Raw genomic sequence first — 278228 nt, 5'->3', positions numbered from 1 at the left:
TACACAATGGTAGGTACCATGATATTAAAGCTTTAATGCAGCCAAGAGTGATCATGCGTTGGTCCTTTGCTTTGAGAATATATTAGAAAAAGATATTAACTACAAAGCAAACGAAATATATTAGATAAATACATGCAATAGTCACACATAATCTTTAAAATATAAAAAAGTTATTTAGTTGAGTAATGTTACTCTTTATACTAATTTATTATTTTTAAATTAAAAATGCGTCATATTTTAAGTGAATTTCTTTTAAAAAAAATAATTAACAAAGAGATTTACTTAAAAGATTTAATAATTTTTGTCGAGTGAGAGTTGTGGGGTGGCTCATTAGGAAACCCCACCACAACCGACGAGGTTGGGAACTTTCTCCCACTGGGCCACTATAATTCCCTTTCACCATATTTATTTTTTTATTTTTTTTTTTAACTTTTTTTTTATATTTTTTTTAGGAAAATATAAAAAAGCTCCAAAACTATTAGCCGTTTGCAAGAGAGCCCCAAATGTTCAAAATGTACTAAAGTAGCCCTCCAAACCACCAAATTGTATAAAAAATGCCACTTATTTTTTTATATTCCTATAATACCTCATTCTTTTAACCAATAAAATAATAAAATAATTGTAAAAAAAAAAAAAAACAATAATAAAATAATAAAAATAATTCTTTTAACCAATTTTTTTTTTTTTTTTAAAAAAACCAATAAAAAAAAATTGGGATAAATTTATAATTAGTCACTGTAGTTGGCCTAAATTACAAATTACTTCATTTCGTATTAAAGTAAAATCAATTTAATAGTTTGATGGGCTACGATTTTACTTTAATACGACATAAAGCGATTTGTAATTTAGGCCGACTACAGTGACCAATTATTTATTTATTCTATTTATTCATCCATTGGTTTTCTTTTTTTTAAAAAAAAAATTGTTTGTTTTTTTTTTCAAAAAAAAATTGTTTGATTTTTTTTACAATTATTTTATTTGTTAAAAGAATAAGGGTATTATATGAATATTAAAAAAAATAAGTGGCATTTTTTATACAATTTGGTAGTTTGGGAGGCTACTTTAGTACTTTTTAAACATTGGGGGACTATATTACAAACGGCTAGTAGTTTTGAGGGCTTTTTTATATTTTTCTCTTTTTTTTTTTCTTTTTTTTTTCTTTTTTTTTTTTTTTTTTGTTTAAAATGGTATGTTTTTGCAATCCTATTATCATAAGATCTAATGGGCCCAAAACGACAAATGGCCCAAGACCACGCTAGCAGTACATGTGGACTCGTTTCAAGCCAATCCCATATCCATATCAGTATATCAAAATCTCAAATTCTAAACGACTTTCTTCTCTTTTGTCTACAGAATTTGTCATCCTCTCTTCGTTTGTTTGTTTTTTTTTTTTTTTTTTTTTTAACTGTGTCAGAGTTATTAGTTCGTTGGATAAATGGTTTTCATGGTTGGTTTAAATTACAAATTGCTTTATTCGGTATAAAAAATAATTCAAAGGTTATCGAGGTCAGTCAAAATAATAATTTAGTCACTCCAGTCAAATTCCGTCAACATATTTGACATATTCCATTAGTGTGCCATGTTGGCACCAATAAAATGATGACATGTGTCACTCTTAATAAAAAAATATAAATATATAAAACTTAAAAAATTAATTAAGAAAAAAAAAACATTTCTCTGCAAAATAGAAGCAAACCACGAACAAATTCAGCAGTAGGAAATATAAGCAGTAAATTTGCTTGAAATTGGGTGTCTAGTTCTATCAAGTTTTTCTCATAATTGGTTAATTTGTTATTGCAGATAGCCGTGCTTCTTCCTGATCATGTAAATTTATTCTTCTATCCTTGCCAGTGACTGAGAAAAGGATCTGTACGTATAGAAAGTTCCAATGATTTGTTTTTGTGATTTAATCCTAGTAAGATTCTTAGTAGAGTCTTAGTCCTAGATGGTCGCTTAGATAAATTAAATTCCTAGTAGAATTTTTATTTTTTTCTTCTATGTAATTTTTCTTCTAATTAAAGGAGAACCTATCAATAATAAGACTATTGTTTTAGAATATAGTTTAATGTGTTTTGGAGGTCAAGACTCCCTCAAAGTATAACGGCTTTCTCGAACGAGTTTATCTATCATTTCCTAGTGGGTTTGCATCATTTTTTTATCTTCTTCTTGCATTCTTAATCATTATTATAAAATCTAATCTTAATCATAACATAGTTTCTTGTCATTTCACTTGAAATGGAAAAGATCCCAGTCCATTACTTTTGTGGTTTCTAAACAATGATAAAATATGAGAATTTCAAATAATGAAAGATTATAAAGTAATAGAAAATCCAAATGAGTACTAATGTGACAGTTTTTTTGTCAAATGTAATTAACATCGAGATCTAACTTTGAGACAAACTCATAACAAAAGACCCTAAATTCATTTGATCAAAGAAATTGTTTAACCCGGCCATGGGTCAGAAATCGGATTGATCCGGCCCAACTAGAACCAAAATAAAAACGGCCTATATGACCAATGTGGAGTTAGTTTAAGATTGAAGCGCCAAGTTTCTCAACTGATCAAAGAGACCCAGAAAACTAGAACCATTAATCTTCCTCCCTCCTCAAAGATTCAATATTGTATTTGCTTGCAAATTGCAAATCGCAAAAATGATGCCACGTTGCCCCCGATCCACAGCCACCCATAGCGTGATAAACGCCCCCCAACCGTGAGCCGCCGCTATATACATCTCTTTTCTTTGGTTGGTTTCTTTCTTTTCTTTATTGAATTTAGTGTTTGTTTAATTATTCCTTGCACTAGGCCCGATCCAGTTATCATAGCATTTCAATTTATGAACTCAGTGAGGGAGTTGAAAGAAGTATATTATCCTTTTATGCTAATAATCAGAGCTTACGCACAACATAGGTTCTTCCTCTTTCTTCATCGATCTAATATTAATTTCGATTTCTTTAATTCTACATTATTATTGCAACAAAATCTTGATGATCAAGAAATTAAGTTTTTCTGTATATATTGTGTAGTTGTCCAGCCTCTCGAGTTTTGTCGATGATTGAGCGCTTAATCAATCATCACGTTCACCTTCGTCGAAAATTCGTAGTTGTCAAAACTGAAGTCAAGTTGATGAAGCTTAATGAAAAAATCAAGGTACGTACCAAATATTATATATATATTATCTTCGATCTGATTAATTTGATTCATACAATTATTACAGGATCGTCTTGCCAAAAACGACAAGGAGCGTTATTTACAATATTTTGCAATTATGAATGGCTTTCGCAGAGGGCAAAAGAGAATGATTGAAATGGTATCAGAGGTACTTAATTAGCTATCATTTATTCCTTATCTTCTTAAGCTATAAGAAATGGTAGACTTAATCATTTGATTAATATTCTAATTAATGAGAGGATTCATTAATCAATAACAAATATGGACAATTAAATCTTTGTTATTGCAGGTAGCCGAGCTTTTTGCTGATCATCTCGATTTATTCTTGGAATTCTGTTCATGCTTACCCGATGATACTTCGTGTTATCAGTGAGAAAAGGCCATGGAAAGGAGATGCACATAGAAAGTTCAAAAACTAGGGTTTATTTTTGTTTCTGTGTTTCTTCTTGGATTGTTACTTGTTACTTTTGTGGTTTGGTAGCTGGACTTTCGGTATATAGTGACTAGAGAGATTCCCAATTATAACATGATCTTGTGAAATGTAATCTTGACCATAACATTTGAAGCGGAGTGTATCATATTTTGTTACTTTTGTGGTTTTCAGACAATAAAGAACTATACAAAGTAGGGTGAAAAGGCGGTTATTAACTATCTCCACTAACTGTTTTTTAAAAGAAAATTTTTAAAAATAAATTTTTTTTAAAAACAAAACGACGTCGTTTTGGTTTATATATATAGTTTAATGTATTTTTATATATATAAACTGCTAACCGTAATCGTTTTGGTGTTTTTTTTCTAACCACCTTCAAAAGCGGTTAGTGCGATTAGTGCGGTTAACGGTTAGCGGTTAGCGGTTAACTGGCGATTAAGAACTGCCTGCACCACTTTCGAGAAATTTGAGCAATGAAAGATTATAAAGTCAAAACGCTTTTTCTTTTTTTCTTTCTTATTGCATTAATTTTGTAAATGCATTCACAATAGGCTCACCAAATTTACTAGCTAAAATAGTATCGACATTTTTGCTATTTACTTTCACTATTTCATTTAAATATATTTTTTCAAATATTTCTTTAAATGAATATTTGTGAATATTTGGAGTAATTCTAGGTGGTCTACTTGTGTACTACTAAGAATGATGTGGCTATTAAAATCATCATTGGGTTTGTAATTGATCATTATTGAATTTTGATCAAATGGTAATTTTAATAGCCACATTATTCTGTCCTCAAGAAGTAGCTTAATCGGTTATGACCACGCCTAATGAAGCGGAGATCACTAGTTCAAATCCCCCTCCCCCTTCTTGTGCGGACATGTCCAAAAAAAAAAAAAATAGCTACATCATTCTTAGTGGGACACAAGTAGGCCACCTAAAATTACTCGAATATTTGTCATGTCATAATTTTAATAATTTGTCCTACTAACTGTTATTTATATAAATATTTCTTTAATTAGAATTGTCAATATAAAAAACAAAACCGACCAAGGAAAGTGTTAAAACATCTACATTATTATTCCAAAAAGATTAATTAATTTGAAATTTTCATAGAATCATTTATAAAGTCTAATTTCACCGAATAAGTAAAAAAAGATTGATATTGTATTACCACTAGGTCCACTACTAATTTCACAAAATATTAATAATAAAATGGTTTCTCGGAGATAATATTAATCCTAATCACATTCAAGACTGGAGAATATATACCCAAGCATTTGACATCAATGCTATTTGAACCGAAGATGTGCGAGTCTCCTTTTCCTAATATTCTCGTCACTAGATCGTGCGGTACAGATTTAGTCAACTAAAATTTTCAAAGTTGGAAAACTGAAATTTGGCGGAGAATTCAACGAGGGCTGGTTCAAAAAAAAAAAAAAGGTGTAATATATATAGATATTAATTCTCAGGTTAATAACTTAATAGTTAATACCCATTCATTTGATCAAACAAATTTTTTAACCTATGGGCCAGAAATCGGATTGACCCGGCTCAACTAGAACCTAAATAAAAAAGGTGCACATGACCAACCGTGGGGTTAATTAGTTTAAGATTGAAGCGCCAACTTTCTCAAATCAAAGAGACTCAAAAAATCAGAATCAATCTCCCTCCCTCCCCCAAAGATTCGTTGTCTTTGTAAAAACGATGCAACCTCCCACACAAGGAGGAATTAACGGCCCCATTCAACTCTCCGGTGGCTTGATTGGCTTCCGCATTCCACCGTGAGACGCTACACCTTCTTCTGTTTTCTTTCCAAAATATGTTCTTTAATTTCTTTCTTTCTTGAATTTTTGTTAATTAATTACTGTCTGTTTTTTGAATTTTCCTTGCACTAGGCCCCTGTTAGAGAAAGCATCTAAATTCGTGAAGTTAGTGAAGGAGTACAACCCACAAGTTTTTTATAGTTTTTGGGAAATACTTAGAAATTACGATCAAAACAGGTTCTTTCTTTTTATTCTCTCTAAACGGTTTAATTTCTTTTTATTTCCTTTATATAATCACTTATAAAGTAGATTTTAATTTGTTAGTATTATAGTAAATCTTTCGTTTGATTAATTTAATCATTCAATTAATACTTTAACAGTGATAACTTTGTGGAAATTGGGTAGAGGGTTGGCCTGTTATTCAATGATCACATTCAACTTAAGGAAGGTTTCAATAGTCTCGAAAGGGAATTCAACTTAATCTCCTTTCATGCCAAACTCCATGTACGAAATAGAAGCAGTAAATTAATTAAATGTATTTATCCATATTCACTTCTCATGCTTCTGATGATTTCGATTCATATATATATATAAAATTACAGGATCGTCTTGCCATCAACGATAACCAATGTTATTTAAGGTATTTTGAAATAACGCAAGAGTATAATAGTGGGCAGATGATGAGTGTGCAAATGGTAGTAGAGGTATATACTGTAAGTTATTATTCATTCATTCTTTATCTTCTTCGATCGTCCTTAATTTTCTCTCATAATTGATTAATTTGGTATTGCAGTTACTCGAGCTTTTTGCTAATCATAGAGATTTATTCAGGCATTTCTTTGGACATTTCATGCGTACGGGCCACGTACCAGATAGTGTTTTTGAGTGATCGATTGAGAAAATGCCTTCATATATCATGGAAAGGAGAAAGTTTAGAAACTCAAACATGCATGTTCCAATGAGCTTGTTGACATGTGTTAACATGTGATCCAATCACTCTAGCCGTTAAAAAAATGATTGGATCATATGCTATCACTTGTCTACAAGTTGTAAAAGAGTATTCAAAATGTTTCATACAATCAAGAGGTATGTTGCACAACATCTTTTTTGCAATTCTAACGGATCAACTATACGTAAGTTCCACATAAATTCAATAGTAAGTTCATATATTTTATCATTTCTATAATCAACCTCCCTCGAAGTATATGATTGCTTTTTACAAATACTTAAAAGATTTCAATAAAAAAAAAGTTCTTCCTTTTTATTATGACTAATCACCGAATATCTTCGTTACTTTATATATTATAAGCACTTGTGATGTAGCAACATTACTCCGCTTGCATGTACCGTAATGTGCAAAAGAGTTATTAACTCTTTATTCGTATATAAAAAGAATTAGCAACAAAATAATGAAAGGGAATTTCAAAAGAACTCTTTCGTTTTATATTAGATACTTTTAACTGTCAAGTCATTACAATACCCATTCATTTTATCAAACAAATTTTTTAACCCATCCTAAAGAGTGGTCAGATGGGTCAGAAATGAGAATGACCCAGCCCAACTAAGACCCAAAATAATATATATGGAGTTGATTTAAGATTGAGGCGCTAACTTGGTGAACTCAAAGAGACCCCGAAAATCATAATCAATTTCTCTCCTCAAAGATTCTTCGTCTTTGCTTGCAACTCGGAAAAATGATGAATGGTTGCCATTTCCGTAGATAAATAAATTTGTATGAGAGTATATTAAAAGACGATATTAACTACAAAGCAAACGAAATATATTAGAGAAATACCACAGTCCCACATAATCCTTAAAATATAAAAAGGTTATTTAGTTGAGTAATATTACTCTTCATACTCATTTATTATTTTTAAATTAAAGATGCTTAAGTGAATTTTTTTTAATAATTAACAAAAATAAAATTTAAAAAAAAAAAAAAAAAATTTACTTCGAGTGAGAGTTGTGGGGTGGCTCATTAGGAAACCCCACCACAACCGACGAGGTTGGGAATTTTCTCCCACTATCATTCCCCATTCACCATTTTTTTTTTTTTTTTTTTTTTTTAACTTCTTTTTAATTTTTTTAATTTTAATTTTTGTTTTAAAGAATATGTTTTTGCAAGCCTATTATCATAAGATCTAATAGGCCCAAAACGAAAAAGGCCCAAGACCGCGCTAGCAATATATGTGGACTCGTTTCAAGCGAATCCCATATCCATATCGTTATATCAAAATCTCAAATTCTAAACGACTTTCTTCTCTTTTGTCTAGGCCTGGGTATCGGTCAAAACGGTCCGGTTAAGGACCTTATCGGTTATTAACCGATAATTTTCGGTTAAACGGTTTATTAACCGATACCGAACCAATAAGAATTTTAACCGATAATTTCGGTTAAAACGGTACACGGTTAAACGGTCCGGTTAAACCGGTTAACCGATTTAACCGAGAGCTTTATATTGATTTATTTTGTTGGGCCAAAAACCAAAAATGAGTTTTTTTTACTTTTGAGAGCCCAAATACTTTTTGTTGGGCTAAAATAATTTATTAAAAATGAGTTGTTTTATGGACCAAATACTTTTTGTTGGGACCCAAATATTTGTTTTTTGGGCTAAAAATTGAAGCTTTTTTATATTGATCCACTTCAACTTTTTTTTTTTTAAAAAAAAATATTATAAAATACATTTTTCCAAAGCAAATGTACTAATTAACATAATGAATGCTAATTAGACTAGCAAAACTAGTTAATGAAAAATGTTTTTACCAAAGGCAAAGAAATCTCATCAAATGTCATCACTTAAAAAAAAAACATCAAACCTACCCAAACCCAAATTAAAATAAAATTCATTAATGAATAATAAACAAAGTATTAACTAATTAAAGTCACTTAGCAAAAGGAAAATAAGTCATGGGCAACACCATTACACAAATTCGGAAACCTGTGTCACTTGTGGGAATTTGGAAACCTCTCTAAAAGACTAAACGGCGCCGTTTTGGGACTAGGACTAAAAAAAAAAAAAAAAAAAAAAAAATTCCGGTTTCTTATCGGTTAACTGATAAGAACCGGTTAACCAGACCGGACCGAATTCCGGTATACTTTTTTTAACCGATAAGGATATCGGCATATCGGCTACGGTTTATATCGGTTCGGTCGAAGCCGGTAAACGGCCGGTTAAACGGTAACGGTTAATTTGCCCACCCCTACTTTTGTCTACAGAATTTGTCATGCTCTCTTACTTCTCCCTCTTTTTTTATTTATTTATTTTATTTATTTTTTTGTTAATTTTATTATTATTTTTATACTATGTCAGAGTTATTAGGTAGTTGGATAAATGCAAAATTGATTTTCGTGGTTGGTTTAAATTACAAATCGCTTTATTCGGTATAAAAAATAATTGGGTAAAGTCCTCTTAACCTCTTTAAACTACCACTACAATGACAATCTACGCCTAAACTATAAATTACGACAATCTACCCTCCAAACTATGAAAACAATGACAATGTGCCTTCCAATGCTATTAAAATGATGAAATTATTCTTATAGAATTTTTAATAAGAGAAGAATATTCCTAAAAATTTGAAAAAAAAAAAAAAAAAACAGGATCCACCCCATGGGTGGCAGCCGGCAGGGGGCGGCAGGTGCATGGGGGAGCCATATTTGACTTGTGAAATACAGGGCAATGTTCAACACACTTGTCATCGACCGCGACTCCCCAAACACGTTGAGGAGCGACAGCGTAGGATTTGGTTATCATCTTAATGATTACATGGTAGTGAGAATCTTGTATCCGTGCGATGAACCTCGAGATCGTGCCCAAGTTGAGGTGTACTCGACAAGTACGGGTTCTTGGAGAGTATTCGATGCCATTGTGCCCTGTTTAATCAGGAAGCTTAACTGTTCGGTAATTTTGAAAGGAGTGCCATATTGGATTGGTCATGAGTACAATAATATTCTTTTGACATGGGCAAGGAGGTGTTTCAGCAGGCGCGGAAGGTTCTTAGACGAAGCTCGGGGTATTGAATGAATCCCTGGCTTTAATCTGCAATCATTGGAGGGAACACGTGAGCAATTTCGTTGACTTTTGGGTGATGACGAAAGATGATGATGGGGTTGACGAGCGTTGGATCAAAGTGCAGAGGATTGGACCCTTTCCAAGTTTTTGGATGCTGCTGGGGTGTTGGAGAGATGGCGTGGTCGAATGGCAGAATAATAACGATGAGTTGTTGGTGTATGATCCTAATATCAAAGCAGTAAACAAACTTTCACCTTATGGGTGGTTCCCACGCTTTTTTCTACCTGCGTTTTTACTTGCATGGAGAGCCTAGTTCCTCTGTGAGGAAATAAAGATATGTAACAGAGCCCAAATTTGTTTGATTTTCTTGCAGACCCTTTTATGTTCAATCTGATCATCTGATCTTATTTATCAAACCTTAATTTCTCTATAAATATATAATTGGTATGTAGAAGATAACATCTTGATAAACCCAAATAACCCTAACTGCATAACAGTTTAGGATGATTATAGTTAGCGGGGACGACGAAAGCTGTTAATATATATCATTTTGGATTATGAATTTAGAATAGTAATTTGGGTATGCTTTTATTTGCATAGTTTCCCGCCAGAAGTTTTGATTATAATGGTTGCGTGTCAATATAATAACACCTACATGAATGACATGACAAGTTTGTGGGTACATATGAAGCAAAATGATGTGTTATATATTCATCAAAAACCAACATTTCGAAAAGCAAGACAATATCTACAATATTGGCGTCCCCTACATTTTTTACATTTTTACGGGTTTTTCTCTAAACGGAATTGGAAGAATTTGTTCCAACTTATTCTATAATAGTTATGTATCCAGCTTTGAACGTGTAAGAAGCAAATTCAAGAAATTTCCTTCAAACTTTTATTATAATATCAAAATCTCCGTGCATATATAGACTAAATAGAAGGAATTTTCTCTAATCTAATATCGAGCTATATACATTGTGTATTTTGTAGGAAACGGAAAGAGAGATGCTGCAGTTGATACATTCTGTATTGGGTAGGAGCGAACCGGAAAGACAGATTGCGAGGCGTGAGCAGTTGATTGAGGATCACAGTGAACTTCGTCTCCAAGAGGTAGCAAGACGCCGCGAACGAAATATAGGTAGGAAATAGAAGTTGTAAATTTGTCGTCCTTTTTTTTTATTTTCTATTCAATGTGGGCGAGGAAGGGAAAGCAGAAGCAGTAAATTTGCTTGAAATTGGGTGTCTACTGCTATCAATGCTTTTTCTCATAATTGGTTAATTTGTTATTGCAGATAGCAAAGGATCTGGGCGTATAGAAAGTTCCAAGGATTTGTTTTTGTGATTTAATCCTATTAAGATTAATCTTAGTCCTGGCCGGACGTATAGAAAGTTCCAAGGATTTCCTTAATAGAGTCTTTGTCCTAGCTAGATGGTCGCTTAGATAAATTAAAGTCGTAGTTGAATTTTTATTTTTATTTTCTATGTAATTTTTCTTTTAATTAAAGGAGAATCTATGAATAATAAGACTATATTTTTTTAGAATAAAGTTTAATGTGTTTTGTAGGTCAAGGCTCCCTCAAAGCATTTTTTGAACGAGTCCATCGATCTATCGTTTCTTATATTTCGTTACTAGTGGCTTCGCATCATTTTATTTGTATTTTTTCTTGCATTCTAAGAACATGTTTGGAATTGTGTGTGAGAAATATATATAGCTTTTAAGTCAAAAATGTTTTTTTGACAAACTTCATTTTTAAGCTTTTGTCAAAAGTGGCCATGTTTGGACAATTTAAAGTGCTTTCAAGTTTTTTTTTTTTTTACCAAAATGGTGTTTTTTTTTTTTTTTTTTTTTTTTTTTCAAGTGGACTTTTTAAGTATTAAATGCACTTTTTAAACCAAAAAATGCATATTAAAAAAAGTGTGTTTCGTAAAAAAGTTCATCTTGAGAAAATATGAGAAAAATATTGACACAAAACATTTGATTTGTAAGATGAGATGAAAAAAAATATGAAAAAAAAAAAATATTGACACAAATTATTTCTCATTTTTTTACCCCATCAAAATCAAGTAGTCAGAAATTAGATTGACCCGTCTCAACTAGACCCAACGTGTCTAATAAACTATACTATACAAAGTGATGTGTTAATTTTTTAACCCACTAGACCCTAAATAAAAACGGCGTGGAGTTAGTTTAAGATTAAGGCGCCAACTTTCTCAACTCAAACAGGCACAGAAAATCTGAATCAATCTCCTTACCTCCTGAAAATTTGTGATAATGTTTTGGTTTGAATACCAAAACAGGAAGCTATATTCAATTATATTGAATGTTGTACGTAGAGGTTATATTGAATTATTTGTTGAGTGAATAATTCAAAGGTAAGATAATAACAACATCAAAGATAACATTATAATATATTTGAATTTGAATAGTTCAGTTGTTTAAATAATTCAAACTCAAATAAGATGATAATAAGATCAGAGATAACATTATCATATATTTGAATTTGAATTATTATGTTAAGTGAATAATTCAAACTCTTAATCTTGAGTATTTAAATTTAATTGGGGACATTATCTCCAACACCTCCCTTCTCAAAGATTCGTTGTCTCTACCAAAAAACGATGCAACCTCCCACACATGGTGGGATTAACGGCCCCCTCCAACCCTCTGGTGGCGTGATTAACGTCGGCCTCCCACCGTGGGACGCTACACCTTCTTCTCTTTTCTTTTCAAAATATGTCTTTAATTTCTTTCTTTCTTGAATTTTCCTTCATTAATTATTGTCTGTTTTTTGAATTTTCCTTGCACTAGGCCCCTGTTAGAGAAAGCATCTAAATTCGTGGAGTTAGTGAAGGAGTACAACCCACAAGCTTTTGGTCCTCTTTTGGAAATACTAAGAAATTACGATGAAATCAGGTTCTTCCTTTGTATTCACTCTAAACGATTTCATTTCTTTTTATTTCCTTTATATAATCACTCATAAAGTAGATTTTAATTTGTTAGGAGCCAAAGCATGAATTTTTTTTTTTTTTTTTTTTTTTTTTTTTTTTTTTATATATATATATATATATATATATATATATATATTAACAGAATTTCTTATTAGGAGCCAAATAAACCCACCTAGGAAAATTCAATCTACCCCGCCATGAGAAATTAATGAGAAAAGAAAGATGATGGGATGGATATTGTAACTGGAATATTAGATAAGAGTATATATATATATATACACACGTACCGCTCGGGTATCGGTGGCGACAGCGGTGACAACAAAAAGGAGATTAAAAGTGATAATGAACTCAAGTGCGAAAGCCTGGCCGGTGGTTACAGAAGGAACCGTAACTCCACCAGACATGAAGGGATGGAAAACACCCTTTAGAGCGAAGGAAGCACAAATGGATCCTAAAACCTGTGCTGCAATGTAGGCTGGAACCTGGAGCCAAGGGAAGTTGCGCATGCGCGCAGTGTAGCAAACGCAATGGTAAGGGATGGGCTTAGGTGTGCTCCCGACGTGTGACCCGTCGACAGAATCACGATCATCACTGCCAACCCTGTACATGCCGCATTCCCTATCAGTGTCTCTGCTCCGTTGTATTTTTGGTTCACAATTGGTTCGGCAAAGTATCTAAGGGCCTTTTTTTTTTTTTCTTTTTTTTTTTGTGTTTCTTCTTGCATTCTTAATCATTATTGTAAAATCTAATCTTAATCATAACATAGTTTCTTGTCATTTCACTTGAAATGGAAAAGATCCTAGTCCACTACTTTTGTGGTTTCTAAACAATGATAAAATATGAGAATTTCAAATAATGAAAGATTATAAAGTAATAGAAAATCCAAATGAGTACTAATGTGACAGTTTTTTGGTCAAGTTTAATTAACATCGAGGATCTAACTTTGGAGACAAACTCATAACAAAATACCCATTCATTTGATCAAAGAAATTGTTAAACCCATGGGTCAGAAATCGGATTGACCCGGCCCAACTAGAACCAAAATAAAAACGGCCCATATAACCAACCTGGAGTCAAAGATTCATCGCAAAAATGATGTCATGTCGCCCCCGATCCATTTATGCTAATAATCAGAGCTTACGCACAACATAGGTTCTTATATCTTCCTCTTTATTCTCTCTAATCACCATCTTTAATTTCTTCATCTAATCTCACGAATGCAAAATAACATTTCTTTAATTCTCAAGAAAGTTTTTTCTGTATTGTGTAGGTGTCCAGCCTCTCGAATTTTGTCCATGATTGAGCAGTTAATCAATAATCACATTCACCTTCGTCAACAATTCATAATTGTCAAAACTGAAATCAAGATGATGATGCTTAATGACAAAATCAAGGTACGCACCAAATATATATTCTCTTCTTAATTAGCCTTGATTCTGATTAATTTGATTCATACAATTACAGGATCGTTTCTCGAAAAACGATGAAGAACGTTATTTACAATATTTAGCAATTATCAAAAACTTTGGCAAAGGGCAAAAGAGAATGATGGAAATGGTATCAGAGGTACGTAGCTACTTATCATTCATTCACTATCTTCTTAATCATTTGATTAATATTCTAACAATTAAGAAGATTCATTAATTAATAACAAATATATATGGACATTAATGAAATCTTTGTAATTGGGTGTCCAATAGTCTATCAAGTTGATTAATTTGTTATTGCAGGTAGCCGAGCTTTTTGCTGATCATATTGATTTATTCTTGGATTTCTGTGCATTCTTACCCGATGATCCTGATCATCTCGTTTCATTCTTGGATTCCCGTGCATTGTTAAGCGATGATCCTACGAGATAGCAGTGAGAAAAGGCCATGTAAAGGAGATGTATATAGAAAGTTCAAAAACTGGGGTTTATTTATTTATTTTTTTCTGTTTCTTCTTGAATTGTTACTTGTTACTTAAGTGGTTTAATTCGGTAGCTGGACTTTCAGTATACAATGACTAGAGAGATTCACAATAACAGGATCGTCTGTCATGATCAGCTTATGTAATCTTGACCATAACATGGCTTTTCTCTATTTCATTTCATACAGAAAGGATCATATTTTGTTACTTTTGTGATTTTCGGACAATAAATTAAGAACCATACGAGGTATAGGAATGAAAAGGAGGTTCATAAAATTTAAAGTTTCTATAGCGGTCTTATTTTTTTTAAGTTTTTTGGAAAAACTTCACTTACTAGTTAATACCCTTGAATTGGCACTCCTTATGCAATGTTCCCATAAACTTTAAAACCTTTCAATTTTCCTGTAAACTTTAAAGTTTTTATAGCGGTCTTTTAGTGTATTGAACTTTTAATTTTTTTCAATATCTCCATCCGTTAGAATTTTCCGTTAAATCTCAACAAAATTTTCAAAATATCCCTTTTTATTTTTAGAATATTTCAATTCTTTTGCAAAGATTGAGGCATGAGTATTTTTGCAAATACTGTTAAATTCTTACCAACGCCTTAATCTTTGTAATTTTTTTTCATAAAACAAATGGGGGTATTTTGGAAAAATTTAACAGATGAGTGAAATTACAAACAATTGAAAGATAAATATACCAAATTGAGAGAAATTGAACTTTAGAATGGACATTGTAAAAGTGATAACAGGAGAGTTAAGTAAAGTTGTTTTTAGGTCATATTTGTAAATATTTGTCATCTCATAACGGTCATAATTTTAATAATTTATCTTTTTCTAACAGTTATATATATATATAATTGTCAATATAAAAAACAAAACCGGTTAACAACCAAGGAAAGCGCTAGGAACATCTACTTTATTATCGCAAAAAGACTAATCAATTTTAAGTTTTCATAGAATTACTTATAAAACCCAATTTCACCTAATTAGTATAAAAAGATTGATATACTAATTTTCAAACTGAAATTTGGCAGAGAATTCAACGAGGACTGGTTCAAAAGAAAAAAGAAAAAAAGTATAACTAACCCTTTTTTTTTTTTTAATTATATATAGATATTAATTCTTAGGTTCATACCCATTCATTTGATCAAACAAATTGTTTAACCCATGGGTCAAAAATCGGATTGACCCGGCTCAACTAGAACCTAAATAAGAACGGCGCACATAACTAACGTGGAATTAATTAGTTTAAGATTGAAGCGCCAACTTTCTCAACTCAAAGAGAATAAAAAAAAATCAGAATCAATCTCCCTCCTAAATTAGAAAAAAAAGTCTCCATCCCATCCCTCCCTCCATCCTCAAAGATTCGTTGTCTCTGCACAAAAGATGCAACCTCCCACACATGGTGGGATTAACAGCCCCCTCCAACTCTCCGGTGGCTTGATTGACTTCCGCATCCCACCGTGAGACGCTACACCTTCTTCTCTTTTCTTTCCAAAATATGTTCTTTAATTTCTTTCTTTCTTGAATTTTCGTTTATTAATTATTGTCTGTTTTTTGAATTTTCCTTGCACTAGGCCCCTGTTAGAGAAAGCATCTAAATTCGTGAAGTTAGTGAAGAAGTACAACCCACAAGTTTTTGATCGTTTTTTGGAAATACTTAGAAGTTACGACAAAGACAGGTTCTTCCTTTTTATTCTCTCTAAACCATTTAATTTCTTTTTATTTTCTTTATATCTCATTTATCTCAAAAACTTAAGCTAATAAAAAGTGATAAGTTTAATCATTCCATCAATACTTTAACAGTAACAACTTCGCGGAAACTGGGCAGAGGGTTGGCGTGTTATTCAATGATCACATTCAACTTATGCAAAGTTTCGCTGATCTTGAAATGGAATTCAAGTTAACCTCCTTTCTTGCCAAACTCGAGGTACGAAATAGAAAAACAGTAAATTAATTAAATGCATTTATCCATATTCACTTCTCATGCTAGCTTCTGATGAATTCAATTCATATATATATATATATATATAGGATCGTCTTGCCATTAACGATAACCAGCGTTATTTAAAGTATTTTGAAATAATGCAAGAGTTTCATAGTGGGCAGAAAAGCAGGGCGGAAACGGTAGGAGAGGTACCGTAACTTATCATTCATTCATTCTTCTTGGATCGTCCTTAATTTTAATTCCTAATTGATTAATTTGTTATTGCAGTTATTCATGCTTTTTGCTAATCATATCGATTTATTCTGGGATTTTTGTGGATTCTGTGAACAATATTTCCGTGGATAGTTTTTTTGGGTGAGAAAAGGCCATCATCATGCATGGAAAGGAGAAAGTTCAACAACACAAACATGTTCCAATGATTTACTTTTGTTTCTGTTTCTTCTTGTTAATTACTTTTGTGGCTTGGTAGGACTTAATTCATGCAAATTGTGACATGAAATTGACAATCATCATTCTTTTCTAAGTGAACTAGAAAATGTATGATCAAGGAATTAATGGCAGATTGTATAAACTCATTGTTGGAGGTTGAAGCTTCTCAATTATGTGCAATATTGCTTTTGAATGAGGAAAATAATGCCTTGTCAGCATAATGAGATAGTGGTGAAATTAATTAATACATTGTGTATTGTGTAGAGCGGTTAACAACCTCTGTGCATTTTCACCCCTTTCGATAAATTTAAGCAATGAAAGATTATAAAGTCAAAAGTTTTTTTCTTTCTTAGTGCATTAACTTTGTAAAAGCATTCACAGTAGACTCACAAAATTTACTAGCTAAAATAGCTAAAAAAATCACTTTAAAAAAGAAAAAGAAAAAGAAGCTATCTACTTTTTTCAAAAAACCCATATTAGTCTCAACATTTTAGCTATTTATTATCACTATTTAAGTTTTTTTTGGGAAAAACTTCACTTACCTCCCTTAAATTGCTTGAAATCCTCATATAACTAACTGGATATTCTCCAGTTCATTTGAACTTGAGAGGAGGTAAATTGAAAACCAGTTTGCTACTTTTGTTCATGTTTCGTCCAATTTTTTAACGGAAATTTATGTCACCGTGCTTAAAAATGTGACAAATGTCCCTTGTGCCACATATTTAAGACAACTCAACACATTTGTGTGACGTGTCACTATATCACATGAGGTACTTTTGGTATTTATGCCAAAATATTAAAAAAATTAGAGAAACACATTTTTAAACAACCAAGACCAAACTCCAAAACGATGTGTAGAGAGTAATTCCAAAAATTCTTGGATCACTATTGTGTCCCTTAATAAATGAGATGGCTTTTAAAATCATCATTTTATCAAAATTTAATAGTAATTAATTACAAGCCAAATTATGATTTTAAGAGCTAAATCTTCCTTTGAGGGACACAGAAAAGACTTATAGCATTACTCACGAAAAAATCCAAAGGAGTGACACGTGATATGTAGGTGTGACAATTTTTGTCAAGTTTAATTAAAGTCCAAATCTCACTCTGGAGTAAACTCATAGCAAACTGGTGGTGTAAAAGAGGGAGGGATACAACCGGACAGAAGTTCAAAAGATTAATAAATAAATAAAAAGAGTATAAATAACCCTTTTTTAATATATAAATGTTAATATCCCTTAATTAATTAATTTTATCAAAGAAAGTGTTTAACCCATCCTAAACAAATCGGATTGACCCGGCTCAATTAGACCCAAAATAGAAACGGCCCACATGACTACATGAGCCATATATATATGGAGGCCCCAACTTAATTGGTGAACTCAAAGAGACCCAGAAAATCAAAAACAATCTCCCTCCCTCCATCCTCAAAGATTCATAGTCTCTGCAAAAATGATGCAATCAGCTGGTCCGAGTATCCCCCGATCCCAACCCACCCATCGCGTGATTAACGATGGCCCCATCCCAGGGTGAGCCGCTACATCTCTTTTCTTTCTTTCTTGAATTTTCGTTTCTTTTCTGTTATTGATTTGACGTATATTTACTCTAATAATTTGTTTGATTGCTTGCACAAGGAGCCTGTTAAGATCTAAATTTGTGAAGTTAGTGGAGGAGTACAACGACGGAGAAGTATATGGTCGTTTAATGCAATTACTTAAAGATTACGCAGAACAAAGGTTCTTTCTTTTTATTCTTTATATCTTTGTACTTTCACTTATATTTGAATTGCCTCTTTCTTCTGCTTTTTCTTTTGATGGTTTTTGTTTTGATAGGATAAGTTTGTAGCAATATTTCTCATCTCTGTTAATAATATAAAAATCTCTCTCTCTCTCTCTCTCTCTCTCTCTCTCTCTCTCTCTATATATATATATATATATATTCTGTATTAATTGTGTAGGAGTGACGTGGCTCGAACTATGGGGAGGATTGATCAGTTGTTATTAGAGGATGACAGTGAGGTTTCTCAAGCTTTAATTAGTCTCGGGTGGCATCTCAAGGCGTCCAACTTTGCTAACAAACTCAAGGTATGAAACAGAAGCAATATTCACTTCTTAGGCTTCCCATTCATTATTTGATTCATATATATATATATACAATTACAGGATCGTCTTGCCATCAATGATAACCAGCGTTATTTAGACTATTTAGAAATTGTCCAAGGCTTTTGTCGTGGGCAGAAGAGCATGGCGAAAATGGTAGAAGAGGTATACCTTAATTACCTTATCATGCATTAATCATTCTTTATCTTCTTCCATATTCCTTAATTAATCTTCTCTCATAATATTTTATTAATTTGTTATTGCAGTTAGCCGTGCTTTTGGCCGATCATAAGGATTTGCTCGTGGATTTCTGTGGATTCTTACCGGATGGTTTTTTTTCAAGTGATCGAGTGAGAAAAGGCCATGGAAATCAATCATGTTCCAATATTTTGTTTTCGCTTCTGTTTCTTCTTACATTGTTACTTGTTGCTAATTTTGGGGTTTACTATGACAATAATGGTCATTAAGAAGACAATTATTTCATATATTTTGATATGAAAAATAAATTTTTTTGAGATTTTAGCTATTCACTTTCACTATTTCATTTAAATATTCTTTTTCAAAGATTTTTTTTATTCTTTCTCCAACAATTTATATAGATATTTCTTTAATTAGAATTGTCAATATAAAAAATAAAACCCTATCAAATAAAGTATTCGTATTTTTCTAAAGTAAAGAATCTGAAAAGAAGGCATTATAGTTGGAGGTTGAAGCTGCTGGATTATGTGCAATGGTTTTGAATCAAGTGTTCTGAATTGAAATGGTGGATTACTGAAAAAATTCATAATATGGGGATCGAACTTATTGCCCATCTTTTTTTTTCTTCATATTCTCTTTAGAGCATTCTAAGCGGCCAGCCTCACCAAAATAACAAAAAGTTTATTTTTCTCTATTTTAACTATCCACTTTTTTAAAACACCCCAACAGCCTCAGCCTCACTATTTTTTTATCTTTTTTTTAAAATACTTAGAAATTACGACCAACACATGCAGATTCTTCCTTTTTATTCACTCTAAACGATTTCATTTCTTTTTATTTCCTTTATATAATCACTCATAAAGTCTATTTTAATTTGTTAGTATTATAGTATATCTTTCGTTTGATTAATTTTTCAGAAATGAATTACCGACTTCTTTTTAGAGTTTCCTCAAAATATATTTTTGTGTAGGAGTTGTTAAATCACAATTTATTTCAAAAGGTTAAGTTGATAAAAAAGATATATTTTAATAATTTAATTAACACTTTAAAAGTAATAAGTATAACTCCGTGAAACTGGGCGAAGAGTTGGTGTGCTATTCAATGATCACATTCAACTTATGCAAGGTTTCAGTAGTCTCGAAATGGAATTCAAGTTAACCTCCTTTCATGCCAAACTCGAGGTGCAAAATAAATTAATTAAATGCATGCGTCGATATTCACTTCTTAGGCTTATGATGAATTTGATATATATATATAATTTCTAGCATTACTAGTTTACAATTTTAGTAACAAATTTAATGCACTTTTTTAAAAACAAAAAAAAAAAACAAAAAATATTGGCTTTATAATCTTCCATTACTTGAAATCCTCATATATTATCATATTTTATCATTGTATGAAAGCCACAAAACTAATGGGCCTAAATCCAATGGATACCTTGATTTCAAAAAAGTGTCACAAGTGGTTACTTGTTGTAAACTGAAAAACAAATTGCTACTTATGTTTATGTTTCGTTCAATTTTTTAACGGAAACCTACGTCACCACACTTAAGAATGCGACACATGTCCCTTTTGCCACATATTTAAGACAACTCAAGACGTGTTACTATATCACATGTTGTACTTTTGGTATTTATGCTAAAATTTTTTTTAAAAAATGAGGGAAACACATTTTTAAACAACCAACACCAAACTCCAAAACGGTGTGTAGAGAGTAATTCTAAAAGTTCCTTATGCATCATTTTTGTGTCTTTCAACAAATAAGGTCTTTTAAAATAATCATTTGATCAAAATTCAATAATAATTAATTACAAGTCAAATGGTGATTGTAAGAGTCACTTTCAGGGACCGAGCCAGCTCTGAAAATAGGTAGGGGCCCATTGCTAAAAAATTTAGCTGATAGGGGCCTATTAGCAAAAAAAAAAAAAAAAAAAAATTAACCATAAATTATTTTTTTTTCTTTCTTGTCATTTGGGGAGAGTGGCTGGCCCCCCTTCTTCCGTCACTGGCCACATTTCGTTTAACTCCAAGGCATGGGTAAAACCCTCACGAGAAAATCCGAAGGAGTGACGTGTGACAATTTTTGTCATGTTTATAAATAACCTTTTTTAAATATATAGATGTTAATTTCGAGGTTAATACCCATTCATATTATCAAAGAAAGTGTTTAACCCATCCTAAACAAATCGGATTGACCCGGCTCAACTAGAAAGAAAGAAAAAAAAATTGTAATTAACCTTTTATTTATTTATTATATATAGATATAAATTCTCAGGTTATTACCCAATCATTTGATCAAACAAATTGTTTAACCCATGGGTCAAAAATTGGATTAACCCTGCTCAACTAGAAACAAAATAAAAACGACTGACATGGCCAACGTGAAGTTAGTTTAAGATTGAGGCGCCAACTTTCTCAACTCAAAGAGACTTATTAAGAAAATCAGAATCAATCTTCCTCCCTCCTCAATGTTAAGAATATTACTTGTTATTTACTTCTTTAGGTATTATTAGTCTACTAGGTTTACTTTTCCTTATTCTACTAGGTTTACCTTTCCTTATTCTAGTAGGTTTACCTTTTCCTTAATCTATTAGGTTACTTGCCTCTCTATAAATAGAGGCATCTGTATTCATTATTATTATAAGACTCAATACAATGTAGTCTATTATATGCTTCCGCTCTCTCTCTCTCTTCTCTCTCTCTTTCTTCCGCTTCTAATATATTATCCAATATATTTAACATGGTATCAGAGCCACCTTTGTGGTCTCCAATAAACGTCTTTGACGTTTTCCGGCACCGCCAGTGTTATCTGGCGCATCCATCCCTCTGTCCCTCACGGTTCTCTATCTTCTCCTCGAAGTTTTCAGCAGATCACTATACCGCTTGAAAACCCGAAAGCCAACCGTCACAGAGCCGCCTCACTCAGTCCCATCGGAGCCCTCACGCGCCCTCACGCGCCGCCCAAAGGTTCGGTAATTTCGCCACTGCCGTCCAGCCACCGGCCGCCACGGTGGTCCGATTGCTTCTCTCAGGCCACCGATTGATAGATCTGCTCCCTAGGACTCCAGAACTGCAACTAGAATCCCGATCCAACGTTCCACGCGCTCTCACGTGCCACCCATAGTTCTGCGCGTGAGATCCACGCGCCACCTCCAATCTCACGCGTGCCCATATGCTCCAGAAGATCCAACTGCCACGTCAACGATGACACGTCAGCCCTGCGTGCCACATCAGCACTGCCACATCAACCCTAAGTGCAACATCAGCAGAGACACGCCAGCCTTGAGTGCCACGTCATCAGTTCCACGTCAACCATGAGTGCCATATCAGCTTACTTGCCACGTCATCAGCCACGTCAGCACCTTGATAGGGTTGACTTTTTCATCGTTGACTTTGACTTTGACCACTGAAAAAGTTGACCAGGTGTTTCCTACTCATTTTTTCGTCCTGATTTCAAATTTGTGGTCTATTTTTGCTTTTGGCATCTCTATATGGCAGAAAACAAGATTCTTCTTCAAATTTAGGCGTTTGTTTTATGCGGTTCAAGTTGGTTCATGCTTGTTCAATTCGGTTCTATAGCCTGTTCTTTGGCGCAGTTCAATCCGGTTCATTCTTCTTGCGGAAGGCACTCTCAGATCAGACCAATCTTTCCTCAGGTCCATGGGTTTTCGGGCCAAAGAAGCCCCTTTCAACCGGCCCACTTATGCCTTGTCAAATGCCGCCATCACCGGTCACTTCAGCCTCTCCTAGGCCATTGATCCATTACTAGTGAGAATTTTTTTTTTTGGTCAGACCTTTTAATAGTCCAAGGGTTTCAGGCATGATTAGCCTCTTTAACCGGCCATTTTTCTCCTTACTTAGCTCAGCCGACCAAGCGAGAAGGTCTACTAGTTAGATGGGTCAGACTTGAGTTCAGCCGACAAGGCGAGATGGTCCAAGGGTTTTCAGACATAATTAGCCTCTTCAACCGGCCCTGCTTATCTCAGCCAACCAGGCGAGACGATCTACTAGTTAGATGGGGCAAACTTTCGTTCAGCCGACAAGGCGAGACGATCCAAGGGTTACGGGCCAAACAAGCCCCTTTTAACCGGCCTTGCTTTTCTCAGCCGACTAGGCAAGCTTTTTCATTACTAGTATATGGTTTTCAAGTCAAATTACTACCAAGTGAACCAAGCTCCAGCTTAAATGCATTGCTCAAATTCAGGCAGAATCCACCTGTCTTTAACAACTTTTATGGTGTTACTTCGGCAATTGTTTCGGCATAAGCAGCTTTTTCGGCGAATTCCTTTTTCTTTCCCTTTTCGTTTATCCAAACTCAAGTTTACACATTGAGTTTGATGGGGGATGTTAAGAATATTACTTGTTATTTACTTCTTTAGGTATTATTAGTCTACTAGGTTTACTTTTCCTTATTCTACTAGGTTTACCTTTCCTTATTCTAGTAGGTTTACCTTTTCCTTAATCTATTAGGTTACTTGCCTCTCTATAAATAGAGGCATCTGTATTCATTATTATTATAAGACTCAATACAATGTAGTCTATTATATGCTTCCGCTCTCTCTCTCTCTCTTCTCTCTCTCTTTCTTCCGCTTCTAATATATTATCCAATATATTTAACACTCAAAGATTCGTCGTCTCTACAAAAATGATGCAACCTCCGACACATGGCGAGATTAATTGCCCCCTCCAACACTCCGGTGGAATATTGGGAAATAGTTTTGAGATAAAAAAAAAAATCTAGCTTTGCTCTAGAGTAGACAATTTCCTTAAGTTTTGAGAAAATTATATTCCATTTCTTTTATGGATTCCAAACAATGAAAAATTTTGTATGAGAATTTCAAGTAATGAAAACGTTTTTTTTTTTTTCTTAGTGCCTTAACTTTGTTACTTTGTAAACTTAAGGAGATCGTCTATTTATATAATCTTTCTAATATCTTTCTTTCTTTAACTTTTGTTTGTTTTCTCTTTTTAATTTTACGTACTCTTTGTTAGCTTCCTCGCACTAGGCCCCCGATAGAGGATGCAAGGTAATTGTGAAGTCAGTGAAGGGCACGTTTAAGGACAGCAGAGAAGTATATGATCACTTTTTATAAATACTGAAAATATTTCAATGAAAAAGGGTTCTTCCTTTTTATTCAAAATTGCCTACTTTGTGACATGCCAGTCGGGTAAACTCCAAATACATGACTCCGGTTAAGTAAAGACTCGAACAAATTTTATAGTATTAATTAAGCAAATGAGTCGACCATTACAGGCTAAAATTCACTACAAAAAATTAATTTTTTTTTTTTATGGCCTGTTAGTGACATGTCATAAATGAATCCAAGTTCTTTTATGCTAGTGCTGTGTTTTCACTTGCATTTATTTGAAAAATTATTTAAATAGCTTTCTCTTTCCTTTAATATTTATTCGAAAGAAGATATGAATAGTATAAAGAAATAAAAAAGTTTATTTTATTTAGGATGTAAGTGCAAACTCGACAGAAGTTTTGGTTTTTTTTGTTTTTTTGGTTTAACCCATCCTAAAGGGGATGAGATGGGAAAGAAATCGGATTGACCCCGCTCTATTAGACCCAAAATAGAAATGGCCCACATGACCCATATATATATATATATATATGGAGTTGAACTCAAAGAGACCCAGAAAATCAAAATCAATCTCCCTCACTCCCTCCCTCTGAAAGATTTGTCGTCTCTGCAAAAATGATGCAACCAGCTGACCCGAGTAGGGCCCTATTCCAACCCACCCATGGCCTGAATAACAGCCCCCTCCCAACGTGAGCCGCGCGCTACATCTCTTTTCTCTCCAAAATTCATTCTTGCATTCTGTTGGGGAGAAATTAACACTTTCTTTCTTTAATTCTTGAATTTTCGCTTCTTTTTGATCTGTTATTGATTGATTGCTTGCATTAGGAGGCTGTTAAGGCAAGCAACTAAATTTGTGAAGTTAATGAAGGAGTACAACAACGGAGAAGTATTTCATCGTTTTCTGCAAATAGTTAAAGATTACGTAGAACAAAGGTTCATAATTTCTTTCATTATAACCTGCATTTTTCTCATTTATGTTTGCTGATGGAAGAACTTAATTAATACATTGTGTATTGCATGTGTAGGATTGACGCGGGTACAGCTTTGTCGAGGATCGATCGGTTGGTAGAGGATCACAGTGAACTTCGTCAAGCTGTAATGAATCACCGAAAGGAAGTCAAGCTGGCCAACTTTATCCAAAAAATCGAGGTACGAAAACAAGCAATTAATAAAATTCATCTTATTATAATAATCACTAATGGGATTTGATTCATATATATACAATTACAGGGTCGTCTTCCCATGAGCGAATGCATCCGTTTTTATGTAATTATCGAAGGCTATCGTAGTAGGCAGAGGAACATGGTGAATACGATAAAAGCGGTACCTTAATTACCTTCTCATTCATTCATTCATTTATTTTTTTTTATTTTTTTATTCATTCATTCTTTATCTTCTTACATCTTCTTTAATTAATTTTCTCTTGTAATATTTGATTAATTTGTTATTGCAGGTAACCGTGCTTTTTGCTAATAATAGGGATTTGCTCGCGGATTTCCTTGGATTCTTACCCAATGGCTTTAGTTTGAGTGAGTGAGTGAGAAAAGGCCATGGAAATCAAACAAACTAGCTAGTTCCAATCATTTGTTTTTGTTTCTGTTTCTTCATGTATTGTTACTTGTTACTTTTGAAAATGATCTTTATGGATTAAATTGTTATGTTGTTCAATATGACTCCAAAATACAAGTACTTGGGTAATTGTTATGGATTAAATTATAAGAAATTTTTTAAACCAAAAAATGAATATTTACAGACATCTTTTGAAAATGAGATTGACCCACGTACTTGCGCTCCAATATTAGATGAATTGTGAGCTATAGTGGTTAAAAGACGGTTACTGTTAGTGGTTATTGACTAAAACCGCTACCCCATAACCATAACCACCTAGACGGTTAGTAAAATTTACTAACCACCTAGGTGGTTAACTGCCTATACGGTAAATCGGGGGTTAACAGTTAACCCTTTTTTTAAAGGAAAAAATTAAAATTAAAAAATTTGTGCTTGACTCGGCTTGCCATTCTCCCTTACTAGCTGAGCTCGCCTGCCAAACAAGCCGAGTACTTGAAGCTTGGCTCTTGGCTCGCCGAGCTTAAGTGCTTGACTAAGGCAATACTTAGAGGATTAAGGAAGGACATGTGCTTTATATAGATGAGTAAATATGGAAGTGGTGAGATTTTTTTTTTTCGATGTGGGACAAACAAGAGGCAATTGAAAAAACACTTGTAGTTGTCTGCGTCAGAGTCTGAGACAAGGCCAAGAGGCAAATTAGTAACCTCACTCCCCATGCGTCAGTGTCCTTGGCTTCATGCCCAACTCATCTTTTTAAAAACTTAATATTACATTATATAACATACAAACAATATATTTTTATTGCATGTATGTTAAATAAATTCTATACAATTAATATATATATATATATTCACTAATGTTACTTAATAAGTAATATAAATATAAATATAAATGTGTATATATATATATAATCCCCCGTATGATAAGAAGGAAAGCCAATGATAAGCATAATTTTTGTTTCTTTTCTCTTTTTAGTTTTATTAGGCCTATGATAGAGGACGCAAATGCATTTGTGAAGTTAGTGAAGGACACGTTTAAGGACAACAGTGAGGTATATGATTGCTTTTTACAAATGCTTAAAAGATTGGAAAAAATGTAAAATTAGTCTTTGTGATTTACCTGATTTACAACTTACTTCCTGTGGTACTAAAACTAACTCGGAGGTCCCTAGGGTATGAAAAAAATAAAAAATAGTCCCTGCAATTAAATTACATCCATTGACTTAACGGATTCCGTTAGTGTGCCACTTTACATTCAATAAACTTATGACACATGTCGTATTTTATTTATGACTTTTAAAAAGCATACTTGAATTTTTCATGTCATATTATTATGCCAACTAATATTCCCACCTCAGATTTACTCCATGTCAAACTCAAGTAAAATATTTTTAAAAAAGCTAATTCTACCAAATTATTATCCAAGCACCGCCATTTCTTTTTTTTCTTCATTGACGTTGTGTTCTTCTTTTTCTTCTTCTTATTCTTGTCATGTCTTCCTTTTATTTCTTGGCTCAGCTCTTCTCATCTTTTGAAATTCTGTATCTGTTTCTTAATTTAATTTCATCTTCTCTTCCTATCTTCTACTTTTTCTTGGCTTGGCTCTTATGCTCTTCTCCTCTGTTGAAATTCCTCTTTTTCTTGGCAGCTTTCAAGAGGGAAGTACAGAGATAGAGACAAATACGGAGAAAAAATAAATTATGTTGCTTGACAAAGACAGAGACGGAGAGACATAAGAATTTTTCTAACACAAACTCCATTGAAAATAATTCACTAATTCTGTTTAAAAAGAAAAGAAAAACAAATTGAATAAATCAAAACAGCAATTAGAAGTTTCTGTTGCTTTTCCGATTTGAACTATATACTTTTGTTTTATTGTGTACAATGCAGGTTGGAGGTAGTGGGATTAAAAAAAGTGAGTTCCTTTATTTTTGGGATCTACGACTATGTTAGCTTTTTGTGGGGATTTTGTTTGCCCCTTTGTCTGAATGAAACACAAAGCGGAGGCACGAACTTGGGTGACGAAGCAGAAGAACACGAATTTCATAAGAAGAAAAAGAAGATGGCAGTGCTCAATCAATAGTTTGGTAGAAGTAGGTTTTTTTAAAATATTTTACATGTTGTGTTTAACGTTGAAAAAAGCTGAGGTGGGAGTATTTGTTGGCATAATAATATGACGTGGAAAATCCAAGTGTGCATTTTAAAAGTTATAAATAAAACATGACATGTGTCATAAATTTATTGGGTATGACATGGCACACTAACGGAATCCGTTAAGTCAATGGATGACATGTGTCATAATTTTTTTTTGCATAATTTTGTAATAACTAATATCCATTCATTTGATTAAACAAATTTTTTAACCCATCCCAAAGAGGGGTTATAGGGATGAGATGGGTCAGAAATCGGATAGACCCGGTTCTACTAGACCCAAAATAAAAAGGGCCCATACCCAACGTGGAGTTAGTAGTTAGTTTAAAATTGAGGCGTCAAATTGCTGAACTCAAAGAGACTTAATAAGAAAATTAGAATCAATCTCCCTCTCTCCCTCCCTCCTCAAAGATTCATCGTGGCAACTCGCAAAAACCATGCAACCAGCTGGTCCGAGTAGCCTCCAATACCAACCCAACCATGGCGTGATTAACGACGACGACATCCCACCGTGAGCCACTACATTTCTTTTCTCTCCAGAATTTGTTCTTTCTTTCTTTCTTGAATTTTCGTTTCTTTTCTGTTATTGATTTTACGCATATTTACTCTTTATTTGTTTGCTTGCACAAGTAGCCTGTTAAGGGAATCATCTAAATTTGTGAAGTTACTGAGGGAGTACAACAACGGAGAAGTACATGGTCGTTTTAAGCAAATACTTAAAGATTACCTTATACAACAAAGGTTCTTTCTTTCCTCTGCTTTTTCTTTTATGTTCAAATAAAACAATAACCTGTATTTTTCTCATTTATATATGTTTGCTGATAATGGAGGGAATACACATTGTGTAAATTTTAATTGTGTAGGAGGGGCGTGGGTACTGGAATTGCGTCGAGGATCGAGCAGTTGGTAGAGGATCACCCTCAACTTCGTCAAGGTTTTAAGAGTCTCCAATTGGTACTCAAGGCGACCAACTTAATCAAAAAAATCGAGGTACGAAATAGATATAATATATGTTCACTTCTTTGGCTTCTCATTCATTATTTGATATATATATACAATTACAGGATCGTCTTGCCATCAACGATAACCAGCGTTATTTAAACTTTTTTGAAATTTCCCAAGGCTTTTGTAGTGGGCAAAAGAGCAAGGCGAAAATAGTAGAAGAGGTATACCTTATTTACCTTATCATGCATTAATCATTCTTTATCTTATTCCATCTTCCTTAATTAATTTTCTCTCATAATAATTGATTAATTTGTTATTGCAGATGGCCGTGCTTTTTGCTGATCATATGGATTTGTTTGCGGAAATATGTGAATTCTTACCGGATGACTCTAATTTGAGTGAGTGAGAAAAGGTTATGGAAATCGAACAAGTTTCAATGTTTTGTTTTTGTTTCTGTTTCTTCTTGCATTGTTACTTGTTACCTTTGTGAAATAAAAAGTTCTTGATATGACTCCAAAATACAACCATTTATGCGTTCAACCTGAAAATTGTTATGGATTAAATTATAAGAAAATATTTAAATAAAAAATGAATACGTGCATACATCTTTTGATTGATCCGGCCGGGTACTTGGGCTCCAATAGATGAACTGTCAAATCTAATCTTGATCATAACATGAAGTAGAATTGCCTACTTCGAATACATTTCTTTTTATATAAAAAGAATTAGCAACAAAAAAAATGAAAGGGAAGTTCAAAAGAACGAAAGAGCAATTAACTGTTTCTTTTTAACCCATCCATCCTAAAGACGGGTCAGATGGGTCAGAATTAATCAAAAGGACCCGGCTCAACTAAGACCCAAAATAATATATACCGAGTTAGTTTAAGATTTAGGCGTCAAGGCTCCGACCGCTAATCGCACTATCTGTTAACTGCATTAATTACTAACTGCTTTTGAAAAATGTTAGCAAAAATCGCTAACGCGTTTAATGTTAAAGGTTTTAGGTATTTTCAAAACCGCTAACCATTATATAATATATATTATATTTATATATATTAAAAAAAAAACCATCTCGTTTTTGTGTTTAAAATTTTAAATATATATACAAATGTATAAAAATCTAGAAATTATGTCCTATGTAGGATGATATTATTGTATTATCATAAAAACGACATCGTTTTGATTTTTTTTTTTCAAAAAAAAAAAAATTATTTAATTTATTATTTTAAAAAACAGTTAATGGTTATTAAAGTTACTAATCGCTAACCGCCAGTTAATGTAGTTAGTGCGGTTAGTGAATTTTACAAACCATCTAAGCGGTTACGGTTAATGATTTTAGTCAATAACCACTAATTGTAACCGTCTTTTTACCCCTACAACTACAAGAGACCCATAAAATCATAATCAATCTCCCTCACTCCTCAAAGATTCATCGTTTCTGCTTGCAACTCGAAAAAAAGATGAATGGTCGTCCGCAATCCCAACCCTCCGGTGGCTTGATTAACGTCCACCTCTCACCGTGAGCCGCTCCATCTCTTTTCTATCCAAAATTTATTCTCTAATTTCTTTCTTCATTTCTTTAATGATTTTACGCTTTCTTTGATTCCTTGCACTAGGCCCATGTTAGAGCAAGCATCTAAATTCGTGAAGTTAGTGAAGGAGTACGACCCACAAGTTTTTGATCGCTTTTCGGAAATATTTGGAAATTACGACGAACACAGGTTCTTCCTCTTTATTCTCTCTAAACGATTTAATTTATGCTTTTTTTTCGTTTGATTACTTTTATGCTAAATAAAATTAATTTCTGCTTTTTATACTAATAATTTCTTATTAGGATGAAATGGTTTGGATTTTTGGGCTTTAATTTTGTACTGTTTTAAAGCTTTAATGAGCTACATTCTGTATTGTGTAGGAATTATTAAATCACAATTCAATCTCAAAAACTTAAGTAAATAAAAAAAATAATAAATTTAATAATTTAATCAATATTTTTATAGAAATAACATCGATGAAACTTCGTGGAGGGTTGACGAGTTATTCAATGATCACATTCAACTTGTTCAAAGTTTCAGAAGCCTCAAAAAGATATTCAAGTTAATGAGTTATCATACCAAAGTCAAGGTACTAAATTAATTGTAAATGCATGCATCCATATTCACTTCTCATGTTTCTGATGAATTCGATTCATATATATATATATAAATACAGGATCGTTTCATCGACGATAACCAACGTTATTTAGACTATTTTGAAATGTTCGAAAGCTATAGTAATGGGCAGAAAAGCATGAAGAAAATGGTAACAGAGGTAGCGTACCTTTTCATTTGTTCGATCTTCCTTTATTTTTCTCTCATAATATTTGATTAATTATATATTGCAGTTAGCCGCGCTTTTTGCTGGTCATCTGGATTTATTATGGGAATTCACTGAATTCTTACCTCGTAATTGGTTTTTTTGAGTGAGAAAAGGCCATAATGGAAAGTTCCAATGATTTACTTTTGTTTCTATTTCTTCTTGGTTTGGTAGGACTTTATGTAAATTGTGACCAGAGAGATTCACAATAACGGTCATTAAGGAGACAGTTATTTCATATACTTTGATCATTGAAAGTTCTTTTTCGAATTATTGGAATTTTAGTTATCTAATAGCGACGACTGTCATTATGATCTTTACATATATGATACCATACTTGTTAACAGAGAGAGAAATAATGAAAGAAATACACGTATTAAGGTGGTTCGGCTCGTAGCCTATATCCACAAATGAAAACCTATTTTGCTACATTTTTTTCTTTCTTCACTTGATCGAAATTGTACAATAAAATAACTTATTTATAGTTTAATGGAGCCATAAATAAATAATTACATAATCAATAAGTAACTTATGAGAACTAAGAGAGTTACATAATCAATATGTAACATATAAGAGTAAATAATACATTAATTTAATTCAAAATAACTATTGTAGGTTGTCTTCATATATCTCAATTACTCCTTTGCAAACCCAATGGTAAATCCAACACATAATATGTAACATCCCCAACCCGTTAAGGCTGAGTTTGCCACTTTTCTTCTTTTACAACAAAAATTCTTGCAAAGATCTATAAGGTCTATCAGAGTACTTGATTTTAAAGGATACGATAAATGTATAAAACATTATTCAAGAGATTTTATTACAAGCGAAATTAGAAAACATTAAACTTTAGTTGCAGAATATCATATTATTACAATAACTTATATGAAAAGACTTTGAAAATTAATAATTATTCCCGTCCCCATTCCGGCCTCCTATTCCAGCATCCTTTCTACCTGAAAACAAGAAATAAAACTGAATGAGCCCAAAGGGGGCCTAGCAAGTAAAATCCACAACCATAAATAGTTTTACTCCTTGTTCTCAGTTTTGAAAATCATTTTCGCAAATAAATATAATTCTAGCCATAATAATATCTGTATGTACGGTTGCATCTCCCGTAACATATACATACTATTACATCTAGTAATAGATCATCGTTGTAAATCATCTTTATAAATCATCATCATAATGCATCATTATAAATAATCTCTGTAAATCATCATAGCATATCATCGTTGAAAATATAGTATCATTTTCTCATAATAAGGCCCATGTACACTATTACCCCTGTGCACGAGGGTTGCGGGTCCTGTGACCATGGCACTGAACTGTGGCCACAGCCATGCCCGACCGTCAATTAACTCTTTCTTGGTGCACTCAACGATCTAGTTGATGGAATACCACCTTCTGGCATAGCCTCCTTCAGTGATTTCGCCTCCATCCGAGTATCGGTACCGAACTCTCATCTTTACTTATCTTTGGGCCAAAAATACTCTCCTCCATACATGTGCCCTTATTTCATAAACATTTATCTCATCTCTTATACTTTTTTTTGTACTTCTTTTGATGCATCTTAGGGCAACATGTAGGAGGGTTTATCATCTTTTTTTTCTTTCTTATAATCATCATCATTTCTCAACTTTCTTTTCTCAAAATGGAAACCTTTTCAAATATAAACTTGTTGTACTTAGAAAGCGTTTAAATAAATAGAAACTTTCTAGATAATTCTTTTAGAAATCCTTCATGCATGCAACATAACTTCATAATACATAAATAAAATAATCATTTACAATTTACTAAAGAATGAATAAATAGCATGACATGAAGTAATTTTAGAAGGGATAGTGAATTTACTTACCTCTAGACTGAAGCTAGAAGTGGTATGAAGGAATCTAGTTGCTCCAATATGACTAACACCACTAGTATAACTTTTGAAACTAATTTCTAAAGTCCGCTATCTCTTGTGTTCTTTCTTTCTTGTAGCGCTTTGTCTCGCCCTTTCTCTCTCTGTTCTGAGTAAACACTCTTAGAAAGAAGAAAGACCGAGTAAAAAGCGGAAGAAGGAAGAATATATGCAAGAGATGGGAGAGGAGATGAGTGGTGAAAATTGTGAAGGAGAAGAGCTCTATTTATAGGAGAAAATCAAATACTATTCTACCTTCAATTTACAATTATACCCTCATTTTACTATTTCACCTACCACTTACTATTCTACCTACCACTTACTATTCTACCTACCCTATACTATTCTACCTACTAATCTCCAAATACCATTCATACAATATCATAAATCCCTCAAGAATTAACATCATTGCCTAATATGAATATTAATATAATCATAGCATCAAATTAATATCTCTAAAATAAGACTTTCAAAATCTGAGGTGCTACATATTTACTATCCTATTATTTCACCAATTACCATTCTCTAATTACCACTCTCATAAATTTCCCAAGAATTAAAATTCTTAGCTACAATGGATATTAAATAACATCATTATCAGAATAATCTATTTAAATAGCTTTGAAAATTCTGGGGCACTACATAATAGAATTGAGAATCCATGAGCAAAGAAGTCATTGCATCTTTCTCATTGACGAAGATCATTAGGTGAAGTTGGCTTCATCAAAGTAGTGTCATCCTCAAAACCTAGTTTGTTTTCTGCACATAAAGCCATAGTGATAGAACAAATTCAAGTGTCATAATTATCTTCGGACAAAAAAGGTGCAACAAGCACCATTGTCGAACTATCCAAGTGATAAACGTACATAACAAGGATAAATGAGTGATTCCTGTGAATTAGTATAATTATATGAAGAAATTGCTTTAGGTGATATTTCAGCTATTGCAAAAATGAGCAAATGAATAAGAATGGTTGAGAAAAAATTGTGTTTAGAAAAAGCGTTGCCTAATGCTATGATACCAGTTATATATATATATATATATATATATATATATATATCCTCAAATTTGTATGTATATTTTATAGTTATATTTTAAACGACAATTACATTTATAGTTGCAATTTTTTTTTTTTTTTTTTTTGTGAAAGCAAAAATAGTTATGAAAACCAAAGTTCAAGTATAAAACGAGCCAAGATGGTAGTGATTTAACTATAATAGAAATAAAAAGTTCTAGAGATTTAGATGTGATTCCAAAATATAAGCATTTGTGGGTTCAATGCGAAAATTGTTCTGATTGGGTCCAAGCAAGGTCTCAATCGGGTCCCCAAAAAATCTTAGCAGTGGTCCGGTTTAATCCTAGCAAGTTCCAACGAAGTCCCAATTGTGGCTCGCCCAGATCCCAATTGCCTACTTTTGTTAACATTTTCTTTCTTCTGATTTTTCTTTTATTTTTTCGGTTGCATGGTTTCCGAAATGAAATCAAGTTCTTTCATGTTAGTGTTGTGTTTCCTCTTGTATTTATTTGAAAGAATATTTAAATTACTTTATTCTTTTTAGCATTTATTTTAATATATATATATATAAAGAAATGATAACAAAATTATTTTGGAGTTTATTTAAATATAACAGTAAAAGTAATTTGAATTCCTAAATTTTAAAAAATAAATAAAAAGAAAGCCGCCACCTGTATTCTCAAGTCAATACAATACCATTCATTTTATCAAATAAATTTTTTGTGAATAACTTCAATGAAGCTTTGTATGTCTTTCGTTAAGAAATTTACAGGTCAGCATGAAAATAGAAAAACAAATGTCAGTAAAACAAATGCGCCGCCCTTCATCCCTCGCCTACGGAAACGAAAAAAAAAAACCTACCGTAAAAACTCGATCTCTCTCTCTCTCTCCACTCTTAGAGAAAACTCCCACAGGCGCCCCCGCCCTCCTCCTAACACCGACCTCCGACGAGTGCCGACAAGGACGAACGCCAGCGCTCGTGTCTCCTTCGTCGTCGCCGGTGGCTAGATTTCGCTAGAAAAAACAGAGAAACCCCAACACTTTTACGACGATTTTGGGTTGTTGTGGAATTGAACCATTCTTGGTGGGTAATCTGACCATATCTTGTGCATTTCGATGTTGAATTTGGTTAATTTCATCTGGGTTATAGTGAATTTAAACTCTTAGGACGATATATGGTTTGTGGGTTTGTGTGGTTGAACCGTTTGATTAGCGTCGTGAGGTGGCGTTGGTCCGGCCTGGCGGTTTTGGTGAGGCTTTTCAGAGGTGGTGATGGGTTTTTTTCTCAGATTCCCGGTGGGGTTTGGCATGAGCGGTGGCGGCGTGGTCCGACTCTGGGCGGTGAAGTTTGTCTCAGGAGGCGGTGGTTTCATGGAAAATCTGAAGGTGCGGTGGGGTTTGGCCTGGGCGGTGAAGCTTCTCAAAAGAGTGAGTTTCTACGACAACCTCACAGAAGACTCGCTCCAATTTTTTAACCCATCCTAAAGATGTGTCAGATGGGTCAGAAATCAGAATGACCCGACCCAAGTAAGACCCAAAAATAATTTCGGCCGAGGACCAACGTGTCATATATATATATGGAGTTAATTTAAGATTTAGCGCCAACTTGCTCAACTCAAACAGATACAATCAATCTCCCTCCCACCTCAAAGATTCGTCTCTCCTTCCTCAAAGATTTGTCATCTCTGCTTGCAACTCGCAAAAATGGTGATTACCGTCCACATCTCACCGTAAGCCGCTACATCTCTATGGCCTTCTCTTTTCTCTCCAAAATTTGTTCTTTAATTTTTTTCTTTCTTTCCTTAATTTTCGTTTATTAATTATTTTCTTTTATTGATTTGACGTATATGTACTCTTTGTTTGATTGCTTGCACTAGGAGCCTGTTAATGGAAATATATGAATTTCTGAAGTTAGTGAGGGAGTACAACAACGGAGAATTATGTGATCCTTTTAAGCAAATACTTCAAGATTTCGATGAACAAAGGTTCTTTCTTTCTTCTGCTTTTTCTTTTGCCAACTTCTATATATATATATATATATATATTCCTCAATAATCTGTATTTAACACATGCATTGATCGTTTATGAGGGAGAAAAAGAGCATAGGGATTGTCAAGAAGTTGTTGTAATTTTGTAGTATAAAACTCCTATAACATGATTGGATACTTGTATACTTTTACATGCCAGAATCTCCTTGCGACAGTGTTATTAATTATAATGTCAAAATCTCCATGCTCATCACTTACTTTCAAACTCTTTAATTCAATTTTGTATTGTGTAGGAATTGTTAAATCATCATTTATTTCAAAAGTTTAAGTTATCTCAAAAGCTTGAGCCAATAGAAAATGATAAGTTTAATCATTTAATAAATACTTTGACAGGAATAACCTTGATGAAGCTTCTTTAAGAGTTCACGAGTTATTCAAGGATTACATTCAACTTACTCAAGGTTACAATGGTCTCAGAAAGCGAGTCATGTTAAATTACTATCATGCCAAACTCTGGGTACGAAATAGAAGCAGTAAATTAATTAAATGCATGCATCCATATTCACTTCTCATACTTCTGATGAATTTGATTCATATATATATATATATATATATATATATATATATATATACAATTACAGGATCGTTTTGGCTTTATCGATAGCCAGCGTTATTTAGACTATTTTAAAATTCTCCGAAGCTATCGTAGTGGGCAGAAGAGCATGAAGAAAATGGTAGAAGAGGTATACCTTAATTACCTCTTCCATCTTCATGCATTCATTATTTGTCTTGTTCCATCTTCCTTAATTTTCTCTCATAATATTTGATTAATTTGTTATTGCAGCTAGCCATACTTTTTGCTGGTCATATGGATTTATTCTTGGAGTTCTGTGAATTCTTACCTTGTGACTTTGATTTTGGTGATTGAGAAAAGGCCATCATCATGGAAAGTTTAAAAACTCAAACATGTTCCAATGATTTACTTTTTTTTTGTTTCTTCTTGTATTTTTACTTTTGTGGTTTGGTAGGACTTAATTCCTGTAAGAGAGATTCACAATTAATTCATCAATTGACAATGATAATTTTTTTCTAGGTGAAATAGAAATTGTATGATGAAGGAATGGTAGCTATAATTGTAGGCACTAGTTATCACTTTAATCATCACATATTGTATTGCTTAGTTCTGGAAACCGACAGGTTTGTTTATTGGGGTCATCAATTGCAGTCTCCTCCAAGTCTTAGTTATGGTTCAATATGTCAAAGATTCTAACATTTTTTTTTTTATGTTCAAATTGTTAGTAATTGGAGTAGTAATATATGCGAGAAAGTTATTATGAAGCACGTTTCGAGCCGCACACCTTGTTCAAGTAGGTGCGCTCTATAGAAACTTTCTCTCACATTTAAAATTCAAATTGCTAACAATCCGAACAACAAATTGCTAGAGATCCAAATCTATTTTTGTGAGAGTATCGTTTGTTAAAATATAAAGAAAAGAAAAAAAAAATGTTATCAACAACATGATCTAATTTGCCTTTACCTAAGTGGGTACCCAATAACCCCCAAAAAAAAAAAAAAACAAAAAACAAAAAATGTTGGGTGCCCAAGTAATTATTTCCTAGATGCACCATGCCACCATCCTTGGTTCTTATTGTCTCTTCAACTTGACTTAAAACATAGTTCCTCCAAGCCTATGAAGGCATAGGACCCCTTATTATGATGCCTAATGTTTACGACGTAGCAGTTTCAAGTGCTTGAAAAAACAGTTTGCTCATTGATGTCCTTTGGACACCTGCCCCAATGTTTTTTTTTAGCCCTTGGGCTCTTTCTCATTAATGCTATTCTATAATTTTTGGAAAAATTACTATTCCCTTATAAAAACAAATGTAACTAAATTTTTTAGAGTTTATTTAAAATTGCAGTTTTAATAAATGTGATTTAAAATTTTGTATTTTTAAATATTATGTTTTTGAAATCACAACTTTTTAAAATATTAAAAAATATTTTTATCAAATATTTGTTAAGCGAAATGAACCTTTCATAACCTGCTTATAAAAATTGTAAAATTTTTTCCATAAAATATTTTTTAAATTGCAATATCATTTTCAGTTATCTTTTAAAAACTAAAATTATTTTTACAAAATTGGAATCTTGCACGAACCCTTAATCCCTCGTCTACGGAAGCGAAAAAAAACCTACCGCTGAACTCTCTCTCTCCACTCTTTGAGAAAACTCCCACAGGCGCCCCCGCCCTCCGACGAATGCCGACCAGGACGAACGCCAGCGCTCGTGTCTCCTTCGTCGTCACCAGTGGCTAGATTTCGCTAGAAAAAAACAGAGAAACCCCGACACTTTTACGACGATTTTGGGTTGCTGTGGAATTGAACCATTCTTGGTGGGTAATCTGACCATATCTTGTGCATTTCGATGTTGATTTTGGTTAATTTCATCTGGGTTATAGTGAATTTAAACTCTTCGGACGATATGTGGTTTGTGGGTTTGTTTGGTTGAACCGTTTGATTAGCGTCGTGAGGTGGCGTTGGTCCGGCCTGGCGGTTTTGGTGAGGCTTTTCAGAGGTGGTGATGGGTTTTTTCTCAGATTCCCCGTGGGGTTTGGCATGAGCGGTGGCGGCGTGGTCCGACTCTGGGTGGTGAAGTTTGTCTCAGGTGGCGGTGGTTTCATGGAAAATCTGAAGGTCACGGTGGGGTTTGGCCTGGGCGGTGAAGCTTCTCAAAAGAGTGAGTTTCCACGTACGACAACCTCACAGAAGACTCGCTCAAATTTTTTTACCCATCCTAAAGATGGGTCAGATGGGTCAGAAATCAGAATGACCCGACCCAAGTAAGACCCCAAAATAAAAGCGGCCGATGACCATCGTGTCATATATATATATATATAAAGTTAGTTTAAGATTGAGGCGCCAACTTGCTCAACTCAAATAAATATAGAAAATCAGAATCAATCTCTCTCCATCCTCAAAGATTCGTCTCTCCATCCTCAAAGATTCGTCTCTCTGCTTGCAACTCGCAAAAATGGTGATCACCATCCACATCTCACCGTAAGCCGCTGCATCTCTATGGCCTTCTTCTCTTTTTTTCTCCAAAATTTGTTCTTTAATTTCTTTCTTTCTTTCCTTAATTTTCGTTTATTAATTATTTTCTTTTATTGATTTGACGTATATGTACTCTTTGTTTGATTGCTTGCACTAGGAGCCTGTTAAGAGAAGTATCTGACTTTGTGAAGTTAGTGAGGGAGTACAACAACGGAGCATTATATGATCCTTTCAACCAAATAATTCAAGATTACGATCAACAAAGGTTCTTTCTTTCTTCTGCTTTTTCTTTTGCCAACTTATATATATATATATTCCTCAATATTATGTTACAATAGAACAATAATCTGTATTTAACACATGCATCGATCGTTTATGAGGGAGAAAAAGAGCATAGGGATTGTCAAGAAAACTTCTATAACATGATTGGATACTTGTATACTTTTACATGCCAGAATCTCCTTGCGACAGTGTTATTAATTATGATGTCAAAATCCCTATGCACATCACTTACTTTCAAACTCTTTAATTCAATTTTGTATCGTGTAAGAGTTGTTAAATCATCATTTAATTCAATTTGCAGAAAATGATAAGTTTAATCATTTAATCAATACTTTAACAGGATTGACTATTATGAAGCTTCTTCCAGAGTTGGCGAGTTATTCAATGGTCACATCCAACTTGTTGAACTTTACAATGGTCTCAACAAGGAATTCATCTTAAACTATTATCATGCCAAACTCTGGGTACGAGATAGAAGCAGTAAATTAATTAAACGCATGCATCCATATTCACTTCTCATGCTTCTGATGAATTCAATTCATATATATATATAATTACAGGATCATTTTGCCATCAACGATAATCAGCGTTATTTGAACTTTTTTGAAATTCTCCGAGGCTATCGTAGTGGGCAGAAGAGCATGCAGAAAATGGTAGAAGAGGTATACCTTAATTACCTCTTCCATCTTCATGCATTCATTATTTATCTTGTTCCATCTTCCTTAATTTTCTCTCATAATATTTGATTAATTTGTTATTGCAGCTAGCCATAAATTTTGCTGGTCATATGGATTTATTCTTGGAGTTCTGTGCATTCTTACCGCGTGACTAGCTTTAATTTTGGTGATTGAGAAAAGGCCATCATCATGGAAAGTTCAAAAACTCGAACATGTTCCAATGATTTACTTTTGTTTCTGTTTCTTCTTGCATTTTTACTTTTGTGGTTTGGTAGGACTTAATTCCTGTAAGAGAGATTCACAATTAATTCAACAATTGACAATGATAATTTTTTTCTAAGTGAAATAGAAATTGTATGATGAAGGAATGGTAGCTATAATTGTAGGCACTTGCTATCACTTTAATCACCACATATTGTATTGCTTAGTTCTGGAACCGATAGGTTTGTTTATTGGGGTCATCAATTGTAGTCTCCCCCAAGTCTTAGATATGGTTCTATATGTTAAAGATTCTAACATTTTTTATGTTGAAATTGTTAGTAATTGAAGTAGTAATATATGTGAGAAAGTTATTATGAAGCACGTTTCGAGCCGCACACTTTCTTGTTCAAGTAGGTGCGCTCTATAGGGACTTTTTCTCATATTTAAAATTCAGATTGCTAACAATTTGAACAACAAATTGCTAGAGATCTGAATCTATTTTTGTGAGGGTATCGTTTGTTAAAATATAAAAGAAAAGAAAAGAAAAAAATGTTATCAACAAGACCTAATTTGCATTTACTTCATATTGCTAACAATTTGAACAACAAATTGTTAGAGATCCGAATCTATTTTTGTAAGGGTATCGTTTGTTAAAATATAAAAGAAAAGAAAAAAAAAAATGTTATCAACAAGACCTAATTTGCATTTACTTTATATTGCTAACAATTTGAACAACAAATTGCTAGAGATCCGAATATATTTTTGTAAGGGTATCGTTTGTTAAAATATAAAAGAAAAGAAAAAAAAAAAAAAAAGTTATCAACAAGACCTAATTTGCCTTTACTTAAGTGGGTGCCCAATAACCCAAAAAAAAAAAAAAAAAAAAAAAAAAAGGCTCTGGGTACCCAAGTTATTATTTCCTAGATGCACCATGCAACCATCCTTAGTTCTTATTGTCTCTTCAACTTGACTTAAAACATAGTTCGTCCAAGCCTATGAAGGCATAGGACCCCGTATTATGATGCCTAATGTTTACGACGTAGCAGTTTCAAGTGCTTTAAAAAACAGTTTGCTCATTGATGTCCATTGGACACCTGCCCCAATATTTTTAGCCCTTGGGCTCTTATTCATTCTTGGTATTCTATAATTTTTGGGAAAATTACTATTCCCTTGGCACTGACATACAATTTGTAGTCGTCCCACCAAACTTTAAAAATGGATCACTTTCTTAAGTTATTTTGTACTTCCATGAGTTTGGCCCCTTCTTTAACATTTTTAGACATTTTATGTTAACATTCGGGCTCCGTTTAGTTTGCGGAGTAAATATTTCTGAAGGAAAAAGAATAGGTCTTACTGAGAATAGAAGAAGTTGAAATGGAATAATTATTCAAGCTCTTTAGTTTGGTATCAACACATATTTTATAATAGGAATTGAACCAAAATTACTAAAAAGCCATATAATTTCTATTTTTTTCCAAAACTAAAAAAAAAAAACATTGTGGGTGGCCGACCACCCCAATTGACAATTGACTATCGTTGTAATATATATTTTTTTTCTTTCTTTTAAGCCATTAAAAAAAAAAAAATCATTCCTGGAGTTTAAGCCATTCTTGTTGTAGATAACAGAAATCCCCACCTTAAGTGATGGAGTCACTGAGACAAAGGAGCAGAAAGTAAAAACCAGTAGCTTTTCATAGGATTACAATAGGCATCAACATAATATGGTCATGGACTTCACTTTATCGAGTTGAAACCAATTATCCACACAGCTATGTCTAAAATAAAAGAGCACAAGAACAAGATGTGAAAGACAGATAAACAAATTAATGCAAGTACTCAGAGATAAAAGAGAGAAACAGTGCCAAAAGAGATGGATCCAAGGTCATGGTGACTGGGCAGAGAAGAAACAAGAGAACTGATGAATTATCAACTTAAGCTGGGCAGTGTTGTTTTTGTGATATTTTGGGTTGGACAGATTGACTACTTGGATAATATTGATGTTTTGGTATTTGCTTATTGGGGTGCATTTTGTTGCTGGATTTTAAACGGTTACTAATAATTTATCTTGGACTAAGTTGAATATATATGTTTGGTAAAAAAACAAATTAACTAAAAGTTGGAAGTCGACTTGAAGTGAGCCAATGCTGGGTCTGCGGGCTAGGGTGTGCTCAATAGAGCCAATCTGGAAGTACATCGGGGCATCATAAGGTTGACAGTGGGGTTTCACAAACGCCGAGAGCCAACTCCCAAGCATTACTCCGAGATGGGCCCAACTACCCCAAGAGATGTACCAATGGCGCAACACAAAGCTCTCCTAAAGCCAACCCCTAAACCGGGTCACAAGTAGGGGTGTGAATGTAGGCGGTTAAAAATCGTCCGTTAATCGTTATAACCGCTAACTATCTTTTTATATAATATATTTTTATAATTTTTGAGTATTAATATATTATCACTATAATTTATATGATTATATGATCATATAATCACTTGATCATTAAATCACATTTTTTTAAAAAAATAATTAAATCACAATTTGAGTATTAATATATTATCACTATAATTTATATGATTATATCAAATTATCAATTGATCATTAAATCATTTGATTATATAATAACAAATTATACATATATAATATGACATAACTCATAAGTATACTAATTCATACTAATACAACAATTAAATATCTAGAGACTTATTTCCAATGTATGTTATAAACTTATAAGTCTATATATGTTATAAGTTTATATAAGTCTACATATGCATATGAATAATATAAATATATACTATCAATACTATATAATTCAATGACAATTCAAATATTTTATTCAAGACTTTAAGAAAATCATACTATTAATGTACAATGATGATATAATTCATATAATATCAAATTAAATAATTGACAATGATATCAAATTTGTATAAACAATGATCAATGTGTTACTTATAAACATAATTTAAGTATTAATGTATTATCATTATAATTTTAGTAATTTATATATTATCACTATAATTGATATGATTATATCACATGATGAATTGATCATTAAATCATATGATTATATAATAATAAATAATACATATATAAAATGATATAACTCATAAGTCATAAGTCTACAAGTTAATCATATGATTCATGTAAAATGATAATCATAATTGATTGAATTGAATTAAACAATATATTACTTATAATTACAATTTAATTAAAGCATTATTACACAAAAAAAAAAAGGGTAAAAGAAAGCCCAAAAAATGCAAAAAAAGAAGCCCAAAAAGCCTTAAAGAAAGCAAAAAAAAAAAAAGCTCAATTTTGAAAAAGCGGTTAGCGGGCGGTTATCTATTTCACAAACCGCTAACCGGCGGTTAGCGGTTGCGGTTAGTAAAATCTACTAACCGTAACTGCATTGACACTATAACATCCCCAGCCCGTTAAGACTGAGGTTGCCACTTTTCTTCTTTTACAACAAAAATTTTGCAAATATCTATAAGGTCTATCAGAGTACTTGATTTTAAAGGATACGATAAATGTATAAAACATTTTTCAAGAGATTTTATTACAAGCGAAATTAGAAAACATTAAACTTTAGTTGCGGAATATCATATTATTACAATAACTTATATGAAAAGACTTTGAAAATTAATAATTATTCCCGCCCCCATTCCGGCCTCCTATTCCAGCGTCCTTTCTACCTGAAAACAAGAAATAAAACTGAATGAGCCCAAAGGGGGCTCAGCAAGTAAAATCCACAACTATAAATAGTTTTACTCCTTGTTCTCAGTTTTGAAAATCATTTTCGCAAATAAATATACTTCTAGCCATAATAATATATGTATGTACGGTTGCATCTCCCGTAACATATACATACTATTACATCTAGTAATAGATCATCGTTGTAAATCATCTTTATAAATCATCATCATAATGCATCATTATAAATCATCATTGTAAATCATCTTAGCATATCATCGTTGAAATTATAGTATCATTTTCTCATAATAGGGCCCATGTACACTGTTACCCATGTGCACGAGGGTTGCGGGTCCTGTGACCATGGCACTGAACTGTGGCCACAGCCATGCCCGACCGTCAATTAACTCTTTCTTGGTGCACTCAACGGTCTGGTTGATGGAATACCACCTTCTGGCATAACCTCCTTCAGTGGTTTCGCCTCCATCCGAGTATCGGTACCGAACTCTTCTCATTCTTACTTATCTTGGGGCCAAAAATACTCTCCTCCATACATGTGCCCCCATTTCATAAAAATTTATCTTATCTCTTGTACTTTTCTTTGTACTTCTTTTTATGCATCTTAGGGCAACATGTAAGAGGGTATATCATCATTTTTCTTTCTTATAATCATCATCATTTCTCAACTTTCTTTTATCAAAGCGGAAACCTTTTCAAATATAAACTTTTTGTACTTAGAAAGCGTTTAAATAAATAGAAACTTTTTAGATAATTATTTTAAAAATCCTTTATGCATGCAACATAACTTCATAATACGTAAATAAAATAATCATTTACAATTTACTAAAGAATTAATAAATAGCATGACAAGAAGTAATTTTAGAAAGGGTAGTGAATTTACTTACCTCTAGACTGAAACTAAAAGTGGTCTGAAGGAATCTAGTTTGCTCCAATCTGACTAACACCACTAGTATATCTTTTGAAACTAATTTCTAAAGTCCGCTATCTCTTGTGTTCTTTCTTTCTTGTAGCGCTTTGTCTCGCCCTTTCTCTCTCTATTCTGAGTAAACACTCTTAGAAAGAAGAAAGACCGAGTAAAAAGCGGAAGAAGGAAGAATATGTGCAAGAGATGAGATAGGAGTAGTGAAATTGTGAAGGAGAAGAGTTCTATTTATAGGAGAAAATCAAATACTATTCTACCTTCAATTTACAATTACACCCTTATTTTACTATTCCACCTACCCACTTAGTATACCTACAATTGACTATTCTACATTCTTATTTAAAATTCTACCCTCCTTATACCTATCATTGACTATTCTACCTTCTTATTCAAAATTTCACCTCCCTTATACCTACCATTGACTATTCTACCTTCTTATTCAAAATTCTACCCTCCTTATACCTACCATTGACTATTCTACCTTTACTATTCTACCTACCCATATAATTCTTCCTACCATTTACTATCCTATTATTTCACCAATTACCATTCTTTAATTACCACTCTCTGTAACACCATAAATTTCCCAATAATTAAAATCCTTAGCTACAATGGATATTAAAATAACATCATTATCGAAATAATCTATTTAAATAATTTTGAAAATTCTTGGGCACTACAGACACCCCTAGTCACAAGCCCGCGCTATTGGACTCGGCAATTCTCACTTATTGGTTGCAACTCTATTATGAAAAGATTATTCGCTTAGTTATCCAATGTGGGAGCAAAAAGATTGAAAAAAAAGGTGGAAGTCAAATTGTACTCATCCCACCAAACTTTAAAAGGGTTTCTTAAATTATTTTATACTTTCATGAGTTTGGCATGGGGTGTCGGCTTGGTCTCGGTTATTGGTTATTGGCTAAAATTGGTAATCGCAACCAAGGTACCTAGTTATTAAATTTAGAAAACCGAAACCGGCAACCAGCTACCAGTTACCCGATTATGTAATAACCGGCTGATTACCAGTTAGTATCCGGTTATTCCAATTGGTCAATGGCGGAGCCATGTTGGTCTTTGAGGGCACCCCCAAAGATTCAAAAGATTTAACAAACAAAATCTTTGTAATCTTTCAATTCATATAATTTAGGGGAAACTTCACTTTGTCTTTCGGAACTTTCAACCGATTTTACAAACTCCTCCTGAATTTTCAAATCTCTCACTTTAAACCCTTAAACTTTCAATTTCTATCATTTTGGACCCCTCTGTTAGTTTTCAACGTTAAACTCAAACGGTTTGACTTTTTATGCCCATTATATCCTCACCCAAAAATTACACCGTTTTGAGCCCCAAAACTACAACACCCACACAGCCCAAAATGACGTCATTTTGGACATTAAAATTATTTATTTAAAAAAATAAATAAATAAATAAAAGAAGAAGAAGAAAAATGGGGTGGTTGGAGTTACCCCCATGGCCGGTATGGGGGTGATCAAACCACCGCCATGGCCAAGGGGTGGTCATTTTCTGTAGATTGTTTGTTTTTATGCATTTTATGTTAACATTTAGATTAAACCCTATAATTGTGTTTGATTTAAAAGTGCTTTTAATACTTAATGAATTTATTTAAAAAAAAAAAAAAAAAAAATTTCATCTAGTAAAAACAAAACATTAAAAGCGCTTATGCTCTTAATCCCTCGTCTACGGAAACAAAAACAAAAAAACTACCGTAAAATCTCTCTCTCGTCACTCTTTAGAGAAAACTCCCACAGCCACGCCCGCCAAAAGCCGACCGCCACCCTCCTCAGAACACCGACCTCCGAATGCCGCCCAGGACGAGCGCACCGCTCGTGTCTCTCCTTCGTCGTCGCCGGTGGCTGGATTTCTCTAGAAAAGGCTGAGAAACCCCAACTCTTTTACGACGATTTTGGGTTGTTGAATTGAATTGAATGCTTCTTGGTGGGTAATCTGACCATATCTTGTGAATTTCGATGTTGATTTTAGTTAATTTCATCTGGGTTATAGTGAATTTAAACTCTTCGGACGATATATGGTTTGTGGGTTTGTTTTGTTGAACCGTTTGATTAGCGGCGTGAGGTGGCGTTGGTCCGGCCTGGCGGTTTTGGTGGTGCTTTTCAGAGGTGGTGATGGGTTTTTCTCAGATATCCGGTAGGGTTCGCCTCGGCCTGAGCGGTGGCGGCGTGGTCCGACTCTTGGTCGTGAAGTTTGTCTTAGGTGGCGGTGGTTTCATGGAAAATCTGAAGGTGCGGTGGTGGGGCTCGGCCTGGGCGGTGAAGCTTCTCTCAGGTGGCGGTTGTTTTCCTGTGTTTGTTCCGGGATGTTCAGCGTGAGGTTGGTATAATCTGGTGTATTCAATACTTTTTGTTTAATTTGTTCCGAGCTAATTTGTCACTCACTTAATGGTGCACACAAAATGACAAAAAGAGTGAGTTTCTACTTTCTACCACAACCTCACAGAATACTCGCTCAAATTTTTTAACCCATCCTAAAGATGGGTCAGAAATCAGAATGACCCGACCCAACTAAGACCCAAAATAAAAACGGCCGATGCCGATGACCAACGTGTCGTATATATATATATATATATATATATATATATATATATATAGAGTTGGTTTAAGATTGAGGCGCCAACTTGCTCAACTCAAACAGCCACAGAAAATCAGAATCAATTTCTCTCCCTCCTCAAAGATTCGTCATCTCTGCTTGCAACTCGCAAAAATGGCGATTGACGTCCGCCGCTCACCGTAAGCCCCCTTCTCTTTTCTCTCCAAAATTTGTTCTTTAGTTTCTTTCTTTCTTTCTTTCTTTCATTTTCGTTTATTAATTATTTTCTGTTATTGATTTGACGTATATCTATGCTTGCACTAGGATCCTGTTAAGGGAAAGCTCTAAATTTGTGAAGCTAGTGAGGGAGTACAACAACGGAGAAGTATATGATCGTTTTAAGCAAATACTTAAAGATCAACTAGAACGAAGGTTCTTTCTTTCTTCTGCTTTTTCTTTTGCCAACTTCTATCTATATATATATAAATATTCCTCAATTTTATGTTAAAATAAAACAATAATCTGTATATATAATATAGTCTTATCAACGCATGCATCGATCGTTTATGAGGGATTGTCAAGAATTTGTTGTAATTTTGTAGTATAAAACGTCTATAACATGATTGGATACTTGTATACTTTTACATGCCAGAATCTCTTTGCGACAGTGTTAGTATATAATTATAACGTCAAAATCTCTATGCACATCACTTATTTTCAAACTCTTTAATTCAATTTTGAGCTACATTATGTATCGTGTAGGAATTGTTAAATTATCATTTATTTCAAAAGTTTAAGCGGTCCGAAAAGTTTGAGCCGATAAAAAATGATAAGTTTAATCATTTAATCAATAATTTAACAGAAATAGCTGTGCTGAAACTTCTTCAAAGATTGACGAGTTATTCAATGATCACATTCAACTTGCTCAAGGTTTCCCTGGTTTCAAAAAGATATTCAACTCAACCGTCTATCACGCCAAACTCGAGGTACGAAATAGAAGCAGTAAATAAATTAAATGCATGTATCCATATTCACTTCTCATGCTTCTGATGAATTTGATATATATATATATATACACACACACAATTATAGGATCGATTTGCCATCAACGATAACCAGCGTTATTTAGACTATTTTGAAATTCTCGAAGGCTTTCGTAGTGGGCAGAAGAGCATGGCGAAAATGGTAGAAGAGGTATACCTTAATTACCTTATCATGCATTAATCATTCTTTATCTTCTTCATATTCCTTAATTAATTTTCTCTCATAATATTTGATTAATTTGTTATTGCAGTTAGCCATACTTTTTACTGGTCATATGGATTTATTCTTGGGGTTCTGTGAATTCTTACCGGATGACTTTGATTTTGGTGAGTGAGAAAAGGCCATCATCACGGAAAAGTTCAAAAACTCAAACATGTTCCAATGATTTACTTTTGTTTCTGTTTCTTCTTGCATTGTTACTTTTGTGGTTTGGTAAGATTTAATTCCTGTAAGAGAGATTCACAATTAATTCATCAATTGATAATGATAATTCTTTTCTAAGTGACATAGAAAATGTATGATCAAGGAATGGTGACTATAATTGTTGGCGCTTGTTATCACTTTAATCATCACATATTGTATTACTTAGTTCTGGGAACCGACAAGTTTGTTTATTGGGGTTATCAATTGCAGTCCATGTTTAAATTGTTAGTAATTTTAACATTTTTTTATACTCAAATTATTAGTAATTGGAGGAGTAATAAATGTGAGAAAGATATTATGAAGCAGATTTCGTGCAAATGGGCTTCATAGGAACTCTCTCACATTTACAGTCCAGATTGCTAACAATCCGAACAACAAATTGTTGAAAATCCGAATTCATTTTTATGAGGGTATCGTTTGTTAATATTTTTGTTTTAAAAAAATAAAAATATAAAAGTACAAAAGAAAAAACGCTGTCAACAAGATATAATTTGTCTTCCCCCCCCAAAGAAAAAAATGGTGGGTACCCAAGTTATTATTTCCTAGATGCACCGTGCCACATGTTTACGCGCTTTAAAAAACAGTTTGGACACCTGCCTCCAATGTGTTTTTAGCCCTTGGGCTCTTTCTCATTCATGTTATTCTATAATTTTGGGAAAAAATCGTCTCAAAAACTTTAAAAAACGACAATCGACTTTCTTAAATTATCTTGCACTTTCAATTTGCCCATTTCGTTAACATTTTATGTTAACTTAGATGAAAAATGTACCATGTAACTGTTAGGGAAAAACATTAATTATATCTGTGCTATAATTTCAAAAGAATTAATCAAATTATAACACGTAAATCTTTAAGGAACAACTTTTTGGCATGTCACACATTGCATGGCCATACCAAACTAAAATTGTCCATTATACCTTCTATCATGTGTTGAAAATACAATTATGCCCCCCTTAGGTTTTTTTACAAAAATAAAAAATAAAAAATCACGACTATAGAGACCCATGACCAATTTGACAATAAGCAGGCGGCAGGACCAGGAAATATAATACTTTTTAAAGAAAAAAACAAAAAACACCTTTTAAAAAATTAGCAAATTATTATTAAAAATCCCATACTATATTCTGTTATATTATATTGAAAGGTAGCTTCTCCTTGCCTCGCATATAGCCAATGGAGTTGTGATTCACACAATGTCGGCGTGCATGAACAGTTCATGCACGCTAAGTAATTTTTTTTTAATAATATTTTAATATTAAAAAAAAAAATTTTGCCACGCGGACGTTGTGTTTATTATTACCGGAGCCAATGATATGATTCTCTCCATTTAATAGCAGCCATGTAGGAAAGAAATTTCAGATTGTTTAAAATATTTATCTAATTTGACTCACACTTGCTAATTGAAGGTATGTTTTATTTTATTTTATTTTATTTTTTATTCAATGCGGGGAAGGGGGAAGGGCTTTCTGATTGAAGGTTTGTTCTTTTTGGCATCTCCTCTCTTTTTTCACCCGACACTGCAGAAATTAGGGGTAACTTTATTAAAAATTCATGAATTTTCATCTGATTTGACAAATTTTTAAACTTCAAAATCTCTCAATTTAACCTCATAAACTTTTAATTGCAATCAATTTGGACACTTCCGTCAGATTTTAAACGTTACATGACGTTTATACCCCTAACTTTTTTATAAAATTTCAACTTTACCCTTAATTCCAAAACTTTTTTTTATTAAAAGAATAAAATATAAGCAGGGATATTTTGGTCTTTTTTGGTATTTCTAAACCCTAAATTTGATGGAGGGGTTCAAATTGAGAGCAATTGAAAGTTCAGGAAATTAAATTGATAGATTTTGAAGTTTGAAAAGTCTTTGTCAAATCGGGTAGAAGTCCAAGGATATTCAATGAAATTACCCCCATAAATTAATAAGTTTGGCTTCGTTTATTAAATTTTTGGGAAAATTATACTTTACCCCTCAAAGTTGGCAGCGTTTTTCAATTCGAATAACAAAGTTTCAATTTTTGCAATCTACCCTACCAAAGTTTCGATTTTTTTCAATTCAGTTCACACGTGATCACTGTTGGACTTTTTTTTTCTCCAAAATGCCCCCATCCCTGTTCTCTCTCTCCGTTCGATCATTTCGATCATTTAGGGATTTTCATTACCGGGTCTGGAGATTTGTGCAGATTTAATCTCAAAGATTCATGATTTCTCCGCTGCAGAGATACCTAGACCCTCCCAATTCCATTAATATAGAGTAGATGACCAAACCCATTACAGTGAATCAACCCATGCAATAGATTGGTCTATGCTGTTGGTAGGGGAAGATCTGCAGTTCGTGGAGTTCGTGGATCTTCCCTTACTCAGAGCAAAGCAGAGATAGAGAGAACCTCACAGCAGTGAAACACAAAGAACCTGAAAATCCATATGGACACGCCACCCCGCCCTGTACAACCATAACACCAACAATCTATGCTTCTTCTTCTTCTTTAACTAAAAGCAAAGGAAATCTAGCAAATTTACCAAGAGTCGCAGCATATGCTGGTGTAGAAGGGGTAAGTTGTCCCATAGAACCTAGCATTCAGACTACCATAAGTTGTAAATTCTTTCTATTATCAAACTTTATTGAAGGGCACCCCCTCATACAAGGTGATCGTGAAGCTCAAGAGCAACGTCTGGGTTTTGCGTCAGAGATTGCCCATTTAGGTGAAGGTAGTTTTTAGTAATTGAATTGATGAGGGTGGGGGCATTTTGCAGAAGAAAAAAAGTCATTCCGTTAGTCAAAGCGGCTTTGACTCACGGAATGGCTGAATTGAAAAAAAATTAAAACTTTGAAGGGGTGAATTGCAAAAATTGAAACTTTTTTATTCGAATTAAAAAACGCTGCCAACTTTAGGGGGAGTAAAGTGTAATTTTCTCAACAAAGATTTTTTTTTGGTAAAATCTACTTAACCCCCTCAAACTATCAACTCAATGACAATTTATCCCAAAAACTATCAATTATGACAATTTACCCTTCAAACCACCAAAACAATGACAATGTACCCCCTGCCCCCCCATGCTATCAAAATGACGAAATTACCTCTATATAATTTTCAATAAAACAAAAATACCCTTAAAAATTGAAAAAAAAAAATAATTTTTTGTTTTTATTTTAGTAAAGTTAATTTCATCATTTTGTTAAAATTTGAGGTACATTGTCATTGTTTTGGTAGTTTTTGAGGTAAATTGTCGCAATTGATAGTTTGGAGAATAAATTGTCATTGGGATGGTAATTTGAACGAGTTAAGTGGACTTCACATTCTCTTTTTTTTAATCTTTTTAAATTAAAAACATTGATAACAACTCAAACAAAAAATATTTATAAAACACACTAAAACAATTTTTATATTTATATCACATCAAAATATATTTTCAAATCAAAAACAAAAAATATTTCTTGGCATTAACAAACAAAATCTTTGTAATCTTTCAATCCTTACAATTTAGGGGAAACTTTACTTTAGCCATCTGAACCTCCAGCCGATTTTACAAACCCTCCCTAAACTTTCAAATCTCTCACTTTGGACTCCTAAACTTTCAATTTTTATCACTTTGGACCCATCTGTTAGTTTTCAGCGTTAAACTCAAACGGTTTGACTTTTTATACCCATTATACCCTCACTCGAAAACTACAACACTCACCCAACCCAAAATGACGCCGTTTTGGGCATTAAAATTATTTATTAAAAGAAGAAGAAGAAGAAGAAAATCAAGGTGGCTGGAGCCACCCCATGGCCGGTCTGGGGGTGATCGAACCACCCCCATGGCTAAGGGAGTGGTCCAGCCACCCCTAAAAGGCCAAAAAAAAAAAAAAACCATTCACAGAATTGGTTTTGGAGGTGGCCGAACCACTCCCAAGGGCTTGGGAGTGGTTTCGGCCAACCCCTACGGTCGGTATGGGGGTTGCCGAAACCAGCCCCAAGCCCTAGCTTGAGGGTGGTTCGGCCACTCTCAAAACCCATTCCGTGAAATGAGTTTTTTTTTTTTTTTTCCTCTTTTTTTGGGGTGGCCGGATAATCTGTATATTGTTTGTTTTTAGACATTTTATATTAACATTTAGATTAAACCCTTTAAGACTTTTTTTTTATTGTGTTTGAAAAATTTAAAAATGCTTTTAATACTTAAAAAAAATCTATTTGAATGAGCTTATGCTCTTAGTCCCTCGTCTACGGAAACAAAAACAAAAAAACTACCGTAGAAACTCTCTCTCGTCACTCTTTAGAGAAAACTCCCACAGCCACGCCAGCCAAAAGCCGCCCGCCGACCTCCTCCGAATGCCGCCCAGGGCGAACGCCACCGCTCGTGTCTCCATCGTCGTCGCCGGTGGCTTGAATTCTCTAGAAAATGCTTAGAAACCCCAACTCTTTTACGACGATTTTGGGTTGTTGAATTGAATTGAACCCTTCTTGGTGGGTAACCTGACCCTATCTTGTGAATTTCGATGTTGATTTTAGTTAATTTCATCTGGGTTATATTGAATTTAAACTCTTCGGACGATATATGGTTTGTTTGTTTGGTTGAACCGTTTGATTAGCGGCGTGAGGTGGCGTTGGTCCGGCCAGGCGGTTTTGGTGGTGCTTTTCAGAGGTGGTGATGGGTTTTTCTCAGATATCCGGTAGGGTTCGCCTCGGCCTGAGCAGTGGCGGCGTGGTCCGACTCTGGTCGGTGAAGTTTGTCTTAGGTGGCGGTGGTTTCATGGAAAATCTGAAGGTGCGGTGGTGGGGCTCGGCCTGGGCGATGAAGCTTCTCTCAGGTGGCGGTTGTTTTCCTGTGTTTGTTCCGGGATGTTCAGCGTGAGGTTGGTATAATCTGGTGTATTCAATACTTTTTGTTTAATTTGTTCCGAGCTAATTTGTCACTCACTTAATGGTGCACACAAAATGACAAAAAGAGTGAGTTTCTACTTTCTACCACAACCTCACAGAATACTCGCTCAAATTTTTTAACCCATCCTAAAGATGGGTCAGAAATCAGAATGACCCGACCCAACTAAGACCCAAAATAAAAACGGCCGATGACCAACGTGTCGTATATATATATAGAGTTAGTTTAAGATTGAGGCGCCAACTTGCTCAACTCAAACAGCCACAGAAAATCAGAATCAATCTCTCTCCCTCCTCAAAGATTCGTCACCTCTGCTTGCAACTCGCAAAAATGCCGATTGACGTCCGCCGCTTACCGTAAGCCGCTACATCTCTATGGCCTTCTTCTCTTTTCTCTCCAAAATTTGTTCTTTAATTTCTTTCTTTCTTTCTTTAATTTTCGTTTTATTAATGATCTTCTGTTATTGATTTGACGTATATGTACTCTTTGTTTGATTGCTTGCACTAGGAGCCTGTTAAGGGAAAGATCTAAATTTATGAAGTTAGTGAGGGACTGCAACAACGGAGAAGTATATGATCGATCGTTTTAAGCAAATACTTAACGATCACGACGAAGAACAAAGGTTCTTTCTTTCTTCTACGTTTTTCTTTTTGCCAACTTCTATATATATATTCCTCAATTTATGTTAAAATAAAACAATAATCTGTATTTAACACATGCATCGATCGTTTATGAGGGATTGTCTAGAATTTGTTGTAATTTTGTAGTATAAAACTTCTATAACATGATTGGATACTTTTATACTTTTACCTGCCAGAATCTCCTTGCCACAAAATCTCTATGCACATCACTTACTTTCATACTCTTTAATTCAATTTTGAGCTATATTACGTTGTTAAATCATTATTATTTATTTCAAAAGTTTAAGCTGTTTCAAAAGCTTGAGCCGATAGAAAATGATAAATTTAATCATTTAATCAATACTTTAACAGGAATAACTGTGTTGTAACTTGTTCAAGGATTGACGAGTTATTCAATGATCACATTCAACTTGCTCAAGGTTTCCATGGTTTCAGAAAGCTATTCAACTTAGCCGTCTTTCATGCCAAACTCGGGGTACGAAATAGAAGTAGTAAATTAATTAAATGCATGCATCCATATTCACTTCTGATGAATTCAATTCATATTTATATATATATACACAATTATAGGATCGTCTTGCCATCAACGATTACCAGCGTTATTTAGAGTATTTTAAAATTCTCCAAGGTTTTCGTAGTGGGCAAAGAAAATGGTAGAAGAGGTACCTTATTATGCTTTCATTCTTTATCTTCTTCCATCTTCCTTAATTTTCTCTCATAATATTTGATTGATTAATTTGTTATTTCAGTTAGCCGTACTTTTTGCTTGTCATATGGATTTATTCTTGGAGTTCTGTGAATTCTTACCGCGTGATCACTTTGGATTGTGGTGAGTGAGAAAAGGCCATCATCATGGAAAAGTTCAAAAACTCAAACATGTTCCAATGATTTACTTTTGTTTCTGTTTCTTCTTGCATTGTTATTTTTGTGGTTTGGTAGGACTTAATTCTTGTAAGAGAGATTCACAATTAATTCATCAATTGACAATGATAATTCTTTTCTAAGTGAAATACAAAATGTATGATCAAGGAATGGTAGCTATAATTGTAGGCACTTGTTATCACTTTAATCATCACATATTGTATTACTTAGTTATGGGAACCGACATGTTTGTTTATTGGGATCATCAATTGCAGTCTATGTTTGTTAGTAATTCTAACATTTTTTATGCTCAAATTATTAGTAATTCGAGAAGTAATAAATGTGAGAAATATATTATGAAGCAGATTTCGAGCATATGGGCTTCATAGGAACTCTCTCACATTGTCCTCAAGAGGTAGCTCAATCAGTTGAGACTACGCCCAATGAAGCGGAAATCACAAGTTCGAATTACCCTCCCCCCTCTTATGAATTGTTGAAAATTCGAATCCATTTTTGTGAGGGTATCGGTCGTTAATATTTTTGTTTTTAAAAAAATAAAAATATAAAAGAACAAAATAAAAAATGTTATCAACAAGATCTAATTTGTCTTTACTAAGTGGGTACCCAATAACCCCAAAAAAATAAAAATTAAAAAAAAAGGTGGGCACCCAAGTTATTGTTTCCTAGATGCACCATGCCATATGTTTACGGTGTAGCCGTTCAAGTGCTTGAAAAAACAGTTTGCGCATTGATGTCCTTTGGACACCTGCCCCCAATGTGTTTTTAACTCTTTGGGCTCTTTGTCATTCATGTTATTCTATAATTTTTGGAAAAAAATTGTCTCAAAAACTTTAAAAAGTGAAAATCGATTTTCTTGAATTATCTTGCACTTTCAGTTTGCCCATTTCGTTAACATTTTATGTTAACTTAAAAGAAAAATGTACCATGTAATTGTTAAAGGAAAACACTAGTTACATCTGTGCTATCATTCCAAAAAAATTAATCAAATTATAACACTTAAATCTTTAACGAACAACTTTTTGGCATGTCACACATCACGTGGCCCATACCTAACTAAAATTGTCCATTATACTTTCTATTGTATGTGTGAAAATATAATTATGCTAAATCCATGACCATAGAGATCCATGATTCTTGAATGATAGGCACTCGGGCTCCGACGAAGCCTCTTGCAAGTCTGGCTCTAGCAAAGCCTCTTGCAAGTTTGGTTTCTCTTGTGCAGCTGTGCTTCTTGGTTTCAAACATCAAAATTTACCATCTCTTGTGCTAACGGCGTGAGTCAAAGAATATATATAATATTTTTATTACTTATTAAATAAGAAAAAGAGCAAAATGACATAGCTTTACTTGATCTGCTATGCAAAACTGTACCATTTTGCATAACCGCTTCTATGCAGTAGAAGCCAGATCCAACAACAAAATCTTTATAATCTTTCAATTCTTATAATTTATAAATTCTTAATGAATTTGGTACAAACACCTTGAATTGGATTGGACACAGTGTCTACCTTTTTTAAAAAATTAATGATTTTATTCCTCAAAATAGAAAGTAGCCAATAACATAAAGCTCTAAACAGCAAGAGCAGATTGCTCTATTAACACAATATCATAAATACGTATGGGTATCTCTTCCATCCATATTTGCTCATTAGGACATGAGAGAGCAAATTTCGCTAAATGATGAGCCGCTGAGTTCGCCTCCCACTTAACATGAGAGATCATCTAGCTCCGGTGCGTATCTAGAATTGCTCGAGCATCATCCACAATCTGTCCATATGGCTTGAAATTTATTCCAGACTCACGAAAAGTTTGGACTACTTAAAGAGAATTTCCCTCAAGAATGATATCTGGCAATCCCCAATCCCTGCTAAACTCCACTGCAACCAAGGATACTAGTGCTTCCGCAGTGTTTACTTTTAAAACAAAAAGAGAAACAATGAAAATATTAATTCAGACCAACTTTGATTAGGACTTTAACATTGAGAATTTTGCTATGGAAAAAATTGATAAATATTACATACAAGTAAAAGTAAATAACATTGCTACGCATAAATTTATTATCATTTATATGATTTAATCATTTATTAATTAAAAGAAAAAGAAAAAAAAAATCATAAAATTTGAGCAGGACTCTTTTGCCAATTTCACGTGACACAAGATTTAACATTTCTGAAGTTTAGAAAAATTATTTTTTTTAAATGTAGGTCGCATTTAAAAAAGTGTTGTTTTTTTTTATCATATTAAATATTATCAATTCCTTCTTTTTTTAATAAAAAAGAAAAAGAAAAAGTATTTCTACTTTTTATTTTGATATTATAATATTAGTTATCAATTGATATGGATAATCTTTTTATGGTACTGATTACTAGTTATAAAAGTATATTAAATATTAAAGTAATATGGGCAACTTTTGGTTCTACTAATCACTAACAAACTTTTTTATTTTCTTTAATTTTTCATGTGTTTTAAATGTTTTTAAATGCGTATTTTGACATCTAACACTAAAAGTGAACAAACGTTCATCAACCTATTAGTTCTATTAGCAAACCCATGCAATTTTGAATAAGTGTATGTTTAGTTTAGCAGTTTTGAAACGTATGGTTTAAAAGATTAGTAATTTAAAACCCAATATTAAAAAAAAAAAAAATTTATTTAAAACCATATATAATATTTGTTTTGATTTTGAGGACCATCCGATAACCACGAGCGATTGATCGGATGGATGCGATGAAAAGGTGATAAAATCCACAGGCAGAAACTGTCTAATGCATTACACCGTATACCATTTTTAGATAATAATACCATTTGTTGCCCTAATTAGTTGGTGCCAACAGCCTAATTAATTGCCACATCCCATGGTTGGAAATCTAGGTAACTTTCAAGTTTGTAATTCGGAGAAAATGGCAGTGCTTTACCGTGGCACTCAAGAAAGAAAAACAAAAAATGGTGGACAGAAATTTAGACGTCGTCGTTTTACTCTGCTCCAAACTCTATCTGTGCCCTAAGTTACTTTACAAATATAACCTTCACACGAAATTTTGTTCCCAAAAATTGTTTAAACGAAATGCGGGTTATCCCACCTCCACAACCGCGGAAATTAACAAGAAAGCAGGGGTATTTCCGTAAGATGGGTACTATATATACGAAGTCGGCCTTCAGATATCAGATTGTGAAAAGGCCGAGCGAACGAAGCAGAGGAGTTTCCGTTATCCATTCAATCTCTTTATCTCTCTAAAATCCTTCTCTCTTCCTCTCTCTTTTCGCGAATTAGGGTTTTTCCGAATCTCTCTGCTCTTCGAATCCGAATCCGACCGTCTCAGCCATGAGTTCCGACTCGATCACTGCCGCTTCGGTTCCCTCGGCCGCCAACGCCAGGGATTTGGGCAAGAAGAAGAGGGTGAGAATTCAATTCCTATCGCTTTGTACAGAAAATCCATTTTTAATGTGTATTTTGTGTTAATTTTTCTTAATTTTCTGTTGAATCGGGGGATTTTCAGGCCAACAGGTCCGCCAAATTGAAGCAGTGCAAGCTTGATGCTCGTCGCGAGCAATGGCTTTCTCAAGGTACGCCTGCGATCTCTTATTCTGTAACCTATGTATTTATTTATCCCATTTCATATGTATTTGTGTAAAAAAGTATTTCTTTGATTTTGTTTATTTCTTTGTTTATTTATTTAATTTTGGTTTGTTTAATTGATTATCGGATTTGCGATTAATAATTGGGTTAGGCACGGCAAAGAACAGGGGATTCAAGGAGGAACAGAGCGGCGGCGTTCAGTGCGGCAAAGGGGGCAACCGGGCGTTGGAGAATTTGGAAATGAGTTCCAGGGGCGAAGATATGGATCGATCGATTCATCAAGACAGCGATTTGGACTCGCCGTCGAACAGTCCCACCAGTGCTACCAGTAGCGTCCTCGGCGGTGCTGATTCGAGTACAAACTTCACCGGAAGTGGCAGCAGTGGAAGCAGTAGCAGTAGTAGTAGTGGTGGGTGCTGTTCGGGGTGTATAACGGAAGATGAGGAAGGTGGAGGAGAAGATGATGGTGACGGCTTGGATGATTGGGAGACCATGGCTGATGCTTTAGCGGCGGACGAGGACAAGCCCCAAGGCCAAAATCCGAGTTCCGAATCCGAATCCGTTGCCCAAGTTGTTTCTCCGCGGCAAGTGACCGATGGGACGGGCCTAAGAGATGGAGATTCGAAGCTGGAGTGTCCGAAAATGGTTTCAGGGGCTTGCGGGAATAGCCGGGCGTGGAGGCCGGACGATGCATTTCGACCTAGGAGTTTGCCCAATTTATCTAAGCAGCAAAGCTTGCCTAATCCGGACCGGCATTATGGCGGAGGAGGGGTTGCGTGGGCTTCTAAGAGTGTGGTGTCTGCGCCGACCTCGTGTCCTATATGCTGTGAGGATTTGGATGGCACAGACTCAAGCTTTTTGCCTTGCTTGTGCGGATTCCGGCTCTGCCTTTTCTGCCACAAGAGGATTCTTGAGGAGGATGCGCGTTGTCCCGGCTGCAGGAAACCGTATGAGACTGACCCTATCGAGGCGGAGGCAAGTGTAAATGGGGGCAGCCTGACATTCCGGTTGGCTCGTTGTTGTAGCATGATCACGAGGTCTTAGGTGGAGTCTCTGTTTTCGTCCATTAAGTATATTGGGTCTCTCTCATTTTGCGTGTCTCGTGTGTTCTGTTTAGTCTTAGGCTCTGTTTCTCTCTTTTTTAATAGAGGTAGATGTTGGCATAGGGTTTTGAGCACCCGGGAATTAAGCTATTATCTTATGAGTTTGGTTCTTATATGAATGGTGCATTCGTTGATGTAGAGGACACATCTTGGTATGTGAATAGATAAGGTGGTATAGAAATTCAATACATAAAAGATGATTACAATATGATTTTTCTTTTTTCCTGCGAATGCTGTTCTATTTTTCACTGTTTATGTGGACTTTCTATCTTTATGTTATATTCTAATGGCCTTTTTGTTTAAGCAGTTCTTTTCGTAGGAGATGCCTCTGCATTTTAGCTTGTTACATTTTTTCAGGCAATTACCTTTATTGCTTTCTGAGGCTACGGCTGATTGAAGCAATACTTTGAAGAATGGATTTTGGTTTGAACTCAATAGGTTATTGATATGGCTGCAATTGTAAACATATTGAGGTCAGCACTTCAGACTTTAATTATTGGGGGATCATGTTTTGTATGGAGACCATACAATGTTTAAACCTAGTTTCTTTTGACTTGCATCACGGTTTGAGGTTTTGAATTGAATGTCATGTCTAATTTGAATGAAAATGAGCTTTTTATATTTTTAAACTACTGGCTTGTAGTTTTGTTTGCATTTTTATATCTCCCAGCTTATATTTTGGTATTCATTGCCTCATTAGTCTACAGTGGACGGTGGAGGTTTCTGGGAGGTCTTTTAAATTTATTTGTTTACTTTGTGTATTGAGAAGTGAAGATTTTCTTATCTAAATACATGCCTATGATTAAAAAGTGATAATTTTAAATATCCAGTAGTGCCCATTCATTTATAATTATTGAGTATTGTTTCAGTTTTCATAATCATTTGAGATGTTCTTTATTTGTACCATTTAGGTGAGGGAAGTGTCATTGACAGGTAAAACCAATTTCCTTGATATTGCCAAGTTCCATTGTGACATATTAGGTTATTAAAACTGTAATTATTTTGCAAATTACATTTTGAATTTTTTAAACTAATAGCTCATCCCATGGCTTGCTTTCTCGTACTCTACCCACCTTCCAGATTTCTCCTTTTTACATGCTCCTACTGAATCTCCCCTTTTATTTGGTTCCAAATGTCCTTAAAGACTGATTCTCACTCTCTTTCTTTATCTGTCTCTCTTGGTTTATTCTCTCTAGGCTTTGTGTTGTGACTTCTCCTCTGGCACTCACGGCCACTCACCATTTATACCATTTGCCATTTGTGTCATTCATCATTTGCTACACCGTACAGTCATGCCTGTAGTGTAGTGTTGTCATTATTTAAGCAGGAGCCCAGGAGAGGATCTTTTTCCATCGTTATCTCCTAAATTTTAGGTATGAGTGGTTTTTTCTTTCATGACTAATTCCTATTTGATTATTATTATTTGAGGCTTTACATATCCCATTTTACTTGGTAGTGCTGGTTACTCGGTGAATTTTTAGACTTAGTTTGGAGGTTTTGTTGAATCATCGCTGTTGTAGTATGAATATGAGGTTTTAATCAATTCATAGGGTCTTCGCAAAAGAACTCCTATCAATAATAAAGAAATCAGAATTAAAAATAAAAAATCAAAGAACAAGAAAAAGAGGACGAGGAAGATGGAGTTTTGGCTTTATGGGGAAGATGATGAGGAAGAGAACAAACAGGGAAAAGAATGGTATTCATTCAATTGGAGAGTTCTATATGCTTTACATTGTGCTTTCCTCTCGTGTATATATTGATCATGGTTTGTAGTGATCTATGTGCAAGGCTACTCTCTGCAAGCACTTAGGGATTAAGGGTAGTGTAAGTCTCCACTTTTAGATGGGAACAGCCTTGTGGTTATAACATCCTGTCTATCTGAAAAGAAAAGTATTTATTTATTTATTTTACTGATGACATTTTAGCAGTGTTCCATGGTGAATTATCTCCTTGATGTCCATGGTGTGTGGCGGGTACATGGAGCATGAAGGCGGGTAAAGTAGTTCTTGCAACCTTTTTTAAAATTTTTTTATTTGGGGGTACTGTTTCACTCGTACTTGTATTTGGTTTGCTCTGCTATCAGGAATTAGGATAATTACTCTGCTTGCTGCAAGGGGCAGTAGAGTTGTATTTGTTGTAAGTACTGTTGTTCTTTATGTTCATTTTATGGATTTAGCTTACTGGTTTCTCCCCGCTCCCTCCTCTGAAAAGAGCAGTTTGATTCAATGCTTTCTTAAAAGCTGATTTTCTAAGTGTAGATGTAATGCGTCGGTGTTGTGTATCTCCTCAATTCCTATACTAAACTTAAGGTGGATTTTAGCAGCCTCTTTCAGGCTATATAAGCATGGAATGATGAGTCAGCCTGTATACAGTCTCATTCTTATGTTCTTGATACTTAAAGAGATTCACAAGGTTTATTGTGTTCAACATCTAGAATGGATGATCTTTTGATTTTTTGGATAATATATAGAAGGATGAGCATGCACAAAACTTAATAGATGAGCTTCTGTTGCTTTCAACTCTTTTAACTTCTTTTATTTCAAAAGAGTAATAGCTAGACTGCATTTAGCACACACAATAACGTATTTCATATTCAAACATATCCAAGAAGGCACCGACCTCCTAAATCACCCTTTCTTAATGGATTAAGTTATTGAATGCAGAATCCTTCTTATGCTGGTCAGGGAGTGTTTTCCACCACTTCACAAGGATGGATTCCTGACAGAGGAGGACATCCTTATCCTTGCCCAACTCTTCGCCATTAACCCATTTCTGTATATTTCTTTCTAGTTGCAAAACCCTTGGCTTGACTTGTTCAAACCCATCAGGGCTGCTTGTTTTAGTGCGGAGCTCCTCTACCTCTGCCCAGAAATGCGATTCTCCACTGGATTCAGCTTGCAGCTTGTGAGCATGCTCATGCCATCTTTGTGTGTATATGTATCGCTTTGGCCTGGGCTTCCTTGGCTTCCCAGGAGTACCCAAATAGGGTCCCGACTCTTCGTCCTTCGAGTGTCTATAGTAGTTGGCAACATCTAGGGGCTCAACAAGGCGACGAAACCTCGTTCCGAGCTCTACCCAATCTTCCTGGCCCTCAAAATCATCTGGGAGTTGGTACCTTTTTAACATTTCGATGATTTCATCCCATATACTTGCTAGCTCAAGCCTATTCACATTTGCTTTGAAGTCATGGGGGCTGTTGTGAAGTCTGAAGGCATCATAACAGCTCATTAGGCGAGTCTTACAGATCACTCGGTAGGATTCTAGTTCAGTTATTTCCTTCTGGATCTTCTTGGTATCTATGCTATCCATGTTTCTCTGCTTTCGCTTCTCAAACTCGACAGCAGCAAGAAGACACAATCTAGCTCTCGTGCTCTACAATTTTCCACACACGATAAGATAAATAAGCACAAATGGTCAAGAGAAGAGAAGGGCTCTATAAATTTGAAACACTTTCAAGCATCGACGTACTTTGTTCTTTTCACTTTCTAACAACACAGAGTTCTAATTAAAGAGCCTCAAAAACATTTTGGAATTTGTTCGAACGCAAATAAAAGATTTTGGCAATAACAAGCGACAGAAACAGAACTCACCAACCCAAGGTCATTTAAGGCCGAGTTAATTGTTGCGCTGTCACTGCCTGTGGCCTCTGCAGAATATGAGAGGGTTTCTAGTTTCTCCAAGTCAACCACATCTTGCATTTTTTTCAACTCATTTTCATACCCAAAATGTTGATCAAGACTTGTGCGGGCTATCTCGTGAAGCTCCGCTTCACTGTTCAATTGAGAGGAGTAAAACAATAGCTGCAAAACAGCATCTGAGTTCCTCAAGACCACCGGTTTTCCATTCCCAGTGCAGAAGAAGTATGTCCCAAAGGGCTTGTAAGGGCTTAATGCAGTGAAGTTGGTTACAGTTTCCAATAGCAGATTCGGGTTCGCCATGAGATTGCAGGCAGCATGGCTTGCCACGGACGCCGCGTTCGTCATGACGGTCCTATAAAAATCCGGAGCCTCCTCGGGTTTGTTAACGGATTTTGTAGCAAAGAATCGGAGAATTGACTCAAATTCTTTTTCGATTGATGGGATAGGAGCAAGCAAGAGTCGTGGGACAATATCATATCTCATGACAAAATGTATGAAGTAAGGAGCCCATTTCTCTCGCCTTAGAGCATGTGAAAATATGCGGTTACCAGTTAGAGGACTTCCAAAAGTCACACACAGAGGTGGGCTTGTTTTATCAAATTTGCAATTGTCCAAGAACCAAAGTGTTGCAAGGATGGCCATTGAACCACCCAAGGAGTGTCCTGTAAACACTATTTGCTTCTTGTCTGTCTCAGCTTTTTGCACCTGAATTATATATATATATATATATAATTCCCCAAAATCAATAGCTATAAATCTATTTTATTTACATAAATTTGTTATTGTTCAACTTATTATGAAATACTATACCAAAAAGAATGACACATTAGAAAAGAGTTTTTTAATATATTCCAGTATAAACCCTCTTTGTTGTAGTTAATTTCTCCATTACCTTTGATTTAACTCTTCATTTGTAACTTGCAAGAACCTTAATTTTGTATAAAGATTCTTTATCACTCCGAGATGAATAAATAAAATGCGAGATAAATAAGTCTTACAAGAAAATTAAGTAGGTGATTTCTATGTATATAACATATGTTACTATTCATTTGAACACAGTACTAAGAGCAGTAAAAAAGTTCATAGTATTATCATTATGGGTTTCTTATATTACTATCAATAATTAATCATTATTATTATTATTTTAACTGCAAAACCAGTAAAATCCGAGCTCTTAGCCAATTCTTCTTTAAAAAAATGTTAAGCTTGTAAATAAATTTTACTAAAAAACTTTTTACAACGTTACAGTTTTTTTTTTTTTTTTTACATGGCATGAGTTGATTGGCTAATGGATGAAAACAGCATGCCACGTAGGATTGAACAAAAAAGCAAGTTGTTTCTCACAGTACCTTCTCTTTGAAATCTGAAGCCCCCAAGATCTTCTCTTCAAATCTCCGCAGAAAGGCGTCGTTAACGGTGGCAACTTCATCGTTGCCTATGCTTCTCAGAGAAGGAAACTTCGGTGGGTTGTCCGGTCGATTGATCTTAGTCTCTCCAAAAGGTTTTTGAGCAAACCAATCGGATACCAACCAAGATCCAGGAAAGATGAAGAAGTAGGTGTCCGGTGAACCACGAGATTTTTCAAGAATATACGGCTTCGCCGGTGGCTTGTGATCCTTCATGGCAAAAGAACAAGCTTTATTGATTACCTGGTCGTCCCTCATTCTTATGATGTCTGCAAACCTTGTTCCACCGGCCATCGTTTTTGAGCTTTTTTCTTTTGCAATTTGCAGGCTTAGAAACTTTTTTTGCTACTTCTTATTTAAGCTGATGGAGCTTTGAAGAAAGGAATCAGTTTTTATTTGACGAAAATACCCAGTAACCATCTGGGTGGATGGTGACCTTTTTTGTCATTAAACCATCATAGGCCCCTAGACAAAGACTTTGCTTTTTGGTCTTTTTGGTCTTTTTGCCTTCTATTTTGGGCTGGGTATGGTGTTATTGGTATGCATCCTTCGCTTCACTTGCCTTGAAAGTGCTTGGTGCGATGTGAAACAAAAAATTGTTGACTTTTTGAGTTTTTAATTCTTTTATTATATGGTATTTGTTTATTATTAAAATCATTCAATAAACATTATTAACATAAAGAATAATTTAATTATTAAGACTATGATGAGATCGATGCAAGCGAGTGAGAGCATAGATTCCTAAATGATTAACTTGTTAATTTATAACTGAATTTTAAATATAAATGAAATTAATTACTTAAAATATAAACATATTTTATTATTTCCATATAAATGTTTCTAATGCCTTAAGCCCTGCCTAACCGTCCAAATTTCTAATGATAAGGCTTAAGTCAAGGTCTCCCACGAAGTTTCCTTCTTGTGTGGTTGCAGGTTTTGCAATAACCTGAAATTGTTAGGTAGGTGCACATGAGAGGAAAGAGTAATATGTAAGGATACTTTTTATATTCATTTTATCAGGTTAATGTAATGTGTTTTCTGTCATTTTTCATATTAACCACTTGAAGTATGTCACTTGAATCAATATGAAATGGGTATCAAGAGTCAATTTTTAATGAAGTTCTTAAGCCACTTAAAGCTCTTAAGCATAATTTGTCCAAACCTCATGCATAATTTCTAATGATTTTCTATTAACAATTTCTCAAAATGCTTCATACATACAATTATCTTTCTAAAGCTTATTACCAACATAAGCTCGGCTCTCAATATAGACGAAGTTTCGTTCATGATTTACATACTAAGTCTTTAGATTTAAGTGATTGTTTCTACTTGTAAAGCATTTTATCTTACAAATAAAAAAATTTTAATGGGAACAGTCAAATTATAACACATGCATGTCACCTATATATATATATATATATATATAGAGAGAGAGAGAGAGAGAGAGAGAGAGTAGAGATTTACGGCTGCCAAGCGTCGGCCATTTTTTATTATTTATTTATTTATTTTTAATTGAAGAGGAAATAGGTTACAAGGGAATTATGGATGACCGAATCCATTTAAAGTGGTACCTTCCACCCTTAAGTTTTAGTTTTGAATCAAAAAACAAATTTTGAGGCATTAAAACCCAAATATTAGCTCATGAAAATTTAGCTAACAAAAAACATAACAACAAAATTTTCATTTCCATTTTTTATTTTTTTTATTTTTAGAGGCAGCCACACGCGTTGGACGACGCTTGACTACCTCAATTTGGCAGCCGCATAGACGGACTCATATATATATATATATATATATATATATATATATATATATAATCATAATAATTCATATACAAAACCAAGTAGGCTTCAACCGGGTAAACCTCCATTTCCTTATCAATTCTTGATAAGTCCAGAAATACAAGACTCCAATTTATGGTGTTGAGGGAGTGTTTTCCACCACTTGACAAGAGTGGATTCCTCCAAGAGCACATCCTTTTCAACCTCTCCGCCATTAACCCATTTCTGTATATTTCTTTCCAGTTTCAAAACCCTTTCCTTCACTTCTTCAAACCCTTCTCCGTTGCCAGTTTTAGCTTGGAGCTCCTCCACCTCTGCCCAGAAATGGGATTCTCCACTGGATTCGGCCGGCATCTTCTCAGCATGCTCGCGCCATCTTTGCGTGTATCTGAATCGTTTTGGCCTTCCCTTCGTCGCATAAGGCCCCGTGTCTTCGTTCTTCAAGTGTCTATAATAGTTGGCAATATCCAGCGGCTCAACAAGCCGGCGATATCTTGTTCCGAGCTCCACCCAAGCTCTCTGGCCTTCAAAATCGTCCGGGAGCTCGTACCTTTTTAGCATGTCGATGATCTCATCCCATATACCTGTGTTAGAATATAAATTAAATAATTAACTTCATTGAATTCTCATAAAATTTTTTTAAGTTTTTAGGATAATCGGTGATTTAACGACCTGTTAGTGTAAGCCTCTTCAAATTGGCATCGAAATCCTGACGGTTTTTCTGAAGCTTGAAGGCATCATAACAGCCTACTTTTCGTAGCTTACAGTAGGCTCGATAGGAAGTCTCCAGTTCATTCATTGCGTTGTGGATATCTTTCTCCTTGGCATCGATGTTTCTTTTGTTCCCCTGCTTTCTCTTCTCTAACACTCCCGCAGCACGAAGACACAATCTAGCCCTCGTGCTCTGCAATTTTCCACACACACAAATAAGCACAAATGATCATGAGAATTGAGAAAGGGCTCTAAAATTAACGTTATATTCTCTTCATTGGCATATAAAATTAAATGATTAAATTTATCCCATTAGCCACACATAGGAAAATTTAAAATACTTTCTAGAATGTTACAAATCAAAGCAAAAGTCGAGTTCAAACTATATCTTCGTCATTTACCTCTTACTTTTATTGAATATCTTATGTATTGGACAACACTCATTGTTGGGAAGAAAATATCTCACCGTGGCCCCCACCTACTTGCACTTATTTACAATATGCCCTTACCCACTGACCATATGACATGTGTCCACCTTTTTTGCACTTAGGAATAAAATGAGAAAAATGGGTCCTTCTTCCTTCCATAAGTGGAGGGGTATTTTTGTCTTTTTTATTTTTTGATGGGATAACAATACATTTCCACTATAACTAACTGAATATTCTCATGTTCAAATAAACTAGAAAGGATCCTAATTCCTTGTATATCTCACTCTCAACACACACTGATTCATGGATATTATAGGCAAATTACCATTATATTTTTATCCACATATGAGATGCTAACTTAAGTATCTAAGAATCTTCGGCCCCAACCGAAGACCCTCTAACCTTGTCCTTATTTTGCAGGAACACCATTGTTATTAAGGAATTCCTTTCATAGCTCAACCATGAAAAAAAAATCGTTGGGCTAGCAAATTCTTGGACCGAAAAACGCTGCAACACCCATTAAGGGAGCAGTGATTTAACACTCTCTTAAAAGTCTTTTGCAATTCAAAGTTTGAAAGAGCCTAAAAAAATTTGAAATTTGTTTGAAAGCCAACAATAACAAGAGACAGAAACAGAGCTTATTTACCAAGCCAAGGTCGTTTAAGGCCGAGTTAATTGTTGCACTATCGCCGCCGGTGACTTCTGCAGACAACGGAAGCGTTTCCAGTTGCTTCAAGTCAACCACATCTTGCATTTCCAAACTTTCTTGCAATTCACTTTCATACCCAAAATGTTGATGAAGGCTTAAACAGGGTATCTCTGCAACCTCCCTTTCACTGCCCAACTGAGAGGAGTAGAACAAAAGCTGCAAAACCGCATCTGGGTTCCTCAAAACCACTAGTTTTCCATTCCCAGTGCAGAAGATGTACGTCCCAAAGGGCTTGTAAGGGCTTAATGCAATGAAGCTGGTTACAGTTTCCAAGAGCATATTCGTGCTCCCCATGAGATTGCAGGCAGCGTGGGTTGCCACCGACGCCGCGTTCCTCATCACAATCATATGAAAATCTGAAGCCTCCTCCGGTACGCCGCCGGCGGATTCGTTTGTTGATTTTGCAGCGAAAAATTGGAGGATTGACTCAAATTCTTGCTCGATTGATGGGATAGGAGCAAGCAAGAGGCGTGGGACAATGTCATATCTCATGACAAAATGTATGAAGTAAGAAGCCCAATTCTCTCGCCCAAGAGCATGGGAAAATATGCGGTTACCCGTTAGAGGGCATCCAAAAGTGAGACACAGAGGTGGGATTTTGCTGTCGGATTTGAAGAACTTTTCCAAGAACCAAAGTGTTGCCAGGATGGCGATGGAACCACCCAGGGAGTGCCCCGTAAACACTATTTGCTTCCTGTCTGTCACAGCACTTTGCACCTGATATTATTATTGAATGTGAGATAAATAAGTCTTACAAATATGTGAAGCGATTTAATTTATTTTTATACATTTTATTTTGAGGGCAAAGAAATAGATAGTGTTTGTTTGATAGAATTATTTGTAACACTACAACTATCCTACAATGTCAATCAATTCTTTGATTTTTTTTCTTGAAAAAACTTTACTCAATCCCATCGGAATTGTCATTACTTCTACAATATCGTCTTAAAGTCCAATTTCTCTCAATGTAGTATATCCATATTTCAATTGTTTGCAATTTCACTCTCTGTTAACTTTTTCCTTTTAGGAAGAAAAAAAAAATTGCAAAGATTAAGGCGTTAGTCCGAATTTAATGATATTTGCAAAAATACCTATGTCTCAATCTTTACAAATAAATAAATAAATAAATATTTTTTCTAAAAAAATTGGGTATTTTGAAAATTTTGTTGGGATCTAACAGATGGGGCATTGAAAAAAATTAAAAGTTTGATACACTGAACTTTATGAAAGACATTGCAAAATGGGTGACAATTCATAAGGGTCAGTAAAATTTTCTCTTTTTTCTTTTAACAAAGACTGATTCAGGGTTAGTCGGATTGTCATGTTAGCATTGTGTGTGTGTGTTACTTCTTATATGAATACATTAAGATGACAAATGAGAAATAATATTGTTATATTAGTATCAATAATTAAAATTATTATATATTTTTAGAGTAATACTAAGTACTATATTTTCATCTTACAATTGTCCAACAATATTGCTGCAACACTCTAAATCAATTATTGAATTTTTTTTTTTTTTTTTAATTTACTAAAGATTGATCCAAATATTTCTTGGGAGTGTCACATCAATCTTATTAAATAAAGAATTATAATATATTTTTAAACTGCAAAACCAACAAATTTCAAGCCTCTTGCCAATTCATGCATACTTTCAGCTATTAAAAAGACTAATCAGCAAACGAGTCTTAATTGACATGGCCGTATGTGATTGGCAAATGGATGAAAACAGCATCCTACATATGTTCGACAAAACATGGAACATATGTCGACAAATTGAGAAATACTAAAAATTCCAAAACTTTTTTCTAAATTCTTATTCCACGTTCATTTATAATAATCTAAACTTAGTTATTTCTTCAGCGGACCAGATCATTTGAAAAAAAGTTGCATTTTTCCGGCAAATTATAGCAGAAGAGAAACTCATTGCAGAAAAAAGAAGCAAACAGTGTACCTTATCTTGAAAATCTGAGCTCCCCAAGATCTTGTCTTCAAATCTCCGCAGAAAGGCTTCATTAACGGTGGCCACTTCATCGTTGCCTATGCTTCTCAGAGAAGGAAACTTCGGTGGATCGCCTGATCGATTGATCTTGGTCTCCCCAAAGGGCTTTTGAGCAAACCAATCGCTTACAGACCAAGACCCAGGAAAGCTGAAGAGGATGGTCTCTGGTGAACCAAGAGTTTTCTCAAGAATATATGGATTCTCCGGAGACTTGTGAGCTTTCATGGCACAATAACAAGCTTTATTGATTAGCTGATCTTCCCTCAATCCTATGATGTCTGCAACCCTTCTTCCACTGGCCATCGTTTTTGAGTTTTCTTCTGCAATTTGCAGGTTTAGAAGCTTTTGCTGCTTCTTGTTTAAGCCGATGGAGCTTGAAGAAAGGAATATGATCAGTTTGAATTTGACGAAAATACCCAATACCCATATGGGGTTTTTAATTAGGAGACCATAGGATGAACAATGGGTGGATGGTGACCATTTTGGTCATTACATAATTATTGACCAAGACTTTGCTTCTTCGTCTTCTTGCCTTCTTTTTTGGGCAGGATACGCAATATGCATAGTGTGCTTCACTTGGCTTGGAAGTTGGAAGTGATTGGAGCAGGGAAATGAATGGGGTAAAATCAAACTGAAAAAAATGATGACTTTGTGTTTTTAATTCTTTTATATACTACATGTTTGTTATTAAAAGGGCAATGTTATTATTCGTACACATTTATCACACTTGTTGACTTGATAAAATGAATATAAAGAATAGTATTACTTAGTAAGAGATATTTTACCCAGTTAAAAAGCACAATTATCTATTTTAGCTATTCATTTTTTAATATCAACTCTAACAGATCCTTTATTTCATTCTCTATTTTTTAAAATATTATTTTTTAATCTTTCTTTTCTTTTCTTTTTTGGATCCGTGACTGCTTTTGCATTATCTTGTAAATTGCAATAGAATTGATTCACGAAGCATAAATGTGTGTTATTTTTATTTATTTATTTTTAGTTTGTCAATTATATGCATGCTATTCACTTTTTTTTAGGGAATTTTTAGTGATTCAAAAGACTTAAATTTGTATCATAAATTCATGAACAGAGAAGAGGGAAGAGAGAGAAACGTTGAGGGAGGGAGAGGAGAGAGAAACGTTGAGAGGGAGAGAGAAGAGAGAGAAAATAATGTGAAAATAATATTTTATTTAACAATCTAGTGTGCTACAGTAAATAGCAATATGAAGCTATTCACTATAGCAGTTAATGTATAATAGCTAATATCAAGCTATTCTATTAGAGCAAAAAAATGACAAAAATAGTTAAATGTAACTAATATCTCTCTTTTAACTACACTGCTAAAGATGTTCTTATAAAAATAGTAAAGTCGATGCGAGCGAATGAGAGCATAGATTTGTGTATAGCATGAATGATTAACTTTTGTTGATTTATAATTGAATTTAAAATATAAATGAGATTAAGTAGTTAAAATATTTGATATTAGAGATGTAATTTGAAAATAAGAAATATAAACATATTTTATTCTATTCATAGGAATGTTTTCTAATGCCTAAGCCTAACCCTCCAATGCTAGGCTTAAGTCAAGGTCTCCCACGAAATTTCCTTGTTGTGGGGTTGCAGATTCCAAAATGACTTTCTGTTCTGAGAATGTTAGGTAGGCAAACGTGGGTTCATTTAAAAATTGTTATTCTACTTACAAAAAATAAAAATAAAAATAAAAATTTATTCTTTTCCAAGTTGGCATAGAATAAAATGCTCACATTATTGCTACAAGGTTGAAGACCTTCCTGCCCCACGACCCAAATACAGGAAGGCCCATGATTTTTGGGCTGGACTTGGTCCAAAAGTAAGCGTGCTACTTCACCATCTCCTTTGAGGGCCTGTTTAGAATTGCTTTTGAAGAGCCTAAAATTTGTTTTTTACACTCAAAAAGTCCGCTTAAAAAAAAATACTCGTTTAATAAAAAAATTAAAAGCGTTTTTAAGGGTCCAAAAAGTTTTAAAATGGCAAAAACGTACTTCTAACAAAAATTTAAAAATAAAGCTTTTGTCCAAAAACTCTTTTTGATTGAAAAGTACTATTTTTCAAACGCAATACCAAACAGGCTTTGAATCAACATTGTGCGTAGTACCTCCAACAAAAATGAAAAGCCTCTTAGCTTAAGTTAATTGGACGTTAGAATGGTTTTGGTAGTAAGAATTTAGGGTTTTAGGCTATATATTAACTTCTCAGAACTGATGCTTAAGTTTAGTATAAATGGTTTGAGATTATGGGTTTGACTCCCACTTCATCACACATATTTCTTCTGCTCGATTCCACCTCCAATATTTTGGGGACCGAGGGTGGGCAAAAATGACTCCATCGTAAACTATCGAAGGCCATTATGACTTTCCAATGGAGGTGGAGGCAAAAAGAGAAAATTAGCTCATTTCTGCCCTACTACTTCTAATGCCCACCCTTGATTTAACCCACTTATTGGGCGACTTTTTAACTTTGTCCCTCTTTCTAAAGAAAATAGTTATCTTTCCTTTTCATTGCGCCGGTACAAGTTTAGTGAGGCCGTCACTTTGTAAATGTTTGTATAGCATTGGAACATGTGATTGAAATAACTATTTCTCAATTGCTTGACTCTAAATTTCATACAATGATAGCATGTTTGGGATTCTGATTGAGAAGTCAAAAAAAACGTTTTTTTGTCAAAAGTGTATTTTTGTTATTTTTGGGTTTTTTAATCCTTAAAAGCGCTTCAATTTTTTTTATCAAACAAGTACTTTTTTATTCAAAAAAACTTTTAAAGTGTTAAACGCACTTTTAAATTTCACAAACGCACATTCAAACTGTCCTTGACACTTTCAAAACACCTATCCAAACAAAATAAGATCTAAATACGCTCTCATAGGCACCCGATCCCCATCCCAGCCTAAAAGCCATCAGAGTATGCTTGTTAAATCTGCTAGTGTGCCTAGTGGCATGAACAGTCTCTCTCTCTCACGCGCACACGCACTCACACGACAGACAAGATTTTGCTTGCTGATCTCGAGAATGTTGATTCCTGTGTCGGGGTCCTCTTGTGGTAGTTGAGCCTATTTTTTGGCCTAAAGCATTTTAAGGTGGTTGAGTCTTCAATGAATAGTAATAATCAGAATCCAGTACGGTTGGTGACTAGTTATGACCAAATAAAGAAATAGTACGTACAGGCTTAGAAAAAAAAAAAGAAATAGTACGTACAGTCAACTACCTGTTTATAGGTAGGGGGTGTCTGAAGAAATTGAAGATTCTACAAACCCCATTGCTGAGAGTTGTGTATCTGGTTCTAGTGGCCATTTATTGCACAATGGCTGAAAATTCTAAGCATATCTAGATGTAACCCTCCAGAACCTAGCTTTTGGCAGGATTATCACTAGGTTATGTACGTAAATAGGGTTTCATTTGGATTTTCCATTTTAAAACATGTAATTTAAAAAACTGCGATTTTAAAAAAATACGAGACATCGAACAAGCTGATTGGAAGGAAATTATGCACTAATTGATACTAGAGGAATGTCAAATTATTTCTATGTCTACCTTTCATATGGCAGATGACTCCATATCAAATTATTTCCCCAGTTGTATGCTTCTGAATAATCAAATATTTGCATAGTTGTAGCTTATCATCTTCAGAAGTCATCATCAGATTCGCTGGAAGATGTCATAGACATATCTGACATGAAATGTGAGGGGAGGTTTGGGAATCTCACTGAAGTTTTTGTTGACGGTGAAAGTGGCGGTGATGATCCCAGAGGAGGTGTTGTGGCATTCTTCTTCTGTATCTTTCGAGAAATGTCTGCACAAGCTTGATCAACCATGTCGAGGAAGTCCTTGACAATAACAAACAGTTGAAGTGGGTGTGCCCCATTGTCTTTGGAAGCTCCTGCTTGGTAGTATTGTGTTGTTTTCTCAACAATCTCCATAACCCGCGTTTGCTTCTCTCTCACCACCTTAAGCTCCTCTTCACATTCCTCCAGAAACTGCTTCATTTCCCTCATGAACCCACCTCTCTCACCATTGCCACAGTGTCTCATGAGCTGCCAAATTTCTGTGACACGGGCAGTGAGATTGGAGCACATATTGATGAAATTGTCATATTCTATCGCAGCTGCTTTCTTTACATTTGATAATTCAATGTTTAGGCCTTCCAGTGCTGGTAAGCCTAGCATGAGGTACTCTTTGTCTCTCTCTTTTGCTGTAAGGCTCTCTGAGTTTGTTGTGCTAATAATGCTTGGACTCTGATTGATCAGACAACGTCTACCCTCTGATCGAACTACTTGTTCCACAACAAAGTGAAGCAGAGTAGTCTTCCCCTCTGTGCTTTTTACATCAGAGAGCTTCCGAAGAGTAGTGAGGTTAAAACCTTGTGCATTGCCTCTGGCAGTGCCGGCATTCATGCGGTTGCCGGCCTTCAGAATGGCTTCAAGAAGTTTTAAGAAAAGCCCACCGGTTCTTAGCTCCTTGCAGCCTAATTCGAGTGCATGCAGGCACTCCTTGAGGTGAAGAACATCAGGATCATAGTTTGTTCTGAAAAGCATTGCATTGAAACGGGTGAATGCTGAAGGCACAGCTTTCAGGATGTGGTAGAGGAAAGATTCAGCATCTGCAAGTTTAGTTGGGTTGCCATTGAATTGGAGGATTTTGGCTTCTTCCTCTTGGGTTGGGGCCATTTTGGTGAGCTTCTCAAGGGTATCAGCACCAAGCCCCTGGCCTTCAAAGATGGCATCCAGAATTTCGTTGCGAGAGACTGCAAGAGATCTTAGCACAATAGCTATGTTCTGTGATTTTCGTGGCTCCAGGATGAAAATTTGAGCTGGTGGGGCAGAGTTGGACTTGCTTGAAGTTGACAGGACATTGCTTCTTTCATGGGATTTCAAGTTGGTATCAGAATATCCAAACAAATTCTCCATAAGTTCATCATCGAATCTGAATAGCACATGCAGAATATATAGTTACCAGACACAGACATTCATATTTTTGTATCAGCTTAAACTTTTGAGATAAACGGTGATTTAATAAATGTAAGGAATGGCAATTACCGGAAAGATCCATCGACGATCTTGTCCCAGACCATTGAATGGTCAGCATTAGCTATAACCTTATCCCAGTGCAGTGGCTTCAGCTTCATTTGGCCAGCACCACTTCCTCTCGAACTCTCCCCCATTGAACCCTCTGACCTGCTCTTGCTGTTTGCTTTTGCTCTGGGAGCTTGTGGGGGTTTCAATGATGACACTGGACCCACTGCCTTAGGAGGCCTAGGTGGAGGTGGCGGTGGCGGTGCTGGACTTATTTTAGCTGGAATAGATGGCGGCAGCGGCAGCGGGAGTGGAGGTGGTACTGGAATCTTCTTTGCTGGAGGAGGGGGTGGTTTAGTTTGCTTCTCCAAAATCATTGGTGGAGGTAGAGGCTGCCTTGGCAGCAGTGGAGTTGGAATTTGCAATACTGGTTTCACTACTTCGAGAGGAAATGCATCAGAATTCTCACTGAGCAATGGAACTTCCTGAGGTTTAGATTTTCTTGGTCTCTCAACCATAAAATCCACCCTCTTTTCTTTTTCTTCTTCATAACTAGGATTTTGTATAACCATTGGAAAAGAATCTTTAACTTGTCCTCCTTCTAGTTTCCTCAGATAAAGAACATCCCTCCCATTTTCATCGACAATCAATCCCTTCACATTTCCTCCAAAGTTCTTGTACTCTTGATGAGTCACCACAGCTTCTTCTCTGCGAAAGCTTGTATTCTCTTTGTTTTTCCTTTTGCGTCGAGCAATTACGTGTTTTCTAAACAGGAAAAAGAAAATCACGGCAACAACTAGAGTAGTTACAGCTGTGGCAGCCACGGCCTTCACAACTGTATTATTTGATGACGGCGGCTGAGACGGTGTCGGCATTGTTAGAACATAAGCTGTAGATATTCTAGGATTTGGAGATTCTGCCAACGGCTTGTGAAGACCTTTAGTTAACAAGAAGAACAGGAAATATAGAGAAGCCCTTGGCTGAACTTTGAAAAAAGAAAAAATGTTGAAGAAAACTAGAAGAAAAAGAACTTATTTTGATTCCTTGTATTTTGGGTCTGTATGAATAAATTGTCCAGCAGCTTGTGTTTTGTGTTGTTGCTGAGTGATGACAGTTTCAATGAAGGTAGTTGTTGCTGGTTGGAATTAGTTGCTCTCAGTGTTTTTTTCCTAGTGAAATGAATGCAAGCTTGTCATTTGTAGCAATGGAATTTGCATGCTGTATTATGGGCATGACAGTTTAGCAGTCCTGCCGTGTTGCATTGTAATTGTATTATATTTTTGCATACAATTGCTATGTTGTCTTGTTCCTTGGCTAAAATTTGTGATTATAAAACTGTTAGATTAGAATTTATTGGCATTATATGATATAGTCTCAATAATTGGAATTTCATTGTTTTTAGGCCATACAAAGTCGGGCAGTTTAAGAGAGAAGGTTGCAGGGCCTATCTATTCTAGACAACCAAAAAAATGTGAGATCCACATGTCCAGGATAAATGAGCTTCGCAACCCCTCTCTCTTAATTTGCCCAAACTTTACATTTGTAAAATTTGGACAGTCTAAGAATTTCAATCTGTTTGAATGTCCATTATTGTTGGATTCAGATCTTCAGCAATTTGTTTTGGACAGCAAATATGAGAAAGCACTTATAGCCCACCTAATTAAACAAAGAGACGGGTTGCTCAAAACCTGCTCGGTCAAATTAGTTCCACAAAATCTCTTGTATTTACTATTTGAATTATTAGCAATCTGAACGACAAAATTGCTGAAGATGTCCATCCCTTAACCAAATGAATAGAGCTCATGGTAATGGTAAGAATATGGCTTGGTGCACAAGGATTTACAATGTCCTATACGTTATACACAAAGCAAGAGTGCAATGATCAAGCAAAACTTCGAAAGTCTCCCACTTTGGATTCACCTGCAAGCTGCCACTTGACATGAGTGGACCACACCTGAGCAATGAGACCACAGTAGTATGTACAACTAAGGGTATGTTTGGGTGTACGTTTTAAGAGACTAAAAGTATGTTTAACTAGAGAAAAAAATACTCAATTAATAAAAAAAATTGAAAGTACTTTTAAGAGTATAAAAAGCCTAAAAATAACTAAACGCATTTTTGACAAAAACTTAAAAATGGAACTTTAGCTAAAAAAACGTTTTTTAATTTAAAAGCTCTATTTCTCAAACACAATCTCAAACATGCTCTAAGCATTGGATAGGCTTTTTCTTCTTATGAGCAAAATGATTGCGACCTTGGGGTAGTCATTATTTACAAAATGGGCTATGTTTATTAGTGTATCTACAAAATCTCCAACCATTATGAGCATATCTTATTTGTCTTTTTGGCCTATTGAGATAGAGACTGCTCTTACTTCTGTTGTTACATATTTTTTGTTTGAAAAAGTGTTTTGACATGCCTAAAAAGTAAAAATTAACTGTGTTTTTAGGCATATTCTGTGTTTGAATTCTTTATTAATTAATGCTTTTTACTTTGAAAAGAGAAAACAAAATACATAACAAAAATTTTAACAAACAAATCATTTCTAGTTTCATTGGTGTAAATTGTTTAAGCAGCTTTCTTGACAAGCATGAAGCATTGTCGTGCACTGGGGTCTGCTTGTTCTTTTTCATAAATTAAACAATGGAGGGGGGGGGGGGGGGGGACGTGGTTGGTCTATGGCATAAGCAGCAATAATTTTGATGTGTCTAACGAGCAGAATGGTTGGAAGTAAGCCAGTGAAGCCACCATCCAATTTTATGGCCCCATTAATGGTCCTGACCACCCTTATGATCTTCCCTTTTTTTTTCTTTTTTCTTTTTTTTTGGAATTATGATCTTGTTGGAATAGAAGAGAAATCACCGGCTAGAATTCAAAGTAATGTTGGTTTGGTTATGCGGTTATAAAATGTGTAATTTAAAAAATAGCAGTTTTAAAACGCGCAATTTTTAAAAACGTAGCTAAGTATTTAGTAGAATCGCAAATTAACTTATAAAATCGTGCACAATTTGAAAACGTAAATAGCCATTTTCCAAAAACGCGGTTCTTCAATTATGTAAAAACACAAATTTTGCGAACAAAATCAAACTAGCTCTCTAATTTAAATAGCATTGTCACTTGTGAGTTCATAACATAGTTCTAAATAGTATATGAATTTATGGTGGGTGGCCAAAGCAATTAAGACTAGGTTGTCTAAATGTGAAGTGTGATCACAGACCATGTTCAATTAGTGTATTAAGCATCTAATCGATATACAAAAGGCTTCAAAATTATCAAACGCAAAAATTTAGGTCTTTAAATTTATCTCATATTAGGCTTGCTTAATCTAATGCTAACACTCCAAATTAGGCCCCACTAGATCATAAGGAACCGGTACGCCAAGAGCTCCAAAATTGAAAGAACGCAAAAAAGTTAGGCCTTTAAACCTATCTTTTACTAGGTTGGCCAATCTAACGCTCGTATTTCAAATTGAGCCCTCCAAGATCATAACACTTCTTATGATTCTGGTGGGGACCAATTTGAATGTGGGCATTAAATTGGGCCAACTTAGTAAGACTTAACTTTTCATGTTTTATGAGATTTAAAGCTATTGGCGTATCAATTAGATACCTAACATATACGCTCATGCATGCTATTACCAGAGAAGTTCAGTTCAATGAATGGACCAGCTCAGTTCTATGCAAATATTGCGTCTACATGAGCAGAGACTAGTAGCAATGGGTGGTCCTTCTCTGCTTCTGTGTAGTACTTCACACCTCACCAATCCTAGATCTGATGCTCCATCACAGCACGCATGCACTGGCTCTGGTCCGGAATTCTGACACCCTAAATAATCATTTGCAGGTGTATATTAACTATAATGTTAACCAGCACCTAGCAGACCTTAGTGGAGGTTATTAGAGGCTTTAACTTTGGTCACATCCGATAGAAATATAGGATGTAGATAATGATGAACAATGTGTCGTTGTTCAAAACACAAATGCAATTAACTTCCACATGGTGGAGATATTCTGCAGAAGAAATAGCATTGAACCCGACAGACTAATGCACATGTCTTTTCTCTTGGTCTACTTTCCTAAGCCAACAAATTTATCAATCACATACACCCATTGCCGCCAAATTGGGATACTGAATTGGGAAAGTAACAACATTTGGAGCTTAAACATTTTGAAACTTTTAAGAGAAGGTTATGGGGAAGGGAAATTCAAAGGAAATGAAGAGAATGTAGCTGTTTGTAACAACTGGGATATTTCGCATCATATTCTACATTAGAAGGTGCTGCTGTCTTGTATTTATACTGGTGTTTGTATACTGCTGATTTGTATGTCTGCTGGTTTTTTGCAAGTGTAATTAATTGTTGTGTGGTATAGTTGCTGAAGGGTGTTTTGGTTTCAGCAGGCTGAGATATGGTGTCTATGGATTTTGGATTCATTTGGTGTCTGTAAGTTGGCATATGGGGTTCCGGCAGATTTTCTGCTAATGTGTGTTGTAATAATCCCCGTTTGTTGTTAACAGAAATTCATACATCCAAATATTAAAAAAGAATTGAGAAGGTAACATTAAACCAAGAGAAGGAACTGATATACAAAACGACCCCTCAAAATATTTGGGAATTCATTGATTATAAAGAACTTCATCTTTACACAAAGGAAGAGAGAACAAAAAATATTTCCTACCATTTCTGATTCTTCTATCTCCTTGTTTATCTATTTCTGGTCCTAGTTACATTAGACAGAAATTGTGTGGACCAGTGTAAAACGTGGAAAAATAGGATAAAAAAAATCATGTCCAAACCAAACAAAAACACCAAGCCCGTGGGTGCTAACAAAAATTGCCACTCAAATGCAACGGATGGCAAATTAATCTTTAGATGCATAGTTTGGCCCTCTTTGAGGAACATGCAGATGGTGCTGATGATGGCATTAGGGTAGATGATGGATCACAAGCAAGTGCTGGTGATGATGATAATGTCACTGACTGTGGTAAGGAAGAGTGATCATCGCGTCGCCTTCTCTTGCGTATTCTTGTTTCTCCACTATCTTTTCCTTCCCCTCTCATTATGAAATCTTTCAAACGTTTCACATCTGACAATTTTACTGGCTTCACCAGATACTCCTCCGCCCCTTCCTCCAAACACCTGTCAATCAGTAATAGAATAAGCTGTCAACTACCATTAACACAACTGTAGAAACATCAAACCGAGTTAAGTTCACAAAGTAAACTACTAAATATTAATCCTAAGAATCGTTGTCAACGTCATGGGAAAATCTAAAGGGACGATAGTAACTTCAAGTATATGTTTCGATATCAACAGTAATTTGTGCAGTGGAATGGCAACCACCATGAGAATAGTTGATACTAAGCCCATCAACTCCCTCACAACAGGGGTTCAATTTTAAGTTAGGAGAATGCATTGTTATTGTTGGTGTTGCTCTTGGTATAGTTAATGGGAATGAATCAAAAAAAATTAAGAAGTCGTCTCAATTCCAATTGCACCATCATCCAAACTTGTAATTTCTTCCAGCCTGAGTGACAACCATCACAAGTTTTGACTAATTCATCTTGTTTATAATTCCTCCTTGATTGGAAAACCATGAGTATGTGTTAATATTCAAGAATTCCTCTTATGTGATCTACCGAAGCATCGCCTTTTGGGCTACCCGTAACATGTGGGGAATGAACAATCACATGCTACCAGGATTTTAATGGAAGCAGTCTAGGGCAGAGTTTTCCACATTGGTAAATACATGCCAACTCTACAAATCCACATTGGCTATGTTCATCCTGGGTCCAAAGCAAATTTATATCACATACTAATGGAACATTTGTCATCAAATTAAATTAAAATGTTATGAAATGCATTCACAAAATCCCCCAATTTCTGTTCAGGTTCAGATCAGATTCAGGTTACAAGTCCTATATCAAGTATGTCATTACACAAAAAGAACCATATCGGGTATGTCCAGGTATAGTTATTTAATAGTAATCAGATTCAAACAGATTTGGATTCCCATCAAGCATTAACAAAACATCGAAGCCATCACATTTACCTTCCATTAATAAAACCACCAATAATCCAGAATAATTATGCAAGTGCATATAAAATCAAATCAATCAAAAAGATTGAAATAAGAAATTACCTATCAATACGAGTCAAGATGTTCTCGGATGACATGATCACCACTGGTATCTCTTTCAGAACCGATGATTCCTGCTAAAAAGAAACCATAGCCAAAACACCCTCAACACCAATAGATAATAATAAACGTAATTATCATTATTTTTCCTTTCATTGCCTTTTTTAAGTTATGGTCTGTTTTCTGAGAAAATTCAGGGATGAACGAATGAGACCTTTTTTTTTTTTATCTGAAGCTTTCAAATGCAGGGGACCTAAGCTCTCTAGTTTTAACTGTGGTGAGCTTTCCATTAAGTCCCTTTAATCAAAGAATTGGAGCAATTACAAGAAGAAGAAGAGAAAAATAGAATACAAACCTTGATCTTCTTGAGCAGTTCATATCCTGTCATCCCTGGCATTGAGTAATCCGTCATTATGAGATTAACTTTCAAACCCTGTCATCATAGCCATCAAAATTCCTTCAGCATGGAAAAAAAATAAAAAACTGGAATATTTGGATGGGCTACTGAAGCAGTGCAAGAAAAGAAAAGGTGTAAATTTCCCTTTCTTTTCATTTCCCACACTTTCCTAGCAACCAAACAGAGTGAAATACATTTGAGAATCCGAGATCATTTCTTACATCAAAACCAACCGAGCCCTTCCCCTTCTCTCCATCCAAACCAAGATACTGAAGAGCTCTCGTCCCACTCTCTACAGACGTTACTGCATATTCCAATCCAACCATCGTCAACAACCAATCAAAACCCAAATCATTTTCAAAAACAACGGAGATCAACTTCGCCTACCTTTACAAGACGAGATCTTCAGCAACCGTTCGATGACCTTCCGGTCCACGAGACTGTCATCCACGGCAAGAACATGTAGCTCCGGTGAACCATCACAAACCTCAACATTCTCCTGCAAATTCCGCCGAAAAACCTGCCTGGCCGTCTCCATCCCCAGGAAAATCCGCTCAAAAAACAATCTTTAGCCTCAACACTGAATTGGGTCTGCGTAGAATAGAGCGAAAACAGTAGAAAATATACGGAGAAGTAGGAAGAGGAAATGGGGACTTTTATAGCATAGCTATGGGTTGAGGAGCGTACGAAATGGGAAAGAGAGAGAGAGAGAGAGAGAGAGTTTGTGGTGTGGCGTGAGGGTAGCTTTTGCTTTAATTTAAGGAAAAAGGCTAAAAGCTGAGAGATTCTGAGGATCCAAATGTGAAAGATTTCTTCCTCTTTTTTCTAAATTTGCAAATCTATGAGATGGAGAGAGAGAGAGAATTTTCCGCCACGAGTCACTTGTCTGTTTGTCCTGTCAATAAATTCAAAGATTGGAGGAGTATTTAGCAGTAAACGGTCCTAGTCAGAGAAGACAAAACGTATAACGTATGATATGATTTGCTTTGCTTTGTGTGGTTTCTTCTTGACTGGTTGGCCCATGGTTTTGAGAGCGAGGATTGACTTGGCTTTAGTATTTCTTTTATTTTATTTAAAAAAAAAAAAAAAAATTGATACAACATAAATAGAAAAATAATTTTGAGTATTTAATGAGAGTTTTATATTTTTTATAGTTCGTTAGTGTTTTTGTCAAAACAAAATAAAGAAAAGAAAAAAAAAAACTTTTAAAAGACAAAACCTCATTTTTTAATGCTAGACCCCACTCTCTCAAATAAAATTAAAAAAATAAATAAATAAACAAATAAACAATTGCAGCACAATAACAAGAATGAAATAAAAACTTAGGTAAAGTCTACTTAACCCCCTCAAACTACCATATTAATGACAATTTACTCTCTAAACTATCAATTACGACAATTTACCCTCTAAATTACCTAAACAATGACAATATACCCCCACTTTTAACAAAATGATGAAATTACCCTTACTAAAATAAAAACAAAAATACTAAAATTTATTTTTTTAAAAAAATTTTAAGGGTATTGTTATCTTATTAAAAATTATATAGAGGTAATTTCGTCACTTTGCTAGTATTATGGGGTACATTGTCATTTTTTTGATAGTTTTTAGTGTAAATTGTCGCAATTGACAGTTTTAAAAGTAGATTGTCATTGGGGTAGTAATTTGATAGGAATAACTAGGGCTGTTAAGTGAGCGAAGCGTCTCGTGAGCAAGCTCGGGCTCGGCTCGCATAAGCTCGGCTCGTGCTCGACTCGAATATTAAATGAAACATTTCATGAACACAAATCCTAGCTCGAATATTAAACGAAGCAAGCTCGGCTCGACTCGGCTAAGCTCATGAACAGCTCGTATAAGCTCGAGTGTGTGTGTGTGTCTATATATATATATATAAACTAAGTAATACATAATTAATTATAAATCTCATAATTATTAAAACCTTAAAATTGCATTTATATTTAAGCGTTAGAGAATAAAAAATTCTAGACCCTTCATGATCAAAGAGAGAGAGCAATCATTAAAAAGACATTGATTCAATTAGAACATATCCAAACGAAAGGAAGAAGAATCAAGCAGAAACTATTGAGGGAGATTGTGAAAGGTAGGGGTGGCAAAATGGGTACCCATACACGACCCGATTACGACCCGCGGGTACCCGTTACACGATTAGCCTATACCCAGACACGACCCGTTTAGCTAAACGGGTAATCGGGTTTGACACGATTATGACACGAAAATAACCGGGTAACCCGACACGACCCGTTTTACCCGTTTAAAATAACCGGGTCTAAACGGGTAGACACGACCCGATTACCCTAAACTATAAATTTTTTTTAAAAAAAAAAATTTTAATTCAAAATTGTAATAATAATACTAATACATCAATATAGTCAATGCAAAAAATTGAGTTCTAAGATATTAAAGGCTTTAATAAAGGATAAGAAAAAAAAAAAAAATTGGAAAGTGACCGTAATTGACAAATTGTACTCCAAAATAAATTACTAAACTCATAATTTCACCTAAACTTAAAAGTTAAAAGTTAAAAGTTAAAACAAGTAAGTTCATTTATTAAAATAGTCCACTTATAATTTAGTCTCACATGTAACAAAAGTGTTAAAAAAATTAATTTGAACAAATATACAAATTCTCAGACATTTTTTTTAGCATCCAACCTTGGGCCAAGACTCAATATTTTTGAATTCCATGAGAGCCATAGAAGACCAAGACCCTTATTTAATTGTGCAAATACATTTATCAAAATGTGTAATATAATAGAATAATTATAATTTGAGAGACCGAGTGAGAGGGAGTCAGGGAAAGGGTTAGGTTACAGAATAGTGAGAAATTGAGAATACACTAATACAGGGAGTCAGGGACTGATTTTTTGTTCAAAAATCAAAATGGTAAACAGGTAAGGTAAAGTAAGACTAGTAAGTTAAGTAAGTGAGTCAAAGTGTCAAACTGACGTGAGCTGTGGGCAGTGGGCTGTGAGTCAGTCAGTCCTCACGTGAAAAAAATCAGAAAAAACCGGGTCGGTGCCCAGCGGGTCCAGGAAAAAAAAAAAAAAAAAAAAAAAAAAAACCGGGTCTGGCGGGTCGACCCGTCAGACCCGCACAGTAATCGTGTCTGGCGGGTCAACCCGCCAGACACGAAATTTTCGGGTCTTAATCGGGTAGACCCGATTACGACCCGAACTCGATTAGCCCAAACCCAATACCTGTTTTTTCGTGTCGTGTTCGTGTCGGGTTCGCGGGTCGTGTCAAAATTGCCGGCCCTAGTGAAAGGTATAAACTATTGAAGAATCAAATAGACCAAAACACTATCACTACCTGTTAAGAAAACATCAATCTCTAAGTTTGCTTATCTATAAAATGATGCATATCCTTTCTCTTTGAAACCAAATGTCTTGCTGTATTGACTCAGGCTCCATACTCGACTAGTCAGGTTAAGCAAATGCTCATATGCAAACTAAGTAATACATAATTAATTATAAATCTCATAATTATTAAAACCTTAAAATTGCATTTATATTTAAGCGTTAGAGAATGAAAAATTCTAGACCCTTCATGATCAAAGAGAGAGAGCAATCATTAAAAAGACCTTGATTCAATTATAACATATCCAAATGAAAGGAAGAAGAATCAAGCAGAAACTATTGAGGGAGATTGTGAAAGGTATAAACTATTGAAGAATCAAATAGACTCAAACACTATCACTACCTGTTAAGAAAACATCAATCTCTAAGTTTGCTTATCTATAAAAGGATGCATATCCTCTCTCTTTGAAACCAAATGCCTTGCTGTATTGACTCAGGCTCCATACTCGACTAGTCAGGTTAAGCAAATGCTCATATGCAAACTAACTTCTTAAGCCGTTTAAGAGTACTTGAAGTAAAAAAAAAAAAATTGAAATAAAAAACATTAAATATAAGAGCCAGCTCGCGAGCTGGCTCGGCTCGACTTATTATTAGCTCGAGCTCGATTTTTTGGGCTCGCCTTAAGTTCGACTCGAGCTTGAGCTCGAGTCAAATTTAAACGAGCCAAACCTGAACAAGGGAAGCTCGGCTCGTTTACACCCCTAGGAATAAGTGAACTTTACCCCCAAAAACTTAAATGGAATCGTTTTTATTGACGTGGAATTATGTGTCTAAAATTACATTATTTTTCTATGACCCGTATATATAAGATTACATTTATCCTAGTTTTCGAAAAAGATTTTAAGTTCTCTTAAAATTTAAAAAATCTAATTTCCCTAAAAACCTAAGATCATTCATGTAAACAAGTACATATTCATCTCTATAAATGCTATTTTTTTCACCCATTATCCATCTTTCATTTATCTATTTTTTAAACTTATTATTGGGATCTCCCAACTATCTCATAATTAACTAATCCTTGAATTAAATTTTTTTTTTTCTTTTTTTTTAAAAAGGTAATGAATGCACTCGTTGAATCCCACCTCGTATGGCTCAACAGAAATTTGCCATATCTTGCGAATCACCAAAATCTTTAAAAATTTATTACCAAAAAAATTAAAAATAAAAAATAATGAAAATTTTTCTCCAAGGAATAACTGCAAAAGGCAAATACACATTCCAAAGACAGAATCCATCTCGGTCAGCCAAGTATCTCGTCAGGAGATTTTGTATGAAAAACACTGCACTTTCATTGAATTTGTCTTTCAATATATCCCAAACTTGCAAGGTTTTGAGGAATTTGACGTAAGCCTGAAAAGGAGCAGACCTGAGAGTCTATCTTTAATGCAATTTACTGATAACACTTCAATTCCCCACTACTTTTTTCTTATCTTTGTCTCTTCCCATATCTTGCATAATAGCATTCATATTATATATTTGAGTAGAGAAATCCTGGTTAGTATTCTTGGGTGTTCATTTTTTGGTATTTTTGTTTACGTGGCACATTTATGTCCACTTGTTTACATGACTCATTTTTCACTATTATTATTTTTAAAGTGACTTTTCATATTAAGAAGCTACTTAAAAGTTAAAAATAGATTATGGGAGTTGTTATAAAATAAGTGTGAGGGGTAATCTTTTTTTTATATATTTTAGAATAAATGTGTCATGTACTTTTAAGTATTTACTCTTTGTTGTGTAAATGCATATGACATTTCTCCATATTTTAAGAGTGTAATTTTTTATTTTGTGTTTTGTGCACATAGAACGCAAGTTGGTTACCCATCTCAATCAACTAAACCCACTAGCACTCTCCTGGTTTAAATGGAGATACAAGCAAGAGAATAACAATTAAAGTAGGAAACTAGAATAATAATTAGACTCTAATACTAATAAAAGGAGATTATACTACTTATTGAACTCCAAACACTATCTAATACAATAAATCTAATCTTAGAATACTAATAACAAAACTAATCTTAAATAAAATAGACCGTTCTCCTTAGTCTTTTCATGATCTTACGTGGATATTATTTTTTACTCTAATAAAATGTCTACACTCTCTTTATTTTACTTCCATAACAATAGCATATACTATTTCTCTTTTTTAATATAACTATTAAGAAATAGTAATGTTATACACTACATTTTTATCTTATTTTGCTGATATGACACTGCTAATTAGCTTTGAATTTTTTTTTTTTTTTTTTTTTTTTTTGGGGGAAACAATGGCAGATTGCCAATATCAAATTAGCAAAGTGGCATAAAGCTAAATTAGAAAAGCACATAAGTTTTATGAGTAAAGCTATATACTACTTTTTTATCCTTATTTTACCCCAAGTTGAAGTGACTTCTAAAATAATTATTTGATTAAAATCTAATAGTAATGTATGACAAATGAATAATAAATAATGTTATATAATATCATTTTACCCTCCATTTATCCTTAAAAAATAAAAAATAATTAACAAAAAAGCTATTAAAATTGAAAGCGGCACATAACATAACTTAAGATGGAAGAAAAAACTCACCAAGGTATTGAGTGTTTGTTTGTGTATCTCTCTAGGCGTGCATAATACGCACCAATTCGTTGTATAGAAAATCATACAATAATACCATTCTCAGCATTATTGTGCATGATATCAGCTTTAGCCTTTTTAAGTATTTTTCTGTTTATTATTTGATTATATTATATAATTAACATCAAAATTCATATATATGATATGACTTCTTTTTTTAAAATTTTTTTTTTACATGTCATATGATATGACTTGAATATAATGCTTACACTTCTAAAATCTTATACACAGCCCGAACATGATTTGACCATCTATAAAAGGTGGGGTTGGATTGAGATAGATAACCCCAAATAAAAGTTGTTGACAGAAAAAGTTTGTTTTGTTGATAAACTCAGTATGATCGTAATTATGGATCCATTTGTTAAGAAAATTGTTTTAAAAAAAAAAGACATTAACATAAAAAAAAAAAAACAAAAAACAAAACAAAAACACATTAACAAAATGAGTATGAACTCATATAAGTAATTCATATAATATAGGTGGTGCGTTTGAAATAGGATAATAATTCCTTTAGCACTACTGTGTGGTTTGGTATAAACCGATATGAGACATATTAAATAACCATCGTTATATATATATATATATATAATACATTAACTATTAGATTTATGGATTCATATGGACTTTATATAAATTCAATGGTGAATTAATTCATTCACTATGGAGATGGTTAAAAGATGGAAAAAAAAAAAAAAAGAATTCTATTATTTATTAACTGATAAATACCGTCCCTAACGGGTAGTTCAATCGGCTGTGAATTGCGTCTCATGAAGTGGAGGTTACTAATTCAAATCTCTCATTCCCTTTTCCTTGTATGGATATGTCAATAATAATAATAATAATAATAATAATAATAATAATAATAAATATCCAATATATATGAAAGGAAAGAATCACACATCAAAGTAAGGGTGGCAATTCGCGCTCATGATAAATGTATAAAACTATATAGATTAACTATAACTCAACTCATTTAATTAAATAAGTTAAATTTTTTAACTCTAGCTTACTAATTTTCTGTTAAATTTGTGTCAAATTCAAATTTGTCTAGACATGAATATAATGCTATAGGTATCTTAATTTAACATTTTTATTTAAACAAAATAAGTCATTCAATTTAAATTCATTAATTTTATATTAAATTTATTTGGAATTCCAATACAATATTCGCGTAAAAAAATGGTGAGCGGCAAAAGCCTTCGTATTTTACTCTTTAGGGCTTTTTACCTTGGAAGAAACATTTTCTGACTAGAGGCCATGGCCGTGCAACTACGCAATTTCAAATACTAAAATATATTGGAACGGACGTCACCAACCGGCGGCGTCAAAAGAGGAAAGCCGTCCTCGGCCGGCTGCGAGGGTAGTAGTTGAAGGTCACCTCCCAAAATATATTATGGTACGGAGAAGACAATCTAAGTTGATACGATGCCAGGTGGTGGCCCCCAAGCTTGGAATACGAAAAAGTCACTTGTCTCTTTCTTTCTCTCTCTCAATCTCTGATATCTCTCCTCCATTTGCGTGAACGGTCAGATCTTAAATGCTCCATTTAATATCGCTGCGATCCAATCAGCTGGCTAATTGGATATGTTTCGGACTTTACGCTGCGATCTCGTGGGGATTGGATCTTATTTGCTTGGCTTTTTAGCGGAAACGTATCTGATAAAGAGCATCTCCCAGATCCAACTGGATTTGCATTATCGGACGGATAGGATCGCCCCTGGCTGTGGAGAAGAGATTTGCTTTTTTCTTTTGTTTCATTTCCGCGTGAACCGACAAAGCCTTCTAAAAGAAAACAGTTGGTTCCGTTAATTAGTTACCGGGGAGGGAGCACGAGCATATAATATATTTATATATATATTATGAAGGGAAATTTCATCAAACAAACAAAGTCTTAAAGTTTTGTTGACGTTTCATGGTTTCGAAAAAGGATGGAAAAGCAGTGTAACGTTGTCTCGGGTCAATGAGAAAGGGGTGTTGAATTATCACTGTAATTTGATTATGATGTAGCCATAGTGGGTTACAATTTACATGATCGGATCGAATCACCATTCTCTTCTCAAAAGCTTTTTTTCTTTTTCTTTTTTTCAAATAAGATGGCATTAATTAAAACGAAAGAAAAAAAAAAAAAAACCAAAATGAGCTAAATAAATAAGTCAGTCTAGTGATTTTTTGGGCACACAGGTCAAAAAATGGGTCACTCAAAACGACGGGTTTTAAAGCAATTCAAGTAACGGACGGTTGATTGAAGAAACTTTTATTACAATAAGATAAATTGGACCAAAGTCATTAAAGAGGAGCTCCACTTTAATGTCCGATCAGGGAGGTGTACTGTAATTGAAGCTCAAGGGACACTGAAGCTGGATATGATAGTCTTTATAAAATAAAATAAAAAGAAACACCGTCTATGGAGAGACGAAGAAGAAGGCGGACATGGAGTAAATGTACAAAAGAGTTGAGAAACTATTGCATGATACAAAGAGTGGAGGACACGCATTGCCCACACATGTCGGGGTAGCACATAGAGTACATAGGTACACAATGGAAGGGAATGACGAAGGGTGTTGTGGAGGCCAACGAAAGTAATGAAGTGGTAGATAGTAGATAGGAGTGTCAATTCTTGTTCATGTGTCAATTTTGGCTGGTGTCAAGGCATATATATATATATATATATATATATACATAAAGAGTATAAAAGTTAACCATAATTTGACTTGTTTAATTAAATGAGTGAAATTTTTTAACTCTAACACTCTAATTTTGTATTGAGTTCATGTCAAGAATTGCATGCCATTATGTCAGATGTTGGGTTTGAATCGTGTCGAAGTATGAGTATAAGATTATATATATAGGGCAACTCTAACTCAACCATTTAATTAAACAGTCATATTCTTTAATCATAATTCTTTAATTTTGTGTTAAATTTGTGGGTCACTTTTATAAATAAGTATTGTTATATACAGACAATTGTAAAATAAAAATATAATTTATAATATTATTGTTTGTAAATATAAAAATATTCATTGAGTAAAAAATATTTTAGTTATAACTGGGTTTGAACTTTGACGTACGAGGTGGATCGTTGTTTGATTGCTTGGTTGGGGGAGGGGCATGGCATCTTGGACTTTTTGGTAGCAAGAGCGTGGCGTCTTGGACCCCCACCGACTTTAGTAAAAGTCTAATTGGTGTCCAACAGCAGTCCCTATCATAATGAGAGTTATTTGCCTTTTCTAAGATTTGCTGAATCCACTGCCCCTTTTCTTTTCCTAAATCCATCCCAGCAGGAATTTTCAGAGATTGTCTTCATTATGTTTGTTGCTTAGCCAATAGCCCCGGTCAAACAAGCTGGCCACAGAGACAGAGAGAGAGACTTGCAAACCCTTGAGTGCACCACCCTTTTGGTCTTTGTCCACTCGAATATATATATGGGGAGGAGGAGGTAGATTAGTAGATACAAATACAACGTATCTGGACTCTACCCACCTTTGAAATGTTTTGGGCCCAGTTGAGGGCCAATCGGCCCAAATGTGGTATTCCCTTAGAGAGAAATGATATATATACTCTCGACCATTTTGAACCCACTCAGTATGTAAAAAAAGGAAGTGAAATCGCGAGAATGCCCAGAGCCCATATAGGTCCCCTTGACCTTCTATACATGCTTACTCCAGCCCACTTGCCAACTAAAGATAGGAGCCTTTATAAAAGTGTTACGATCCTAAATGTCTCACATGGCTTCAATACAATATTAGTCATGTATATAAAAGTTATTGGACACCATCCTCTTGCAAGCCAATTTTCAATAATGAGTTATGCTTAAGGCTTAGGTACACAAACTCTCACATTTCTTGCTTTTATTTTGTTCATACACCTGATCAAAAGTACTCCCACTAATTTAAGCATCGAAGTGGTTCCGCCATCACCCCAGCATGCCACTCTAACCCTTGACCTTTTTTCAGCTTTCTAACATCGAACATCTATCGTAATAAATACGGGAAGACAATCTATCTATGTTGTAACATCTTTGAAGGCTTCTTTACTGATTGTAACATTTTTCTATTTTTCAAATTTGGAGGTTCCAATTTGAATTCTGATGGCTCCATCATTTTTTGCAAGGACAAATGTTTGTCCCCTTTGAACCGAATGTAGGTGAACTGCAAACAACCATGCTTGCAGTTTAGCTCCGGCATTGAGCTTGAGAGAGACAACATTATTAGAAAAAGGTCACTCATTGACTGTAGTGCTTGTATCCAATGGGCCACTGTTTAACAAGGCCCAATATATGTTCAAAAAATGGAGGCCCAAAAAAAAAACAGAAAAGAAGAAAAGAAAAACCCCACAATGTTTCCAAGTCCACGACGCCGTTTCGACAAGGTAAAGCCGACAAGTCAACCCAACTAACTACCTGCTCTAGTGCTCTGTTTTTTGGAAGAAAGGAAAAAGTCGCAGGAAAATGGAGGAAGAGAAAGCCGCGGCGTACTACGAGGAGCTGACTCGCAAAGGCGGAGGAGCGGCGAGATTTAAGCAAGGCCTCGGCTTCTCGTCCTCCTCCTCCTCGGCCTCGGACAATGCTCCAACCAGGGGCTCGGCTCTGCCTACCTCGTCGTCCTCTTTCCTCAGCACCTTCGTCAGGGCCTCGAGCCCCACCAAGGCCTCCGAGATACAGAAGCAAGCGCAGCTCGAGTCCATCCAGAATAAGCTCAGGAAGAAACCTAGCTTAGCAGAAGAAGAAGAAGAAGAGGACAAGCGGTCTAGGGTTTCGGAGAGGGGAGAAAGGGAGAGGGATAGGGAGAGGCATTCGAGAAGGAGAAGTAGGAGCAGAGAGAGACATAGAGATAGAGACAGAGACAGGGATAGGGATAGGGATAGGGATAGGGAGAGGGAGAGGGAGAGGGATAGAGAGAGGAGGAAGAGGAGGAGAAGTGTGTCGCCGAGGCGGGACCGGAGGAGGAGCCGGAGTGTGTCGCCGAGAGAGCGAGAGCGGACGAGGTCGGAGAAGAGTAGGAGTGAAGACGGGGGGGATAGGGACAGGGATAGAGGGGGTAAAGTGGGGAAGGAGAGGAATGGCGGGGTTGAGTATTCAAAGTTGATTGAAGGCTATGACCAAATGGTATGTATGTTTCTTCCAGTTCATTTGTGATTCGATGTCTTTTTGCATAGATAGGAAGCTCTCTTATTCTGCTAACTGGCAATTCAACTTTGTTTTAATTTTGTTTTAAATTTTTATGATTTATATGCATTGGAGTAATTATTGGAATTTTCAATGTGATGGGTGTCAATGTAGGTTGAGCATTGACTGCTTTTGAATGTTTGAATTGACTGTAAAAGAAAGAATTGAATCCACAAAAATTGTTTAATTTCTATGTTCTTACCATCAATTGTTGAAGTATGACTAAAAGCTGTCTCTCTGTTGTAAACAGACACCAGCTGAAAGAGTCAAAGCGAAGATGAAACTTCAGCTTGCTGAAACTGGTAACGTATTGGATCCTTAGTAAAAATGTTTCTTAAATGCTTACCTTTGATGTAATTTAGGTAAATTGTTGCAGCGATTTCTTTATCCTGAATTTGGGTATTGGTTATTATTTAATTAAATGAAAGCTGGTATCTATTTCATGGAGCTCTGTAAAGGAGTTAATGAGTTGGGTAAAATCTCAAGAATAGCTCTAGAAGGAGGAATAAAGGCGGATGCTTGTTACGGTCACCCAGTATGCTTGAGCCAAAACCAGACAAATTTAGCAGGTTGTGGAATTACTTGTCTGTGGTCAAGGTCTTGTATTTTGAGACTCCCATGTTTGGAGCGTGCTAGCTGGTATATAAAGTGATATAAGCATGTTCATAGACACACACACACACCAACGAACACACTTCTTTGTTGAACACAGTTAATATTGGGAGAATTTTCTGGCTATTTAAATACTTCTTGTGATGTCTATGTATTGTATGTTATCAAATTGAAACATTTGGAAAGATGTTGAAGTTGATAATACTTTTGGAATTTCATAACCAGTATAATGTATTGCAGGAATGATAAATTCTATTCTAATGAATTACAATACCCCATGATATTTAACAAGTGTGCTCTGAAGTTGTGCAATTAAAGGGAAACTATTAAGATATGTAGAGAGGACTTTGGGGATTTGATTATTTTAGTTGTACTTGATTGTGCAGTCCACTCTTTGTTGGTGGCCAACTCTGTGGAAGAGTGCCAAATGGTGTGCTTCTTCAACTTCTGCACATGATGTTATTAATTTATTACTCTTCCTTGTGATCTTTGTGCTTTACTGGTTCTGGAGTGACAATGTATGCTTTATTTTGAGGAAGCCTTTGTGAAGGGCTTTAATTTCTTTGTAAATGAAGTTTTCGCAACTTCACCTGCGGAGAGATTCTATAAATCAGTACAAAAAATTGACGAGTCTTAACTATATATGTACTTGTACATAAGGAGTTGTCAGCTTATCGTTCTTTAGAGAAAATTGAAGATTCATATCCATCCCACCCCAAACCCCACCCCCCCCCCCCCCCCCCCTTCCCTTTTTCTCTTACTCCCCTTCCCCCCATCCTCTCTTTGAGTGAAGGAGAATTGTAAAATACAGAGATTAACAGTTAAACTTGTGTGTAGAATTGCCAAGTAAAATTATTTTTCTTTGCATTATACACTTTTCCTGTCACTAAATCACTTTTTATACAGCTGAAAAGGATGCAACAAAGGGTTTGGGCTCAGGTTGGGAACGGTTTGAATTCAACAAGGATGCTCCACTTGATGATGAGGAAATGGAAGGTGAACAATTTATGTCTGTTACATTGCCTTTTGAATATCTACCTGGAGATAAATTTTGGTCATGCAAGTCTCTCTTTTATTATTTGTGTTGTGAGTGCACTTGTGAGTGTTAAGCCCCACATTGAAAAAATATAAAAGAAAATAATACTTAATATACCTAAGTAGCTTAGCCCATTAGCCTATTTGCTTAGACTTTTGGGCTAGAGTTGTGTTCAACTATGTATATTAATGTACTCTTGGTAAAAACTCTATAACCGCTTTATCTCCCAACAATTTGCATATGTTAGTGTTTTTAGAATTGGATATACATGCTTTTTTTCCCAATCTGTGGGTTACTTGTTTCTGGCTTTCTTGTGCATTCCTGTACTTGTTGTTTGATCAGTTGTTGAAAGGTGTTTAGTACTTTGGGTTTCTCCTTGCAACATAATCTATTGCTTTCTCAAATCTCAGCAGAGATTTTCATTTTATATTGTACATTATATGCCTTCAGAGATAGTTCTTTTTGTGCGGTTGAGGTGCAATTCACTTCGCAGCTTAGTTGTAAACATGGTATATTTATTCTGTAGTCACCAATTAAGACACTGTTAAGGTCTTTTCTGACATAAAAGGATACCATAGGAATTCACAAATTTCTAACAGGAATGAATAATTACGTGAGTTTCAAAACACACTACTTTTAAGGAATTTGCTATTTTGCTTCTACTCAATCTTCTTGCCATCTTTTGAGCACCAAGTTAATTGATAATTTCTTCTACCTTTTTTATTCACTGAGAAGATGGTGGTGGCTTTGCAGTTATGGAAGGTTACCTTTCATGCGATAAATTTTCTTCGCTATAGAACATATTTATTGGTTTTGTTCAAACAAGAAGCCATTGTCTTAACAAGAAATGGCTTAACAAGAGATTAAAAACTACAAATTTATTGGATTATCCCAAACACCTAAAGACATCTCTACACTGAGTATAACCTCCCAAAGGCTTCTTGTGCTCATGCTATGATCTTGTAAATAATTTAGAATCCAACCATATGGCATAAAGAGGGAGAAATTCCATAAGCACAGCATTGGATCAATCAGATTGTAAGTTAGCTCAATCTGAAAGACATCATTATACTTTGAATATGATTAAGGACATGAAAATCAGATCTACTGTGTATGTTGTAACCACGAGCTCTTATGAGCTTTGGGTGAGAAAAGCAGAGAACTGATAATATGTGTTACCCTGTCCGCAGCTGCAGAAGATGACAAGGTGTTAGTCAAGCACATTGGCCAGAGCTTTCGCTTTTCTGCAGTAGAGGTATTATGCAGCATATTTTCACCTATTTGTTATACATGATAGTTTCCATTTGATAATCAAGAGAGAGAGAGAGAGAGAGAGAGTTTCCAATGTAATTTATATTTTGTAATATGTAGGCAAGAAGAGAGGAACAAATCAAAGCTGCTCACGATGAGGCCATGTTTGGAGCATCATCACTTCCACCTTCCATAAATGCAGAGAGTGAGCCAAAAGTGGAGGACAGCGAAAAAGAAAGCAATGAGAATGGCCTTGTCACAAGCCTCTTAAGCGAGAAGGCAAGTAATTTCACCTGCTTTTGGTTTTTTGGGGGAGGGTCTGTTTTTGAGATTGCTAGTGCATGATTCAGGTGATTGTTATCGTGGTTTTAGGTACTCGCAAAGCAACAAGGATCTTGGCGTGACCGTGCTCGTAAAGTATAGGATAAATTGACAAGCTGATGGCCAGTGTAAGAGACTGTAACCGAGGATATTGACTTCAATTGCCGCATGTCACATGCTGGAAGTCTCATCTAAATGTTTCATCAGTCATGGTGGAGAGATAATGAAATTAATCGGAAGAAGCTTCTGCTTGTCCATGAATCTGCACATTGCCGAGTGTATTCTACTGATGCTCATCACCATTGTACAGCTAGGCTCATCGGTGGAAAGATTCTGATTATCATCCAGTTTTTGGGGTCTGAAAGATGAAAAGTCCTGGTATGTCTGCCACACATTTGTGAGAAGCAGGGGCGCTTAATTTTGTACTGTTGCGTATTTTTCATGAACTGTGATCTTCGACCTTCTGCTTTTTTTGCCCATTCCTCCCTCTGCTAGGCAGACTGCTTGTATTTATATTGCGTAATACACCATACAACCATTAGTGAATTGATATGTTCGTAGTCTCCAACTCGACCTGTTTAAAGTTCAGGTCATTTATTAAACAGAAATTAATTTAGACTCTTTTATTAAACGAGTCAAATTTGTATCGACTTGTATAAGTTCATATAACTTCATTTTTATTATTTTTTACGTAATAGATAAAGTAGCTTTTAAAATCACTATTTGATAAAAATTTAATAAAGATTCATCACAAATCAATGGTGATTTTTTTTTTTTTTTTTTTTTGACATGTCCGCACAAGAAGGGAAAAGGGGATTCGAACTAGTGACATCTGTTTTATTAGGCGTAGTTTTAGCCGATTGAGCTACCTCTTGAGGACAAATCAATGGTGATTTTAAAGTCATTTATGAGTGTGGGGAAATAAGTGAAGAAATTCAACATATAGAGATTAGATTGTTTAAGGTTTGGATTAATTTATCTAATTAACTCAAATAATAAAATCTTAACAAATAACAACAATATAAATTTATGAAAATATTAAACAATCACGATACTTATTTTTTATATAAAAAAAAAGGGATAAATTAATTAAGTAGTTTGTGAACAAACTCGAGTTCATTCAAAAAAATAAATAAATTTGAATAGATTATTTAATTCCATGATTAGTTCAAACTCAACTTGCATTAAAGGGCTCAAACAAGTAAAACATTTAATTAAAATATGAAGTAAATGATAATTCTACTATCATGTTTAATCACCATTATTTAAAAAACTCAAGCAAATAAAAATAAATAAATTTAAACATTTAATTTGTATTATGCGGAATAGAATTTCATCAATCAATTCTAAGCTCCATCACAAAGTAAGTAGTACTGGCTGGAGAAAAGAAAATGCTTTCTTGGAGAAATTTTATTTTACATCCATTTGATGAAGTGGGTGGCTACACATCCCTTTCATACAATACAAGAAGGAAAATGCTATTGTCACGAGCCAACAGAAACACGATTCTTATACGTGTCCACTGCTGATTCGTTTACTGGTCACTCAAAAACCATGGGCCGTGTTGTACTCTCTCTCTCTCTCTCTCCCCATCACAGCCAATCCGGTTCCATCATTTCCAACAAAGGGCAAGTACGCTGATAAAATCGCCTCCTCTTCTTCTCTTCTCTTGCTTGCCTTTCAAAGCTGTTCACTCTCTCCGATTCCTATCGTACTGTGCGTCCAATGGCTTCATCCACACCAAGCCGATGGCTGAGGCCTGAGGTGAGCTCCTTTCCACCCTCGATCTTTCTTCAAACGGCTGGATTGAACATTTTCTGTGACTCGATTTGAACGACTTTGTTCTTTCTATAATTAGAGTTTTAGATCTCAAGCTCTTTACTCATGTGTATGTATCTATGCATACGTGCAGGTTTATCCTCTGTTCGCGGCCGTAGGAGTTGCCGTAGGGATCTGTGGGTTTCAGCTGATCCGCAATATCTGCATCAACCCTGAAGTCAGGTCTCTCTCTCTCTCTCTCTCTCTCTCTCTCTCTCTCTCTCTCTCTCTCTATATATATATATATATATATATATATATATGCACTTGTATACGCATGTGATTATGAGTTTGTATAGGTAAAATAGGTTTGAGCTCCCTGAATCAGGTGTGAGTTTGTTATTCTATTTTTTATGCGATTAATAAATTAACCTTAATCTGTCTCCTATTTATTTATTTTTAATGATTCTATTATTGTGTTGTGTAAATGCAAATTGTGTTACTAAACGACGAATCTTGCTATTAGTCGCTGAATATTTGCGTTCTTGAGCTTGTGAGAAGCAAGTGGAAACACTGATTGAAGGAATAGATAGGATATAGATGGTTTGGTTGTGCGGAACAAAGAAAATTGGTTATACAAACAATTTAAGCCGATGGTGAGTGTTTGAATAATGGTTAAATGATTGAATTATCATTTCCAATCAGCTTCAGGTTAAGTGTTGATTTATCATGGTGTCAAGATAGGTGGCTCTGAGTTTGAACCTATCTCTGTTCTATGTCTTAAGCTTAAGTTTTTGGGACACATGAGCGAGAATACACTCCATAAACTCAGTTCCAACGAATAGCAGGATATCAATAAAGGATTTATGCATCCAACTTTGAGCTTTTGGAAGTAAACTTCATTGAGTGTATGGTTGATGTGGGAATCATTATTTTAACCAAGTGTGGTTTTAGTTGGAGCCTGGAGGTACAATGATTTACTTATAAAAGAAAAAGTGGAAGGTGTAATGACAAAATAGTTATCTTAATTATGGCAATTTGTTTGCCATATTCAAAGAATGATATTGTAGGTATTCTTTATTTTCGTGCAAGATTTTTGTCACTTCCCTTAAATTCAGTTCTATTAGTCAGATTGAGTAGGGATTGTGATCCACAACAATTATCTGCCCGAATTGCTAGTAATTGAGGCAGGTAATGTGAGAGGTCGCATATGAGACTCACTTGTTCATATAGGTGGCCAGTGGATCTCATATGAGGTTTCTCACATTACCTGCCCAAGTTGTTAGCAATTTGGGCAGGTAAGTAATTGCTGTGGATCCTTATCTATTGAGCCGTTAGTTTCCATAATTGCAAAGCTTAGCCTAATTATGAGCTGATTGGTAGGGAAACAAGGTGAGTAGTGATTTTAATCCAAATTTAAATGTGACTAATTTAGTTATGCTTAAGTTTGTTTCAAGGCATATATTATGATGTTTTGATCTTATATTAACTAGCCTTTAACCCACGCTATGCACTGATGTTTTTCCGTTGTATATTAATATATTAGCATCTAACGTGCTATTATATATTTGATATACACACAAAAACATGAATGTGTACAAATTAATAGATAATTTACAAATTAGATAAGAAAATGTTAAGTTATTGGATCAAAATGCTATATACAATTACCAAGTTTGTAAGCATGATGTTTTTGAACCTAAAACAGATAAACTAACAACAGTTTGATTTGGACATTAATACCACTTGACCTATTAATATTATGATACTAAAGAAATCCTATTAGATTTATAATGTATTCTGATTTATGCTTATATATTATATAAGCATTTTACGGATACATTAGAGGGAAATTTGTCAGCATTTTAGGCTGCCATTTGTCAGAATTCTAAGCTATTCTCTTTAGGCTTTTGCACTTATCAAAAAAAAATATATTGGACATTGAATTTTTTTTTTTTTTTTTTTGCTTTTGTTTGGGGGATTTAGTTAAGTTTCTAGGGTTAAGTTTCTACTCTTTTATCCTTCACTTATATGCTTAAGATAATCGTGTGAGGAACTGTCGTGTAAGTGGTAATTATCTTGCATATGTGATGCATAATTTTTTCTTCTTTTTTAATCCAGAGTGAACAAGGAGTCCAGGGCCGCGGGAGTGCTGGACAATTTTGCTGAGGGGGAGAAGTATTCTGAGCATTTCCTGAGAAAATTTGTCCGCAACAAGTCCCCGGAAATTATGCCATCCATCAACAGGTTCTTCACAGACCCAAGTCGAAACTAAATGCTTGAATAAAAAGAAGCAACTGAGACGTTAATTCTAGACTGGTTGTTTGCTATTGGAAACTCTGAAATTTGTGTTCAGTTAATGTGATTGAACTTATGCCTTGCAGCTTGCAGCTTGCAGGTGGATAATAATATGAATTTGTATCTTATACGAGATGATTAACTTTGTCCTCCTGGATAGTCGGACCTGTTTTGAATGGAATGGTAGATATTAAGTTCATTCATATATGTCATGGCTAGTTAGAACATTCAGCATTTGGGGATTGGGCTGGATTTTACCCCATCCCTCCCCCAACCAAATTTCTCATTGCTCATGAAGATGGACAGTCTCTGCAGAAGAGTCTCTGGAGACGCATATAGATTTGGAAAATAGCTGCTATCAATATTCTGTCCAAGTTGTTGGCGAATAGTCTCTATTTTGGAGATGCCTATAGATCTGGAAAGTAGCTGCTGACGGAATTCGACATAATAAGCATTGGTCGCCATCTATGGCGGACAAGTGCAAGTGCAACCACTAAATGAGATGACTCATTGACAATTTGAGGAATTAAATCCGTCTTATTTTTATCATAATTTATCTGGGTATTGAAGCAACACAAATTGATGTACTACAAGCTGTAATGTGGATCAAAAGGAACCCCAACGTCAACTTGTTTTTTGTCCCCAGAATGCCTGATATGGATAAGAGAGCTTTTCCATTTGAGTTTACACAACTTGGACTATTACTAAGGGTGCGTTTGGGAGTGCGTTTTTAAAAAAATAATCTGCGATTTTAAACTAAATCGCAACTTTAGGGTGTTTGGGATTACGATTTTAAAAACGCAAATTTTAAAATCGCAAAAAAATCTGCGATTTTCATAAGCTGATTAGAGGGTGCTTATTTGAAAAAGTGCGAATTTAAAACAAAATCACGATTTCTATTAAAAAGATATTTGGCGGCTTGGCGCAATAGTTACATTTTTTAGAACGAGAATGAAAAAAAATACCAAGAATACCCACTTAAAATATATTTAAAACCTTTCTTTTCTCTTTTTTTTTTCTGTCTTGTTCATCCTTATTGGTAATTTGGTCATGAAACCGCAATTATATGCTAATATTATCCAAACACTCGGTTGATAAAAAAAGTACTTTTTAGTATGTTTTACCAAACGCCTGTGCAATTTTAAAAAGTAGCGATTTTAAAAACGCAATTTTTAAAATCGCACTTATTGAAATCGCACTCCCAAATAGGCCCTAAGTCATGAAAAATTACAAGACAAGATTTTTCCTTAATTAGAACACCGGAAAATAATGTTCTCCAAAATCATGGGATTGAAATTCAAGATTTCACATGTTGCCTTATATTCCCACTACTACCGGTGTCCACTTCTCTAAGGTAAAGAGAGCATAAAGAATGTTGGTGCGATAAGCTTTCTTCCACTTGCTGGATTATTTTTCTTTGGTGCCGGTGGGGGAGGGGGGGTAACGGAGACCGGAATATTTGCAGCTTTTATCATCATCCGGGTCTCATCAGCCGACTTTCAAATCAACGCTTCATCCCTAGCCCCAATCCCCACCCACCAAAACTAAAGAAGAAGAAGACAATTGGCAAGTGAGAATGCACACAGTTATGCAGTTGAAAAAATTAATTATATCATCTCTAGGCCTAATATGACACTGATAAATTAACTCATACACCAATTCCAAAAGCAGAGGAAATTATTTTCAAACTTCGAACTCATAACTGCAGCTTCTTAGACTGAAACATTCTGTTGGGTCCATCCATCCCCATTCGGAAAGAACTAATTACATTTCATTTCAAAATACATCAATTTGTTATGCAGCATTGAAGATACGCTTATAGGTTGATATATCCAAGCCTTTTATCATTCACTAATTTCCCTAAGCCAGAAGCTTGGAGAAGGGGGCATACAACATCTGTGTGGTAACGAGAAATTCAGGGGGCAAAGTGCTCGACATCCATTGAAGGGAAACTAGATTGTGATGTTCTCATTCCTCGAAGCAAACTCTTTGCTGTTTCCTTTTCCTGTAATCAATGGGCATGAGAAGAGCAAAATTAGTGATTCAAATTTTTATGCGTTCAACAAATTTGTAAGACGGGTTAATTTTTATGGAAACCATAGACAGAAGAGAGAACAAAATTTATTAAAACTCACCGGGCCAGTATAATCCAGAAGACGGGTGCAGTACGCCTCTGATTCCTCAAATCTCTTCTCGGCTTTGTAGTATTTAGCAAGATAAAGAAGGGCTTCTACCATATTTGGTCCTTCCCTCTCTTCAGCTTCCATCCTCTCCAAATCCTTCTTGTAGTAATACGCAGCCTCGTCACGACGCCCAAGCTCAATTTGCAATTTTGCAAGTCGGTGAAGGGCAATTGCTTCCCTGTCGTCACATTTTACCGCCCTTCTGTAACACTTATCTGCCTCCTCAAGCATGAGAAGCTGATCCGTTTCATAACACTGAGCCATTGCGATCCACACCCGATAATCACTTGGCTGCAAGAATACAGATTTTCGGAAGTAATGGAGAGCATAGTATGGCATGCCCATCATCTCATAAGTTTGCCCTAATCCATACCATGCTCGATAATCACACGGATTTATATCTACAGCCCGTCGATAGGCATCAACAGCAGCTGGAATATTTTTCATCTCAACAAACTCATGACCCATAAGTGTCCACGCAGATAAATAATTTTTGTTCAGTTTGAGTGCCCTCCTAAAATACACAACTGACTTCTCATGCTGCCCCTTTAAACTGTAATAGTTCCCAATAATGCAACAAGATTCAGGCCTGTATTTATCAGTCTGAAATACCCTATGTGCAAGGAAACTCAGGGCAGAAAAACACTCTTTTGAATAGAGCACATTGGAATACATATCCATGTCTTCGACTCGAAAAGGATCATTTCTTAGAAGTTCTTCGAATATAGCTTCAACTTGTTCAAATTCCCTTAAACTGTACCGAGCTTTTGCAATTTGAGCCTGGATGTAGTTACTAAAACCAAAAGTTCCCTGTAGACATTCGTATTTTGCTAAAGATTCGTTGTGCATCCTAAGTTCTTGATAAGCACTGGCAAGAAAGAAGTCCTTCATCCAATGGTTATTGAGATTAAGGCTGTTCAAGGTGTCAATTGTCGTGCACAAAGACTGCAGCTCTGACCATGCATTCCAGTTCCAAGGGTAGCTATTCACAGACTCAACAAGAACTGTACGAGCAAGAGTCTCACTGCCTTTCTCTTTGAGCACAAGACCATACAAGTACAACCCGAAGGGGTCAATTGTGCCATTCTTGCGAAGCGTTGATAACTCGCGCTCCAAAGAGACCAGTTCACGGTTCACGGCATCGCTCTTACCTAAGGGTCCCTCAAGTTCTATCATTTCTTCTTCTTTCCGCTTTTCTCCAGCCTTCATGACACAATGAGAATAATGGTATCTATATGAATAAAACTTCTGAAATATAACAGAGATCAAATAGATTATAACCCTTTCTAATAAATTAATGGAGATCATGTCAGTCATGCCAGATTAAAAATGGATCAAAGTAAGCAAACAAAGATAAGTACAACCCCTTTTCTGTCTCACAAGTACCACTATATTCTTCAATTTTCTTGCAATGTGTATGGCACTATAAATTAACACATTCTTAATGACTTGCTGCTAAGTCTTTTCAGTCTTTTTTGCCGATAGTGCAAAATCATAGGTATTTGATCCAACATAAAATCCTGAAAAGCACCAACCTTCTAATCTTACACATGAATGGGCTTTCATTTCTTTAGCTTTTTTTTCTGTGTTCTTTAATTAGGTGAATTTCATACCTAGATTTCAAAATCAAGTCTTATCTGAACAAAACCTCATTACACCATGATTTTTTCTGGCAACTGAGTCCCATTCTTGCATATTTCATGCTTTTTGTAGCAACAATCACTATCCACTCTGACAATGATAACTAAACGCCTCGAAAGACTCTCCTCTACATGCTTTCACCAAAAACACATAAGATTTTTTTTAAACCCATGTTAGAAAAGAAATATTCTTTTTTCTATCATACTGAATTAACCAATCTTCCCTTAGACTCACCACAATTGAATCTCAAATAAATTATATCCCACAGTCAATAAAGAACATCAGGGGAAAACAAGTCTTATTCCTAATGCATCAAAACCCACCATCATTTAATTAGATCGAGAACAAAAACAGAACCAACAGGAACTATACAATGCTTAGAAGAGAATGCAACAAACCAGATAAAGCGCATAGCAACGCAAGAAGACAGATTTCTTCCCAGTTTGGTCTCGAAGCACATGAGAAGCCCTCCTGTACTCCCGGCAGTCAAAGTATGACTTGGCCAGAAGGTAAAAGTCACCAACCACCACCTCGTCCTCCTCCATCACTGGAGTCGACACATATGACACACCGGCAATCGGTGTTGAAGTAATCTCGTTTGTGCGGAATCTCCGGCGAATGCTTGAGCTTCCACGCTGGAATCTGGTGTTTGAAGGCGTGAACTTTGCTGGGTCTTGCTCGATACCCACCAGCTGTTCTGCTGCCCTGCACATACAATGGCGAATCAAAATCCATTGGCAATGAAAATAACCAAATACTGAAGATAAGAAAAACAAAAAATTTAAAAATTTAAAAGAAAAAAGGTAGCAATATAATTCTGAAAACAAGACTTTTACAACAATTTTGACCTGGGAAGAGAAAAACTGCACTCAATTTAATTGACTTAGTTCAGTTCGAGCCTCTTATAGGGTTTTGAACCCCCAATACTTATTTTCCTTTTGCCCAAGTTGCTCAGTTATCAAATAGAGCATCAAGATAAAAAACTTAACACTAATTAGTGACACAAACACGAAATTCAACCAAAATAGAAGATTAGCTTAAATGAATTAAAGAGATATTAAAGTGGTTCAGATCCATGATTCAGGCTTGCTCAGTATGCATAAAGATCTCACTTCCAAAAGCAACAATAAAAGCACTTCTCAAACATTAAATAATAATAAGTTCAGAGACAGAGATTGGGGGCTTAGGGTTTGGAGTATGAGTACCATTTGGAGGCTGAGTAAAGGCCACGATCACTGAGCTGATGAATCGCAGTCCGGAGCTCACTTTTGCAACTCTCTTTCGAACTCATCGATCTCTCTCAGCTTAATTGCTCGCACTCTTCTTCATAAAAATCAAATTGTGGCCGCCTCTAACGTACACCCCGTTTGGCGGTTCGCACTGACCAGCACGTGCCTAGGTTTTTGAAAGAAAAAAGATATTTATTTAGTCCCATGGTTTGTAGTTGTATCAAATTGATCTAAAAGTATGGTAGGATAAAGATCAAACTGTATGTGTTATAGCCAGTTCATGCTTTCAAAAAATCTTCCGCAGCTGATTATCACTCAAAAGTAAAACACATACTACTGCATCTTCCATCGAATGAGCATTTCATAAATCATAACCTAAGAGTCGAAGTACAGCCCAAGGCTTAAGAAGACATAAACACCAAATATTGATCAATTTTACGGGAAAAACCATCAGTGCTAGTTGGTCAATAATGAAAATCATCAGTGCTAGCCTCCGCCTCGAAGTGTACATAGTGGTATTTTATTGTTTTTATTGCTAATTACAAAAATAAACTTTTGTGGAAAGATGGAAGCGCGAATGAACCCCTCGAAAAACGCTAATCAATATTTTCGGTTCTAAAGTCACTCTCCAATATTCCTACTCAAATTTATGTTTCCAGATCAGATCTATTGGACAAAGCATAGGATGAGCCTTTTTTTTTTCTGAGCTATAGGATTAATCACTATCTCAACAAGAAACCAGTTGGTAGTGACTTCAAAAGAAAAAAACAAGACTTAAAATAAATAAATAAATTATAAAATGATCGAGAAGGCACAAGTTTTCTCAGATATTTTCTTTCCCTTTCATCTATTTTCATAGCAATCAAACAGACTCAAAAGCCAAACGTATTCTCAAAATCCGACATTTGTAACCGAAACATGTAAGATGGAGAAGACAACACCAGGTCTGGAACTCACAGCCAGGGATTTAATCTCTCAAAACATTCCCCATTAAAGCTGGATAAAAAAAAAGAAGCTTACCTTTCGGTTTGGAAAAAAGAAAGCCGAAAGTGGTGGTGGGAGGCGGAGACGCTCTGATGAAACAACCTCGCCGATTCAAGAACTGAGGAGGATAGGAGCTCGGGGAGAGGTGCTGTAGCGAGAGAGAGAGAGAGAGAGAGAGAGAGGGCAGTGGAGAAGGATGTTTGGATTGAGCGCCAACCCAAATTTGGATTTGGCACGGTAGGTTAAAATTTTATTTTAGATTCCGCCGATGCATGCGAGTTTTTGTGGCTTTTATTCAAAATTTAGGGATTCAAAAAATAACATTGCCCATGATTTAGTTTGGCGGTTTTTTTTTTTTTTTTGTATGTTAAGTTGTTTGTCAATGTTAATTGATGACTTAAAGAGAAAACAAAAGAATAAAGTTTTAACAAATATAGCCTTAAAAATCTTAGGATAAGTTATTTGTTCAAAAAGATTATTGATTTCAACCGTTTGATTAAAATTATTAGATGCAAAAGCAGTGGTGGAAGCAATCTGTTTTACGGAGATAAACCTAGGTCGACATGGGCATATAGTGTCAAATACGCAATAGATTCTCAAATCTCTCATAGGATGGCAGTGTTTACACATTGGTAGAGATGGTAATACAGTCCGCCCATCGGCTTGCCCAATTGGCAAAACGTTCTTTCATGGATAATGTTTCGTTGGAGAATTTTTCTGATTGTATCCGTGATGTAATTTGGATTGAGCAAATTGCTCTATCTTTGATTTAATTAATGGTAATCAATCTATTATTATATATATTATTAGATGCACATATGAATTTACGTCATAACCAATCATCAATTGATACATAAAAATAATTGATGAGTTTTTTTTTTTTTTTGTAAATTTATTGTTTTATTATAAATTGAAAGAACAAAAAACAAAAGAAAAATATGAGTCACCCCTCATATGTATTGGTAGTGAAGGGAGATTGTCACTCATAAGAGCATTCACGTCCGGCTTAGTAAAAATTTAGCTAAATTTAACCAAAATATTACTTTTTTATATTTTAGCTATCAACTTTTTTAAAATACTTACATCTAGTTTAACATTTTAACTATTAACTTTTAATATTTTATTTAAATTTTATTTTTTATTCTTTATGTAGTTCTACAAGTGAGGAGAAAGAAGTTTAAATGATTTTTAATTAGAGAAGAGATACTGAAATAATTTTTTTATTAATAAAATTATAGATTGTTAAGCTGCAATGCTCAACAACTTTGTTGAGCACTGTAGCTCTTCAGCAAACTAGTGACTATTGACTAGTTTGCTGAGCCGGATGGAGAGTATTATTAACACTATAGCTCAACAAAAATAGTTAAAATGTTATTTTATTGTGTCGGATGCAAATAAGATGAGGAAGAGACAATCGTGGCCATCTCTGGTGAGGAAGATGCTACCCCTCACCAAGTGGGGAACAAATGAGAGATTATTCGTCGCCATGGGTGGTCATCCCTCATTGAAGGGGATCGACCACTTTCTTTATAAAGGAATGTTGCCCTTCAATAGTTGAAGGCAGATCGGCCGCCTCTTCTGACGGGTAGTTGCTCCCAGTGAAGGGAGAATATACCTCAAGGCCATCCTTCATCAAGTGAGGGGTAATTTTTTTAATTTTATTTTATTAACTTTTTGGAGTAGAAGTGTAATTTTACAACAAGTGAAGTCATCAACTATATCATATGTTAATCAGCAATTAGTTGTAACGAAGACGTCAAATGATTTCTATCAAAGGGTTGATGATATTAACTATTTTGGACAAATAATTTACTTCTAGGATCTTTAAATACTTCAAATATATAGATTAACTTGGTATAAGTGCAAAACACTTAGCCTAAAGTTATGTTTGGATCCGCATAAAATATTTAATACAAAAGATATTACATTTTTGAATGTTTGGTGGGACGAAAATAATAATCAACCAACAAAATTATTTAGTTTTGAGAAATGGTTGCGCTTTGGGAAATGGTTGTTTTTAACTTGAAAAAGAATATTATGATGTTTGAAAGTTGAAACCTTAGAGTTATAAACGTTGGAAAAATATTTTTGTGTAGTTAGAGTGTTTTATACTTTTAATTGTTTATAAATATTTTTATTTTGGAAATAAAAAATAAAAGAGAGAAAACAAAACAAAAAATAACAAATATGGCCATTGTTTTTGAAATTATAAAAATGATAAAAGTTTTGTAGGCCTCGTTTGCTAAACGATTTTGAATCGTTACTATTTTTCTCTTTTTTTTTTTCAACATATTTTTACTGTTTATATCACATCAATCACTTTTATTACTATTTAAATAAAAATGTTACTACGAAACAAAATGTTTTCAATTTTTTCATACCAAATATTTTATTTATTTTTTAAAAAATTTTCTTACTTTTTTTACATCAATCAATTTTTATTATACTATCGGACCAAAATCCATTAACAAACACGTCCTTAAATTTGAGGAGGCTTATAACCAACAACGTATGTAGGAGTGGGCAAATTAACCATTACCGTTTAACCGGCCGTCTACCGGCTTCGACCGAACCGATATAAACCGTAGCCGATATGCCGATATCCTTATCGGTTAAAAAAAGTATACCGGAATTCGGTCCGGTCCGGTTAAGCGGTTCTTATCGGTTAACCGGTTAACCGATAAGAAACCGGATTTTTTTTTTTTTTTTTTTTTAAGTCCTAGTCCCAAAACGGCGCCGTTTAGTATTTTAGAGAGGTTTCCAAATTCCCACAAGTGACACAGGTTTTCGAATTTGTGTAATGGTGTTGCCCATGACTTATTTTCCTTTTGCTAAGTGACTTTAATTAGTTAATACTTTGTTTATTATTCATTAATGAATTTTATTTTAATTTGGGTTTGGGTAGGTTTGATGTTTTTTTTTTAAGTGATGGCATTTGATGAGATTTCTTTGCCTTTGGTAAAAGCATTTTTCATTAACTAGTTTTGCTAGTCTAATTAGCATTCATTATGTTAATTAGTCAATTTGCTTTGAAAAAATGTATTTTATAATATTAAAAAAAAAAATAAAAATTGAAGTGGATCAATATAAAAAAGTTTCAATTTTTAGCCCAAAAAACAAATATTTGGGTCACAACAAAAAGTATTTGGTCCCTAAAACAACTCATTTTTAATAAATTATTTTAGCCCAACAAAAAGTATTTGGGCTCTCAAAAGTCAAAAAAACTCATTTTTGGTTTTTGGCCCCACAAAATAAATCAATATAAAGCTCTCGGTTAAATCGGTTAACCGGTTTAACCGGACCGTTTAATCGTGTACCGTTTTAACCGAAATTATCGGTTAAAATTCTTATTGGTTCGGTATCGGTTAATAAACCGTTTAACCGAAAATTATCGGTTAATAACCGATAAGGTCCTTAACCGGACCGTTTTGACCGATATCCAGGCCTAAACGTATGTATGACATCCCCCCAAAATGTTGTTCCACCTGCTTTCCCGGAGAACTCCTCCAGCATTCTCCTTCCACTATCAAGTTTACCCTCCAAATCCCCCTTACTTCCTCCAATTCCACCGCCTCACAACCGCACCGCCAACACCGCCGCCGCGAGATGCCGCCTTAGCGAAGCTCATCCTCAGCTCCAACCCACAAACCCTAACCCAAACCTTACAAGACCCGACCATTCAATGGACCTCAGACCTCGTCAACAGGACCCTCAAGCGCCTCTCCAACCACGGACCCAAAGCTCTCCACTTCTTCAAAACCGTCGACCGCCACCACTCCCTCTCCTCCTCCGACTCCTTCGACCTCGCCATCGACATCGCGGCCCGCATGCGCGACTACAAGGCCGTTTGGGCCCTCATGGCCCGAATGCGCGCACGCCGCATCGGCCCAGGCCCAAAAACGTTCGCCATCGTCGCCGAGAGGTACGTCGCCGCTGGAAAACCCGATAGAGCTGTCAAGGTGTTCTTATCTATGCAGGAACACGGTTGTGTTCAGGATTTGAATTCGTTCAATACGATTCTTGATGTTCTTTGTAAGTCGAAACGCGTCGAAATGGCTTATAATTTGTTTAAGGCTCTAAAGAGTAGGTTTAAGGCTGATTGTGTTAGTTATAACATTATTGCAAATGGGTGGTGTTTGATTAAGCGCACGCCCATGGCATTGGAGGTGTTGAAGGAGATGGTGGAGAGGGGATTAGAGCCGAGTTTAACGACCTATAATACAATGCTTAAAGGGTATTTTAGAGCTGGTCAGATCAAGGAAGCTTGGGAGTTTTTTTTGCAAATGAAGAGGAGGAAATGTGGGATTGATGTTGTTACTTATACTACCTTGGTTCATGGGTTTGGTTGCGCGGGTGAGATTGAGAGAGCTAGAAGGATTTTTGATGAGATGGTCAAAGAGGGCGTGCTTCCTTCGGTCGCTACGTACAATGCTCTGATTCAGGTTTTGTGTAAGAAGGATAGCGTGGAGAATGCCATATTGGTCTTTGAGGAGATGTTGAGGAAAGGGTATGCCCCTAATTCGACAACTTATAATGTGATTATTAGAGGATTGTGTCATGCCGGTGAAATGGACAGGGCTTTGACGTTTGTGGAAAGAATGAAGGATGAGGATGAGTGTGAGCCGAATGTTCAGACGTACACTATTGTGATCCGTTACTTTTGTGATGCTGGAGAGATCGAAAAAGGGTTGGATGTTTTTGAGAAGATGGGTAGTGGGAATTGCTTGCCCAATTTGGATACTTATAATATTTTGATAAGTGCAATGTTTGTGAGGAAGAAATCGGATGATTTGTTGGTGGCCGGAAGGTTGTTGGTTGAGATGGTTGATAGAGGATTTCTGCCCCGGAAGCTTACTTTTAATCGGGTTCTAGATGGGCTTTTGCTAACGGGGAATCAAAGTTTTGCAAAAGAGATTTTGAGATTGCAGACTAGATGTGCCCGTCTTCCTCGTCAGTTCAAATTGTGAAAGAGGTTTGGCATTCCAATTGGCTCATGAATCCTATAAATTTCACTTAAATCCTTTTCTGAAGGGCTTCCATTCATGCTTGATATTGTCTTCTTTAATGGCTTTGATGTGCTGCTCCTTTGCCTCTTCAAACATCTATGATTGAATTAGGAATTTATAGTTGACACCTAACTGGGGACTTTCAGTGCCTGCTTTTGCAAGCAGCCCAGAGAGTAGGACTTATGTTATATAAGCTGTGGCCAAGGAGGGTCTTGAAAGTTTGGAAACCGGCCTGCAGCCTTTTACTGATAACAAATATCATTGTTTGTGGCAGCAATTGAGAGAGATGTCACTGGTGATGAACATGAATGAGGTGACTTGAACTTGCTTTTATACCCTATTTGTATCATTAGGGAAGTATCCTAGCTCGGCTGGGGGAAACTCTTCATTAAAGCAGAGTGACATATTACCGTCAAGGCGTCAACCACAGACCTCACACCAGATTTACTCTTCCTGATCCCCCAAAAAAGGCAGATGCTCCTGCAGGTAGGAGCTACTTCACTTTCGGTGTTCAGCAGTCCCTTTGAATTGATATCCGAAGATTCTCTGTAATAGGATGGTTTGAAATGATGGTGTACTACAGATTGTGGTGACATGAATAGGATGAGCATACAAATGAGGCGGAACATGGATAACGAAGAGGTTCGAGCTGGTCAAGAGTACGAAATTATTGACAGAAACTCTTCAATTGTCACATGACAATATATGCTCAACCATTCACTTCAGTCTTAATTGTTTGTTCTTTTGTATTTGATTGAGCAACTATTCAGTGATATGATATAGGTGTAGGGTTCATAGCCATTGCTGTCTTAGCAAAGGTTCATAGCAGGTGCCTCTCCTTTCACTTTCCCTTGCAGAAAATTTCCATCAATTTGATGGATCCAATTGGGGAGAGTTGGACCTAATAAAATTGAAGATTTTGATGGGTGTATGGTATTCTGATTCCTGTCGATGTTTGTCAGTGTTGTGCTCAATTGTTTTGCTGAATCCGAGCAGGCCTGATTTACTCACTGCTGCAGTACTTGTTGCATTAAGAACCCTGCCAATTAATCTCAAAAAAAAAAAAAAAAAAAGAACCCTGCCAATTGCTACCATCAATAACTGAAGGTGGTGGAAGGAGTTGGGTTTTGTGGTCATAATCAATTGAGAATGTTGTCTCACCAACATAGTTTTTATGGCTCCCAAAGGAGATTGTAGAAATAAGAAAGGAAGAAGATGCAATAATCTTTCCAAGCAGCAGCTGTAAGATAGACTGCTTTCAAGTATCTGAGTCTATTACCATTGAGTTGGTCTATTCCTCTAGAGACATGGGGTGCATTTATGATTTTTATTGGAAGCACATTTCTCCTTGCCCCCTTCTTTATTCTATCACTCTTTCTCCTCTCAATTTTTTTTTTCTTGGATGCTCTCTTTTCTCCTCTCCTCTATATTATTATTATTATTATTTTTTTAAAAAAATGACCGTTAAAGAAAAATATATAATTTTGAAAGTATGACCATTAAGAAAAGAAGAACAGTTAAAAATATAACCGAGATGAAATTTGGAAAAATATGACCGCTAAAAAAAGACAAATTTTAAAAAATATAATTGTTTGAAAAAAAATAAATGAATTATTGAAAGAACAAACATTAAAATAGAATAATGAAAATTAATAGGAAAAATATAAGGCGTAAATGTACGCGTTTGAAAAAGTGAATAACTAAATTAAAAAAATAAAGGCATTTTTTTACTATAAAGTTTTAAGTTGACAAACATTGGTCATCTTTCCATATAATTTTTTTATTCCATTGGGCTACTTGGGGATGAGGGCTTGAGTTGTAGCTTGCTTTAAAGCCACGAAAGCAGGACAAGTCTTACAGCTCGAGTAAGCTGACACAACCTGAATTTTTCCTTTTTGTAAGAACAAAACCTGAAAATGGGAATCATAAATTAAAATTTTCCCCCTTGTTTACTTTGTTTTTTTATTTTATTTTATTTTTTATGTTATACTAGTTTTTTCAAACTATTGAACCTTAAACGAAACATAAATTAAAATTTTTCAGCAAAGAGTAATGCTTTTTATACTATACCTTTATCTCACCTTATCTTATTGGTTTAACATGATAATGCTAGTTAGTTATTAAGAATATGTTTGAAATTGTGTTTGAAAAATAGAGTTTTAAGTCAAAAAATAATTTTTAGCAAAAATTTCATTTATAAGCTTTTTGAACCCTTAAAAGAGCTTTCAATTTTTTTTTACCAAACAGATACTTTTTTCTTCAAATGAATTTTTTGAATATTAAACGCACTTTTAAGCTCCTCAAACACACACCAAACAGATCATAAATCAACATTTATTATAATTCCAACTCTCAACCGTAAAGTAAAATATTGCAGAATAATTATGAGATATGTTATATATAATATTACCTTTTTATTTTATTTTAAAAAAAAACTCTATCAATACAATACAATACCCATGGGATGGGAATGGGATGGAGATTGGAGAGGCGCGTCAGAGTAATTCAAGTTCCCGCTTATTCAAACTTTGAAAACCAAAACGGAAAAACAAGACGCACGAAATTTCAAAATGATTACCCCGCCAATTGCCCAATCCCTTCCTTTCCTTTCTTAACGGTCCTCGCTCACGCCTCAGCCTCCATCTCTCACTCTCTCTCTCTCCACGTACGCTCTCTTCCCCTCTACCTTCCCTTCACTTCCACTCAGATCTCCCCCAATGGCTTTGCCTTCGTCTTCCGCTCGACCCGATCCCTCATCGCAGCACCACGCCTATAGCCGAAAGCAGAAATCCCTCGGCCTCTTGTGCTCCAAGTACTCTCTCTCACTCTCTCTCTCTAGATATATATTTTCCCTTCATCTTGAAATTTTGTGTTATCATTTTTCAAAATTTCAATTGGTTTCTGCAGTTTCTTGAGCTTGTACGATAAAGGTGACGTTCGATCGATCGGGCTCGACGATGCCGCTTTGCGATTAGGTCTTCATCTGATTACGATCTTTAATTTGTTTCACACGCGCACACACATTATATATTTATGTGAATTTGAATTTTGTGGATCTAATGAGATTTGAAGGGGTTGATAGGTGCGTGTGTGTACACGTAGATGTGTATGTCTGTAGTTTTAAATTTTTGTGGATCTAATGATTTTGGTTTTGCAGGGGTTGAGAGGCGAAGAATCTACGATATTGTAAATGTCTTGGAGAGTGTTGGGGTGAGATTGTTGAAACTTGATCTTCTCAATTTTCAGCTTTTCCATTTCTAGTTATGCACTGTCTTAAGCTTGTGTGGCTATTTGGTTTAATACTTTAGGTTCTCGCAAGGAAGGCGAAGAACCAATATACCTGGAAAGGGTTTGGTGCAATCCCTGCGGCTTTAAAGGAGCTCAAGGTAAATTGTTTCCTCTTTACTTTCTTGGGTGTAAATGGGTTTTGTTAGAAGTAAAATTAAAGTAAATTTTATATATATTTATTATTTGTATTCGTTTTAGTGGGTTAAGATTGTGGTTGAAATGCCCAATATTTGGAATGTAGCACTGACATTGTGTTATGATGCTGTGATAGGACGAGGGTATGAGTGAGAATTGCAGTACCTTTGACGGCAACGACTATGCAAAAGTGGGTGAATTCTAGGTTGAAGGGATTTTTTTCCCTCTTTTTGAAATTGTTTTGTTTATGGGAATTGTTTTTTAGGCATTTTAATGAAGGTTTTTTTTTTTTTTTGGGTGTTTTTCTGGGGAAGGTTTCTGATGATGAAGAAGATGATGAAAGGTTTTCCAATCCCAGTACTGGAAGTCAGAATGATAAGTCAAATCCCAGTACTGGTGTTAAAGCCGTGACAAAAGGTATCCTTTTGTTTTTTGAACTTTTTTGTAATTTGCTTTTATGCTACTATTTACTTAGGACTACAATATATATATGTAAATGTCAATGAGTCATATATTATCCAGAACATAGGTTTTGGACCAAACACAATGCCATTGGTTTGATTGGTCTGATGTGAATTTGATGACTCAGCTTAACCTTATAAAGGGCATAGAAATTGAAATAGTTCCTCAGTGTTTGCATTTATGTGTTTAAATTAATCATTATTGAGAAATAATGATGGAATAGAATTTGATATTCTGAAGTGTGCTTCTATTTATCTTTGCAGAAAATCGGAGGGAAAAGTCTCTGGCACTTCTTACACAGAATTTTGTCAAGCTCTTTCTCTGTTCTAATGTGAGTGGAAACTATATCCTTTTATTTTTGTTATTCTGCCATTGATTTCCCTTGTAATTGGTCATTATTTTGATGTTTTTAAATAAATATATAGGCAGAAATGATCTCTCTTGATGATGCTGCAAAGCTATTGCTTGGGGATGGCCACAATTCTTCGATAATGAGAAGTAATGAATCTCATCTTTGCTTCCTTTATTCTCATCTACTGACTGAAATGGAGCCGAAACTCTTTATCTAACAATCTCTTGATTTCAAAACTTTGCAGCAAAAGTAAGGCGACTATATGATATTGCAAATGTATTGTCTTCAATGAAACTAATTGAGAAGGTAAAACATCACTGCAAATCTTTGCTGAAAAACTTTAAAACTGCTTTAAACTTGAGCTTTTTAGTTCTCTACAACTCAACTAAATTAAGTTTGGACCTATTACAATCATTTGCTAATCTTTCAAAACTTTTCTGTGGATGATATGCAGACACATACAATTGACACCAGGAAGCCTGCATTCAGGTGGTTAGGGTTCAGAGGGAGATCTGACATTGGGTCTGGTTCAAATGATTCTAGGAAGAGAATGTTTGGAAGTGATCTCACAAACGTCAGTTTTAAGAGGAATAAAGTTGATGAAAATCTAAATGGGGATCTGAAAGTACAAAAGCAAATGAAATGTGACACTTCGGCAGATGAGGTTGATAGAAAGAATTTAGAACATGACTCAAAACAGAGTTCAAAGAGCTACCAATTTGGTCCTTTTGCTCCATCCAGCGTACCCAAAATTGGAGCCCCCCAGGATAGCAGTGTTGCGCGAGTTCAAGACTGGGAGCAGCTTGCCTCTACTTATCGTCCTCAATATGAAAACCAAGGTATCATTTCATATGCTATTTTGCAGTGCAGTGAAACACACATCTCTCGTCATTGTAATGTGACAAGCATTAACACTCCATTAGAAAGATCTCTCAAATTAGGAAGTTTGTTCTCAATGATCTAGACTCACATTAGGAAACCACATAAAAAGGTGGTTTGGAAGTCACCTTTCATCTCTAGAGATGGCTCATATTCTCCCACGAAAGTTGTTCTGCATCATTTTACTCCGTTGATATGTGCGTAGAAGCTTTGATTAATCTAGCATCTTTGAATTCAGGCTCACATAACTGATTTAAAAAGATTCTATTCTATCATAGTGTGAATTTTGTCATTTAATGTCATTATCTTCAGATATGCATATCATGTTAACAAGTTTATATAGGCCTATATATATATTGTATTGTATTGTTGCAGAAAAATGTTTAATGCAAAGGTGTATAAAAATTGCAGCTTTGAAAGACCTCTTCTCTCATTACGTGGAAGCATGGAAATCATGGTACTCTGAATTTGCTGGGAAGAAGTCATTACAAATTTCCTAATGCGTCCCACCAATGAGCTCTCAATATGCACATCAACTTTTTCTTTTTAGTGATTTGACAAAAAAAACCAAACAAAAAAGAGATGTCTCCGTGTTGGGTGCATGTTCTCTATGCAATGACCACCCTCAGGATATTCATTTCTTCTAATTCATTTTCTTACACATTTTTTCATTCCTGTATGCAATGGTTGCATATGAATTTTGTTGCCTTCGTTTTCTACGCTTACGTAATTGAATAGATGGTTAGAGTTTTGCTGTGCTTTTGAAGCTGATCAGTTATCCATGGCAACTTATGTTCATTAATTAGTCGAGTAAATTGGGTAAGGAGCATTCATATTGGACCCAAATGTAGCAAATTTGGGTGAAAAACCAACTATAACTATGTTAGCAAAAATTTTGGTGAGCAATGTACACTCATCTATTATTCTCTCTCAAAATTTTCTTTTCTTTTCCTTGCTCTTTTTCTTCTCTAGTCCGTTGAAGCATACTCTCTTTACACGAATTTTTAAAAATATGGTCATTATAAAAAATTTTAAAAAAAATCCTTTGAAAAAATGACTTAGAAAAAAAAATTTTGAATTTTAAAAAAGATAAATGGTTGGTGTTAATATTTTTTTTATTTCATCTTACAAATTAACTATTAGGGTGATGTTTAGTAACTGTGTTGTGTTGGGCAAATACTGTGGACTTTAAAAAAAAGTGTGTCTGATTAAACGCAAGACATGTCTACATGGTTTTTTCTCACCCCTTTATAGTACCCCATCAGGCAAAATTACGCTTCTACCCTCATGCTTTTTTTTTTTTTTTTCACAGCATGACATCTTCCTTCTTCTCCCTTGTGAGCTCTCTCTTCTCCCTTACTCTTCTCCATTGCGATCTCTCTTCTCCCTTACTCTTCTTCCATCTTCTCCCCATACCAGCCTACCAATACCCATCCCTTGTCTCACTTTCTCTCCCCATCCCCAAACTTTCATCCTTCGGCCACACCTTGACGCCAACCTCTCCACAAGCGACACCCACCTACCCCGAAAGTTGATAGGTGACGCCTACCACGCAACATCTCCAATTTATGGAGTTTGAGAAAGTTTTGTCCATTTGTGATGCACATGACTACAAACTCAGAATATCTCTAAATTTAGATATGTTGCCAAGAGATGGGCTCTGTCTCAAGATGTTTGAAAATGAGTAGGGGACATCGAGAAAAGCAGGTGTAGGTGTAAAGCTACAGGAGGATGCAGATTCGTCGTTTATGGCAGAAATCTTTGATGCAGAGAGGACGATTCTAATGCAGGCTGATTTTGGAAAAAGAGTCAAAGGCATAGGTAGTCTCATTCGGGTAAGAGATGGGTACTGGTAGGTTGGTAGGGGGATAAGATGTGAGAAGAGTGAAGGAGAAGAGAGAGAAAGAAGACATACCATTGTAGGGGAGAAGAGGGAAGATGTGGTCTGGAAAAAAAAAAAGAGGGTAAAAGCGTAAATAGCTTTACGTGGGTATTGTGACTAGTTTGAAAAAATATTGTAGATGAAAGACGTGCGTTTAATCAGATGCACAGATGGTCTTAAAGTGTATAGTGTCTACCCAGCGCAACATGGTTACCAAACAAACTCTAAATTTGTGAATTTATGTAGACCTTACATAAGTTAATGGTAAATTTTACAAATTTAATGGTTAATTTATTGAATTTATAGGAAAATATGAGAAAAATATGAGCAAATTATTGGTACCAATTATTTTTCTTTAAAAAATATGGCCGTTGAGAAGGGATAGAATTTTGAAAATATGACTGTTACGAAAAGACAAAAACTTCAAAAATGTGATTGTTAGAGAGAAAAAAAAAATAATGAAAATTTTAAAAGAGAACATTTAATTTACAACAGTAAAAGTTGATAGCTAAGGTAAAGAGTAAAATGTAAGAATTTTGAAAAAGTGAGTAGTTAAATAAAGTAAAAATGTAATTTTTTAATTTTTATTAAAATGAAGAGTAAATTAGTTGAGCCTAATGTGAAGCATCTTGTGATGCATCTTTTTGGTCTCCTGAAAACTTTCTCCCTGGGGCTCATTTTCTCCATGGGGCTGATAAATGTTTTGCATTATCTTAAACTAGGGAAAAAAGTTGCTATGCATAATACACCTAGCCTGAGCTCCCTTGGATTAATTGAGTAATTGAGTTTCAGCCCAAGGGTCTTTATATGGGGTCCCTTGCCAATAATCAGACCAATGTTCTTGTTAACAAAGTTGACATTGTATGGAAACTGTATGAGCAGTTTTGCCGGAGTAACCTGTGATATTTTAGGAAAATAAATCTGCTTAAACTACATGCAGCAGGAGAACTCTGCCCACCCACTTTCTTTGGTGGGTGGGGAGGCTCATAGCCATTGAGTAAATCACTACAAAATGAATACTGTTGATTTCTGTTCAAGATCATCATAATCTTTTATGTCCTTATTATTTCATTCTTTCATATGCTCCATTTATTAAGAGAACAAAAATAATACAGCAGCCAAACCAAAACTCTTATTTCTTAATCTTATTGGAGAAATGTCAATGTACACGAGTACAATAAGCCATTAAATGTACTGGGTTTTCTACTTGAACAGTAATGAGAGGATAAAAATAAGAGAGAGAGAGAGAGAGAGAGAAAGAGAGAGTGATGAAAACTGTGAAGTAGATCTTTGCTTTTTCATAGAATTATTTCCTCTTGAACACTAACATTGAGAGTCTTGTTTGGTAGAACAATGCTGTTAATCACCACCACTTCATCTTCAACAGTCACAGCTTCACCTGCATTACAAAATGGCAACAGACAGATGGTGCAATGTATGAATTTGAGAATCTTGTTTAAAAAAGAAGGGAAACTGCATAGAAAATTATGGACAGTACCAAGTATTGTAACCCCAAGTTTTGCATTGCAATCTCCACTAGCCTGAAATCAGTTGTAAAAACTTAGAAAGTCAATTCAACAATTTCCTGAATAAAAAAGAAGGAAAAGGAGAAAGAAAACCACTTTCTGCATAAGTGACTTAAGAAATCTGCAAAAGCTTTGATTTTTTTTTTTTTTAACCTTTTATTTTCTAAAAGAACCAAAAAAGAAAAAAAAGATCGAAAAAAACAGCACAAAAATCAAACAAGCTTCAGTAAGAAAGTAGTCCTCTATATGTAATATAAAACCTGCCCTTCAGCTATGATGCTGGAAATGACATGGAGTTGGAACAGAAATCCTGTTCTGCAACATGCCATTGCTAAATGTTCTACTCACATTGCAACATACTGGAGCACAAAAGCAGTTGAGAATAACAGTAGGAGAACTGCATGTTGGATGTTAAACGCATTTGCCACTGAAAGTTCTTCTCTAGGTTGGAGATAAAACCTTTTTCTTTTTCTTTTTTTTTTTAAAAATCGTGTATGAAGAGGGAGCCATTAGATGCTCTACAGAATCAAATCATATGATGAAGGATAGGTGGAAGAAGATCCATCAGTGACGTTAGTCATTATTGAACTATTTTTTTTTATGCTGACATAGACATCGTCATTTCAATTATTAGACCATCTTTGTGCTGAGAGGAACCATGTTTACTGCGGTGCCACACCTGCTAAACTACAGCGTTTAATGTGGCTTTGAATGACATTCTAGGGAAGACAATCATATCATTCCGGAAGAATTCACAATCTCACAGATGATAGATAAAAAAAAAAAAATAGCACAATCTCTTGATCGACAAATATATCATACTCAGAAAGGCAAATTTCTGAACTTACCTGGACCCGGGACCATCTCCCAATAGACGACTTCCACCCAACAATTGCATGAATAACGACAGCATTTTCCTGGGTAAACATAAGTATATATGTCAAGCTTAAGGCAAACTTATGCATGCATTTCATTCCCTTTGATTTGGTTATATATACCTTAATTTCAACATCATCGAGGATGATACAACTGATGAGCCTTACACCAGCTCCTATACGGGCATTTGCAGATATTGAGACATTGGGACCAATCTGTTTCACCACAGCAGAAAAGTAAATAGTTACAAATATGAAATCCAACTAGATGGAAAGAAGCAAAACTACCTCTATACCCCGTTGATTAACAAGGTAGGTAGTATATGTTTCTAGGAAATCTTGATATGCTGCTTGCCATTTAAAGGCAAACTTTGCACACACACACACACACAAAGAAACATATAAAAACTGCAAAATTTAGTTTTTCTGCTAAATATAACTGTACAACAAATAACATGGTTACATAATTTCGAAAACCTCAACCAAAAGAACAAACCAAGGAAATTGCATAGACCAGTAACACCCTAGTCAGTGTGCATGCCTAAAACAGACTGAGAAGGGAAAGATCACCTTAGCAGTTGGATGTAGTTTTGCTGACGGATGGACAAAAACATCACCAGTAATGGCAGCACTCTTTGTACCATCTCCACTTGCCAAAAGATGGGGGGAGGTGAACCGAAATTGTGCAAGATACAAAGCAGAACATTTCAAGGACATCCTGCAAGCATCAAATCAAAAATTTCACATAATGGTCCTGATTGAAGGGCTAAGTTTATAGCAGTATAACACATGGTGCCAGACTTACCCAGGAGTTTTGATCTGTTCCCAGAAGTCCAAGGTCTCATATGTATATAACTGCTTCTTCCCTGCAAGAGGTGATAGAATATCTTGATCCAGTCTTACAAAATCTGTTGGCGGACTCCTGTTGAAGGAACAATTATATTAGGACAGGAAATTTTTTTGATAAGTAATAAACTGTTTTATCAAAAAGCGTAAATTGAAAGAAATTACAATTATATCCAAGGTTGAGCAACAGTTACATGATTTTACTAGTTAAATTGAAGTTGATAATAACAGATGGAAGTACAGAGATAGTTCTGGTAGACTCCCTAGCAAAGAATGCCAATAGTGTCACAACTTGACCCAAAGAACCGACTTGGATTTTCAAAGCCCATGCCAAACACACCCTAACTCCATAATATTTATGTAACAACTGTCCCCATTAAGGCAGTTTTTGTGAAATAATGAGACATTTGTGAACACAGATCGCACTAACGTCCCAGTCAGATTCCAGGTAAATCAACACTAACAATTACGTAGACATAAAGCAAGATTAGGGTATAAAATCTATTAACTTTTTCATACCCAAAAAGAGAAGTAGAAAAGAATCATATTGCCTTCCTTTGTCATATTTCAATCATGTTACAGATGACTCTCAAAAGAAGTACCAAAGGGAGTTGGCAAGATCTACCAAAATTACTAAATGGCCTTCACACATCAGAAATGAAGGTTTAATATATAATTCTCTATGCATCGTTTATTATTCTTGTCAGTTCATCAAGTTGAAGGGCCCAGGAAGTGATGCAATATTAAATGAAATGGCTTCTCAACTGCTTTTTCATGCAAGATGGACAGCAAAACCAACTGATTTTGGCAGGAAACCCGAGTGTCAATGACTAAATATTATTGGGATGAAACTCATGTGATTACCAGAAATTGAATTTGTCAAGAACTTATCAGATCATATAAGCAATTTGAGAAATGAGAAAATGGTTGCATCCACAATTCAAAATAAACCTATATATACCAATGTGTATTTTACATGCCCCTCTTTCTTTTCTATCATTTTTCTCGTGTAAATTTAAATACTCGAAGGACGGATTTTTTTTTTTTTTTGTCTATCTTCTATCTTTCTTAATGAAAAATAGAGGGAATCTTTCTTATGATCTGGATTGCATTTATCTGAATTACACCCTTCTCTCTCTTTATTCTTGTACTTTCCTCTTGTTATTTCCTTAAGGCAGACCCCCTAAAACATAACTAAAAGTGACAACAAAGGTCAATTTCTTGATAAATTCAATTTATTTAATAGACTATCAATTTTTTAATCGATTTAACAATTTATAATTAAAATTCTATTAGCATCTTAACAATTATGTTCTATAATCTATTATTCTATTCATTCAAGTAATTAATATTTATTTGAAAGTGTATTCCATATTTTTTCATATATTCTGTTGATATAAAATATTTGAGGCCACTAGGCAGAAAGTTTTCCCTTTTGCCTGCACAGGGCCAACATTCACATTTATGTGTTAATAAATTTGCACAGTTTTTTACAATCAAATTCACCCAAGGTAAATCTAAATCCATAATGGGTCATCTATGTTTTGCTTCATCAGCTTAAATTTGCAAATCAACCACAAGCTCCAGCATAGATTTACTGCAGACATTTGCTCAATTCAAATAGGGCAACCAGGTTCATATTATGGTATAATATTATATATCTGGAGCCACTACTGCACTCCTGAAGAATCAAGAATATAACAACAGAAAATTTGGAATCCAGTAAAAAGGTCAAACCTTGTTGCTGACTGGAGGGCTTCAAAGCTGGATACACGTCTCAGATTAGCTGCAAATGACCAAAAAAGATTTCAGATTTCAGCATGATGAATACCAATATGGTAAGTGAGACGATAAATCAGTTTCATTTAATACCAAGACAAAATTATTAAATAAATTTTTTTGGGTGAATTCCAACACAAACAAAACACCCAAACACACCAAGAAGAAAATTATTAAATCTTGAAAAGTAAAAAAAATAAAAAAAAATAAAAGTGGTGCAAATTCAAGATGAGTATTAAATTTGAGTTCTAAGCACTAATATTGATACAACCAATCCTTGTGAGTTTGGGAAATATATAGACTAAATATGACTCAAGTATTTTCAGGAGCTTCTAAGTTAAGCAAACATTGGAGCATGACAATTTAGTCAAAGATCTGTATCACTGACCTCTGTCTTTGAGCTGAGTGGAAACCCCCTGGATGGCAGTAAAGATATCTGGGGTAAAGATGTATACGCCACAATTTATTCGGTCACTTACCTACATATAGCACCAATATAAGACCACTCAGATAGAGAGAACAGGGAAGGAAAGAACCTCACAAGTCAATTCACCAGATAAAGAAACACCAAAAGCAAAGAATATGTTAAAGAGTAGATAAATGTATGCAAATGAACGTACAAAAGTTTCAGGTTTCTCTGTGTAATGCAACAGTTCATTGGTGACTGGATCAGCTACCAATTCTCCAAACTGGTTTGCTGACTCAGCAGAAACCTGTACACGTAAGATTGAAATAATAACATTAAATAATAGCGAAATGATAGAATTCATTCCTTTTTAACTATCTCCATAGTGAATGAATGAATCCAACATTGAATTTGTGTGGGTCTACACGAGTACACAAATCTTATGGTTGATCTATTGTATTTGTAGGATGAGATGAGAAAAAGATGAGGAAAATATTGACATGAATCATTTCTCAAGATAATAATGCTCTTGCATAACTTTGCTTGTGCATGTGTTAACGTACCTTGATTACTAGGATCGTTCCCATCCCACCATATCTTCTGTGAGCCTCTGCAAATATAGAAGGCAAAAGAAGTGCTCAATTTTTCTGCAAGCTAAGTATAAAACAACAGCTAACCACCTGGAAATACCGAAGTTGTTGCTTCACAAAAGCATTGTATATACAAGCCATTAAGAAAGAACATAGGAACCAGCAAATTATAAGATTGTTACAAGAGGCAAAAAGACCACCCAATCCCAGGAAGAAGGAAATAATTACCAAGCATCTCTGGCAGCGGAAAGCTGCAGCAAACATCGCAATTGAGCAAGAAAATATGTGACTGCGAATGAAATTAAAGCACCACTATCAATACTCTATAAGTGCGTCACATCAACGTAAGCCAGAGACAAATAAAATTACAAAAAGATAGGAGTTTGTAATTATCAACCAGAGACAAAGTCAAAAGGTAAAAACAAATACTGGGTTGTCTTCCATGATCAGATCTCTGAAGTTATAAAGCCCACCAGCTGAACCATGTGGCTTATCTTCCTTCAAATATCTGATACACGCACCAACACCAAGAATAAACAGCAACATCCAAAATCAATATCCAGACAATAATTTAGAAAACAAGTTAATAATTTAGTAGAAAAGGAAAGCAAAAAGTCACCTAACAGGGACTTTGAGCTCATTAGAGATGGAGGATACGTATAATGCGAATTCTCGTTCCTCATAGAAACCAACAAGATAGATCTGAACTAAGTTCGGAATCTGTAAGAGAAGGAGAAATTTTGAAAATTTAGCAGACTCATGAGCAAGGAACGAAACATATACAGAATCACATTATTAGTTTTCCTCAAGAATTTACCGTTTTACAAGCCCAAATTGGATGATGAACCATTGGCTGTCCAGCTAAAGGAAAAAGCGGCTTTGGAATGTTCAATGAGAGTGGTCGGAATCTAGTACCTGTAAAATCCAAAATTTACAACAAAAAATCAGTGTTAAGAAATGTCTCTCCTTCTAAAAGCAAAAGTTAGAATTCACCATAATAATTAAACTAATTTTGAGAAATAATAAAGAACATTCATAAAATACGAGAACAATAATATAATATCGAGTTTCCCATAAGAAACATAACAGAATACGAAATGGGTTTTCATAATTCGAATAAAAAATTCACTCTTTCCATGGGAACCAAACTTATTTTTAGTAAAAATTCAACGAGAATAAGCAAAGGGTCTCATAATTCGATTCAACAGCCAAAACTTACAATTCAGGAGTAAACAAATTCCAAGAGAGTGAGAAATGGGAGGCAATTATCCCATTCCAAATCCAAAAATTATGAAACAAGCTCGTACCTTTAGTAGGTCCACCGACCATGATCACAGCAACGACTCTCTCCTCTGTGCTCCCCATCCTTAAACAACACAAACCCAGATCCCCAAAGCCCCAACTCCGTCACAACTGCTATATTATGAAGCTCAAATCCTTATAAAACACCAACGGGTTCACATTTCACACATACCCCAAACGTACACATTTATAATGCCTCAATGGAGACCATCCAATCACTAGAAACCAAAATAAATCACAGCATTGCCCCCCTCCAAAAAACAATTCAGTACGTCGAAACTTGTAATATACTAGCTCAGAGAGAGAGAGAGAGAGAGAGAGAATATTGTGTTTAATGCAGTGAAAAGCAGAAAGGGGAGCGAAAGCCACTCGCTTGTGATAACTACGCCACGATATAGCCAAAGCCGGGGAAGCTTCCACCTCTTTTTCCAACATCACATGGCTCTCTCTGTCTCTGTCTCTGTGGGACTGCCTAATTGGGTGTGGGAGTGACTAGTCGGTGTGGGAGATAGATCTGCAAATGGCCCACTTCAGAGTAAATCATTGAATTTTCGGTTACCTATGTGGCCTTCAATACCCCAACACATACCCTCAACATTTTCACCTTCGACATCTCTTTTCTCTGTTCTGGTTTCATACCCTTGAGGTCTTGTTTCAATGATAAAATAAATAAAAGAGAAAAAAAAAATTTCTAAATAAATTACCATTAAGTTAAAATTTGAGGAATATTCTTAAGAATATTTGTCAGATTTTGGAATGGTAACTTACGTTTTGGCCAAAAAAAAAAAAAAAAACAAGATATGTGGTAACTTTTTAGTTTTTACACCTAAAATTTGCACTATTTTTATGAAAACAAAATTCCCAAGAGAGTTATTTTTGCTTTTCTAATCATTTTTTACTAAATTGGAAAATATCCTAATCCATTAGGAGAAATATTCAAACCTAATCGGTTAGAAAGGTTAAACTATCTTATTCACAAGAAACTTATTAGCTAACAAATTATTAGTAATTTGAATAGTTATTGTGCAAGAGTCTATATAAAACCCAACTGTCCGAGCCCAAAATTTATTTGAGTAATTGAGCTTCACATGGGCTTTTCCACAAGGACAATTTGGGCAGTAATTGATGTGAATACCAATCTACCCTTCTAATCTAAGTAATAAGCCTAATTACAATGGGAAAAACAATTATACTTAGCATCTTCTCTAGTCTTTTAGAGTAGTAGTAGATACAAAGGCGAGCGGGCAGGGGCGCCCACTCCACCAAATTTTTTTTTTTTTTTTTTTTGCAAGGGTATTTTTTTAGTTTTTTTTAACCCTAGCCCCTACTCCTCCTTCTCCCGCCTCTACTCTTCTTCTTCTGCCCCTTCTAATACGAATTCTTAGATCCGCCATTGTTTTAGAGCCTTCAAAACCAGAACTGGTAAGAAAACATATATATGGCTTCCAAATTATTTTCAAGAAGAATTATGATGAAAATGGTTCAATTGTTTGGACTATAAATCTATAATACATAATTGTCGTTTCAAATTTCATAGAACTTTTTGTATGTGGCCTAAAATTCATCAAGAGCTTGGACTATAAGGATCAAAAATCCAATACGAACTTAGAAAGAAAGAGTTATTATTAAAGAAAATGTTCTCATTTTTCTCATATTGAGATCTCTCGTAATTGTGAGAGAGTCTATATGAGACCCATTTGTCTAAATAAGCTTTGAGTTACCAGCCACCTACCCAGACAGGTGAATCTCATATAAGCACTTTCATAATTATTATCCAAATTGTTAGAGATTACAATCCCTTTTTTCTTTGGAGATGTTGAAAATTTTGGACACACCATATATCAAAAAGGGGTAAGAGATATAGATTCTCAACAATTTTATTGTTCAGATTGTTAGCGATTTAGACATCAAACGTGAGAGAATCAATATGGCTAAGTTGCATAAACAAGTTTTGGACTGCTGTCCACCTACTCGGCCGGGCAGGTGAGTCGTATAGTTTTTTTTAACAATTTTCCAAATTGGAGTGGGTAAAGAAAAGCACTAAAACATATGTTGGATAAACAGTTGAGTTTCTGTCATTGACCAATGACACAGGGAATCAAAGATGCTTGCTGGTGGAATAAGGTGAAGGAAGATACCCGGCCCCATGCATTTAGGTGTCTATTTTTCTCCGATTCTATCCTATGATGGGAATGGGATAATAGAAAATATATCAAACGGCTCTAAGGTTTTGAATGGCCACATGGGTTTGAAGATTATTGTTCTGTCCTTGTCGCTTAATTTAAAAATGGTTGGTCCCATGCATTCATTTGCTTGGTAGATATGTCAAAATTAGAGAGTGTTTTATTTATGTAAGTTAATTATTCTCAGTTCATTATCACTGTATTTATGAAGATACATTATGAAATTAACAACTTAGGGCTTAGTGGGAAGGATGGAATTTTTTTTTTCAAAAAGTAGAAAAATATCATAGAAAATTAAAACAATAATAATAATAAAAAAAAAAAATCTTGTGCTTTTCCCTATTCCACTCTATTAAAACAATGAAAAAGCAAAATTTTCCTCCATTTTTTCTTCCACCTGGCCTTGTTCAGCCTCCAACTTCTCCTCCTTACCAAACACATGTTAGGTTCACGTTGAGATTGTAGAATTACGTGACAAGGTCTCTTTCTGTGATTAGTTACGCCTAATTTGTGGGAATAAAATAATATGAGGAAGCACTAGACTTTAATTTTGAAAAAATAATAACAGCCCTCCATAGTTTTTTTGCAATTATTTGAATGATTAATTGAGATTTATTCACGTCCAATTTTTTAGATCGTTAGATAATGTGGATCCAATTATGTTTTTACTCGGATAGGTCGATCGGAGGGACAATTTAGCCTGCCCTCTTTTAATTATTATTTAAAAAAAAAAAAAAAAAGACACTGGTAGAGAGAAGAGGACACAAGATCAATATTCAACTCTATAAAATAGTGCCCTTCACACACAAAAAAAAAAGAAAAAAAAAAAAAGAAAAAAAAAAAAGAAGTGAAAATAGATCTATAATCTTCACTTCCTTAGCTCTTAATTTAATTGCTTAATTCGAGGCACATGTGTGTACTAGCTAGTGTGAACATGACATGGAGATGCTTCTTTACATATATAATAAAGAGAGCGGATAAAAAAGATGGTTATAAGGAACTAAGGAATGACTCTTTTTAGGAATAATACAACTAGAAATACTACTAAAAAAACCTAATTACAGCAAATTATTTAGCTAAATTGATAGAGAAAGAGAGATAGAAAAAAAGGGATGGTTACAATGAAAAACTCTTCCCAATAATAATACAACGGAAAATACTACTAAAAAAGACTTAATTAGAGTGACTCATTTAGCTAAATTGAGAGAGAGAGAGAGAGAGAGGAGAAAATGAGCAATTACAAGGAAGGACTCTTCTCATAAATAATATAACGGAAAATACTAAAAAAATATAATTAGAGTTGCTCATTTAACTAAATTAACTGAATTATGAGTGAAAAAACTAATGTTCCTGTAAACCTTAAGAGTCTTCCAACTTTGGAAGGAGGTTAGCTAGGCAAAAATGTCTCGTACTAAAGTGGAAATCTTCTCATCTGAAATAAAATGATTGTGTTGGACGGTGAGGCCAATGAGTCACCTTCAAAGATAGGGTTCGTTTGACAAAAACTTTATAGAAGAGGGCTTTTACTTTTAATTGTGATTGACAAAAAGATAAAATTAATGTTAAGTACTTGTGTTTTAAGTTATTTATTATTAAAATAAAAAATAAAAAATAAAAAACTGACCTAAAAAGCATTGTCAATTAATATTTTGTTAATATTAATTAAAAAAAAAAGTGTTTTTGAAATACGCTATGCTTATTTTTGTTTGTAATTATATTTAATATATAATTTTCCTTTGAATTTATTAAAAAAAAAAAGAAGGGAGTTTTACTAAATTGCTTCAAAACTAAGAAGGCAAAAAGGTGAAGCGGATCGGCTTCAAAAATTTGGGAAAGGCTCAGCTTGTCCCCTCAACCATATGACATTTGTAGGCTACCTTACCCTTACCGGTCAATTGCTTTTGGAACAAGCCACAAGCAAAAACAAAAAAGTACATCGGCAAAATAAGAGCAAATCCAACTCAGAGCCAAGCTCAATTGATTTTGTTTGTTAATTTTTCTTTTAAAAATAAAAATATTAACAAACAACCAAGAACACAAATAAATTTGTGCAAATACATATTGGAAATAAGTTAGTTAATGCCTAGTAACCCTATTCCCTTCTTTGCCTTTTTTATTTTTATTATTATTTTTTTTTATTATTTTTTTTGTTGTTTTGTATTTTTGGGATAACTTTACTTTAAAATCTTGAATTATTACGTGATTTGACAAGTCTCACTCCAACTTCAAAACTTCTTAATTTAAACCCCTAAACTTTTAATTGTAGTCAATTTACCCCAATCGTCAATTTTTGTTGTTAAAACCCCTAAAAATACAAAATGACCCTTCAATTTTCTTTTTTATTAAAAAAAATTGAAAAAAGGGTCACAAGGTGGCCCAACCGTGGGTCACCTTGTGATTTTTTTTAAAATTTTAATTTAAAATTAAGAGTAAATTTAAAATTTTATAAAAAAAGTCAGGAGTATAAATGTTATTATTTTTAATGTTGAAAATGTGACAGAGAAGTTCAAATTGACTGCAATTGAAACTTCATGGTTTCAAATTGTGAGGTTTTAAAATTTGGAAGGACTTGTCAAATTGCGTGATAATTCAAGGGTCTAAAGTGAAGTTACCTACCTTTTTTATTGGGGGGGGGGGAGAGAACCCTCTTGGTCTTCTTTGTGTCTTTGTTGCTTTCTTCTTCTGTCTATCTTGTATTTACCCAAAAAAAAAAAGGAAAAAAAGAAAAGGAGAAAGGGTTAATAGAGAATTATATCTAATAAATAGAAGGTTTTCGAAAATCTTAGTGGGGTTGGGTCATATGAGGAAGTTGGCGGTAGTGCACGTGACCAAATCGAGGCCTCCATTATAATTATGTCTATTGTCCAGTGTGTGCCATGTGAGTCGTCTGCAAAAGTTTTTGTTAATGTTAAGAATCCAATCTTGTTGGATCCCACCGGACACCAAATCAGCCATGCCATCGGAATTTACGACCATGCCATCTCAACTTTTACTGGGGTCTGGGTTAATGACACTAGGATGGATCGGGATCTCCCCGGGTAGCAAGTGCCAAGTGGGCAGTGGGTCAGGTTGGTGGATCGGGATCTCCCTGCAATTCAGTATCCTGACAATTCTCCTTTCCCCTGCAATCAAGCTGTGGCTGTCAGAAGGCTCTAATTACTTACTTATCCTGGATTAGTGATGTAAGAGTATTACCTTTCTTATAATTTATTATTATTATTATTATTTTTTTCTTTCAAAAAAATCACAAAGAGTTGCGTGCGAGCTTTTTTATTGTTTTCCTAAGCTTTGAAAATGCTGCTCAATGTATTGAGTAACACTTTAGCTTTCTTGTAGCTTTCTTATCCATTTCTTAACACAAAATATTTCTCCTTTCGTATGTGATTGTATTAAAATTTTGTTAAAAAAGGTTAGAGTAGGTTAAAAACTTGTATTTTATAAAAAAAAAAAATATATATTTTAATAGTATATGCAAATATAATGGAAAGCTATTGTAAACTATATTTAGATAAAGCCTAAATTTAAGAAAAATCAAAGGAAACTACTACTAGTATTCTAGCACCCCTAATGCAGCAGCTTAGCTAAAAGACCAATATTAGCTATATTTAGTTATTATTGCTCTTTTTTTTTTAACTCCAACAGAGTAATTTACCATTAGCTAGAATAGCTACATTGCTCAGTGAATAGCAATTTAGAACTATTCAATGTAGCACACTAAATGAATGAAATATTATTTATGTTTCTTTTGTTTATTGTTTCTTTATTTCATCTATTTTCACCCAATATCTTTTATTTCTTCTAAACACCTCTTCACATCTGCTACGTCTCTCTCTCAAATACAAAATTTATCTCACTCACAAAATTTCTTCACACAGTTGGATGAGAAAATTGAATGGAGAAAAAAATTATTTCATGGAAACACACGGATGGAAACAAATCAATTGTAGTTGGATGAAAAAATTTAATGCAAAAAAAAAAATTTATTGCACAAAAACACATGGATGGAAACAAATCAATTGCAGTTGGATGAAAAAATTTATTTATGTTATTAATTTTAAGAATTAGTACCTGCATGTGAGATGAATGTTTCTCATATGTGTTTATTTTTGTTTTTATGAATGATTTCTATATATGTGTTTGTTTTTCACTTTAATTAAGTGTTGACAATAATATAATAAAAGCAGAATAAGAAATAATATTTTAAAGCAAGTAGAGAATAAAATTGAAAATCTGTTAGAGTGTGTAGTGAAAAAATAATAGCTAAAGTAAAAAATTGCACTTTTTCACTATGTAAAATACCTAATGCTATTGGAGATGCTCACCTATAACCTATGCCACTTACAAAGCAAAAATATTGAATATGGTTTATTAATATTCTTTAGAGGATGCTTTTTTTAAAAAAAAAAAAATAAAAAAATAAAAAAGAGTGTTTCTATGTAATGTAAAGGTAAAAATAGTTTTAAATGTTGTGTTGTTTGTTTTGAAAAAGATGAAACAAAATGGAGAAAGAAAAAGTATTATTAAACAAAACTAGTGAATTAGTTCTGACATTTAATAGTTTTTATTTTTATTTTTGGGCCGCTTGGAACATGGAGTTCAGTACATGGAAGTATGGAACACCTGCAATTTTCCAAAGTCAATTTTCGGGGACACTTTCACAGCTTTGAAGGAGACTGGTACCACCCCCATGGTTCATCAGTGACGTACTGGGTAACCTGCTTCACGCTCAGGTAATTGTTAAGTCCCCTGTTACAAGAAAAATAACAATATCATGGGCTGTCTTTATGCTAATCAGGGCAAACCACTGGTTATAAGATGTTTGCATATTTATATTCAAGAAGCATGTGGAGAGTTCTACATTACCCATGTGCTATTTCTCCATATTTCTTAGTAAATTCAAAAAAAGAAAAAAAAAAAAAAAAACTATATTCCAGGTTCAAAATGTTAAGAACGTAGCATAAAACGCTATTTTGCATTTTCTGATTAGAGAAATCAGAGACATACCATTCCCCTAATTCACGCCCAAAACCACTACGTTTGTTGCCCCCCCATGGAGCTTGAGTGAAGCAAGGCTGTGAGCAATTGATCCAAACAATTCCCGCCTGAAGAGCCTGCAGAGCAGCATAGAGATACAATATCAGTCCAAGAACTAGACAATCTCAATTAACTGGTTTTAATGATCTTTTGGGCAGGATGATTTCTTTGTTCCTTCAAGTACAAACCAAGCCTCACCTTACTAACGCGATCACATCTTTCTAGATCTTTTGATATCACAGCAGCACCTAAGCCATAACTGTGAAGGACCCATATGATGTCAAAACAAAATCTCCTAAATCAAAACAAGCTGACCAAACTAGAAGTAAAAATAATGAGTCAAACAGTTCCAACAAAAGATAAAAAACACCCAAGCAGAATTTCAGGTGATTTTTTTATTGTCATAATTGAAACAAATTATCAACTTACTGGGTGTCATTTGCTAGTTCAATGGCTTCATCTTCGGTACTGAATGTTTTAACACACAGAACAGGTCCAAAAACTTCTTCTCTCCATATTTGCATAGAGGTAGTTACATCAGTGATGATGGTAGGTTCGATGAAGAATCCTTTCTTTAGATGCTGCGCTCATATGTAAAATAATTCAAATGTCATCAAAAATTCAGAAACATGACAATGCTGATAAGTACAAGCAAAGGGTTATACCTCAGGACGAGCCCCACCACATGCAACAGTTGCACCTTCACTCTTAGCTGTAGCGATGAACTTCAGTATTTTCTCATACTGAAGAGGATGAAATAGATATTAGATAACACATCACACCTTAAAGATAATGTATATCCATACTGAACTAAACGCCTAAACTTGGATAATCAAATAAATACTATAATTGCAATGATAAAACAGCCTATAATCAGTGATTTAGACACCCTTGTTTATGAAAGAAAAAAGGTTCTTAAAACCAATACATTTAACATCTTGGTATACAAAGTGGCAAATTAATTTATTACAAGAGGAGCCCAAATCAGGATGAAGTTAAGATATAATTAATGTTTCCTGGTTTTTCCTCCATCCTATGCATTAGATGCACTTATTTTATTTTATTTTTTTTTAAAAAAAAGTTTAAAAATATCTGAGTGACAGCCAACCCAGATTCTATACACCAGTTGACATAAATTTACTACTTCAGAATTTGTTTTAGGAATTGCTATTATATATTTATATGATTAAATTCATTTTTCCATATAAACTTAAACTTTTGGAATAAGTGGTTATTTAATATGATATGAGAGTAATGGTCCTAAATTTGAACCCGACTTTGTAATTTATCTCAAATTCTAATTAAATATTCCACGCGTTGGACTTCACATGTTGAAGGAGAATTTGAGCTTACAAGTGAGGGAGAGCATTAGGATATTAATTATATTATTAAATTCATCATTTCCTATCAGCTAAAGCTTTTAGGAAAAGTGATAATTTAACAAGAATAATGGTATCCAAGGAAATTTTTAGTAATTTTCTCAAGTGTTCTTTTATTCCCCATGTTCCTTGAAACTTTCCAAATTACTTCTGACACTTCATCATGCTTATATGTCATGCACATTTCATTTCAATTAAGTAATTGACAATTAGTGAAAATCATACAAGCAATGCCCAAAAAACTCCTAAGAATGTCAACATTACAACATACACTTACAAAATTGTATGGTGGCAACTCTTTGTTAAACCTTATTTCTGACATTCCAGATAATTAAATAACCTCAAATTTCTTTAGGATCAAGTAATTCCTGATTCAACTACTGAAAAACAAAGAAGCAATTGTTGATTCCCAATTTATCACCATTCTAAGTATCCCTATAAGTTAGTTAATCCAGTCGAAACATGCTAATGATACTTTGGTTTTCTGATGAAACACATTTCATATTGTGTGATGATGCAACTATACAGAAGATAAGAACTTTCTACAGTATGCATTCTAAGTTCATAACATTTGTCAGCTGCCTAATATCTGGAACCACCCCACCAACAGCAGAAAAAAGGAGAAGAGAACAGACACAGAAATTGGAAATTGCAACCTTACCTGGCCACCGCTAACAACAGGGCCAAGCCTGCAACCTTCCTCAAGAGGATCTGAAATCTTGATGTTTTTGACCCATTTTACAAGCTTATCCAAAAATTCTGCAGCAATGCTTTCCTGAAACAATTGTAATTGAACAGATCATAGCTTATGGAGGTGAGGAGGAAATATGATAGAAAGAAACTACAGTGTAAGCTTATAACCAGCTATTTTGAGGAGCATTTTATGGGCAATTCCCTTTAATTGCATAGTCACAAGTTCACACACAATCAAAATGATAATTGAACATCCTAAAACCAAACACCAAATCAATAAGTCCAATATTCTATGGCCATTAAACTCACAGGCCGTAAGAGTGTGCACATATATTCTGATACCGCTCACTCTTTCATGCATCCCCAGGAAAGAAAGACAAATGGAGCTAGAAAGTTTGAGTGCGTGAGTGAGTGAGAATATGTGTGCAAACAAAGTGTAATATCTCTCTATCATACTCACATGCACAATAAGGCGGGATGTTGCACTGCAAATCTGACCATTTGTCCAAAAGCAACCAAAGATAGTCCATTCAGCAGCTGTGTGAAACATAGACAAGGAAAAAATACTTATCAATACAACAAAACCAGCAGTAGTATACGATTTTCTAAGTCAAACAAGGTAAAATGCCAAACTTTCCTCTATATACAATCTGTTTCTGATAGAGAGGTTTAATTATTCAGGAGGTACTAACCCTTATCAAGGTCAAAATCCTCAAAAACAATAATCGGGCTTTTCCCACCAAGCTCCAGTGAAACAGGCTGCCAAGAAACAACACATGAGTTAATATTTTTTTTTTTTTGATAAGTAGTCGACACATATCATTAAAAGCGTAAGACGCTCCTACATATACAAGTATAAAAATGAAAAAACTAGAGAGAGCAAAAAGAACAAGGATATCACTATAACTAATTGTTAAATGAGACACATAAATAGCTGTCCACATATACAAAGTTTTGAAGAATAAAGACTTAATATTCTCCAATGTCCTCTCTGGTCCTAAAAACTTGTGTCATTCATCCCATAAGCACCATAAAAGGCATGTAAGCATTATCTTCTATACAACAACACTTCGCGGACTGTCAGAACCAAGCATACAGATTGACTACACGTCTAAGCATAAAATTAACATATTAATGCAAAAGGCGTAGCACAAAATATTGGTTGGTGGAGTTATTGGTATTTAATTGTATGTTTTATTTAATTTTTAAGAATCAAAGGTGATTTTATAATTCAATAAATGGGCGTTGCTCTAGAATATTTTAGGTAATTCAATAAATGGTGTGGCCCTAGATTTTGTTGGGTAAGTCAATAAATGGGTATAGCCCTAGAGTTTAGTTGTGAGTCTATTTAAGGATGCTTGGAAGCAAACTTTGATGGAATAAAAATATGAGAATTTGATTCTCTCTCTCCTTTCCTCTCCTTTCTCTCTCTTCCCCCTAACGTCGTCTCTTTTTCTCTCTTTCCCCTTCTCTTCCTAGGCTTCTCTCTTTCTAGCTTCTTTCTCTCTCCACTCTTAGCTTCTTTTTCCTCACTATGCACTAATTTTGCTGTGTGATTTTTTGTGACTTGTTATCTCACATCAGTTTTGGTATAAGAGACTTTACGACTGTTTTCTATCAACAATCGAATGATTCAATACACCACAAGCTAGCCTCCCCCTGCACCACCTTCATTTTAGTCAACCACAAAATGTTTCATCAACCACAAAGCCACGCCCAATCACCCACGCCAGAACCACCATATCACCCAACCACTGCTGCTCAAAAAAATAGAAAAAGAAAAAGAAAACCAATCAGAGAATCCCAAATAGACCACCGCACCACAGCTAACCCCAGCGGAATTTGGCCACCCCACACTACGCGTTGGCGCCACCCAAATCCACCCCACGCTGTAGCCAACAACCAGGATAGAATTTACCGCATGACTTGCACCACCCAAACACCCAGCATCCCAGACGCGTTGCCGACCATAGCGCCCCTGCCTTGGTCTGTTGGCCACCCTCGCCGTCAGCCCACCTCCCATACAGCACCATATCAGCTGTCCACTCTGTGCATAGTAGCCATAGACCACCCCTTGCCTGCACAATGACCCTGCAGCTGCCAACGCTGGTTGGACCCCTTTTTAGAGTTTGGGCCTGGACCCAGAAGTTTTCTAAGAAAATGTTTTCAATCTTTAGCATTTCAAAACTTGAGGTCAAGTTTTCTCCAACTAGAGGAGAATGATGCAAAAGGCGAAACACAAAATATTGGTTTATGGGGCTATTAGTATTTAATTGTATGTTTTATTTAAATTTCAGAATCAAGGGTATTTTTATAATTCAATAAATGAGCATTGCCTCAGATTATTTTAGGTAATTTAGGTAAGTCAATAAATGGGGTGTTGCCCTAGGGTTTAGAAGGATGCTTTGTACTCCAATGGACGTTCACTTCGATGGAATAAGATTATGAGAAATTGATTCTCTCTCCTTTCCCCCTCCTTTCTCTCTCTTTCCCCTAGCTTCTTCTCTCTCCTCTTTCCCCTTCTCCCTGGCTTCTCTCTTTCTAGCTTTTTTCTCTCTACTCTCTTAGCCTCTTTCTCTTCACTTTGCCCCGATTTTGCTGTGTGATTTTGTGTGACTTGTTGTCCCACATCACAAATGAAGGATCATATGAAGCATATATATGGCAAAGAAATAAAAGATCGGTACCTATAATGTTTAAACTTACCTTGACCATTTGAGCTGCAGCTGTCATAACCTTACTCCCAGTAATGGTGCTTCCGGTAAATGCAATCTGTTGACAAGTTATACATTAGCTGTCACAGCCAGGTAGCTAACAAAACCTTAATATTTCACAGATACCAAATTTGTATAATATGTAAGACGACTCTGCTTTATCAACCAATGAAAAAAATTACTAAATGGAACCTTGTCAACATGAGGATGAGATGCCAACGGAGCACCAGCTTCATGGCCCAACCCAGTCAGAATATTAAGGACACCCGGAGGAAGACCAACCTCTCTGCACACTTCACCCAGCTCCAAACAGGTTCTGAAATTTTAAAAATGATGACATACAGCATGAAAAACCAAAAATAAAACTGGACAAGTTCATCTAAATTAAGGAGGACATACACAGATGCCAATTCAGATGGTTTCAGTATTGCGGCACACCCAGCAGCCAAGGCAGGAGCCACTTTCCATGTAGCCATCAACAGGGGGTAGTTCCTTCAACACAGTAAAAGAGAAGCACTTATTAATGCCATTGAGATCCTTTTTTCACAGTAATCAACATAGGCAAGGAGCAAAGTGCTTCAAGTTTACAACAGTAGACAAGTTGAGTGAGGAAGGCCAACCCAAAAACATGATGGCTTGCAGATTTTGCAGAAAACCAAATAGTTCAGAAGATGTTTTATTAGGTTGAGTTGACTTCACCACCCAAAAAACTACAAATGAATATTCAAACATACAACTTAAACATATATCTGCAAAGCTGAAGCACTACTACTATGTAAACTCCAACAACCCACCCACCACACACACACACAAAACACCAGATAGTTTGTGATATTGTGAGCAGACCCAAGAGTTTGAGCTCATTAAAATGATGGGTTAATAAAGCAAATCTAGGAACTTGAAGGGCCAAGAGCATAATGATAATTCATCCAAAAAAAAATAAAATAAAATAAAAAGAGCATAATGATCATATGAGAAGCTTGTCCCTTTAAAAAATAAAAATAAAAAATTCACTGAGAAGCTTTTTTCTTTTTGCTTTCTTAAAGAGTGCGTGATATCACTGATTGGTTGGTAGTTGTAGCTTTACAAGGTGTCTTTCCTAATTGCTTTGCAATTTGTTAGCCTTGAAGGGTTAATAGAAATTTACATTAAGCACACAAGGGAGTAAACAGTTCAACAAAGCTTGTTTTCTAACTTTTAAAATCATACAAGGATACTGAATGAACCATTGAAAAGCAAGAAACTAAACATGCAAATATACAAGCCCGTTTTAAATTGATAATGAAGAGCAATGGATGAAGGATCAAAGATAAAGGATGATTACTTTTAGTTATTAAATGGGCTCCCGCAATAATAAGCAGTCAAATCTGCTTTAAATGAAGTATACATATAAAAAGGAATGCTCAAACAGTTAACCTATAGAAGCAGCAAATACCATGGAGTAATCAACCCAACAACCCCCATCGGCTCCTGAAGAACATAACTCTTGAATGTCTCCATAGGAAGGGCAACAGGAGCCTTTTGCTTTGCATCCAAGCCATCAGCAAGGTCAGCGTAGTACTCAAAGCACCCAGCAACATCATCCTGGATTACGTTAAAACAGAAATGTAAGGCAATATACTAGACAGTTAACTGTAAAAAATTCCAAAGTGTCAAAAGCATACAATGTCCCATGCTGCTTCATCCAGTGGTTTTCCGCTATCAATTGCTTCAAGTTTTGCTAATTTGGATTTCCGCTCTGTTATCTGCATGGATAGATGGACACCAAGAGCCCAAGGCATGTTAACACACCAATTAACTTCAAAAGACTAATTATGAAATGAACAAATCACTAATACTTCAGAAAGGGAAAAAGAAAACGCTTGCAATATATTCAACCAGAACCAAGTTGGGTAAAAGTACAATCCAATATTACGACATCATGGCAAAAAACCCACCTTGATTTTCCGGGATTTAGATCCCCTACAATCCCCTGCCCAAAGAGGAGGGAGGGGGCAGAGGAAATTGTAGGGGATCAAAGAGAGCAGGGCTCCCCTGCCTGAGTGAACCCCTGCTCGGGCAGGGGTGGCCCTCCCACAGGCCCCTTTCCTAGGAGGGGGCAGGGGTATCAACAGGGACCCAATTGGGATCCCAGTCCGATTTTCAGTCATCACAGAGCCATTTCTCTGTGATCGTACTTGCAAATAATTAGGTAAGGACAGAATAGAAAAAACCTATAACCATCTCCACGGACTACGAATCAGATAGCTGGTCTAGAAATCTCTTGAATGCAAATTTGGCTAGTGAGTTTTGCACATTAAATTCGTGTGGTGACAAATGAATACAATTTTTTCCATGCAAGGTGAAAGCCGTTCATGATGTTGAAGAAACCAAGGGTGTTTTTACGGTCCTTAAAGCCAATCTCACAACGTTTTTAGCAACCCGCTACAATTAAAACAGCAATATCATCACAACCTAGTGGATCACACACTAATATTCCCATTTTCCAACACAACCCAATACCTTAGCCGCAATGGCACGTAAATACTTGGCACGAACGGCCCCGGGAGCTGAAGCCCAATCTCTGCCTTTGTTCCTGGCAAGGGCTCTCCGAGCGGCGTCCACGGCAATCTCCACATCCTCCGCAGTAGCCGCAGGTATATCCCCTAAAAAATCACACTCCCACAAACCCACATAAGCTAATGTTGTGATCGGAATGGAATCACAAACTTGTAGAAATCTAAACAAAGCTGAGAGAGAGAGAGAGACCGACGATCTCTTCGGTGGAGGGGTTGACGATGGGGAAGCGCTTTCTGAGTGCTGGTTCTCTCCACTCGCCGTCGATGAATAGCTGCCGACTCGGTATTGGGATCGCCATTTTTCACTACACTTTCTTCAAGTCCCGAGCTGAGCAAGCAAGTTTTCTTCACTGGCCGGAGTTAATTAGACTGTTATAAAGTCAAGCCTTTCGAACGGAGAAAAACTTTTATTTTTCTATTTATTAATATTTTATTTACCCATTATTATTCCACTTGCTAATGGGTAATGACACTTGGATAATGACGGTTAGGCCCAGTTGTCAATGGATAGGATTATTATGACTCGGATCTGATCCCTATTCGGTTCACACTAAGACGGCCCGGCCCATATATTTAAACAAAGAAGGTCCAGATTCTACAAAATGAATTATGATTATTTATTTATTTATTTTTGTTATGGGCCAAAATGTATCATGATTCACTATTTCACTTACCTAAGAATTAAACAACAAAATTAATAATTTTAATTCGGGAATACTTCACTTACACATTTCCTACAATTTTTTTTTGTTTGTTTAAATTGTAACATTTTCAATTACATAATTTAAGCTATTTCTAAGCATCGAGAAACGCTTGAAAAATATTGCCCATTAAAAAGGATATGTCATCATAATCTTATCGATTGAAAACTGGACCTTACTGTTATTATATATATATATATATATATATATATATATATTTGGCCTTTCGAGGCATTTGGCAGCAACCTCCCCATGCTCGGCTCTTATATTGGTATATCTCTAGTGGAAAGGATAGTCAAAATCCAATTATGACGTATAAAAAGGAAGAAGAGCAAGTTGTCTATTGGGCAGAGAATTTTGAATTATTTTTCCTATTCCTTCTATCTTCAGATCGATGCTGATGATGGTGAACAAAATTGCCTCACAGACAGAAGAGGTGCATAAATAAATTCATTTTTCTTTCCCCCATCTAAAATTACAGCCAAGCAATTCAATGCACTCCCTCTCAATTCACACTTCACCAGTAGATAGCCTTACTTTTCACCTTACCATACCAACACCAAAGTGATATCAACAGCATATTGTTTTTGGGATATTTTTTATTTTTTTTAATGTTTTATTCGTTTGGTATTGCGAATTTTGCAGACAATAAATATAATTTAAAACTAAATCGTAAAAAATGTACCATTAAAATTGTGATTTGAAAACATAGAAAAATATGCATTTTTTAAATGCACAATGTTAAAGGTTAAACTGCAATTTTATCAAACGCTTAACCGACATGTTTAAAAATTGCATGATTTAAAATTGCAAACCCAAACGAATCTAAGTAATTTCTTATATGCTAAGTATATTAATAAGTGCCTATTCCGGAATCCTCTCAATTTCAAACAATAAATATATACAATTTATTGAATTTAATGTGGATATCATAAGATGCATCCTCTCCATTTTACCTGATTGGACTGCTACACGCATTGCATTGAAAGTTTTGTGTATTATTAATTTATTATAATTGGATTCCGGCATGTGGTAGATCATATTTTGCGTGAGTAATTGTAGGGACCATTTTTTTATCTTCTTAAAGAAGATGTGACTTTCAAAATTACCATTGTATCAAAATTCAAACATGATTCATTTAAAAATTTAACAATAATTTTAAAAACCACATCAACTTTAGGAGGATAAAAATGTAATCTTTCCTATTACTCTATTTGCATACATATGGGGATGAATTTTCAAACCAAAGTTTGACCAATTACGTTGAATGTGTTGTCCGTCAAACATCAAATCCATCCCGTTGGCCAAAAGCTTCCTCCCACATCACACAATCACATATTATCTCGAATTTGAATAAACATACCCATAAAATCGAGACGACAAGATCTATTGAAAACAAAAAAAGACACAATCACATATTATTTATGAACACCCAAAAGCCTATATATGTTACAGAAGAATAAATGAATCTAGGAAAGTCACAAAATTAAAGCAAAAAAAAAAACATATAGGAAGAACAGAAGAGATGATCATGTCTAAAATTTAACTAGTGCTTCTGGGTGGTTTTGTGATACTTTTCCTTGATCCATCGAAGGCCTACAGAGGAGCCCTCCTTCACCTTCTTTAAGCCATTGGAAGCCACAGCTTTGGTCTTTCCAAGGCCTTCTCCAACCTTCTGTTTGTACTTGGCGGTTGAACCGCCGCTCTTCTCGGCGTGTGCAGGGGCAGGGTCCGGGTTGGAATCCCACTGGTCGGCCCACGATGTCCCATACGAGCTGTTTCCTTCCATTGCAGCAAAAACTTCAAGAGAGAGACAGAGAGAGAGAGAGAGAGAGGCGAGCAAGTTTTGGGAATAGGATTGAGATGGGATTTCGTCAATCTTATAAACATTTTTATAGTGTTGGAGGGGATATAGGAGTTGGAACCAATCCGGAGATTAACACGTATGCGGCGTAGGCATTTCAAGAAGTCAAACGTTCTCGCTTTTCTTTTTTTCCTTATTGGACAAGAAAGCCCCTTCTTCCGTTTCCTTTTGTGACAAATACTTGAATGGTGTGCGGGATTGTGGCTTCAGGAATTTTCCAGAAGGTTTCTTGATCATAGCATTCACAAAGGAAATGGGATAACGATCTCTTACAATTTTATTTTATTTTATTTTTTAAAGAAAAATTTTAAATTTTAAATTATGAAATCATACGCTTTGGAAAATGACTTATTACAAATGTGATATGTTACCGAGGATAATTGAATATATTTTAATCATGTTTTTAATCTCTATGTTGCAAAAATATTTTGAGCAAAAAACTATCTTTTAGTTTTATAAAGAAAAAAAAAAAACATTTCTTCATAAGCCAATAAGAAGTCTTTTGCGAAAAAAAAAAAATAAAAAAAATTGGGCTATTTATTCTCAATAATCTCTATTGTGTTGCTTCAAAAATAATATAATTTTTAAAATTATTATTGGTAATGTGATTGATTACTTTTAAAATTTAATTAAATAATAATTTTAAGTGACATAAGATAACCTTTTAGCATTACTTGCCTCAACTAACATGTCAATTTTTTAATATGTAATATTTTTTAATAAAACAACATGAAAATGCGTAATTTGAAAATCAATTAAAAAAAATTTGTAGAGAATCCTTGTCAAGGAGAAGGCGGTGGCCCCATTCTTTTTGGCGGCTGCCCCCAGCTATAGCCTATAGTTTGAACTTTAGAGGTTTATCTGCGTAGATTTAAAAGTCAAAGTACAGCTACTAAACCTACCAACTAACCAAAAAAAAAAAAAAAGAAAAAAAAAAAAGCAGAAAGGTAGAGCTTCTAGATGGATGCTGAATCAATGTGTATATTATGGGTCAATAGTCCGCAATGGCGTGGTTGATGGATGACTTCAGGCAGCGACTAGCAACAAAAATAATTTCTACTTTCCTCCCAAGCCCACGGCTTAAAAAATTACCCCCTTTGTCATCTCCCCCGTCAGCGTCATGCATACCCATTGCTGTCTCGTTCAGTACCTCAGCCTTTGTCCATGATTAGAATAAAAAGCAGTACCACATAGGTAAGTTGGTAACTGTTGAATTATCGTTTCTTTTTAAAATAAGTAATAATTTATCATAATATTATTATAAAGATTATGAACTCAAACTTTAACTCTTATAATTTACTTCATTTCAATTAAAATATTCTAAAGTGTTATCTCGTCTCACATGTGAAGAGAGCTAAAACTTTGATTAAATTTACATCTTTGTTACGGATATGGGGTTATTGCAATATTAATACGGTTAAATCCCCTTTGGTCCCTATGGTTTAAACCTGGATCAAATGGTTACCTCAGTTTTAAAATCTATCAGACTTGGTAGACTTGGTACTTGCATTTGTCTTACTAGCTTTTTTAGTCCCTATGTCCATTTTCTGACCACCCGAAAGGTGAACTGCGACCACCCACCCCAATGGTGGAATCCCCTGCGACCCACTGCAGGGTGGGATAAAAAAAAAAAGCAAATACATAATGTTAATGTGCATATGGGACACATGGTAGTCATTGATAGGATTAACATGGTGGGCTGTTAAGTTTTTGGTCGAAAAATAGACGAAGGGACTAAAAAAGATAATAAACAAGCGCAAGTACCAATTTTTATAGTTTTTGAAACCGAGGCGACCATTTGATAAAAGTACAAACTACAAGGACCAAAAAGGGAATCAACCCTTATTATTATGCATAGAGAAAAAGATACTAGACTAGTAAAGCATGGAAAGAACAGGTAAATACGCTAATAAAGATATTTTGCTGCAGTAAGCACCAGTCCACAGATTATGCCTTTTTCCAGGAAGTACATTGATCCATGCAATGGCATCTTCATTGGATAATTTTATGTGTCAGGACTTCTCAAATACTTGTTGTAAAGCCACCGGGATGTTTCTAGAGCATTTCCAGTGCTTGCCACTGGGAATGGTTTCCTACTCCTTTGCCAATCATTTGTCAGCTTTATCCACTCCTTCCTCCAATCCTTCAACTGAAAATCATGCCCCTTCTCTAAACTTTCTACCAAGAACTTGAAATATATAGCTGCTCGTGGGCCATAGTAATCTCGTAAAAGTCCACCCCAGTACTTGTTTCCTAAAACATAGGAAATATAACAATTACATGAATGTAGTGCAATCGTTTTGCCGACAATTTCATATCTCTACAGTGTAGTGTTGTAGGATGTTCTCAGATGCATCAAAGAAAATGCCGCTGGATTCCCTATTATGATTAATATAACAACGATCCTGATAGGACAATTCTTTAGCACCAAATGGGTCTATACCTACAAGTTCAACTATAGAGACAAGAAGAACAGCAAGGCAGGAAATGTCGGCGTACCGTAATCACGAAGCAGGCTAGCTTCTTTCTCTGTGTTGTCGAACCACATGGTTATTTGAGTTCTTGCATTCCATTCAAACTGTATTTTTGAATGACATCAACTAAAATCAACTGATTTGCAAATGTTATTTCAGAAGTAATAGGTAACAAGTCAGAGGGATCAAAACCTGTTGTTCCTGTTCTTCACCATGGGCAAGTTTTTTTGCACTTTCTAACCAAGGTCCCAAAAGAAATCCCTCATGGCAGGCTAAGAGTTCGTCCATATCTTCCACGAGGTCCAGAAACTTCTGGCTATGGCTGGCCACTCCATAGACATCATTCAACTGATAGGCTTCTATAACCTTTAAGAATAGCTGGTTTGCATATTTTGCTAAAGCTTGTCGAGTGAGGTCAACAAGGTCATACCTAAGAACAGATGAGGCATGTGAATATGAAAAAGTAGGTACAAAAGAAAATATATAAGTTGTTCAAGTATTACGAGAAAAAAAAAATGTATATTTGCTAACCTGTAAGTGTTACTTTCTGATAGTTCATCTCCACTTGCAATGAAAAGTTCTAATGCATGTATTACTTCAGAAGTTGAATACCATAGATGAGGCAGTTCAAATGAATCAGTTATATCCTCTAGGGCGACTCTTCTTGATACTGATTTTCCATAGTGGTTCTACCTTTCTTGCAGAATTGAAATAAAGGAAGGATGAACATCGGGAAATGCCACAATTACATCCCTGTTTTTGTCCTGTTCTCATATCACTAGGATTTAGATTCAAATGAATGTTAATGTGCTAAGCATATCTATATGTGTAATTGCAACTCAAAAGCATCCAATAAATGTAGAGACAATAATATGTATAATTTATAATTATCAGTCTTGTTCAACCTCTATACAACTCAGGATAAGCAATATGATACTGTTACATCAGAAGTAGAAATGAAAGAATTACAAGTAATATAAAGCATGCATTGAAGAAACATATTTGGATAAAAGGTCAAACTGATGCATCCTTGCAAAAATTGAAGAGACGAAAGGCGTTTTTCCCTATGAATTATAAACAGGAAGGCTAAATTAATTTACAATAAAAAATACAAAAGGCAAGTTAGGGTAACTTACATAGGCACCGTCAGTGCAGTTGTAGACAGTGTGGTACAATATATTCCAGGCATCTTGTATTAAAGGAACTGATTGGCCATAGCGTCTTTTTGAATATAAGTGAATCCATGTCTAAAATAAGGATGATTAGGTGATGTTAATAATTCAAAATCACAACACCCCCCAACCCCCACAAAAGAAAAAAGAAGAAAGAGAAAAAAGGAACATCAAAACCAAAAGAAAAGAAGAAAGTAAGCAACTCGGACTTGGGACTTGTTTGTGATTGCGTTTGAGAAATAGAGTTTTTAAGTCAAAAAGTGTTTTTTGGCAAAAACTTCATTTTTATGCTTTTGTCAAAAAATGTGTTTTGACCATTTTTGGACCCTTAAAAGCGCTTTCAAATTTTTTTATCAAATGGATACTTTTTTCTTCGAATGGACTTTTTAAGTGTTAAACGCACTTTTAGACCCCTCAAATACACACTCAAACAGGCCCTTAGTTAAAGACTTTTATAAAGAAGAATAGTTTTAAAGGGACTCATGGATGCACAAATTTTTCAGAGCATCTAAAAGCAAATACTTGAACACACTGTAAGTAGGAGGTGAATTTAGAAAAACCCAAGCATAGAGAGAAATATAGAAATATATTATATATAAATAATATCAAGTCCTACAATGAAATTCTTTTAAGTGTACCGAGAAAGAATGTCCATGGTTTCGGAATAATATTTAAACATGGTAGACATAGCTTGGTGCTGCTCAAGGCAATACAGGCAGAAGGCACAGGTTGCAGAGGACCATAGGATGAAATCCGTAACCTACCTAATGACATAAGGACAAAATTTTGTCCTATTGGGAAGGCTTTCTTTGGTAACTAATTAACCATATCCTGCTCGTGACTTAACTTTCCAATTATAAATCGAAATCATAGATTGACAAAATAAGCAATATTCTGAGAGTTGGAAAAAACTTAATATTACCTTGACATCAATTTTGTTGTGTCGAAATGCCATTTCAGACATTAGGTCATAAACCACAGGATTTTGTTCGATACCTTCCATTGACATTCCAACACCAACCTTTAGATAAATAAAGAGGTAAAATAAGATATGTAATCTAAATAAAATGCTAAAAAAACTAGTGGAAAAGGACTATCAGTGTTGCATGGGATATAATTACTCTCAAGCATCATAAATGTATCTGGTTTCTGCAATTTCAATCAATGAAATTTCCTCAAGAAAATTCAAAAACATTAATGCATCTTAACTGATCAAATGCAGTCACAATGTTGCTTAACAATGACACATGATAATTGGCATGATGTTGTTACATAACACTATGAGTTTAACAGGATATATCTTGAGGGAACAATCAAAATTGGAATGGACAAACTTGCCATTGTTGAATTTTCACTTTCACGAGCATCAACTGGTCCAGATGCTATTGCATCTAAAATTCCGTACATCTCAATGTTTGCTGCAAAGTTGTGCAGCATACACCTGTAGAGTAGAAAACTAACAAATCAAACAAGAAAGCAAAAGAGAAAGAAATGATAAGGTACCAGAAGGGTGAGGCAAATAATTAACTGAGTACCCCCATGCGGAAAAAAAAAAAAAAAAAAAAAAATTCATTTGTTTGAAAGTCAAGCACATAAAAAAACCCTCTGACAGTTTAATCAATAGACATGGACACAAACTGACACATTTCATCAAGGGTGTGAAACTGTTGGACGGATAAAAAAGAAAAAGAAAAAGGTAAATGGTAGGACATTGCCATATATTTAAGCATCCACGTCAACCCATACATAGTTGTCTTTGGAAGTCTTGCCAAGCAGTCCAACTTTAAGGGTAGGTTATTATTGGGCTGCTGGCCCAATTTCAAATAGCCCGATTAACATTATTTTCAGTATTACCAAAAGGGGAAAAGAAAAAAGCAAGAGTTTCATAACACAACATATTAAACATATTCTATAACATTTTTGAAATGATACAAGAGTGGCTACTCATGATGAGTCAGTCTCTTGTTGCGTGTCCATATTTGACAAGTATCAAACAAACTAATCCTCAATTAGATATTCATCCTATATATCATAGATAACTATAAATGGAATAATGACTTGCCATATGTAGGGAACACCATAGAATTGTTGTGAAGTAGTCCATATAGGCTTCACTTCAGCAAACAGATCAAGGACTACGAGCCTCCCCAAGGGAACAGAATGTAAAAGTGCCTGCAAACGAGCGTAGGTTATGTCAACCAAAAGCACAACATAAAGGGGGAACTTGACCACAGCCACGAAAAAACCTTTTTAGCATAATTTGCTCTAAAATATTCATATATGATTAGATTTTTTTAGCAATATAATTTTTTCTTTCCTTTTTTTCCCCTCTTCTCTCTCCCTAAAATTGTTCTCTTCTTTCCCAATGCATTGGGAACTTCAGACATGAAGTCAGACAAGCCACTAGAAGTAGATAGTTTCCATCAAACGATTCAATGTAAAGTCAATGACTTCTTATCCTATAGTCTCCATCAAATGATTCAATGTTATGTCAATGAACTTCTTATCCTTATTTTCGTTTGAGCTGCAGAGGCTTTTAACACCAATTCTCAAACAATGAGTAATAAGTTTAGATTGATTACATGCTTAAAAATGAGAAGGCATTAAGAACTAGAAAAGAAACATGAAAGAAAGCAAGTATGTTATAGACATAACCTTCATTTGTGGAGGTCTCCAAAATGGATCATATGAAAACAGCCACCCCTGGGGAAAAAAAATGTCAGATTCAAAACTGAAGTTAATAGTAAATGGAAAGCAACTCTAAGAGCTTGACAATATATGAGAAACCAAGGCCACAGTGGATCCACGATTTAGAGGCTATGCATGCTAATTTCAAGTCAAATATAAATCATAGATAAAAAACTAAATTCAACCAGAAGGTCTAGGAAAATGACTGCATCGTAGGAAAACCTCAATCAAATGTGATAATTTTACCTGCATAAGCCAGACAGCCTCATTATCACCACTTTGCATTCCCCTAAATGTTGCAGCACCTAGTGAAGAGATATACTCTGGGTCATCTACAGGTGGAGTGTTCTCATCAAAAGTATCACTGGAGTAGGTTCAGAAATCATTACACAATATAAATAAACTTCAAGGAAGAATATTTCCAATTTAAAGAAAAAATATATGAACTGTAGAAAACAATTCAGAGAATATCTTACCAGTTGTATACGTGACCAGTCCTTCCATATTCTGACCAAAAAGGCAATTCAAAGCATGTCAAAAATTAAAAACACCAGTCTTTCTTTGGCACACATGCACGTAAGATCCTACTACTTTCTTATGCATAGACATACGTAAAGAAGGGGAGGAACAGCCAAGCAAGTGCACCTTTCAGTTGTTGCTTGATAAATGCTCTCCCAATTTCAATAAACAGGGGATCGGTTGCATCAAGAAGATAAGTGCAGCACCATTTAAGGTCACTCTCAACTGAGAACCTGAAGCAGGATCACAAAGAGGAAGATGAAGTCTTCAGCTTTTACTGAAACAAATCAAAGCTACTTATATATAAAATATGAATTCAGAATTTGATATAGATTCCACTTTTGTAGATTTTTTAATGATACAACAGATAAATTTTAGTTCTTCAAGCTCCATGTCTAAGGTATTTGTTAGTTCTTGTGTTGGCTTAATTCAGTTCCAAAATGCAGAGGCTACTGTTCACGAGCTCAAACACTGATATAGAATGCTCAGAATCCAATCTCCACCGTTCATAATATAGATTCATGTGTTATGAACGTCCCTGCAAAATTTCAGCTCAATCGGACCACAAACGCCCATCGATCGGGGCTGTTGATCAAGACTGGGCAGCATTTCCAGAATGCTGTTTCACCCATGTCCGGACATGCCTTTCCCGGGTCCGGACCTCATTTCCAGAAACTCAAATTTTGCTCCGCAAAGCCGTGTCCGGACAGCCCATTAACATGTCCGGACACCCCGTAAGTTTGAGGCCCAAAAACGTGATTTTAAGTGGTTTAAGTCTAGGGTTTTGTCGGGGGTATATATACATCATTATAGAAGATAGAAGTACGAATTTTCACCCCCAGAGAGTTCGTCGGAGGCTGTGCTAAGAGAGATCATATGTGGTGAGCGTTAAAGTGAATCTCTTAGAGTTTTAATTATTCCTTTGATAAATCTACGGTTGAGAAGTCTATCGGAAGGGTCCGGTAAAGGAGAATCACGTTGAAGAAGATTGTGAGCGCGGAGACGAGTTGTAGGCTTGTCGATCTTACAGAGTCAAGGTCTTGCAAAGGGTTGTAAGTGTTCCTAGTGTCTGTAATCTCTAGATAATCTTTTGATAGTGATTTCCTGGGTTTGGCTGCCCCGGAGAGGTTTTACTTTTAGAACGTTTTCTAAAAGGTTTCCTCTTCGTAACCAAAATATCTGTGTCTGCCTTTTTATTGCTTTATATATTTTGGGTGATTGAATTGTTTATTGCTTCATAATATTAATTCCGCATAAATTGTGATAAACAAGTTTTTGGAGTCGGCATAGCGTTTTTCAATTGGTATCAGAGCGGGTTCACTCTGTTTGGATTAAATTCTTGAGTGAGATCTGTTGACTCCTGTTTGCTATGAATACTTCTCAAGGGGAATATGATCTTATAAACTCCTTCAACAATTTGTTGGAAAAATTCACTCTTTTGAGACATCAATACACAAATTGTTTGGGGGATTTTCAAGATCTTAAACATGTGAATGAATCTATTGTTAATGAATTGTTTGAATCACATGTCCTAATTGATTCTTTGAAATTTGATAAAGAATCTTTGGCGAATGATTTGTCTAAATCACATATCTTGATTGATTCTTTGAAATCTGAGATTTCTGTGCTTGTTGAAAAGTCTTTATCACTTGAGAATGAATTGAATGTTTCTAAGGAACTCTCACGAAATTTCTCTAATGATAATTTGAAAAGTTTTCTTTGTACTAAAGAATTTGTTCCTAACAAGCCTAGTATGATTGTTGATAATGTTGGTGCATCTACTTCACATGTTTCTAATGAGTCCTTGAATGTTGAGCCTGTGAATGTTAAAGAAACCAAGGCTAATTTTTCTAAGACTCCTTCAGTTAAACAAACTCAAGGTAAGTTTTTTCCTACATGCCATCATTGTGGGATTGTTGGTCACATTAGACCAAACTGTTGGAAATTCAAAGCTGCTCCAAAGAAAGAAAATCATGCAGCTGTTCCGACTCTCCATGGTAAGAAAGGTAAGAAAATTTATGTTAAGCATCATGCATCTTACCCTAAGCTTAGAGTCATGCATCCTCATAGAAAATTACCTTCTAAAAGGTTTGTGCCCACTTGTCATCATTGTGGAAAGGTTGGTCATATTCGACCAAAGTGTTTTGATTTGAAATCCCATAAGCATAAAAGTGAAAATTCCTATTCTATGAAAGAAAGTGAGGGTTTGGTCATAATGATGAGAGAAGTGCTATCTAGGCTAGATAAGTTTGAGCAAAGTCATAAATCTAGACCTAAGATTTCTCAAGTGTGGGTTAGGAAGGATGATACCATGCACCCATTGAAGGGGAGTGGTAGTGATCTCACCTAAAGTTAGGTGAGTCAATAACATGCCTAGGATTGATTGTTTTGCTTATTTTGTAATATCCTAGAGCATGTTGTTTTTTTTTTTTGCATTTTTTTTTTGTTTTTGCTTTATTGTTTATGCACTGCATTGTTTTTGTTGTTACACTTTCTGTATGAAGAGTATATACATGATTGTTTTGAGATTCATGTTTTGAGGCATATTCATAAAGGATTTTTCAAGAAATTCATATATCATGATCTTTGAAAAGCTTATAGATGAGATGTTGTGTGCGGACCACCAAGATTTTTGTCTACTTGCTAATCAAATGTTCAAGAATGTGTAATGTCTTGTGAAGACCTAGAAGTAGTTATTAAACCAAATCATTATTTTGTAGTGGGACCTATAAGATGTGATGAAAGTTTAATGCTAAAGGACATTCATGTCTTGCCTGTTGTAATCTCAATTCAAACATGTTGTTTTGTTTTGCATTGCATTTTTCTTTGTTTTGCATTTGTTTTTCTTTTGTGAAAAATTTCAAAAAGACAAAAATATGTTACTTTGATTATTTCTTTTTCTTTCTTTTGTCTTATGCACCTAGATAGTCCATTAATTTCTCATGTTGCTTTTTATGGATTTAATTCCTTACGTCTTGGAATGTTCTTAATATGCATGAGACGAAAATTTGTGTCAATGGACTTGTTTTTGTGGTTACCTAAAGCCTGAGCTTATGTGGTATATTTTGCCTATACTTTATCTTTTGTGCACATTTAAGCTTAAATTGAGGCTTTGTTTCACTTTATTTATGAGGTCTGTTAGGTAACCATATGAGGTTTTTGACTAGTCATATTTTTCAAATTGACCATATGCTAGTTGAACCTAAGGCTTAAAAATTCCTGCTTTCTCTTTTGTGATAAGCACCAAAAGTTTAAGGACACTTTCTCAAAGAGAAAAATAAACAAAATAGTGAAACAAATAAAATCAAAAGATCATATTCCAAAAGGAATTTATTTCACTGTGTCAAACTTGTGCAAAATATTTTACAAAGAGAATTGTATAGGATGAGAGTGGCTAGGTCCTAGTATGATAAGGTTTGACTTTTGATTTGATATACCTGTCAAAACCTCATGGTGGTGAAACTTTCTCCTCATTTTGTAAGTTGAAATTTTTTCTCTTTGGATGGCTTACCCACACACCACACAAGCATGGGTTGAATGGAACATTTTCTTGGCTTAGGTTAAGCAATATGAGTTTCTAGCCATTTCTAGTATCATGTATGTTTTGCATATTTGGAGCATGTTTGGGATATTCATTGTGCAATACATGAGTCATTAATGTGTTATCATTTGTGTTCATTTGACTTTTGAGGGGGAGAAACATGTTTCGCATTTTTTAGCTTCTTGTTGATTATTGAGTCATATGTTGAGGGGGAGTTTTTGGTGATGTGTGTTCATGATCTTGCATTCTAAGTCATTTTTTTGTGATCATGAGTTTTATTTCTGTATTCCTGTTCCACATATGCCTTAATATATTTTGTGAAGTGTTTCAGGAAATATGAAGACCTTTTGTCATTCTGTGACAAAAAGGGGGAGTAAATATGGGGAGATGATGGGATTGGTTTGGCATTTTGGTTTTGTCACTGAATTGCCAAAGGGGGAGTTTGTTAGTTCTTGTGTTGGCTTAATTCAGTTCCAAAATGCAGAGGCTACTGTTCACGAGCTCAAACACTGATATAGAATGCTCAGAATCCAATCTCCACCGTTCATAATGTAGATTCATGTGTTATGAACGTCCCTGCAAAATTTCAGCTCAATCGGACCACAAACGCCCATCGATCGGGGCTGTTGATCAAGACTGGGCAGCATTTCCAGAATGCTGTTTCACCCATGTCCGGACATGCCTTTCCCGGGTCCGGACCTCATTTCCAGAAACTCAAATTTTGCTCCGCAAAGCCGTGTCCGGACAGCCCATTAACATGTCCGGACACCCCGTAAGTTTGAGGCCCAAAAACGTGATTTTAAGTGGTTTAAGTCTAGGGTTTTGTCGGGGGTATATATACATCATTATAGAAGATAGAAGTACGAATTTTCACCCCCAGAGAGTTCGTCGGAGGCTGTGCTAAGAGAGATCATATGTGGTGAGCGTTAAAGTGAATCTCTTAGAGTTTTAATTATTCCTTTGATAAATCTACGGTTGAGAAGTCTATCGGAAGGGTCCGGTAAAGGAGAATCACGTTGAAGAAGATTGTGAGCGCGGAGACGAGTTGTAGGCTTGTCGATCTTACAGAGTCAAGGTCTTGCAAAGGGTTGTAAGTGTTCCTAGTGTCTGTAATCTCTAGATAATCTTTTGATAGTGATTTCCTGGGTTTGGCTGCCCCGGAGAGGTTTTACTTTTAGAACGTTTTCTAAAAGGTTTCCTCTTCGTAACCAAAATATCTGTGTCTGCCTTTTTATTGCTTTATATATTTTGGGTGATTGAATTGTTTATTGCTTCATAATATTAATTCCGCATAAATTGTGATAAACAAGTTTTTGGAGTCGGCATAGCGTTTTTCAGTATTAGCTAAATTTAATAAAGTAATGTTATATACCACATTTTTAACTCAGAATGTTGACGTAACAGTTCCAATCAACCCTTGAATATATATATATTTTTTTAACAAGGGGTTGGTTGGAACTAACATATCAACATTGTGAGATAATTGTAGAATAAAAATGTGGTATATAGCATTATTCTATTTAATGAGGCCTTCAGGACTTCTATGATTCTCTAAGGTATTAGTTTCTAGAATCACAATAAATAACAGTCCTTTACGTCAAACATGTCTAACCTATGTAAAGTTTTTGATCCCCAAGTTTTTTACATGATGAGAGTCCTCTTTACTCCAATTCCATTCCTTATATTCTTCATTTTTCCTTGGAAAGGCTCTCTACTCTTCCAACAATCTCAAAAGATATTTGGGACATATATGAATGTAATTAAATCTTTGAGAGTCCTGAACGTGTTATCTTTGCTGATGGCACTACTTACCAATTTCCCAAACGTGTTATCTTTGCTGATGGAAATATATATTTCAATGCCGCAGGCACATTTCCAGAAAAGGCTGGAAGAACTGAAAAGAAAAGTCTGCATGCATTAAGAGTATTATCCACACAAGGGGGAAAATGAAAGTATATGGTAAAATATATCATTTTCCAAGTTTAAATATTTTTTTTAAAAAAATATGTATCATTTGTTCAGAGAATTTTATAGGAGTGAATCTAAGTCATTCTAGGATTTGCTACAAATGGGCACCAAAGCTTAATAATCATTTTTTCCTAAATATACCAAACAGTTGCATGATAATGAAATGACATGGTGATGTGAAGATAAAGAAATGCTTGATACCTTATAAACTAATCAGTTACATTTTCACTGGTTCTACTACCATCATAGACTTTGGCCATTTCAACCATAAAGAGTAATTCAAAATCAGGAAGAAAAAATGACTAGATGTTAAGGAACCATTTGCACCTGGAGTCATTCCAAGTTCAAACATTCTGGCGAGAATTTTCTTCTGCAGAATCTGCTGTTGATCCAACCAACTATGTGGTAATGGTCCACCCCATCTGTGATAAAGATACTGTAAGTTAAAAAAATTGCAAAATAACAACTAAAGAAGTTACAACCGAGAGTTACTGTTTTCAGGGATTAGGACACTCGTGTCCATGAGAAAAAAAGCTTTTGCTAAAAGCAGGTAAAGGACCAGTACGTCAAAGTGATTGAAAGGCTTCAAATAATGAGTTGAATGAATGCATTTATCATTTCAATTATTTGAAAAGTATTGTCAAGCCTGAAACAACAAATATACTACAATTAAGATTAAAATTAAAATTACAAAAAAAAAAAGGGATGTCAAGTTATTGAACCCAAACAAGAAGAAAGGCAAACTTTCACAGGTCAGAAATTAAATTACCCTACAAAACATACAAATAACTAAACAAGATCTACAAATTTACCCATGCAGATTTCCCATACGTGACCATGCAAGAAATCCAGGGCCTCCCAAGAAATCATCCAAATTCCATTTTGCTTAAATTAAATTTCTGCTAGAGGATTATAATAAATCATTAGAAGAGTAGATGTCTGGAGGTGCTAAATTTATTTTTACAAAATTCATGAATCATGACTCATGAGTTAGTACCAAGGTCATCTGGATATAATGAACTGACTAAACAATGTAACTTAAAGAAATCATATTTACAAGCTAAAATCATAAAGAGATTGTAGTATCAATATTGCTGGTAACAAGATTTTCAAACAAGAAAACATAACCAAACAAAAAGCCACTGAGAGACTGAAAGATTAAATCTTTCAAACTCATAGGGAAAACTACATAAAGCAGGAAATCACCTGGAAAACCTTCTGCCAAATAGCATCTTGTCCTGTAAATGCTAGCGGGAAATTGATACCTTGGAGAGCCATCCAATCAATCTCCTTCTCCCATCTTGTCCAGTCCCACCAAGCAAAAGAATCTTCCAAAAGCAGACGAAAGAAAATAAATTAAAATCTATCAGAACACAATTGAAATTTGAGGCCATAAAACACTCTAGAAATTAGAATGTTTCAGTCTCACAAATCATTGGCTTATCAAATTATCTATCGAGCTATGAAAGTTCCAGAAAAACAAACGCCATTCGAAATAAGAATCTTACAGCTAGATGCAACAGCATTCTGGTAGTAGTTCAAAGGACCAGGTCTCTGGACCAAGATACCAGTATCTTTAACACGGGGAAGCAAGCCAGTTCTAGGTACTGAAAACAGCTGCACGCCACCAGTTTTGTCCCAAGATATATGTGAACCACACCAATACTTCAAACACCAGTGCAGACCAGCCAAAATCTCCACTCCAGTGACTCCAGAAATTCTAGTTAAGCGTTGAAGTCACATGTTAGGTGTCAACCGGATACTCTCAATCATTTACATGATAGTATTTTACAGGTCAATATGCTATATAGATTTACATGCATTTATATGTTTGACTGAGGTCATTACAATATGTTGATCCATATTGAACAGATATTAGACTCCCCAAAACAAAGCAAGACAAGAGAGTACCCGACTTTCCCAATTAAAGCATCACAAAATATTTAGAACATATGGCTAAGTCAGCATAGCCGAGCACAATAAACAATTCCATGGAGACAATCCATATATAGTGGATGAAGAAATCTCACAGAATTTCCGGATCCCCACGCCGAATGAAAGAAGGATTGTTCTTGATCATAAAGCAAGACTCACCGCCACATTGCTCCTATTCAAAATAAATGAATTGAGTGAGAGCCTCTTCTTTGTAAACATTATGTGGAGTGTACTAGAAGCCGAGTAGAGTATATCCTGATCAAGACGACTAAATTTAAACACAACGTTTCAAATAAACATCAATCAACAACTATATTCTGCCTTTTATTTTCAATGTCAACAATCAATTGACAATCTAATCATATTTACATGGACATGTTGGACATATCCACTCAGTGTGATTTTCTGTGTATATAAATAATTTTTCTTAAAATTTTTGCTTCAATCTTTAAGCAATACAAGGGAGCAATAAATTTGAATCAGGCTAACTTGAGTGAAGTCTAACAAGTAGTTTTAGCATTTTTTTTCAGGCTCGAGATGCTGAAACTTCAAATTAGCTTTCCTTTCTTCTCCTAAATTTTCTCGTCAGCCAAACACAGCACAAAAGAAATCAAAGTTTACGAAAACCAAATACCTTGGAGACGATTTGGAAGTCGAAGCTGGAAGAGTGAGAAGGAAGCAGCCGATGGAGAACGGCGCTAGCCGCGGCCTCCTGTACCGAGGCAGGAGCTCTCTCGCGGTCCTGGAGTTCGAGAAGCCGCGAGATGTAGCCGACGCCGATCGTCGACGAGCGAGCCAAGGAGAAGAAGGTGCAGAGGAAGAACACAAGAGTGAGAGAAATGGCGGGAAGCTGGGAATCCATGGTTGGTCATGGATGCGAAGCGAGAGAGAGAAACCGTTTATAGAGAAAGTTTGCATGGTGACGATAGCAGAGAAGGAGAATCTTTGGCGGAGAGAGAGGGTTCGTCGGTATGAGACAAATTTGAAGGCCGGCCGTCGGAGAGCGCCAAATGGTAAGAGTTTTTTGGTTTTGGTTGGTTCTGCGCGAGCCTTGGGCTTGGGCCGAGTTCAGCTTTGATCTTTCATGGGCCTTAACTAGGTCGCCTGGGCTTTGGTTAGTAATGGCTCTGAAAGCAGCTCACGAGAGTTTCCAATAGCTTTTTTCGGCGTAAGGATGAAGATCATCTAGCCTACGTTTTAGCATTTTTTAAATTTTAATAATTATTATAAATTAAATATTTCAGATATTATCATTTCTTTTAAAATATTATTTTATTTAATCATTATATTATATATCACTTATTATAGATATTAAGATAACAAAAATGAGTCACTTAATTTCAAATATCATTAAAATTTAAGTAAAATCTTAAAATTTAATTTTAAGTTTTTATTAAAAGTACATTTTGACAATTTTTAGAGTAAAAAAAAATATTTTGGCATAATTTTTAAAGTACTAAAAATATTTTTTAACTCTCGTAACACAATTCTAAACTGACTCTAAGAGCCTGTTTGAAATTGGGCATGAGAAATAAAGTTTTTAAGTCAAAAAAAGCTTTTGAACAAAAGCTTTACTTTTAAGCTTTTGCCAAAAATATTTTTTGGCCATTTTTAGACTTTTTGGACCATTAAAAACGCTTTCAATTTTTTTATCAAACGGATACTTTTTTCTTCAAACAAACTTTTTAAGTGATAAAAATACTTTTAGACCCCTCAAACGTATCCCAAAAAAGCCCTAAATAGAAGAGAGAAGATAGAAGATAGAATGAGGATCCATGGACCCAAAAAGCTGAAAGAACTCCTTAAACCTAAAAAGCTCTCTTTGAGGTCTTGTCTGCCATTTGGTTACAATTATATAAAAAAAGCTTTCAAAGATCCCATAATCCAAAAAAGTGCGTTCCACACAAGCCTCGAACTGAAATAATGCTCATGTAGTCATGTGTATGGGTTATGCGAGGTTTATGTTTAGGTTCCTTTTTAGAATAAAATGGTCAAAGAAGTACTTATTGAATTTCTTATCAAATATGCCTTTTTTTTTTTGCTTGGCACAACTTTATGGATATTAAAAGTATTTTTTACCCTTCTTAAAGCAATTTCAAACATGCTCTACAACTCATTTCAAGCTTGTGCGGCTGTATTTTTAGGGTGAACAAATCGAATAACAAAATTTGATAGGTAATATAATTGTTTAGTAACATGCGTACTAATTAAGGGCATTTTTTAGATTGTATTTGAAAAATAGAGTTTTTAAGTTTAAAAACTCTTTTTGGCAAAAGCTTCAAAATTAAGTTTTTGCCAAAAGTGTGTTATCATTTTTTTTTTTGTTAAATACTCCAAACCCCCTAGGGTTTTTCAACTTTATTTTTTCTCCCCTGGGGTTTCATTTTTATCACAGGAGGTCCCTGTGGTTTTGATAAGTGACCAAATTAGTCAATTCGTTAGTTAACCGTTAGGACTGACACGTGGACCAATCAGACGTCGACACGTGGCACATATATTAATTTTTTTAATTTTTTTTTAAATTAAAAAAAAAAGTATTTTTAAAAAAATTAATATGTGCCACGTGTCGACGTCTAATTGGTCCACGTGTCAGTCATAACGGTCAACTAACGGATGAATTAATTTGGTCACTTATCAAAATCACAGGGACCTCCTGTGATAAAAATGAAACCCTAGGAGGGAAAAATAAAGTTGGAAAACCCTAGGGGGGTTTGGAGTATTTAACCTTTTTTTTTTTTTACTTTTTGCACATTTAAAAGCACTTTTAATTTTTTTATCAAACGAATATTTTTTTTTTTCAAACAGACTTTTTGAGTGTTAAACTCACTTTTAAGCCTTTCAAACCTATACTTAAATATGTCCTAAGTGTTATGCAGACTGCTGTATCAATTCGTAAAGAATTTATAATAGTAATTATAATACCCTAATGACAGATGATATTATTGTGTTTATGCCTACCACTATTTATTTATTTTTTATTTTTCCTTTTAAGCCTTTATACCTACCACTTTATAGGGCTTTATAGTGTATTGAGTGTAATAAAAAAGGTCTAGTATCTGATCACCACGTGAAGGAGTAATAATTGATGACCAAAATGAGAAACTGGAATCAAGTCTTTGTCCATCGCCATGTGAAGTTCCCTGTTTGGGGTAGTCAATAATCAATTATTTTTGGCTTTGCTTTCTACCTTTCTCTTTTTCCTTTTATTATTTTTTTTTTATAATTAAAAAAAGCAAGAGAAAATGATTATAGTTGCTATTTTTTATGGACGTATTCTACCGAGAACCAATAATAGGAGGGGTCTAGTCTTAAAAATTACATGCGCCCTCAACTAGTTAGGCTATAACTTAATTTAGACTCATCAAAATATTAATGAAACTAAAAATAATTTATACTAATAAGACACGAAAATTTTCATTACGGGAATCAAATTCATACCGTAATATTTACCTAAGCATGCCCTAGTGCTTACCTTTCTCTTTTTAAATTCAATATGTTATATATACCATGGGCCAGGGAAACATGGGAAATTGCAGAAGGCTAGGACAGCAAAACACATGGTAAGAGTGAAAGGCTAGAAGTACACATATTCGATGGCAAACCCATTGAAGCTCATGACTGATTGACATTGCCATTTACGGTACCAAGTACCAACAGACAAATATACATCAGTGGGGTCTTGCAAGCAGTTAAGTTGTACACAAGAGACGAGGCATTTTCTGGTTGTGAATAATTTTAGTGCTTGCAAGACCCCATTACTGATCATAATGTACGCAATAGAAACAAATGGGGCACGCAGTGCTTTATGGCGTATAGTCCACTTCCATGTTGCTTTCATAGTTTCATGAAATGAAATAGATTTCGGTTCCTTTACAGGATGATGGTCCCTTCACCCCACCTTTCACCAATGCCCTATTGATACGTAGTAAAGCATAGATAAAAGTCGTTCGTTCGATTATGAGTGCTATTACGGGTACTAATTATAGCTTTTATTATAAATTTCTTATAAATTGACGTAAAAAGTTTACGTGTCACTTAACTAGTCAATACGTGGTATTCAATAATGGCATAAATTCCTTGGTATAGGGTGTTGAATGAAGTGGATCAAGAATCTAACCTAAATTCCTTGGTATAGGGTTTGTGTTACACCATATCGAGATTTAATATTTGGAGTACTACAACGTTCTTACAAATTCACATGATAGTTCACATGAGAGTGTCATATTGCACAATATGAGTGAAAAGTTAAGTAATAAAATTTGACTGATAAATTTAATTATTTAGCAGCTAATTCATTTATCGTACCCTAACAACACTCATTTTATTGGTAGGATGGGAAAGCAAAAGCCTACAATGAATTGAAGGGGCCATCAAACTAAAGTTAATTAAAGTCAGTGAATAGTTTGAGACACTCTTGGGCATGAGGAGCAAACTGGCAAAATTGGTATTATTGCGGGCTTCATGGCCTTTTGTTAGGGTTTACTAGGCTTAGGTACCTTTTTTTATTTCTTGGCTAGGAAGTTAGTGATTCGGTTCTAATATTATTAATTAATCTAAATTGAGGTTCATCAGTTTTTTCTATAAAAAAATTCTTGGACAGAATTTCATCTTTGGTCCAAAGTATCTGTCAAAAGGATATGGCACTAAGAAGATAGTCATATCATCTACATCTCTTTAATGGCAATTCAGATAATGGCTTTAACTTCTTTTAATTATTTAATTAATACTTTAATATTTTTTTTATATATAATACAAGATATTATATAAAATATTTTAACTGAAATTAGAAATAAACCGTAAGAATTATAGCTCAAAATCATAACCTCTATGTAATATTATATGAAATCATCACTTAAATTTTTAAAATAAGTGATAATTTAATAGAAAAAAAAGGTGATGATATCATGGCTTCCAGAAATTATTGTGAAGGTGATGTGTTTGTGTCTGTGAGATGACATACATGCATACGCGCGGAATCATCATAGAGAAGAAGGACAAATGGACAATTGATTAACGTACATGATATAAAAACTATAGAATTAATTTCTTCCTTTTACAGTTTAATTGCACAATTAATTATAGGTTGTTGCTACATCACATCAAAAGAACATTAATACATGTCAACTTGTCTGATAGGACAACTAATTCTAAAGTAGAAATAGCAATTCTTTACATCAGATACAAATAATTTTGAATTTGTAGTATATATTAAATGAGGGTCTGTCCATTTACTTTGCACTTGAAAAATTAAACTTATTTAACTCATCAATAATGCAAACTATTTTGATATTTTTCTGATGATTTGATTCACATGAAACTATAGTAAAATGCAAATGCATGTGATCAAAAGGCTATACTTTTAATTGGAGGTATTCACTATTCTCTCACCTTTTACAAAGAAATTGCATTCTATTGATGCTAATAAAAGGGAAACTTTTGCAGCCTTAATTGGCTGTACGTGGTGAAGTACCTGGCCATGAAAGAAGGCAACAACTCTTTGTATGTGGAAGGTGATTCCTTGGTCACCGATCAATCAAGCCCAACTCTTCAATGATTGGGCTTTTTATCTTATCATCTCCGACATTCATTTAAAGTTTTAGCATTTTTTTCAAGAAGTGTCAATTCAAACTTTGTGTTAGGATTAATAGTTAGAAGGACCCCTAATAATCCTCCATGCATTTTCCTGTATTTGCTTAGAGAGAGAAAAAAGAAAGAAAGAAGAGAATCAAACTACATGCATGTTGCTTTTAGCACTATTTTAGTCTCAATAGTCCAATTCCCTACTTAGGCAAGACATGCATGGAATTCATAGCTTGATTTTGAAATCCAACAACATTTGACTCACAATTATGAGTTTAGTGTGAAAAATGACAACCCTAATGACATAAGGAATGATATCATTTTTAAATTTCGTCAAGGATCGGGTGTGAACGATGGTGAAATCGAATCTGGACTGTGAAATAGATTCTATGTATATAGAGACTTATGAATGTATGATATTCTACAATCAATATTGGGAGAAAGCAAACTTTATGAAAATTGATGTCAACATGGGTGGCGTATATTATAGGGGAGGCATGATATCCATGTCATGAAAAGTCAAATGCTGGGAAGAATATATATGCATAATGCATGACATGATTTTCTTGAACTAAATATAAGATATTTCTTTGCAATTATAAAAGAGAATAATTGAAAATGTACGTAATTTCAACGCTTTGATGTTTCAAACTTTCCTTAATATCTTCAAAAGCTTAGGAGAAAAAAGTGGATAAAAGATAAGAGTTGGGCAGCCCACTAGAAAACATACAAATGAGATACGTTCATGGTCCTACTTATCCCGCACCGACATTACCTTTTCTAATCTGTACGTTTCTTCCTATGTACAACTGGAAATCAACGTTTAGTCGCTATAACTATCATTTTCTTCTATGTTCTTTATTTATATTCTCACATATTCTTAGTATAACAAGTAGGCTAATAATTTTTTACACGACTTGCGAACTCGACACAAATTCAACATGAAATTAACGAGTTATGATTGAAGAATTTGACCCATTTTTAATTAAAGGAGTCGGGTTATGGTTGATTTATATAGTCTTACACGCATGTCTTGACACGACCCGCAAACTTGATGCAAATCTAGTTAGTATGAAATTAGTAAATTGGGATTGAAAAGTCAGATCTGCTTAATTAAATATGTCAAGTTATAGTACGTTGATCTATATAATCTTACACAAATGCTTTGATACGACTAGAATACATGTACACGAAGACAAATTGGCATCCCTATCAAAAATTTCAGATAGTGAATGCTACAGGTTTTGGGATGCCCGGAACCACACTCCGGAGACTTGCTCGAACACCCGGGACCAGATCCCCTCTCATCCATAGAGAACTGGAGGAGATCTAATTCCTCTAAAATACCGTTGAGGTCACTGTCAAATAAGTATCAGAAGCATCTAAAAATACTACAACTTTGTAGCCGGCCAGAAGACTGAAAGGAAAAGTGGGCATGATGGAAACTAATTGAGAGAGTCCAAACAGTTATCACTGTTAAATGGGTCCGAAGGTTCCAATCGGGGGTCCTACTTGTGCCCACCCGATTGGTGTACCTTCAAGAAAAGAGACATATTTTAGAACATTGAGTGAGAAATAAAATGGATGGGAAGAGAGACGACAGGTAAGCAATTGTGTGTAAATTGAAGCCAAAGAAAAAGTAACAAAACTACCCTTCAATGTGCTCCACTTCCACTTGACTATGCGCAAAGCTTCCTGTTTACACATGATTACTAATATTAATATAGACCTAAGTTTTCTTCTTTTCTAAGTAAATACTACTTAGGCTTCTGAGTATGTATATATCACCCGGCCGTGCTTGTTTTCTTTTCCATTGTAGGTGCTGTTGGCCTACTTTTTTTTAAGGAGTCAAATTAGTAACGTTTGAAATAGTGACGTTTTTGAAAAGCGTCACTATTTCAAAAACGTCTCTATTTATAAAATAGGGGTGTTTGAATAGTATTACTATTCACATCCTTGTTCAAACGTCTCCATTCAGGCGCCTGAAATACGGTGTCGGACCAACTGATTCTTCGTGCATGATACTTACTTGACAAAACATAATTAACCTAGAAATTCTTATATTCACAACTAATTCAAAATGGAAGGTCACGGGCTGATGATTGTGTGGCATTTCCCTTTCTATAAGCTAGCTAGAGTGAATAATATATAAACCATATATATTGTATCATTTATTGCGAAAAAACTTTGATGATCTTTAAAGAAATACTCTCACACATAAAATGATAAAAATATCAGCAAAATACGAGCACCTAACGGTTGAAAGAGTAAATGGCTATTATTTTAGAGAAGTTGGAATATATTATAATGTCAATGATATCAATCTAACTAACTAGGGCTACAAAAGCATGGTATTAATTATATTTTGTATAAGGACTTGAATGTACAACATTCAACGCTTATCAATAATGAAAGATTAAATGAATTTTATAATGCAGGTGTTGAGCCATATGTACAAAAAAATCAATGGGTGTATTCTTTTTCCTTATTTATTTATTTTTTGTCTGGTGTAAGGTGTTGGGTAGTAAGGTTTTCCGGACACCTAAAATCTTACCAGAAAGGAAAGGGTATCATATGTGGAGCAGGAGCAAATAAATTAGTGCCGCAAGACATACTCAAATATAACCAGCATGGAGTTGTCGTCCACTACTGGAAACAGTAGTTGTTCAGAGAGGAAATCTTCACGTTTCAACTCCTGGCCTCTCTCACACAATATATATATCATGCCAGGTGCCGTTTCCCTCCTTGCCGATTGCTTTTTGATATCCTGCGGGCGTCCTTTTCTTGTACCTTAAATTATCCACAAATCGTACCAGTCGAAATCAATCTTTTCATATTTTTTAACCATTTTTTTGCAGTTTGTTTAAAGTAAGTTTGATCATTTGCTTCATTAAAAAATTAATTTCTTTGAAAATATGGTTTATATATATATATATATATATATATATATATATGTATACACACACATATATATATATATATATATATATATAAATATATATATTAGCACTTATAATTTAGAGAAGGTGTTAAATATGCTTTTATACTATGTTAGAATAATGGAAAGATACAGAAAAACGGAAAAATAATAGGGAGAGCAGAAGCACACAATGGACTATATTATATTGATATTGATATTCTGTTTATGATAATGAATACAGATCGAGATCTCTATTTATAGAGAGACAAGTAACCTAATAGATTAAGGAAAGGTAAACCTAGTAGACTAAGAAAAGGTAAACTTAATAAACTAAGAAAATGTAAACCTAATAAACTAATAATACCTAAGGAAATAAATAACCTTAATATAATATTCTTAACAGAAGGGAAATGAGAACAAGAGGAGAGATTCAGAGAATTTAAGAACGCCCGCACATCAAAGTTATTTCATATGGCTACATTTTTCTTTGATATTTTTGATTGTTTACAATACTCTTATTTATAGAAAAAAAGCATGAACGTTATAAATTTTTTCTATTTTTACATTAACAATAATAAAATTAATTTATTATTTGTAACTTTGTCTATTGAATTCTTGTAACTCTTATCTCAATAATATATATATATATATATATATACTTTGGGATGATCTGAGTAGTAGATCAGATTCTTGGTGGAGGGAGCCAACTGCCAAGAGTAGTACTGTTGGATACTTAAAACCAAGGGGTTTTCCAAATTTGCAATGCTCATTGATTTGGACAAAACTTAGCTGTCAAAGGGAAGGCATGTTGAATACGGTGGAGGCCCCTCTTTATGTACTTTTTTTGTATTTATTTTTCTCTACTTAATTTCCTCGTCATCCTATTCCCTTGGAAGCGTATCAGCCTTCCACTGTCTCCATGTTTGCGGTGCTGAATATGTGGGACAATGCAATATAAGTTGGATTCCCTCTGCTTACTAATTACCAACCAAATAATATACCTATAACAAGGCTAATGGCCTCTAACTCTGTAGGGTCAACTACGGGTCGTAATTCATTTTCGCTTGTCAAATTTAGGTCCCATCGGATAAAATAGTATATAGGTTAATCATAATTTAATTAAATAAGCTAAAACATTTTAACCTTAACTCGACTTATTTAATTAGGGTGCGTTTGGAATTACAATTTCACAAGAATAATCTGTGTTTTTAAAAGATATCGCTAAACTTAAAGCGTTTGACATTGCGATTTAAAAAGCACTTTTATAAGCAGTCTAGGAGGTGCTTATTTAAAAAAACGCGAATTTAAACCAAAATCACAATTTCTCATAACAAATATTTGATGAAAAGTATTTTTTAACATATTTTATTAAACGTTTTTACGATTTTAAAAAGTACCGATTTCAAAAAAACAATTTTTAAAACCGCACTTATTGAAACCGCAATCCCAAACGGACCCTTAAACCGGTGAGACTCATCAACTATAATTTGTTATGGTGTGTTTGACATCACGATTTCATAAACAAAAAGTCCGATTTAAACCAAATCACAGAAAATTGATTGTATGGGATTTCATTTTTAAAAAATTGCAATTTAAAAATACAGATTTAAGGAAGTGCTCTTTTGAAAACGCACAATTTTAAAAGGCTAAACTGAGATTTTAAAGGTCAAATCGCAATTTTGTCAAACGCTTAACCGCGTTTTTAAAAATAATGTTTTTAAATCACACTTTTTAAAATTACAATCCCAAATGAATCCTTAATTTCATATTGAATTTGTAGGTCGCTTAAAAATCTGCTAGAAGTACTTGGACCAAGTGTAAGCATTAAAAATACAAGGAAAGAAAAGTGTTTTTCCCAACGAAGCTAATCCAAAAGCCACAACCCTCCTCACTTTCTTCCTCTATATATTTAACCCATTCACTTTCTTCACCCCATATTTTTTTTCTCTCTCTCTCAATCTCTAATATGGGATTATGGCATGCCCACAATCTTGTAACTCAGAGAACGAGTCTCAGTCTGAGTCCACCCACCATCAATCCGAGTTAAAATCTCTTCTTTCCCTCCCAAGCCTCCAATCAGTTCCTTCACTCACCTCACAATCTCACCGCCAACAACTCTATCTTTCCAACACCCACCACCACTGCCTCACAACTCTCAAAGGCCACACCTCCTACATATCCTCTCTCACCATTGCCGGAGAGTTCCTCTACACCGGCTCTTCCGACAGAGAAATCCGCTCCTGGAAGCGCAACCCTTTACAGTACTCCGATTCCGATGATCACGAAACTCTAACAAACAACCTGGTTGCCGCCGGGAAGGGTGCAGTGAAGTCCCTCGTCGTTCAGGCCGACAAAGTCTTCAGCGCTCATCAAGACCGCAAAATTCGGGTATGGAAAATCAACTACCAAGAGCCTGACCATCATCAAAAGTACACGCGCTTAGCCACGCTCCCAACGCTTGGCGACCGCGCGTTCAACCTCCTGATGCCGAAAAACCAGGTTCAGATTCGACGGCACAAAAAATGCACGTGGGTCCACCACGTGGACGCCGTTTCAGCACTCGCTCTGTCGGACGACGAGTCGCTCCTCTACTCCGTCTCGTGGGATCGGACGCTCAAAATCTGGCGAACCAAGGATTTCAAATGCTTGGAATCCCTCGCAAACGCCCATGACGACGCAATCAACGCGCTGGCATTATCTAACGACGGCCACGTGTACACCGGCTCAGCCGACAAGAAAATCAAGGTGTGGAAGCAAAACATAGAAGATGATCGGAAGAAGAAGCATTTTTTAGTTGCCACGCTGGAGAAACACAACTCCGGGATCAATGCATTGGCTCTCAGCAGCGATGGTGCTGTGCTCTACTCTGGTGCATGTGACAGATCCATATTGGTACAAAAATTAATTAAGGAAATTAATGGGCGTCGATAAAAATAAATAAATTTAATTATTTAATTTATATTTTAACAGGTATGGAAGAAGGGTAGCGGTGGCAGTGGCATGGAGGTTGTGGGCGCGCTTAGAGGCCACGGGAAGGCCATATTGTGCTTGGCGGTTGTGTCTGATTTGGTTTGCAGTGGCTCAGCAGATAGGACGGTTAGGGTTTGGAGAGGTTTAGAGAGAAATTACAGTTGTCTGGCAGTTTTGGAAGGACACAGGGGCCCGGTGAAGTGCATAACTGCAGCAGTTGATGGTTGCAACACTACATCGGACGAAGCTTACCTCGTTTACAGCGGTGGTTTGGACTGTGACATTAAGGTTTGGCAGGTTTTGGTTCCTATTCTTTAGAGGACAAAAAATCCTCCTTTTTAACCGCTTATGTACATTATGCGAAGATATATATATATACTGTACGTGTGTGATTCCTAATTTCCCAGCTTTTATTTTATTTTCAGTCTCTTTTTATTTCTTGGATTGTATTTTGACTAGTGTACAAATACTGTTTGAAGGAAATGGCCCATGAGAATGAGGGGTTGTTTTTCAGCTAAATTTTTTGGTATTTAATTTATCAATTTTAATTTTCACTCTCACATCATTCAATTTATGATAATTATATAATAATCTATTAAATAGTATTATTCATTAACTAATAGTGACTTAATGCAGAGAAATGCCTAATAAACTACTATGAAACTTTTTAGATTGATAATTACTAATCGGTTGCTGCTGTGTTAGTGGCAACAAGTTGTTAATTTGGTCACCTTGTCTTTCAACATGAAGACCTACCAATTTTTATTTTTTTTTATTTTTATTTTTTTATAATATTATAATTAAAGATAGCATTGTGGAATCTTTCTTTTTGAGAGAGAGATGTGCACCGTGTAACATGATTTGCGTGTAGATACGTGCAACACGTTAAAGCTTAAATTAGTAAAAGTTATCTAATAACGTGAGAAAAGAAAGAATGTGTAAGATGTATATCCTCTTTTTATGGGATAGACTCCTTAATTATAAAGTGTGACTTATCATGTAAATCGCATTAATAGTCATGTGGGTATATAATTTTTATGTGAAGAAAATTATAAAATTGCTTTTTTGTTTTGTTTTGTTTTGTTTTATAGCCTGATTATCTTTCATGTAGAGGTTGATTGAGAGGGTCCGCCTATAATTTATATTCACAACAAACATAAAGCCTTCCATACAATTGCCTGATATGAGAATAATGCCGATAAAGTAATGCCATTAGTGCTCTTTGTTTTTCTTGAAGGATTAGTTGGGTGGTGGGACTCCATGAGACAGAGGGCAATAAGGTCTGGCTAGCTAATTAAGTGAAGTTCACACTCAATAAAGATCAAACCTTCCATCTTCTAGAATTGTCCACATTCTCGAAATATTTATTTATTTATTTATCCTGAAAAGTTGGATTTCTTAGATCTTATGTACAATCAACATCCAAAGATGAGTTAAAATAATCGTCGAAATTAAGCTAAAGAATTGATAAACTACTACTAGCAGCTGCGCAAAAGCACATGTTATATAAAATTACTGGGATAGCATAGACCTCATTAAAGAATGATTCATACTCACTTATATATATATTTATATATATATATTCACCCAATAAAAGCAAATGATGATACTATGTTGGGGAATACAATTTACCCCTATGTGGGTAAGCAGTAAAACATGAGAAATCTCTTTAAGATTTAGCTTGTGTGGCACTTAACTTTCTCATGGTTATATCTAAAATTTAGAAATTAACATAGAAGTTACACATTAGCTCCTAATCAACATGAAAATGTGGTATCACTTAACATTTTTGCTCATTTTCCTCGCCCTACATCATGAGTATTTTGAAAATTGTGAATACCTTATTCATTATTGTGACTTCTAAGCCCTCTTTTAGTTATAGTAGACGTTTCTCTAAACAGTTTATACACTGAATTATCTCAAGTATTGCTGTTTCATATGACCTATTTCTCATTCCCCTTTTCTCCCTCTCCCACTTTGAATAGAAAAAAGAAATGGCCTCTTTCTTGGATTCCATGCTAATAAATTATTAGATTAAACCCTTTTATTTGACCCATGCCCCAAATGTTACTAGGTTTGTTTTTGCACTTAAGTGTGTGCATTGAGGTCTTTATTGGGCTGCCCACCCCCTTCTTTCGTATTTTCCTTTCTTTTCTTAAGTTAATTTCCCAACTATAAGATTGTTTGAACATTTTCTTGGGCTTAAGCCGAGTCAATATCAGATTCTTCAAGTGACTTGCAAGCCAAGTTTGATGAGATTTTCGAAAGAAACCAAGCAAGCCTAGGAGTGTACTAATCGCCTCAATCGTTATAGCCCTAAATACAAATCGTTGCTTTCAATGATTATAACCTTTATACATATAAATATAACAGCTTAATGCAAAAAAAAAGTGTTTTTTTTTTAAAAAAAAAAAAGAAAAAAAGAAAAAAGAAAATTGAAAACTGAAAATAGTTTTTGTTTTAATTAAAAACAAAAATGTTTCTAACACTGAAAAACTAAAAATATTTGGATGGAATGCTCAAAAAAATATGTCAGGGTGGACAAGATGATGATTAAAGATTAATTATAGACAGAAAATGTTAGAAATACTGCAGTTTTTACTACAAGTTTCTTACAAACTGATGTGACAATTCATAACTGGTTAAATGATTAAGAGTGCATGATTAACAAGTTAGCTACTAACTAATTAAAATTAACAAATAAATTTGTTGTTTAATTATTTCATCTATTATGAACAGTTTGATGTTGGGGTAACTATTAAGTTTTTTATTATAAACTTATAAATGTTCAAGTTATTTTAAAGTCGGTATTTCATTCGGGTCCTTCTCAAATTATCCTAAAAATAAATAAAATAAAATAAAATAAAAATAAAAATAACCAATAATGATTGCCATTTCATTCAACAGAAGTGAATCATCCAAGGATGTGGTCGGCAAAAACAAGAAGTAAATAAATCAGATAATTATTATACTACTCAAAAGGGTATTTGAAAGTTATCATCATGCACAGATACAAAAAAGAAGAAATGGTAAAAAATAAAATAAAAAAAGAAAGAAAGACTATAATAATAAGTAAACTTTATATGCCCATGAAAGAGCACTAAAAAACTCCCTCTTTTTTCTCTTAAACGACAAACCTTTATCATCCAACATCATATTGGAGAAGAAGAAAGTAGCCTGATTTAAGAAATGCTAAGAGTTAAGAGCTTACATCACACAAAGTATCTTCCTTAATACTTAAATATTATCTCTGTACGACAAACATTAATTCTGCACGACATGAACGTGGCAGCCTTATGTTTAGCCATATACCCCAGAAATCTTAACCTTATGTGAAAAAAGAAAATTTAACTAATCAAAGTGGAGGGGAGTTAGGTAACAGTCATTGTTCCCATGCCACGCTATTCTAACCCAATTATTTTCTATGTTTTTCACAATCCACTTTTCTCAAAGATGAACAGTTAAAATATAACATAATGATTTTTGTTCATATCCTACTAGAAACCTACCTCCTCTAACTCGGATAATCTTGTGTCCATGTGTCTAACCCTGTGAAATTGCAGAATTATTAAACCTTTACTTTTAACCTAAGTTTGATATGAATATCCGTGAAGTCAAAGCTGCAAACAATCACATTTTTTCTAGTTGAAGTTTATATAAACAAATAATTGAACAAACAATTTAAGACGTGGACAAAGTTTTTCTCCTAATTGGATTAAAGGAAGTCTATTAAAAAATGAGAGAGAGAGATCGTGTTTTGTTGTATCTAACTGTGTATATGATGCTACGTTATTTAGAATTTTAATGACGTGACAGCATCTACATCATTAGATCTGTAAAATCTAATCTTGACCATGAAATAAATTTTCTACATTTCAACATATCCGTTCTTACTATATATATTGGTTTAAAACAAACCAAGAGGCTACCCCTAGACCTAGAATTTAGCACATCTAAGGTAAAGAGTAAAACAGCATGTTAAAGTCCTATCATCATCAGTATAAGTTAATCACACTTCCATAACTTGCATTTAATAAGTTGAAGTAGGTGACAATTGCTTTCAGTGATATACTTTGTAATATGAAGTGAAAAGTGTACTGATAGCTAACACCTGATTATTCCACCAGGCATATGTAATTTAAGTTTACTCACTACAACTTATAAAAAAATATATTTATAAACACCTTTATTAAGTAAAATAATTTAGTACATAAATTCCTTGATTACTTGAAAATTAATCCATAATATCAACAGATTCTTATTTCTTCCCTGACACGCATCACTTTTCACCCACTGAAATTCATATTCACAAGACATTTTTTGATGATATCGATCTGTTTACTTTCTGAATCTGCTGTACTGCTGACAGCAATTAGTGTCATAAAAGGCAACTTTCTTTCTTCTTTTTTTTTCATTTTTGTTATTAATTTTTTGTTTTACACCTTTCTTCAATGGCTTAGCCTCTTAGGCCACCTTTTTCATACAGAGAGCAGGATTACTCCAAATATGATCAGACAACTCCTCATCAAGCTTACTGAGTGCTTACTGCACACTCCATAAAAGCCCAAAAAAAAAAAAAAAAAAAAAAACTCAATAATTTACTATCTAATTGTACAAGCGAGTTTATTGCTTGATTTAACTTCCACGTCTTGGAAACACCCCCCGTTTCCCCCCCTCCCCTCCCAGCCTCGACAAAAGCAACTAAAAATATAATGAATAAAGGATGCAAATTAAGCACAATCGGTCAGCCTGGTTGAATCAAAATGTAAGTTTGCTTTTGTTTAATGTTACATATCTTTATTTCCACTTGTGAGAAGTAGTATTTCAACGTACAAGTTGTCAATAAAGAAAACAGTAGAATGTGCATCCGAATTAATTTACAGTGGTGCTTTCGCAGGTGTACCTGGCTCACGAGGATACTTCCTTGGGGTGGGGTGATCTTTTAAGCATATGATGGCAGTTCGCTGTCCATATGGGCTGTGTGACTCCACTGAGCACATGGAAAGAATACTAATATCACTTTGATAAGGTATCATATCAACTGATCTTTAATGTAAGGTCATTCACACATTTAAAGATTTAAAGCTAAACCAAGAAATAACAGTGGGTCTATAGGCAGGTTTAGGCAGAGCAACATGCAATAATGTTTCCTCTCTTCTTTTTTCTTTCTTTTTGATGAATGCAACGTCCAATAGAGTTGACAGATCACATTGAAGTTAAAGTCATAGGCAGAAACAAAGAGCAAACATAAAAACAAAATGAACGTATGTGATAGCCCACAACTTCAAGCAAGTTATGCGACATTAAATTCCATTAAGGACAGATTATGGTTTCTTTATTTATTAAAACAAAACCACCAAATCGTACTAGAGTACAGTATGTCATGCTCATCATGCAGATTTTTCTATGCGCCTATGCAATCCCTAAATAATAGCCATTTTTTTAAGAAAAACAAGTGCAACTTCAATCATTCTTAATCCTATATTCTTAAAAATTAATCATGCGTACAGAAGGTAATATTGCATGATCTAAAACAGTTGACAAGGCATTTAGTTTGGTCAGCAGAATCTTGAAAGGGGAAACATTTCACCATGTCCCTTTACAATATACTAACCAAAAAAAAGAAGCCTTTATGGGGAAGAAAAAACCCTTGGAACCATGTCCAATTTCATATAAGGAATCATGTAAGACATGAGTGTGTTTCTAAATCATTATTATACACATGATATGTCAAATGGAATATATAATGAAAATACCTGAGCACAGTTGCAACACGGAAGCACCCATCATTTGAATAGCTCTTTCTGAGTTCTTGACTTCCGCCTGTCAAATGCACATTGAACAGTTTACACTGATGAAAAACATATGATAGAAAAAAAAAAAAAAAAACAAAACAAAACAAAACAAAAACAAAAACAAACATACAAACTTATCACATTTACATTTTAAGGCAAAATTTTCCTTGAACACATTTCTAGATCCTAAATTGTCAAAATCCATCTCTTGCTTGCCCAGGGTGAATGAGCCTGGACCTAGACGTTGTACAAAGCAAATCATTACATTGCTATAATACAACGCAAATCAATTTTTCCCTCATTGCGTTTTATATAATTTTATAGTAGTGTATTCGTAGAAACTCTTCAGGATTTTATAAAAGAAAAACCACTTCAATTTTTTGCTTGTATTCATGAAGATACATACAATATGCAGTTACTCCTTTGGAGATGATTGAACTAGGCCTTCAAAAGCCAGGTGAAAGAATTTCAGCCCTCCAAATTAGCTAACATCAGAATGTAACTTTTTATTGTGCAGAAAATTTTACATGTGTTTTGGAATTACATGGAAATAGGGGAACCCAAGGACTTCTAGATAAAACTTAATTCTTGCTTTGACTGTTAGTTTCACAACTGTTAATTCTGAGAGATGGTTTTCTAATATTTGGGTCAGGGACCTTGCCCTCTTTCATTTGATATATAGATAGGTCTTCTTGCTTTGCTTCGGCTTGATGCACATTGTATCCTTGATTCTTTTTCTCATTTCAAGTACTCTAGATCATCTTAGTACACCAGCAACAACCATGGTGATGACAATATATACCAACACGTGGAAACCACAGAAAATGGTTGGGTTTCTCCATCAGACCATTCACCAGTTCACTGACATTTTATTCTTCATAACAATCGTACCTCAAACTGTGTACAACAAAATTTCAGACTCCCACCTATTTTCCAGGCAAAATGTACTCCAACAAATTTAAGCTAGCAGCCCTGTACTGCCAAACTGTTTCCCTAGTACATGGAAATATACAAGAGAAACATTCAAAAGGAAATTCTCAAAACATCAGATAAGTTATGCAAAAGCCAAAACACTTCATATAACCGACTCATAAACATTATATACACGAGATATTTGATCCAGGGTCATTTGAATTCCCAACATAACATGGTATCTAAGGATATGATTTGATGTATACAGGCTTATGGGTAATTGGGACTTGGTGTGCTGGAGTCAGAAGGATGAAAACATGGACTCCAAATCTTCAGTACACAGATCAGGTCGTTGAATTCCATAAGTGAATGACAGATACATACCTGAGGATTATGACCCTTTGCAGCTACAAACAAACCACCAACACGAACCAGAGGAAGACAGTATTCAGCTGAAAATGAAGAAACCAGAGAGAAAACTTTAGCAGTAATGAGTCACTCGGAGTCTCAAAAATGCATAGAAGAAACCAAGATATGGAGTTTTCAAGATTACCTAAGACTCTCATTTCTGAAACTGCTCTTGCCACTGCTACATCAAATTTCTCTCTGAAGCAAAGATCCTGCCCCAAACTCTGTCCTATAACAAGGTTCGCAATGAGTAATGGAGCCAGAAAAATGTAACTGGAGAGCAAGATAAACAATGTACCCAGGTTGCGCATTTCGCTTTTAATGATATTTCGATTACTTACTAAAAAGAAAAGGAAGATAAACAATCCAAAGTTTCAGAAAGAAAGCAATCGAATATAGAAGAAAATCAATTTAATGCAAATTGCAAATGATACTCGCTATGCATAATATCCAAACGAAAACTAATCATATACAAACAAACGTGAAAACATCGGACATGGAGGAAGAGAGAAAAAAATACCTCTGCTCTTCCTCTTATAACTTTGACATTAGATAATCCAGTAAGACCTATTGCATGCTCCAAGAAAACACACCGCTTGTTCATAGACTCCAACAGCGTGACCTTCCAATCTACCCATCCAAAACATGTTATCAGTTCCACAAGCAAAAACAAAAACAACAAATGAATTTCAATGATAAATCACAAGCCAAATCAATGTAGCATATAATAAGAACAATAAATCAACTCACCCGGGCAAGCAATAGCTAAAATCAATCCGGGAAGCCCCGCGCCACTTCCGACATCAACAAGGTTAATGTTTTTGATTGAGTTGTTACAGTGAGAGATATAAGAATTTGTTATAGGGGGTATAATTGCAAGTGAATCCTCAATGTGCCTTTCCATAACCTCGTTTACCTCTGTAACGGCAGTGAGATTCATTCTCTGCAAGTTGGAAACATGTAGTAACAGCAATTAGCTTATGAGAAAATAGCATTTATCAGTTTTCTCAGCAACCAAACAGGGCGTTAATTTAGAGAGAGCGAGAGAGAGAGAGACCTGGTTCCATTGGAGAAGAGTGTCGACGTAGAGATGGACCTGATCTTTTTGGTGGGAAGTTAGGGTTTCGAAATAGGAAGAAGAGCTAAGGGCACTAGTGGTGATTAGGGTTTGCGTGCCGATGATTCTGTGCGGGCAAGAAATAGTCGTTGGCGTTGAGTTCGCAAGGTGCTTGAAGAAATTCCCGCGAGAAAAATGAACGTTGGTAACAATGATGCTACGCCTAACTAACATCTTTTTCTCGCTCTCCTCAGTCTCTAGTCTCCGTCTCTCTGATCATTGGGTTGGGTTCCCTTTCAATAAAGGAGAAAGGAGACAGAGGGCTAAAAAGCTTCAATTTCGAGCCCAATAAGCAAATGGTTGCTGCTTCCTGCTGGTATGTCATGGAAGCCCAACCTGCCAGAGGCAGAATAACTTGAAGTTTGGCCCAACTCACCACAAATTTTAAGCCTTGTGATGGCATTAGAGCACTAGAATTTGGACTAGACAAAGGCTTTTTTTAGCTAAAATTTGGCTAAAATTCATAAAAACCATCCTATATTGAGCTCTATATCTACAATATATATATATTTTTTTTTGGAGTTGCTATAATTGCTAGATAAATGTAGCTACCAACTGTTGTAAAGCCAAATAATTTTGTCCAATTTTTGTACTTTCTCTCCTATGCAACATGAGCACAATGGCATAGGTGCGCGGTGGCGGCGAGCACTGGGGATGACTTTCTTGGCTTTGCATGACGGACCAGGCTATCGATGTTCCTTAACAGGGTGAATTGTGTTTGGGCGTGGTTGAACTTCAAAGAGGGATAGTGGCAATCGAGTAGGGCACACTACAAAAAAACCATTTTTTAATGACAGGCGTTTTCTGACGTGTTCTAGTGTCCGACACGTCAGAAAATTTTTCTGACGGGTCGTTTCTGACGCGTGTCGAGTGTCAGAAACGTAGGTGTCAGGAAAAAAAATTTTCTGACGTGTGAGTAGGTAACACGTCAGAAAATTCTGACGTGTTACCCACTCACACGTCAGAAAATTAAAAAATTAATTTTTTTTAAAAAAAAAAATTTTTTCTGAAATTTTGTTTTTGAATTAAAAATTTATTAATTTAAATTATTATTTTTTTTTTGAGAATTCCTGCCGTGCAGGTGATGCACACCTTCCTGTTGTACAGCTCCCTCACGCAGAGAAATTCGAATTTCTCTGCAAATTTCTCTGCGAATTTCTCTGCAGATCTTTTCTCCCCATGCCAGCTGCTTCTTTTCTCCTCTTTTTTTCTCTTCAATTCGTTTTTGATCTACTTCTTTTCTCCATTTTCTCACTGTCTCTGGCTCTCTTCTTTTCTCCATTTACAAAAACCCAAACCGAAAAAGTCTTCCAAAAATCAAAAACCCAAACCTCAAAACCCAACAAAAATCTTCAAAAACTCAAAAATTTTTCTTATCTTCTCTTCTTCTTGTTCTTGTTCTTCTTCTCTTCTCCTTTTTTTTTTTTTTTTCTTCTAGAAGAAAAGCAGATCTGCTTCTCTTCTTTCATTTTTCTTCTTCTTCTTTTGCTATTCTTCAATCTGCTGCTTGTCTTCTTTTTCTCTTCACATTTTCTTTTCTTCTTCCCCTAGAGAGGAGCTCCGTCCTGTGCAGATCAGAAGAGGGAGATTGAGAGAGGAGAGAGAGAGAGTGTGGGGAATAAATGAAGAGGCAAGAATAAAAAGAAAAAAAAAGTGGGAAAATTTTTAAACTCCCGCCCAAGCAGGAAGTTTCCTGACGTGCCATGTGTGGCACGTCAGAAATTTCTGACGTGCCACACATGGCACGTCAGAAAAAGTCTCCCAAAAAAAAAAATTATACATAATTATATATCTATATATAATTATCTGCATATATATATATATATATATATATATATATATATACAGTTTCCTGACGTGGCAAAATGCCACGTCAGAAAATTTCTGACGTGGTACATTTCCACGTCAGGAAAATTCTGACGTGGGACATTTCCCACGTCAGAATTTTCCTGACGTGGGACATTTTCACGTCAGAATTTTCTGATGTGGCAGTGTGCCACGTCAGAATTTTCTGACGTGTCTGTTGTAACACGTCAGAAAATTTCTGACGTGTCACTATTCACACGTTAGAAAATTATTTTCTGACGTTTTAAAATTCAAACGTCAGAAATTTTCTGACGTGGCAACAATTCTAGTACTGTAGCCACGTCAGAAAATATCATTTTTTTTGTAGTGGCAGCAACATGCGGCATGGTTCGCAAGAGAAGGAAGAGAGGGAAAAAGACAAGATAAAATAAAACATGAATAGAAAAGTATTAAAGATATTATAATTTAATAGAGTAGATAAAGATTTAGAGAGAGTGGTGTGTACAGTCTTTTTGAAAAGTTGGTAGTTAAAATAAGAAAATAAAAAAGTTAATTTTTAGCTAAAAGTTTCTCGATCTTTTAGCTAATCCAATGCTAGGTCTAGCAGTTCTACTTGATCTCAACCACTCCAACACACAACACACTTGGAAATACTTAAGAGGTCAAACACAATATAAGCACACAACACATATGAATATTGATACCACGTACATAAACAACTCATAAATATTTTACAAAGCTAATTAGACCTTATTACGTCAATTTTATAAAATATTTGTAGAAGACTAAAACCTTTTTACTTAATACATTCATTTGGAATCCTTAAAAGTCACAAACCATCCAAAGAGAAGCTATATATATATACAAGGATTACAACAAGACACAACTCATGTACACTGTTTATTCAGTCTTGTTGCTTAGCTGTCTCTCCCCTTTGTTGTCTCACTAAAAGTTAGGGGTGAAAAGGCGGTTGCAGTTAGCAGTCAACTTGAAGGGGGAGTTTCGGTGTTAATAGAAGGGGAGAAGAAGCAAGAGAAAGTGGCGAGGGAGAGAGAGAGAGTGGTGAGAGAAGGAGATCGTACCTCAACATTTTTCGTCCTGAAATCTGAAGCCATTCTTGCAAAGAAAGAAGCAATCGGTGTGGTTAATTATTTTTCCAAGCATTCACCTATTACATAGATGTGCGATTTGTAACTATGTCATTTCAAGTTAATATATATAATTTATTTTATATATAATAAAAATATATATTATATTAAGAAAAAAATGGTTAGCGGTTTTCAAAAACTCACTAACCGCTTTTAAAAACGGTTAACGGTTATAGCGGTTAACAAAACAGTTAGCGGTTATAGATTTTTATCCCTACTAAGAGCAAGTTTACTGTTTCCCACACAATAATTAAATGCTATTGCACCAACCAAATTAAGTCTTGCTGCCCCCAACAATCTATTTATTCACATCAGAATGCGAAGGACTAGACATGCATGCATCATGCAAGTCATTTGCATGTAACATTAATGTGACATTAATGGGAGATGAGGCAGGGATCGTACCCACGTTTGGAATCTTAGAGAGCTCCCACATCATTTGATAAGAGAATTTAGGAGAAAATGTCTTTTCAAAAAAAAATAATAATAAAAAATAAAACTTTTTTTTTTTTTTTTTAGAAAGTGCATGTGTTGCATCTCGCTTTTGCTGTGTGTGTTTTATAATATCTTGAGAAGATAGATAGGTGGCGACGACCCACTTTCTTAATGTAATGATGATATGCAGATATTCGGAACCAAACAGGTCATAGTACTTATGGATAAAAGCACTTTTCTCCTGTTGAGTCATAGGAGCCTCACTACCTAAACCCTGAGCATTTCGGTGGAGTCGCAGAAAGAGTTGATGCCTCATGGGTCCCATAATCCCAGCTCTCATGGCATGCAGCGGTTTTATTTTATAAAATTATTGTAGTAATCTATTCCACAGCCTCGGAGAGGAATCTCAAATGGAAACAGTAAGCTCAAGGAAAGCTGCTGGCGTTGTTGATGGTAGCAGCCCATAGTGGAATTTGTGAATGCAAAAGGCATCCAAAAGATTATTAGCTCCTTAATTACTAATAGTCTAATTGTAGAAAGAGTTGTAAAGATTAAGAAATAACCATACAATTAGATAATGAGTCTCTCAATGTATTGTGAAACAAATAACAATTAACAAGACCAATGTATTATGATGTCCAAATTTGAACTTGAAATTTTCTTCGCAACAAAAGAACTCTACAAGTAGGGAGCCACAGGAGCAAGGGATAGAGAAGCGTCAGGTCTACATAAGGAACCAAAACGGCCGTTTGGCGCGTGCAGCCCATGCATGCAAGTAAGCCATATATGGCAGCGTGTTGCATACACGCGCTACAACAGATAACGTCGGTGGAGAGAGGTGGTCGGAAATGGTAGAGGAGGGGCATGTGGCTTGTGTAGGTAGAAAGGTTGCATTAGAATATCTAAGATCCAAATCTAAACAAAAGTGCTGTTAAAACTAAAGAGAAAAAGGAAAGGAAAAACCAAAAGGAAGTTAATTAGGGAAGGTTTATTTGGGTGTTTTATTTTTTCTGTCATGGTTCTACAACAAAAATAAATAAATAAAATGGGGCCAGGAGATTTCGACATGGTTGGGGTAGTAACTTCATAAAGACAAGTGCACACTCAATAAAAAAGAAACTTGAGAGAGTGGTTTAGGAATAATCAGAGACTTGTACAATTTTTTTTTTTTTTTTTTTTCATTTATAATTTTTTTGCTTCTCACTTATTCATACATTAACACGATTTTATAAAATATTTTTGAAGTTGGGAGTTAAAACTCTTTTGATTGTAAAAGGCTTGATTTCTCTCTTTTAAAGAAAAATTATAGTCCATTATTATTATTATTATTACTAATTAAAACAAATATCAGTTTATCTACCCTATAAGAAATAGGTCATCTTGTATGCCATCTATATTTGACAACATTTGCCAACTCATATCCAGCTAAAAAAAAAAATTGACTAGAATATTGCTCAAAGTTGTGCTTGTAGTTAATTTAACAGAACATTATAAAGTGGCGTTTAGCATGTTCTTTTTGGATACATTGATTGATCGAACAAAGGCTGGGAGACATGAAATCCTGTGAACTTTTAGCATTGCCTTCGGACTTTCTTGATGCTAAAAAGATTTGAGTCTCCGGAAAATTTTACTTTTTTCTAGACTTCTACTTTTTTTTTTTTCTTTTCTTTTTTTCTTTTAAATTTTATCAAACTAATTTGGTCTCCTCTCCCAAAATAACTTTCACTCATAAAGGAGAAAAGTGGAACAAAAGGGTGGCCAATGTGGGTGACTTTAGCAGGGTCAAACATAAAAGTCATTTACTAGCCCTAAAGGTATATTTCCCCCAAAATCCCAAACCCATACTTGGGCTCATATCTTAAACAAATGTTGAACTATATTCTGCATGGGTGTGCACAGTATAACTAGTAGGGTTTTCGGCGGCTTTATACCTTAAAAGCATTCACACTCGGCTAGCCGAAAGTTTAAATGTGTCATTTACTAGTCCTTAGTAAGAATATAATTGTATTCAGTTAACTATTTTAACCTAAAAATCGGTGAAATTTGTTAATCTGAATTTGAAATGGAAATGCTCTTATACGCTTGAAACAAACACGAATACAAAATAGTGGAAGATATAACATGAGCGCGATTATGTTCTATTAAGTTTTGGGCACGTTCCTACAACTTGCTTCTTTGGTTATATAGTTAATTAGGGATGAAATGAGGATTTGTGATATATATATTAAAATTTAAAAACCGATGTGGACAATGGGCCCCTTGATTTCATCCCTAATTATAGTAGCATTATTCTGTAAGGAGAATGCTAACTGCTAAGTGTTCTCTTTATTTATTTATTTTTTCAGTTTTAGGTGGATATTATTATTATTTTTTTAAATAGTCCTTATTTCTCTCACCCGCTTTTTAGAAAATATTATACACCTAAGACCACGAGAACACCTAACATTTCTCATTCCGCAACTTGCTTAAGTTTTCCGAACAGTTCTTCAAAGTTCAAACTTTAATTTACTAATGTTTATTTCTTTTTTTTCTTATTTCCTTGTTAATTTACCTTCTGTTGTACATGTTTAAATGAGCAAGTTCCTCTCACTATCTTATATACTTAAGATTGTTTTTTAATGTTTTTATTTTAAGGAGAGAAAACAGAAGACGAAAAAAAACAAAAATTTAAACATAAGGGACCCAATACTTCCTTCTTCTTTTTTTCTTTTTTTTTTTTCCAATTCCTACTATTTGTTTTTTCAAGTAATAGGTTAACATTCTCTGACAGGACAACAAATAGGAAGATGTTGACAAGAAATACAACAAGATAGATGAATTATTCTCCTCTTTTCTGCAGATCTTGACCAAAATTAATAAATGGTACAAGCATATATTTATCAGATTGCTTCTGGGGTGCAATTATGGAGAAAGGAAAAAAATGATGTTAAATCAAACATGTTTTTGTAATGGACGATAAGTTTACAAACATTTGGGTCCTCAAAAAGATGAGCAAGAACAAGCAACTACGGCCCCCTCCAGCCCCAGGTGCCCCCATAAAAAATATATTTTAAAGTCTTACTTTTTTTAATATAACTTTGGCCCTCAATTTTATTTGTGTTTTTCTTATATGGTCTAATTTCCTAAAATTAAATTTATAATTCCGACCCTGAAAGCAATCATTTTGATGGTGACATGACATGATTGTTTTGGCCTTAATGATAAGATTCACGATTAGATATATAATTTGCTAATTAAGTAAATGGCCATGGAATATATAATTAAGTTCTCATTGGGCACGTCTTCAAGGGGGTAGTTCAATCAACTGGAAACTATAACTCATAAAGCAGATGTCACTAGTTCGAATTTCCTCTCATCCTCTTGTTTGGACATATAAAAAAAAAAAAAAAATTATCATTGGACACTTTAATTATGCAAATAGGAAGCATTAAATTACAGTTTTGGAGATCAACTCAATATAGTATTAATTAGTAAAAGGGTTAGCAAATATGAAAAATGATATTGCATATTTTGCGGTATTTCTTTTCCCAAAAAAAATAAATTAAATAAAAAAATTAAAAAAGCGCGTTTCTCCTTAAATATATATACTCCATATACTTAAAATCCTAATTGTTATTTTTAAATTAAATAGATGAAGTTTAATCACCTCAGTATTTGTGTAGTTTTACCAACCCAACATTTATTACATTTACCAAATTAGTTTAACATATTAGATTGGAAAAAATTTCTCCAACCCAATTTAGTTTTGTTCCTCATTTATATATTTTAAAAGTAACTATTAAAATTTTAAAAGCCCCAAATGGTACATTAGAAACTTTAAGAATATCCCAATCCTAATTTAGGCCCATTTGATTCAACGAAAAATATTTTCTGAAAAACGTTTTTCTGATCAGCCTGAAAATGTTTTTAGTTGACCAAAGAAAATAACTTTATGGAGCTAAACTACTTATTTACATAAACTATTTTTTGCTGCTCTCTTACACCTCTGGGAGAGCTATTGTGAGAACGCCTTTTATGGGGCCTTCATGCCCAAGTGGATATTAGGCTACTTGAATACTCGCCCGAGCAGATGAGCCCCACAAGCGTCATCCCACAATTGCCAACCCAAGCAGCACGAGTAGACAATTGCACTGAATTTTAATGATTCACACTTTTGAAAAGCTTCTGCTCTCACACTTTCTTTTTATGTTGTTTTTCTTTGTTCTATTTCTTTTTCTCGTAGCTCCTCAGATTATAGGAAAATAGAACAAATATTTGCTGAATTTCAATGCAAACCAAACGCTGAAAATTATTATCAGCTAAAACCATTTATCTAGAAAAATAAATTCAAGTACAGAAAACATTTCACTCAGAATCAAACTGGCCAAGGTAAATGCTCAAGACTTAAGAGGTAAAAAGGGATCATCCAAAGAAGTAAGAAAAAGAAAAACACAAGGAAAGATAAAAAGATGTGTACACACTATCAGATGGTTGAGTACTTTTGAGTGTACAGATACTCAGATCAGGTAGAGTCCTGAGGTGATCCATCCAAAATATGCTTATTTGGGAATCTTATCCTTTGTCTCTGTAGGCAATGAATTATTACTTTCAACCTTCAATTTCTTTCAAAAAAAAAAAAAAAAAAGATTATTTTCTCTTTAACAGAAAGATCGACACATTTGAGGAACAGTAACAAGCATTTTTGTCTCCATTTCAATTCACCAAAGTGCCTTTGCAGGCTAGCCAATATACTCCCAAGGCCACACATTCTGCCTCAAAGTACACCACCTCTCTCCTTCTCTCACCTACACATATATTTTTTCGATTCTCCCACCCTGTCATTTCCCAGTTCTGGGATTCCTTTATCATTCCTTTCTTTTTATATGTTTCGGGCCAATATTCTGCATTTCTTATTATAGTTATAGCCTTGTGCCTGCCAAACTCCATCTTTAGCCAAGCCCAATAAAGCTTATTAAGCATTTCATCAACTCCGTATACAGTCACAAACAGCCTTTTACTGTGCAGAATAATAAAATATATATATATATATATATATATATATATATATATAAACAAAACAAAAATAAAGCAGACTACAGAATATGGAAAATTTCAGCCACACCAACACCTGTGCTTCCCAAGTCACAACTTTTGCTCCACTGTTATTGGCTGTTGTAGCCAAGGCCACAAAAATTGTTGCACTTGATTCTTTTTTTTTTCCATAGAAAAAGAGCTGGGAAAGGAGCATCCCGTCAAGTTTAGGGTTCGAGTTTTTTTAAATACAAATAAATTTTTAGGGTTTTGCTTGATTCGTGTGAGGGGTGCTTTTTACACGAATTTAAAGTTTATTTTTTATAAATTTGTACACAAAATGGCCCTGCCTTAAAGACTTTTGTCGTTTTAAAAAATAAAAATAAAATGAAGATGGAGGCATATGAAAAAGCTAGCACCATGGGTTTGGTGATAATTCCCCCCACGAGAGAGAAAGAGAGAGAGAGAGAGAGAGAGAGACTAATTGATAGTCTCTCTCTCTCTCTCGAGATGATGGCACGCAATAGCTTGGATTTTTCTTCAAGCTTTCAACGGCAGCACCCAACAGCAATCATCATGCCCTCCTCCTTGCCCTTCCCTCTGTCTCTCCACCGCCATCATTACCCCCTCACCACTCCCACTCCTTACTTTATCATCATCCACCAAAAAAACCCAAAAGAAACAACAGAAGAAGAAGAAGAGGAAGCAGAAGAAGAAGAAGAAGAAGAAGAAGAAGAAGAAGAAGATCAAGAAGAAGAAGAAGAAGAGGGTAGTTTCCATATATAGAAATATATGAGAAAACCCTACTTTTAAGTAGTTTGAATCTTTTATGAGTGAAGGGTCCTTTACTTTAAAGGATCCCACAACTCTTGCTCGCGGGGAATCAAGCGTCTCGGTCCGATCGGTTGCTAGATCAAGCAAATTTTATATAAGTTTTTCAAAGCTTTGGCTTCAGCTAGCCTTCCTTCTTGATATATTTTTCATTTTCATATCTTAAGTTAAACATATGCTTTAATTATATGTCCTTCTATTGCTTGCTTTTGCTGTTTCCATGTATGCAAAAAGAAAGGAACAATATAATTGCATTTTTCCATGTGTGCTAATTATCATCAAAAAAAAAAATTATCATCTCTTGGGTTCTTCTGAATTTTTGCTTGGATAATAATACTGGTGCAATCATATATATATATATATATATATATATATATATATATATGGAGAAATGGGTGTTAATTTCTTACTTATCCCATGTTAATAAGTGCTTATATATATCATTGTGTGTCATATTCTTGAGTACATGAACAAAGTTTAAACTTTGTTCGTTAGCCATGTCCAATGTAAGCAAGGCATCTATATATATAATTATTGAGCTAGGGTTTGCTGGCTATTAATTTCATGTATGCTTCCAACATTTTAATCAATTATGTTTCATTATATTAATTACTTGATCTATACGAAATAATCTTTGCTTTTTAGTAATAATTATAAGATGATCATCATCATCATCATGGTGAAGAAATTGACACACCTAAAACGATTCACATGATTAATTAGGAGCCTATATATATCTATAGATGTGTGCATGTGAGTATACATGATTGTGTTTTGAACGTATTAATTCCAGTGTCCTCTAATTGAATTAATTATGTGGCAAAATAAGAATCTGTCCATTGCGTTTTTCTATTCTTTTTATTTTTTATTTTTTATTTTTAAATATTTTTGGAGTAATTGCCTGAAGATAGAGAAAGCCATAGTTAGATCTAGTGAACATATACCTTATTCACAATCCTTTTCTTCTTTTGTTAATTAATCTCCTTGCAATTGATCCAGTCGTTCTCTAATTTGAACTTAGCTGCTAAGTCTGCTGGGATTCTAGGAACATTTTTCATGCCAAAAATAATGTTTTCAAGGAGTTTTTCTTTTGATATTAATTATAAAGAAATATTTTTCTAAGTTCTCAAACCGCCTACAATTCACTCGGTTCCTCTTCAAAGAAGTCATAAAAGAAGAATTTGCGGTGGTCAATATAAGATTTTTGAAATAATTTTTCTCTAAAATATTGTATATATCTTCTATATACCATGCATGGTGGGGGGGAAATTAGAAAGTCAAGCGAAAGAATTGTTTGCCACTATTTTTTTATACTAGAAGGACATGCATATACATTAATGTAATTAGTGGTTAAATTGAGTCTTCTTTGTTAAAATTGTAAAGAAAAAAAGAGGACAAAGGAAAAAAGGAGATGGATCTAGTACATGCATGCTTTGAAATTCGGTGATTCTCTAATCCCAGTACTTTGCATACGACTTTAGCAAATTAGGTAACATATTTGGGGTCCCTTTTACCTTTATCACCTTTTATGTTGACTAGAGCTTCCCTTTTCTTTTTCTTTTTAAACGAAGCATGCGTGCTGCAAGCCTCAAGCTTGACCTCATCTCTATTCAAACTCTTTTGATGTTCTAGTTTTGTTGATTGGTGAGAGATTCATAATTATTAGCTGTTATCTCAAACTATATATGGGTTATATATGTGTGTGTCTTTTAAGAAAAAAAAAATAAATTAAGTATGTCGTGTCGAGATATATATAGGTATAAGAATATACAGGTTAATGCTAACCCGACTTGTTTAATCAAATGGGTCAAATCCATTAATCATGATTTGCTAATTTTATGTGGGGTTTGTGTCAGGTTTGCAAGTTGTATGAAAAATTGTTTAGCCCTAATTTTAACCAAAGATTTGTGTTGAATATTGATAAAGAACAGTCCATATTCATATCTGTGAAGAAGTTTTAAGATATGAATTTACTCTTCATTTTGTTGCTATATATTTGTAATGGGTGGTACCTCTGTGAAGTTAATTCCCAGGAATCGTTGAATTCATTCAAGTCATTATACTTGTGATAGTGAATTTTTTTGTCTAAAAAAAAAAAAGGATGAGCACTTTGCGAAGAAGCTGAATGTGCTCAGTCAGTTTGGACAGGGTCACTTTCAATTCGGTCTCTCATTATATGCGGGGACATAAATTATGCAAGTTATCAACCCCCTTTTCCTAGGCACGCGTGCTTCCATCCATATATATATATATATATATATATATATATATATAGAGAGAGAGAGAGAGAGAGAGGAATAAATAATCGTAGATTAGGAAAAATAAAGAGAATTTGATTTACAGTTTAGATTTTGTTTTGTTGCATTTAACTATTTACATAGTACAATGTCATTTAAAATTTGAAAAAAAATAAATGTAAAATCAGTTAAATGTAATTGCACCAATTTGCAATAAGCTTTCTAACATTTAAAAAGTGACTTAAAACTCTATGTAATAAGTGACAAATAACTTCTTATCCTCAACACTCTCATTTGGAATTTTAATAGAAACCCTCACCAAATCACCCTCAAATCATTTGAGGTGGTTTTAGTGACCTCCCTATGGCCATTTTGGGCCGCTTCGACCATATTCTATAATTTCTCTCTATATATATATATATATATATATATATATATGTGTGTGTGTGTGTGTGGAGATTATTGCATGCTTTGTATTTTTTTTACTTGGAATTTTAAATGGTATGATAACATATTCACTATTGAATTTTTGAAATCAATATTCTTCATTTCATTTTCACCTATTCCTTTTGACACGTAATTGTACGTATGATAATTAATTTAAACAATTTAATGCATAGATCACTAAGATAATCCTATATGTAAGAGATAGCAATGCAAAAAAAAAAAAAATTGAAATTTACATTTCTTTTTACAAAATAAAAGTGAAGTTTTTAACCTAAAACTTAAATGATATTAATTAACCTCAGAGATATAACCAAAAATATTGCATGTTTGACTTTTTCAACCCATGCAAAAGTATGAAAGATATTCAAATTCTCCGTTTTTTGGTTTTTAGCTCTATCGAATGGAACAAATCTATAGACAATTCTTCCAAAATATGTAAAAATGGGTGATGTCCCCCTCATATCTCTCTCTCTCTCTCTCTCTCTCTCTCTCTATATTGGACAACGGTCCATCATATATATATATATATATGATGGACCGTTGTCCAATCAATATTGATAGGACCTGACCCATTTTTGTATAAAATTTAAGAAGAATGCTAGGTTTATAAACAAATTTTACGAAAAAACTTTTACAAACTGATATGGCACAACATGATTTGATATAAGATAAATTCAAATTTTAAAAAAGACACATCAGTTTGTAAAAGTTTTTTTTTTTTGTAAACTTTGTTTGAATGCCTAGCATTTTCCAAAAGTCATATAAAATTAGTATTAGATCAAAAATGTCAAGTAAATCTATGGACATTACATAAACATCTTCTACGTTTGGTTGGAATTAGTGTCGTCAAATAGCCAACTTATTTTGACAAAGAAGACAATTAAATTAAGTAGGCAAAATTTCACGAACGGAACAAACCATAGACCAGAAGGAAGCGAAAATGGACATGGCCATCTAGAGACAAGCTGTTCATGACTTTGTTCTATATGTTGTGTCCTCATTATCAATGATGTCAAAAGGTTGGGAGAATGGGGAAAACAGAGAAAGAGAAAAGAAAAGAGAATTTCTTGTCTAACAAGTAATGTTATAAGTCTAACACTTGTTTAATAGTGTAAAACTTTAGCCTAAATAGCGCCAAATTAAGCTCCAACTATGTGCCGCAATACAAAGGGTTGTTGATAATGAACAATTATGCAAGCTTGTAAAACAAGAGATCCTAAATGTCATTGTAATTGGGTGAGACAGTATTATGGTAAAAAGAAAAATGTCCTTAATTACATCAGGATTTTTAGCAAGAACAATGATCCTCTTTTACTTTATCCGGAATTTGTATGATTGTAAATTCACATTAGCTTTTTTTTAAGCAACCCAAATGATTCTTAGAGCTGCTTGTTCAATTGCACAGCAATTCAGGCGGATAATTGTAGAGATCCCGGTCACTTGTAGTGGTTTGAGATCGTTACAATTGACTGTTCAAATTACACGCAATTCATGGGCTGCAGAGTCCACTTGCTTGAGACAGGCGGGCTTCACCACCAGGCTGCCCATGGGATGTTGCCCAATTGCAGGGATCCTTGTGGCAATAATCTGAAATGTCCCTAGTCCTAAGCCAGTTGATGTTGACGTGGGCCTGTTGAGCCTTTGTACGGTTGGGCTTCAAAATCCAGATTCCTGACTTAGGCCAAGTCCAATTGCCGAGAATTGGCTCAGCGGCCGAAACCATGCATGCCAACCTGTTGCTTGAAATCACATTAGATTGGACAAAAAATCAAGAAAACCAACACCAAAAGTTATGGTTATTTGTGCAATGATTAATTAAGTGAAATCCTTTTTTTAGCTCTCAAATATCATCAATTGCTGTAATCACGCCTCATAAAGCAGAGGTAACTAGTTCTAATCTCACTCCACCCTCCCCTTATGTGGATATGTAAAAAAAAATAAAAATAAAAAAGGTGAAAATCACTTTCAATGCGCATTTAGAATTCCTCTCAACTTAATTATGGATTTAACCACGCCTCTACTAGTTGGGCTCCACAAAATGGTTACCCTGTTTTGCACTAATTGTGAGGACAAAATGGTTCTCTCTCTCTTTTTCTTTTTGTCAAAAAATAAAAAAATAAATCAGCTTATGGGTCTGATTTCAGCTCATAATGATCTATGAGGAGATAAGTTAGAAACAATTGGATTCAAATTGGGTAGAATTAGTTACTCGTATTGCATGCGATACCAGCATCTAATGTAAGAAGGCAGGTGGGCTCTGCACATGTTCAAATAGGTGTTTAGACAGCTTGAAGTGCAGGACCTACATGTCCTCTCATATTAGCTATTATATTGCAATCAATACGAACAATTAATTGTACCCAATCTAGAGAGAACCAGCCCAAGACACCATCTATTTAGAAAAAATAAATAAATAAAGAAGAAGAAGAATGATGAGTTGTTGGTATTAAACAAAGTTGGAATAAGACGTGCCCTCAGCCCTGGTGTGGATCTACTTAATTGAGAAAAAAATCCAGGGCCATGTATGTAATTAGAAGAAGCTAATTTTATAAGAGAAGGATTAAACAAAGTTGGAAAGCCACCTATATCATCTCCACCTTTGTTGGAGCCTGCTTCCTTTGAGCTTCAACTGGTTCCATAAAAATTTTAAAAATATATACAAACTTTTTTAAGATTATTTTTTTACCCCCTCAAAATTTTTTTTTTAATTTTTTTATATTTTGTCCCTCCAAACTGAAAATTCTAATTTTGCCCCTGTCCTCTTGAAGTTACAGTTGTCAATTGTCCTTTGGCCAGAGAAGCAAAATTTCAAAGATGTAGTTGTCTTATTATGGTGCTTCAGATTCTAAATATTCTTCCACCATTTTCTATGCATGCTTTTCTTGGCAGGAAACTTTGATACGAAATCATATTGGGGCGGGGGTATTTGAAAGGGACACAAAGACTTTACGTAGATTCTAACATGCTTCTACCATATCTACTTAAGCTTTCTTGGCAGGAAACTAAATAAAAAATAATTTTTTTTTTTAAAAAAAAATGAAGGGTATTGGGTTATTGTGTGTATTTGAAAGGGATATTTCTGGGGCTTTATTTCAGTGCATCAAAAAGGAATGAGTTTTTCATTTCCACAAGCAAGGAGAAAGGAGATATCACTATCATAAGAGTAGTAATTGATGATCACGTGTTAAGTTTGAATTATATATATATATATATATATATATATATCAACTTTAATCTAATTTATTTCCTAATCGACTAATTTTAGGTTAGGTTTGTGTTCGATTTTTGGGACGTATAAAAAATTGTCATAAGTAAATATCATGTAATGGATTTGGATCATGTCGAGATATGAGTATAAAACTATAGGTTAACCTTAGCCTGGTTGATTTTATTAAACAGGTCAGAACTATCAACCTTAACTTACTAAATTAGCGTTGGGTTCTTGTTAGATTCACAATTCATGTCAATCTTAAGTTATTCTTTAGACAGTTGAACCAAAGATGCATTTAATCTTTAAAGGCTTTGGCAAAAAGAAAAAAGAAGAAATTAGGTAAAGTTCCCTCCACTTGGCCACTAAGTTCAATAATTTTATGTTTTTTAGAAAAAATTATACTTTGTAATCATAAAAAATAGAGCTAGTTGTTCTAACAAAGTAATGTCATAATACAATCGGATACTTTCAATCCAAAGTTGATTAATGACATGTTTACAACTGGATTTTGTTAGCTAATATACCTCATTTAGTGAATGAAAGTTTATATATAGAATACTAAATTAAACTTATTTAATATAGTTTATATTTTGTAACATTATATGCCAAATGAATTCTGAGAGATGATGGGTGTAAATCCTCTGCAAAATTGTTTTAGTTTTTTTTTTTTAATATATATATATATATATATATATATATATATATATATATATATCACGTAACTTCAATCTCTTCTGTCTCTTTTGATGGGTCAAGTCTTTTGTTTTTTGTTTTTTTATAACCAAAAAAAAAGGGTTGACCTACTAAATAGGCTATCCAATATCCATCATTATTTTTGTGGAATATTGTAAAATAAGAAGAAGAAGAAAAAAAGCCCTAAGCTTATCTCCTTTCACAATCATATGGAACATCTCCAACTAATAAATTGATATTAATTTGAGGACCACAAATATAAATGAGGGTATCTTGTAAGGACCAAAATACACGGTGTAATCGGGCCACCTTCTAGACTGTCTCTCACCTACCCTAAATATCTCGACGAAACTTATATTTAAATTTGTAAATATTTTCATGCTCCGGGAGATATCCTAACCGTTAAAGAATTTAGAGCCACGATTGTTGGTCAAATATTCTTTAAGAAAGTCAAGCACATATTTTTTTCAAAAATAAAAATAGGAGTGAAGTCAATTTTACCCCCTCAAACTTTTACCTCAATGATAATTTATCTCCAAAATTATTAATTGCTACAATTTACTCCCCAAACTATCAAAACAATGACAATATACTCCAAATTTTAACAAAATGACAAAATTACCCTTGCTAAAATTAAAAAAAAATTAAAAAAAATAATAATTTAAAGGTATTTTTGTCTTATTGAAAATTTTATAAGGATAATTTTGTCATTTTGCTAGTATTGAGGAGTACATTGTTATTGTTTTGATAGTTTAGGAGGGTACATTGTCGTAATGGATAGTTTAGAGAGTAGTTTGTTATTAAGGTGATAGTTTGAGTTTTTGAGAAAGTTAAGTGGACTTTACCCTAAAAATAGTCAAGCAGATACAAATTATGCAGCTCACCAAAAATTAGTTTCAAAACCTGCAATATGCACCAAAGTAGGAAAAATAATTGGAATATTAGAGCTTTTACTTCTTCTTTTTTTTCTTTCTTTTATAAATTTATGTGGTATTATATATTATACAAAAATTAGTGTCATGGTCCATTGGTCCTCATGGAAACGGTCACTCGACCGTCTATATTTTTGTGACTAATTTATTGTAAAAACTGTATAAAGGGAGGCAATTACTGTAATTTTAGACTTTTTTTTTTCATTTTAATTTTAATAGGGTTTTTTTTTTTCTTCTTTAATAAAAAGGGAAGTGGATGTTTATTATAAAAAATAATAATAAAATAAAACAGTTGTATTATTGGCAGATGATAAGTAGTATTAAGTATAGCAGTGGATTGCCAATTTTATTTATATATATATATATATTAAGCAAAGCACATCGTGTCTGTGTGGGAGTATGACAACCTTAATAATTGAAAACAGACAGCAGTGTATGAGTATATCTACCAAATTTCAGCATATGTAAGCTTGCTCACGTATGATTTGAAGGGGTCATTGCTTGTAATAAAAATTAATAATAATGCTTGGGATGATAATGCGAATTATTATTATTATTATTTTTTTTAATAAAGTACACTTAAGTATGTAGACGCTTTCCAGGATATATCATTTGAGCATTGACATTTGAAGGTAAAGCAACCTCTTATTTTCCTAGAAATCTCAATAACCAGAAGAAAATCCTTGTGTATTTAAATGGAGATAGACTTCTTTCAAAATATCTATATATATACAAAAAAACTTGACTTAATCCGGATAAACTTTCATTATTTTTGTAATTACTCTCTAAAGTTCAAAAATTCCATGTATGTTATTGTGTATTATATTGTTAAATCATCTTTTATCTAAAAGTTTAAGGTGATAAAAAATGATAAATTTAGGGTCTATTTGAGATTATGTTTGAGGGGCTTAAAAGTGCTTTTAACACTTAAAAAGTCCGTCTGAAAAAAAAAAAAAAAAAAAAAAAAAAAAAAAAGGTACACGTTTGGTAAAAAAAATTAAAAGCTCTTTTAATGATCCAAAAAGCTTAAAAATGGCTAAAAAACATTTTTGGCAAAAGCTTAAAAATGAAGCTTTTGCTCAAAAGCTCTATTTCTTAAACGGAACTCCAAATAGGCTTTTAATCATTCAATTAATATTCTAACATTCTTCACCTCAAAGTCTTCCTAAAAAAGTAAGACTTAACACATGAAGTATTTAGGGGAAAGTCCACATACTCCTCTCAAATTATTATCTAATTAACAATTTTCCCCCAATGAAAAAACTATACTTAATAAAAAAAAAATAATAAAAATACTAAAACTTCTAGAAAAAAAACCTATATATATATATATATATATATATATATAAGATAATCACTGGTTATCTAAAAGAGATAATTTTTCTATAAATCTTGAGTTCTTCGTAAGATAAGTAGAAAGCATGGCCTTTGGTTGATTCCTGAAACCATTTTTTTTTTGTATACTGAAAGACAAAGAACTACAAAAAAACAAACAGAAAGAGGAGGATCCTTCCAACTAACTATCAGTGGTCATTTGGATTATCTAGCCTTTAGTATGATCACGACAAACTGCTGTTTGAGTTGAGAAAGAATCCTAGCTAGCTAGCTATATCAAAATTAATCTTGAACCAATTATTCGTAGGAGCCATCCATTTTTCCACAGGGGCCTGAGATTTTGAACGCCAAGCCTAGACCAAAAAATTGTTAGCAACAAGTTAATTTGGATGCGTAATATATATGTTGGTAGTTGGGCATGCAAACATTATTCGAAGCTCAAAAAGGAGAGGAATACTTATATCAGCTCAAGAGGACAGGAATATAATCTGAACTAATGGGTCCCATTTAATTACACGTATAATAATTATATATATATATATATTACACGTATAATAATTATATATATATATATATATATATATATATATAAAAGAGGAAATTATGACCTGATTGGAAGTTTTGTAAAATTATATTGCATTTCTTTTGTTTTTTTTTCTCTTTTTGTCTGTTTTGATTAAACACTGTACTTCCTTAAATTGAAGGAGAATTATAATCAACCACCTTTTATATATATATATATATATATATATATATATATATATATAATACCTTCAAATTAAATGAAGGACCGTAGATTTTGTGAGCAATGGGCTGAAATAATAGAATTAATTTGATTCATTTTTTAATTGATTTAAGTCTTAATGTTTGTTAATGTGTTTTTTTTTTTTTTTGGTGTTTTTATATTTTTGGTTTGAAAAGTGTTATGATGTGATATAAATATGAAAACTATTTTTGTGTTATGAGGTGTTTTTGTGTTTTAAATTGTTTGTTAATATATTTGTCTTCAGAATTGAAAAAAAAAACAAAAACAAAAACAAAAACACTAACCATCATAAGAAAAAAATCAATCAATGTGGTTATATCGATTTGTAATAAACTTTCTAGGGTTTAAATAGTGGCTTAAAACTTTTCATGGTAAACATAACATAACAAATAACACTCCAAAGTCCAATCCAAACTTTCACTTGAAATTTTAACCGAAATATTGTCATAGTGCCACGTTAACATCAATAATAATAAAAATAAAAGAAGTTATATATATATATATATATATATACCAAGAAATGTTAGGAATTAATAAGTTTTTCATATTTGACCTATATTTTATTATAATCAACCATTAAATTTGTAGACTTATGTAAATCTCACATAAGTCAATGTAGATCCCACAAATTCAGTGGTTGATTGTAAAAAAATATGAGCTAAATATAGAGAACTTATTGATCTTTACCATTTCTTATATATATATATATATATGGGGATTGTAGGAGTCACATAGGTTTAAAGCAAAAAATAATAGATACTAAAATAAAAATATATATATTAAAGGACAAAGCTTTCTTCCATAGTAGGTTGGATAGATTTATTCAAATTTATTTTATTAAGCTGACATGTATTCAAAATATATGTGATAATTGCGTAATCTATTAAAAATGTATATAATTTTCACATATATTTTGAATATATGTCAATTTAATAGACTAAATTAAAAGAAATTTTGAATAGTGTTGTCTCTAAATATTTTTCTATTTATAAAAAGAAAAAAAAAAAGATTTAGACTATATGGTGTTCACACTGGCATGGCAACTGAATCCAAAATAAAGCCTTTTTCTTTTGGTAAGTAGTAAAATTAAAGCCTCCTCTTTACCTTTGTTATTATTGAATTGAAAACAAACAAGAAAATAAAAAACAAATAGTCAAATATTGGCCGTTCAAAGGTGTGTAATTATTCGAAATTGTCAAGAGTCAAGAGCACAACTTGCCGAAAACAAACAGAGAAAAAAAAAAAGTCGTTAAGAGCTTATTAAGCTACTAATCTGAACATTCAACCCTTAATTAAGAACTAACAAAGTCCCGTAATCACTCTTCCTCAAAAAAGACCCAGTCCACTATCCCGTTCGACATGAAAAGTCCTTCACTCACCACCGCTGCCAACAAGCTCTCTTCATTCCCTCTACCCTCACAACCCCAGCTTCTTCTCCCCTACCTCTGACCTTTACAAATTCACGCGAAAACAAATATAAAACAATTGGGGGAATCCTGTGAGGAGATAAAACGAGAAAACCCCCGATGGGTGGGAATGGGAAGCACAGGTGGAAAATCTCATTTCACCGCTCTAACTTGAAGCCAATGGAGCCCAAGCAACCCCCCAAGGAATTCCTCTGCCCTATTTCCGGTTCACTCATGTACGACCCGGTCGTTGTCTCGTCGGGTCAAACATTCGAGCGCGTGTCCGTACAGGTGTGCCGGGACCTGGGGTACTCGCCGAAGCTGGAGGACGGGTCGAGACCCGATTTCACGGCTGTGATTCAGAACCTGGCAATCAGATCGACGATTCTCAGCTGGTGCGAGACCTCCGGCACGGAGCAACCGAACGCGCCGGATTACAGCTCCGTGGAGAGGCTTGTCCGTGCGGAGATGGCGGCGGAGCAGGAGAAGAGGTCGCAGGAGATTAGGGTTTCCGAGAGGGAGTTGCTGAATGGCGTGGCGGAGAAACCGCCGGTGATGTTCACGCACGCGGCGACTGAGTTGGGCCACCGAGTCAACCATTTCTACTCGAGCTCGTCGGAGGAATCGGTGGTTATAGCGGCGAGTCCGGCCACTCCTCTGCCTCTCGCGACTCGGCCCTTGTGCTACTCGTCCTCATCGTCTTCTTCCGAAATCGTAGAGAGCGAAACCCAGGCCCGAACTATAAACCCTAGCTCTTCCACTCCCGAGGAGGACCAATTCCTCCCGAAACTCAAGAGCCCCGAGGTGTTCGAGCAAGAAGAGGCCGTAGTCGCGCTGAGAAAGCTCACGAGGACTAGAGAGGACCTCAGGGTCCCTCTCTGCACCCCTCGGCTGCTCTCCGCCGTCCGATCATTAATCTCATCCAAATATGCTTCCGTACAAACCAACGCCATCGCGTTGTTGGTGAACCTCTCTCTGCAGAAACCCAACAAGCTCCAGATCGTACGGTTAGGATTCGTCCCCCTGCTAATCGACGCGCTGAGGGGCGGATTCGCCGATTCGCAGGAGCACGCGGCCGGTGCGCTCTTCAGCCTAGCGTTAGAGGACGATAACAAGATGGCCATCGGAGTGCTAGGAGCTCTACCGCCGCTAATGCACGCGCTGAGGTCGGACAGCGAGCGGACCCGTCACGACTCGGCGCTGGCGTTGTACCACCTAACGCTGATCCAGAGCAACCGCGTGAAGCTCGTGAAGCTCGGGGCCGTGCCGACTCTGCTGGCAATGGCGAAACGTGGGAATTCGGCGAGCCGAGTGCTGTTGATCCTATGCAACCTGGCAGTGTGCGCGGAGGGGAGGTCGTCGATGCTGGACGCGAACGCGGTGGAATGTCTGGTGGGGCTGCTGAGGACGGGGGAGGAGGGGGCGGTGGACTCGGAGGCGACGAAGGAAAACTGCGTGGCTGCGTTGTACGCTCTGAGCCAGGGGAGCATGAGATTCAGGGGGCTGGCCAAGGAGGCGAGGGCGGCGGAGGTGCTGAGGGAGATAGAGGACCGAGGGAGCGAGAGGGCGAGGGCCAAAGCTAAGAGGATATTGCAGATGATGAGGGGGAGAGAGGAGGAGGAGGCGGCGACGGATGAGGACTGGGAGGGGGTTTTGAACTCCGGTGGCGGCGTGGGTCGAACTCGGTACCGAGTTGGGTACGGTCCGAACTCAACTACTTTTTGAGATTTTTGTTGTAATTATTTGTTCAGTCAGAGCTAAAAATAAAAAAATCAAAAAAAAAAAAAAAAAAAAAAGAACAAAAAAAGAAAAGAAAAGAAAAGTTAGTAATTATTGGTGAACTGAGGATTGAGGTTGACTGGGTACTAAGTTGACGGGAAGATAAAATATGTGGGGGGTTTGGTGGGCACAGTGGTGTAATTGTTTATAGGAAATATTCATGCTTCTTTTTTCTTTTTCTTTGTTTTTGGTGGTTTATATGGGTTTTGTTGTGATATCTGATAATTTTCATTGTTTATATTTAAGGTTCTTTTGACCATGTAAATAGTAAATTTTGGAAGGGATGTTCTGATGGTACATGTGAGATTTAGTTTTCCTTTGCCTTTCTGATTTTGGGTAATGACTAATGACATATGTTTCCTGTTCTTTTCCCCCCCGTTTCTGTTGGGGCCACGAAAGTTCTTTTTCTAGTTGAAGCAGTCTCTAGAAAATTACTCAAATGGGAAAGAAATTCTTAACAATTTTGGACTCTAATTACTAGCTGAACAAATTATTTGGACAACAAATATGAGATAATTATTATGAGATTTATGTGCCCAAACAAATTTTGAGCAGCCAGCTTACTTATTTTAACAAGCGAGTCTCATAAAAACTGTTCTATATTTACTGTCCAGATTGCTAGACATATGGGATTAGTATTGCTGGGCCTTTTTGATTTTGGTTCGAGGAATATGACTGTGAAAGATATGTTACCTTTTCTTTTCCCCTTTTTATTCTGTTGGGGCCAGGAGAGATCTTTTTTCTAGTAGGGGCTTGGGGCAAGAGTGCTGGAAAACTACCCTCTGAAGTTTCATCTTATTTTTTAATTTGATTATGAATGATTGAATAGTAAAAGGAGTCTTGAATTGCTTAACTTGAGCTGCAAATGCCTGTTTATATGCATGTTGTGTGTTCTGAATGTTTGGTGCAGCTTATTGTATGCTGCTGATGCTTGGAAGTGCATGTTGTCCTCCAACACAAGGTAGTTTTAGACTTTGATATGGATTTGCTTTCCGAGATTTTGTTTACTATTGATGTGGTGGATTTTCTTTTTCACCAACCTAAAAGATTCCCAACATAAAAGATTGTTGGGATTTTGGTGGCCGCTTCTTGATGCTACTTTTCGACGTTTTATTTTGAGCACATGTAAGATGTCGTAAAATCTAATGTAGGCTATGAAATGGTTCCTTTTAGTTTTATTTAAAATAGAGATTATTTTGTATTCCATCCCATTTTTTGTCTTTTATTTCATCTTAAGAGTGTCTAAAATAATTTTTCTTTTGAGAAGTCAATTAGCTAACTTGGATTGCCACCTTCATTTGAGAAAGAGAGCTTTTTAAGTGAAAAATGATTCAATTTAAAGGATTTGGATAAGGGGTTGTGCAATACATTTTTCTTGAGCCTTTCATTTAAAATAAAATGGCCCAACCGTGACAACAATGCAAAAAAATTAAAAAAAAAAAAAAAAAAAATGGTGGCTTAGGATGGTGTTGAGGTGGCCGAACCACCAAAAGGGCTAAAGCGGTGAGTCATGCACCCCCAAAGGGTAGTTTAACCACCCCTAAAGCAGCCATCGGGAGCGATTGCTACCACCCTTAATGGCCTCAACAGTAGGCCACCTTGAATGGCTCAAAGAGTAGTGCAATCACCATCAAACAACCCGTTGGAGGTGGCCACTATGCCACCCCAGCACCCTTTGAGCTACCTCATTTGAAAATGGATTGTCCATATAAAATACTTGATCTCAATCCCAATTTAAAATGGTCATCATGTTATGCAAACAGATGTAAAAAAAAATGAGCTCGACCCATCTTCTGTAATGGTCTCTTCTTCCCTTTGCTTCCATAAACCGTGTATTGAGGAATGCTCAGATGATAAAGAATCTAAAGCAAATAGCAGTATTGAAGACAAAGGATAAGCTTAGGAGTAAGCTTTTTATTAGGGTTAAATACACTTTATCCCTTTAAATTATCCAACTATTTGTATTTTTAACCCCAATATTCAAAATTGACACTTTACAAAGTATCTGACATTAGCATTTGACCCCATGAAATATACTTTATCCCTTAGAGTATTTCAAATTGACACTTTATTCCCCTAAGTTGACACTTTACCCCCCAAAACTTAGTTACTTCGGGGGGTAAAGTGTCAACTCAAAATATTTCAAGGGATAAAATGTACTCCATGTAGGTCAAGTGTCAATGTCAGATACTTTGGAGAGTAAAGTGTCACTTTTTAAATATTGAAATTAAAAGTGCAAATGGATGGATAATTTAGGAGGTAAAATGTATTTTTCCCTTTTTATTAAGTCCTTTCCTCTTCAACTTCTATAACAATTGCCTTTTTCCTTGTCTTCATTTCATATGTCTCTCTGGCTCCATTGGAGCTTATCTTCAATCGTATGTTTGGGGCTCGGCTCCTTATCTTTTTACTAGTGGCCATGGTTTTGTGTAAAATTTGATCATTTTAGACAATACTCCTGCTTGTTTCTTGTTTCTTTTTTGTGTGTGTGAGTACAGTAGAAAAAACAAGAAGAAGATAAGAAATACAAAAAACAAAAGAACCAAACTAAGAAAATGATAAACAGACCGAAGGATTCTTCCCACTAGTAGTAGGAACCGAGAGAAAATGAGGGGGATAACAGGGAATGCATCCAGAAAATTTTTTGGCCGCGGCCCAATGTGCCACATAATGAGCGTAGAAGTTTGCACTTCTGGTGACTTTTTTAGCTTCCTATAAGGAAGATGCTAGGATAAAGTCGAGAATATCTAAGATAATAGATGAAATTTGCCGATTCTGAGAAATGTTGGACTGTTGAAGAGCCAATAAAACAACTTAAGAGTTACCTTCAAAAAAAAAAAAAAAATTTATCAATATGGAGCGAAGAGGCTAGTTACACTGCTAATTGAGCTGCAAGATCTTCCTCATAATTAGGCAAACAAGCAGGACTCACTTGAGAAATCATCCAAATTATAGGGCCATGAGAATCTTGACAAACTACTGTTTGTTTCTTACTGTTCATAAATCAGATACTCTTGCTATTTTTTTACTTCCTTTCAATTGTATGCTGAAAGCATTTTAATCGAAAAATCATCGGGAGAATCATCTTCTCTTACCATCTAATTTTTCAATAGAAAATGTTTATTTGATAAGAATTGAAATGGTAGGGAGTAAATTGATCAATTTAAATTATAGGAAGCGATTTGATAAAAAGTCATAATCCAGGGACTTTTTAAAAAAAGTTTTCCTACATTCCACGTGATAGCAAATAAAAAAGAAGGGGTTTGATCTTGTGGTGGAGATTTTGACGCCGGTTGTCGTTTTTCAATGGCTCTAATTCGATTTTTTGCAGTGCCTTTCTTGCAACAACTATTTAACAGTGGTTGTTGCCTTTACGGCATAAGACTTCTCACCGAATTCTTTAGCAATTTGTCACCGCATTGTGCAGCCCTGAAAAAAGGCCCAACTTGTTTATAGTTTCTTTGGGGCCATGGATAAAACCATTGCTTACTGTTTGGTTATTTTGGACCTAATTCCTGTATCTGTACTTTATTTTTCGTTTAGGCTTTGTTGTTAGGGTGCTCACCTTTTTATGATTTTTCGATCCTGTAACTACTTTCCCTTATTTGATTAAAATAATAATAATTAAAAAAAAAACCACCTAAACTCTTATTTTTTATAAATTTATTGTCATAAAATAAATTATCGAAATAAAAATGTATTTCAATATTTAAAATGAACGATCCAAATAAATAAAATGAATTGCACCCAATATTACACCGGATCTCCATCGTCAGAAAGCCAACATTGTTGAGGATCAAATTAACCTTGCCCTACTTATAAAAATAATTTAATCCCCTTAACCCGAATTATTGCAATTCGGCACCTTATTGGAAAGCCCGCGTGAAATAAGAAAACAGCCTCTCCAATCTGCACAGTGCATACAGCTGAATCGAAACTTCAAAACAAAAAATCAAACAAGAAAAGACCAGAAAAATGCAGAAACCCCGTAAAAGAAAGCAGGCCGAGCTGCATCCCCGGCCACAGTCTCGAACCAAACCAGCCAGAGCCACCATTTGCCTCAACAAACCCACCAGCGACCCGTATCCGACCCACCCTCGGCCCACCCCAGAGGAATGTCGAGCCGTGCTGGACGACCTCTTGGTTCTCCATGGCTTCCCCCAAGAGTTCGCCAAGTACCGCAGACAAAGACCAACCTCTTCTGATGATGAAACTCACGGTTTTCCGAAACCAGAGCCATTGGATGGGGATGCCCAGGAGAGCGTTTTGGACGGTTTGGTTAAAACTGTGCTCTCGCAGAACACTACGGAAGTCAATTCTCTGAGGGCTTTTGATTCTCTCAAGTCTGCCTTTCCCACTTGGGAAGATGTACGTATGCTTTTTCTTGTTTGAGTTTTTCAATTTCTTTTGGCTTGGTGGGCAATGGGTGCGGATGAATTTGGAACATTGGGTAGATTTTTGTTTTTGACTTGCGTTATGATGGGTTTTGTTTGTTTTGATTGATTTTTCTCTAGTTTTATTTTAAAGGCCTTAGTAAATCAGAGTAAAATTTTTACTATTTAGTTTAATGGTTGAGTGTTTGTGGACTAATATTTTCAAGGGTCATATTTGGACTTGATGGGTCTTGATGAATTCCTTAGTTGATATGGTTGTTTCTGGATCAACTTTTGCTCTGGTTTTGAATGATACTCATGTGTTTGTTCAAGGTCCTTTCGGCTGAATCCAAATGTATAGAGAATGCTATAAGATGTGGAGGTTTAGCCCCGACTAAGGCTTCTTGCATTAAGAATATATTGAGTTGTTTGCTTGAGAAAAAAGGAAAATTATGCTTGGAGTACTTGCGAGATTTGTCAGTTGGTGAAATTAAGGCTGAGCTCTCGCAATTCAAAGGAATTGGCCCCAAAACGGTAATCATTCTTTTGATGATCCTTCTGAACGCATCATACTCGCATGTGTTGAAACCTTCCTAGCTTTAGAATTAAGAGCATTGGAAGCCTGTTGCTATCTTTAATAGGAATGTATGAGATGGCTTATTAATACTTTCACGTCACTTAACAATACTCAAATCATTTGTTTTGTCCTAGCTTAGCTGCATTTTTGCAAGATATTAAAATGGTATTTTTCATCTCTGGACATGTTCTTTACATTACAACTTTCATTAAGTCACCCACTTTTAGATCACAAGTGATGTCACTTTCTGAAATTATAATGTTATATTCTTAAATTCAATGGTTTAAGGAATTTGTGCGTTTAGTGTCTTTTTCAGAGTTGTCTCGGGGAATGCCAATTAAGTGTTGCAAAAATTATTTTATAAAAATTACTATACTTATTTGTTCTATTCAAAAGTTGACAAAATTACAAAACAAATGATGTAAGCTATAAACTTATTCATACTGATTAGAATCCACTCACCAAATAAAGAAAAAGAAAGAGAAAAGGTTCGACCGGTAGAATCCTACAATTGAGTGCATAACTATATCAGATATAGTCGACAGTTTACAGCTATCAGATGATAATAGTTTCCAATTCAATAATATCTTGTGCTCTTTTAAAACCTTATATTTACACACATACACACACGACATATTCATTAATTTATTTCTCCCAATTGCATTGGAAATTTCTAATTGTGTAATGGATGATAGGTGGCTTGCGTGTTGATGTTCCATCTTCAGCAAGATGATTTTCCAGTGGACACACATGTGAGTACTGTGTTTCCCTTGCTGCTTTTTCACTGTGGGATTCTCTTAATACTTGAATGTTTATGCAGGTATTTGAGATTGCAAAGGCCATTGGTTGGGTACCAGCTCTGGCTGACAGGAACAAGACATATCTTCATCTCAATAAAAAGATCCCGAACGAACTCAAGTTTGATTTGAACTGTCTCCTGTATACACATGGTAAGCTCTGCCGTAGATGCACCAAGAGAGTGGGTAAGCAGCAAAGAAAGGAGTCCCATGAGAGCTCCTGTCCTCTATTAAATTACTGCAAGAACTCTGAATCTGAAACCAGTTAACAAATTCAATTAGAGGTTTTTAATCTGAAAGCCTCAGCTTGATCCTGTTCTGCCTTTTCTTTTCTTTCTGCCCTTGTTTGTTTGTGGGCTTGGGGGTAGTTCTTTGTTTGATCAGCAGGAGAATTTGTGCAGGTGATGTGTAGGTTCTACTTGTATATAACATGAAATGTGGTGATACGTCAATATAACACTGCACCTGCCTTCACAATTCATTTTTGCCTGTGATATCCCCCTTTGATTTGATGACATTTGAGGTTGTTCAACTGTTTTCAACATTCCTACTTGGCTTTTTGTCCAGAAGTTTCAACTGTGGTTCCTGTTGTCCCAAATTAAAATAACTTTCAATTGCAAAAGCTTTTTAAAACCCATCTGATTTCAAGCTTATTGACTTAATTTGTGCAACTCAACGTTTGTGGGCATAAAATATTGTGCTTGCATAGTTTACAAAGATATTCGCAGATGTTCTTTTTACCTTTGTAAATATTCTTGCATCAGGTATCCACTTTCATCACCCCTTTGTTTAGCAATAACTCCATCCCAAATTTCTTGGTCTACCAAGTTTCATTAGTTGCGTGAGGGCAGAGGAACAGTTGTTGAAAGGTTTATTGAGAGGCAAGTAGCTGCAGTATCACAGAATTTAGCATGAGCATGCATGTGCAGACCTGAAAGGACTGATCATTAATAAGCTCCCAAATTTAGAAGTTAGGGCTTTCCCTCTAGCTGTCACAACATCCCTTTTTGATTGTTGGTGTTAAATTGAATGATTTTAAGCTAATCCCTTTCGAGTAACCCATTACGATTTTAATGCCTCATCAAAATCGCATGCGAAATGCTGAACTGCTTGAAGATCATATATTAATTAAACTAAGAAGTAAGCTTATATCTCTTTGATGTGGAAAATTTGATGCTTGTCTTGTCTTTGTTAAAATGTTAAAGCCCTGATTCTGTGATGGATGATATCTACCTAATTATTGTTCTCGTTACTTATTTTGTTTAACCGACTCTTTTGACACATTTATCCTGTTCTTGTTGGATGAAATTACATCAGTACACCCAAAGCAGTTTTCTATAGAAGGTAAAGAGGCAAAACTTGTAGTAGGTATCCTAGATTATTAGTTTCAGAGATATGGAAAACAATATGTTACAAACAAACTTTGCTTCCTCTCAGTTATGCTTTTCATAGAAGGACAAGAACGATGGTTTCCGTTCTGATACATGGAGGTGGAAAAGCTCAAATTATTTGGCTTTTAGGTGAGTCATCATGCCAGAGTAAGAAAATCTGAAAGGCCGGAAAGTGTAAGATTCTCTGACAAAATTGTCAGGGATGGAGAGAACTGTGAAGGACAAAATTTTATTATGTGAACCAGAGCACAAGAAGTGTGAATGAGTTTTTTTCTCAAGGATTTTTCAAGCTCACAGGTGTTGGGTGGTCCCAAAATACTCATAAGAAGGAGAGGCTAAAGAAGAAAAAGAATTCAGCTTCAGGGAAAGGGGGTTAACTTCAATGTTGAATGAGAAACCTGTGTTAGACAAGTAGTCATCAAACCTTGGCCATTATATTTTTCAAGGAAAACTCTCAGAATCTGTGTATTCAATTTGGGCTTGCTCAACAACCAGGCATATGCAGCTCCTCCAGAAGTGCGTGTTATACATTCCAAAATCTATGCTTATCCTTCTCCCTTGCTTTCAATTTTTGCGATTTCCCAAAGGGAAGAAATGGGTAAAAATAAAAATAGAGAAATGTTAAGGGTTAATAAGTTTTTTATACCTGGTTTATATTTTTTTACAAATTTAATAAATCAATTATTAGATTTATGGAGTCTGCCATTAACTTATGTGGAGATTCACATAAATTTATAAATCTAATAATTTATTTGTAAGATAAAATTGACCAAATATGAGAAAAATATTAATTCCTAACATTTCTCTTTTTTAAAATCAACCATTAAATTCACCTTCACTTAAAGGAATTGGATCTTCTCCAATTTATTTTAATTTAAGAGCATCCAGTTAGTTATATTTGAATAGTATTTTTATAATTTTATTTTATGAGTGGATAAAAAATCTTTTTAACTGTAATTAATTAAATATTGTCCCGTTCAAATAAATTCTTAATTCTACTTTTAAAGAATGTCTCTAGCATTTTTTATTTATTTAATGTATTATATAAACATAGAGAAAATGCCAATAGCACGTGTTGCGAAAGCCATTGCCATGTCGTGAATGTCGTCCGCAAGTGTGAACCAAGGTAGATCCCCACGCGTTAAGTGGCGTCGCCTCATTGGGCAGGTTTGTGTCATCGGTAGTCCATTCGTCATCAAATAGATCGCCACGTAGTCCGAGCCTGGAGTTCCACTTTCACTGTTCGAGAAAAGGATCCACAAACAAACAGCAACCTATTTTGAGTTTTACACTCTCGTTGGGATCGAGCACCGTAAGGAAATCCATGTCGCTCTGCAAGTTTATTGGGACATGGATGTTCGTGTTCCTCGTGATCTCTCCTGCCATCTTCAACCCCTGCACGGCCCACCTCGATCCCCGTTGGGCAGCTAAGAAGAAGCACATGAGAGAGAAGGTCCGCAAGATGTAAGCACAAATTTTGACACTGACCCTGTTCATATTCTGCGCTCAATCTCGTTGCTTTCGTATTGGTATTCATATTGCACTGATGGGTCTTCAATTCCGGTCTTTATGGAGCTTTGGGTATCTTGAATTTATTGATTGTTATCAATTGATGTCATCTTTTTTGGGCGCTTCGGGAGATGAGCTTGCTAACTTTGTAATGGTTGTAGATATTGGATTTGATTTGGCTTGTGTTCTTGGCAAATGTCTAGTGTCTGATTGAAGTGTTTGTTTGTTGATCTTTGCTAGTTGGAACAATTTCATTTCTAATTTCAGTTTTCTTTTAAACATGGTTTAAATAGTTAGCATTTCAAAAATATGTGGTGTGGTTGAGTTCAGCTGAATTCGTCTTCTCTGAGAATAAAAAATTACTGAAACTGAAGGCTCGAATTCATCGCCTTGGCATATAATAAAGGTCATGGCTAACACCGTAGGGTATGGGTTCATTTGAAGCAATTAAAGCATATAATAAAGACTGGCATTTTGTTCATGGCCAACTTCATTGCAATTTAATCTTGATTCTATACGGATTTGCCTATCTAAACAAAGAGTAAAAGAAGAAGGGCGAGAAAAGATATGGTTTCAGAAGTATGTTGACATCTCTTTGTTAGTGATTTTTCAGAAGAAATTTCACACTCTGTGTTATCTCTCTTTTCAGGTTTTACCATGCATATGACAACTACTTGACCTATGCATTCCCGGTCAGTTCATAATCTTCAATGGCATAGTTACGAGTTGGCATGTCACTTCCATCTCTTGATGTTGTAATTTATTATATTTCTTGCAGCATGATGAACTAAAGCCTCTTACTAAATCTTTCACTGACTCCCTTAGTGAGCTTGGAAATCTGAAGGTAAATTTTTATCATTGAGAATGTAATTCATAGTTAGTAACAAGGGGAAATATAATTGTTTATTGTCTCACTTACAGCGTGAATACTTGCCACAAGACTATAGTGGATCTGCCCTCACGCTTATTGAATCATTATCCAGGTATAGCATTTGGCTTGAGTAACAAGAGCATAGATTGTTAGGTTGTGGATGCAATTCTTTAATCTGAATTCTTACTTTTCTAGTTATTGCAATTATTTATTCTAGTTTGGTGTTTTCTTGATTTCATTTATTTGTTGGAGTCATCATTCTGATACAAGATCTCCCTCTCTCTCTCTCTCTCTCTCTCTCTCTCTCTCTCCCTCAGCCTTGTGATTCTGGGTAACGACACTGAATTTGAAAGGGCAGTACTTTGGCTTTCTGAAAACCTAACATTTGATGTTGATGCAAGGATAAATCTTTTTGAGGTATGTGATTGGTATACTTCTTGGGAAAAATTTAATTTGGTTGATGTGTTGATTCTAAAGCTTCAGCCTTCGTGTAGTGTGGTTACTGATTACTCAAACCTGATGAAGTCATCACCATAGTTTCTATTTCTGAATGTCATTCGAGAAGCAATATTTATTGCATAGCAAGCTGCTAATGGTGTTCTTCTCCTCTTGATCATTATTGTAGTGCAACATAAGAGTTCTTGGAGGGCTTGTTTCTGCTCATATGCTTGCTACTGATTCTACAAACAGGTTGGTTCGTGGTGCTTACGAGAATCAGCTGCTTCTGTTGGCTGAAGATTTAGGGAAACGCTTTCTACCTGCATTCGACACACCCACCGGGTTGCCATATGCATGGATTAACTTAAAGGTACTAACAAAACATGCGAAAGTCGAAATTCAAATTCATTTACAACTAGGTTGTATCTGAGATATCAAACTTACCTTCTAAACCAGTGTTAGGTTACCTTCTTATATCTACTGCATCAGCTTCATCATCAAAATAGAAATAATAAAGTGTGATGTATCCCAATCTATAGAACTATAGTAGTATAGGATTTTTGTCTCTTATATCTACTTCATCAACTTCATCATCGGAATAGAAATATAAAGTGGTGGTGTATCCCATTTTACAGAACTATCATTACAAATATGATCATCCTTCAATCCGCCTCTTGCCACATATTCCACTAATTCAGCATCATAAAAGTGATATTTTTCCTTAAATTGTAATTATCATCCTCGAGACCACATTCTGATCAAAGCTAAACCCATCAGTTTGTGACAAAGAAGATTGCAAATTTTGAAAGAGATCAAGCTCCAATTGGAGTGGCATCATAGCTGCTTGATGAATTGGAAGCCCACATATTCAATAGTATGATGAGATAATGTATTACTTCAATTGTCCACCGAAACCTAAATTTCTTATTGGAAAACAAAGAAAAAATCTCTTTAGGGTGCTGAAGTAGGCAAATCCCCAGAGTTCTTGGTGGAAAGAACAAGTCAAAGGCAATTTTATTGATAGTCAAGAATAACTAGCTTAAATAATATCATAATATTCTATTTACTTGAAGACAAAACCCTAAAACCCAATAACATTAAATCTAATCCTAGCCATGCATGTTGTAAGTAAATGAAAAGACCAAAACATCCTTAAAACCCTAACTATACTAGCACAAACAATACTTCTAAATAACTTTACAGTGCTATAAGTAGTATTGACGCTACAATACCAGTGAATAGTACCACCTGCTACAGTACTATGAACAGTTAACACCCCCCACCTACCCTTGATGCTATTCTAGATTAATGTGATGCCGAAGACAAGCTCTGGTGTTACTTAAACAAATCTTACATAATCTTTTAGACCAATTCACGTTTCAATTCTCAAAATGTATGAATATTGTCTGTTGGTTTTGTTTGTAAGAAGGATATATGACTCCACATCAATGCGAAATTCTGTGGACAGTACGGAGTGATGGTGAACGAGACTACTGAAACAAGCACGTCAGGGTGTGGTAAGAGGATTATCTTTAAAGTTTAAGACAAAGCTATCACAAAAATTGCAGCCTTGAAATGAGCTGATTTTCATTCTGGATTCAGGTTCTCTGATTCTTGAAATGGGAGCCTTATCACGATTGACTGGCGACCCTACATATGAATCTGCAGCTTTACGTGCTCTTCGTAGGTTATGGAGCATGCGGAGTTCATTGAATTTACTTGGAACGACGCTGGATGTCGTAACTGGGGAATGGATTGAGTATTCATCTGGTATTGGAGCTGGTAGGCACTCTGAGGGCCTTTATTTTTTTTTTTGGTGCTGGATTTTATGTTGTTTGGCTTCTGAGGCTACCAAATATATAAGCTTCCTTTTTTAAACGTTAGTATTTATTGCATTGCCAAATTTGCCAAACGTGAATGGTGTCCAGATTGCAATGCATGGATCATCTTGCCTCTACTGCTCCACATATTGGGCATGTAATCCCTGATGTTTCTGATGTTGGATTCTGGTTGGCTTACTTTAGGGGTTGATTCATTCTATGAGTATCTATTGAAGGCCCATGTTCTTTTTGGAAATGAGGAGTTTTGGAGAATGTTTCATTCTGCTTACCTTGCAGCGCAGAAATATTTTAGACATGGTCCATGGTACGCACCGATTTCTATCCCTGCTGAATTTGACTCTTTATGTTTTCACATGATTTTATGTTCAACCTATGGCTTTTTGGTTTATGTTTCTAACTTACCTAAAGACTTTTAACTCCTTTGGAAGGTTTTGTGGCTATATATATATATATTTTTTTTAATAAGTAATGTTGTATATATATCAAAAAACGCAGAGAAGCGCAACCGTAATACACTTGAAGTATACAAGAGAACGCCTAAGACGAATGAAAAATAGAGCAAGGAAATCTAAAGGATCTAAATAAGCAGATGTTCAAGTGAAGAGGGAAAAAAAAAATTAGTGTAAAATGCCTTAAAGATCTTTCTTTCTTTCTTTTTTTAAAATTTTTTAATTTAATTAATTTTTTTTTTTTTGAGTATTACAACTTTGTATTTTACCTTAAAATTTTTAAAACAACTCCCTAAGCTTGACATAGCAGTTTTTTAACATTCACCTATCAAATTAGTAAGCTGGAAAAAAATGTTCATGGTTCAAAGCTGCTTGTTGTAATTTAGGTACCATGAAGCGGATATGAAAACAGGAAAAGCAACTTATTGGCAGCTTACAAGCCTTCAAGCATTTTGGCCGGGCCTACAGGCAAGCACATCTTCGTTATTAAAAATCAGCCTCAGCAAGAACCTTCTGACTTTCATATTTGACTTATGGTGATTAGGTTCTCGTTGGGGATATTGCAGCTGCTAATTCATCGCACCGTGAGTTTTTCCACGTATGGGAGAGGTTTGGAGTTCTACCTGAGAGGTATCTCGTTTTGAAGTTTTTGTTATGTCTGCCATTGGTTTGTACAATGGCAGAGTTATTTTTTGTAATGGGGAAAAAAAGACCTTATATGAACTGTAAATTAATTCAGGTATTTGCTGGACCATCAAATGCTGCATCCTACAGAAAAATACTATCCTTTGCGCCCTGAATTGGCAGAGTCAACATTCTACTTATATCAAGCCACCAAAGGTCTGATCATTTTTGTTTGTTATTTTCATTTTCGGCTTGACCTGGCAGTCCCAAGATTTTCTTTCATATTAATTTTGTATCATCTTTTTCCTTTTTTTTTTTTTTTTGTTGGAGATGTTATGCTTATTTAAGCTTTGAACTTATTAAACCAACTGTAGGTTGTAAATTTAAGGTCATTTTGTTGGAAAGTTTTAATTTTATGCAAACATTTCAGTGTCCAAGTTGAAAGTTGCTGGGCCTTGAAGGCATTATGGTAACTAAGTTGCAAGGCAACATTAGTTACATTGTCACTATTGTATCCATAATCTTGCAATGCTCAAGGGGATTGCTTTCTGATAAATTTTAAGCTTTATTTATGACCGTGCTTGTAGGCATGTTGTACAAATGCATCACGCTTCTATTTTGAATCAAGGCACATGGTTCTTCAACTGTACTATTCTGATTTGCACATCTTTGTTTGATTTGTATCGTTTCTCATGTTATCAGATTCATGGTACTTAGAAGTGGGTGAATCCATTGTTGATTCTCTTAATTTATACACCAAAGTGGAAGGAGGATATGCAAGCATTAGAGATGTAACAACTATGGAGTTGGAAGATCATCAACATAGTTTTTTTCTTGCTGAAACGTAAGAGCGTGTTCTTTTTCTTTTCTCATTCTGGCATCAAGTATAAAGAAAATTTTCTCAACCTTAGCAGTGTCAAATTTGAAACTATATCAATGTTTACTGTTTCTGTAGGTGCAAGTATCTATATCTTCTGTATGATGATTCATTTTTGGTTGGTCGGAATTTTATTTTCACAACCGAGGGTCATCCGCTTCCAGTGTTAAGTGATTGGCATGAAAGGCTTCCACAGACCTATATTCCAGCAAACTGGACTTCTGCCCAGGTGTTCTTTCTAGTTTCTACCTATCTGCTTGTATAGTGATCGACTGTTGAAATGATTGAATCACAAGTTTCTGCCATTGCATTCATACTAAATAATGAAGTACTTTTTTTACTTGTGCAGAGTGGAAAGCAAGCAAGACGGGCAAGTTCAATGTCTTTACAAGTCTGCCCTGCTACAAATTTGAATGCAGGGGGACATGGTGACCGACAGGTCGAGAGCGCTTGCCATATCTGTGATGCTCATACCGACCACAGGTGTTTTACCGATGAAGAATGCGGGGTCGATTCAACTACGTGTAGACGAAGATCATGTAGCATGGCTGGTTATTGTGGACTATGGTTGTTCATTTGATATTCAGATATAGCCTTTTTTTTTTTTCTTTTTTCTTTTTTTTTGTATAAAACTACAAATCCCCCAGTACAAGAAACTTTGGTCCACAGAGGTAATTGTTCTGGCAGGTTTGTAATCTAATTCCGATGTGAGAAAGTAGGAAAAGGGTAGAGAATATAATATTACAGGATGCAGAAATTCTTCAAAGTTGCATTCTTTTTCAGATCATGAAATTTTGAATGATCCATACCTATGGGGTGTTCACTTTTTCAAAAGTTCATCATCCTGTGTGTTAGTGTCACAAATGAACATTTTTTTGGCTTAATTAACATGAGTTCCCTCTGATTTGAAAGGTAACGTGACTCAAACGTTTTTCACACGACTTTTGAGTTGTATTCTTTTAACCTATTCTTCTAGGGCCTTCGGCATATAATTGGTTTCTTTAATACCAAGTGACGAAAAAAAACAGCAATGACGAGGCGAAAATATCTGATCATGTAGAGAATGCGAGCCCGGTGGATGAAGAGCTGGTGTCCATCTCTATGCCAGGCTGGAAGGCTGATCTTAGACGAAAAAAGCATTGGGTGGGTGAAGGAACAGGTACTGACTATCCTTGTGAGTGGACCCCACATGGGAAATCAGACGGGTCACGACAACCCAGCTCGGCCAACCCGGCCGGCTCCAGTCATCGATCTCTTCTGCTTTTGCTTTTTTTGTCCTGACCCGAATCTCGGGTAAAGGTGTAGATATTTTTTATTTTTTTACCTCCAGTGGGACATAAAGGCACGTGGATTAGAAGCTTGGTACGGATGGTACTATATACCTGCTAACATACCCTGTCTACTCAGTGCTGTTGGTATGGGTGTACGGTGCTTACAATCATCCAGCCAGCTGTCTGCAATAAAAAAAAGTGCCACTTTGACCCAGGCCATGATGTCCCAAGGACAACTGGCTGTGTCTATAAACCAAAAGTACTATATACTATGTTTTTGCTAAAAACAAAAACCAAAAAACAAATTATACGATTTATTTCTTTAACTTGCCCTTGAATTTAAATTTTGTATCACCATTTTAGAATCAGGTAGACATTTTCCAATAATGCTTATGCTATGCATCATCTCTATAATCCCCTTTCTGTTCTTTAGATCTTGGGTGACAAAGTTCTCAATTGCATTTAACCCATAAAGATTGATTTTTGGGTTTGAAAAGAGCATACCATGTAGACTTTGAAGGGATGAGAGGAAATAAGAGATAATGAATAGAATTATTTAAGAAATTTAGTAATTTTATTGTTCAATTATTAGTAATTAGGTAATAAATATGAGGAAGTTTTTGTAGGATCTATCTGTTCGAACAAATCTCGAGCAATTCGTCTCTCTATTCAGGCAAATGGGCCTAATAAACTTGTTCAAATGGATCAACCCTATAAAACACTTTCAGATGTACAACTATAACTCTTTTTATTTATATGATTATAGTAGTCCCTTCAGTTATAACATATATGTTTGTACTACTTTCGAACAAAGTATTCTCTACGGCCATCTAAAATATTCTTCTTCTTCCACGACAAAGCCAAGAAAACCATTTATCAATACTACAGTACTACACCACCCATTCTCGTCTTTATCCAAGTATTTAATTAACTCTTCTCGTTGATTTGATTCAATATATCCTTTCCCACGCGAACAAGATGAAATGCGTGCTACACTGCGTTGTGCATATAAAATTGTCATGCGAATCAGTGATGCACATGACAGTTTCAGGATGCCTCGTGGATCATGATTGCACTGGATAAGCACAACAACATTAATTACCAAGTACCAACTCTCTCAAAAATAATAGCACTTGGCTTGCCCCAAAGCTCGAGGCGTCCCTACACGATGACGTCATACCCCCCCCCCCCCCCCCCCTCCCACAATCGTAATTACAAGTAGAAGGCGTGACCAGTTTGGTAATATCGACTCAAACAATACCCCTATAAAGAGAAGACGCATGCCAGCCAGCATTTCATCCATCCAGAGCCTGGCATTATGGCATTACGTGTGCTTTTTCTCTTCGTGGCCTTTCTGTTCTGCTTCACAATGGTACACCCTACAGGCTTGCTGGTTTCTTTTGTTGCTCAGAAACGTATTTTTGTTACCGTTTCTTATATTAAATAAACCATCTCTCAATCTTCATGCATGCAGGTTTCATCTGACATCAAGAAAGAAGAAGAGTTACCCCATCTTGGCCTGGCGGTAAAAATCTCTACTAACTTAATTCTGTAGTAAATTTAATTACCTGTTGCGTTGGTCTAATGCGTGAAAGTTTTTTTTACAGCCTGTTGTGAGGGGTGCAAACAGAAGGCTCATGCAGGAAGTTGGTGGGTTTATCTATTTTTTTCTCTCTTTTCTTCCCTCTGGGTTTATTATAATTTTTCTGACCTTTTTTTTTTTTTTGGTGGGTTTAGATTGTGGAGGACTGTGCAAGCAGAGATGCAGTCTTCACTCGAGGCCAAACGTGTGCAACAGGGCGTGTGGCACGTGCTGTGTGAGGTGCAAGTGTGTGCCACCTGGGACAGCAGGGAACAGGGAGATGTGTGGGGCATGCTATACTGACATGACCACCCATGGGAACAGAACCAAATGTCCATAGGCTGACGAAATGTTCCCCCTGCCCAGTTTAGCTTTAGATTTATGCATGTAGCGAAAACTGTTTTTCTTTTCTTTTCTCCTTTTAGTTTAGCGATGATGTGAGTGGTGGATTCTAAAGCTTTTGTGTGTTTTCAAGTTTATGTTATGTGCGTGTGTAAATGTGTAATAAACGTCGCTATAAATAGCAGTTTATCAATTTCTAAAGCTTTTGTTATATGACAACAACCTGAACATCAGTAATTAATATTTGTTAGCACAGTTCTCTATATACCATTTTATTTATTTATTTATTAATATGAATGAGTAACTTTGTTAGCAAACAACTAAACATTTAACAAAGAAAAGTTAAAGTTGAAAAATACGAAGCAAATAAAATTTTCACAAAAATTAAACTAATTTCTTATTTATTCAAGCAATACAAAAGAATATCATTTTTTTTTCGTTCTTTTTAAATTTATCTTTTGTAACAAACCGGATACTTACTTACCATTTAATAAGTTGTATAAACTTCTCTTCAATGTACGGATTATTGGAATGTCTCAAAAAGGTATCATTCTTCCAAATAATATATATCGTAGAAACAAAAATTAACCGACACAAATAAATCTTCATAGTTTTGCTCCTCCACACCTTCAAGCTCCAGCCCAAAAGAAACCAAATCTTCCTGAAAGTAGCGGTTTAAGCACATTACATATACTCATAACCTGCCAAATTCTGCTACTATAATTACAAGCTAAAAATAAATGAACTTTATCCTCGATTACATTTATCACGTCACATCTGTGAATAGTGTTACTCGTGAGGTTGACAAGGTGATTAAGTATGGAGCGCACTTTGCTTGAAAGGAGTGGATCTCATGCTATGTGGGTACGACGGGACCGAGCCAATGGACCAAATTGGGGCCTTTGAATGTTAAGTTTTGTGGGCCTGATGGGCCTGACAGTTCAATTATCAACAATATTAATAAATAAATAAAAATTACTTATTAATTTAAATTTATAGATAATTCCTTAATTTAACCTATTTTTACAGATGATATTAGAGCACATGATATCACATTGGTTTGTTCTTATACAATTTAACCTATTTTAGTCAAATATTCTATTTTAATTATATATTCTTATTTTGAACCTATTAGGTGTGATAAAAAAATATTAATTAATTAATTAATTAAATTCATCCCAACTGTTACTTTTTTTTTTTTTTTTTTGACATGTCGACACAAAGGAAGGAGAAAGGGAAGAGAAGATTCGAACTAGTGATTTCTACTTCATGAGGCGTGATTCATAGCCGATTAAGCTACTCCTTAGTAACCATCCCAACTGTTAAATTAATTCACTAGCGTCTAAATACACATGGTTCCCATAAGACTCTGGGCATCACATGAACAAGGGCTGCGTTCTTGTTGGGCCTGAATACGGATCTCAAATCACCTGCAACTGTAACGACCTTTGTTTCAGATCCAAAAGGAAAAGTTGGGCCTTCGTTGACCCACGATCGGCCCATAGTAAAAACCCGAATCCGAGCCATTTCAGAACCCCTTTTCCCGCCACGCGTTGTACATGATCCGAGTGTAATTCCGCCCCTCCTGCTCATAGTCAATTAGTCCATCATATCTCTCTCTCTCTCTCTCTCTCTCTCTCTCTCTAAAATTCGAAGAAATTGAAACACTCACAGAAACCGTTTGTCTCAATTCACAGATCGACCTCTTCGCTGATCACATAGGGTTTGAGGTAAATAATCACAAGGCAATTCGACTCTCAAAGGACGTTTCAAATCAAGCTAATGAAGCTGAAGATCAACAAAGTTTCTGATCTCAGCTCCATCTCGGTCCTTCCTCCTCACGCGAGGTGAGAATTTGCATTCACGACATGCTCTGTTTGGCTCCTGAGAATGTGCGGGGAAATGTTGAGAATCGAGGTTTTGAATGATCTTGAATTTTCTTTAATTTTGGAGAAAGTTTTGCTCACCCGAGCTTAATTCCACTCTTAAGCTTTTAGTTGAGCTCACTCTGAGTCCTTGTCATACGCGGTTCAAATTTTCCTTCAGAGCATTCTCTGTTTGGTTCCAAAGAAAACACTGAAAATGTTAATAAACTCGAAGTTTTGAATCTCAAAATTTTTAGCATTGTGGAATTTTTATCGCTTAACGATATTATTAGGCTTAGTCAACCTCAAGCTGAGCTCGACCTCGGCTCATGCAAGGTTCGATTTTCACTATTGCTTATAGATTTGTTTAGCTCGGCTTAGCACATTTCAAAAGAGCACCAACAGGTAGTATTAGACCTAAAATTCTGCTTCTTATTTTTCTACTTTCATTCGTTTTCTCTGCATCCAAACAAATGAACTGATTCTTCAGAATTCGTCTTAATTTTGAAATTTTTCTTTGATTCGGTAATGATTTGAATGAGATCAAGTGTTTAAAGAGGATCCGTGTGGTTGCTGCGAAAATACAGGAGAGAAAAATATGATTCAAATTTCTCATCCTTTAAAACCGTTAGCACGGAAAAATCTTTCTTCATATATGTTCTAAACTTAATTCTTTTTCTTTTCTCCGTTTCTCTCAGAAACCAAAGAGAGGGAAAGAGCATTCCTATCTGCGAATAAATCTGTTATCATATCTGCCTTTTTAGCCTTTGTGATGATCCTGAGGACTTCAAAAGCTTCACTTCTCACTAATTATAATTCAAAAGGACTAAATTGTCCACTCAACTGAAGCTAACTCAGCTATTTGCTAGTGTCAATTTTTTTTATTGTTCTTCTCTAACTGCACCTCTGTAAATTGGCTTCTATTTTAAGATCCCTTGTTTGTCTTCTTCACTTGTGCTGGTTGTTTCGGAAATGATCTGAAGGAGATCAAATGCTGTACCGACTGGACCGCAAGCATCACAGCTTCAATCTCAAGCATCACAGCAATCATTTTCGCAGGGAATTTCATCTCAGCATGGCATGTTTTCTCAGCTCTCTCAGAACTCTCTCAATGAGGTTCTGACAAATGATCAGGTTTGAGTTTTTATCTTTCTAGAAAATATTGGTTCTTTTCTAGGGTATGGTTTCTTTGTAAAAGCCTTGTAGCCAAACCTAACATATGGACTTGTTTTAGTTTTATGATTTTGAGAATTGAGACGCAGTGGCTTCAATATGTTAATGTAAAACAGAGAAGTTAATTTTTTTTTTTTCCGAGTTGATTATTCTTTTCCAATTTTTTCTTCTCTTTTTTTGGCACAAAAATAAAGTGTAATCATTATTATACTTGTTTGTTGGTTTTGATATTGAATCTTTGCAGAGATTTGGTTCTCAAGAACGAGAGAACTCTGTGAGGAAGATTTCTTGCTTGCCCCCACTAAGTTGTACACGAGAAGATAGTCTAATGCCAATCTCAAGATCTTCAGGCAATCTGATCCGCAAATGGAATTCTGCTTCTGTTCCAGATCATAGATGTAAGCTCACTCCTTAGTGTGAAATTATTAAGTTATCGTGGAATGGTTTAACGATTGATGGAAACTTCATGAAGCCACACTTTTGTTCCTTTGTTATTTTGCATGCATGATGCATGTGTATATCTTCGCAGGGGATACTGAATTTTTCATTTGCCTGAGCAGGTCAGAGTAGTGAAGAACTAGAACATCGAATTGGATTGATGGAAACTTCATTAAGCAGGTTAGGAATGATATTGGATTCTCTTCAGAGCGATGTCATGCAAGTTAACAGAGGAACAAAAGAAGTTTCACTGGAGAGTGAGTAATCTAGTCCAACATCTAATACATTAAAAGTAGGATTTTAAGAGAAAATATGTAACTCATCCTGTAACAATAATACTGTCCTAATCCATAGAGTTGTGAATTATTGCGACTTAAAACCCAGGAAAATTTTACAATTTTCAGAAATTTTCAGATGAATTAAGTTCACTTATCTATTTATTTGAAAAGTAAAGAGCAGTAGGCATTTAATCTTATCTAGTTCCAAGGAATAAATTCTTTTTTTTCCCCTCCTTTTTTTGGTGGGCAGTCAGATATTTTCTTTGTAACACTTGAGGTTGATGTGTTGCTTGACTTATGGTTTGGTAAGCATTTGATGATGAATTTAGTTTGGCTTTTCTAAAGATTTTCATCAATAAGTAGGAATTGATTTGAAATGTGATGAACAGCGAATACAAGTAACCACTGGAGACTGACTGTTTGCATGCAATGTCCATAGTTGAAGAACACATGATTAATTAAAACAAATTTCTTTGTTTCCACAACTTTGATTCAGTGGAAGGCATACGGCAGAAGTTGATTCTTCATGATAGCTTACTGCACTTGATGGTAAATCTTGTTTACTTACTATGTTGACCTAGTTAATTGTTTAAAACATCATTGGGTGTGATCCTTTGTACCACAATTGAGATATGGTAAACAGAACAAGGGACAAGAAGATATCAAAGCTAGCCTTGCTGGGGGCTTCAGGTCGATATCTGATCAGCTAAGCAAAGATATACATCAAGACAAGTTACAGGAGATTTGCTTGCTGATGTCAGCTTTTCCACAGCAGATGGAAGCATCTATACTGCAATTACAGGATAAGCTCAGCAAAACCCTCGCCAAAGAAATGCAAGTATGTATGATGTCATAACAGACATTGCTGGTATATGTGTGAATACTTGAGGCTTTAAGATAATTCATTTTGTGCTCCTTGTTGTTTGACTAAAGTGAATATCAAAATGAATTTTATTATTTGCCTGACACATCCAATGCTCAATCTTTCCTAGTTCCAGATCTTTACAATTTTCTCATTTCAGTTACTCAGTATATCTATTACAAATAACACTGTGCCTCTCAGCGTATTGTTTTGTTGTCACTTGTTCTCAGGCAATAGCTTGCAGGGTGAAGACTCCTAACCAGAAAGATCCAGCACCCTCCATCATTCTACCGGAGGTGCTTTATTCTTCTTAGACAATGATCCATGAGCTTTCTTTAAGTACTTGCTATTCTGGACTTATATTCTCAAAAGGCCTCTTACATTTGCCACTGTGCAGGGTGCTGACCACCGTGCTACTCCACAGAGATATGCGCAGCCTCCTAGGAAGTATGTGAAACTCAGTTTATTTCTGTTGGCTATAGTACTGCTCAATTGGACCAAGTTACAGCCTTTGTCTGAACCTTGTAAACAATGAAATCTCCTAAATATTAACGAATTGAAGCAATTTAAGTCCAGCTTATAGGAATTTTGCTTCTTTTATCCTCTGTTTTGGATAGGAGGTATAAGAAAGAAGATATTGTGCCATAAGGGAAGAAATCTAGAAAGGACAGACTGAAAATAGATTCATTTAAGGTCATCCATTGACTGAAATATGATGGACAAGAAAGCATTTAACCATTCCAAATGAGACTTTTATGTGCATGTGCATGTGCATGTGCTTGAAAATGGCATTGGAAGCAATTAAATTCCTGTTGTTGTGCTCTAGAGCTTTGAAGTGTTTGGTGCATTTAGTTGCTGCAGTACTCGTTTAAAACTCGAGTCTTCTTCCCTTCGATGCGATCACGAAACAGGACCTTTTTTCAGTATTTTCTTTTTGAGAAAGACGAGTGCTGGATTATTTGTCTAATTCTGTCTTTTAGTACTTACATGTTCTTGGACATATGTGTTGATTCTTCAGTTCTTTCAAGTGTTCTTTTTTAGTATCATGTTTTGTTTGGCCTTTCAAGAGATTACAAATGTTTGCCTGACTCCAGTTCTGCAGTGCCGCCAAAGGTCTGTGTGCAAGCAACTGTAGTTCCAACTCCAAGGGTAGAAACAGGAGGTTGGAAGACGGTAAAAGCAGAAAAAATGATTGCCAAGGATAGGGCACCCAGCAAGGTGCAGAAACAAAACGGATTTTGTTCCCTCAAACAGGTAATTCTTGTAGTTTTCCCCCCCACCCTTCTATTCCCCCCTTTCTTTGTCGGAAAACCTGCCATGTTTTCTGATTTAGATATTTTAGTTTAACCTGGCATCTTCTAAGGCGATTGGCATAATAATATGAATTCTATTGAGTTACTTTCCTTAAAATGTACTTGACAGCAGAAGCTGACCTTTTACCTCAAGTTGTGCATGGAAATTTTGGTGCTTTCTCATTTGAGGAGCCATATAAATATATTTTCGTAGTCTATTTGAGATGACAATATATGATGCAGGAAACAAGTTGTAGGATTAACATTGAATCAGATGAGGAGATGGATGGAGATTTTTCCTGCTTGCTTGAAGAGAAGGAAACAGGTGGTTAATGAAAGTAAATTGCAGCATTTATTATTCTTGACTATTACTGCTCATGTATCTCGTTGATTAATTTTTCTATTGCAGGTAAAAATGGAACCACATATTTTTAACTAGACATCTTTTGTCTTGAGATCCCGGCATTCTGAAAATGGAGAGACAAGTTAGAACTCTACATTAAGTATTCAAAACTAGAAAACATTTTATTTACCATAGCTGTACCCAAAAGGCTTACTGAGAGAGTTATTGGGTACTACTCGAAAGCAGATGCACATTTCAGTGGGTCTCAAAAATCATTTTACTCATGCGAAGACTACTTTTTCGTTTATAACCCTATTTAGGAATAATGTATATAAATGTTCGCTTTGTTGAAACAATGAGCCATGCTATCATCAGTTGACCTCAGCATCTAGCCGATATACTATTTACTTAACGTCCTCATGATCTTTTTTCTTTTTTCTTTCAACTGACTTTATTTGGATTACAGATATTGCTGTGAATATGACCATTATTTTATTTTCAAACTTTGCCTCATCCTAATTGCTTCCTTGGGGAGGAATAGGAAAGTGTTTGATGGAGGAGATAAAGGAAGAGACTGCACGGATTTTGAAGAAAGCGAGGAAGCAAAAGAGAAAATCCTGTAATCCAATAATTATTAATTGAAGGTAAATTTTTCACTTCTTGTAATTGCAATGCTGATCATTTCATGCTCTGCAGATTATTATAGGTCTCAAAGGCTTTATGTTACTGCAAGTGTGTATAAACTCTTTAAGAGTCTTAGATTGCTTAAATGAAATGAAATTATTTTTTATTGTATTTCACACTGAACATGAAAAGGAGTGCAATTTGTTAATAGAATTTTAAATGTTATGAGATTATCGAGGTTAGAAGCATTAGAAATTTCCAGAAAGTTGCACTTCAACAGTTAACAAGGATGCATGTCTCTAGCACTTAGTTGATTTGCCACCTAGTCACTTTGAAACTCTTACACCCACTCCCTCCCCACGCTCTTTGGTAAAGGAAAAACAAATTTGGGGTTTAAAATCTAAAAAGAAACAAAGCAAGTCTTTTGGATACTTATGATTCCGGAAATAACAATGCATCCACGAGAGATGTTAAAAGTTCCCTTGGTGTCTGACATCATTTATGACTGGTCTATTATACTATTTGGCAATGTTTCTAAATCTTTGAGCAAGAAGTCCTGCCGTTGCATGAAAAAGGAATAATACGAAGCCTACTATATCTTCCATGCAGTTCTAGACATTGTTACGTGCTTTAGCCATTGTATTTGATAGCTCTGCTTCTAATATGAGGTTATGACTTGGAATTATGCCTTAGCTGGTTGTTCAGGTGCAAGATATCTCTGCAACTGATGAAAAGGAAAAAGGATTCTATCCCAAAGACTCCCGGGGCACGGCACTGCCATACTAAGAGTTCGACTACTTCTGGTACATTTCTTTCTCCACCCATGTGCCTGACCAATTTGGGATGACTAAAGTTGACGGAATATAGTTTTATCTTAAATGGTATTTTCCTTGAAGGGAAATTTTGAGCTGCTCTAGTTGTATTCAACATATGAACTGAGTGCCTTGTGACCGATTGTTGAAATTAATACATGAGAAATATGAAATACTTGTTCCAGCTAGGTTTTTATTATTCTGTAGACCCAGAATATTTCTCGTTGGTCATCTGTCGAACCAGGATAATAGTAATACAAATTACTTTGATTGTACTTCTTCTTAGACTGTCTCATGCATTCTCTTAGTCTATGGTCGCCCAATTTGAAACCTAACAGTAGAAGCCTCAAGTTGATAACATATGGGGACCAGATAAGAAACCATCTAATCATGCATAAAGCATATAAGAGATGTAAAGGAAATCTAAACATAAATTCGACTAGCCAGACATTTTAGGACTACGAAAACTATTGTATTTCCTAACTATGAGTACATATTTTCTCTCCAGACACTTGCCAAGTTATTATTCGTATATGTTTTATGGTGAAGATCCAACAGTAGATGAGCTTAAGTTTGGCACAAAAGCATATTGGAATGGTAAAACAAGCCCGGCCCAGTACTACTTTGAGTGGCCTTTCATTTCTGCCACCCGCGGAGTCATCCATAGTAAAGGCCCAAAAGAAATATCAAACTGGCCCATGGGCTACGGAAAGCTTTGTTAGTTTTCTTCCATGGTGAAATATTAACCATACACCCGTTTATACAGTAAGTACTCTCAAATTGTTAACCGAAACAAACACACAATTCACTAGTATTTTTGTTAGCCAAAAAGCTACGTAGGAATCCAAATTTCCTGATCGGGTATGGAATTCCAAACATTTCTCCCACAACAAACAAACAAAACTGTTAAGATTAAGAAATGAGCAAGTGTTGGTTTTTTTCCTCCAGACCTTAGAAAAAAAAAATGGTGGTCAATATATAATATATAGTCATTGAAAATGTATTGTGGGTTCTTTATTGTTAGCAATAACGCATGAATGACGAAAGACCTTTTTTTTTTTAATTGTTTTGGTCTTTTTCTTTAAAAAGGTTTTACTACTGCTTGGAATGGCAGTCAGAACTAACGGTTTGGAAGTTATAGGATCATATTTTCTCCATTCACGCGGGTTCTATGCACTCTCTATTTTGTCATGTCACTGTCATATTTATGTAACTTCGTGGATCTTAAAAAATTGTAAATTTCAAACGAATAGATATTTAGTGCGCACAAATCAGAGAGAGACATATATGACATAAGGTGAAAAGACCACACATATGATAGAGTACTTGATGCGTTGGGATTCACGAATTGGGGAATCTGTATTTTCTGCCATCAATTTAGTCAATAAATAATATAAAAAAAGCATTTATAAAGCTTATCTCTCGAAAAGACCTAGGCATTGTTTGGTAAACACTAGGTTATGTTCAAATACTATTTATTAGTTGGTGAAAAGAAAAAAAATAAGAATAATGATCAGTATAAAATTGAAAAAGTTGTATCGAAAAATGAAAAAAATTTATTTTGTAATAATTTTTTTATTTAAATAGTAATTAAAATAAATAAATAATATGATATAAAAAATAAAAATATTTTTATGTTAATTTTTTTAAAAAAATAAGGTAAATAATATTTGGAGGGTGAGAAGATGTTTAACAAAATGAGATAAATAGTATTGGTAAATAGTATTAGGAAGTAGGTCTCATAAAACTATTATACAATTGGGCAAGACAAACGATAATTGCTAAAATTTCGGATCTTGCATCAATGGGTCCGGACAATGCTTAAAGCCTCACGATCTATTGTAGTTGGCAGAATGGCCACTAATTTTCAACCGAATTCTGGTGTACCAAGATCCAAACTCCAAAGTGTGTGTATCTTGCCGAATTGTCATAAAACTTTCTTAGTTTTGGTCTTTTCGAAAAGTAAATCACAATGTTAATTTATTTTACCATAACTTTTCTAGATGGGCTGTCACTATTTAGAGTGAAAAGCATTCGCATTTATTCCCTACCTCCTACTATTATAGCATTTGCATTTATTCCCAACCTCCTACTATTATATCGTTTGTTAGTGATTTAAACCACCCTAGCTAGTTCCTTTTCCTTGGCACGTTAATATATGGTGTAAATTCAATGATCATAGGGTTGATATGTGCCATTCCATTATTTGTATATTATTAAAAATGTACAACCTATGTGTAACCTATGTGTAACCTTATCTTTTTCTATGTATAGTTTATATGCGTTGTCTCCAAACAAAATAATGAAAGAGTGGGATAGATCAACTTAGAAAGGTGAAAAAGGAAAAGGATATTTCAATGCCTGAAAATAATATCGGCCATCTTCTTCCCCAATACAACATTGAAAAAACAAAAACAAAAAAACAAATTCTGTTAAAATATTTTTGTTACGACAATATATACTTAATAAGGCGAGAAAATCGATCTCACAAAGACTTTTAGTAGCCTTACTATAAATACCACATAAAAAATTAAAGTTTATAAATTTCTTTTGTCTTTTTTTTTTTTAAAAAAAAAAGGCCAGTAAGAACTCTCTCCAATGTTCTTTTTTCTATCTCCCTTAATTACGAGTCAAATGAAATTACAAAAATTCAAACCCTTTTAGCTCTCACTTTTTATAGAAACAAAAAATATAAATTCATAGAACAGAGCTTCCAATAATCTATACACAACTCAAACGTCTCTTACACCTCTTCAAACATTAACCAAAAAAGAAAAGGAGCTTAACGTACACTCCAATAGAGTATATAATTTGAGGCATGATAAATGCACAATTTTTTGGTATAATTTTGACCTAACTTTTCTTTTGTTTTTTTTTTTTATTTTTTATTTTTAAACAAAATAAAGAATAAAAATTTTTTTTTGAAGCAATATCATCTTATGTGGTCCTTTTTTTATTTGGTATTTTTTTTATAAAAAAAAATGAAGGTATTTTTCTTCATAAAATGGTCATTTTTTTATATATAAAAAAAAATGGTCATTATTATGAAGAAAAAGACCATTTTAAAAAAATATTAAATAAAGAAAGAAAGAAAAAAACGACCATAGAAGATGTTATTACTTCAGAATTTTTTTTTTTTTAATTTTAATTTTAAAAATGACCACATAAGGGAAAAAAATTAGGCCAAAAAGTTGTGCATTTATCATTTTTCATATAATATATATCATAATGGGAAAAATATAATTTAACCACTCAAGTTATCATCTATTTTCATTTTAGGCCTCTAATGTTCAAAAAGTGATAAAGTAGCCCTCAAACTACTAAAAAGTTGCAATTTGACCACTCCGTTAGTCAACACAATCAAATAGGATGTAAAATGCAAAACGACGTCTTTTTTTGAGGTTAAGTTTCTAAAATGCCCTTTTAAAAAAAAAAATCAATTTAAAAAGTGCCCCCAAAAGCGATGTCGTTTTGAAAAAAAAAAAAAAAAAAAAAAAAAAAAAAAAAAAACGGTGGTGGTGAGCCACCCCCAGGCCATGGGGGTGACCGCCTAGCCACACCCACAGGTCTGGGGGTGGCCGCCCAGCCACCCCCACAGGCCTAGGGGTGGCCGGCGAGCCATTCATAAACCACCAGTTTTTTTTTTTTTTTCCCTGAAAACGACATCATTTTGGGGGGCATTTTTTTAGTTGATTTTTTTTTTTCAAAATGGTATTTTAGTAACTTAACATTTGTCAAAATGACGTAGTATTGAAGTTTCATCTTATTTGACGATAATGACTAATAGAATGACCAAATTGTAACTGGTTGATAGTTTGGGGCTACTTTATCACTTTTTGAATATTAAGGGGCTAAAATGAAAATGAATGATAGTTTGGGGGTTAAATTATATTTTTCCCTATCACAATTCACACACAGGAATAGGATGCCACACCAATTAAAATTTTTAAATAATATATAATATGAGATATGCAATAGTGCAATAAAAAAATTATTTTTTACCTATAAAAGTCGTAAGTGGCAATAGGTCACAGGCCCATCAGTAGGTATGGCCACAATAACTACGAATAGGGCCTATGACCTCTTGCCACTTAAAACTTTTATGGACAAAAAAATTATCTTTTTATTGCACTATAACATTTTTCTAATAATATAGTGTGTTACAATAAAATCTAAATTAAAAAATAGATTGATCTGATCCCCAACCGAACCACCTCAACTCTGGTTGTAGGAAAAACATCTTTTCCTTTCAGCAACCTAACCAAACGATGGGGATTTGGTGAACTGGAATCATCGAACCGTTGCCGTGTGGTCAGGACAACGCATGCGTGCAAAATTCCAATTTTTTTTTAAAAAAAATTTTGCTGCACGGGCGTGCTACGCACGCCGCGTGCAGTGAATCACGACTCCAGGACAACACAAGACTGGCCTAATTAGTCATGGACCACCCACAAGTGGACAAGTGGCTTGATTCTGATCTGATGACCACCACACGTGGTGCATCATCCACGTCAAGCGACAGGGACCCATGGCCCCTTGATGGGTACGAGAAATCCCGTGGGCCCAGTGTTTTATTTTTATCGTGTGGTTCAAAATCCCTCGGGAATACCAATCCCGTGGGCCCAGTGTTTTATAGTGTTTGGATGTTTGGTAATCATTTTGAAAAAAAATATAAAAAGTGTAGCATATTTCAAAAATTAAAAGAAAATTTTAAATGTAGTCCTTATGTTTTTATGTTATTACAATTTAATCCTTTAAGTTTTTAATTTTAACAATTAATTTTTTTTTTTTTTTTTTTTTTTTTTTAAATAGGTCTCTCCATTAACCTATTGTCCATTAAATAAAATGCATGTTATGTCAAATAGAGGAATGTCACTAGTTTAAATCTTTCATCTCTCTTTTCTTGTATAAACATGCCAAATAATAATAATAATAATAATAATAATAATAATATGTGACTCTTGTTTGTTGTGTATAGTTGGCGCATGACATACCAAACAAGTCACGTAATATTAATTAATCGGTATAACATGCTATATTGTTAGGGCATGTTTGTGTGTGCATTTGATGTGACTAAAAGTATGTTAAACACTAAAAAAATCTGTTTGAAAAAAAAAAAAAACCTGTTTAGTAAAAAAAAATTGAAAAACGCTTTAAAAGATTTTTAAAACTTAAAAATGGCTAAAACGTATTTTTGGTAAAAATTTAAAAATGTAGCTTTTGTCAAAAATTACTTTTTGACTTAAAAATTATATTTTTCAAATACAATCTTAAGCATGCTCTTAATTAATCCACTAAAGGGCATGTTGATAGAATGATTTATTTGAAATTATTAAAAAAAAAAAAAATCTTAATAACCTAATTGTCGAAATTAGAAACTTGAAAGATTAAATTGAAATTGGAAAAAATATAGGGACTAAATTTAATATTTACCAAAAGAAAAACGCTTTCCAAGTTGAAAAATAATACACTTCTCTTTCTCTAGTTCTCTTCCAAGTTCTAGGAGAAATCGCTTGTTTAAAGAGATTTCCCAAATCCAATGCCACCAGCTTTTTCATTGCCATCGATCCATGCACCTTTGTTTTTACTGTCAACGTGAAAAACGCACAAATTGGGATTAGACAAAATGACATTATCGTCCCATCCAATTTCATCGTGTGGATACATAGCAAAGGTCAAACTTGGTTTTGCTCCTCATTTATTATATTTTTAACTTTTGGTATAAAACAAATTGGGGTAGCAATGCTATTCTTTTCGGGGGCATGAAGCATGATTGGAGATGGTGAACAAAGTTTATTTTTCGACGTACCAAGGAAGATTCGTGGAAGTAGGGTGAGTTGATTCACCGCATTGTTTTTGTATGCTTCAATAATTTCCAAAGTTGTTTATGTTTAGGAAAATGACTTGCTTGTTCTTAACTATAATGTTCAACTAATCATTGTTGCCTTGTTGGGAAGGATATAATGACGAGGATGATGATGATGTTTATCTCTCAATAATTATAAAATGACTTGCTTGTTCTTAACTATAATGTTCAACTAATCATTGTTGCCTTGTTGGGAAGGATACAATGACGAGGATGATGATGTTTATCTCTCAATATATATAAATTTACTTATCTCAAGAAATATCTAGATTAAAATCGTGATGGGTCATGTTGATTGAGTGAGAAATGTTTTAGAGCCTCTCTATAATTGAGTTTGACAACTTAAGAAGTAGTTTTAGTACTTAAAAGGTTGTGTTGTGCCAAACAATAAGCTAATATGTTTGGTAAAAAAACTCTAAAAGTACTCATTTGAACTTTTTTCTATAGAAATTGTCAAATAATTAACAGTTTTTTTAAAAAAGCTCTTTTGGCTTTAGAAACACTATTCTCTTAAGCAATCTAAAACATGCTATTTCAAATATGCTCTTTAATGTGATATAAAAGTAAGAAGTATGTTTGTTTTTTTTTTTTAATTTTTTAATTTTAATTTTTTTTTTTTTATGGGTTCTACATTTGAAAAGTGTTTTGTGTTTTAAATTGTTTGTTAATAGTTTTGAGAAAAAAGTATACTCCTTCTGCAATCCAGAATACAAAAATACACGGTCATTTCGAGTATTGAGAGGGGACATTGCAACTCCAGTAAATGATTAGAGGGGGCGGCTTTGAAAATTTTGAAACATTGGAAGGACATTACAAAAATGATAATAATTATAAAAGGGTAAATGTAGTTAACCCTATTTTTAAAAACAATAATTTTATAATAGAATAATGCCACATATGTATATATACTGGACTAATGCTACCATTATTTCATTATGCTAATGTGACACAGGCATCTGAAGTGCTTGTGGAATATTGATATGATATGTAGCATTAGAGCATTTACAATGGAATTCTCAAATAAAAGCTAAATTTGAGGAGAAAATTTTATTTTATCATACATCAAACTCTCTATACATTTATTTACTTTAAATATTATTATTTTATTAATTTTAAACCAATAAAGAGAGATGAGAGTAAAAATTAAGCTTAAAAAAAGTATACAACTTTAACTTTTTGGCTCTTAAAATGTATGTGGAGCATCTATGAAAAAAGTTAAAATATAAAGTAAAGAATGCAGCCTATTAAATAAGTGTTTTCATGAACTAAATATAAATAGTCCATTGTAAATGCTCTTGCGCTCGGTAATATTGTCCTTTTCTCTCTCCTATCCTTTATTTGTTTATGTTTCCTTCTTGTTTTGGGTTAGACAAACTATCTCCTATTTCCATGAATAGTCATATTTATTTTTTTTGGCTAAAACGAGTGGGTGTTGCCAAATTGTATAAGAAACACAGTATTGGAATTTAAGTTGATTGACATATCCCATGTAACCCTTTTTCCTGTTCAATTACAAAATAAAAAATTTGATTGATATAAATGAAAGGGCAAGAAAGAAAAAATTAATGCCTAAGGCTGGGGAAAAGAATCCTTTGCTGGTGGATGCTTAGGAGTCACTCAAAGTAGTTTCAAACTCATGGATGGAGTACAAATTCCCCCTTGAATTACAAGAATCAACCCATAGTAGGAAGAAATAATGGTTGATTTTGATTTTTTTTTTTTTTAGAGTTTACTGTGGATAACTCTTTGAAGCTTTCTAATAGCCTTTGCAAGATTATGATTTCCTCAATTTGATGGTCATAATTTAATATTATTTCATTTAACGGCATAATTAATGTCATGTGATAAATATATTGACGTGTCATTCAAAAATAATTAAATAATATATATTTATATATATAACTGATGGAATAACATTAAATTATGACTTATCATTTCAAAGGATCCTTGTCTATCGATCTTTGAAACATTACATATTTCCTCTAAACCAGTTCAAAGGAAATATGGTCAAACCCATTTAAAAAAGTGGCAAGTGTCTATAAATATTTTTAAATTATTTACGTCATTAATAGCAGTTTATTAATTTAGACTAAATTTTTTGTACATTTTAAATGTTTATAGACACTTTGCATTATTTTAAAGAATAAATAAGTTGAAGGATATTTCCTCCGTATTAGTTTTGAGAAAATTTATGTCCGGGAAAGAAATTAAAGAAGATATAAAGATGTTGCAAAAATGCATTAAACACGTTTTAGGCAGCAACTTCGATCAAGGAAATAAAAATTTTCTGGCCAACAAAATAATACGTGAAGAAAAAATATCTTATTGAGCAATTTTTTAAGAGTTCTGTAACGAATCTGCATATGAATAAACAGTCAACTAGGCCAACTCACTGTTAAATTTATCTTACTAAAAAATTAAAATAAAATAATATCTAAATTATTTAACTGGTCAACTAGAGGAAGTCACTTCTAAAATTACCTAAATAAGCAATTATTAGAATAATCTACTAATATTTTAATGTTCCTTCAAGCTTCAATTCAAGGCATGCCATTTGTCTAGAGTAAAATTTGGATCAATCGATCACGATCGTGTAATTAAATGACTTTTAAATACTTTCACTATGATATTATGTTAAATTACCATTTAAAAAATAAAAATTTAATTATTTAATTAATACTTTAGCTAAACAATTGTGTGAAGATTATTTTTTTTTAAAAAAAAAAAACTAAAACTGAATTAAAAAGTAAAAAAAAACCAAAAAACAAAGAAGGTGAATACTTAGCCCTATGAACAATTTTGAGCATGCGAATCTCTCTAAGATTGTTTACTCCAATATTCTATTCGATCATGTAGTGAAATGAGCGGGAGGGAGTGATCAACTTTGGCAGACAATTAATACTAGCTTATATGAGTGAGCCCTATGAACAATTTTGAGCATGTGAATCTTTTTAAGATTGTTTACTCCAATATTCTACTTTTATAGTAAAATGGGCGCAAGAAGGGGTAACCAATTGTGGCAGACAGCTAATACTAATCAGGCTTATGTGAGTAATTTTTTATTGTAGAGAGTCGAATCCACGCCTTAATAAGTAATACCCAACTTTATGAAAATTGTCTTAAGACCACTGAACTACTGTCAACGGTAATGAAATGAAAGCATTTAAATCATACTATTAAAACAACAATTATACCCGGGTTATTTTGGTACATCAAAAGTGATCAAGATTGATGATTAGTCTTTTGAATATACACCAATTTGATTCATTTAGTTGATTTTAGATAATCAATGACATCTACACAGTTTAAACCCGTCAACATATTGTAGTTGAAATGAAAACATTCCTACCACGCAACTTGGCAAAGATGATTAACAAACATTATAAACATTATCTAATCATTATTGTTTTGAATTATATAATTACAACTTGATTCATTTTTTAATATTAAAAATACTTCTATACGAGTAACGACATCAAGGCACTCCAATCCTATTACAATAAGAATAATTCTACTTGCTCATTTTATTTGAATTACACAATAATTTGTTAATTTCATTCAAATTCACGTTAAATAATATTTTGGTAAATAAAAATAAATTTTTTTAAATGAAAAACCACGTCAACGTTAACTTTCTATATATAAAAAGTAAATACTTATTTATTTATTTATTTTTTATGGTTCGGCAAACCTCATTACCCGACAACATGCCTAAGTCTATATGGGATCCAATGTTAACGAGCGAAGCCCATATGTTACGCCAAAAAAAAGGAAAAAAAGAGGAAAAAGGAAAAAAAAAAACAAAAACAAAAAACAAAACACACTGGACTACCACGTATGCTTTCACCAAAATCCGCGTTTTGACGTGGACCCGGTTACAACAAGTCCATCACGCGCTTTCCGTGGGACCCCTCTCAACAAGGCTCTGCATATCTCGCACAAATGATCCTGAACGCTCTCTCTGGAAAGCCAAAGGGTTGTGGAGTATGGTTTAGAGCCAAAGAGTGGCGAAAGAAGACGATGGGAGAGCCTCATGTCCGAGAAGCATCCCAGACACAGCCAAATTCAGACAATGGATAGGAAGATGACACAAAAGTACTTGAAAGATTTGGACTTTTCCTCTTAATTGCCATTTACTATAGTTCTCTCTGTTGTGCTGTATGTATTTATATTTATATATATATAGCTGTTTCGTTCTTATTGTTATTGCTGCGCCGCATGTGGGTCTCTTTGGATATTATTGTTGTTCACGGTTGGCTCCGACACCCACCAAATAGTGTTGTGGGTGTGGGTGTTGCTGGGCTTGGATGATGTCGCAGAAGAGACAGCAAGAGGATGTGAAGGCCCATCCAGAAGGGAGTGGTTCTGAGGATAAGCGTAGGAGGCTTCCTACTTTCAGGAAGTAAGAGTGACTTATTTAATACAAGCTTTGTTTTTTTTGTTTTTTTTCTTCTTGTTAGTTTCTGTTCTTGGTATTGGAATTCTTGTTGAGGCTAAGTGGAATATTGAGTGTGAAAGGAGGTGGGTTATGCTTGCATGTCATGTTTTCTTGTGATATCAGATTGAAATGTTGTGAGGAAGTGGAGATATGGAGTAAATTGAACTGGGTTTGGTAATAGCTGAACTATGTTTGCTTGTTTAGTGCAAATTTTTCTTCATTGCATCTTTCCCATACGGAATTTGATTGCTGTTGGCTTGATATTGTGGAAAATTGATGCCATTTGGTCTTCCTGTTCCATGTGGTTGCATGAGTTGGACAGTTGATGTTGTTCTCAGTTTCTAGAAAGGGATATGGGTGTTATAAAAGTCTAGGGGAAGATTAGGGAAATTGGTTTCTAATTGAGGATGGTTTCTGGTAGAAAATAGTTTCTAATTGAAGGATAACACCGTTGAGTCTGGTTAGTGAAAATTGCTTTTCCTTGTAAATGTGAGTGAACTTGGCTCAATGCCAGGAAGAAATGATTTTAGAATTGTTATTTTAAAAAAAGTTCTTGGAATTTTCATGAGCATTAAATAAAAAATTCAGGAGTAGTTGATGCTAATTGTTATTGAGTATGAACTGGATGTGCATTTGATATAAAGAAATTTGGTGTAACTTCTATGTATTTGATGAGTTCTACTGGACCAAACTGATGACAGTTTTCCCCATAAATTTGTTTTCTAATGATTGTGTTCATACTATTCAGTGTGGTCTGGGAGGTTATGAAAATGCAATCAGTCCAGAATTTGCTGGAGCCAATTCTAGAGCCCTTGATTCGTAGAGTGGTAAGTTAATTTATTTGTGATAATGGGTTCTTCCTTTTATACTGAAGTACTTCTTTGTTCTGTCCATGTTGATTCACTGAAATATAATGCTGTATTTTAGCGGGACTATTTTAAGATCCTATGAACTTGATAAACACATAATTAATTTAAGATAGATAGAAGTGGTGAGTACATACCCTTCTAAACATTGGAGACATCAGACCCTACCATGGCTTTGCAAGCTGCAGCTAACATGCATGTCAGCCCACCGTATGATGGCACTTACCTTAGCTTGACACCATGTATCCTTCCATTGCTGATGGTTGTGCTCTCCTTCCCAAGTGACCATTTTAACTTGATGTCGGTTGCACATTAATCCATGTTCTCCTAGTCAAGGTTTTCACCTTCCTCCGATGGACTTTATTGTATGTCACATGATACCCATTAATGCTAACTGAATTTACTAGAAGATCTAGGACTGATGAATGGCATAAATTTTTGGGATTCTAACATATGTATGGATTCTCTGTTTAGACATGGTGAACTTCATCTACTAAAATACAACAAATAAAAGTGGATTTATTCTTTTCTAGAGACTGCCGAAGCTTATGATAGTATTTATTACCTCATAAATCCCAAAAGTGCTTAACTTTAAACTTTCATAACTACTTTAGGATTCTAAGCATGTTGGAGTAATAATGCACTGAGACTCTATGTGCCTACTGGATTTCCAAAGAGTCAATTCATAAATAATCATCTGATCTTGGAAATCAGTAATGTGGGATTTGCCAGAGTTAGGTTTTCTATGTGCATAAATGCAAGGTTAATGTAGTACTACAAAGCTGTAAAGGTACTGCTTTTCTAGTCTACTTCTTTGTTTCCAGTATCTTTTAAATTCTTGTTACTTGGGCAGCTAAAGTTGGTCCATTCATTATTGTTCTTGTTATGCAGTCCAGTTTTACTTTGCCGCCTTTCATAATTTTCCTGAAAAAAGATTTAGAAGTTCATTTTACCGTGAAATTTATTTTTGTGTGAAGATAAGGATTTTCTTTAGCATGTGAACCCTGTTTTCTGATTTCGCTTGTTGTGTCCTTTCTAAGTTGTGGGATATGAATGTGATTGAATATCAGTATCTGTGGATTGAAGCTCTAAGTTGTCATTTCTATGTGTTGTTAGCTCCCATATCTAACAGCTGTTTCTGTTCCGAATATATGTGTGTCAACAGTTTTCATCGATTATTGTATAATTGGTTGATACTCATTGATGTTATGCTTTTACAGGTCAAAGAGGAAGTTGAATTGGCCCTAAGAAAGCATTTAAACAGCATGAAGCAGTAAGAAATGTTACTCTGGTGATTAGAATTATTTAATAAAGGGTTGTTATGTTAACCACCCTTGGCAATAAGATTAGATAGATGATATACATCTTTTGCAATTCTTTTCAGGAATTGTGGGAATGAGGTACATACTTCGGAGTCGAGAAGCTTACATCTGAAGTTCATTAACAACCTCTCTCTTCCAGTATTTACTGGAGCTCGAATTGAAGGAGAAGATTGTTCCAGCATACAAGTAGCTTTGGTTGATGCTCACACTGCACAACTTATAACTTCTGGGCCGGAATCCTCGGGCAAGGTGGAAATTGTAGTTCTTGAGGGTGATTTTGATGGTGATGAGCATGAAAACTGGACAACCGAAGAGTTTAAAAACAACATTGTGAGAGAGAGGGAAGGAAAGAAACCCTTACTTACAGGAGACGCGTTTGTAAATCTTGAAGACGGCACTGGTGTGGTGGGTGAGATTTCTTTTACCGATAATTCAAGCTGGACGAGAAGCCGTAGGTTCAGGCTAGGGGTAAGATTTGTTGACAACATTGAGGGAGTTAGAGTAAGAGAAGCAAAGACAGAATCCTTTATTGTCAGGGATCACCGTGGAGAATGTGAGTACTTATTTGAATATTCTTTTCGTTTGATTTATCAAGATCTGAGTTTAGAATTTTATTTTAGTTGCTTTAGTGGTCCTTTGTTTTCAAAAAAATCTTGAAGTCCTTTGCTTTACTATTTTCTTTTATATTAAATATCTACCCGTAAATTAGCAAAAAAAAAAAAAAATCTTCATCCTTTACTTTTGTGCCCACTCATTTTTTATACTATTGAGTACTAGTCGTACCACATAGCTTGCCCATAAGAATTAAATACATAGCGATATGATTATAGTCTATTCAATGAGTTCGATATCTAGTCTTGTGATGGGAAGAATCTGTTATCTTGTTTTCCATGATTTTCTTGCATAGCTTGAAGCCATTGTAACTTAGTTGATAAAAATAGTTAGCATGCTAGGTTTCTAATGTAACTCAAGAGAAAGATATTGAAATTAAACTCCACTGTAACTTCTGATTCTGGTTGCAGTGTACAAGAAGCATCATCCTCCTTCTTTGTTAGATGAAGTATGGAGATTAGAAAAGATTGGCAAAGACGGAGCTTTCCATAAGCGATTGAGTCGGGAAAACATCACCACCGTGAGAGATTTTTTGACCCTACTCTTCATAGACCCTCCAAGGCTCAGAAACGTAATTAAACTCGCCTCAATTAATTTTACTTTTTAACAATCCTTGCTGATTTTGAATTTGAGGTACTATCTCCTGCATTTAAATATTCTGTGAAGGGTGATGCATTGTTTTATCGATATACTTTCTGTAATTATTAAAATATCTGAAAACGAGAAAGAGATTACTGATTTGAACTGCCCATATTTTAGATTAATCAGGATGTCTCCTTGTTATTGAGGACAATGGATACTCTTGGGTGTTTTCTTTTTGGATAGAAGCATTCACAAGGGACAATTTAGCCAGTGTGCCTGTGGAATAAGGACATTTTGACTTTACCTTGTGTTGTTGACTCAGACACAGTGTGTATCACTGTTGAAGATGTATCGATATGGCTATAGTTAGATCTTCAGGTTTCTTTCCAACATCTGTGTGTCTATTTCCTTAGTATGGTCTGCAGCTAGGGAGAAGTTCTGTTTCTTAGAATTTAGGGTCCAAATAGGTGGTCTCAGTGAAACCTACGTAATACTAGAATTTATGCTTCATATATGCTCATACATATAACTCCTATGTAATCTTCTGTGAACAAATTGAACAGTTCTGACTGCTTAATATGAGGATTTCCAAGCCCACAAAAAAGATGAAGCAATCCAGCTCTCTTTGAATGGAGTAATTACAGTAGTTGTTTTGGAAATGTGCAGATACTTGGCACAGGTATGTCAGCTAAGATGTGGGAAATCACTGTGGATCACGCTCGGACATGTGTAATTGATAAGAGGGTGTTCTTGTACTGCCCTTCAAGTTCTCAACAGAAAAATGGTGTGGTCTTTAATATTGTGGGACAAGTGAGGGGACTGCTTTCAGAATGCCAGTATGTTCCTCTGGATAAGCTGTCTGAAACTGAGAAGGCACTCCTCTTATCAACTCATATCTGCTTTCTTTTACTTGTTTTCCTCCTTTTTTTTTTCTCTTTGTCATGTCTGACATCTTATGACCAACTTTTTTCCACTAGGCGGATGCCCAGAACTTGGTGATTTCTGCGTTCGAACACTGGGGGGAAGTCATGTCTTATGACGAGGAGGCCTCGCTTGAGGGGGGCTCTTCACACTTAACCGATGTTCATTACCCTGCAAGCTCACCCAGGACAGAGAGTTCCAATGGGAGCAAGTTTTTGGCGTCTCACAAGATTGGTGGATTTGATTACACACAATGTGCATCTTCTCCAGATCTCATTTCAACCATCTATTCTGTTGCTGGTTCTAGTGGTTTGGATGATTATGCTAGCTTGCACAATATTGATGGTATGGGGCTCAGATATGACCCGCCTTTGAGTTTCCCAGGCCAAGTCCCCAGCTCCCTCATTTGTGACACAGACCCCATGACTCAAGCTTTCTGTGATGAGGATCATCTGCAATTTTTTGATACCGCCATTCACTCTCATAACCTCGAGTTAGAATCATCCTCGGATCTTCAAAGTGCCGTCGACAACTTCCTGTCAGTGGCACGTTCTACAGCTGTTGCTCAGATGAGATGGACAAAGGTATTTAGTGTGTTTAAATGGTTCTCAATTCGGAAGGTTGTGAATTGTAAAAACAAGAATCTGGGTTCGAGAAAATCAGAGATACAGTAATGGATAAAAAAGAGAAAAAAAAGAAAAAGAAAAAACATGAGTGGTTACATTTGCAAAATTTAGTGCTAGAGTGCTGCCCATATAATTTTGCGTGCAGTTGTAGTGAGACAAGTCGGTCTAGCTTATTAGATGTAAATACGATGGTGGTTCAAGTGTCTTAGCCAACTGGTGAAAGATCAGAGAACTCTCGTTTTGCTGAAATCAAGCTGTATATGTGTAGAAGGTCTTTTCACAGCGTCAGGGAAAGTTTGTGGTATTTGTTGTTGCTCGAACGTCAAAAGTAATAATGCCCGGACGCTTAATATTCTGTAGCTTTTCATGTCAGATAATAGTTTTGCAGCGCATCATTTGTTCAATAAAGGTATTCTGATTTTTTTTTTTTTTTTTGGGTTTTGTTTTGTTTTTGTTATTATTTTATTTTTATATAGTGATGGCCGCAGCCCAATATGATGGATAAAACTATCGGAAGCAAGAGAACCTTATATGACTTAGCTCTTGATCAAGTTCAAAGGAAACCGGAGAGACTAAGAAGATAGTATAACGGTAATGGAATTTCCTTCTGAGACGATGAGTTTGAAGCCTGATCGAATCAGGTTAAGTTGAAGCTTAGATTTTGATATGAGAAAATTGAAAAACTAAAGTAGCTCTTCAAACGAAAGACCAAAAACAGCGGCATCGGTGGAGAAGTGCGACTGCGGGGTGGAGCGTGGAGGTCATGCACAAGCTTGTGAGGGCCACATTCTGGCACACGCATAAGGGTCTCATGGAGTGAAGCGTTGGAGAGTGAAGAGGCTGAGAGTTATGGTGGTGTGGCACGTTGGTGGTGAGGGCAAACAGATGAAGACATATCTAACTTGTAAAACACCAAGATTTGGATTCCAAATCTGGCGTGAGTGCAAACCACTGGAGGAAAATTGAGGACGCTGAGAGCAGAGATTAGAAGTGTTGGTGCAACGAAAGTATGGTGATAGCCTGGTAGGGAGCAGACATAGAAGAGCAACAAAATTGAAATTGGAAAAATGAAAAAAGAAAAAGTATTAAGGAGAAAGCACAAAGAAAAAACAAGGAGGGAAGGGAGGAAAAGAATCATCCCTCCCCTAGAACAATCACTTAAGGCAATCGAAGGCATCACAAGAAAGTAAAAAATCTCTAGAGAGAAACTCAACATTTTTTGAAATCTTTTTTCTTTCATCAGTCAGCCTTGACCAAGCAATTTCTTATGACAATTTTTTTATTTTTTATTTTTTATTTTTTAATTTCATAATGGGACAAGGGTTACATGAGAGATTTTTTTTATTTATTTTTACAATTTTTATTCATTTTATTAATTGTGAAAGCTTCCTATAAGAAACCATGGCCACATTTAAAAAGAAGATTATTCTTTATGGATGGAGCAAAAAAAAAAAAAAAAAAAGGAAAGAAAGAAAGAAAGAAAGATGGTAGAATAAATTACTAATAGAAACCATGATCACCGGGGTAAGGACAAAGTATGAATGCTTTTACTTCTACCGGTGAAAATGGTCTATTTAGCAAAGTTATGCGCACGATTAATTTTGTAAAAAAACCAAATAAGATAAAATTCAATAACTCACCTACTTTAAAGATCAAAAGATTCTAATTTTCAGTAAAAACACAACTTCTTATTTTGTTATTGAAATAAAAAACAACCTCAATAGAACCAACCTTGAAAAAAATGATGCTATTGAGACTCTCAGCCGCCACATATCCAATTGCAGGTGATAACTTCATCCTCAAGGCTTAAGGATCAATTGGGGGTCAACATTTGATTACGTACTCTTGGTTTTTAGTCAGCATCTTGAGTGGTTAGTTGTTTTTAGTCAGCATCTTGAGTGGTTAGTTGTTGAATATTCGTAAAAACCAAATAAGACTTGAACACATGAAAATTCAAATGTAATAAAAAGTGTATTGAATTTCTCTGACATGGACTGCAATAATTCAGTGTAACTTTCCAGGGTGGAATTATGTGTAATACAATGGATTCTCATAATCTCATCCATCTAGCTTGATTATATATATCATGTGGACCTTATCAAATCTCAAAATTAGGACTAACCAATTGTATGATTGATTTTGGGATGACAATTCTTATTTGTGAGATCGTGTTAAAGTATGAGTACAAAACGACAGACAACGTTTTCTTTTAAATTGGGTTAAATAAACTTCCTCCAATCTTATCTATAAAAATGCTGTGTTCATTTACATGTGAGATGTACATGCATTTTTAAATAACATATCATAATCACATTTTTTTTAATAAATTTTATTTCAACTTTGTCTTTGTTATTAAAAATGCATATATATTTCGCATGCAAATCGACACATGACATTTTTATAAGAGAATTTTTATCCGTATAAAACTATATAAGTTAATTATAACCGATACTCATTAAATTCCAATGTATAATTGGAAGTGTACATCAGGAAGCACCCAAGCATTTCTTGTTCAATGTTGTAATCTGTTGAGGAACCTGAAAAAAAAAAAAAGGCCTATATCTTCAATCCACAGAACAGAGTAGAAATCCATGAAAACAGAGGAAAATGAACAATCGTAGAGGTCATGTCATTGTGCTCACCTATCCTGCCCAAGGCCACATAAACCCACTCCTCCAGTTTGCCAAACGGTTGGCCTCCAAAGGGCTCAAGGCCACTCTAGCCACCACCCATTACACTGTCAACTCCATTCATTCAACCACAGTAGGCGTCGAGCCCATCTCAGATGGCTACGATGAAGGTGGGTTTAAGCAATCTCCTGGTGTGGAAGCCTACTTGGAGTCGTTTAAATCAGTGGGTTCAAAAACTTTGGCAGAGCTCATATCAAAGTTCAGTGACTCGGCCTCCCCAGTAAACTGTGTCGTTTATGACTCTTTGCTCCCGTGGGCTCTTGATGTGGCTAGGGAATTTGGCATTTATGCAGCAGTATTTTTAACAAATTCTGCTTCTGTGTGCTCCATGTTCTGGCATATCAATCTTGGTCATCTGACTTTGCCTGTGAAGCAAGAAACTGAGCCCCTGTTGTTGCCTGGCCTTCCTGCACTTGCCATTTCTGACATGCCAGGTTTTCTTGCAAATCCTTCAAGTCATTCTGCTTATTTGGCAGTGATCATGGAAAAATTTGGCCGTTTGGAAGAAAATGATTGGGTATTCTGTAACAGTTCTGAAGTGTTGGAAAGTGACGTAAGTCGAGAGCTTTTATGTTTAACTCAATTACTTAGCATATTTGGTAGTTTCCTGTTATAGAAAATGATAGAGTTTGGTTGTGTGGGTTATGGATTATGGCTGATTTGTAAATGAGGAACGGAAGTTTATTGAATGGCACCCCATTTAGGGTAGGAGTCACCAGCATACAAGGTGTTTGAAAAAGGAACAAAAAAAAGGAAAAGCACAGTTTTTTCATTTTGATATGAGTTCAGAAGATCAAGGAATTTCAAAATAATTTAGAGCTTCTCAATATATTTAGAACAATCCTGGACAATGGACAAGTATGCTATATACTTATAAATTATAAATTTGGGTATAGCATGTGCTTTATGTCTTCATTGAAGTCATAAATATAAAAGATAGGAGTTAAATCTATCAAAATTCGACATTTTAGTTTTAATATGTTGAGCAGTAAGTGCAGCATATTTATATATATCTTTCTCATTTTCTTCATTGACTGTTGAAAAGCTAATGAAAGCCATGTGGGGACAATGGCCTTTGGTGATGATCGGTCCACTGGTGCCATCAGCCTACCTAGACCAGCAGATCAGTGGAGACACAACTTACGGAGCCAATCTTTGGGAGCTTAGCAGTGACCGGTACTTGACATGGCTAGAGACAAAACCACCAAAGTCAGTGATATACGTATCATTTGGAAGCATGGCAGACATCACAGCTAAACAGGCTGAAGAACTTGCATGGGGTTTGATAGAGAGCAACATGCATTTTCTACTCGTTGCAAAGGATTCCAGAGACAAATTATCAATAGAAACAGTTAATTCAGTGGAAGAAAGAGGGTTGGTTGTGTCGTGGTGCAACCAATTAGAGGTGCTAGCACACCCAGCTGTGGGTTGCTTTGTGACACACTGTGGATGGAACTCAACAATGGAGGCCTTGAGCCTAGGGGTGCCAATGGTGGCACTGCCACAGTGGAGTGATCAGCCTACTAACGCTAAGTTTGTGGAGGAGTTGTGGCAGGTGGGAGTAAAGGCTAAGAAGAACAAAGAGGGGATCGTGACCAGGGATGAGCTGGAGCTCTGTATAAGGGAAGTTATGGTAGGAAAAAAAGGTGAAGAGATTATGAAGAATGCAACTAAATGGAGAAGGCTTATAATAGGAGCAGTCAGTTTAGGTGGAAGCTCGGATAAGAACATCCATGATTTTGTGGGCAAGTTGGTAGAAGGAGAGGGGAAGAAAGCTTGATCCTGTGTGGCACTAGATGAACATAATAAACTTGTTTAGATGGTAGTATCTGCTTCAATTGCAGGAGACTTTAGAAAGCTAAACTAAGTAGGGCATAGCAGATACCTTTTTTGGGATATGTTTTGCTCTTTCAATGTTCAATAAGATCTTTAGATTTAGATTAAACTGAATTAACGATCATTACATGGGTATGCACTGCAATCTTGTCATCTGAGCATTTGATTGACCATTTGGCCCATGCAAGACATCTTATGTAAGTTCAATCTAGAGGATATGTTGATATGGGAAAGATGTACATGTGATAAAACGTTGACGTTCAACGTTTTATAAGTCTTACATTACAGGATGACTAATCTTATAAACTCAAAAAACCCAATGACCAATTTTATCACTTTTTAGAACGTAATGAGTGTTTTGATAAACACGAAAGCCACAAAGACCATTTTTGGATTCAACCCTCATTTTTCAGTAGATGTGGAGGTGGATTCAACTTGTCAATGCAAAACGGATGCCAACTTAACATTTCTATCTATGTGTAAAGAGTTCAAGAGTATCATTACCAGTGGATTTTACTACGGTGATTTGGTTTTGTATTGCCTATATTATATCGCCTAACAGATCCAACATAATTTAAAAGGCTTTGTTTTCTCAGTAAATGTAGAGGCCACTTTGAGCCTGTTGTGGCAAGAAATGGTGACTTGACATCAATGTTCCATAAAGAATTTAAGTATGCTTTTAGCAAAATGGTTTCTTGAGGCGAAACTTTTAAGTTGTTGTGGCGGCTTTTGTCACCTTAACCAGTCTCAAAAATAATTTCGGAGGCCCAAACTTTGAAATTTCATCACAAAACATCCTACTATGTACTAGTTCCTCAGCAAGAACTCTAAGCTACATAAACAATTTGTGTCCAGAACAATGACTTCAAGGCGCCTATGATACATTTTACAAACCTCTTAACCAAATGATGTAACGGTGAGATTGAAAAAAAACCTATAAATGTATTTTCTTTCTTGAGGCAAAGAGAAAGAGTATTTTAAGGGAACTGCCACACTTCTTTTATCTTGTTACGACTTCTGCATATGAGCACAGATACAGATGATTTTTGAAGAAGATATATGGAAGCAAATAAAGAGCGAGCCCTGAAAACTTTACTTCTGGAAAGTATTCAGCAAGTTCACATTTTACAGGCATTCTTGTCATTACATGCTTCACCCTGTAATGAAAACAGAAACCCAAACATGAATCAGCACTAGATACCTCAAATATATAATTATTGTCTTTATTGAGGAGAACTAGGTGCAAGAGAAACTGCTTCAGCTAGAATTGCCATTTCTGTACCAGTTAATGTTCATGATCAATATATGTCACTAAAAATTAACTTCTACGTCAGATATACTTCTGTTCATCCCAATTTAGTGGAACTTAACCTTTTTGCTATCTCAAAATCGTTTAGTAAAACATAGTTTTGGAACATAAGGAGGATTAGGGAGACGGGATATAGTTCATTTCCTTGAGTTTCATGCACATTATACAATTGAATTTGAAAAGGATCTGATGCAAGCCTCTTGTAAGAAAGAAAGGGGAGAGAGAGGGAATCACATCAACTTGTAAGTTTGCAAGGGATATTAAGAGAAAAGGCTTAGTAGCTTTCTTTATCAGCCGTAGTTGAAAAAATAAGTCTATTTTCTTGCTTTAAAAATTCAGGTCCTCTTGTCTTTAGGAGATTCTGTTACATTACTGTATGAAATCCACCATGATTTGTATGTATGTCAGCTAATCAGCATAAGTTTTTATCATCTAGGAGAAACAGGTGATATGAAGTTAATCTCGCTCGCTTTATATTCTATTGTCACGTATGCAAGATTCAGTAAAATGTCTTGATGCATTCAGGTAAGGTAATCCATGCATATGTAGTATTCTAACCTTGTTCTTCTTTCGTGCCTCCAAAATCTCCTCTAAAGGTGGTCGACCTGGACAAAACAAACAGGCTATAAGTTTGCATCACATATTTATAAGTACTAATTAATTGAGCAGAGCAGATGTTAGCCATCAACGTTGTTAGGTTTAAAAACAAGTAGTAATCCTTGAATCATGAGCTTCCTCTAAAGTATGTAGCAGGCTGGTAGTTTGAGTTTGAAAATGCACATAAAGAGAAGTTAAAAAAAGGGCAAAGGGATTTTTTCATGGTACAAAAACAACCAGGGATAGAGTTTACAGTCCATGGATGATGCAAAGGTTTTAAAGAGGTAAAACTGTAAAATAGTCACTGATTTGGATGTGTGGATCATAAGGCTGGCATGGCCTGTTATCATGATCCAGGAAACAGAGGTAGAAGAGGGAAGATCAGCCATAGCATCACTTTCAGTCACTGAAGCAAAGAAGATATGAAAAAAACTGAGAAGTTATCACACAAAATCTTTTTGCAATATGAATTTACCTGTGATTGGAAGACGATATTTAGCCCAAACACCGTATATGCCATCAGCAATTTTTGCAATCTGTTAAATGCATGCTATTGTATTAAGTACAAATACAGATAAAAGGAATAGGGAGCTTTATCCAAAATACTGTGCCTACAGGATGTTGAATTTCGATTGAACTATAGGAAACATAAGGAAAGAGCAAAGAAACTTACAGGTTCATATTTGGTAATGGCATAAACCCATCCAAGACCAACTTGTTCATAGAGTCTTCTAAATGCCTGCAGAAGTTGTTATTTGCAAGAGCTTTTATTTTTTGCTTGGTTGAAATGTAAATTAGATAAAGAAAACGGTGACAGCTTAAAGTAATGTCTGATTAGACTAATTAATTTTAAATGGGTCTCATATCATTGACATTTACTATTGACAAAGCTGTTTACATCATTACAAATGAGACAGATGAGGAAATCGGTTTAGTGAGAATCAAGGTGTTCACATGTTGATTTAGTTCAATAGTTCTCATGTCTGATGGAGGCACTGACCACTTGCCTATAAGAGGGCCTCAGTACACTCCCTGAGCATGCAATGGTGGAAATCATGGTAGTAATCAGTGGTATACTGGTATTTAACAGTTTCACAACCTTAAGCTGCACTTATTCCTCCTCTAGAGTATAGATATTCAAACAAGGAATGATTGTCTATAAAACATTTTAGACTCAAAAGTTTTATGATCTTGAACTTTATACTAATTGAATCTAGTCATGGGGTAGTTATTTAAAGCTCCTACACCTATTGATGGTGCATGTTTTCTTTTCAATATTTTTCATATAACTTCCTTTAACTTCTAAAATTAGATTTTTCCATTGCTTTGACTACTGAAACACAAATTGGTACACATGCATGCTTACACGTACACAAGCAAAGAAAAATACAAGATAGTGAAGCAATACTAGATTGAAATTTGGAAAGAAAGGAAAACATATAATGAGAGAGCACGCACAGTAAATATACAACTACAGAAAAAAGAAAAAGGTAGGAAATGGGGCGTACTTCAACATCAGTGACTACAGTTCCATCAGAGAGGACTGCGTGAATCCTTCCCATAACCTAAACAACAAACAGAACTTCATCACTGCATTGTAATAAATCTGACAAAGAGATGCTCTAAAATCTACATTTTTACATGCTTCAAGGTTATCGTTTTACTTTCTTAATGCCCAAACCAAAGAGCTATCTGGGTCTTGCTGAATTTCTTCAGGAAATATTCGTATGATCCATAAAAACCAGAAAAAAGTCCTGTTACTGTCTCTAATATACTTCATTTTCTACTTATTATCTTACAGCTCCTACCAAGAAATTCAGTCCACTACAAATTTCAGCACTATTGGGAACATACAGTTCTGTAGTCCAGGCCTTGATTCTCCTCTGGAGAATACTCATCTGAGCTAATGTCAACAAACTTGATCGTACCATATTGCTTATTCCTCTCTCTGAGCATGTTAACCTGACATTATAATAAAGTTAAGCACATCAAAAATTTAAAATCACCAACTTCATAAATTTAAAACACAAACACACAAATTAACCAACATGACACTTATAAGCTAAAATGAAATGCAAGAACAGGTTCTTCAAGGCAGACCTCACGCATGCAAAGCGGGCAGTCCCCATCATAGAGCATTTTAATCTTCCAACTCTGAGGTGATTGTTCTTCATCTTCTTCTTTCTTGGGTGTTACAGGATCAGCAGTTGCCTCACTTATAGCACGAACTGGGTATCTAAGCCCTGCACCAAACAAAACTTTCTTCAATTTTTTCTGTCGCTGATCAAATTATCGAATAAAAACATTAACTTAAATTCGGTTGCACCCAAAGTTGGTTCCTTTCAGACAATGAATCAAAAACATGGAACACTATGAAAAAAAAAAGTAACCCAAAACTTAATTTCCAAATTCCAATGAGAATCACTTAATGTTTTTGCACAAACAAGCAAGAAAATTAAGCTTGGAAGATCAAAAATGAGAATATTGATAGAGACTTACCGGGTTGGTATATGGGAAAGGATGTGAATCTATGGGGAGGATGTGAAGGAGGTCCATGGAATTTGAGTTTGAGATGGTGAGGAATTGAAAGGACAGATGGGTTCCTCTGTCTTCCTCCAATGTTACATGCTGCAGCAAAAGCTCCTCTTGATGCCATTGTTTCTTTTTGTGTCAAGTTTTCTGTTTCCCGGAATGACTGGTTCGTTTTAATAACTGCTTTCCCAAACGTGGCTGCGCGGGCTTCACTCAAAATATAAGAATACTTGGCCTCCAGTGCGTCCTTTCCTTTGAAATAATTGTAAATTCACCTAAAAATAAAATGTTAGTAAATCCTTTAATTAAATGTAATGTAATTTGCAATTTTATTATAAGTAAAGTCACCTATTAATCTTTGTCATGTAATTCAATATTCAATGGGAAGAGAAAGGTGTTGGAACAAGCGATTCATATTCTTTAAGGCATAAAGAGTAATATTGAAATACTAGTATAAATGGCTGGCTACTGGCTCATTGAGCGTAATTAAGTTTATGTGGGGTTCGGTGGAGATGATTAGATTGTAGGTTGCGGGGGCAACGTCCCCGCGCTACGGTACAAAGTATTTTTGAGTTTTTTAAAATACGTTCATACAATTAGGATTTTTCTATAAATATATATATGTTTGTACAATGTGCATACATTTACTCTCCTGTAGACTTAGACACATTATCGAATCATGTAAATCTGTATCTTAATTTTTTATTTTTTTTTATTATTATTTTTTTTTCCGATTCAATATTATCCGTCATTGTTTTGTACAATAACAACAAAATATATGCTCAAAATATGAGTAGTGTTACTAAGAGGATTAGAGTATTTTTTGAGTCATTTTAAATGTGATGTGACTTTTAAAATCACTCATAGATCAAAATTCAATAATAATCATCTCAAATTCAATGATGATTTTTAAAAAACACAGCACATTTGGGAAGATTGTATAAATTGATTTTAATTTAATTCTCTTAATTAAATCGATTAATTTTTTTTTAATTTTAATATGTTAATTTTGTGTTAAATTCATGTAAAATTTAATGTCAATGAAATTATAAGCTCTTCTTACAATATACCATAATAATATTACAAACAAAATGATGAAAAGTCTTAAAGGGATAATTCTATTGGCTGAGAGACCACGTCTGATAAAATAGAGGTCACTAGTTTAAATCATCTTACTATTATGTGGATATGCCAGAAAATAACAATGATGCAAAATAAAGGGGTACCACAGCAAAAGCCACTATTTCATTTTCCACCCCCACCCTCTTCTTCTTCTTTTTTTTTTTTTTGTTTTTCGTCTGAGAACCTCAAGATTGAGAAACGAGAGCATTTGGGACTCCCTTAGCAGCTTCTCTACTTCATTCACCGATTTCTCTCTCTGTGAGCTCAGGGGTTTCACCGGAAATGGCGTTCTTGCTTAACAAAACCGGCGTCGTTTCTCATTTCCGATCTCATATTTCCCAGGTACGCGCACTACCGCTCTTCTCTACTCGATTCCCCTGGCTTCGACGTCCTTTTCTTTCGATTTCTTATGTGTTTCTTTCTCCGATTTGTGCTCTGCTCTGCTAAAGCAGAAGACGGAGGACGCGCTCTCTCTCGCGCGCCGCGCGTACCACATCGAACCCGGGCCTCGCGAGAAAGCCGTGAGTCTCTCTCTGTCTTCTATTTTCGCTCAAATTGCTCTCCGTGTGTGTGGGTGGGATAGATATCTATTAGGGTTTGTAGATATGTCCATGAAATAGATATACGTTGATATTCTTTTATTGCTTTGCAATGACTTGAGTATCGTTGATAAAACGCGCGTTTAATAATGTCGTAACCTAAGATTTGATCAAGTTAGTGGGAAAAACAGCTCAAAATTCTTAAATTTTTCTTCTCGAGAATTTGCATATGGTAGTGATCTCTGAGCTCATATTGATAAAATTAACGTGCACTGAGATTGGGCGCGTTTCATAAACTTGTTTTGAGGGTAACTTTTAAGTATCCTTTTGTGAATCACACTAACTTTTGAGCTTTTGGTAATTGAATTGATAAACGATTTCTTTCGCTCGCTTGTAAGTTCCTTGTAAGTTCTGTTTTACTAATCTGGTCTTTTTTGCAGCTCTTGGAAAAGGACCCAGTCTTGAAGCGATTCAAATCTCATAAAAAGAGTGTGTGGCGGCTTAAAAGAGTTGCTGATGTTGCCACTATTGTTGTTGTCGCAGGTACTACATTGTAACTACTATAAGTCGAAGAAAATGGTCTATGACTATTCTAGCATGCAATTTCTCTTATATACTTTGTGTTCTTGGGGGTGCCTACACCTTTAATGATATTTCGATTACTTGTGTTAAAAAATAAAAGAAGAGTATTCTAGTATGCAATTGCTCTATGAAAATTTACGTAGCATTGACACCTTCTAAAGGGTTTGATCACAACACTCCTTTACATGCTTGGACATGCATTGATGAAACCCATATGAATTGCTAGAGTTAATCCAGTATGCAATTGATGAAACTCGATTCTGAATCATTATTCTTGCCTGTGATGTCCGTGCATGTGATGTTTATAATCTTTAGATTGATGAACTTTTCTTGTATGCTGCCTAAAGGGCTAAAACTTCTATTAACTCTTTATGAAGAAACCATTGTAAACTTGATGTTGTACCTTTTTTTTATTTTATTGGAGTGTGAAAATCAATTTTGCCCTCCAAAAGCAGCCATCTAGGAGTTTGTTAACCCAGAGAGAAAAAGTGATTCTGACAAAAAAAATTTCTAAAATTGCTGAAAGTAAAAGCAAGGAGACTGATGCTGTTATGAAAAACATTTTTGGCCTGCCATGTTTGCTTATGCAGGAAGCAAAAATGGTTTAAAGGATTTTGTTGGACTGACCAACATGTCCCATAATTTGCACCTAATCCCACCCCATGCCCTTATAAAAACACCATCATCCCTCACTTATCAAAAGAAAGAAAGGAAAAAAACACCATCATCCCTCAATCCATCAGCTATCATCCTTTCAGCTTGTCTCCCAAGCCAATATCCACACCGTCAGCTCCACCAGATCACCGTCCATTGCCGTCTAACCAGCTCATCTCTCCAGTTAAACAATTCCATCAGCTCTATAGATTTTGATAATTTCTCTGATACTATCCTTTCTGTCTTTTGTCTTTTTGATAGTTGTCTTGCATTGTTATGCTACCCCCGTTAAATGAAATTGCAATAAGAAATAAAAGTTAAAGAGAAGAAGCGCATTGCCACATCTTTTAGTAAATGTGGATGAAGAAGTAGGAAGTTAAAGAAGCTCACAGTTTTTGTAGGAGTACAAGAAGTTGAAGGCTTTGTGACCATTGACTCTGGGATCCATTGGTCTTTTGCTTTGTAGCTTGTTAAGAAGATAGGTGGGAAGGAGTGGGGGGAGGAACATGGGTGAATGATACGACGCCAGTGTGTGGGAAAGATGTTTGCTGAAATGGCTGATAGAGGCCGACCAAATTCCCATAAGATTCACAAACAGAAAATATTGTTTACGGGGACTGTTTGTATTACTGTTTATGCGTACTGTTCACAAACACTGTTCATATATTTTTATTATACATCAATTTTGGGTATCCTAGGTTCTGTCCTACATCAGTTTGGTGTCAGAGATTATGTCCTTCATCATATTTCACTTGCAGCACTTTTTCCATCGGCAATAATTATCATAGCAGATTTTAATGACAACATTTATCCCACAGCTGCACCAAACTGACCTTTATTGTTTTGGTGGGAAAGCTTGACGTATGTCGGATCATATTTGTCTTATTGGGTAACATAGAGCAAGTAGCTTGATAGAACTTAATTTTTTTTGAGTTCAAGTGGTATCTATATTTGAAAACTATGGGAAATGGTTCAGTATTTTTATGTATTTTTTGTGTGAAGTGTCTCATCTCAAGTGAGTGAGCCTTGCTGATTTGCGGTATTTTTTTTGTCAATAAAGAGACAAAAAAAGGAAGAAGGAACTTTAGGCATCTTGTAGGAGGGAATCTGCTTCCATCATCTTTTTCATTTTGTGACCAGAATGATGGATCTTCTTCTAGGGACCTCTTAAGCTTGGAAAGTATAATCCCCTGAAGGATGAGTGATGGGCGGCATGGTATATTGGGAAGCCTGTCCAAGTCTTCGCTAAAACTTGGGATTTTTATTTTGTTGAATTTTTTTCTTTTTTTTTAGTGGTTGCATAGAGTACCGTACTCGCATTTGTTCACGCACACCCATCTGAACACCATATATGCCTGTTAATTAACTGATAAACTGGTTATGGAGTCTGTTGTGTGGCAGTTATGGCACAAACAACTTGACCTTTCTGTCTAGGAAATTGGTTGTGCCAATATGGCAACCAACTAGACCTCATCATGGGACTGAACTTTATTTTTCTTGGCTTCTCTAGCTTTTTAACTGTTGGCATTGCGCATGGCCATGTAATCTGCTTGGTTGTAGGTTATTTCTTCTGTCACTTATTATCTTTCTTATGGCATTGCCTTTTCTTCAATGTGAACCACATCATTCTCTGCATACCGAATAGTTTGATAGGGGAGTTATTTGTACATTGCTCAACGAATGGACTGCCTTTTTATTTGTGATTTTGAATCAATATCGGTTGTTTTCAGATTAACAATTCTTTTTTTTGATAATGAGAAAAAGCTATCTGCATATATTAATCGTGTCACAAGGAATTACAGTCTTGTTTTACTTGTTTCTCTTTCAAAGCTTTCGGACGTGTTTATGATGTGTGTATTTTTCAGGTTGCTGCTACGAAATATATGTTAAAGCAGTAATGAGAGAAGAAGCTCGCAAACAAGCAAAGGCTGAAGGTGGAAGTGCATAATGAAGTGTAATAACTCTGCCGCACTTATTTTCCCAAAAAACAAAAAAGGAATAAGAAAAGGAATGTAAAGTTGTTTGGCCATGTTGTTGTTAGACCTTCTGGTTTTTTTGTTGGTTAGACCTTCTGGCTTTTTGAGGGTTTAAATAAGCAGTAAAAACGTGGTATGAAATGTTTGAACTCAACCTTCTGCTATTGGGTTTTATTTTATTAAACGTAGAAGAGTCATTTTATTGTATTTTAGAAGAGTAAAATTGTTCAAAAAATTAAAATAACAATTTTATTCCTCTATAAAAACACTAACTAGATACTTTCCATTTTAAATGAAACGAAGAGGATCTTATTTTGGGATAAATATGTTGGCATGTCATTTAAAAAAATTTAAATAATGTGGCATTATTTAAAACGTTAAATACTGACCATGAAATTGTTTATCTTCCTTTGTGACAGATTGATCTTGAGAAGCTTAGAGAAATTTGGACCTTGGAATTTCTTCTTTTTCAATTGCACAAAGTCAAATTATTCGACCTTATTTTTACAATATTGGTTATTAGAAGAGCTCAAGCTCATTATACCAAACGAGAATGAGCACTAAAGCGATTCAGATTTTATAAACAAATGTTTTAAAGCAAAACCAAAAGAAAGAGAAGGTGGACCAAGCTCATAACTTTACATCAATCTTTTCTTGCATGTTGTGCTTGTGCTGCTAGTGCTATCGGATTATCTCCAATACAATTCCCATAGGTGTGCCAGGTTCTAGTTTTCTTTTGGTAGTGGATGACATTACTAATTTATTCAGTAATAAAATAATTTGAAAACAAATAGAAAGTAAGGTGGACATGAATTTTTCAAACTTTTTGTCCGTCCCATCAAAGAAAAGAGAGTCCCAAGCGTCTCGAAAACTTTATTTTAAAATGATGCGTGACTATCACATAATCAAATTTTTGAAAAACCTAACATTTCTTGCAAATGAAGAGATATCCAAAAATGCAGGAAGATGATTGAACCAAAATCAAGATCTAGGAACTTTGTGGACCGTTCAAAATAATTTTGTTTTTTCTTTTTAAAAAAGGAGGAGCTGATAGATATTGGCGGTGATGGGCCAAAGTAGCCATGCAGAGAGAAAAGAAATGGTGTTTCTTTTTGGCATGGTGTAAGATAAACAGTAAGAGGTGCTCACTGCCCACCCACCAACACAAGACCATCCATCTCTTTCTCTCCTTGAATTATTTCATTGTGGGGCAAGTGAGTGAGCCAGTTTCTTCACTCCAGCTTTTTCAGCTCACAAACTCACAACTGGGATTCTTCACTAGCAAAATTTTCATCCACACCCAATAAAAAAAAAAAAAAAAAAAAAATAGGACCCATAAAAGATAACATAAAGAAAGAGAAACCAGTCACCATCAATTCTTTAACAATGCCCCTTGCATACAACCATGGCATTTTGAAGCTCAAGTTTAACAAAGGGGGAGGTTTATCATGTAGACCAAATCAAAGAAATAAATGTCTTCTTTAGAGAAACAGAAAAGGCCTAAAATTAAGAGAGGTGGCGGGTTCTTTTTTTAAACTTGAAGGAGGGAGATGATTGAGGTGGAGCTGAGCTGTGTACATGGTGCATGCACCCCACCACTTCTGTCTCCTCTATCTTTAAAATATAATTATTAATTATGAAATTAATTCTTACCTCATCATCACTGGCCGGACCCAGAACGCAACATTAACCTGCCTCAATCACCCAAAACCCAAATTTCATACACCAATTTTCTACGTCTCCACGGCATCAAAAGCGCGTGTAAGGCACAACAGATACGATTTTTTTTTTTTTTAATAATAGAATTTTCTTTTAATTTCATGTAATTTAATCTATTATTAAACTGATATTTATATATATATAATATTTGATTCTCACACACAACTCTTCTAACTCAATTTAAAGAAAGAAAAAAAATTATATTGTAATTCATCTTTCAAATTAAATTATTGTATCTAAAAACTTGAAAGTAACGCTCCTTTTTTTTTTTTTTTTTTTTTTTTTTTTTTTTTAATTTCTAAAGGGAAAGTTAGTGGCTTGTCCAATAATAAAAATGCATTTTCAATTTTGTATTTAAAGGATCATGATAGAGACATTACTAAGAATATTATGAGCCTCTTCAAATTTTATGGTCTAATATTTTATAGAAAGTTTATTGATAAAATCATATATGCATGTGGAGTATTATTGAGACTCGAGGAAAATTTACTTGGGGTCTATTTGGGATTACGTTTGAGAGGCTTAACACTGCGTTTAACACTTAAAAACTCCGTTTAAAGAAAAAAGTATTTGTTTAGTAAGAAAAATTAAAAACGATTTTAAGAGTCAAAAAAGCCTAAAAATGGACAAAATACATTTTTGGCAAAAGCTTAAAAATAAAGTTTTTGCCGAAAAACGTTTTTTAACTTAAAAGTTCTATTTCTCAAACGCAATTCTAAACATGTTCTTAAAAAGATTTTGACATACCGTTTAATCTATAAATTTATTCTGTAAGATTATAATAATAATTATTTAATTCTTACAACATGATGAATATGTTTCTACTTCAATATAAATTTATTAATCTTATAAATGTCCATAAATAATATCCATTTGTACGTTAAGGATTCTGCCTAGATGATCATGCACGCGCTCTCTCAGGGGAGTGGTATAAAACTCCGACCACGAAAAAACCGCGATATGTTGGAATCTGTGTACAGTGTACTAAATACTTTAACTTAACTCTTGTGGCCACATGAAAGCACAAATTCAAATGTCTGTCACATAGTCTGTACGATAGACACGTGTCAACATTGAGGGTAGAACTGTCATTAGGAAAGTTAGGTGCCAGCCAAAGTCATTATCATATAGATCCAATTTACAATAGGGGACCTGGTATGCACAGTAGGCGATTTCTATATGCCTAAAGTCTTAAAAAAGACCCATTGCTAGCAGCTTGGTTGGTTTCTCTGACAATATCTGAGCTGTAAATCTCAGACCTGGAATTTGAAAGAGACACAGATAAAGTTTGAAGGAGGAGGAAAAGTCTTCAAACTAGGAAAAGTGTCTTGAATTGTTGATTTTGTTGCTGTGGGATTTTAGAGATTTTTCTGGGTGTGGGAGATTTGTTGGGATGGCAACATTTGCAGGGACTACCCAGAAGTGCAAGGCATGTGAGAAGACTGTGTACTTGGTTGAACAGCTCACTGCTGACAACAAGGTCTTCCACAAGGCCTGCTTCAGATGCCACCACTGCAAGGGTACCCTTAAGGTAACAACACCCCCCCCCCCCCCCCCAAAAAAAAAAAATAAAAAAATTGACTCTTTTTTAATGGAGGGACACATGGGCACACTTCTTTGACATTGAGGTTGATGTTTTGTGGTGTTCTTTGGCTTCTTTTTTATGATCATATATGTACCCACTTCTTTGTTTTGTCATTTTTGTACTTTATTATGGATCCTTTTATCTGGGTTTTGTTTAAAGATTATGGTCATGAGCTTATATGGATTACTTGGAAATAAAGATTGTGTTGATGGATTGTGATACTGTGTTTGGTTCATGCTTCATGACGATCATTGTGCTGATTATGAATGTTGATGATGATCCCTTTAACAAAATTGACTTTCGTTTTAGTTCATTTTTACCTTATTCATGATTTTGCTTGTTAAGAAGCTGACTAGGTCTACTTATCAAAAGAAGCTGACTAGGTCTGTGTTGCATGAATGAGTTTAATTGGGCTATATTTTGATGTAGAAGGTGGGATCAAATTGGATTTATGAAATCAGGGAAATGTAAGAATAATCCTTAGAATTATAAGCGGTAATATATATTTGAATTTACTTCTTCGAAAATTGGAATGTAATTTCAGAATTATGTCAAAATCTAGAGAACTTAGTCAGAATATTAAGCAGAAAGGCCCCAGGAAATCATGCTTCAATATTTGGAATAGCATTGTCGATTTGAATAATATGTGTTGTTTTCATGTAGAGAGAAGCAGACATGAATGGGTATAAATAATCTGTGATTTAACCAAATTAATCTGCACTTCCACAGTAACTGAAATTGCAGACAAAACAATTGAAATAGAGAGTAAACTCACTGTCAAACTGTTGCTGGATTTATCTGTTGTATCAACGCAGTTTAGATGTGAAGTCAAACCCTAATGGGGGTATATAAAGTTGTTCAAGCATTAATTTGATTTTGAGACTTAAGTTCTACATCTTGAAGTGCTTGAATCTTGGGGCCAATTATTGGCTTGTTACAGCAAATTAATTGAAATTCAAATTAGGGATTTCCTCCTCAATTGAGATAAGTGTGAGATCTCTTCTAACTAGTCACCGGATAATTCATTAGGCCATGCAATAACTTTATCCTTTCCATCTTTTTGCGCTTTCTAACTTCTAGAATTATACAATCATTACATGAGTCCCACCTCTGTCTTCTCCGGGCTCTTTTTCTTTTTCATCCAGCCAAGGTAAATTGTTTTTGTTTCACATTTTTCTACAATGGGACGACTAGTAGGGGATTTTATATCTAATCTTAGATTTAGTTTTCTATTAACCTGTTCACCTCATCATGTTGGCCATCACATGATATGTGTTTCACTGACTGGTTGCAACACACGCTTATTTACTTCTTTTTTTTTTCTGTTTATATTCGTTGTTTATTGTTAATTATGTAGTATTCTTAGCAAAATTCTGGTCCATACTGTTTCTTAAAAGGTCTTAAAGTACTTAGAAAACATGTTTTTTCCGCTTCTACTTTATCCTCACATCTCATTTTCTTCAATATTGTTGCAGCTGAGTAATTATTCCTCCTTTGAGGGTGTTTTATATTGCAAGCCTCACTTTGATCAACTGTTTAAGATGACTGGCAGCTTGGATAAAAGTTTTGAAGGTGATTGGCTGCTATTGAGTTGTTTTCAGGCATATTCACCTCTGCTTGTATCAGCTTAACAAGCTTGTTCATTTTTTCTTTTTCTTTTTCTCTTCTTTAGGTACTCCAAAAACTGTTAGAGCTGACAGATCTGCCAATCAGGTACCTAAAGCCACAATGTCAGATCTGACAGATTTGCTAGTTTTTCTTTTGTAGTGATAGAAATTCCAGCTATGACTTAAACGAAATGTTCCATATAAACGATATTGAAGACCTTAATAGTTACTTAAGTTGTCTTATATTGGGAGTGGAATTGTGCAGGTCCAGACCCACAGCAAAGTTTCAAGTTTGTTTGGTGGAACTAAAGAAAAGTGTGTTGCTTGTAATAAAACTGTTTACCCAATTGAAAAGGTAAATCTTAGCAATTCAACATCCAATTATGAGCTCTGCATAAGGTGAATTTTTTTTAATGTCATTATTGGTGTCTACTCGAGCACTAAAGTTTATTCTCCTCAATTCAAATTCCTTGCATGCTCTCATTTGACTATTACATTATGGCCTTCAAATATGTACAGAGATCCATTATCACTCACTTTTTAAGTAGTCCAATGAATTTTTTTTTTAAGTTTTTGCTCAAGAGTTACTTTAAGAAGTATCACATTTGGGCATCTGCTGCTCTCTAACTAGAACCCCAGAAACTGTTAGGCCATGGTCAACCACCAAGTCAGCTCAAACAAAAACCAAATATAAATAAAATCTGTTGACACCAGCTACAGAAAGGTCCAAGGGAGTAAACTCGACACTTTTGCAGGTCTTGTAAGGTCAAATTTGTATAGTGTGAGCGGAAAGAAGATTATAGTGAAGAAAAGAAGACCATAAAAAAGCCTGTTTAGAAAATTAGAACTTGAACAAAGTGTGAAATGCCTATGTATAAGCAGCTTATTTGGTGTTTGCTACGCAATATTTTCACAAACTGACATCTATGCGTCACTATGCTTCATTGAAGTTAATGGGAACTTGATTTCAAAGCAATACCTTATTGCAATTAAGTCTCGATAATTTACCCTTCATTTTGCAAAGTCTTGTCATTCACTTATGGTTGTCATTATATTAAAATAAAAAAAGAATTAAAGAAGAAAAGAGAGGAGGTAATTTGTTGTAGTCATTATCTCAATGCATTTTTCTAGTCTGGAAACAAGCTTATGACTACATGCCACTTCCCTGGATCAGCTAGCAGTTATTACAATGTCAGATCAATGGCATTGGCATTAGATAGATGGAGGTTTCGAGAAAATTGTGAAATGTGAGAATCCATAATAGTTACATTTACATGTGGAGAACCTGTACGAATTGTACATCAATCACAACCCCTGATTGCTGGAGATAAAATATTACAACAATCTGGGAAAATCACAGCTCAAAACAAATTGCACAGATTTGCTGTATGATGAATAAAAATTCAAGCACATTCAAAGTTTTAAGTTGGTACGTCTCTTTTAAATTTCTCTCTCTATTGATCAATAAGCAAAATCCATTAGTGAATCACAGCCCAAAACCATTAAAACATAATTTCCAACATGAAAAGATAAAACTGATGGAAAACAAATCCACCTCACATAAGTGTGTGCATGTTGTATTGTGTTTTTGTGTGTGTATCTGTGAAAGTGAGAGAGAGAGAGAGATGGTGTAATACCTTGACTGCTGGTTTTTTCAGGTCACAGTTGATGGCGCATCATACCATATGGCTTGTTTCAGGTGCACTCATGGAGGCTGCGTGATCAGCCCATCAAACTATGTAGCCCATGAGCAACGTCTTTATTGTAAGCACCACCACACCCAACTATTCAAGGCGAAGGGTAACTTCAGCCAACTTGACAGGCATGAAGAAGTTAAGGTGGCAGAAGAAGTTAAGGTGGTAGAAGAAGTTAAGGTGGTAGCTGAGGAAGCAGCAGCGGAATAATGGTATGAAAATTTCATAGTATTACATGATATTGCTCAGATGGCGGAATAATGGTATGAAAATTTCATAGTATTACATGATATTGCTCAGATGGTAGGTTTCTAAACAAGACTTGGGATGCAACTGTCATAGTATACACCAAGAGTTTTTGGAATTCCGTTTCTTTGATATATATATATATATATATGTGTATTTAATACGCGAATCCGGTATAATCATTGGTAGACGAGTCAGTATGTTGCTGATATTTTTGAGTGTGAGCTTTGAATGGACAATGTGTAGAGATTTGGTGTTTAATTCCTTTAATAAACTATGTGGCGAGCCCCAGTTTTCAACTTTGTCATCTTTGATCTGAAGCTTGATGTGGTTTCATATTCTATGGCTATTGGCTAGAGTGTCTCTGCTCATTAATATCAAGTACATTTTTGTGTGTCATCTTTGGCACTGCTCTTCAAAGGCCCTTTAGATTTCTCAGTTACTCTATTATGGCCTTTTATTATAGATAAATACTACACACACTCTCGCTCCCACACTCTAAGTGCATACTCTATGACGTGGCACTAAAAATCACCATTAAATTTTGAACTAATCATTATATTCAATAATAATCAATCCAAATTCTAATAGTAATTTTTAGTGCTACATTAGAGAATATGGGAGTGGAAATGCATGTGTGTATCGTTTCTCTTTATTTTATGTTCTGCTCAAGTGATTTTGTTGAATTCCAAAATTCTGATGCTTGGACAAAGTCGATGTTTGGCAGGTTGATATATTTATATGTATAGATTGTGTTAAATGGGTTTTTGGTGGAATTTTACAGATAGATCTCCTCACATGGGAGGGGATGATAATCCTGTTGGGCCTATGAGATTTTTCAGGTGTTTGTCGACTGAGTGTATGCTAAATGTTATGATCATCTGACGGGCATGCTGGATGAACCCAATTCGTCTGCCACGATTCATGAAACCAGAACATGTCATCAAGTAATCTTCTTATGTTGCAATCGAAGGGACCAGTGACAAAATTGAAAGCCAGTCACTAGAGACTCGAATTTTGAAGATTAATTTAGGAAAGATAAATGTTTTTTTGCATTCTGGCATTCACCTCGCGTACTCCATCCATCCTTAACTTGGTGGATATATACGCTAGATAAACATCAAAACGCAAAGAATCATCTCTTGGAAAGCTCCAAAAGCAAAGCGGAATATCATCCATGATTGGTTAAATGAAGATTGGTTAAATGAAAATTACAACTCTTACTAAAATTTTCTTACTAATGGTGGTAAAAAAAAAAATTGAGTAACAAAAATTAATGGTTGATGTAGTAAATGTCACGATAGTTGTAAGGCTAAATAAAAATGTTGGCTAATTATTGTGCACATAAAACATGGGTAAAACCGTAAAAGTAAAACATCATATTTTGTTATTTTTTCTTTTAGTACATCAACTGCTTAATATTCCTCCACGCAGTTCCACCCACGTTACTCCTACTGTCCTACACAATACACAATGTATATACAGTGATTTCCTCCATTAGCAAAGAGAGAGAAACATAATTAATAATTAATGAAACATAATGCTACAAACTCAACTCTTATTTTACCCGTATACCTTAGGTGATGTGGCCATTCTTCCATACTTATAATTTTCAAATTTACTATTAAATCTATGAGGCTTACGAGTGGACTCCATTTAATGGTGATTTTGACGCGTAAAATGGAAGCATCGCCAAATATAGAATATTATTGTTTTATTTTAAGATAAAATTGAGGAAACTCTAGATAGAAGTTGGCAAAGGAAAAAGCAGAAGAAAGAGGCAATTAATACAAATATAAATGAAATTGAGGATTAATTAAGTAACAATTAAAGATATAGAGAAGAAAAAAGAAAGAACCTTTGTTGTATGTAATCTTTAAGTGTTTGCTTAAAATGATCATCATATAATTCTCCGTTGTTGTACTCCCTCACTAACTTCACAAATTTAGCTAGATCCCTCCCTTAACATGCCCCCCCTAGTGCAAGCAATCCAACAAAGACTAAATATATGTAAAATTAATAACAGAAAAGAAACGAAAATTCAAGAAAGAAAGAAAAGAGACGACGATTAATCACGCCATGGCTGGGTTGGGATCGGGGCATAGTCGGGTGAGGTTGCATTGTTTTTGCAAGTTACAAGCAGAGACGATGATGAATCTTTGACTTTTTATTTTCTGGGTATCTTCGAGTTCAGCAATTTGGCGCTTCAATCTAAAACTAACTCCATGTTAGCAAATGGGCCGTTTTTATTTTGGGTCTAGTTGAGTCGGGTCAATCCGATTTCTGATCCATCTCATCCCTCTAATTACCCCTTTTTGGGATGGGTTAAAAAATTTGTTTGATTAAATGAATGGGTATTAACACAATTTTTTTTTTTCTTTTGAACTCCCGTCTAGTTTGCACTTAAATTCATTTTTTATTAAATGAATGGGTACATGTCATGTCACTCCCTTTGATTTTCTTGCAACGATTTTACCCCGGCTTCGGAGTTAAACACAACGTTTTGGAGTTTGGTCTTGTTTGCTTAAAAATGTGTTTCTCTAATTTTTTAATATTTTGACATAAATATTGCAAGTACCACTTGTGAATTGTGATATAGGAATAATCATATAAGTTACTCTTGTGTCCTTTTTATGTCACTCCAAGAATAATGTGGCTTTTAAAATTATTTTTTGATCAAAATTTAATAATGATTAATCACAAGTCTAATGATAATTTAAGAAGGCACATCATTCTTGGAATGACATAATAAAGACATAAAAGTGACTTCTAACATTACTCGTGATATAGTGATATGTCACATGAATGTGCTAAGTTGTCATAAATATGTGGCACAATTGACATGTGTCGCATTTTTAAGCACAATGACGTAAATCTCAGTTAAAAAATTGGACAACACATGAATAGAAGTACCAAGTTGGTCTTCGGTTTACTACAAATAGCACATATGACACTCTTTTGAAGCCAAGATATCCATTGGATTTGGGTCCATTAGTTTTGTGGTTTCAGACAATGATAAAATATAATAATATACGATATGAGGTTTTCAAGTAATGGAAGATTATAAAGACAAATGTGTGTGTTTTTTTTTTTCAAAAAAGTAAAATAAATTTGTCACTTTTAATTTGCAAACACAGGAAATCGTTTACTTTGGAGCAATGTTAAAAATTATATTTTTTATTTAACAACTATTTCACAATGCTAACATGACCGTTTAAAAAAAACCCTTTGATTTTTTTTTTTTTTTTAATAATAATTCAAGGGTTGGTCGTAACTGTTTTGTAATCATTACGCTATCCCACCACTATCTCATTATGCTAACATGGCCGTATCAATCTACCATTGATTTTTTTTTTTTCTTTTTGTCTTTCTTTTTAACAAGAGAAATATATGCTTGGTGTTAATTTTTGTCGAGGACTATTAAATAAATTAATACTAGGTATGACAAAATAAAATAAGAAAATATTTTGCAAGGCTCTATTCTGATCGTGACTTTACACAAAAACAAGAATATATATATCTTGTGCTGCAAACATCATATATATGATGATTCTTCGTTTAATTGGATTAGTTTGCTTCTCTCAAACGTTTTTAGATGATTTTTTTTTTCTTTTTAATTATGATGTAGTTTATAAATATTTTGTGCTTTGATTTATTTGTTAATAATTTTACTTTTATCAAATACATATAAACTGTTCTAAAAAAATATTGCCAAACGAGCCAATAACTCAATGACATGGTATGTATGTACTTCTTTAATTTGCTATTGCTAGTAGCATATCTCAACCATATCAATTAAAGAAGTTGAGTTAGTTACTTATTAAAATTTCAAAATAGTTCAATTCCTTGTAAAATTAACCTATGAGCGTTTTTCATGCTTGTTGCAACTAAATAAAAAGAGAAATGCTAAATGTTTTCCTACAACTAAATAAAAAGAGAAATGCTAAATGTTTTCCTAATATTTTTTTTATCCTAAGTAGATATTAATTAGTAGCATGTCTCTATCAATTAATTATTTCATGCACTGCATGAAACTTTATATATATATATATATATATATATATATATATATATATATATATATATATCAGTGAAAAGACTAAAGAGAGTGGAAGCAAAGAGATAAAGATATTGATAAAAACTATAATAGAATATAATTAAAGTGATTGAAAAAATTGTTTTGCCCCTTGCTCGACTGAGTGATAAGTTGCGTCTCTTTATAGTAATCAATCTTAACTAAAGTACCCGTTTGAACTTTATATTTATCTATAAGATAAGAATATATTTAAAGTGATCAAATTCTATTTGAATTCAAATGTTTACATGCAGATGAGGATTATTGAAATATATTACAATAATAATATTTATAGAGAAATTAAGGTTTGATAAATAAGATAAGATGATCAGATTGAACATAAAAGACCAAATTTGGGCTCTGTTACATATCTTTATTTCCTCACAGAGGAACTAGGCTCTCCATGCAAGTAAAAACGCAGGTAGAAAAAAGCGTGGGAACCACCCATAAGGTGAAAGTTTGTTTACTGCTTTGATATTAGGATCATACACCAACAACTCATCGTTATTATTCTGCCATTCGACCACGCCATCTCTCCAACACCCCAGCAGCATCCAAAAACTTGGAAAGGGTCCAATCCTCTGCACTTTGATCCAACGCTCGTCAACCCCATCATCATCTTTCGTCATCACCCAAAAGTCAACGAAATTTCTCACGTGTTCCCTCCAATGATTGCAGATTAAAGCCAGGGATTCATTCAATACCCCGAGCTTCTTCTAAGAACCTCTGCCTGCTGAAACACCTCCTTGCCCATGTCAAAAGAATATTATTGTACTCATGACCAATCCAATATGGCACTCCTTTCAAAATTACCGAACAGTTAAGTTTCCAGATTAAACAGGGCACAATGGCATCGAATACTCTCCAAGAACCCATACTTGTCGAGTACACCTCAACTTGGGCACGATCTCGAGGTTCATCGCACGGATACAAAATTCTCACTACTACAAACAACTATAAGAAATCGAAACTGGGAAACGAGCAGCCTAAGCAATAATCTATCTCTCTGTCGCACTCCTCATTACCATATGGCTTAAATCAGAAGTTCCATAACAAAAATACCTTGCTTCTCATTCAAAACTTGTCCACAAAATGCTTTGGAGTGCCGTAACTCTACTCAGCTCAAGCAATAGATAGAGATAGTTTATGGTGGGGAAGTGATAGATAGAGATCGTTTTCGTCTCCACATGTACTTTCTGAAGATAAAGAGTCTGTTCTTGTGATGATTGACTTGTTGGTAGTGTGTTTCTTTCTTCCAATGTAAGCAAGGTATGAAAATTGCTTTAGAACAAGATGATCACTTTGAAGGGTCGCTTTCACATGCCGAAGTGGTTTCAGAAAAACAATGTGGATTTTGTTTTGCTATCAGGAAATGGAGATATAGCTTTTGGACTGTGAAAAGTGTTCATGTACATGCCTTCTTTTGTGCTGCATCAATAGGTGTAAGAGTTTAAATTCTACATAAATTCACAAATCTAAGAGATTAGCATAATGTTGTTTGGTTGAAATTCGCAAGTTTAAGTTTTTGGGTTAAGTAATATCCTAGCATCTTGGAGTTTCTAGTTCTGTCATTTATACTTATTGCTAGGGAGAAATTATGCCCATCTATTTGTATTCATTTACCATTTTGTCATTGTCCATTCATATGGTGGCACGTGTCCCCATTGGCTTATAAAAGGAGAAATGTCTCCCTTTCTTCAGAACTCTCTCCACGTCTCCTCTTTGGAGGAGACTCATATTTCTCCATAACCTCCCTCACTCCCTTTCATATATCTCACTTTACACACACAAATTATCTGATATTAGAGGCATATTATCATTATATATTTTTATTCACATACAAGATGCTAATTAGCTTAGGCATTGGAGAGTCTTCGGCCTCAACCGAAAACCCTCTGACCGTATTCTCATTTTGCAAGAATACCATTGATGCACAGAAATTCAAATGCATAGAGATTCAACTCAAAGCTTGACTACGAAGAAATATCGCTAACAAACAGTAATGTGGACCAAACATTGCATCACTACTTAAAAAAATTAGGCTTGACCCCTCATTTACGCTTTGGTCATCTAATGAGAAATTCTGGTTCCATCCTTGCTAACAAATAATATGAAAGTGATGCTTTCATAATTTCATTGCATGGACAAGCCTACAAAGGAAGATATCTGGCTTGGGGGTCCCCAGCCCCCCAAGCCATAAGATGGTCCCAAAAAAATAATTATATATATATATATAAATAAAAATAAAAACCTTTAAAAATTAAATTTTGTCCCCAAAAGAATTTTTTTTTAAAAAAATTTGTTCTCACAAACTAAAAATTCTAGTTCCGCCCACGAAAATACTCTTTATAATTTAAAGGAGGTAGTTCGAGTATATGAACAAATAATGGGAGACTCAACTGGAGGAAGATGTTAGAGACAGCTAGCTCAATGTGGTACAGCAAAGTCTACACAATGTGTCAAAAAAGAAGATGCTTTTCCAAAACTTCATTAGAATCTGATTATATTTGTTTATTGTTCAAAACAGAGACAAATTTTGTATGATGCTATGTATTTGCCAAAAGGTAGCAAACAATTGATGGCCCGCATGGAAGGAATTCTATGTACTTTTGCAGGATCTGAAGGTGTGTAATGCACCCAATTCAGAACTCATATATACAAAAATGCTTGCATATATAGTGAGCTGGATGCAATTGTCCTACTCACTCAAACTAGTCTACAAAGTGGAGCATGCAATGTCTTTGAGTGAAAAAAAGGGGAAAGAAAAAAAAGCCATCTTTTTTTGCTTTTACTACCTTTGCCCTCTCTTTCTCTGGGCTTTGAAGGGAAACCAATCATGCCATGGGTGGTGTGGAAGATTTGCAATAAAAAAAAAGGTCAATTTGATGGCTGTCTCAAAGTCAAAAAAAAAAAAAAAATGTACAGGCATGATGATGACAGGGATTACGTAACCTTTTTTGGCTGAATTGGAAGAAGCTTCTGAAGCCGAATGCTGATATTTTTCTTCTGACAAACCCATTCTGTATCTTATCTTGCCCTTGCTATGACTTTATCTTATCTGCCCTGTTTGCAAGCTTTTCTTTACTGCCCCTTTTGGTCTAAAGCAGTTGAAGATGAACATGTTAAAAAAAAAAAAATTACTGTGAATTCTCTTGCTTTACAGTTTGTGAGATGCAAATGAAATTAATGTTTATGTGATGGTGTAAACAATTTTCAATCTTTTTTTATTGAAACTTGACACCAGCTAGGATGTTAAATCACCGCTTAGAGTCCATTTAGCTCTTTAAAAGTGTGTTTTTAAACAAAATTGCCAAAAGTCTCATTTATGAGTTTTTTTTTTTTTTTTTCTTTTAATGGCGGTTTGAAAATGTGAAAAATTTTACATTTTCTAGTTGCATAAATGGGGTGTGCTTTTAAAAACATGAAATTTTCAAAGCCAAAATGTGATTTTACTATATGCTTAACTATACTATTTAAAAAAATATCGTGTTTTCATTTTTTTTTTTTTTAAATCACAGAATCGCAAATTCAAACGAACCCTTATTCCAAAAATTTAAAGCGAATAAAAAATAAAAAATTTAATTAATATTCTAATACTCTTGTTCATGTGTGAGTTCAATTTTTTTCTCAAAATGTGAGACTCAATAAGTAAAAAATTCAAATTCAGAATCTTTATTTTAATATTATAATATATCATCTTTTATTCTAAAAAAATAAAAAATAAAAAATAAAAAAGCATGAGAAGTCAATTGGGAATTGGGGATGTAATATATTGATAACTATGAACTAGACAATGCCTAGTTGAATACTTCATAGAAGTGCTTTTTACATTAAAAGACGCACACACATCAGTCAAATTAAAGTGGAACACACACAATCTGAGTACATGATTACGTGAGCAGTTTTGTTCAGATTACTGATGCCCTTTCTCTACTAGCAGGCTTGATTATATAAATTAACATGATCACATTGTTCATATCTCTTACAGGGACACATCCATGGAATCTATTTTGATCATAAATGGGAAGTTGTTGAATGTCAATGGTCGTCGGTTGCCTTGTCCTAATTTATAATCAGTTTGACAATTCAAAGCAACGACTAGAACTTCTGGTCCTTGTATTTTGGTTGTATATATGTTATTTGCTACTTAGTAGTAGATTTATTGTACAGTAGAGAAATAAATAAAAAAAACTGTTATAGTTTCAGAATTATTAGTTAGCAAGACATAAAGTGTAGGACAGACATAGCAGAAGCTGCATTTAATGTATGATGACTTTTACCCTTGTCAGGATTGACTATAATCTCTCATCTTCAATTGTGAGAGGCTCTCGATAAGACCCACGTGCTTTAACAGGTATTTTGATTATCCAAATATCATTTTTAAAATGGTTAACTTTATCGGAAACCTCTCTCAATTGCGTGTCGGATTGTAATCGAACAGGCACCCGATAACTGTACATTTGAATTATTTTGGGTTTTCCGTTAATCAGTCATATGTTGCGTAAGCAATTACATGTCTAACAAGGCGTCTACTTCCATTTCACAAGACCATTTGATTATAATGGCGTTGAGCTACAATTGTGAGAGGCTCTCGATGCAACCCACATGTTTGAACATATGTTTTTACTATCCAAATGTCTTTTTTCAAACATGTGAACCTTATTGGAAGCCTCTCTCAATTGCATGTCAGATTGCAATCGAGCAGGCACCCGATAACGGTACATTTGAATTATTCTGGTTTTTCCATTAATCAATCATATGTTGCATTAGCAATTACATCTCTAACAAGGCATCTACTTCCATTTCACAAGATCATTTGATTACAATTGTGTTGAACTACAATTAGGAGAGGCTCTCGATGAGACCCACATGCTCAAACATGTGTTTTGACTATCCAAATATCTTTTTAAATAGGTGAAACTTATCTGAAGCCTCTCTCAATTGCCTATCAAATTGTAATCGGGCAAGCACTCCGTGACTGTACATTTGGATTATTTTGGCTTTTCCATTAATCAGTCAAATGTTGCATTAGCAATTATATGTCTAACAAGGCGTCTACTTCCATTCCACAAGACCATTTGATTACAATGATGTTGGACATGTGCCCCTTTGCTATACACAATTTATGCATTACCCAGATCTCTGAAATAGGAAAAAAAAAAAAAAAATTTGATCACTCGTCTCACAACTTGCCCTCCCAGAATCCACTAAAATTATTTCCATAGGTTTAAGGGGTCATGTGTAGTAGCCAGGATGGATAAATTGAACAGGTGTAGTGATCCATAGCTTCTCTGTCTTTTACGCAGCAAGCAATTAGCATGTTTAAAAGGATTGGAAAACATGGTCAACTGGCAGCCTCTGAGATGCTGTGCAACGATGGTTGCCATGTTCTTGGCCTGGCTGTGGCAGAGTTGTTTGTTGATGATGTTGGTGTTGGTGTCCTCGATGATCGGTGTCTCTCATGCTTGCTCACCTGAAATGCAATGACATAATCTGTTGAGTGATAATGAATAGTAAATATTTGCACATGGGGCTTTCAACCGCACATATTATTCTTCATTTTAATCATTTTTAGCCTTTGACTTAAGGGAGCTCAAGCATCTGCTATTATTTTTATGCCCATCTTCTGAATCAGATTATTTTTAATGTAATTTTTTTTCTGATTATGTTGTACTTGAAAACCATTAATTTAAATATATGATTAACTACTTGAATCAGAACCAACAAACAAAATTACTGTTTATTGAAGTTTTACATGGTTGTCGGCCTTCTCCTGCTCAGATCTTCTTGCTGTTGTCTCTGACTTCTCCTTTACCCTCTCTGTCTTCTCTCCTGATTCTGACTGGTTTTTCTTCATCTTTGCTTGCTTCTTTGCCCACAACCCTTTCATAACCTCTACAACCCACAAAGCAAAATTGGATTTTGATGTCAGATTATGCTCAAAATTAACACTCTCCCCCACGAACAAACAAAAAAACACAGGGAAAGAAATTAACCAACATACCTTGAGCTGTGATGAGTCTATAAACTTGTCCAAGAACAAGGGTGTCTGTCGGTCTGAGCAGCTTGATCCTTGTTACACGAACCTGGTTGTTATTATTGTTGTTGTTTTTGTTGATGATGATGTCATTCTTTGCCGTGCAATCTTCCTTGCCATTGTTGGATGGACACAAGGCGGTGGAGATGAGCAGAGCAACATAGTGACCAGGATTCATCTTCATGATCTCACTTGCGCTCACAGACCAATAAAACTTATCCACTTTCCCATTTGGGTGTTGTAGCTCTAGCGTTGCTGCATCAATGGCTTGGCAATTCCCCATCTCTCTGTGCCTCTCTCTCTCTCTCTATAGAAGAAGAAGAAGGAAGAAGAAGAAGATGGTGATGAGGAAACCAATGAACAAATTAAAGCTCAAGTATGTAGCAGCCTCTTTATACCCACCACCCACCACTTGGTAGAAGTAAATGACCAAAAATAAAAGAAACCGACTAAGGGTAAAAAATGTTGTATGGTAATGATAATGTGTGACAGTGTGAGAGACATTATGGGAATCAATGGCAGTTTGGGAATTAAAGTGATGACATGGTGGCATGATTGTCCTAACATGGCATTATGTGGTGAGATATGGATGGTCGGCTGAGGAGACAAAAGGAAGTAGGGCCATAGGTGTTTTGGTCCGTTACATGTGGATGAGATGTGGCTTGATAAGGTAAATCCTCAGTGCCTTTCATGCAATGTCAAATTTTATAAGATGGAAATAGTTTTTTTTTTTTAATTGTTTGTTTATGTCTTTTAACTTAATAACATAAAACAAATGGCCTCAAAGGTAAATCAATCGACTGGAAATCACGTCTTATAAAGCAGAAGTCACTAGTTCGAATCACAATTGTCCTCTTCCTCCCTGAGTTGGTCATATCATCAAAAATGCATGCAAAATGCAAAATATGATGCATGACTAGTTATTATTAGCATTTGAAGAATTTTTGTGCCAAAATTCATATGATGAAAAACATTTGTGCAAAGGAATTTTTTTTTTTTTTTTTTTTTTTTGGAAGGGGGAGGAAAGGTCAACATAGGTTTAAACAAATCAACATGAATACAACTCATTTAATTAATGATGTCAAACAAAAGTGAATAAGCTCTTCTTAAAAAAATATATATATATCAGAATTCTCATCATTAGTCTAAGACAGTATCATAGTTTTCAAGCATTTTCTTTTTCTTGGTAATTCTTGTTAATTTAAACTTCAATTAACCATAGTTCATCCATCCTAGCTATTACCTTTCCTTTTCTTTTCTTTTCTTTTCTTTTCAATATGGGAGAGGGGGGAAGGGGAATCCAATAGCTATTACCTTAAGGTCAAAAGAGTTGAGCTTGATAAACTAGGTTTTAACATTCACTACCCCATTGCATGATTTAGAGACTCATTATTCACATCTACATGACATCTAAAGAGTAGTAAATTATTAAATCTGACATATATTTTCAGATAAATGTACCTATGTGAGAATCGCGAAATTAAATCCTCTCTAGTTCAAATTGAAAGGAGCTGGTTTCTTAAAACGGTGGGACAAAATTGTCCAAAAAAGTAAAATGACAATTTTACCCCTAATTTAAACTGAAAAAGATTCGATTAGGAGAATCGGATGCTATATTATATATGTATATCACATTATTTATTAAAAATGAATATAGTATGACAATAAATATTAGTTTAACAAACTGGATTAAATAATATTTTTTTTTCAAAAATTAAACAAAATTTATGTACTTAATTATATATAATTCGATACAACCAAAGTGCGCGTGGCAGAGTGCGAAGACAAGTGGGGGAGGAGACGTTTCATGTTGCTCACCCAACGGATGAGAAGGGGGGGCGGCGTGAAATTTTGTGTTGCGAGGGAAAGAAAACGTGAAAGACGACTCGGCAGTGGGCCCCTTATTCTCGGCACCATCAAAATCACACCGAGCTTCCCTCGACACGTAATGAGTGCGTGTCGCGCGTGGGGGGTTTCGGGGGCACTTTTGTGTTTACCTTTTTCTGTCCGTTACATTCCAAAATCCAAAAGCGTCCTTCAAAAAGAGGGCAGATCCCATTTGCATTTGCTAAAGCCTAAATAATTGCAAAAGCTTGGCTTCTCTTTTCTTTTCTTTTTGTTTTTCTTTCTTTTTTTTTGTTTTTAGGTGTTTGTGTTTTTCTTTATTACAGGGTGTTTGGGGTTATGTTCTTACCTGTATTCGATCTCGCGGTAGCTTCACGTGAGAGGGTATTTGGATTTTTTTCTTATTCGGATGGATGTTCGAATAGTTCGAACAATTGTCTGAAAAAGTATCCGGGTGCCTATCCGAGTAGAATAAGAATTGATCACAATCTCTCAATTTTCACGTGAGAGGCTATTTGGACCTCATCTTATTCGGATGGATGTTCGAACGGTTCAAACAACTGTCTGAAAAAAAAAATGTTAGGGCACCTATCCGAGCAAAATAAGAATTGCTCACAATCTCTCATTTCACACGTATCGAGAAATTATCGAGCTAAGTCGAATTTTGAATATGAATCTAAGGAGATTATCATGGTAAATAAGTCAAAATGTTTATGGAGATTTGACTAGTTATTTTGAACTCCCTCTTAAGGTTGATTATGTGTTTGAAACTCATAATGTAATTTATGATCTAATTTAAAAAGATGCCATCTAAAGTAATGTTTTTCAAAATCATGATGAAAATCATAATTTAGGTAAATCTTTTAGTGGAATTTTCTAAAGTCATTTGGGTTTCAAGGTATTGTGGTTTCTAGCTCTTTCATTTTCTTATTTGTTAACCATGATGTTTTATATAATTTTAACAATATTTTATGGATAGTACGTGAGATTTTTAAACTCAGCTTTATTCTAGCTCTTGGCATAAGAACAATAAAAATTTGCCAAAAAAAAAGAAAAAAGACAAAGCAATAATAGATTAACATGCATTGGCACAAACAATCGATCCCCATAATCTAAGAAATAATTTCTAAAATTTAAAATAATTCCTCCATAACCATGACTAAGCTATTTATCAGTGTGATATGACCATAATAAGGTTCTATCGAGGGCCCGTATCACGTTATGACTCGGGCCCTAAAGGGTCATTATCCGCCAAATTCTTGAACGAGATTTTCTAGAATTATCTGTTTGAATTCTCTTTTAAATATTGAATCGGGTCCCTTCTCATTTGAAGTTCGAGCGGACTACAATTGAGATAGAGAATTACGGGTGATCCCAATCCACAAATTTCTTTATATTCAATGATAAATGCAATTGTGCTAGGTCTTTCAAATTGAGAATAAATGGACTTAATACAGCAACTTGTGGTGCCACTACCCTGTCAGAATTTCTGTCTTCGAAATTCTTTGCTACTTCTTTGAAATTTGATGATTGAAAAATAATTTGGTCCCACTAAGAACATCACACGTCTGACCACACCGACTTGAGAAACTCATGTTGTATTAGAAATAAATAAATTAGAAAGATTACCCAAAGAATTCCTCCTCTTTTCCCTCATCTGCATTTGATTGCATTAAAATATTAATTAAATTTATTATTATTTTATTATTAATTTAAACTTTTAAGATAATTATGAGTCTTAAGTTCAAAATTTCTTTCTGATTTTTTTTTTAATCTCATATTTCAATTAAATATTCTAGGGTTACTGCTATAATTTGTACATTCATGCTCACTTGTTTCCTTAAGTTCTAATTGAAAACTGATCTCTCAAATCAAATCTTGCTTTTTCAGGTATATATATATGAAATCCCCTTTTCTTAATCTTTTCCTTTTAACCTTTTTTTTCTTTTTTTCTTTTTTTGAAATCCCCATCTTTTAACCTTTTTTCTTATATTATTGTTATTTTTTTTATTTTTTTATTTTGATAGATTATTATAGTTTATCTTCTGAAACAAAGGACCTCGTATAGTTAAGAAAGAACAGCTAGCACATCCTTCCCCAACGTGAAATCAATCTAACCACATGCCAAATTGTACTTTTCCATATCTTGAAACCCTAATTACAACTATAATAATAAGAGTTAATTTCCTTTTTCCCTAAGCTAAAAAGAAGTATTTTGAAATTGGGCATCAACCAAATCCAGTGGGCATCGAAAGCTTCAATGTCTACCTGGGAAACAGAGAGAGATGATCTTTGCTTCAACTGGAAGAGAAACAACAGTAAATGTTCAAAATAATGCAACTTAGACTCTTGTAGATCTTTCTATATATATGGTAATTAAACTACTCCAGAGGAATCTTTGACAAATCTTTTTTTATTTGCTAGTATTCAAATGTTAGTCATATTAGGGTTTATGGATTGGAACCTATGGCAATTAGCTGTCTAAATTATTATAATGATAGAACTCACATGGGACATAACTGCCCAAATAAATTTTGAGTTGTCTAACCACTTATCCGAACAGTTGAATCTCACATTAGCTCTCTCACAATTGTAATCTAGGTAGCCAATTGTTGTGGATCTAATCATAAGGTTTATACCTATTGATCGGAATCCCCTGCAATCTGAACAGGGAATTGCAGAAAATTTGGATTCCTAGGCCTTTGTCGGATCACTTATTTGGGCAGTTAAATCCCACATGGACTCTCTTACAATAATAATTTGGGTAGCTAATTGTTGAGGATTCAATCATAAACTCTATGCCTATTGATTGGAATCCTTTACAACCTGGACTGGAAATTGGAAAAAATCCGGATTCATATGCCTCCAAGTAATGTAAATTTTTTTTTTTTTTTTTTTGAAGTAATAACCCTAATGAGGCTTCAAAAGTTTCAAGTGAAAAGAAAAGATAGAAAATTAATAATAACAACACAAAAGAAAACACTATTGCCACTAATGATAGTCTGATTTGATCCAAAATCCTAGAAATGTGTAAGTGAATCCAGCCATGTGAAAGCTTTAGGTATGAAGGCTTCCAACACCCTTAAATGATGCTTTTTTTTTTTTCTTGCTAAAAAATGTAGCTGAAGAAGATGGTGGACTACAACCATTAAATACTTGAAGAAAGATCTTAACTTCTTTTGTACAAAATCTCCCAAGCCATATATTTTATATGGGAAGTCCAACCTTTGCCATTATTTGTGCTTTGATTTTAGTATAAAACAAGTGGGTGGCATTCAGCTCCTTCTCCTTTTCATGAATTGAATTTGGGTGGGTGCAACTTGTGTAGGCCCCATTGCCATTACTTTGGCATTTAACATTCTGATCACAACTTCCTCACCAAACAGCATGAAGAGTATTTTTGGGATTCTTGTGGTGAGATGATTTTTGTCCCTTTCATCTTATGTACCTAAAATGGATGACACAAGCCAAGAAGTTAGCCTAGGGCACCAATTTTTTTTTTATATTTGTGCCTATGTCATTGGAAGAGAAACAAACATAGATGAAAATAATAAGCCAATGTTTTGTTAGTTAGGGTTTATATTTAGGTACACATTGTTTTAAATTGGACAATAACAATCTGGTTGCTAAGATCCAACCAAAAAAAAAAAAAAAAAATTAAGGGAATACTACTTATTTAGTCCTTAGAGTTTGTAGTTGTACCAAATTAACCATTGGGCTATCAAAAGTATCTTAAATATCTCTAGGGTAAGTTATTTGTCTAAAATGGTTCTTGTGGTCAACTTTTTGACAAAAACCGTTAGATGTACACACAAATTCATGTCACAACTTAATCCCTGATTAACACATGACATAGCCGGAGCCTGGAGACTCAATTTGTTGAAAATTTACACCTTAAACCCCAATTTATTTTACGGCCCCTTTACTAGGTGAGGGGCGATCCCCCCTCCCCCACATCAAACTCGGCAAATTTCCTCTCTATTTTAGTTTTAAAAATGTTTTTTTTTTTCTTTTCTATTTTAGTTACCAACTTTTTTAAAGCATTTATATCTCACTCTCTATTTTAGTTATCCACTTCCACTATTCCATTCAAATATTCTTTCTCCAACAATTATATCTTTGAAAATTGTCTTTTCTTAACACTCATATTTTAAAAATTCCATCTCTTCTCGATGGTCATTATTTTAATTACAAAAAATCATATATTTGTAATGGTAATATTTTTTTCAAATTTTGTTTTTCCTTAACGTTCATAATTTTATTAAAATTTTCTAACAATCATTTCTTAAAAAATTCGTGTAGAAAGGAAAAGTATGCTTCAGAGGAGAGAAAGAAAGAGAGGAGAGGAGAGGAGAAAAGAGAACAACAAAAAGGGAAAAAAAAAATTGAGAGGAGAGAGAACGATAATATATATATAATTTTGGGAAAATTATTCTTTCTCCCCATGAATTACCAGTCGATGATCATATACCCCCATAAACTACCAATTTTATATTATGGCCCCATCAAACTACCATTTTGTTACCAAAAATCTCCTTCTGTCAATCAAGGTCGTTAAGTCGGACAGTCAACCCATCACGTGCGCGTCACATGCCTTTAATGTATATGCATTTTTTTTGGGTAATTATCTTTTTCCTCGTGAACTACCACTCGATTATTATATACCTCCATCAATTACCAACTTTACGCCCACGTAATGGGTTGACCATCCGACTTAACGACCTTGGCTGACGGAATGGGGGTTTTGGTAACGAAATGGTAGTTTGATAGGGTCGTAATGTAAAGTTGGTAGTTGATGGAGATATATGATAATCGAGTGATAGTTCATGAAAAAAGAAAAAAGAAAAAAAGAAAAAAAGAGTAAACTATAATTTTATAATAGGGTTAGTCATCAGCTATGCTACGTGTGAATTCGATTGTGCATCCAATGGTTTCCGTCAAATGGCTTATGACATGAATCATTTTGGACATATACATTACCTCAAAGTCATCAACTATGCTACGTGTGAATCTTTGTGTGCATGTAATGTTTCTGTCAAATAGTTGATGATAGGAACCATTTTGAATAGATACCTTAATTACCCCAACAATATTTACAATGCTTTCAGTTTATTTACTACAACCGTAAATTCCATAGACCAATTAGATAATTTTCTTAATAATTAATCTAGTGGTTGACATTATTATATCCAGTAATGAAAATGATAATGATGAACATTCCTACGTAACCATCTAAGAGCATTCCCAATGGAAGAGCCAGATGTTACTTTTATCTAAACTAGCTCTTCAAATGTTCAAAAAACCTCCCACATTGGATGAGCCAAAAATATATGTAAAATATAAATTTGATTAGAAGAGCTAAAAAAAAAGTTAAATGTAGCAGCACTTTTTAAGGGAGCCATTTTATTTTTTAGTGTTTCTCTCTCCTGCTTTATCTTTTTCTCAAATCTTTTCCCACCTTTTTTTATAAATATAACTAATCGGATGTAGAGACACTTAAAAATGGCATAGCTAAACTAGATAAAAGTGAATTTTGAAAAGCCATTTTACATAAAAATATAGCTCTTCCATTGGGAATGCTCTAATAGGCAGACTGATAGCTGAACCTTGAAAACGCTAACAGAATGTCTAAGCACTAACCCTATTTATGTGGAGGTAGAAGACGGGGGTAAATTTTGGATTTCTGTTACTATTTTTTTAACTACAAAAGGTAAGTAATCCTATTAAGATTTATGAATTTGTCTTGCCTTCAAGAAAAAAATCATAGAAAATTTTCTTGTAAAAAAATGAATGGTGAAAATTGTCTCAAGTGAAGCTCAACTTCAGAGCATTTACCAGATAGGGTTGTGGGTACATTTCTATATGCTTATGGTCCATAATTAGCCCCCCTTCTTTGAATGAAATGATTACTATCTTTTCTTTAAATGTCACAATAATAAGAAGAATATGTCATTATACGACAATTATTAAGGCAGGGGTGGTCCAGTTCTTGGAGATCCTATACCCAATAATACTCCATGAACCCTAATCTATAAAATTTTGTATAATGAACCATTGGAATTCCACTTGTTGGAATCCTAATTCCTCAGCCCCATCAACAACTAAGCCATTAGGAGCCTAGAATCAATATTAATTTTTTCTAAAACTGGAACCATAATTTTGTATTGAACCTAAAAGCAATTGCTTTCACATGGTTCCCCACCCATGAATTATTCCAGGCACATAAACATCCATTGGCTCATACCAAGGTCCACTCAAAGACATATAATTTGTGGAATTCGAGCCATTCGGTCAAAATAAATGGCCTAAATTGAGCCACGTCAACCCTCAAAGAAAAAGAAATGACGAAAGGAGAAGAGGTGGCTGACCACCTCCTTGGTGGGTGAAGGGGTGGTTAGCCACCTTGTGAACCATCGGAGGTGGCCAAAACTGGTGGTTCAACCATTTAAGGGGTGATCAGATCACTCGTTTGCCTTTTATATTTTTTTGGCAGGACCTGTCCTTCCATAATATACTATTATCATTGAGTCAAATGGAGTTTAAAAAGGCACTGGGAGGTAGGTAGCTGTCACAATTCAAATCAATTTGGAGTACTGTCACCTGATTAATCAGAAATGACACACCAATTATTGGGTGCTTA

The 278228-nt window shown here is 34.8% G+C and overlaps 30 protein-coding genes and 1 pseudogene across 49 annotated transcripts; 18 read left to right on the top strand and 13 right to left on the bottom strand.

Moving 5' to 3' along the window:
* Positions 1 to 34789: 34789 nt before the first annotated feature.
* LOC132174853 (paired amphipathic helix protein Sin3-like 6) lies at positions 34790 to 55716 on the top strand. 8 transcript variants are annotated; one of them, XR_015911719.1, is made up of 7 exons: positions 53008 to 53246; positions 53372 to 53635; positions 53923 to 54017; positions 54169 to 54283; positions 54654 to 54777; positions 54873 to 54964; positions 55052 to 55339. XR_015911719.1 is itself a non-coding variant. In XM_088514640.1 (6 exons), coding segments are annotated over exons 1-6 (441 nt in total). In that variant the 5' UTR covers positions 34790 to 35638; the 3' UTR covers positions 55530 to 55716. The 8 variants fall into 8 exon arrangements, 3 of the variants coding, with proteins under 3 accessions (XP_088370766.1, XP_088370765.1, XP_059444491.1); XR_015911717.1 differs by having other exon boundaries at positions 53880 to 54017; XM_088514640.1 differs by lacking the exons at positions 53008 to 53246; positions 53372 to 53635; positions 53923 to 54017; ... (1 more) ...; positions 54654 to 54777; positions 54873 to 54964 and adding exons at positions 34790 to 35664; positions 35812 to 35919; positions 36316 to 36439; positions 36564 to 36665; positions 55529 to 55716 and having other exon boundaries at positions 55052 to 55131.
* LOC132176440 (paired amphipathic helix protein Sin3-like 1) lies at positions 38106 to 40283 on the top strand. Its single transcript, XM_088514641.1, has 5 exons — positions 38106 to 38978; positions 39130 to 39237; positions 39595 to 39718; positions 39815 to 39916; positions 40018 to 40283. The coding sequence occupies exons 1-5, from the start codon at positions 38953 to 38955 to the stop codon at positions 40084 to 40086; spliced, it is 429 nt and encodes a 142-aa protein (XP_088370767.1). The 5' UTR covers positions 38106 to 38952; the 3' UTR covers positions 40087 to 40283.
* Positions 46477 to 48910, top strand: LOC132174852 (paired amphipathic helix protein Sin3-like 1). 4 transcript variants are annotated; one of them, XM_088514638.1, is made up of 7 exons: positions 46477 to 46719; positions 46849 to 47112; positions 47434 to 47528; positions 47653 to 47760; positions 48191 to 48314; positions 48421 to 48522; positions 48623 to 48909. In XM_088514638.1, exons 3-7 carry the CDS (start codon positions 47503 to 47505, stop codon positions 48704 to 48706), a joined length of 444 nt encoding a protein of 147 aa, XP_088370764.1. In that variant the 5' UTR covers positions 46477 to 46719; positions 46849 to 47112; positions 47434 to 47502; the 3' UTR covers positions 48707 to 48909. The 4 variants fall into 4 exon arrangements, with proteins under 4 accessions (XP_088370764.1, XP_088370762.1, XP_059442544.2 ...); XM_088514636.1 differs by having other exon boundaries at positions 47391 to 47528; XM_059586561.2 differs by lacking the exon at positions 47434 to 47528 and having other exon boundaries at positions 48623 to 48910.
* Positions 55717 to 58367: 2651 nt separating the features above from the next.
* Positions 58368 to 60090, top strand: LOC132174872 (RING/U-box superfamily protein). Its single transcript, XM_059586601.2, has 3 exons — positions 58368 to 58581; positions 58682 to 58748; positions 58913 to 60090. Exons 1-3 carry the CDS (start codon positions 58507 to 58509, stop codon positions 59803 to 59805), a joined length of 1035 nt encoding a protein of 344 aa, XP_059442584.2. The 5' UTR covers positions 58368 to 58506; the 3' UTR covers positions 59806 to 60090.
* Positions 60091 to 62370: 2280 nt separating this feature from the next.
* LOC132173423 (protein EDS1B) lies at positions 62371 to 65279 on the bottom strand. The gene is made up of 3 exons (XM_059584925.2): positions 64852 to 65279; positions 63455 to 64207; positions 62371 to 63236 (listed from the first exon to the last, which is right to left on the bottom strand). Exons 1-3 carry the CDS (start codon positions 65200 to 65202, stop codon positions 62502 to 62504), a joined length of 1839 nt encoding a protein of 612 aa, XP_059440908.2. The 5' UTR covers positions 65203 to 65279; the 3' UTR covers positions 62371 to 62501.
* Positions 65280 to 66752: 1473 nt separating this feature from the next.
* On the bottom strand, positions 66753 to 71139 carry LOC132173545 (protein EDS1B-like). Its single transcript, XM_059585061.2, has 4 exons — positions 70492 to 71139; positions 68475 to 69254; positions 67362 to 67593; positions 66753 to 67273 (listed from the first exon to the last, which is right to left on the bottom strand). Exons 1-4 carry the CDS (start codon positions 70840 to 70842, stop codon positions 66786 to 66788), a joined length of 1851 nt encoding a protein of 616 aa, XP_059441044.2. The 5' UTR covers positions 70843 to 71139; the 3' UTR covers positions 66753 to 66785.
* A 2916-nt stretch (positions 71140 to 74055) lies between these two features.
* LOC132175881 (formin-like protein 4) lies at positions 74056 to 76651 on the bottom strand. The gene is made up of 2 exons (XM_059587965.2): positions 75612 to 76651; positions 74056 to 75498 (listed from the first exon to the last, which is right to left on the bottom strand). Exons 1-2 carry the CDS (start codon positions 76460 to 76462, stop codon positions 74202 to 74204), a joined length of 2148 nt encoding a protein of 715 aa, XP_059443948.2. The 5' UTR covers positions 76463 to 76651; the 3' UTR covers positions 74056 to 74201.
* A 3520-nt stretch (positions 76652 to 80171) lies between these two features.
* On the bottom strand, positions 80172 to 82984 carry LOC132174778 (two-component response regulator ARR5). Of its 2 annotated transcripts, none has more exons than XM_059586454.2 (5): positions 82509 to 82984; positions 82343 to 82425; positions 82080 to 82157; positions 81728 to 81801; positions 80172 to 80724 (listed from the first exon to the last, which is right to left on the bottom strand). In XM_059586454.2, the coding sequence occupies exons 1-5, from the start codon at positions 82657 to 82659 to the stop codon at positions 80454 to 80456; spliced, it is 657 nt and encodes a 218-aa protein (XP_059442437.1). In that variant the 5' UTR covers positions 82660 to 82984; the 3' UTR covers positions 80172 to 80453. The 2 variants fall into 2 exon arrangements, with proteins under 2 accessions (XP_059442437.1, XP_059442438.1); XM_059586455.2 differs by having other exon boundaries at positions 81728 to 81798; positions 82509 to 82983.
* Positions 82985 to 92504: 9520 nt separating this feature from the next.
* On the top strand, positions 92505 to 97182 carry LOC132175111 (serine/arginine-rich splicing factor). The gene is made up of 6 exons (XM_059586941.2): positions 92505 to 93219; positions 93530 to 93581; positions 94798 to 94887; positions 96118 to 96182; positions 96299 to 96457; positions 96551 to 97182. Exons 1-6 carry the CDS (start codon positions 92563 to 92565, stop codon positions 96599 to 96601), a joined length of 1074 nt encoding a protein of 357 aa, XP_059442924.2. The 5' UTR covers positions 92505 to 92562; the 3' UTR covers positions 96602 to 97182.
* A 900-nt stretch (positions 97183 to 98082) lies between these two features.
* LOC132173732 (B12D protein) lies at positions 98083 to 100714 on the top strand. Its single transcript, XM_059585319.2, has 3 exons — positions 98083 to 98263; positions 98412 to 98500; positions 100379 to 100714. The coding sequence occupies exons 1-3, from the start codon at positions 98225 to 98227 to the stop codon at positions 100530 to 100532; spliced, it is 282 nt and encodes a 93-aa protein (XP_059441302.2). The 5' UTR covers positions 98083 to 98224; the 3' UTR covers positions 100533 to 100714.
* A 1498-nt stretch (positions 100715 to 102212) lies between these two features.
* APC8 (anaphase-promoting complex subunit 8) lies at positions 102213 to 106898 on the bottom strand. Its single transcript, XM_059585318.2, has 5 exons — positions 106629 to 106898; positions 105585 to 105774; positions 104778 to 105084; positions 102691 to 103941; positions 102213 to 102560 (listed from the first exon to the last, which is right to left on the bottom strand). The coding sequence occupies exons 2-5, from the start codon at positions 105668 to 105670 to the stop codon at positions 102471 to 102473; spliced, it is 1734 nt and encodes a 577-aa protein (XP_059441301.2). The 5' UTR covers positions 105671 to 105774; positions 106629 to 106898; the 3' UTR covers positions 102213 to 102470.
* Positions 106899 to 110065: 3167 nt separating this feature from the next.
* OTP43 (Pentatricopeptide repeat (PPR) superfamily protein) lies at positions 110066 to 112008 on the top strand. Its single transcript, XM_059585066.2, has one exon. It carries the CDS (start codon positions 110066 to 110068, stop codon positions 111557 to 111559), a length of 1494 nt encoding a protein of 497 aa, XP_059441049.2. The 3' UTR covers positions 111560 to 112008.
* Positions 112009 to 114175: 2167 nt separating this feature from the next.
* DEL1 (DP-E2F-like 1) lies at positions 114176 to 117605 on the top strand. The gene is made up of 11 exons (XM_059587596.2): positions 114176 to 114410; positions 114506 to 114573; positions 114756 to 114808; positions 114907 to 114984; positions 115158 to 115211; positions 115336 to 115438; positions 115747 to 115814; positions 115909 to 115981; positions 116080 to 116141; positions 116290 to 116674; positions 117126 to 117605. The coding sequence occupies exons 1-11, from the start codon at positions 114316 to 114318 to the stop codon at positions 117212 to 117214; spliced, it is 1128 nt and encodes a 375-aa protein (XP_059443579.2). The 5' UTR covers positions 114176 to 114315; the 3' UTR covers positions 117215 to 117605.
* A 2111-nt stretch (positions 117606 to 119716) lies between these two features.
* LOC132175528 (uncharacterized) lies at positions 119717 to 126528 on the bottom strand. Its single transcript, XM_059587498.2, has 15 exons — positions 125926 to 126528; positions 125436 to 125533; positions 125238 to 125338; positions 125048 to 125126; positions 124847 to 124907; positions 124592 to 124638; positions 124243 to 124335; positions 124011 to 124101; positions 123581 to 123629; positions 121803 to 121919; positions 121568 to 121715; positions 121121 to 121213; positions 120971 to 121039; positions 120095 to 120137; positions 119717 to 119995 (listed from the first exon to the last, which is right to left on the bottom strand). The coding sequence occupies exons 1-15, from the start codon at positions 125981 to 125983 to the stop codon at positions 119895 to 119897; spliced, it is 1248 nt and encodes a 415-aa protein (XP_059443481.1). The 5' UTR covers positions 125984 to 126528; the 3' UTR covers positions 119717 to 119894.
* A 4421-nt stretch (positions 126529 to 130949) lies between these two features.
* LOC132176071 (aminoaldehyde dehydrogenase 2, peroxisomal) lies at positions 130950 to 140848 on the bottom strand. 2 transcript variants are annotated; one of them, XM_088514284.1, is made up of 16 exons: positions 140672 to 140848; positions 140426 to 140568; positions 139588 to 139668; positions 139359 to 139507; positions 138323 to 138415; positions 138116 to 138239; positions 137916 to 137981; positions 135902 to 135968; positions 135670 to 135746; positions 135178 to 135291; positions 133803 to 133880; positions 133567 to 133718; positions 133336 to 133396; positions 133108 to 133214; positions 132724 to 132849; positions 130950 to 131225 (listed from the first exon to the last, which is right to left on the bottom strand). In XM_088514284.1, the coding sequence occupies exons 1-15, from the start codon at positions 140778 to 140780 to the stop codon at positions 132759 to 132761; spliced, it is 1512 nt and encodes a 503-aa protein (XP_088370410.1). In that variant the 5' UTR covers positions 140781 to 140848; the 3' UTR covers positions 130950 to 131225; positions 132724 to 132758. The 2 variants fall into 2 exon arrangements, with proteins under 2 accessions (XP_088370410.1, XP_059444173.1); XM_059588190.2 differs by lacking the exon at positions 130950 to 131225 and having other exon boundaries at positions 132604 to 132849; positions 140672 to 140847.
* Positions 140849 to 142569: 1721 nt separating this feature from the next.
* On the bottom strand, positions 142570 to 143031 carry LOC148587108 (CDP-diacylglycerol-glycerol-3-phosphate 3-phosphatidyltransferase). The gene has a single exon (XM_088514285.1). The coding sequence runs from the start codon at positions 142969 to 142971 to the stop codon at positions 142729 to 142731; it is 243 nt and encodes an 80-aa protein (XP_088370411.1). The 5' UTR covers positions 142972 to 143031; the 3' UTR covers positions 142570 to 142728.
* A 1900-nt stretch (positions 143032 to 144931) lies between these two features.
* Positions 144932 to 158325, bottom strand: LOC132175171 (alpha-N-acetylglucosaminidase-like; annotated as a pseudogene). The gene is made up of 19 exons (XR_015911711.1): positions 157978 to 158325; positions 157439 to 157515; positions 156917 to 157128; positions 156615 to 156736; positions 156221 to 156307; positions 155736 to 155830; positions 155253 to 155334; positions 150026 to 150132; positions 149857 to 149887; positions 149627 to 149744; positions 149348 to 149395; positions 148755 to 148864; positions 148031 to 148133; positions 147615 to 147713; positions 146657 to 146767; positions 146052 to 146284; positions 145713 to 145950; positions 145546 to 145624; positions 144932 to 145299 (listed from the first exon to the last, which is right to left on the bottom strand). The product of XR_015911711.1 is annotated as an alpha-N-acetylglucosaminidase-like (transcript).
* On the bottom strand, positions 145052 to 146202 carry LOC148587107 (alpha-N-acetylglucosaminidase-like). The gene is made up of 4 exons (XM_088514487.1): positions 146192 to 146202; positions 145713 to 145950; positions 145546 to 145624; positions 145052 to 145299 (listed from the first exon to the last, which is right to left on the bottom strand). Exons 1-4 carry the CDS (start codon positions 146200 to 146202, stop codon positions 145052 to 145054), a joined length of 576 nt encoding a protein of 191 aa, XP_088370613.1.
* A 9425-nt stretch (positions 158326 to 167750) lies between the features above and the next one.
* On the top strand, positions 167751 to 169326 carry LOC132175829 (Transducin/WD40 repeat-like superfamily protein). The gene is made up of 2 exons (XM_059587890.2): positions 167751 to 168735; positions 168814 to 169326. The coding sequence occupies exons 1-2, from the start codon at positions 167818 to 167820 to the stop codon at positions 169129 to 169131; spliced, it is 1236 nt and encodes a 411-aa protein (XP_059443873.2). The 5' UTR covers positions 167751 to 167817; the 3' UTR covers positions 169132 to 169326.
* A 4240-nt stretch (positions 169327 to 173566) lies between these two features.
* Positions 173567 to 177267, bottom strand: LOC132175847 (S-adenosyl-L-methionine-dependent methyltransferases superfamily protein). Of its 4 annotated transcripts, none has more exons than XM_059587915.2 (7): positions 176986 to 177267; positions 176679 to 176871; positions 176449 to 176558; positions 176074 to 176152; positions 175905 to 175972; positions 174570 to 174636; positions 173567 to 173803 (listed from the first exon to the last, which is right to left on the bottom strand). In XM_059587915.2, the coding sequence occupies exons 1-7, from the start codon at positions 177217 to 177219 to the stop codon at positions 173691 to 173693; spliced, it is 864 nt and encodes a 287-aa protein (XP_059443898.2). In that variant the 5' UTR covers positions 177220 to 177267; the 3' UTR covers positions 173567 to 173690. The 4 variants fall into 4 exon arrangements, 3 of the variants coding, with proteins under 3 accessions (XP_059443898.2, XP_059443899.2, XP_059443901.2); XM_059587916.2 differs by having other exon boundaries at positions 173684 to 173823; XR_009439464.2 differs by lacking the exon at positions 173567 to 173803 and adding an exon at positions 175500 to 175601.
* A 19801-nt stretch (positions 177268 to 197068) lies between these two features.
* On the top strand, positions 197069 to 199414 carry LOC132176458 (U-box domain-containing protein 38). Its single transcript, XM_059588671.2, has one exon. It carries the CDS (start codon positions 197423 to 197425, stop codon positions 199025 to 199027), a length of 1605 nt encoding a protein of 534 aa, XP_059444654.2. The 5' UTR covers positions 197069 to 197422; the 3' UTR covers positions 199028 to 199414.
* A 3542-nt stretch (positions 199415 to 202956) lies between these two features.
* LOC132173848 (DNA glycosylase superfamily protein) lies at positions 202957 to 205120 on the top strand. The gene is made up of 4 exons (XM_059585490.2): positions 202957 to 203449; positions 203788 to 203988; positions 204727 to 204783; positions 204852 to 205120. Exons 1-4 carry the CDS (start codon positions 203057 to 203059, stop codon positions 205095 to 205097), a joined length of 897 nt encoding a protein of 298 aa, XP_059441473.1. The 5' UTR covers positions 202957 to 203056; the 3' UTR covers positions 205098 to 205120.
* Positions 205121 to 207441: 2321 nt separating this feature from the next.
* Positions 207442 to 213610, top strand: LOC132173847 (Glycosyl hydrolase family 47 protein). Its single transcript, XM_059585489.2, has 15 exons — positions 207442 to 207683; positions 208378 to 208420; positions 208507 to 208572; positions 208650 to 208711; positions 208917 to 209016; positions 209225 to 209407; positions 210506 to 210554; positions 210640 to 210819; positions 211062 to 211182; positions 211714 to 211795; positions 211872 to 211957; positions 212067 to 212167; positions 212654 to 212795; positions 212907 to 213057; positions 213178 to 213610. Exons 1-15 carry the CDS (start codon positions 207544 to 207546, stop codon positions 213406 to 213408), a joined length of 1737 nt encoding a protein of 578 aa, XP_059441472.2. The 5' UTR covers positions 207442 to 207543; the 3' UTR covers positions 213409 to 213610.
* A 1758-nt stretch (positions 213611 to 215368) lies between these two features.
* LOC132175715 (snakin-2) lies at positions 215369 to 216224 on the top strand. The gene is made up of 4 exons (XM_059587737.2): positions 215369 to 215471; positions 215574 to 215624; positions 215707 to 215749; positions 215837 to 216224. Exons 1-4 carry the CDS (start codon positions 215418 to 215420, stop codon positions 216019 to 216021), a joined length of 333 nt encoding a protein of 110 aa, XP_059443720.2. The 5' UTR covers positions 215369 to 215417; the 3' UTR covers positions 216022 to 216224.
* A 1423-nt stretch (positions 216225 to 217647) lies between these two features.
* Positions 217648 to 223894, top strand: PRD3 (putative recombination initiation defects 3). 3 transcript variants are annotated; one of them, XM_059587197.2, is made up of 12 exons: positions 217648 to 217870; positions 218872 to 219022; positions 219306 to 219459; positions 219622 to 219756; positions 220274 to 220326; positions 220421 to 220615; positions 220870 to 220935; positions 221037 to 221086; positions 221734 to 221893; positions 222175 to 222256; positions 222816 to 222918; positions 223604 to 223894. In XM_059587197.2, the coding sequence occupies exons 1-11, from the start codon at positions 217806 to 217808 to the stop codon at positions 222914 to 222916; spliced, it is 1212 nt and encodes a 403-aa protein (XP_059443180.2). In that variant the 5' UTR covers positions 217648 to 217805; the 3' UTR covers positions 222917 to 222918; positions 223604 to 223894. The 3 variants fall into 3 exon arrangements, with proteins under 3 accessions (XP_059443180.2, XP_088370867.1, XP_059443182.2); XM_088514741.1 differs by having other exon boundaries at positions 223592 to 223894; XM_059587199.2 differs by lacking the exon at positions 223604 to 223894 and having other exon boundaries at positions 222741 to 222877.
* A 9763-nt stretch (positions 223895 to 233657) lies between these two features.
* On the top strand, positions 233658 to 239375 carry LOC132174718 (Calmodulin binding protein-like protein). 2 transcript variants are annotated; one of them, XM_059586366.2, is made up of 7 exons: positions 233658 to 233671; positions 234763 to 234841; positions 236101 to 236153; positions 236265 to 236755; positions 237225 to 237385; positions 238063 to 238269; positions 238374 to 239375. In XM_059586366.2, the coding sequence occupies exons 1-7, from the start codon at positions 233661 to 233663 to the stop codon at positions 238989 to 238991; spliced, it is 1620 nt and encodes a 539-aa protein (XP_059442349.2). In that variant the 5' UTR covers positions 233658 to 233660; the 3' UTR covers positions 238992 to 239375. The 2 variants fall into 2 exon arrangements, with proteins under 2 accessions (XP_059442349.2, XP_059442348.2); XM_059586365.2 differs by lacking the exon at positions 233658 to 233671 and adding an exon at positions 233683 to 233978.
* Positions 239376 to 241489: 2114 nt separating this feature from the next.
* On the top strand, positions 241490 to 243746 carry LOC132175211 (UDP-glycosyltransferase 74F2). Its single transcript, XM_059587082.2, has 2 exons — positions 241490 to 242186; positions 242679 to 243746. The coding sequence occupies exons 1-2, from the start codon at positions 241551 to 241553 to the stop codon at positions 243411 to 243413; spliced, it is 1371 nt and encodes a 456-aa protein (XP_059443065.2). The 5' UTR covers positions 241490 to 241550; the 3' UTR covers positions 243414 to 243746.
* Positions 243747 to 244223: 477 nt separating this feature from the next.
* LOC132175711 (Putative thiol-disulfide oxidoreductase DCC) lies at positions 244224 to 248109 on the bottom strand. Its single transcript, XM_059587733.2, has 8 exons — positions 247875 to 248109; positions 247476 to 247618; positions 247230 to 247337; positions 246884 to 246940; positions 246049 to 246114; positions 245851 to 245911; positions 245337 to 245383; positions 244224 to 244626 (listed from the first exon to the last, which is right to left on the bottom strand). The coding sequence occupies exons 1-8, from the start codon at positions 248029 to 248031 to the stop codon at positions 244588 to 244590; spliced, it is 678 nt and encodes a 225-aa protein (XP_059443716.2). The 5' UTR covers positions 248032 to 248109; the 3' UTR covers positions 244224 to 244587.
* A 1081-nt stretch (positions 248110 to 249190) lies between these two features.
* Positions 249191 to 252944, top strand: LOC132175148 (succinate dehydrogenase subunit 7B, mitochondrial). The gene is made up of 4 exons (XM_059586990.2): positions 249191 to 249371; positions 249482 to 249550; positions 250009 to 250111; positions 252670 to 252944. Exons 1-4 carry the CDS (start codon positions 249312 to 249314, stop codon positions 252750 to 252752), a joined length of 315 nt encoding a protein of 104 aa, XP_059442973.1. The 5' UTR covers positions 249191 to 249311; the 3' UTR covers positions 252753 to 252944.
* Positions 252945 to 255664: 2720 nt separating this feature from the next.
* LOC132175923 (LIM domain-containing protein WLIM1) lies at positions 255665 to 259930 on the top strand. The gene is made up of 5 exons (XM_059588019.2): positions 255665 to 256030; positions 257560 to 257656; positions 257757 to 257797; positions 257957 to 258046; positions 259350 to 259930. The coding sequence occupies exons 1-5, from the start codon at positions 255893 to 255895 to the stop codon at positions 259593 to 259595; spliced, it is 612 nt and encodes a 203-aa protein (XP_059444002.2). The 5' UTR covers positions 255665 to 255892; the 3' UTR covers positions 259596 to 259930.
* Positions 259931 to 268748: 8818 nt separating this feature from the next.
* LOC132175376 (D-ribose-binding periplasmic protein) lies at positions 268749 to 270127 on the bottom strand. Its single transcript, XM_059587314.2, has 3 exons — positions 269711 to 270127; positions 269462 to 269601; positions 268749 to 269179 (listed from the first exon to the last, which is right to left on the bottom strand). Exons 1-3 carry the CDS (start codon positions 270024 to 270026, stop codon positions 269051 to 269053), a joined length of 585 nt encoding a protein of 194 aa, XP_059443297.1. The 5' UTR covers positions 270027 to 270127; the 3' UTR covers positions 268749 to 269050.
* Positions 270128 to 278228: the final 8101 nt, after the last annotated feature.

The sequence above is a fragment of the Corylus avellana genome, chromosome 3 (assembly GCF_965113065.1).
Source record: "Corylus avellana chromosome 3, dhCorAvel1.hap1.2, whole genome shotgun sequence".
Taxonomy (NCBI): domain Eukaryota; kingdom Viridiplantae; phylum Streptophyta; class Magnoliopsida; order Fagales; family Betulaceae; genus Corylus; species Corylus avellana.
This window is presented reverse-complemented; position numbering and strand designations above follow the sequence as displayed.

Excerpts from the sequence above, each read along its gene's own strand:
- LOC132173848 (XM_059585490.2), top strand. The coding sequence starts at position 203,057 with ATGCAGAAACCCCGTAAAAGAAAGCAGGCCGAGCTGCATCCCCGGCCA. Across the intron at positions 203,989-204,726 it reads AAGGAATTGGCCCCAAAACG|GTGGCTTGCGTGTTGATGTT; the intron begins GTAATCATTCTT and ends AATGGATGATAG. Across the intron at positions 204,784-204,851 it reads ATTTTCCAGTGGACACACAT|GTATTTGAGATTGCAAAGGC; the intron begins GTGAGTACTGTG and ends ATGTTTATGCAG.
- PRD3 (XM_059587197.2), top strand. The coding sequence starts at position 217,806 with ATGAAGCTGAAGATCAACAAAGTTTCTGATCTCAGCTCCATCTCGGTC. Across the intron at positions 219,023-219,305 it reads AGGTTCTGACAAATGATCAG|AGATTTGGTTCTCAAGAACG; the intron begins GTTTGAGTTTTT and ends GAATCTTTGCAG. Across the intron at positions 219,757-220,273 it reads AAAAGAAGTTTCACTGGAGA|TGGAAGGCATACGGCAGAAG; the intron begins GTGAGTAATCTA and ends ACTTTGATTCAG.
- LOC148587107 (XM_088514487.1), bottom strand. Across the intron at positions 145,625-145,712 it reads GTGAAGAACAGGAACAACAG|TTTGAATGGAATGCAAGAAC; the intron begins GTTTTGATCCCT and ends TCAAAAATACAG. Across the intron at positions 145,300-145,545 it reads TAGCCTGCTTCGTGATTACG|GAAACAAGTACTGGGGTGGA; the intron begins GTACGCCGACAT and ends CCTATGTTTTAG.
- LOC132175711 (XM_059587733.2), bottom strand. The coding sequence starts at position 248,031 with ATGGCATCAAGAGGAGCTTTTGCTGCAGCATGTAACATTGGAGGAAGA. Across the intron at positions 247,619-247,874 it reads CTTTCCCATATACCAACCCG|GGCTTAGATACCCAGTTCGT; the intron begins GTAAGTCTCTAT and ends TGTTTGGTGCAG. Across the intron at positions 246,115-246,883 it reads CTGTAGTCACTGATGTTGAA|GCATTTAGAAGACTCTATGA; the intron begins GTACGCCCCATT and ends CAACTTCTGCAG.
- LOC132176071 (XM_088514284.1), bottom strand. The coding sequence starts at position 140,780 with ATGGCGATCCCAATACCGAGTCGGCAGCTATTCATCGACGGCGAGTGG. Across the intron at positions 137,982-138,115 it reads CTCATCCTCATGTTGACAAG|ATTGCATTTACCGGAAGCAC; the intron begins GTTCCATTTAGT and ends ACTTGTCAACAG. Across the intron at positions 132,850-133,107 it reads GGGCGTGAATTAGGGGAATG|GGGACTTAACAATTACCTGA; the intron begins GTATGTCTCTGA and ends TTCTTGTAACAG.
- LOC132174852 (XM_088514636.1), top strand. Across the intron at positions 47,529-47,652 it reads ATTGACGTCCGCCGCTCACC|GATCCTGTTAAGGGAAAGCT; the intron begins GTAAGCCCCCTT and ends TGCTTGCACTAG. Across the intron at positions 48,523-48,622 it reads TGGCGAAAATGGTAGAAGAG|TTAGCCATACTTTTTACTGG; the intron begins GTATACCTTAAT and ends TTGTTATTGCAG.
- LOC132175715 (XM_059587737.2), top strand. The coding sequence starts at position 215,418 with ATGGCATTACGTGTGCTTTTTCTCTTCGTGGCCTTTCTGTTCTGCTTC. Across the intron at positions 215,472-215,573 it reads TTCTGTTCTGCTTCACAATG|GTTTCATCTGACATCAAGAA; the intron begins GTACACCCTACA and ends TCATGCATGCAG. Across the intron at positions 215,625-215,706 it reads TACCCCATCTTGGCCTGGCG|CCTGTTGTGAGGGGTGCAAA; the intron begins GTAAAAATCTCT and ends TTTTTTTTACAG.
- LOC132175211 (XM_059587082.2), top strand. The coding sequence starts at position 241,551 with ATGAACAATCGTAGAGGTCATGTCATTGTGCTCACCTATCCTGCCCAA. Across the intron at positions 242,187-242,678 it reads CTGAAGTGTTGGAAAGTGAC|CTAATGAAAGCCATGTGGGG; the intron begins GTAAGTCGAGAG and ends ACTGTTGAAAAG.
- LOC132175881 (XM_059587965.2), bottom strand. The coding sequence starts at position 76,462 with ATGCCGACACCGTCTCAGCCGCCGTCATCAAATAATACAGTTGTGAAG. Across the intron at positions 75,499-75,611 it reads ATCGTCGATGGATCTTTCCG|ATTCGATGATGAACTTATGG; the intron begins GTAATTGCCATT and ends TGTGCTATTCAG.
- LOC132175829 (XM_059587890.2), top strand. The coding sequence starts at position 167,818 with ATGGCATGCCCACAATCTTGTAACTCAGAGAACGAGTCTCAGTCTGAG. Across the intron at positions 168,736-168,813 it reads CATGTGACAGATCCATATTG|GTATGGAAGAAGGGTAGCGG; the intron begins GTACAAAAATTA and ends ATATTTTAACAG.
- LOC132176458 (XM_059588671.2), top strand. The coding sequence starts at position 197,423 with ATGGGTGGGAATGGGAAGCACAGGTGGAAAATCTCATTTCACCGCTCT.
- APC8 (XM_059585318.2), bottom strand. The coding sequence starts at position 105,670 with ATGAGTTCGAAAGAGAGTTGCAAAAGTGAGCTCCGGACTGCGATTCAT. Across the intron at positions 105,085-105,584 it reads CTTTACTCAGCCTCCAAATG|GGCAGCAGAACAGCTGGTGG; the intron begins GTACTCATACTC and ends TTGTATGTGCAG. Across the intron at positions 103,942-104,777 it reads GTTGCTATGCGCTTTATCTG|GCTGGAGAAAAGCGGAAAGA; the intron begins GTTTGTTGCATT and ends TGTGTCATGAAG.
- LOC132175148 (XM_059586990.2), top strand. The coding sequence starts at position 249,312 with ATGGCGTTCTTGCTTAACAAAACCGGCGTCGTTTCTCATTTCCGATCT. Across the intron at positions 249,372-249,481 it reads TCCGATCTCATATTTCCCAG|AAGACGGAGGACGCGCTCTC; the intron begins GTACGCGCACTA and ends CTGCTAAAGCAG. Across the intron at positions 250,112-252,669 it reads CACTATTGTTGTTGTCGCAG|GTTGCTGCTACGAAATATAT; the intron begins GTACTACATTGT and ends TGTATTTTTCAG.
- LOC132173732 (XM_059585319.2), top strand. The coding sequence starts at position 98,225 with ATGGCTTCATCCACACCAAGCCGATGGCTGAGGCCTGAG. Across the intron at positions 98,264-98,411 it reads GCCGATGGCTGAGGCCTGAG|GTTTATCCTCTGTTCGCGGC; the intron begins GTGAGCTCCTTT and ends GCATACGTGCAG. Across the intron at positions 98,501-100,378 it reads TGCATCAACCCTGAAGTCAG|AGTGAACAAGGAGTCCAGGG; the intron begins GTCTCTCTCTCT and ends TTTTTAATCCAG.
- LOC132173847 (XM_059585489.2), top strand. The coding sequence starts at position 207,544 with ATGTCGCTCTGCAAGTTTATTGGGACATGGATGTTCGTGTTCCTCGTG. Across the intron at positions 208,573-208,649 it reads GTGAGCTTGGAAATCTGAAG|CGTGAATACTTGCCACAAGA; the intron begins GTAAATTTTTAT and ends TCTCACTTACAG. Across the intron at positions 210,555-210,639 it reads AACAAGCACGTCAGGGTGTG|GTTCTCTGATTCTTGAAATG; the intron begins GTAAGAGGATTA and ends TTCTGGATTCAG.
- LOC132174718 (XM_059586365.2), top strand. The coding sequence starts at position 233,884 with ATGATGTCGCAGAAGAGACAGCAAGAGGATGTGAAGGCCCATCCAGAA. Across the intron at positions 236,756-237,224 it reads CAGGGATCACCGTGGAGAAT|TGTACAAGAAGCATCATCCT; the intron begins GTGAGTACTTAT and ends TTCTGGTTGCAG. Across the intron at positions 237,386-238,062 it reads ACCCTCCAAGGCTCAGAAAC|ATACTTGGCACAGGTATGTC; the intron begins GTAATTAAACTC and ends GGAAATGTGCAG.
- LOC132174872 (XM_059586601.2), top strand. The coding sequence starts at position 58,507 with ATGAGTTCCGACTCGATCACTGCCGCTTCGGTTCCCTCGGCCGCCAAC. Across the intron at positions 58,582-58,681 it reads ATTTGGGCAAGAAGAAGAGG|GCCAACAGGTCCGCCAAATT; the intron begins GTGAGAATTCAA and ends GGGGATTTTCAG. Across the intron at positions 58,749-58,912 it reads CGAGCAATGGCTTTCTCAAG|GCACGGCAAAGAACAGGGGA; the intron begins GTACGCCTGCGA and ends TAATTGGGTTAG.
- LOC132175847 (XM_059587915.2), bottom strand. The coding sequence starts at position 177,219 with ATGTTAGTTAGGCGTAGCATCATTGTTACCAACGTTCATTTTTCTCGC. Across the intron at positions 175,973-176,073 it reads TTCAGAAATGAGAGTCTTAG|CTGAATACTGTCTTCCTCTG; the intron begins GTAATCTTGAAA and ends CTTCATTTTCAG. Across the intron at positions 174,637-175,904 it reads CAAAGGGTCATAATCCTCAG|GCGGAAGTCAAGAACTCAGA; the intron begins GTATGTATCTGT and ends TGCATTTGACAG.
- LOC132175376 (XM_059587314.2), bottom strand. The coding sequence starts at position 270,026 with ATGGGGAATTGCCAAGCCATTGATGCAGCAACGCTAGAGCTACAACAC. Across the intron at positions 269,602-269,710 it reads TAGACTCATCACAGCTCAAG|AGGTTATGAAAGGGTTGTGG; the intron begins GTATGTTGGTTA and ends TGTGGGTTGTAG. Across the intron at positions 269,180-269,461 it reads AGGAGAAGGCCGACAACCAT|GTGAGCAAGCATGAGAGACA; the intron begins GTAAAACTTCAA and ends ATTGCATTTCAG.
- LOC132175923 (XM_059588019.2), top strand. The coding sequence starts at position 255,893 with ATGGCAACATTTGCAGGGACTACCCAGAAGTGCAAGGCATGTGAGAAG. Across the intron at positions 257,657-257,756 it reads CTTGGATAAAAGTTTTGAAG|GTACTCCAAAAACTGTTAGA; the intron begins GTGATTGGCTGC and ends TCTCTTCTTTAG. Across the intron at positions 257,798-257,956 it reads CTGACAGATCTGCCAATCAG|GTCCAGACCCACAGCAAAGT; the intron begins GTACCTAAAGCC and ends GGAATTGTGCAG.
- LOC132174778 (XM_059586454.2), bottom strand. The coding sequence starts at position 82,659 with ATGGAGACGGCCAGGCAGGTTTTTCGGCGGAATTTGCAGGAGAATGTT. Across the intron at positions 82,426-82,508 it reads GAAGATCTCGTCTTGTAAAG|TAACGTCTGTAGAGAGTGGG; the intron begins GTAGGCGAAGTT and ends TGGAATATGCAG. Across the intron at positions 81,802-82,079 it reads AACTGCTCAAGAAGATCAAG|CAGGAATCATCGGTTCTGAA; the intron begins GTTTGTATTCTA and ends GTTTCTTTTTAG.
- LOC148587108 (XM_088514285.1), bottom strand. The coding sequence starts at position 142,971 with ATGGAAGGAAACAGCTCGTATGGGACATCGTGGGCCGACCAGTGGGAT.
- LOC132173545 (XM_059585061.2), bottom strand. The coding sequence starts at position 70,842 with ATGGCCAGTGGAAGAAGGGTTGCAGACATCATAGGATTGAGGGAAGAT. Across the intron at positions 69,255-70,491 it reads GCTCAGATTTTCAAGATAAG|GTGCAAAGTGCTGTGACAGA; the intron begins GTACACTGTTTG and ends TAATAATATCAG. Across the intron at positions 67,274-67,361 it reads GAAGAGGCTTACACTAACAG|GTATATGGGATGAGATCATC; the intron begins GTCGTTAAATCA and ends ATTCTAACACAG.
- LOC132174853 (XM_088514639.1), top strand. The coding sequence starts at position 35,639 with ATGGTGATTACCGTCCACATCTCACC. Across the intron at positions 35,665-35,811 it reads ATTACCGTCCACATCTCACC|GAGCCTGTTAATGGAAATAT; the intron begins GTAAGCCGCTAC and ends TGCTTGCACTAG. Across the intron at positions 36,666-55,051 it reads TGAAGAAAATGGTAGAAGAG|TTAGCCGTACTTTTTGCTTG; the intron begins GTATACCTTAAT and ends TTGTTATTTCAG.
- LOC132176440 (XM_088514641.1), top strand. The coding sequence starts at position 38,953 with ATGGTGATCACCATCCACATCTCACC. Across the intron at positions 39,238-39,594 it reads CAAGATTACGATCAACAAAG|GATTGACTATTATGAAGCTT; the intron begins GTTCTTTCTTTC and ends ATACTTTAACAG. Across the intron at positions 39,917-40,017 it reads TGCAGAAAATGGTAGAAGAG|CTAGCCATAAATTTTGCTGG; the intron begins GTATACCTTAAT and ends TTGTTATTGCAG.
- DEL1 (XM_059587596.2), top strand. The coding sequence starts at position 114,316 with ATGGCTTTGCCTTCGTCTTCCGCTCGACCCGATCCCTCATCGCAGCAC. Across the intron at positions 114,985-115,157 it reads CGGCTTTAAAGGAGCTCAAG|GACGAGGGTATGAGTGAGAA; the intron begins GTAAATTGTTTC and ends ATGCTGTGATAG. Across the intron at positions 115,815-115,908 it reads AGCTCTTTCTCTGTTCTAAT|GCAGAAATGATCTCTCTTGA; the intron begins GTGAGTGGAAAC and ends ATAAATATATAG.
- LOC132175111 (XM_059586941.2), top strand. The coding sequence starts at position 92,563 with ATGGAGGAAGAGAAAGCCGCGGCGTACTACGAGGAGCTGACTCGCAAA. Across the intron at positions 94,888-96,117 it reads TGATGATGAGGAAATGGAAG|CTGCAGAAGATGACAAGGTG; the intron begins GTGAACAATTTA and ends CCCTGTCCGCAG. Across the intron at positions 96,458-96,550 it reads CAAGCCTCTTAAGCGAGAAG|GTACTCGCAAAGCAACAAGG; the intron begins GCAAGTAATTTC and ends TCGTGGTTTTAG.
- LOC132173423 (XM_059584925.2), bottom strand. The coding sequence starts at position 65,202 with ATGGCCGGTGGAACAAGGTTTGCAGACATCATAAGAATGAGGGACGAC. Across the intron at positions 64,208-64,851 it reads CTTCAGATTTCAAAGAGAAG|GTGCAAAAAGCTGAGACAGA; the intron begins GTACTGTGAGAA and ends TATATAATTCAG. Across the intron at positions 63,237-63,454 it reads CCTTAAATGACCTTGGGTTG|AGCACGAGAGCTAGATTGTG; the intron begins GTGAGTTCTGTT and ends GGAAAATTGTAG.
- OTP43 (XM_059585066.2), top strand. The coding sequence starts at position 110,066 with ATGTTGTTCCACCTGCTTTCCCGGAGAACTCCTCCAGCATTCTCCTTC.
- LOC132175528 (XM_059587498.2), bottom strand. The coding sequence starts at position 125,983 with ATGGGGAGCACAGAGGAGAGAGTCGTTGCTGTGATCATGGTCGGTGGA. Across the intron at positions 125,127-125,237 it reads GAGCTCAAAGTCCCTGTTAG|ATATTTGAAGGAAGATAAGC; the intron begins GTGACTTTTTGC and ends TGCGTGTATCAG. Across the intron at positions 124,639-124,846 it reads TCCGCTGCCAGAGATGCTTG|AGGCTCACAGAAGATATGGT; the intron begins GTAATTATTTCC and ends CTATATTTGCAG.